Source organism: Pseudophryne corroboree, chromosome 10, assembly GCF_028390025.1.
Source record: "Pseudophryne corroboree isolate aPseCor3 chromosome 10, aPseCor3.hap2, whole genome shotgun sequence".
In the NCBI taxonomy this organism is placed as follows: domain Eukaryota; kingdom Metazoa; phylum Chordata; class Amphibia; order Anura; family Myobatrachidae; genus Pseudophryne; species Pseudophryne corroboree.
In genome coordinates this window covers 35,581,491-35,869,848 of record NC_086453.1, presented here as the reverse complement: position 1 = coordinate 35,869,848, position 288,358 = coordinate 35,581,491, and the positions used below count along the sequence as shown (strand labels likewise).

The window sequence follows — 288,358 nt, the reverse complement described above, 5'->3', positions numbered from 1 at the left end:
TTACACATTACAGCAGACAGCGTCCCCCTTTTTTACACATTACGGCAGACAGTGTTCCCTTTTTACAAATTATGGCAGACAGACCCCCTCTTTTACTCATTACGGCATACAGCGTCCCCCTTTTTACACATTGCAGCAGCCATTCCCACTTTTTTACACATTGCAGCAGACAGCGTCCCCCTTTGTTACACATTACGGCATTTATTTATTTTTGTACACATTATATCATCAAACGAGAGAGAGAGAGAGAGAGAGAGAGTGAGTGTGTGTGTGTGTGTGTGTGTGTGTGTGTGTGTGTGTGTGGTACTCGCCTTGGGGGGGGGGGACGATCCACCATACACAGACACACTCTCCTCGGGTCCTGGCAGCTGTGGCGACGCTCCGGAGCAGACAGCCGGCGGCAGCAGGAAGAAGCAGGTCTCAGGGGCTGAGTAGTGACGGCAGCGCCGGGACTCAGGTACGACAGCGGCGGCAGGACAAGGGGAAGGCGCACCTCACACTTGTTACAGCGGCGGGACAGAGACCGGGACTCGCAGCTCCCCTCCTGCTCTGTGGATTCCGGGCGCTGCTGCTGCTGGTCAGTCTTGGTGACAGGGGCGTGCTATGGGTTGAAAGCACGCCCCGTCACTCCCCTGTCAAAGCGGCACTTCCACTAAGTGCCGCTTCAGCTTCATTTTTTAATGGGCTTTTACTGCCCAATTCTTAGTCCCGCCTCCCCGCTTCCTGCCCTTTTGCACTGATAGCGGGAGGCACCGACAGCGGTGCCTCCTTAACTCTTTAAACTAATACTTTAGACACTAGGAATCATTAAAATAATATAAAGCCTAACGCATATACTTATGACACAAAATATGTGTCATAAGTATTTTCTTTATATTATTTTAATGATTATGACAGGGGAGGCACTGCCTCCCCTGCCTCCCCTGACTGCACGTCCCTGCAACGTAGGCTTTAAACCTAGGATCGAGCATGGTGGTCAAAATGTAGTGCTCTGATTTCAACAGATTGACCACCCTTGAATCCTGGCAAAGTGAATAAAGGGCTCCATCCACAAGTCCCACATACTTTGCAGAATCACTCCATCTCAGCTCCTCCTTCAATTTATCCAGCTGCTTTTGCAAAAGCCTGATGAGGGGAATGACTGACTTCACGTGTTGCAAGTTCGAATGGTTTGAGAACCTTGCACAAGACGGAAATCATTCTCCACTGCACTTGAGTCAGGTGCATTCCCCCTCCTTTGCCTATATTGTAGGTGGATGTATAGGCTTGAATGGCCTTTTGCTGCTCCTCCATCCTCTGAAGCATATAGAGTGTTGAATTCCACCTGGTTACCACCTCTTTCTTCAGTTGATGGCGGGGCAGGTTCAGGAGTGTTTGCTGGTGCTCCAGTCTTTGGCATGCAGTGGCAGAAAGCCGAAAGTGGTCCGCAATTTTTCGGGCCACCGACAGCATCTCCTGCACATCCCTCTCATTTTTAAAAAAAATCTGCACCACCAAATTAATTGTATGTGCAAAACATGGGACATGCTGGAATATGCCCAGATGTAATGCACGCACAATATTGCTGGCATTGTCAGATATCACAAATTCTCAGGAGAGTCCAATTGGGGTATGCCATTCTGCGATGATGTTCTTCAGTTTCCGTAAGAGGTTGTCAGCTGTGAGCCTCTTATGGAAAGCGGTGATACATAGTGTAGCCTGCCTAGGAAAGAGTTGGCATTTGCAAGATGCTGCTACTGGTGCCGCTGCAGGAGGCCATACATCTACCCAGTGGGCTGTTACAGTCATATAGTCCTTAGTCTGCCCTGTTCTACTTGTTCACATGTCCGTTTTTAAGTGGACACTGGATACAACCACATTTTGTAGGACACTGGTGATTTTTTTTTCTGACGTCTGTGTACATTTTCAGTATCGCCTGCCTAGAGAAGTGGAACCTAGATGGGATTTGATACTGGGGACACACTATCTCCATCAAATCTTTAAGTGACTCTGAACTAATGGTGGATACCGGATGCACCTCTAACTCCAACATAGCTGTCAAGGCCTCAGTTATCCACTTTACAAAAGGATGACTGCAGTCATATTTCATCTTCCTCACAAAGGACTGTTGGACAGTCAATTGCTAACTGGAAGTAGTACAAGTGGTCCTCTGACTTCCGCTCTGGGATGAATATCGACTCCCAGCAGCAACAACAGCAGCGGCAGCAACAGCAGGCGTAACACTCAAGGATCCTCCGGAGGAATCCCGGTTAGGAGAGGACTCCTCAGTCTTGACAATGACATGGCCTGCAGGACTACGGACGTTCCTGACTGAGGAGGAAGTTGACGTTGAGGGAGTTGGTGGTGTGGCTTGCAGGAGCTTGGGTATAGGAGGAAGAAGGTATTTAGGTGTCAACAACCAGAACTGCTACAGCGCCTAAAGAAAAATAATTGGGGTTCCACAGGTTCAGTGCGCTGCTGTGTAGGCACAGTGTGTATGCCTATGGGATAGAAACTAGATAAAAAGAAAAACAGCTGCGCACTGGAGATGGGAACACATAAGGAAGATGACATATGCTGATATAAAGTTAATTAAAAAGTTTTATTTTGCAATAAATGTATCATAAACATGAAACAAAGAGACAAAAAATACGTGTATAAAAAAGATATGGTCTGAATAACAGACCTATGTGGATTTTGTAACATTACCAGTGCCGAAACTAGGATTTTCGTCACCCGGGGCAAGGCGGTAATCTAACGCCCATCCCCCCCCCCCCCCAAAAAAAAAAAAAAAAAACCCAACAAACTGGAATCAAACAAATCCTGTCAGACTAAAATAATCATATTATAGAAAATTTAGAGAACAGAGGGGATACTATTGGACAATATTCCCTTATGTGCCAGAAATGCCCTGAGCGTCACATGACCACCACCCAGCAGCGTGTTCCACAGCTTGTTATAGCTTGGTGCTGGGCAGGCAGCCGGGATCATAGCCTGCTTAAAAACACAGCACTAACAACTCGCTTCTATAGCTTGTACAGTGCACTGCACACTAGTCGCAGCACGGCAAAGAAGAGAGTTTAAGACAGTAGCCAGCATAGGAGAGATCCCAGGAACTGGAGCTCACGTGCACAGTGTTGGAGCCAGCTGCTGGCAGACAGGTGGGTCAGAGGCACTGCCCCGGGAGCCATCTGCTGTCTCACTGGAGCAGCACAGCACTGCTGGTACAAAAAAAAAACCCACAAAAAAACTTGTTCCTCTGTAACTCCTCAGCGCCCCCTCAAATCCTGTACCCGGGGCACATGCCCCCTTAACCCCCCTAGTTGCGGCCCTGCCGTTACCCTGTACTAAAGAAACTATTGTGTTATTAAACAAGCAATTGTAATATAGGAGCGGTAACAAATTGCAACATGCATAAGAGGCAATATAGAGATACAAATTATCCTGGATGTAGATACTGATACTATATGAAGGACATCTACACACTTATGGTATTAGTGTTAAAAGGTACCATAGGTAGAGATATTTAAACTCTGTTGTATAGAGTGAAATCCATTATGTTGCAGACAAAATTACCTCTCCCGTGGGCTGGTTTATAACCGAGCGTCCTCGGTTAATGTCCTGCAATGCCCACCACCTGGCTGTGCGGGGAGGGATTGTGCGTCCATACACTCCATGGAGTACTGTAGCGGAGGCGGCAATGAAGTAAAGGATTTTACCTCTGCAGGGGGCTTGTAATGTCAGTGCCTCTCGGCAGCTCTCTGTAGCGGAGGTGGCGTGGTGAACAATAAATAAGCAGCGTTGCCGCTCGTATAGATGCAATGGAGAGGCTTGTTAGACAGGGTGAACCGGTCAAAAGGAAAGCCGATGAGGGGTACTAACGCGTTTCGTCATGCTCCACGTGACTTTCTCAAAGGTGTGAAACCTTTGAGAAAGTCACATGGAGCACAACAAAACGACGTATAAGAGAGGATGTTCCTATGTGGTTAACATCCTTACCCCTACTTATTACAGATTGACAGGGGCAACAGGTGGCTTGACACCTGTTGTCCGGATTTGTGGAGAAATAATTCCACACCGAAGAGGTGGCTTTTTGTTGGTTTGCCCAGGCATCATAATGGGCTTCTTTGTCCCAAGGACAACAGGTGTCTCCCCAGATGCCTGACTTAAACAAACCACATCACCATCAGAATCCTCATCGTCAACTTCCTCCTCAGCGTCAGCAACACCCATATCCTCATCCTGGTGTACTTCAACAGTGACATCTTCAATTTGAATATCAGGAACTGGACTGCGGGTGCTCCTTCCAGCAATTGCAGGGGGCGTGCAAATGGTGGAAGGCGCCACCTCTTTCCGTCCAGTGTTGGGAAGGACAGGCATCGCAACCGTCGACACACTTGGACTCTCCTTGGGGATTTGTGATACCATCTCCGAGCGCACAGTTCTTTTCTGTGCTCTTTCCAGCTTAACTCTTTTAATTTTTCTAGCGGGAGGATGAGTGCTTCCAATGTCATGTGAAGCTGAACAACTAGCCATGAACATAGGCCAGGGCCTCAGCCATTCCTTGCCACTCCGTGTCGTAAATGGCATATTGGCAAGTTTACGTTTCTCCTCAGGCGATTTAAATTTCTTTTTTTGGTTCTTTTTACTTTGGCTTTTTGGATTTTACATGCCCTCTACTATCACAATGGGCATCGCCTTGGCAGACGACGTTGATGGCATCTCATCGTCTATGTAATGGCTAGTGGCATGAGCTTCAGCACTAGGAAGAAGTGGTTCTTCTTGATCTCTCCCTATTTTATCCTCAAAAAATGTTTTCTCCATTATTTTTTGGGAGTTATATGAGACAATATGCGTCACAGGAATGACTGGAATTACTGATGACACAGGACACTACCACTGGTCTGATGCAACCTAACAGGTTGTTATAATTGTTATACTGCAGCAGTGGACATATAGCAGTAGTGTATATATCGTCACTGGAATGACTGATGACACAGGACACTACCACTGGTCTGCACAACACAGCACCACTTCATACAGCTACACTGGATATATGGCAGCAGAGAACACCAACACTGTGACTGGCTGGACTGATGCAGCACAATACACTGACTACACTGGACTGGTCTGCACAACACAGCACCACTTTACAGCTACACTGGATATATGGCAGCAGAGAACACCAGCATTGTGACTGCCTGGACTGATGCAGCACAATACACTGACTACACTGGACTGGACTGAGAAGCACAAGACTCGCCATCCCACTTTCCTGCCCCAACACACAGACACTGAACACTGAGGACACGTCCTGTCTATACACTCTCTGAGACTGGAGTGAAAATGGCGGGGACGCCCGGCTCCTTATATGGAATCCAAATCCCGCGAGAATCCGACAGTGGGATGATGATGTTTTGCAGCGTTCGGGTTTCCGAGTCATGCGGGAAATACCGAGCCTGGCTCGGATCCGGACTCGGAAGGCAAAGTCCGGTAGGGTTCGGTACTCTGAGTACTGAACCCGCTCATATCTACCCCAAACACACCCAAGCAGCACCACATGTACACCTCATGGCACCCCACCCCCACTCAAACATTACATGCTGCACTCAAACCTCATACAAAACAGGAGATAAGCATTCAAAACAGCACCCATATACTACACAAGCACCTACATGCAGCACCATATCACATGTGGTACTCACCTAAAAATGTCGAATCCGGACCAAAAACGACACTCCTCCGTCCTGGATGAAAATCTGCTGGGTGTAGGTTCACAAAAGTGCACGATACCACAACAAGGAAAGCCAAATCGTTCACTCTGCAGCTCCTCACTCTGCTCTGCAGGTTCCCAAAATGGCTGCTGAGCACACAGCAAACAAGCCTTTTAAGCTGTCGAGGAGCGCGGGAAGTCGAATCCGGGCCGCCCACAATTAAGAGCATTGGTCCCTTTCCGACAGGAGGCGTGTCGAATCCATTTCAAATTGAATATGTCAAATTCAGTGACCAGGAAGGAGGGATTCTACAACAATTGAATATATCCCTTAGGGGTCTATTTACTAAGCCTTGAATAGAGATAAAGTGGACGGAGATAAGGTACCAACCAGGGCCAGTTCGAGGGCCCTCGGCGCCCCAGGCAGGGAATGGGGACGTGTCTCAATACAGGGGGCGTGGTCAGTTACGCCCCCTGTACTGTAGAAGTACCGCTTAAATGCTGAGCGGTGCGCGATGATATCATCGCGCACCGCACAGCAAAAGGTACTCTCCGCAAAGGTAAACTAGATGCGCAGCGTCTAGTTCCCTTCGCAGAGAGGACCTTTGCTGTGCGGTGCGCGATGACGTCATTGCGCACCGCTCAGCAAAGGTCCTCTCCGCGAAGGGAAACTAGACGCTACGCGTCTAGTTCCCTTCACAGGGGACCACAGCCGCAGGAGCTGAAAGACACAGCGGGCAGCGGAGGGCACAGCGGGCAGCGGAGGGCACAGCAGTGGCGGATCTTGCCATGGTGCCGCACCCTCCGGATGGCGCCCCGGGCAAAAGTCCTGCTTGCCCGTGGCAAGATCCGCTACTGGTACCAACCAACCAACCAGCTCCTACCTGTCATTTTTCAAATCCAGCCTGTGACATGTCAGTTAGGAGGTAATTGGCTGGTGCTTTAATTCCGTCCAAGGCTTAGTAAATAGACCCTTAGACTACAATGGTATAGAGAGAAAAAAAAGACAAAAATAATTTATTGGGGAGCACTTTTCTAAGATAATGATTGACAACTGAAGATAGAATAATAATGGTGGAAAAATGTGAATGATTTAAAACTTAACTTTTATTCTGTACATATATTAAAATATGTCAATATTTCATTACCCAATATGGGGTTAGAAAATGTTAAAAATCTTGATTAACCTGGTAACAAATAAAGGTTCAAGATGGAATAAATGGTGAAAATATAATGAATTGGTATAAGATTCCTAAATTGATTCAGCTGATCACTAATAAGTAGTTCAAGTGATCACTGGTTTAATACGATGCTTATAGGCGTTTCTATAATAGATACACCACACACACTGCACCCATATGTTATACTTACCCCTCCGGAGTCCCGTGACGGCAGCCCTGCTGTGCGGGCACAAATCACTTGGAAAATGGCCGCGTTTCTCAAATCATATCAACACAGGAATCACTAATGCCTACTTAACGGTTGTCAATGATTTCTTCTTAGCAGTTTGCAATCATGTCTAATGATATTGGGGGTGATGTATGAAAAAACGTCCTAACGGACGTTATGTGTCCAGGGGCGTATCACCACATAATCATGGTGATACGCCCGCAGCCGCCGCCACAATGTATGATTAAGGCCCCCGCCGATGTGGGAGGGCGTTATCCTACCTGTCCCGCGGTAGCGCACCTCCCACATCGGCTCGGCCGGGTTCAGCGCCGCAGTCATGCGCACTTCTCTCCTGCTTCCTGTCTGCGCCGCAGGAGGCCCCCGGCGCATGCGTGGTGATGTTTGTGGACCAGCAGATTACTGGCCACGAACAGTAAAGTTTATTGAAAAAAAGAAAAAAAAAACTCAGCGAGTGCACATTTCGCACTCATCGCCAGCCTGGGGGAGGCGTTACGCCCGGCGTCCACAGGAGACGAAAAGTGACAGCAGAGGCAATCATACATTGCCTCTGTTCTTCGTCTCCCGTTCACTACAGCGGGGTAGCGGTAAGTGGCGGGGGCGCGCGGCGGAGAGGCCATACGGCGTTAACACGTCATTCATACATTAGGAGGAAGCGCTAAATGCAGGCTTAAGGTGCGCTGTGGTCAGCGGAAACCACAGCGCACTTTCATACATCTGCCCCATAGTCACATACACTCTCAGTATGGTTTGGTTCAATTAAACTTAAATAGATAAATAGTCCAGAACACAATGTCATCTTTATGTTTAACACCAGTCCTTGTGATTTTATAAATTGTCCACCTGGTGACAGTGCAACATTAGTCTCTGTATAGTTAAGCACTGAACATTCCTCAGAGTAATAAACATGGTAATAAATAGCTCTGTCCTGTCGTAGGACTGGAAATGGAGTCAGACCATGTTCATAGGATAGGATGAATAAGGCAATAAGCTCCGCATTTTAATGGTATAGTTGCAGCGCTGACATGTGTATTACAGACAATGTCTAGCACAGGCTGGTGAATGTATAGAAGGAATGGGTGTCTCTCACCAAATCACTGAATGTATCAGGCTTCTCCTCCTTCTTCAGGGCAATCTGGGATGACTTGGAGCTTTCATTTCCACTGGTATGCTTGGTCTGGCTGTGGCACCACAAGTCTCAGCCACCTCTTTAATGCAGTCTGCCTCCCTAGACACTGGGGGTCATTCCGACCCGTTCACACGCTGCTTTTTTTCGCAGCTGTGTGAACGGTCCGACCTGTGCATGCGCACGGCTCTCAACGAGCAGGTGCGTCGTTGCTCGGCAGCGTCCACCGCCATGCAGCGACGGCAACTATGAGGGAAGTTTTCGAAGCAGCGAACGCTAGAAGATTGACAGCAGGAAGGCATAACTGGGCACGCCTGCTTTTGCCTCACCACTCCCTGAAAACGGTAGATTTCTGGGAGTGGAGAGGAAAACGCAGGCGTGTCCAGGTGTTGCAGGGCAGGTGTCTGACATATACCTGCCTACCTGACCCTCTCCATGAGGGAGAAAATGCTCTGTTCCTGGACTTTCCTGGTAATGTATGATTGCCGTCACCTGTGGTGAAACACCTTTCTTATCAATTAACTAGCTTACCACAGGTGATGGCAATCATACATTACCAGGAAAGTCCAGGAACAGAGCATTTTCTCCCTCATAGAGGGGGTCAGGTAGGCAAGTATGGTCTGACGTCAATTCCGGGACCAGACAGACAGAAGTGAAAGCAGTGACCAAGTTCAGAGATACTCAGAAACTGCACAAACAGTTTGTGCACAGCTCCCCTGCAAAAGCATTTGCACGCTTGCTAAGCAAAAACTACTCCCCCATGGGCGGCGACTATCTGATCGCACGGCTGCAAAAAACTGCCACCGTGCGATCAACTTGGAATGACCCCCTCTGTCTTTCCCATTTGCAGTTTGCCTTTCTTTCTTGACTCCTACTGTATATCAGGCTTTCACACCTCATGTGACTTTCTCTGGATGTTTTATTCACATCTCCCCATCATGGGGGTAAATTTACTAAGGTGGGAGATTTTTAGAACTGGTGATGTTGCCCAAAGCAACCAATCAGATTATATCTATTATCTGCTAGAAGCAGCTAGATAAATGGTAATCTCCCATCTTAGTAAATTTACACCCTGGACTCTTCCTTTTTGTGTCCCAGCTAACAATTTTTGTAGCACACCTCCCCCTTCACTTTTTTGTTTTTCTCTACCTAGCCCCCAGCTTGAGGGGTCATTTAGTTGCTGGTGATGACACAGATAGGGGGGTTTGCAGCTTGATATCCAGGCGGGTGTGATACCTTTAACCATACCTCCCAACTTTTGATTTTGCTAAAGAGGGACACACGCGCGGCTTCGCCGTGCACGCTCCCGAAAAGGGCCGTGGCCCAAGCAGAGGGGGCGTGGCTTCACGGGAGGACCCGCGATTGCGAGCCATGACCCGGTTTTCGTTACAGCTGCGAAAAAAAGCAGTGTGTGAACGGGTTGGAATGACCCCCAGTGTCCAGGGAGGCAGACTGCATTAATGAGGTGGCTGAGACTTATGGTGCCACAGCCAGACCAAGCATACCAGTGGAAATGAAAGCTCCAAGTCATCCCAGATTGCCCTGAAGAAGGAGGAGAAGCCTGATACATCAGTGATTTGGTGAGAGACACCCATTCCTTCTATACATTCACCAGCCCGTGCTAGACATTGTCTGTAATACATATATCAGCGCTGCAATTATACCATTAAAATACGGAGCTTATTGCCTTATTCATCCTATCCTATGAACATGGTCTGACTCCATTTCCAGTCCTACGACAGAGCTATTTATTACCATGTTTATTACTCTGAGGAATGTTCAGTGCTAAACCATACTTCCCAACTTTCTGTTCTTGTGGAGCGGGACACTCACGCGGCAAAGCCACGCGCGCTCCCGAAAGGGGGCGTGACCTATGTAAAATGGGGCATGGCTTCGCGGAGGGCCCGCGATCGCGAGCCACTACCCGGTTTTCGTCACTTAGGGGGCATGCCCAGCGCTCTGTGAGCCGCTGGCATGCCCCCTTTCCCCCTGACTCCAGTGAATAGACGCTGTGCCTATTCACCGCTAATCTGCTAAGCAGGGCAGCGAGTGCATGAGTCTCCCAACTGCCTCCTCCCACCGCAGGACACTGCGGCCCGCGGGTGGGACAGTGGGATAGTCCACAAAAAAGGGACTGTCCCGAGAAAATCAGGACAGTTGGGGGGTATGCTTTAACCAACGTTCTGGATGCTGGAGGTCATTTGACGGACAGTGGTAACCCGATGAAGAAGATCACGACAGGGGTCAGGTAAGTATACTTACCTTCCCCACCAAACCCCCCCCCCCCTAATCCTCCTCCCCCACAGCCTAACCATAACCCTCCCCGGTGGTGCCTAAACCTAAGCCCCCCATTTCCACAGCCTAAACCTAACCCTCACTCCCCCACAGCCTAACCCCTCCCCAGGTATGCCTAACCCTAACCCTCACTCCTCCGCAGCCTATCCCTAACCCTCCCTCCCCCACAGCCTAACACTCCCCAGGTATGCCTAACCCTAACCCTCACTCCTCCGCAGCCTATGCCTAACCCTCCCTCCCCCGCAGCCTAACCCTCCCCAGATATGCCTAACCCTAACCCTCACTCCTCCGCAGCCTATCCCTAACCCTCCCTTCCCCGCAGCCTAACCCTCCCCAGGTATGCCTAACCCTCACTCCTCTGCAGCCTATCCCTAACCCTCCCTCCCCCACAGCCTAACACTCCCCAGGTATGCCTAACCCTAACCCTCACTCCTCCGCAGCCTATCCCTAACCCTCCCTTCCCCACAGCATAATCCTTACACTCCCAGGTCATGCCTAAACCTTACCTTCCCCATCCGCCCCATGGCCTACACCTGATCAGGGTGCCGGCGGTTGGGATTCCGGTGCAGGGATTTTGACTGCCGGCATAGTGACCATCGACACTCTTAACATATCCCGCTCAGACACACAAAAGACATATATTTAATACATTTATGATTGAAGACAGTGCCCTGCCTTGTTATTAATTACTCTTTATTTCACTACTTTCTCTTTATTTTCCTATCACGTTATTCTTCTTGTTTTATTTTCTTTATATTTCGCTTGCAAGAGCCCAATTCTAAGGCACACAGATGTAGCCATGCTCATCCAGCCTGCAGCTTGCCGTATTTGCGGCAATCCAGGCGCAGCAAGTGGGCCTGCATCTAGTACGCATGTGCGTCTTACTATACGTGCCCTTAGGAATACATGGGCAGCGTACTAAGCCACAGCTTGGCGTACTGAGTCGCACCCGCACTATGGCACGGTGTGTGTGCCCGTGCGGTCGAGCCGCAGGAAGTATGAGCACGGCTACATCTGTAACTGTAGAATCGGAGATTAAAGTAACTATATATGAGCAACAAATAACATTTACTGTGTGAAATTAGGGTATTTAATACCTTTTTAAACTGAGAGGGAGCTGGTGACTGTGCAGCCTGCTGTCACTGGAGCACTGTGTGGGAAAGCTTCCTGTGTAAGATCCCATGCTCTGGAGCACTGTGCATGAAGGCTGCCTGAGCAAGATCCCCTTCTCTGGCCTGTCTGTAGTACCGGGGGTCGCCATGTTGGAGACTATTTCATAGTCTGCCAATGGGATTTGGTCATTGTTCTCTTCCAGCCAATCACAGGCAGATATCTCTGATAAAAGGGGACAGTCCGGTTTCAAACATTGCCAGTGCTTTATGTTTCTATCTCAGTTCAGGTGTCTTAGCTCTGCGCTCCAACAGGTTCACCTGTGTGCCTTTCCAGTGTCCCTTGGACTTTCAGCTCCGTGGAATTGTCACCTCAGCTGTCGTTCACTTCACAACTACCAGTTGTTACCCCGAACCTGCAGGTCACAGCCTGCCACTTAGGACAGTGTCTCCTGGAGTCCTATCATAGAGGATTTCCTAGCAGTCCTACAGTGCTCTTCAGTCATGTCTAATTATCATCCAGTCTGCAAAACGCTTTCAGTGTCCCTCAGTCACGTCTAATAATCATCCACTCTGCAAAATTCCTTCAGTGTTCTTCAGCCACAACTAACAATAATCCATTCTGCAAAACTCCTTCAGTGTTTTCAGTGACGACAATTAACTATCCAATATGCCCATGAATACTGTGCACCCTAATCTTTTGGAATTCTTCATCTTTGTTCTTTAAATATTTGCTCTTATAGGGGTATTCAATTGAAGTTGGAATCTGCCGTCTTGTCAGAAAGACAGCAGTTTCCTATTGTTTTAGGTCGGAAGGGGTTCCGACCTATTCAATGTGGCCCCTTTTTCTCAGACAAGTCGGGAAATCCGACTTGTTGGAAGCCTGTCGGAATGCACGCAGATCGGCGGCTTAAGCTGCTGATGCACGTGTATTGTCGGAAGCATGGCCAAACCCCGACAGGTTTTAGCCCCGTTTACGACAATGTCAATCCAACTTTAAAAAAGTCGGATTTCTATTGTCGGGAACCGGCTAAACCTGTCGGGTTTGGCCGGGCATTTAATACTCATATGTCGGGAAAGGATCCGACATGAATTGAATACACCCCTATATGTCTTTTCATTAATAAAACCATATGAGAAGAAACCACATTTTTGTCATCCTCGTTTTCCCCTCACAGAGGCATGCACTTCTACCGCTAGCGCACATCCAACGGATTCACAAACTCTACCATGTGTGACATGCATAAATCAGCGGGTCGCACCGACAGAATACAGTTGTGCATACAATAACGCCGTGTTTGTGATGCATAGTTTGACTGTAATTTCCCTTATCTGAAATATTTATTTACATTATTCATGGGACAGATCACCTTCGATCATCTATATCAAAACAGACTTTTATTCCAAATCAAGGTAAAATGTCATCATCCCAGTGGCGGATTCTTGCGGGTTTTGGATTCTATATAAGGGACTGTCGGTGGTGACTCAGCACCATTTTACTCTGTTCTTAGGCATGCTGTTGTGTGCTGCACTGCACTTTGCTGGCTCAAGTAGCTGTGCTGTGTCCAGACTGTGTCCAGACTCCATACAAGTGTCTGTACTATGTCCATATAAGTGTCTGCGCTGTGTACTGTGACTACTGTGTATCCAGAACATACAAGTACTGTGACTTTACAGGCCATACCCCACTGTATATCCATAACATACAATTACTGTGGCTACTATGTATCAAGCTCCTCATTAGCGATCAGAGGACATCCTTTAAAAAAAATGGTTTGTGTGGGCCCAAACAAATCAAGCATTTCAGCCACAAAAGTGTCAGTTCCTGTCATTGAAGTGCTTGGTTTGTTAAACTGCAAATGTCTTTTTTAATATCAGGCCCAAGAATAATATACCACTTTTATTTTCAAACTTAGTGCAATGTTGGGAGGAATTAGGGATGGTCATTTTTTTGCATAGATATTTTTATTGGTTCTAGATCTTTTTTCATTAATGGCTGCATTTTTGGTAACTTATTATTTTATTGTCTTTTTGCCACTAGTACTCACCTCACACAGAATATGGACCATACATTTGCCAGTGCCTACCACAATCAATCAATCAATCAATCAATCAACGACTATTTATTCTTATTTTATTGTCTTTTTGCTGCTAGACCTCACATAAAAAGGTTTATTCACTTTAATGTCTTCCCCAGTGGACCATACAGTTGCCGATGCATAAATCATCTGTCAGTCAATCCTTTTTTTTTTTTTTTATTCTTTTTTTATTGTTGACATAATATAAGCGAGGTGATTCGCTGCTGTGAGTTATCATGTGTGAAAAAAGTAAAAAAGAATTGCTTTTTTAATTGTATATTATGTGTATGTTGTGTTCATCGATATGGATAATGTGGACCATACAGTTGCCTACCATAATCAATTGATCAATCTTTTTTTAATTCTTCATTTATTGTCTTTTTGCCGCTAGGCCTCACTGTCAGTTGGGTTACTCAGCCAGCTAGCTCATTGCAGCCTTTTGGCCTAAACTAGATGAAAACAATATTGCGAGCTGTGAGGTGGTCAAATTGAGTGGAAAAAATGACTGGAAATTAATGTTATTGAGACTAATAATACTCTAGGAACAAAAAAATGCCCAAATTTTACCTTTTTGTTGTAAAAAATGTTTAAATACAAAACCAAAACCACACCATTTTCACAAAACCGGAAAACGGATTAGAGCCAAAAACAAAAACAAAACCAGCAAAAATGGCAAGATGTACTTCTTTAGTTAAAACTGGTATAACAGTAGGAACCTATTGGAGAAGCTCTCTGAATAAATGTCCAGCATCTCCACCTATGACGTTGTCTCTTACAGCAGCTCATCCACTCTTGCTGGCTGTCCTCCAAATGAGCACAGTTACTAGGTTCCTCATTTTGTAGTTTACTGGGAGACTGTCCTATCATAGCAGATGGTGAAAATGTTAGCACCCTCTGAGATATGTGACAGGTTGTACCATGCTATCAGTGCAATAGAGAGCCTGGATGGGCCCAGGTACTGTACTTTCCAGAGGGTGTGGCTTAATAACAGGAGGCGTGGTCATGCACCCTCAGAAAAAAATACAGATAAAATGGTATTTTCAGTGCCTCTCTGGCCACATTGTAGCACAGCACACAGCAGCGAGTGCTGAGCTGAGAAGAGCTGCAGCTGCTGACAGGTAAGGGAGTGGACCTGGTCCCCCACTGGACCCCTCCATCAAATCTGGGCCTGGGGACTCTCTCCCCCTCCCATTTTGGGGCCACTGTATGCAGGGCCGTTTCTTGGGGCAGGCGAGCAGTGCAACCGCACTGGGCGCCCACCGCGGCACTAACTGTGGCTCCCTGCTTCCCCCTCCTATTTCTCCCCGAGTAACCCACTCGGGGGGCGGAGTTTCATGGACTGAAGCGGTTGCGCTGTTATGTCACGATGCAACCCCGTCACTCCGCGAAACTCCCCCCCCCGAGCGGAGTACAGAGGGGGATCCAAGTTAGGAAGAGGGAAAGGCCGGCGCGAGGAGCGACTGGTGAGGCGGGCCGAAGAGCGGTAATGGCCTCTGTAAGTATTCTCTCTCTCTCTCTCAATGTGTAAAATGGGGACACCTGCCGTAATGTGTGAAATGGGGACTCTTGCATGCCGTAGTGTGGGGATTTAATGTATCAAGGGCATTGCAGTGTGTGGCATAATATGGTGCAGGGGGCATTACTGTGTGGGGCTTAATATGGTAGAATTATTTTTTCCTGTGGTGGTCGTGATCTGTTGGAGCAGGGTCAAAAACTGGATTGTGAGGTAGTCTTTCAGACGAGGCCATGCCCATTTAAATGAGGCCACACCCATTTAGATGAGACCACGCCCCCTTGCCGAGTGCGCGTGCAGGTTATTTTTTTTATCTAGGTGTGTGTGTGTGTGTGGGGGGGGGGCATTTTTTATGTCATGGGGGGGCGCATTTTTAAATCTCGCACTGGGAGCCAAATTGGCTAGAAACAGTCCTGACTGTATGCTATTGGTCTGATACAGAGATGCAGGCAAGCCTGATTTATTTGCAGTCACTGCATGTGATTTAGTCGCACTGCGCATGTGCCATCGATGATCTTGCGATGGAAGCTGCAGAGAGGATTTGTGCGCACAGTGATTGACAGTCAGGGACAGTTTGGGAAAGTTGTGGCAAAAACGCAGGCATGTCATCACCATTTTCGGGGAGTGTTCCAGCCTACGCCTGCGATCCCACATGCAGCTGTAATGTGTCCGGCGTCTTACTTCCAGAGACCATGCTGCCTGACCACAGGCCTCCACTGAACTTTAATAATTGACTTACCTGCGACCGACACAGCATCTTCGTATGCAGCCGCTGGGACTTGCGAATCCCGCTGGCTGCAACATTTGCATATTTTCAAACAATTGCTGCGTACAAAGACGTAGCTGCGAATGCAATAGAGTACATCTGTGAATGAGGCCCTAGGTCCACTAGGGTTCAAAGTAACACTGGCTACACTTGTACAGAGGAATTTCTACAATCATGGAAAATACATTATGACTGACCTGAAGAAACAATGGTTATAGGAATGCTGTATTTTCCAGATACAATTGGTTTTCTGGGGCATCACAGTTGCGGAACCTCCCATCAGCAGATCTCCGCCTCCCACTGGCTACAGCATAGATAAGGAGGGGACTCTGAGACTTTACCTCTGTCTTCTCTAGAGTAAGTCACATCAAGTACCAATAATGACGTCTCTGCTAGGATACCTGCTTGTTCTTTCTGCTCTGACCTCGACAGGTAAATATTCCAGAGATATACAGTACTCAGGCAATTGCATTTTTATTTCTCTACCATTTAATCAATGATATTACATTGCTTAGTATTAACATTTTATAGATAATTGCGTACAGGTTGAGTCTCCCTTATCCAAAATGCTTGGGACCAGAGGTATTTTGGATATCGGATTTTTCCGTATTTTGGAATAATTGCATACCATAATGAGATATCATGATGATGGGACCCAAGTCTAAGCACAGAATGCATTTATGTAACATATACACCTTATACAAACAGCCTGAAGGTCATTTTAGCCATTATTTTTAATAACTTTGTGCATTAAACAAAGTGTGTCTACATTCACACAATTCATTTATGTTTAATATACACCTTATATACACAGCCTGAAGGTCTTATAATACAATATTTTTTATAAATTTGTGTATTAAACAAAGTTTGTGTACACTGAGGCATCAGAAAACAAAGGTTTCACTATCTCACTCTTGCTCAAAAAATTCCGTATTTCGGAATATTCCGTATTTCGGAATATTTGGATATGGGATACTCAACCTGTATTTATATGTTCTTTAAATCAATGCTCATCTTGCATGTGTGTACTTTATACTACAATAAGTTACAGTAAGTTGTTTAATTGCCATTTTCCGCTGTCCTTAATTTCGATGAACAATCTTGGTTATCAAAGTCCCCGGTGTACAGTAACTGCACATCACCACTAGTGATGCACGAAACCGCCGCAATTATGTCAACGGCAATTTGGATTTGAAAAAATTCAAAGCGATTGCATTGTGGCAAAGTGTATTTTTGTAATATATTTCTTTTTTCGATTTGCTCTGATTCATCACCATTGATTTTCTATTACCAATTTCCAATCCCTGCGCTTGATTTGGAGATGGACACAATGATGATATTATATGTATTGGAGGTTTTTTTTTATACATACAGTACATCTCTCTTTATTACAATACAGTACATCCCTAAGTCATGCCCTCAGGAGGTAGCAGAACACAATGGGGGAAATTCAATTATTTGAAAAGTCGGATGGATGTCTGTTTTTTCCTGTCTATTAGATAGGAATAAACAGACACCCAACTGACTTTTCAAACAATTTAAAATTCCCCAATGGGCGGTATTCAAATGATACATCACGCCGAATCTCCTTTTTAAAGTGAACCCCGTTATTGCACATATTGCGCCCATAGTAATCAGGTTTAGCTGCGTAAAGGGTAGGGTACTCTCGCTACCCCAAGGGTAGTGAGCTGAAATGATTATACCACGCCCGTCAGCAGAAACAGAACGGGTGTGGAAGGGGGAGAAAAGATTTGAATCCTACCCAATGGGGGGAGATTCAATCATTTGAAAAGTCAGTTGGGAGTCTGTTTTTTCCTATCTAATAGACAGACACCCAACCGACTTTTCAAACATTTGATAATGAGTGAGACTGTAATGAGCAATTATTTTGTGTTTTAAATTAGTTTGTGATGTTTGTGGGATTATGTAAGTTTTAATATTTTTGAGTTGGTTTCTTAGTTCTCTTTACATGGGGGTTAATTCCAAGTTGATCGCAGCAGGAATTCTGTTAGCAACTGGGCAAAAACATGTGCACTGCAGGGGACGCAGATATAACATGTGCAGAGAGAGTTAGGGGGGTAATTCCAAGTTGATCGCAGCAGGATTTTTGTTAGCAATTGGGCAAAACCATGTGCACTGCAGGGGGGGCAGATATAACATGTGCAGAGAGAGTTAGATTTGGGTGGGGTGTGTTCAATCTGCAATCTAATTTGCAGTGTAAAAATAAAGCAGCCAGTATTTACCCTGCACAGAAATAAAATAACCCACCCAAATCTAACACTCTCTGCAAATGTTATATCTGCCTCCCCTGCAGTGTACATGGTTTTGCCCAACTGCTAAAAAATTTCCTGCTGCGATCAACTTGGAATTACCCCCATGGTACTTTACAGCTCTTTACTTTCAGAAGAAAGTGGAAGATGCAGAATTATAGCTATATTGGCCTCTGGCTACATATTCCCCTGCCTGTAAGGTGTGAATGCAGATTAGCAGGTCAGGCAGCTGCAGAGCCAGCACCATCTGAGAAACTGTCCTTTTGTGATGTCCACTACATAAGTAGATGACAGCTCCAATTGTTGCAGAAACTAGACTTTCTAGAACTAGGCAGCTCTGACCAGTCTTTCTGGTTGTCGCACAGGGTGCAAAATGCACAATCTGTGATGTACAGTATGGTTCCCTAACTCCTTACTCTGTCAAAGTGCACAACTGGCGTTCCGCAGAAGTGGAGGAAGGAAGGGTGTGAATAGGCTCTATCTGACTCCTCACATGATGCGGCTGTTAGGTATCCGTTCACATGGTCGACACATGGAAATGGTCGACACATGGAAATGGTCGACACGTGAAAGGTCGACATGAGTTTTTTAACTTTTTTTTCTTTTGGGGAACTTTTCCATACTTTATGATCCACGTGGACTACGATTGGAACGGTAAACTGTGCTGAGCGAAGCGAAGGCACCATGCCCGAAGCATGGCGAGCGAAGCGAGCCATGCGAGGGGATGCGGTGCACTAATTGGGGTTCCCAGTCACTTTCCGCAAAAAACGACACCAAAAAAGTAAAAAAATTCATGTCGACCTTTTCATGTGTCGACATTTCACGTGTCGACCATTTTCACGTGTCGACCATGTGTCCATGTCGACCATGTCAATGTTAACCAATAGTGGCCGACCTAATGACTGTCGACCATAACATGGTCGACCATTCATACCGGAACCGGCTATTATGGTCAAAACTTCACAATCTAAAACAAGCAAGGCTTTCCTGTGCTATCATCCCGCAGAATGTCACTGTGCAAGGTTCCAACAGAACCTTACAGGTAACTACATCTGCTGCTCAATCACATTTAAATCTCATTCTGGGGGAGAAGTATGAAACCTTGGAGAACGATAAAGTGGAGAGAGATAGAGTACCAACCAATCAGCTCCAAACTGTATTTTTTAAAGCACATCCTGTAATACGGCAGTTAGAAGTTGATTGGTTAGTACTTTATGGCTCTCCAATTTATCTCTCTCCAAGACTTGATACATCTCTCCCTCTACAAGCAAGCTTGCCATTTTACTTACTCTAGTACAACTCTTTATAGTCAGGGAGGGTCATGATAATCTGCAGCCCTCCATGCTACGTGCATCTGGATGTAAATAGGACACCTGTTTCAAATGCACCTTTTGCACCCAATGGTGACGGTTGCAGATGTAAAAACAGTGGACGGGATGGGCTTCCACATGTAAATGCATGGATTTTTAGTATACAGCACACAAGTGGATTTTCACATTAGCAGAAGGATGTAAGTAAGATGCCGCAGAGGCAGAGGATCAGGCCCACAGAATCAATCATTGGATGAGTTTCTCAATTGCAGAAGGTGGCTCCTAATGGGTAAAACAAGCTCTGCTTTATAAAGAACTAAATAGTGGAATACGAGTAGATTTTGTAAAACTTCTAAAATGGTTAAGTGGGAATGTGGTTCATCCCAACCAATAGAATTCCAGCCAGGGAATTCTGTGATGGCCCCGACACTCTAGTGCTCATGCTTGACAAGGGGCACAGTTGCGGCTCACGAGGGCATGGCCTAGCGGTACGCCGTCATCTTTCTATCTGTCGGGGAGCAAAGCCCTGAAAGGTGGAGCTGCTTGGCCAGCCCCTGGCTCTCTGTGTGCTATGTGAGATGCTTTCACAAGAAAAAGACCATTTTTTTTCAGTATAAGCGCCAGTAAGAAAAATGGGTAATGGATATACATACGTCCCTTGGAGGTGTTCTCATTAGGTTGTTCCTCAATTATTCGAAGGACGTTCTCAGTTGGTGTAGATGATGTCCAGTGGTTTGATATGGAAACAAAAAAAGCAGACATACAATGTGTAATATTGTTTTGCGTAATGAATTCTTTTCATGTATAGAATTAACCTAATCCCATCAGGAAAAGATAAAGTGATGGCATAAGGAGGGAATCTATATACAGTGCGTACCCCAACTCACACTGGGAGGGGCAAATATGTGCACGGAAAGGTTTCTTTAGGTTTCTTCACCCTCTTTGTGTATCCTTCACCATAAAGTATGCGAGGAAGAGCATACCTAAACTCACTTTAAGGTGGAAATTAATCAAATATATAAAGGTATCTTTTATCCTCTTGCTGCTGTATCATATGGAAATGCATACCACACTCACAAGACAGGAAGTGGAGACAATCCTATCAAGGTATCTTTAGGGTCCACAAACACTTAAAACTTCTGAAAATGGCTCAAAGGATGTTTTCCAATAGTAGCAGTTCATACCCAGTGGTTTTATATAGAAACAGAAGAAACAAACATACAATGTGTAGTATTGTTGTATGTCCGGTTTTCTTTTTAGATAGATAGAGTTGTCCTTATCCCATCAGAATAAAGGGGGACACTACTATAGATAGGGGATCTGTATATAGTGTGTACCCCAACTCACAATAAGGGAGATAAATGTGCGCACAAAAAGGTTTCTTTGAGAATTCTTCACCCTCTTTGAGTGTCCTTCACCATATAGTATGCATGAAAAAGCCTCAACTCACTTTAAAGTGGAAAGAGACAGGTGTATAAAGGTATCTTTCTCCTATATTGTTGTACCAATAAGGGTGCGTACCACACTCACAAGACACGAAGTGAAGATGTTCTTATAAAGGTATCTTTTGAGTCCACAGCTGTTTCGGACTCCAAAAAAAACAGTATGTGATGTGGCAGTTCCAAATCAAAAGAAAAAATGGTGCCAATCAGTCTAATTGTTTTGAAAAATGTAATACATACATCCCATAGTTGGGAAACAAAAACATTTATCTCCCTTATTGACTAAAAAGAAAACCGGACATACAACAATACAGCAGCAATAGGATAAAAGATACCTTTATATATTTGATTCATTTCCACCTTAAAGTGAGTTTAGGTATGCTCTTCCTCGCATACTTTATGGTGAAGGATACACAAAGAGGGAGAAGAAACCTAAAGAAACCTTTCCGTGCACATATTTGCCCCTCCCAGTGTGAGTTGGGGTACGCACTGTATATAGATTCCCTCCTTATGCCATCACTTTATCTTTTCCTGATTGGATTAGGTTAATTCTATACATGAAAAGAATTCATTACGCAAAACAATATTACACATTGTATGTCTGCTTTTTTTGTTTCCATATCAAACCACTGGACATCATCTACACCAACTGAGAATGTCCTTTGAATAATTGAGGAACAACCTAATTAGAACACCTCCAAGGGACGTATATATATATCCATTACCCATTTTTCTTACTGGCGCTTATACTGAAAAAAATTGTCTTTTTCTTGTGAAAGTTTCTGTCTCTTTTTGGGGTGGGGTGACATCCTGTTAGACACTTTTTACTGGTTAAAGCTGCCTTGCGCACATTTTAAGAACCCAAACTTTTGTTGTTTGCGTATGTGAGATGCTTGGCCAGGTAGTTATGCTGGACCGACCATCATTGCCAGATGGCCATTCAGCCCATTATCATTTTATAAAAGGTACTAGATAAATGGTAGCTACAATATGATTGGCTGCAGTAGGCAGAATTTCCACTTTTTCTTTTTAGAAGTTTTAGTAAATATACCCCTAAGTCCTCTACATATTTAATTATGTATCATACTAAACATCTTTGTATTCTAAGTGTAATTACAAAATATTTTTAGAGGATCACTAAACCTAAAATATGTTGCAATGGAATGGGTTGGGATTGAAATACGGCATCCCACTATTGAGAATCCCAGTGGCCCCCTAACAATCATTTGCAGCAGCCCAAACCTACCCTTCCCCGCAGCCTAAACCTAGCCCTCGCCGGGGATGCTTAAACCTAACCCCCCCCCCTTTACCACAGCCTAACCCTAGCCCTACCCCCGCAGCCTAAACCTGAGGCCCCATTGCCAGGCTTGTGACCCTATTCGGGATGCTAGTGACGGCATTTCAAATGGTGTCGGGATTCCAGCCTGACTGTCATTATCCCGACTGACGGGATCCTGACCGGATCCCAATGCAATTATATTAATACAAGTTACACTGTATAGAAGAGTATGAGAATATACTGTATATGTAAGAGTTTCAGGAGTTCGTCAGATAAAAGGATAAAGGACTCTTCCTGTCTGTAGAGTTGATGAAGGTTTTGCCACATGTTCTTTGCTTCTCAATGGTAGGGGGTTCACCACACAACAGGGGACCTTTCCTTTGGACACCCTACTTCTAGACTTAGTGACCCCTGAGGGCCACCTATTCCACAATAAGCAGAGTAGCCCCTCCCCCAGCAGATTACGCCATTAGACGATTTCCTCCACCACTACTTACCATGATGGGGCTTTCCAATGACTTTCCGCCTCCGTAATGACGCAATATCAGGATAAGTGGGATTGGAGCTCTTTGTCCGGCCCATACATTTTTTGATTTGCTTACGCAGACAGCAATGGGGTTTACAAGAACTTTGCTCACTCTCTTTGAAATACATTCAGTACATGCTATTGTTACCGACGCATCTATCTCCAGTCATCGGCTCAGTCTTCTCTTTCTCAAGAACGTTGTTTGGGAGCGTATTTTACTTTTCTTTAAAATCAAGGTTTATATACAAGGTCCGTATACGGTATGAGGTTAGCATACCGCTTGTTGGTATCCCAGATGTCACAATACCGATGCCGGGATCCCGACGGGGGCACCATACTGCCGCTGGTATACTGGCAAAGTAGACAATTCCCCCTCTATGGGTGTCAACGACACCCATAGAGGGAGAATAGAACCCGTGGCAAGCTTAGCTCACATCCCATCGTTGTGCTTACCCCCCTGCTGGCATTCTGCCGCTCGGGATGCCAATGTTGGTATAATGGCATTCAGCATCCCGTGCGGCGGGATCTCATACCGATCCCCCGTATACAGCTAGTCTCTGCACTGTTTTGAATTGCACATTGATGCGCAAAAGCCTGATTTACTTCCTTATACTAATGCCCGTTTCAATAGGACTAGTGCGAAGATCCACTGGATTTCTGTCCACAGACATAACCGTCATAATTAGTATGGGCCTCCACCTACCCCCAGGTGCAAGAGATCTGTCTGAGATACAGTATTCTTCCCTTCCCCCTGCGCATGACTCAGAATCACACACAGCTTAGCCACGCCCACGGCACTCCCACAAGTGTTCAGTGCAATCGCATTGTCATGGCCAATTCTCACACCAAAATGCCCATTTCATATCATATGTCTGTACAGTCCAGATTGGCAGGGAGGCTCCTGAAAATCGAGTGTCACTCTTAGCAACCTGGAAAAGAAGTCAAGTCTCCCGGAGCTAACCAGCCGCATTCCCCAACACCCCCCCCCCCCCAACACCCCCAACATCCCTCATTCACCAAATCAGAGAGACAGTGGACGGGGCATTGATGCGTTTCGCACTGAAACACTTCACCGTAGCCCTGCCCCCAATTTACAAAGTATATTCCGATGCCCCACCTCCTGTTAAACTGACCTGGCTGCAGCCAAAATGTCAGCAGTATGGTCTGTACTGTATCTGCTGCTGTAATTATTATTTACAATGTGCTGTACCATATGTATGAGAATCTGAGTTATACCGCAATGTTGACATTACCACATGCTAATACGGGTGGTCTTCAGTATGCCGAATGTCGGGATCCCGGCGCACAGTATACCGGCGCCGGAATCCCGACACCTGGCATACCGACATATATTCTCCCTCGTGGGGGTCCACGACCCCCCTGGAGGGAGAATAAAATAGCGTGGCGCGTGTAGTGCGCCACCGTGCCCGCAGCATGGTGAGCGCAGCGAGCCCGCAAGGGGCTCATTTGCGCTCGCCACACTGTCGGTATGCAGGCGGTCGGGCTCCCGGCGCCGGTATGCTGGTCGCCGGGAGCCCGGCCGCCGGCATACCATACTACACCCGCTAATACATACCTCCCAACATGACCCTCTCCAGGAGGGACAGAACACTCTGCTCCTGGACTTCCCTCTTACTCTATGATTGCCATCACCTGTGCTGAAACACCTTTCTTATCCATTAACCTGTTCAACACAGGTGATGACAAGCATACAGTAAGAGACAAGTCCAGAAGCAGAGCATTCTGTCCCTCCTGGAGAGGGTCATGTTGGGAGGTATGCTAATATAATGTTCTTATTCATATTTATAATGTATTTTCTATTCCAGGTTTTTCCCTCACATGTTACAATTGCTATAATAATACTGGTACTTCCTGCAATCAGCCTGCAGTGACCTGCCCCGCTGGTGACGTCTGTATCGCTGCATACTCTGTAGTCACAGGTATGTCAATAGCTGGATGGTGAATTGCGCAGTAATGCGGGCGATCCCGTGGTGATGATGATGGGTATTGATTGTAGTGGGTGAAAGTTACATAAAATGCCGTGTCCAGCTCCTGATATTGCCGCAAAGCACAAGTACTGCTAAAATAGGACCAAACAGCCAGAAATAATGGGGGTGATGCAGAGCTGGTGGCAGGATGGGCATGAATAAAAAAACACATACAAAAATAGAATGTTTCTGCCCATATACAGTGTTTTGCACATCAGTACATGCAAAGTATCGGTGCTAGGTTTTCCTCTCACCTTGGCATGTGGCATAACACCTGTTTGGTGCCTCTCTATGCCTGGCAGAGGACATGGCACTGCATGTGAGCCACCCTCCCCATATCCCCGCTCTTGCTCCACCCCCCTACTCTGCTCTCTCAGAGCAGACTCAGTGCAGGCCACCTCCTCTCTGCAGTGCAGTAGCCTCTGGCATTGGGACAGCGTCTACTGCGCATGCTCAGGTCATAACACATAATCATTGGGTACCTGGCTTACCGGATGAATATTATTATTATTATCCTTTATTTATATGGCGCCACAAAGGATCCGCAGCGCTCATTACACAGTACATAATAAAATGAGCAAACAAGAAAACCGCACTTACAGTACAGGACAAAATACGACATGCATAGAAAACCTGGGGTTAGGTGCCATCAAAGGGAGTATGTAGTATAAGATAGTGTAAGTAAGAAAAGGAAAGGCACATGAGGAAAGAGGGCCCTGCTCTTGTGAGTTTATAATCTAAGAGGTAAGGGGCTAACAGACCGGAGTGACACAGAAGGGGTAGACAGTGAGCATAGACAAGAGGGTTAGGAGGAGAGTTGGCTGAGTTGGAGAGTTTGGTGAAGAAGTGGGTCTTGAGAGCCCGTTTGAAGTTTTGTAGAGAGGTGGAGAGTCTGAGGGGGAGAGGTAAATCATTCCAGAGAAAGGGAGCAGCACGTGCAAAATTTTGTAGGTAGGAGTGGGAGGAGGTAATAAGTTGGCAGGAGAGCTGGCGTGCAATAGCAGAGCGAAGAGGACGGGTGGGAATGTAAAGAGAGATGAGGTCAGAGATGTAAGAGGGAGAAGAGTGGGTGAGGGCTTTGTAGGTGAGTGTGAGAAGCTTGAATTGGATTCTGAATGGGAAGGGTAGCCAGTGAAGGTCCTGTAAGAGAGGGGATGTGGATGTAGTACGTTTAGTGAGGAAGATGAGACGGGCAGCAGCATTGAGGATAGATTGAAGTGGAGAGAGGCATTTTTGAGGAAGGCCAGATAGGAGCAGATTACAGTAGTCTAATCTGGAGATGACCAGTGAGTGGATGAGGGTCTTAGTAGCATCCTGGGTGAGAAAGGGTCTGATCCTGGAGATGTTTTTGAGGTGGAAATGGCAGGTTTTTGAGAGGTACTGAATGTGTGGTTTGAAGGAGAGGGAGGAGTCAAGGATTACTCCAAGACATCACACTTGGGGGCTAGAGGAGATAGTTGTGCCATCATTGGACAATGAGATTGTGGGAGGTGAGGTTATGCGGGAGGGAGGGAAGATGATCAGCTCAGTCTTAGACATAAAATAAAGAAGAAAACTAAATTAATGATTTCAATATAAAGGATTAGGGAAAATCTATACAGTTATGGGAGAAGCAGGACATCTATAGGATGGGTAGCACTTGATATACCGGCTGTCGGGATCCCGGCGCTCACCATACTGACACCAGAATCCCGACCACCAGTATAATGACAAGTAGTCTCCCTCTTGCGGTGTCCACGACACCCCTGAGGGAGAATAAATAGCGTGGCACGCGTAGAAGGGCTCTTTTGCGCTCCCCCAGCTGCTGGCATTCCGGCGGTCGGGATTCCGGCATTAGTGTGCTGGGCGCCGGGATCCCAAATGCTGGGGAAACATACTACACCCCTATAGGTCTGTATTCCCTTACGCATATTTTTATTTTTGAAGCTTATGATTGTTTAGAGTTTCCTCTAGAATTACAATGTTAATATCAATGTACTAATAAAAATGTTTTTAGAAATGTCTTTAATAATTAATATGCATGCCACGTGGTATAAATGAACATTAAAAAATAAAACATTGTATATGGATCACTTTAATAAGTCTTCTCTCATATACAGTACTGCCCACAGGAAGTGCACCCTCCACAGAGTACTCCATATCATGTGGAGCAACAATTGAATGTAATCTAACTGGAAGTTGGACCTTTAATGTTGGCACAGTCAAAACGGGGACATCCTGTTGCAGCACCGATAACTGCACACCTACCTTTCCTACATGTAAGTGTCTAGAGGATATTCTTCTGGAGTAAATGTAATAGCCAGAGAACTGCAGCCATCAGTGGGCTGCTGGTGGGTCTGTCCAATGTTGCAAAGTAGTATCTTTTAAAAGGCAAAACCAACTTGGCCAAATCCTGGCAGGGGTGCATAGCTGGCAGGGGCATGTGCTGAGCCTCTTAAACAAGCCAAGGTGATTAGTAAGTAACCATGTCTAATACATGTGCCAAACTGAGACTAAAGGAATTTGTGTTGCTGGTGTATTACTGGTCCTGTCCTAGAGTAAGAATCCACCAATCCACACAGTAAATTTCTGCAAAGTAAATCTGGGGAGCTGACTCATTGGAGCTGATTCAATTACTGTGGCAGATAGACACTGGTACTGAGAGGGGGGGAGCGAGTACTAATTTCCCGGGCTTGGGATTTCTGAAGGGGCCTGGTAGGGTCTGTGTCCACTATCCCCACATCTCACCCCTGAGTATGCTTACCTTGATCTGGGTCCCTTCTCCTTTGTGGCACCATCTTCCTTGTGACAACTTCGGGAAGATGGCACCGCATAGTTGAAGCAAAGACTCTGGCATGAAGAAAAAATACTTATATATTTATTTTCCTGAAAAAAAAATTCCTAGGTATGATATATGAAAAGCAAAAGAAACCTTTATGTGCTTCACTACATCCCTCAGGTCTAAGCCCTATATCTTGTGGTATAAAGATACCATTATGTATTTATATCCACCATACCTTTTGTAAATCTGGGTATGTTCTGGTTGGTCTCAAGTTACGTTTGGTGCAATTAAAGAAACCTTTGTATATGTATCCCATCACATATTGTGTGAGTATGTTACGTTCATAATCTGGGCCTATTATTAAAGGTGAAGGGAAACCTTTATGTGAACATTGTCCTTGATTAAATGCTCACATTAAGGGTGTATATAACACCTCTCTACCCTGCTATTCTACACATTGATGGATACCATTTATTCCATGGTGTCCTCCATGTGAGACAGAAGGAGGTGCTTCTTCCTTTCGAATTAACTTTGACTCCAAAAGTGTCATCATCTATATTTATCAGTAGATAACAAGGCATGGAAACATCAACCTCACAAACAGGCAAGGGGGGTATTTATGTTCTCAACTATAGTTTTTTTTAAATATATATTTATGTGATGCTCTTTATTTGAAATAGTTATCTCCAATGTTTTGTTTATGTTTATGTGAGTGCAAGTGCCCATGTCCTATCCCCTTTAATGTCTTCAATGGTATAAACATTGTTTTGAAATGTGACTTTTTGGAATGCCATGGTTGCGGTGTAGATCTACTAGGGTGATTAGTGACCACCAGAGCAACTAGTGCAAGAAGTCAAGAGCAGAAGTGAGGAAAACATTGTATAGCGAAACAGCTTGGACAGGGCAGGAGAGAGAGACAATGGGGGTGAGAAGTGAAACAAGCAGGGAGGATAAGGATAGAGTGTTGATGCCCACAAGGTTGTGCTTAGTGATGGTAGCCTGACCTACGATCATGTGTATTTGCACCTGCCAATAACCAGGCGCAAAGAGTGTGCCTTTAATAGACATATATGAGAATTTGTGCCGGTCTGCATGTGTCCACAATTGTGTCTACATTAAAATAACCCATCCAATTTGTCCAAAAGCAAGCAGCATAAATGTCAGAACCACACAAATCTTACATTTAATTTTTCTGGCCATGCACATAATAATTTTATGCAAATTAGGCTAAACAAACTGGCATGGTTCTCAATCTGCATAAACCGCTGTATATGTAACCTCAAAGTTTAAGGCAGCTAACTACTAACGTACTTCAGATGGAGAAGCTGATCATTTCTGAGTAAAGGTGTGCCTTAGTAACATAAACTGTTATTACTCCTGGACAATGTGGGCAGTAGCAATCTCAAACACAATACAATCATGCAGCTTTCGCTCAAACTTTCCATCAACAGTTTGGTCCACAGATAAAACTTAACCAAACAGAAAAGTGAGTAAATGCAGGTGCACAATCGAGTACAAAGAGCACTGCTAATCAGAACACTTATAATAAACTCTACAATTTAACATGGAGTAAAATTGAAGTACTTAGCATCATTTTGGCCAAAAATATGGGCCCTCTACCACAACCAGGTGACCTTATCAGGCGGGTCCCTAACATTCCTAAGGTTAAAGTCCAGAACAACCAGCACCAACACAACCCAACCACCCCAAGGCATCACACTAGTAAGAAGTGGCAGTTTAAATGTTAGAAAGTGCTACATTAATAAGAAGTATCAGCTAAGTGCAAGTATTGTTACATAGGTGAGAAATAAAAAATCAAAAAGTGTTACATTGAGTGTTACAATAATGATGCCGTGACATGGGCTGTAAACAAACCCAGGGGGCCCCACGCTCTAAACCCATTCCTGATGCTGACATGTAATATAAATGTATCCAGGGCTTACCATTCATAGTAGCTATTTCATTGTAGACTGCAAATGCAAAGGCCCTATGCTAATTAAAAACACCCAATGACCAGTGGAAGGGGTGCTAATCCAAACTGAAGGAGTCTCTACCTTCAAGTGTACACACATGTACACAACAGAACCCTTTAACAAAGCCTCGACTCTTATATTTCTAAAACAGGAACACCCAATACATTTTTAACTCACTTCTATTCTGCATTAAGAGAGGCAGTCTCTGTCTGGGACCCCACCTCTGTAGCCAACAACTCAGCAGACTCTGAGCACTAGGGTCACTAGGAGATCCTAGCAGAGTCTAGTGCGTATGTGCAAGTTCCCAGGGGAAATGGTGCAATGGCCATTTTCCATGTCATCTTCCTACTGCATATGTGCAAAATGCAAAAAGTGGCTGCTGCATCATTTTTGCAGGTGACTTGTGCAGCGCTGCTGCCACCGACTTCGGACTCCGGAAGGGTAAGTATTCAATAAATGACTAACAGTCTGAAGCCATTTGGGGGTAGAGAGGGGGCGGCAATGGCAATTGAGGTATGTCGCTGCCATTGTGTGGAATGGGTGAGGCCAGGATCTCCGTCAGAGGACGGAGACTTCCTGGCCACTTGGGATGACCTTCAGCGGCCGGCTTGCACGACCCCATTGGTCACACAGCTGACAGGTGAAATCGCAGGTGATCCGATGCTCCGTCTTCAGACGTAGCTCGGATCACTAATGAATGCAGGAGGCATGGCGCCCGCTGCTGCATTTCCATACTAGTGCAAGCGCTGCTGCTTACATATAAGCGATAAGCAAAAGGGCAGATTTCTTTCCAATTAGCCCCCCCCTCCCTTCACTGTAAAGGAACGAAACTTATCACTCTGCTGCACCTAAAAACTCAATAAGTTAAAGACCATTTCAATCATATACCTCCCAACTGCCCCAATTTACACATGACAGTGCCAATTTCAGGACACTCTCCTGCTGTCCCAAACATCAAGACATGGCATTGTGGGTTTTTTAGTGAACAGTGGGCTAAGGTAGCCTGACCTGGGGGAGATGGTGCATGCCACAATTTCAAGGGGTCACATCTTTCTAGTGGAGGTAAATGACTCAATAGTAGTCTTCTTGCTAAAATAGCATATTTCCTGACATAAGTTACAGAAGATATGAAAATGCCTTCACGTAGACAGAACATGCAGATATTTTACAAGTCATCATAAGAGTGGATTTGTATATCCCAAAAGCTGTTCCAAAAGGCATGCCTCCAATTAGGAGCATTTGCACATTGCTGCCGGTCTTCATGGCTCTTAGATACTGTATGAGAACAATTCCTCACTGAAGATTGCCTCCATGAGAATGCTCCCTTTAGCCTTGGTTCCTTCTTTTGTGTCAAGTCTTAATACACTTAAAATGCATAGAGCTTGGTGTAGTCCTATTTACATGCATTTGCTTTGTAATCATGCGCCGATTGATTTCATGTACATCAAGTTACTCATTCTGGACTGACCACTTTGGTGGACATGTACAAAGCAGTGATAAAAGTGGAGAAGTGAGCCAGTAGAGAAGTTGCCCAGGGCAACCAATCAGCTGCTCTGCATGTGTTTATAGTATGCAAATTAATTTTTTTTTGCATACTATAAATTTGAAAAACCTGCAGCGAAACGTGTCAGTTACTACCCATTGGACAGGACAATCTTCATTTGGATCCGAACCAGCCCTCACCATCTACCAGCCATATAGAGGAGTCAAAGAGAGGCACCATCTAAGCACCGCATTGCATGAGGTACTCATCTATACATGGGACACGCTATTCAATCCTCTAGCGGTGTAAGGAAATATTATTGAACTCTCTAAAGTTACTCAAAAAAAGACTCTCTAAATTGGACTTTTATTGGACTTTTACAACATTCAGGGGCACCATTTGGAACGGATCCTCTGTATTACAATACGCCATATGTCCTGACCCAATATACAGGGTAAATTATTTCTTCTATCATATGAATTATGTGGCACAATAATCATTGCATAGAATATTGTTTTTTAACGAATTGATTTTTATTAAAATGTTTTAAATTAACACATTTAGTGTAATTATATTGTTCTTTCCTCTTGGAGCGCGGCCTCCCCTCTATTTTTTTCTTAGTATGCAAATTATAACTTCTCCACTGGCTCACTTATCCACTTTTATCACTGCTTAGTACATGTCCCCCTTTGTCCCATAATGTCCATCAATAATGTTGGGAGCTAGGCAACCATATATAAAATCTCCAACTTCGCAGCGGAAAATCAAATCCCCCCAACCCCCAATCCCAAACTGGTTTTAATGAGCACACAATCATATATTATAGATATAAAACTCTAGTGGATACAATACAACAATGCTTAAAATAATATTTTCATAATAAAAATTAATTTTCATTCATCACAATGTATAATATTTTTTGACAGTGCCAACCCAGAGCTCCCAGACGAATAACGTGATATGTAGCACTTGTGCATCGTACACCAACTATTGCTACACCCAAGAAACTATTACGTGCACTGGATCAGAGACTCAGTGCGGTTTTTTGTCAAAAGTGATGACGGGTAAGATCGTATTTTCATATTTTTTTTTTTTTTTTTTTTAATGAGTCATTTTAATTATGCTACTATCATCAGTAAGGAAAATTTTAGGTGCACATTATATATTAATTATGAGAACCTGGAAGACCACTATCCAGAAGCATCACAGATACAGATGACCACATTGCTTCTCCACCATTGGTCAATTCCACACACTACAGCCATCCAATCAGCTTTATTGGGACACTTTATATTTTGGTCACTTTTCCAGTATCAGCCAAGGGACTGTGATAGGTTCTGGTAGAATTGATTTATCTGGAACATTGGAGTCAGCACAGTCTTACTATGTATAGAATACTGGTCTCATAAATTTAGCAACAGTTAAAACTATAAAACCTGAGAAGTCTTAATTTGTTTTTAAATATTTTGTTTGATATTATTGGAGAGACAGTCTATAACAAAATATATGGCAACAGTCCTCATTCAGGGATTTTTCTTCGTTGAAATTCCATGACACGGGCTGTGGAAATAACACCGTGCTCTTTCTTTCACAGGAACAATAACACAATCCTCTGCCATCCGTGGCTGTACCACCCCAAGCTTCTGTGACACACTTGGTACTGGAGTTTATTCTTTAAGTGGATTGGATATTATTACGACCACGTACTGCAGCAGTGGAGCGGCCGCCTTTTATGCCGGGTTCTTCGGTTCCGCATTTACTTTCCTGTTGACAATATTACTATTTTAGATGAACTGCAAAAAAGAAAACACTGACACAACATGTCTTCATACAAAAATACACAATGCACATCAGTATATATGTACCTGTAATTGCATGTGAATGCTTAAAACACAATATTACAGACGTATCCTCATACACTATTGTTGAAGTCATGCCAAACATACCTTCTTGGCGTGCCATGTTCCAGCATGACTGAGCTTGTGCCAAGCGTGTTTGTTGTTACTTTTTTGCGTCTTGATCACATTGCGATTTAGACTAAGACGCACATTCAAGCTAAAAAGATGCAACAAAGATACTAAACTGTTAAAGGTGTCTCACACTGCATGGCGTATTGAGGCTAGGTGCATGAGGACACTTCGGCACAAATAATTATGTCATCATGCTGCGAATAGGCCCATCATCATCATCATCTTGGGTTTAAAAAATTGTGTTTGAATGCAGTTTTTTTTTATATACGTCTCCTCCTTTCCTAAAACATTTTCCCAGCACCAGTGTTCATAACCTATGCTGGTTATGACAAATTTTGGGGAAGAAATAGTACTGGTCACCCCCAAAACAGCTGCTATCATCTCTAATCTATAACAGGATGGACTGGTAACAGGGTAGCAATGAAACCCACAGGCTGGTCACCGTTATATAATATCCACCAGCCCAAGCCTGTTCAGCACTGGGCAGGCTTCCCTAGGGAAACTGGGCATTAAAAAAATAATAAAACAATATTGGAACCCAGACAGGGCACTTGGTCTCCGCCCAATACCCCTGCCCATGGGTGATGGATTAAAAAGTGTTTAAAAGATAAAATTATTTTTTTGTTGGTCCAAGTAAGCTCTGGTATGTCTAAACTGTTTGGGTAGGCTGGAGTCCGTAGAACTTTAAGTGACAGGGTGCATGTTTTCTTGATACATACAGTCCAACATAGATTTAAAAAAGGATTGATACAGTACTTTAGCAACGTTTTATTGCTGTTGAAACATTTTATAGGATCTGGCAACAGACCTCTATTCTCCTTTTTCTTCAATCCCTGATTTACATTTTGTTCAGCCCCAGATTGCTTTTTCTGTACCTCCACTACTCCACTGCCAGCGTCAAGTGCCAGCCCTGCTACTTACCATCCATTTATGTAATTATTCTGTCCTAATTGTTTAAAATACATACATGAAAACTTCTTATTATACAATAAGCTGCCTATCAGTTGAAGGGTTTGTTCAGGATCTGAAACGTTGGTTTCCTGTTCCCCTCTCACAACCACAAACTAGCTATAAAAATAAAGACCAGAAGACAGTACCTGTCATAGTGAGGTCACAGATTTATTAAACAAGAATGTACTAGCGGACTAGTCCAGCATTGCATCTAGTGGAAACAGTCAACTGTACCTTAAATAATGGTATAGTTATTTGCAATGGCGGATTTTACCTATGGGCTGCAGCCCCCCCCCCCCCCTCCCCAGTAAAATCCGCCACTGCACGGAGATAGCCAGTTGCAGTTTGGGACTGCGCTGGCTGCACAGTAACTGGCAATGATGACTTCTATTAGAAGTCCTACCTGCTAGTCAGCCCCAGTACAGGCAGTCCCATCAGGAGGTGTTTCCTCCCTCCAGGACTGCCAGACCGGGCTGCGATCCCATGGGAGCAATCGGTGCATGCTCAGTTAAGCGGCGGCTTGACTGTGCATACGCAAACCCCGGCTTCTATGAACTGCAGCCGGTACTTATAAGTACAATATTTTATTATAGGCTACCCACAGTAATACCCAAGTGCCACTCACCCCCAGTCCTTCCCATTCTCCCATACCAACCGAACAGCCTGAAATTTCCCCTCCCCAACTTGTGCACTTGTAGCAGGCCTAGACAATGATGTAATGCCTGCTGCCGTGCAGGTGTCTTCACTCCACCCACCTGTGCAACTCCCGTCACAGACGATACCCAGAAGCGTCAGGGGCTCCGCTCTCCGGACCAATCACCAGCGTGAACACCACCTCGCAGCGGCCGACGAGGAACCTGGAAGGAAGGAATATAACGGTTGAGACGTACGCCTCGACCTCCGTCCGGAGTACGTCAGGGGTAGCCGCGACCTTCACCGGCTGGGCGGAAGGTCATCACTGGCCAACAGGCCTCAGCTACCCAGTTCTCACACACTCGCACTTTCGCACGTTGTGTGGGGAGGGGAGGTCCTCACGTCCGTGAGCAAACCCCTGACCGGTATACAGGGGCGAGGACAGACAGACACAGGATAATACTCACTTCCAACTTGCTGGTCACCTTGATTGTCGCACCTCTCCGCTCCTGTTGGGGCAAGAAGAGCAGCCTCCCTACCTGCAGGCTACACTACGGCTAACAACAATTACAGCCAACTACGCCTGCCTAAACAAACTGCTTTAAACAACTGAGGCTACTGGTTCTATTCCAAACAAGCAGAGAACGAACTAATTAACCACATTCGCTACCCAACAAGTCAGTGGAGCAATTCCCCGGCCCAACAGGTTATCCCTGAATAACCAGTCCTACCTTCCAGATGCTGGTCACTGGCCACTGCCTTCCGTTCTTAACCGGGGACGAGAACGAGGGTACAGTGCGGACGGCTACCACTCCAGACGATCGGGAACTCGCGACGTGTGGGACGGGAACGTTACTCCACACTACCACATCCCCTGGAGTCTACACCGCGTGGGGCCGGTCGGCTCCTAGCGCCGGCCACAGATCCCTTGGAAGCTGCCGCACAGCCCACCTCGAGCCGATCCGGATCGGTCCGCACAAGTCGCCCCAGGTCCCGTATGATGCAATGGCCCTGGACGCCTGGGAGAGAGCGCAGGCCTGAGAAGCCCGACTGGGTACGGGCCGAGGGGCCTGGAGTGGGCACAGGCCAAGGGGCCTGGAGTGGGCACAGGCCGAGGGGCCTGGAGTGGGCACAGGCCGGAGGCCTGGAGTGGGCACAGGCCGAGGGGCCTGGAGTGGGCACAGGCCGAGGGGCCTGGAGTGGGCACAGGCCGGAGGCCTGGAGTGGGCACAGGCCGAGGGGCCTGGAATGGGCACAGGCCGAGGGGCCTGGAATGGGCACAGGCCGGAGGCCTGGATTATTGGGCACAGGCCGAGGGGCCTGGACTGGGCACAGGCCGGAGGCCTGGAATGGGCACAGGCCGGAGGCCTGCCTACCATGCGCACAGGCCGACAGGGCCTGGTTATTCCCGCAGGCCTAGTGCCTGTCCCTGGTGCTCTAGGGTGGACTATATGTACGTGGAGGTGGCCCAAGGCCGCCTACCTGTCTCGGTGGGAGAGGCTGCAGCGGGGAGCTTCGTTAGCTCTTTTGCTCTCCACGCGCTGTAGCACTCTCTGCCGGACTTCGGGTGGTGGCCGCCTTCCTCCGCCGACGTCTTCCTCCTTGCCCCCGGCTCCGTGGACTCCGCTTCCGCTCCAGCTGCCGCCGCCGCCCGATCTTCCGTCCTCCGCGAAGGGTCTTCTTTCTTCTTTGGGAGATCCTCTTCTGTCTTCTTCCGGCGCCCGACTGCCTGTTCCCGCTCCGCAGCGTCTCTTATATGACGCTGGGAGCGGGCAGAGCCATGACGCGGCGAGCTCCGATTGGCGGCCAAGGCGCGAGCCCTGATTGGCTCGCGCTTGGCCCGCTGTTCAAAATGTGACGTCGCGATTGGAGGGACTTGAATCCTTCCGGATGCAAGCCCCTCCAGGCTAGGGCCTGCCCGCCGCGCCGAAGCCCGTCGTCCCGCCGCCCGCCGCGATGCACGGGGGAAGGGGGCAACCCCCTTCACATTTCCCCCCCCCTTTGTCTTTTGTGGTCCCCACAAAGCAAGAATCCAACCACACAAAGTTTGGATCCGCGTAGCGAGGGCCCGGGACGCCCCTATTTGAACGCTGAGAACGTCTTGGTAAGGGGGAAGTGACTACGTCGGCTGGGGGTTGAGTCCCCGATGACTCCTCCGGCTGATTCTCCTCGACCGGCAACCACCATTCTTCGTCTGGCAGGGGGGCAGGAGCTTCCCAGGCAGGGGCCCCAACTCCGTCCTCCTCTTCAGGGGACTCAGCCTCAACAACCGGATCCAGGAAAGGACAAGGTTGCAGTTTACTCCGATGTAACGTGCGTAGACGCCCCGTTCCGTCAGTAGACTCCACTTGATATACTGGACCACCCGGGGACAAGCGACGGCGAACAAGGTATGGGGTAACCTCCCACCGTTCCGACAGTTTCCCCCCCGGGCGGACCTCTCGCACCAACACCCGCTGGTCCACGGCCAGCGGCCCAGGTTCGTGGGACCTCGCAGGTGGATGTTGGTGATCTGCGATAAGCCTTCTAGCCAACTCGTGGGCCGTCTTCAGCCGTAGTTGGTGTTCCTCGACCCATTCAGCAGGGGCTAGGGGCATTTCCTCTTCGGTCCCGGACAGTTGTAAGTCGTGTGCCTCCCGCCCTGGTCGACCGAACAACAAAAAAAAAGGGGAAAATCCAGTGGTGTGATGAACTCTGTTGTTATAAGTCCAGACCAGTTCCTGTACATGTTCGGGCCATCGCCGCTTCTCAGCTTGTTCCAACACGCGGAGCATCTGCAGCAAAGTCCGGTTAAACCTCTCGCAGGCTCCATTTCCCTGCGGGTGGTAAGGCGTCGTACGGGACTTTTGAACGCCATACAGCTGGCAGAGGCGTTCCATCAGCTGCCCCTGGAAGCAGACCCCTTGGTCCGAGTGGATCCGCTCAGGGCAACCGTACTGCCGAATGAAATGCTCAATGATCGCTCGCGTTGCTGACTCCGCAGTTTGGTTTCGGGTCGGGACCACTACCGTGAACTTAGTGAAATGGTCAGTCATCACCAGGGCATACTGGTGTCCACTGACTGACTCCCCGATCAACACGTAGTCAATCATCAGCATCTCCAGCGGCCGACTGGTCCGGATCGTCTGGATGGGCACATGCTGTTCCTGTGGTTTCACTACCGCACACCTCCTGCACTCGCGACACACCTGGTCCACGACCGCTTGCAGCCGGGGGGCGAAATATTGGCGTCTCAACCAATGGTATGTCTTATGGGGCCCCAAATGGGCCCCCTGCTCCTGCGCCTCTTCCACCAATGACCGCACCCGGACTTCCGGCACCACCACCTGCTTAACAGTACGCATTTCCTGCTCCAAATAGCATTGTCTCCACAGGGTACCAGCACAGACCCGCAATTGGTCCCAACGACGCACCACCTTCCTACAGAACCCGGTCAGCCCATCCTGCTCCCGTCGAGATGGCAGGTGACCCTTCTGTATCCACTGTCGAATGAGGTCCAAACCCTCGTCAGCCTGTTGCTCCTGTGCCCAGTCCATTTCCGTGTACCTGAGTAAGGCAGCCTGGGCGTTCTGATGACACAACTCTCTGCCAACGGGCCGCCGCACACGAGTTAGATCCGGCATTTCCTCCCCACAGTCATCTTCTTCCTCACCAGGCCCTGGGGTTTCCACTGGGAAGCGAGACAGGGCATCCGCGTTGGTATTACTCTTCCCTGAACGATAACAAATCTTGTAGGAGAACTTGGCCAACCTGGCCACCCACCGTTGCTCTAGGGCACCCAACTTGGCAGTCTCCAAGTACGCCAAGGGGTTGTTGTCCGTAAAAATGTCCACGTGGGCGGCGGTCAAGTATTCCGCAAATTTCTCGGTTATGGCCCACACCACTGCGAGCAATTCCAGCTTGAAGGAACTGTAGTTGTCTGGGTTCCTCTCGGTCTCTCGCAGGCTACGACTGCCGTAAGCAATCACCCGCTCCTGTCCATCCTGAACCTGAGCCAAGACCGCGCCCAAGCCCTGCAGACTCCCATCCGTGTATAAAATGAAGGGCTTCTCAAAATCTGCGTACCCCAACACCGGAGCTTCCGTGAGACTTTCCTTCAGTCGGTTAAAGGCCAGGTTCTGCACTTCTCCCCATGTCTCCAGGGTAGCTTTCTTCGTGGTCGCAATCCCTCGAAGCAAGGCATGTAGGGGTTCCGCGATCCGGGCAAAATCTTTGATGAAGCGTCGGTAATACCCCACCAAACCCAGGAACGCCCGCAGCTCCGTGACAGTGGTGGGCACCTTCCACTCTTGAACTGCCGCCACCTTGCTGGGGGTTGGGTACACCCCATCGCGGGACACCACATGTCCGAGGTACTCCAAACTGGATTTCAACAGATGGCACTTTCGGGGCTTGAGCTTCAGACCATATTCTTCCAACCGCTGGAGAACCATGTCGAGTCGAGCAAAGTGCTCCTCCAAGGTCGCGGTGAACACGATGATGTCGTCCAGGTAAATCAGCAAGGCCTCAAAATTCAAGTCTCCCAAACACCTTTCCATCATCCGCTGGAACGTGGCGGGCGCATTGTTCAACCCAAATGGCATGCGACAAAATTCGAACAATCCCATGGGAGTAACAAACGCGGTCTTCTCCCTATCCTGTGGGGCCACCGGTACTTGCCAGTATCCACTGGCCAGGTATAAGGTTGAAAAGAATTTTGCATTGCCCAATGCGGCTAGTGACTCCTCAATCCTAGGGAGAGGGTAAGCGTCCCGGACGGTGCAACTATTCAACTTCCGATAGTCCACACAGAAACGGATGGTCCCATCCTTCTTCCGGACTAGGACTTAGGGTGCAACCCATGGACTCTTACTCTCCTGGATCACGTGATTGTCCAGCATCTGACGCAGCATGTTTTTTACTTCTTGATACAACCGGGGTGGTATCGGCCGATACCGCTCTCGAACAGGGGGGGGCGTCTCCGGGGCGGATCTCATGCTGCAGGTCCTCCGTGTATCCGAAATCCTCCTCATGCCGTGAGAACACTTTCTGCCGATTCCAGAGCATCTGGTCCAGCTTGGCTACGTCCCCGGCCGCGCACTCTTCCAGCGACACGTCCATCTGCGTTCGGATAACCGTACCGTTCCACTCGGGGCTGGCCCCCTCCTGCTCGTCCACTCGAACAGACAACGCCCATGCTTCGGAAGCCTCCGGCTGCAGGGAGAGTTTTCGCATCCCCTGAATGCTACCTTCGTGAATCGCCACCACCTGAGCGATGACTGTCCCGGCCGGGACTCGACAAAGCTGGTCGGTGAGGTTACAAAGACGGACGGAGACCTTCCCCCCGGTCACCACCGACACAGTGCGCGCCACCATCACTCCAGACCCTACCCCCAGCACATCAGTTGGCTCTACCATTACCTCCATGCCATTCAGGCTCTGATGAGTCCGTACCTCTAGAGGGATAAGAGTCTCTTGGCGAGGGGGCAACTCCAGGCGCTGGTGGTGACCAATCTTCAAAAGACTCAGGTGCTCATCGATAGCCCCTAGGCCCCTGGCCCCTCGTCGTCCCACCTGTTGGAGAGCCTGCTGGACAGGACGCCGAACTCCCAGACTCTTCCAATATCGTGGTCCATTTTCCTGGAACAAGAGCTGATCGAGATGTCGGAGTACGTTCATCCTGAGGATCACCGGGCCAGGGCTCAGCCCCGGGCTACTAACTACCAGGAGCCCCTTCCTACCCAGGTCTTGGCCACAAACTTCCACTTCCATCCATACCACCCCCACCACGGGGATGGGCAAGTTATTAGCCGCCGTGAGGGTAATGAAGCTCTCGGACACCTCACTCTTGAGATGAGCGTAATGCTCAAGAAAACAGGCCTCAGAAATGGTGGATACCTGAGAGCCGGTATCCAACAGGCAGGACTGATCTTTCCCACCAAGGCAGCTAACTACTATGGGACACTCTCCTACCAATTCAGCCTGTTCGTTAATGGCTGACTTCCCCTCATCGCTCTCCCCCACGGGTGGTCCCGTTACCGCGAGGGAGGTCAGTTTAACTGTGCCTCCGGGATCGCTTCGGTACAGGTTCGGGCAATATGCCCGTACCGATGGCAGCGGTAACAACGAGGGCCCCGGCCCTCTCCAGGACTGCTATCGGTCCCGTGCTTCGTCCACGGGGCCGTCTGGTGTCCCTCTCTCGGGACCGGGACTCCGTACCCTGGTGGTCCCGCCGATACACCTCATCCTGCAGTTGGGCGACCTCTTCCCTCATCTCTTTGGTCCCCCGGAGGAAGATTTCTTTTAGATCTTGCACACAGGTTTCTAATGGGTTGGTCTCCTTGCTAGCCACTGGCGCGAGACCGGTTGCACCCATTGGGGAAACACAGCGTGGGGTCCGTAATTGGCATTGCGGTCCCTGGCTACGGCGTCAATTTCCTCCTGATGGAAGGTCAGGGTGTCATCCTGGGATATCTTATCCAGCATGACCTGCCTCAGGGGCACATTACTGAGTCCCATGGCGAACTGATCCCGTAATATCTGACTAGTGTTGGTGAGTGCCCCAAACCCATCGGGATCCTTCCGACGCACTTCTCCCATCATCTCCTGGAGTGCGTTGGCGTACTGGGGTATGGACTCGTCCTCCCTCTGGAACCGGCCAAACAGACGCTGCCGGAGGGTTCCCGCCGAGGAGGTGTCCCCGTAGATATCTCCCAGGATAGTGTAGATCTCCTCCAGTTCCTCGCGTTCATCTTCGGGTCGTAAAAGGATCGTCCGACGAGCCTCGCCTTCCAGGGAAATCAGGGCGAGGGGCACTTGCAGGTCGTCGGGCACCCGGTAGATGAGGAAAGTCGCCTCTAGTCGGGCCTTCCAGTCCTCCAAGGTCATATTACGCCCGTTGTACCGGGGTAGGTGGGCGAGGGCTGGTCCGACGTTGAGTCGACGTGATGACCTTCGTCGCTCGTCGTCCGATCCCCTCCGGGCCACCTGAGTGGAACTGGCGTCTGAGTCTCTCCGAGCGGATCGTTTTGGCTCATCCCCCCACGTCTTCTCGGCTGCAGGTTGTGACTGATCTTCGTCCATCCTGCCGACTACGCCTAGTGTAGCAGGCCTAGACAATGATGTAATGCCTGCTGCCGTGCAGGTGTCGTCACTCCACCCACCTGTTCAACTCCCGTCACAAACGATACCCAGAAGCGTCAGGGGCTCCGCTCTCCGGACCAATCACCAGCGTGAACACCACCTCGCAGCGACCGACGAGGAACCTGGAAGGAAGGAATATACCGGTTGAGACGTACGCCTCGACCTCCATCCGGAGTACGTCAGGGGTAGCCGCGACCTTCACCGGCTGGGCGGAAGGTCATCACTGACCAACAGGCCTCAGCTACCCAGTTCTCACACACTCGCACTTTCACACGTTGTGTGGGGAGGGGGGGTCCTCACGTCCGTGAGCAAACCCCCGACCGGTATACAGGGGCGAGGACAGACAGACACAGGATAATACTCACTTCCAACTTGCTGGTCACCTTGATTGTCGCACCTCTCCGCTCCTGTTGGGGCAAGAAGAGCAGCCTCCCTACCTGCAGGCTACACTACGGCTAACAACAATTACAGCCAACTACGCCTGCCTAAACAAACTGCTTTAAACTACTGAGGCTACTGGTTCTATTCCAAACAAGCAGAGACCGGACTAATTAACCACATTCACTACCCAACAAGTCAGTGGAGCAATTCCCCGGCCCAACAGGTTAACCCTGAATAACCAGTCCTACCTTCCAGATGCTTGTCACTGGCCACTGCCTTCCGTTCTTAACCGGGGACGAGAACGAGGGTCCAGTGCGGACGGCTACCACTCCAGACGATCAGGAACTCGCGACGCGTGGGACGGGAACGTTACTCCACACTACCACATCCCCTGGAGTCTACACCGCGTGGGGCCGGTCGGCTCCTAGCGCCGGCCACGGATCCCTTGGAAGCTGCCGCACAGCCCACCTCCAGCCGATCCGGATCGGTCCGCACAAGTCGCCCCAGGTCCCGTATGATGCAATGGCCCTGGACGCCTGGGAGAGAGCGCAGGCCTGAGAAGCCCGACTGGGTACGGGCCGAGGGGCCTGGAGTGGGCAGAGGCCGAGGGGCCTGGAGTGGGCACAGGCCGAGGGGCCTGGAGTGGACACAGGCCGGAGGCCTGGAGTGGGCACAGGCCGAGGGTCCTGGAATGGGCACAGGCCGAGGGGCCTGGAATGGGCACAGACCGGAGGCCTGGATTATTGGGCACAGGCCGAGGGGCCTGGACTGGGCACAGGCCGGAGGCCTGGAATGGGCACAGGCCGGAGGCCTGCCTACCGTGCGCACAGGCCGACAGGGCCTGGTTATTCCCGCAGGCCTAGTGCCTGTCCCTGGTGCTCTAGGGTGGACTATATGTACGTGGAGGTGGCCCAAGGCCGCCTACCTGTCTCGGTGGGAGAGGCTGCAGCGGGGAGCTTCGTTAGCTCTTTTGCTCTCCACGCGCTGCAGCACTCTCCGCCGGACTTCGGGTGGTGGCCGCCTTCCTCTGCCGACGTCTTCCTCCTTGCCGCCGGCTCCGTGGACTCCGCTTCCGCTCCCGCTGCCGCCGCCGCCCGATCTTCCGTCCTCCGCGAAGGGTCTTCTTTCTTCTTTGGGAGATCCTTTTCTGTCTTCTTCCGGCGCCCGACTGCCTGTTCCCGCTCCGCAGCGTCTCTTATATGACGCTGGGAGCGGGCGGAGCCATGACGCGGCGAGCTCCAATTGGCGGCCAAGGCGCGAGCCCTGATTGGCTCGCGCTTGGCGCGCTGTTCAAAATGTGACGTCGCGATTGGAGGGACTTGAATCCTTCCGGATGCAAGCCCCTCCAGGCTAGGGCCTGCCCACCGCGCCGACGCCCGTCGTCCCGCCGCCCGCCGCGATGCACGGGGGAAGGGGGTACCCCCTTCACACACTTACACACCCTCACCCGGATTCGAGTTGTTGTTTACTTAAAAAATACTGTAGAATAGAATCATGACTTATAATTAAGAATAATACGCTTTCCTGATCTGGTTTATCCACATACACAGGTTGCTGGAAAGTCTGTGTCATCTTTGTCTGTGTCATCTTTCTCTCCTATTTTTGCATCAATTCATCCTTGACTCCTTTTTCTGCTCAGTTTGGTTCAGCAGCAAATACACTGAGCAAGAGAAATTACACAGGATGTAATTAGAGGAATTGCTATGAATATGGGGGGTCATTCCGAGTTGATCACTCGCTAGCTAGTTTTAGCAACCGTGCAAATGCTATGCCGCCTCCCACTGTAGTTTCAGAGTAGCTTAAAACCTACTCAGCGCTTGCGATCACTTCAGACTATTCAGTTCCGGATTTGACGTCACAAACCCACCCTGTGTTCGCCCAGCCACGCCTGCGTTTTTCCTGGCACACCTACGTTTTTCCGCACACTCACTGAAAACGGTCAGTTGCCACCCAGAAATACCCACTTCATGTCAATCACTCTGCGGCAAGCAGTGCGACTGAAATGCATCGCTAGGCCCTGTGCAAAACTACATCGTTCGTTGTGCCCGTACGTCGCGCGTGCGCATTGCACCGCATACGCATGCGCAGAACTGCTGATTTTTAGCCTGATCGCTGCGCTGCAAACAAATTCAGCTAGCGATCAACTTGGAATGACCCCCATAGAGTATCCTTTTACTACTGTTTTACTGAGGGAGAACTTTGAAAATTTTATTTTTGCTACATGCTAACATAACGTTATCATTATGTGATTTAAATTTCAAATATTATTTAATGAATATGACAAAATTATGAAATGTTGATAAATGAATAAAGAAGGAAATAAAAAAAAAATTAAGAATAATAATAAAGAAAATGTACATAGCTAGTGAGAACTGTTATAATGTGTTTTTTCCACAAAAATATTCTTTAACTGTTAAGATTTATTTCTGAAAATCCATGTTTACAAAGAGATCTATAGCCAAAATAAATGACTGGGGAAAAAATTGTGTTTGTCTTTCAATTTACTTTGATTATATCAATGAACTTAAAGACAAAAGTTTCTTTTCAGATACTCAATCATATTTAAGAATACAAAATTACATGGGCATTTGACATAACAATTGTTCTCCTTCCTTGAAAATAATTTAGAATTGAAAAATCTTTTGTCCTTGAGCCTGTTTTATAATGTTTAAAACCTAGAACATGTCGACCTAGAGTCCCTGTCGACCTAGAAACCATGTCGACCTACTTACTGTTGACCAATAGGGGTCGACCTAAACACTGACGACCTAAGTGTGGTCGACCTAACATACCACACCCGACTAGCTCTGCCTTTTTAGACCAGCACTATTCTGAGCAGTCAGAGTACAACAGATGAACAATTCAATTATTAGAGAGTTACCTGGTTACCTTACAAATAACCCATACAGTGGAAGCATAGTAGATGGCTTCAAGACACAAATGTGGATTTTGCAATAATCAGGGCTGAATACACTATGGGGGTTATTCAGATCTGATAGCTGCTGTGCGTTTTCGCACAGAAGGCTATCAGATCCGAACTGCACATGCGTATGTACCGCAATGTGCAGGTGCAACGGACGGCTGCAACGGGGATCGCCGGTCAGCGACGGCATGGTGCGAAGGATCCATTCTCACAGGCGTTCGCAAGGCGATTGGGGGCCTGAGGCACTGCGGGTGGTGGAGGGGCGGGTGCGGGGGTGCAGTGGGTGGGGTAGGGGGTCCGAAGGCGCAGCAGGTGTGGGAGGCGTAGGTGCAGGGTTGCCGTGGATAGGGAACTCTGTGGCCGCGGCGGTGATGAGGAGGGAGAGATGAGAAAGCAGACGGGGGAGCTAAGGGGAAGTGGCGGGCAGTGGAGCGGTGAGTGAGATCGAAGAGAAAACGGCACTTAACACGGCGGCGGAGGTTAGTACATCCCGCCCTGTATGCCTGTGACTCCGCCCAGCGTTAGAGGCTCAGGCACAGAGTCACAGATCTGGGCTATTATATAGGAGATATATTTATTAACAGTTTCTTATATAGCGCAAATTCTGTTGCGCTTTAATAAATAAATACACACATATTTATAAATACAGGTTGAGTATCCCTTATCCAAAATGCTTTGGACCAGAAGTATTTTGGATATCGGATTTTTCTGTATTTTGGAATAATTGCATACCATAATGAGATATCATGGCGATGGGACCTAAGTCTAAGCACAGAATGCATTTATGTTTCATATACACCTTGGCCCTCATTCCGAGTTGTTCGCTCGCTAGCTACTTTTTGCAGAAATGCACACGCTAAGCCGCCGCCTACTGGGAGTGTATCTTAGCATAGCAGAATTGCGAACGAAAGAGTAGCAGAATTGCGAATAGAAATTTCTTTGCAGTTTCTGAGTAGCTCGAGACTTACTCTGCCACTGCGATCAGTTCAGTCCTTTTCGTTCCTGGTTTGACGTCACAAACACACCCAGCGTTCGTCCAGACACTCCCCCGTTTCTCCAGACACTCCCGCGTTTTTCCCGAAACGCCTGCGTTTTTTCGCACACTCCCATAAAACGGTCAGTTTCCGCCCAGAAACACCCACTTCCTGTCAATCACACTCCGATCACAAGAACGATGAAAAATCTTCATTAAGCCGTGAGTAAAATACCAAACTTTTGTGCTAATTCACTTGGCGCAGCCGTACTGCGAACATTGCGCATGCGCAGTTTGCGACTAATCGCACCGATGCGAAGAAAAAGAACGAGCGAACAACTCGGAATGAAGGCCCTTATACACACAGCCTGAAGGTCATTTAATACAATAGTTTTAATAACCTTGTGTACTAAACAAAGTTTGTGTACATTGAGCCATCAGAAAACAAAGGCTTCACTATCTCAGTCTCACTCAAAAAATTCCGTATTTTGGAATATTCCGTATTTCGGAATATTTGGATATGGGATACTCAACCTGTATATATATATATATATATATATATCTCATCTGAGGGGGCCCCAGAGATATCACTGTATGGGGCCCCAAGATTTCTGTTGACGACCCTGCTAAAGGGTCACCTGGTTACCTTATAAATAAACCGTACAGTGGAGTATACAGTATCAAGAAATACAGTACAAGTGTGTTTCCGAAAAATCAGTGTTGAATATACTGTATATATATTATACAATACTGTGCAAACGTTTTAGGCAGGTGTGGAAAAAATGCTAAAAATTAAGAATGCTTTCAAAAATAGAAGTGTTTATAGTTTATTTTTATCAATTAACAAAATGCAAAGTGAATGAACAGAAGATAGATCTAAATCAAATCAGTATTTGGTGTGACCACCCTTTGCCTTCAAAACAGCATCAATTCTTCTAGGTACACTTGCACAAAGTCAGGGATTTTGTAGGATTATAGTCAGGTGTATTATTAACCCATCATACCAAATAGGTGATAATGATCCTCATTTTCATATGTAGGTTTAAACAGAGTCATTAACTGAAACAGAAACAGCTGGGTAGGAGGCTTAAAACTGGGTGAGGAACAGCCATACTCTGCTACAATAGTGAGGTTGTGGAAGACAGTTTCATGTCACAGGTCATACACCACGGCAAGACTGAGCACAGTAACAAAATACAAGTTAGCTATAGTGCACAAGCAAGGTCTTTCCCAGGCAAATATTTCAAAACAGACTGGGGTTTCAAGATGTGCTGTTCAAGCTCTTTTGAAGTTGCAAAAAGAAACTGGTAGCACTGAGGACCATAGTCGCAGTGGTCGGCCAGGAAAACTTAGTACATCAGATGAAAGACACACCATGCTTACTTCCCTTCGAAATTGTAAGATGTCCAGCATTTGCCATCAGCTCAGAACTGACAGAAACCAGTGGGACCCAGGTACACCCATCTACTGTTCAGAGAAGTCTGGTAAGAAGTGGTCTTCATGGAAGAATTGCAGCCAAAAAGCCAAACCTTCCACGTAGAAACAATGCCAAGCGACTCAACTATGCATGAAAACATATGAACGGGGGTGCAGAAAAAGGGCAGCAGGTGCTGTGAACTGATGAGTCAAAATTGTAAATATATGGCTGTAACAGAAGGCAGTTTGTACGCCAAGGGCTGGAGAGCGGTACAATAATGAGTGTCTGCAGGCAACAGTGAAGCATGGTGGAGGTTCCTTGCAAGTTTGGGCTGCATTTAAGCAAATGGAGTTGGAGATTTGGTCAGGAATGGTTTCCTTAATTCTGGAAAATACAGGCAGGTATTTATCCATCATGCAATACCATCAGGGAGGCATCTGATTGACTCCATATTTATTCTTCAGCAGGACAACAACCCCAAACAAACTGCATACGCAATGTCTTTATAAACTATCTTCAGCGTAAAAAAGAACAAGGAGTCCTGAAAGTGATGATATGGCCCCACAGAACCCGGATCTCAACATCATCGGGGTATATTTACTAAAATTCGTATTTTTCAGAATGAGGTTAAAGTTCAAACACGAATGACATCGAATGTGTAAATTTGCAAGAGGTTGACCGAATGTAACCTCACCGCTGACCGCAAAGTTCCCACCATTGGATACAATGGAGCGCATAGGTGCTACATTGTATCTCTGCCGTGTGCAGCCTCACAGACACTACAGGAGCACACAGCCAATCAGGAGAGTGCCACAACGTGGCGCTCCCTGATTGGCTGAAGGGACCCTCTTTGACAGGAGTCAGGGGGGGTCCTGGTAGTCGGGGAAAGGGGTCCCATGTGTAAACATTGGACCCCTTTCAGTGCGTGGTCGGAATTCCGTTTTTTTGTTTTGCCAAGTACGTGGATTATACAAATAACAAAAGCAACACTGGATTATGTGAGTATAATTTTTTCACAGGTACCCCAAGGATCCTACAGGGAGAAGCGGACCGAGCCTCGTTGGAACATAGGTATGTATGTTTGGAGGTGTGCATGTATGTAATAAATTTATACTGTCACGGTGTGTGTGTCCTGTTTTTTTGGGGGTATTTTTTTAGTAGTAGTACTACAGGTACCAGCGGGCCCGATTTTCCACCGCATGCTGGTACTTGTGGTTCTCCAAGTACCAACTTGCGGGGGAGGCTTGCTGGGACTTGTAGTACTGCTACTAAAAACAATATTCACATTTTTTACACAAGGCTATCAGCCCCCCATCCGCCGCCCTTGGATGGGGGGGACAGCCTCGGCTTTACCCCTGGCCCTTGGGTGGCTGGAGGGGGGGACCCCTGGATTTAAGGGGTTCCCACTCCTCCAGGGTACCCCGGCCAGGGATGACTAGTTGAGTATGTAATGCCAGGGCCGCCGGGACCACAATAAAAGTGTCCCCCGGCTGTGGCATTATGTACCTGGTTAGTGGAGCCCGGTGCTGGTTTTAAAAATACGGGGGACCCCTACGCTTTTTGTCCCCCGTATTTTTGGAACCAGGACCAGGCGCAGAGCCCGGTGCTGGTTGACAAAATATGGGGGAACCCCTGTCATTTTTCCCCCCATATTTTGTCAACCAGGACCGGCTCAAAGAGCCCGAGGCTGGTTTTGCTTAGGAGGGGGGACCCCACGCATTTTTTTTAATTAAATTTAACACTTTCCCACCCCCTACCACTGATAAACATGCACGGATCTCACGGATCCGTGCATGCCTATCAGAACACGGTAAAATAAAGCAGGTCTATTTTAAAACTGCTTTTTTTTACGAATTGTATTTATTCACGGAAGTGTTTGGCTATTGCCGGCAGTGTTTGTGAAATACAAATTTTAGTAAATGACCGAGTTCTATCAAATAACAGGCGTATTTGACCAATGGTGTATTCATTCGTATTTTTTTTATTTGACTTAAAAAAAATACGAATGCCCTCATCACTGCCGAGATTTGTGCTTAGTAAATGACCGAGATGACACTTTGAAGAAAAAACACCATCTCGGTCAAAATCGGGAGCTTAGTAAATATACCCCATCGTGTCTATCTGGGATTACATGAATAAACAGAAGGATTTGAGCAAGCCTACATCCACAGAAGATCTGTGGTTAGCTCTCCGAGATGTTTGTAACAACCCCCCTGCCGAGTTCCTTCAAAAACTGTGTGCAAGTGTACCTAGAAGAATTGATGCTGATTTGAAGGCAAAAGATGGTCACACCAAATATCAATTAGATTTAGATTTCTTTTCTGTTAATTCATTTTGCAATTTAATCGATAAAAAGAAACTTATAACACTTCTGTTTTTGAAAGCATTTTTACTTTGCAGCAATTTTTCCACAATTGCCTTAAACTTATGCGCAGTACTGTATGTATATGTATATGTATATATATATATATATATATAAACAGTGAAAAACGAGGCGGCACTCAGAGGCTTCAGAAAAGCAGCTAACTTTGTATTAGTGCAGATCAACGTTTCGGGGTCTCCCCCTTCGTCAGGATTAGTGCAAAATGTCAGACAGTGCAAATAAATACCACTTACCCCCAATCAGAACATCCCCGCATGCTGATGCCGCTGGCCGCAGCCGCCGGACCTCCGTTCTGACGTCACCCGCGTCTCAGCGGAAGTGACGCGCCGGGAGCCCGTCGGCGCGTCCATGGCAACGCACCCTGGTAACGGAGTTGTAAACAATGCATGAAACACCAGTGTCAGTTTCTGATAACAACGTGACGTGCCCACTTAAAAGTGTTTGCTGCAATATAATGCAGCACCATAATTAAAAACCAACAGTGAACAGTTAATATATTACCAGGTTAAAAAACGACATATAAGTGATAAAAAACATAATGCACATGCAAACAAATTACAAGATAAAAATACACATCAGTGACCTGCAATGCACCGGCAGTTACTAGATGCAGATACATTTTATATTAGTATATATTGCAACTACTCCCTGGGCCTAGCATCCTATCCTACATGAAATTGATGAGCCCTAGGTTATCATTAAGACCCACAGGCCTAAGAGTGTTAAGCCTGTGGATCCACCGGGATTCCAGCTGCAATAGCTTTTTCCCTCTGTTACCACCTCGCATAGATTCAGGAACGTGATCAATTATTCTATGTTTAAAAGTGGCCATCGTGTGTCGGTGCTCCAAAAAATGTTTGGCCACAGGTTGGTCACCCTTCCCTGTGGCCAAAGCATTCCTAATGGCCAGTCGGTGCTGTGCCATCCTGATCTTAAACTGGCACTCTGTTTTGCCTATGTAGTATCTGCCACAAGGGCACATAATGGCATACACGACAAATTTAGTGGTGCAGGTAAGAGGCCATCAAATCGGGAATTTTTTACCGGAGCAAGGGTGCACAATGTGATCGCCCACGGACATATGCGAACACGTTGTGCACCCAGTGCATTTGAAGCAGCCATTCTTGCGTTTCAGAAAATGTTTCGGTTCCTCTCTGAACTTGGCCATGTCTGTTTTAACGAGCAAATCTTTGATGCTGCGCCCCTTCACAAAGGTAGGCATAATGTGGTGATGTTTAAACATTGGCAACTCAGGGTCAGAGGTTACCACCGGCCAAAGCTTCTTAATCTGTTTTTGAATATGTTGGCTGTGTACGTTATAAGCACTAACCCATGGGATTACGTCACCTAACTTTTTCTTCCCTGCAGGGGCCAAACAGTCAATTCTATTCCTTTTTACTGCCTTGTTACGGGCTTGAGTTAACAATTTTTGTGGGTACCCTCTGACTCGTAGTCTGGCCTCCATCTCGTCTAGCTGTCTGTCCCTTTCCTCAAGGTTACTGTTGATTCTGCATACTCTTAATAATTGGGCATAAGGGACCCCCCTGACCGTGGGGATTGGATGACAACTATCGTACCTCAATATTGTATTGCGGTCAGTTGGTTTCTTGTATAACGACGTGGCCAACTGACCATCCCTGATTTTAATATTCAAATCCAGGAAACAAATCTCATCTGGACTGCTGTTCAATGTTAATTTGACAGGGCTATCAGTGGCATTATGTGCCGCAATCATATTGGCCAAATCTATTACATCTCCATGCCACATTATCAGCAGGTCGTCTATGTATCTAAAATACATGAATAATCTACTAGACACTGACCTGTTGGTAAAAAACAGACTGCGCTCCACATCCCACATGAAGGCGTTAGCAAACGAGGGTGCCACGGAAGATCCCATGGCACACCCCGTTTGCTGCCTGTAAAACTGCCCATCAAAACTAAAGAAATTATGAGTAAGAGTGAATTCAAGCAATGTCATGAAGAAATCAATATCAGGGCCGTCATATAGGCCATTCCCAGTGATTAACTGGCGAACAGCCTGCATCCCTTGGCTGTGAGGGATGCAGGTGTACAGGCTAGTAACATCGATCGTGGCTAACGAAATATCAGGGGGAATGACGTCAAGTGACCCAAACTTTTGCAGTAGAGTAGTGGAATCTTTAAGGTGGGTAAAAGTACCCTGCACACAGGGCTGCAAATAACTATCCAGAAAGATAGCCACTGGTTCACACAGCGACCCACGGGCAGAAATGATAGGTCTGCCCGGGGGTCTCTGTGCGTCCTTGTGGATTTTTGGAATGATGTAAAACAAGGGGGACACGGGATATTCCAGCAGTAATTTATCGGAAATCTCCGTGGAGATGATGTCCTCATCCTTAGCCTGCTGTAGGATATTTCTTAATTCAGCCTGGTAGGCCGCCGACGGATCATGTGGGAGCCTGCAATAAGTAGCTTCATCACTGAGCAGCCTCAGGCATTCAGCTCGGTAGTCTGTAGTCTCCTGGACCACGATCGCCCCTCCCTTGTCCGCACCACGGACTACGATATCCTTCCTCTTACTTAGATCACGCAAGGCCATCCTTTCATCATGTCGCAAGTTGTGTGGTTTGTGACCATCCTGCGTGTGCCCTGCTGCTTCCACCATCCTGTGAAAAGTCTTAAGAGAGGCATTTTGTGTGCTGGGATCAAAACGCGACCTGGGGCCCAGTTTCTGAATCCTCGGTGGTAACTTGTCTTTCTGTTTGCCAGGCGGTTGTTTACCAAAGTACTCTTTCAGTTTTAATGAACGATGAAGTTTATAAGCATTGACCTTCCAGTCAAACTCGTCACCATAAGAAGTTGGGACGAAAGATAGTCCTTTGCTGAGGACTTTTGTTTCAGCCAGAGTAAGCGGGGTTTTAGACAGATTGAAAATTAATGTTTCTTCGCCCTGGGTAACTTGGGGCGGGTTCTGTCTTTTGTTCTGACCGCCTCTTCGCGTCCGTTTCTGTTTCTTCCTCGTGCCGAATATTCTGCACGGGTATTTACCCCTAAAGGGGATTCACGTTGCACAGAAGATGTTACTGGAGTGCGGGCGTCGTCAGACTCACTCGCAGATGTGTTCTCAAACCGCTCAGGCTGTTTCGTTCTACGGAACCGCTGGAATTTCCCACCGCCTGATGTGTTGGTGGTAGTTCCCAGCCATGGGTACACTCGATGAAAGGTGTAATCAAGCTGAACTTTGGAGAGCTTTTCTTTTTTAAATTTCAGCAGGTTATTCTTGTAGTGTTCCACCTGTTCATTCAATTTTGTCAACCAGGCTGTCGACTGTTCGGCCGCCAGCAGTGGGACGTGTTCTTGCTCAAAAGTGGCTATATGCTCTTTTGTTTTGTTGTGCTCTCTAGTGGATTCGTCGATCACCAAGATTTGATCCTCTTGGTGATCGACGAATCCACTAGAGAGCACAACAAAACAAAAGAGCATATAGCCACTTTTGAGCAAGAACACGCCCCACTGCTGGCGGCCGAACAGTCGACAGCCTGGTTGACAAAATTGAATGAACAGGTGGAACACTACAAGAATAACCTGCTGAAATTTAAAAAAGAAAAGCTCTCCAAAGTTCAGCTTGATTACACCTTTCATCGAGTGTACCCATGGCTGGGAACTACCACCAACACATCAGGCGGTGGGAAATTCCAGCGGTTCCGTAGAACGAAACAGCCTGAGCGGTTTGAGAACACATCTGCGAGTGAGTCTGACGACGCCCGCACTCCAGTAACATCTTCTGTGCAACGTGAATCCCCTTTAGGGGTAAATACCCGTGCAGAATATTCGGCACGAGGAAGAAACAGAAACGGACGCGAAGAGGCGGTCAGAACAAAAGACAGAACCCGCCCCAAGTTACCCAGGGCGAAGAAACATTAATTTTCAATCTGTCTAAAACCCCGCTTACTCTGGCTGAAACAAAAGTCCTCAGCAAAGGACTATCTTTCGTCCCAACTTCTTATGGTGACGAGTTTGACTGGAAGGTCAATGCTTATAAACTTCATCGTTCATTAAAACTGAAAGAGTACTTTGGTAAACAACCGCCTGGCAAACAGAAAGACAAGTTACCACCGAGGATTCAGAAACTGGGCCCCAGGTCGCGTTTTGATCCCAGCACACAAAATGCCTCTCTTAAGACTTTTCACAGGATGGTGGAAGCAGCAGGGCACACGCAGGATGGTCACAAACCACACAACTTGCGACATGATGAAAGGATGGCCTTGCGTGATCTAAGTAAGAGGAAGGATATCGTAGTCCGTGGTGCGGACAAGGGAGGGGCGATCGTGGTCCAGGAGACTACAGACTACCGAGCTGAATGCCTGAGGCTGCTCAGTGATGAAGCTACTTATTGCAGGCTCCCACATGATCCGTCGGCGGCCTACCAGGCTGAATTAAGAAATATCCTACAGCAGGCTAAGGATGAGGACATCATCTCCACGGAGATTTCCGATAAATTACTGCTGGAATATCCCGTGTCCCCCTTGTTTTACATCATTCCAAAAATCCACAAGGACGCACAGAGACCCCCGGGCAGACCTATCATTTCTGCCCGTGGGTCGCTGTGTGAACCAGTGGCTATCTTTCTGGATAGTTATTTGCAGCCCTGTGTGCAGGGTACTTTTACCCACCTTAAAGATTCCACTACTCTACTGCAAAAGTTTGGGTCACTTGACGTCATTCCCCCTGATATTTCGTTAGCCACGATCGATGTTACTAGCCTGTACACCTGCATCCCTCACAGCCAAGGGATGCAGGCTGTTCGCCAGTTGATCACTGGGAATGGCCTATATGACGGCCCTGATATTGATTTCTTCATGACATTGCTTGAATTCACTCTTACTCATAATTTCTTTAGTTTTGATGGGCAGTTTTACAGGCAGCAAACGGGGTGTGCCATGGGATCTTCCGTGGCACCCTCGTTTGCTAACGCCTTCATGTGGGATGTGGAGCGCAGTCTGTTTTTTACCAACAGGTCAGTGTCTAGTAGATTATTCATGTATTTTAGATACATAGACGACCTGCTGATAATGTGGCATGGAGATGTAATAGATTTGGCCAATATGATTGCGGCACATAATGCCACTGATAGCCCTGTCAAATTAACATTGAACAGCAGTCCAGATGAGATTTGTTTCCTGGATTTGAATATTAAAATCAGGGATGGTCAGTTGGCCACGTCGTTATACAAGAAACCAACTGACCGCAATACAATATTGAGGTACGATAGTTGTCATCCAATCCCCACGGTCAGGGGGGTCCCTTATGCCCAATTATTAAGAGTATGCAGAATCAACAGTAACCTTGAGGAAAGGGACAGACAGCTAGACGAGATGGAGGCCAGACTACGAGTCAGAGGGTACCCACAAAAATTGTTAACTCAAGCCCGTAACAAGGCAGTAAAAAGGAATAGAATTGACTGTTTGGCCCCTGCAGGGAAGAAAAAGTTAGGTGACGTAATCCCATGGGTTAGTGCTTATAACGTACACAGCCAACATATTCAAAAACAGATTAAGAAGCTTTGGCCGGTGGTAACCTCTGACCCTGAGTTGCCAATGTTTAAACATCACCACATTATGCCTACCTTTGTGAAGGGGCGCAGCATCAAAGATTTGCTCGTTAAAACAGACATGGCCAAGTTCAGAGAGGAACCGAAACATTTTCTGAAACGCAAGAATGGCTGCTTCAAATGCACTGGGTGCACAACGTGTTCGCATATGTCCGTGGGCGATCACATTGTGCACCCTTGCTCCGGTAAAAAATTCCCGATTTGATGGCCTCTTACCTGCACCACTAAATTTGTCGTGTATGCCATTATGTGCCCTTGTGGCAGATACTACATAGGCAAAACAGAGTGCCAGTTTAAGATCAGGATGGCACAGCACCGACTGGCCATTAGGAATGCTTTGGCCACAGGGAAGGGTGACCAACCTGTGGCCAAACATTTTTTGGAGCACCGACACACGATGGCCACTTTTAAACATAGAATAATTGATCACGTTCCTGAATCTATGCGAGGTGGTAACAGAGGGAAAAAGCTATTGCAGCTGGAATCCCGGTGGATCCACAGGCTTAACACTCTTAGGCCTGTGGGTCTTAATGATAACCTAGGGCTCATCAATTTCATGTAGGATAGGATGCTAGGCCCAGGGAGTAGTTGCAATATATACTAATATAAAATGTATCTGCATCTAGTAACTGCCGGTGCATTGCAGGTCACTGATGTGTATTTTTATCTTGTAATTTGTTTGCATGTGCATTATGTTTTTTATCACTTATATGTCGTTTTTTAACCTGGTAATATATTAACTGTTCACTGTTGGTTTTTAATTATGGTGCTGCATTATATTGCAGCAAACACTTTTAAGTGGGCACGTCACGTTGTTATCAGAAACTGACACTGGTGTTTCATGCATTGTTTACAACTCCGTTACCAGGGTGCGTTGCCATGGACGCGCCGACGGGCTCCCGGCGCGTCACTTCCGCTGAGACGCGGGTGACGTCAGAACGGAGGTCCGGCGGCTGCGGCCAGCGGCATCAGCATGCGGGGATGTTCTGATTGGGGGTAAGTGGTATTTATTTGCACTGTCTGACATTTTGCACTAATCCTGACGAAGGGGGAGACCCCAAAACGTTGATCTGCACTAATACAAAGTTTGCTGCTTTTCTGAAGCCTCTGAGTGCCGCCTCGTTTTTCACTGTTTATATGTAAGGTGGACGCTGTCCACGGAGGAGGGCACCTGAGCAAGACAGTCCCGTGCAAGGGACATATCCAAGTGCCGGAGTCCATTTTATTGCATATATATATATATATATATATATATATATATAAAAGGGACGTGTGGTGAGCTAAATGGCTCAGGAGGCACTGACTAGTTTCAGAGCCAGATTTACACACAATATATGAGCCCAAGGGTTCATGTGGGCATTATACACAGGTGCAGCAGTATATACATCTGGGCATTATATGCAAGTGCAGCAGTATATACATGTGGGCATTATACTAGAGATGAGCGGGTTCGGTTCCTCGGAATCCGAACCCGCCCGAACTTCATGTTTTTTTTCACGGGTCCGAGCGACTCGGATCTTCCCGCCTTGCTCGGTTAACCCGAGCGCGCCCGAACGTCATCATGACGCTGTCGGATTCTCGCGAGACTCGGATTCTATATAAGGAGCCGCGCGTCGCCGCCATTTTCACACGTGCATTGAGATTGATAGGGAGAGGACGTGGCTGGCGTCCTCTCCATTTAGATTAGAAGAGAGAGAGTGAGATTGATTTGAGACAGAGACACTTGATTTACTGGAGCTTAGGAGTACTGTAGAGAGTGCAGAGTTTAGTAGTGACTGACCACAGTGACCACCAGACAGTGCAGTTTTATTTAATATAATCCGTTCTCTGCCTGAAAAAAACGATACACAGTGACTCAGTCACATACCATATCTGTGTGCACTGCTCAGCCCAGTGTGCTGCATCATCTATGTATATATCTGACTGTGCTCACACAGCTTATAATTGTGGGGGAGACTGGGGAGCAGTGCCAGTTATAGGTTATAGCAGGAGCCAGGAGTACATATTATTAAAATTAAACAGTGCACACTTTTGCTGCAGGAGTGCCACTGCCAGTGTGACTGACCAGTGACCTGACCACACTGACCACCAGTATAGTTAGTAGTATACTATATTGTGATTGCCTGAAAAAGTTAAACACTCGTCGTGTGACTTGTGTGGTGTTTTTTTTTTTATTCTATAAAAAACTCATTCTGCTGACAGACAGTGTCCAGCAGGTCCGTCATTATATAATATATACCTGTCCGGCTGCAGTAGTGATATATATATATATTTTTTATATCATTATTTATCATCCAGTCGCAGCAGACACAGTACGGTAGTTCACGGCTGTAGCTACCTCTGTGTCGGCACTCGGCAGTCCATCCATAATTGTATACCACCTACCCGTGTTTTTTTTTTCTTTCTTCTTTATACATACATACTACATCTCTTTATCAACCAGTCTATATTAGCAGCAGACACAGTACAGTAGTCCACGGCTGTAGCTACCTCTGTGTCGGCACTCGGCAGTCCATCCATAATTGTATACCACCTACCCGTGGTTTTTTTTTCTTTTTTCTTTATACATACATACTACATCTCTTTATCAACCAGTCTATATTAGCAGCAGACACAGTACAGTACGGTAGTCCACGGCTGTAGCTACCTCTGTGTCGGCACTCGGCAGTCCGTCCATAATTGTATACCACCTACCCGTGGTTTTTTTTTCTTTCTTCTTTATACATACATACTACATCTCTTTATCAACCAGTCTATATTAGCAGCAGACACAGTACAGTAGTCCACGGCTGTAGCTACCTCTGTGTCGGCACTCGGCAGTCCATCCATAATTGTATACCACCTACCCGTGGTTTTTTCTTTCTTTCTTCTTTATACATACTACATCTCATTATCAACCAGTCTATATTAGCAGCAGACACAGTACGGTAGTCCACGGCTGTAGCTACCTCTGTGTCGGCACTCGGCAGTCCGTCCATAATTGTATACCACCTACCCGTGGTTTTTTTTTCTTTCTTCTTTATACATACTACATCTCTTTATCAACCAGTCTATATTAGCAGCAGACACAGTACGGTAGTCCACGGCTGTAGCTACCTCTGTGTCGGCACTCGGCAGTCCATCCATAATTGTATACCACCTACCCGTGGTTTTTTTTTCTTTCTTCTTTATACATACTACATCTCATTATCATCCAGTCTATATTAGCAGCAGACACAGTACAGTACGGTAGTCCACGGCTGTAGCTACCTCTGTGTCGGCACTCGGCAGTCCATCCATAATTGTATACCACCTACCCGTGGTTTTTTTTTTCTTTCTTCTTTATACATACTACATCTCATTATCAACCAGTCTATATTAGCAGCAGACACAGTACGGTAGTCCACGGCTGTAGCTACCTCTGTGTCGGCACTCGGCAGTCCATCCATAATTGTATACCACCTACCCGTGGTTTTTTTTTCTTTCTTCTTTATACATACATACTACATCTCTTTATCAACCAGTCTATATTAGCAGCAGACACAGTACAGTAGTCCACGGCTGTAGCTACCTCTGTGTCGGCACTCGGCAGTCCATCCATAATTGTATACCACCTACCCGTGGTTTTTTTTTCTTTCTTCTTTATACATACATACTACATCTTATTATCATCCAGTCTATATTAGCAGCAGACACAGTACAGTACAATAGTCCACGGCTGTAGCTACCTCTGTGTCGGCACTCGGCAGTCCATCCATAATTGTATACTAGTATCCATCCATCTCCATTGTTTACCTGAGGTGCCTTTTAGTTGTGCCTATTAAAATATGGAGAACAAAAATGTTGAGGTTCCAAAATTAGGGAAAGATCAAGATCCACTTCCACCTCGTGCTGAAGCTGCTGCCACTAGTCATGGCCGAGACGATGAAATGCCAGCAACGTCGTCTGCCAAGGCCGATGCCCAATGTCATAGTACAGAGCATGTCAAATCCAAAACACCAAATATCAGTAAAAAAAAGGACTCCAAAACCTAAAATAAAATTGTCAGAGGAGAAGCGTAAACTTGCCAATATGCCATTTACCACACGGAGTGGCAAGGAACGGCTGAGGCCCTGGCCTATGTTCATGGCTAGTGGTTCAGCTTCACATGAGGATGGAAGCACTCAGCCTCTCGCTAGAAAACTGAAAAGACTCAAGCTGGCAAAAGCACCGCAAAGAACTGTGCGTTCTTCGAAATCCCAAATCCACAAGGAGAGTCCAATTGTGTCGGTTGCGATGCCTGACCTTCCCAACACTGGACGTGAAGAGCATGCGCCTTCCACCATTTGCACGCCCCCTGCAAGTGCTGGAAGGAGCACCCGCAGTCCAGTTCCTGATAGTCAGATTGAAGATGTCAGTGTTGAAGTACACCAGGATGAGGAGGATATGGGTGTTGCTGGCGCTTGGGAGGAAATTGACCAGGAGGATTCTGATGGTGAGGTGGTTTGTTTAAGTCAGGCACCCGGGGAGACACCTGTTGTCCGTGGGAGGAATATGGCCGTTGACATGCCTGGTGAAAATACCAAAAAAATCAGCTCTTCGGTGTGGAAGTATTTCACCAGAAATGCGGACAACATTTGTCAAGCCGTGTGTTCCCTTTGTCAAGCTGTAATAAGTAGGGGTAAGGACGTTAACCACCTCGGAACATCCTCCCTTATACGTCACCTGCAGCGCATTCATAATAAGTCAGTGACAAGTTCAAAAACTTTGGGCGACAGCGGAAGCAGTCCACTGACCAGTAAATCCCTTCCTCTTGTAACCAAGCTCACGCAAACCACCCCACCAACTCCCTCAGTGTCAATTTCCTCCTTCCCCAGGAATGCCAATAGTCCTGCAGGCCATGTCACTGGCAATTCTGACGAGTCCTCTCCTGCCTGGGATTCCTCCGATGCATCCTTGCGTGTAACGCCTACTGCTGCTGGCGCTGCTGTTGTTGCTGCTGGGAGTCGATGGTCATCCCAGAGGGGAAGTCGTAAGCCCACTTGTACTACTTCCAGTAAGCAATTGACTGTCCAACAGTCCTTTGCGAGGAAGATGAAATATCACAGCAGTCATCCTGCTGCAAAGCGGATAACTGAGGCCTTGACAACTATGTTGGTGTTAGACGTGCGTCCGGTATCCGCCGTTAGTTCACAGGGAACTAGACAATTTATTGAGGCAGTGTGCCCCCGTTACCAAATACCATCTAGGTTCCACTTCTGTAGGCAGGCGATACCGAGAATGTACACGGACGTCAGAAAAAGACTCACCAGTGTCCTAAAAAATGCAGTTGTACCCAATGTCCACTTAACCACGGACATGTGGACAAGTGGAGCAGGGCAGGGTCAGGACTATATGACTGTGACAGCCCACTGGGTAGATGTATGGACTCCCGCCGCAAGAACAGCAGTGGCGGCACCAGTAGCAGCATCTCGCAAACGCCAACTCTTTCCTAGGCAGGCTACGCTTTGTATCACCGCTTTCCAGAATACGCACACAGCTAAAAACCTCTTACGGCAACTGAGGAAGATCATCGCAGAATGGCTTACCCCAATTGGACTCTCCTGTGGATTTGTGGCATCGGACAACGCCAGCAATATTGTGTGTGCATTAAATATGGGCAAATTCCAGCACGTCCCATGTTTTGCACATACCTTGAATTTGGTGGTGCAGAATTTTTTAAAAAACGACAGGGGCGTGCAAGAGATGCTGTCGGTGGCCAGAAGAATTGCGGGACACTTTCGGCGTACAGGCACCACGTACAGAAGACTGGAGCACCACCAAAAACTACTGAACCTGCCCTGCCATCATCTGAAGCAAGAAGTGGTAACGAGGTGGAATTCAACCCTCTATATGCTTCAGAGGTTGGAGGAGCAGCAAAAGGCCATTCAAGCCTATACAATTGAGCACGATATAGGAGGTGGAATGCACCTGTCTCAAGTGCAGTGGAGAATGATTTCAACGTTGTGCAAGGTTCTGATGCCCTTTGAACTTGCCACACGTGAAGTCAGTTCAGACACTGCCAGCCTGAGTCAGGTCATTCCCCTCATCAGGCTTTTGCAGAAGAAGCTGGAGACATTGAAGGAGGAGCTAACACGGAGCGATTCCGCTAGGCATGTGGGACTTGTGGATGGAGCCCTTAATTCGCTTAACAAGGATTCACGGGTGGTCAATCTGTTGAAATCAGAGCACTACATTTTGGCCACCGTGCTCGATCCTAGATTTAAAACCTACCTTGGATCTCTCTTTCCGGCAGACACAAGTCTGCTGGGGTTGAAAGACCTGCTGGTGAGAAAATTGTCAAGTCAAGCGGAACGCGACCTGTCAACATCTCCTCCTTCACATTCTCCCGCAACTGGGGGTGCGAGGAAAAGGCTCAGAATTCCGAGCCCACCCGCTGGCGGTGATGCAGGGCAGTCTGGAGCGACTGCTGATGCTGACATCTGGTCCGGACTGAAGGACCTGACAACGATTACGGACATGTCGTCTACTGTCACTGCATATGATTCTCTCAACATTGAAAGAATGGTGGAGGATTATATGAGTGACCGCATCCAAGTAGGCACGTCACACAGTCCGTACTTATACTGGCAGGAAAAAGAGGCAATTTGGAGGCCCTTGCACAAACTGGCTTTATTCTACCTAAGTTGCCCTCCCACAAGTGTGTACTCCGAAAGAGTGTTTAGTGCCGCCGCTCACCTTGTCAGCAATCGGCGTACGAGGTTACATCCAGAAAATGTGGAGAAGATGATGTTCATTAAAATGAATTATAATCAATTCCTCCGCGGAGACATTGACCAGCAGCAATTGCCTCCACAAAGTACACAGGGAGCTGAGATGGTGGATTCCAGTGGGGACGAATTGATAATCTGTGAGGAGGGGGATGTACACGGTGATATATCGGAGGATGATGATGAGGTGGACATCTTGCCTCTGTAGAGCCAGTTTGTGCAAGGAGAGATTAATTGCTTCTTTTTTGGGGGGGGTCCAAACCAACCCGTCATATCAGTCACAGTCGTGTGGCAGACCCTGTCACTGAAATGATGGGTTGGTTAAAGTGTGCATGTCCTGTTTATACAACATAAGGGTGGGTGGGAGGGCCCAAGGACAATTCCATCTTGCACCTCTTTTTTCTTTTATTTTTCTTTGCGCCATGTGCTGTTTGGGGAGGGTTTTTTGGAAGGGCCATCCTGCGTGACACTGCAGTGCCACTCCTAGATGGGCCCGGTGTTTGTGTCGGCCACTAGGGTCGCTTATCTTACTCACACAGTCAGCTACCTCATTGCGCCTCTTTTTTTCTTTGCGTCATGTGCTGTTTGGGGAGGGTTTTTTGGAAGGGCCATCCTGCGTGACACTGCAGTGCCACTCCTAGATGGGCCCGGTGTTTGTGTCGGCCACTAGGGTCGCTTATCTTACTCACACAGTCAGCTACCTCATTGCACCTCTTTTTTTCTTTGCGTCATGTGCTGTTTGGGGAGGGTTTTTTGGAAGGGCCATCCTGCGTGACACTGCAGTGCCACTCCTAGATGGGCCCGGTGTTTGTGTCGGCCACTAGGGTCGCTTATCTTACTCACACAGTCAGCTACCTCATTGCGCCTCTTTTTTTCTTTGCGTCATGTGCTGTTTGGGGAGGGTTTTTTGGAAGGGACATCCTGCGTGACACTGCAGTGCCACTCCTAGATGGGCCCGGTGTTTGTGTCGGCCACTAGGGTCGCTTATCTTACTCACACAGTCAGCTACCTCATTGCGCCTCTTTTTTTCTTTGCGTCATGTGCTGTTTGGGGAGGGTTTTTTGGAAGGGACATCCTGCGTGACACTGCAGTGCCACTCCTAGATGGGCCCGGTGTTTGTGTCGGCCACTAGGGTCGCTTATCTTACTCACACAGCTACCTCATTGCGCCTCTTTTTTTCTTTGCGTCATGTGCTGTTTGGGGAGGGTTTTTTGGAAGGGACATCCTGCGTGACACTGCAGTGCCACTCCTAGATGGGCCCGGTGTTTGTGTCAGCCACTAGGGTCGCTTATCTTACTCACACAGCGACCTCGGTGCAAATTTTAGGACTAAAAATAATATTGTGAGGTGTGAGGTATTCAGAATAGACTGAAAATGAGTGGAAATTATGGTTTTTGAGGTTAATAATACTTTGGGATCAAAATGACCCCCAAATTCTATGATTTAAGCTGTTTTTTAGGGTTTTTTGAAAAAAACACCCGAATCCAAAACACACCCGAATCCGACAAAAAAAATTCGGTGAGGTTTTGCCAAAACGCGGTCGAACCCAAAACACGGCCGCGGAACCGAACCCAAAACCAAAACACAAAACCCGAAAAATTTCCGGCGCTCATCTCTACATTATACACAGGTGCAGCAGTATATACATGTGGGCATTATACACAGGTGCAGCAGTATATACATGTGGGCATTATATGCAGGTGCAGCAGTATATATATGTGGGCATTATATGCAGGTGCAGCAGTATATTCATGTGGGCATTATACACAGGTGCAGCAGTATATTCATGTGGGCATTATACACAGGTGCAGCAATAGATATACATACCTCCCAACTGTCCCGATTTTCACGGGACAGTCCCGTTTTTTGGGGACTGTCCCGCTGTCCCACCCTCGGGCCACAGTGTCCCGTGGGGGGGGTCAGTTGGGAGGCTCTGTCAATCGCTGCTCTGCTTAGCAGAGCAGCGGTGAATAGGCGCTTTGCGCATGCGCACAGCGTCTATTCAGTGGAGTCAGTGGGAGAGGGAGCATGCCAGCTGCTCACAGAGCGCTGGGCATGCCCCCTCAGTGATGAAAACGAGGGCGTGGCTCGCGATCGCGGGTCCTCCCGCGAAGCCACGCCCCCTTTTCATAGGCCACGCTCCTTTTCGGGCTTAGCCGCGCTAGTGTCCCGCTCCACAAGATAAGAAAGTTGGGAGGTATGGATATATGTGGGCATTATACAGAGCTGCAGCAGTATATAAATGTGGGCATTATACACAGGTGCAGCAGTATATACATGTCAGTGGCAAACACAGGATTTCTAGAGGGGGGTTTCCAAATACAGTCCACATTCTCCCACTCTGCGGAACATTGGAGCAAGTGCAGGAATCTGGGGGAGCAGTAGAAGAACCTGGTACTGACCCTGGACGTTAATGTAAACATTGGTCTTTTTATACAATGAATACTGTATGGAATGTAGTATTAATATTTAACACTATAGATGGCCTGTGTCAAACATTTAAATTTTATATATATATATATATATATATATATATAGAAGAAGAATGGAGGGCGCAGATATGAGTAAAAAATTTACAATTCCATTTATTATAAAAACAAGCTCACATACATCTCAGCTTTAGGAGACAAACTTGATTCTCCGTGCGGCAGCCGAGCCTCTGGAAAGCTCTCTCCCGCACTCGCTCGTACAGCAGACCACAGAAGCCGCAAGTACAGCCCGTAAATTACACAGGGACCAGACCAGGTAACGTCAGTGCGTCTATCGCTCCACAAGCAACGCCCCAGTAAGTGGTCAGGAAAGGGTTAAAAATACCATAATAAATAAATAAATAAATACACAAAGATAATAGAACCAGTACTGCACTTTCTAAGCACACATTCTCCCACCACATGATAAGGCTCCTGTCTCTTCTTCCTGGTAGTTACTCTCTGGTCCAGTGCACTGATTGAGGACTCAGATCCACACTCAGCAAACTTGGTAGAAGAAGCTGCTACAACTGGGCACGTAGGCGGATCCAGGGGCGGGGGGGGGGGGGGGGGCACTCGGGCCCATGCCCCCCCTGTCGTTTCTGACTTATTTTTTGCAAAAGGAGAACAGCAGCACTACTGCTATTTCCGTCAGTCAGATTTGATAAAAGAGCCGGCTGGCACTAGGACCCGCCGCTGCTCTAACAGCAAGCCCGTGTGGTACCCAATGGGGAGGCTGGAGCTGCAACTCCAGCCTCCCCCTGCTCACACCACAACCTACCTCCCCCACTGCCAGCCAGCCGGAGTCAGCCCAAGCGGGGGGTTCAAATGCCAGTATCGAGTAAGACTGTTACTTATGACGGCGCAGAAAGCTTCATTAGCCCTCACTGCACCGCACAGTTTCCCAGCGCCTCCTCCTCCACTTCCTTTACCACCATGCTAGGTGCAGTCACACTCAGCTCAGCTTTGAGAAGGCGGCCCGTGTGATTGAGACAGGGCTGTCCTGCAGATGTCTTATTATTTATTTTATTTATAAATTTATTTATTACTAGTTATTTATATAGCGCACACATTTTCCGCAGCGCTTTTACAGATAATATTTGGCCATTCACATCAGTCCCTGCCCCAGTGGAGCTTACAATCTAGATTCCCTATCACATGTACACTCACACACATTCATGCTAGGGTTAATTTTTGTTGGGAGCCAATTAACCTACCAGTATATTTTTGGATTGTGGGAGGAAACCGGAGTACCCGGAGGAAACCCACGCAAGTACGGGGAGAATATACAAACTCCCCACAGTTAGGGCCATGGTGGGAATTGAACCCATGACCTCAGTGCTGTGAGACAGTAATGATGCTTGTTGGAGATCCAGCTGGCTGCTTCTGCTAATCAAAGATGGGCAGTTCCTGTCCTGCAGTCTGAGTCTCACTGCAGTGCCCAAAACAAGGTATGCTGCACCTGCCACCACTAACTAAACACTATAATAATTATATTGTGCTGGGGTGCCTTCCAGCATCCAATAACTAATGGAACAGGTGACCAACATTTCAAGGCCCAATCAGCCTTTTCATCAGGGTGAAACATTAGCAATAAACCAGCGGGGATGCGCTCCTACAGCCAATCATTACCTGATGGCGTATTCTGTGAGGCAACGCCCCCCTGTGATACCACACCACTTATCTGGGAGCACGCGTGCCTTAGGTGCATGTAAATATAACTTACCGTTCCCCTGTCATGGTGCCCCCCCTTTCATTTTCTTCTGGATCCGCCCCTGACTGGGCATGTGCAGCAGCTCAGCTCTGGCCCTTACACTGCATGATGGTGGTGGCAGCTCTAGTAATCATATAATTTTCCATTGCTTTTGTTGTCATAACTTGAGCCACTTGCCAAGAGAAGGGGGGTTTCCAGGCAACCAAAACCCCCTCCCCTGCGTTTGCCTATGCATGTAGGCATTATACACAAGTGAAGCAGTATATACATGTGGGCATTATACACAGGTGCAGCAGTATATACATGTGGGCATTATACACAGGTGCAGCAGTATATACATGTGGGCATTATACACAGGTGCAGCAGTATATACATGTGGGCATTGTACACAGGTGCAGCAGTATATACATGTGGGCATTATACACAGGTGCAGCAGTATATACATGTGGGCATTATACACAGGTGCAGCAGTATATACATGTGGGCATTATACACAGGTGCAGCAGTATATACATGTGGGCATTATACACAGGTGCAGCAGTATATACATGTGGGCATTATACACAGGTGCAGCGGTATATACATGTGGGCATTATACACAGGTGCAGCAGTATATACATGTGGGCATTATACACAGGTGCAGCAGTATATACATGTGGGCATTATACACAGGTGCAGCAGTATATACATGTGGGCATTATACACATTTATGGCAGTATACAGTATACTGCTGGAAATTTGGTGAGTTTCGATCAGAGATGTGCGGAAAAGAGTCTTGACTATAAAAATGATTTGAATACTACAAAGGGGATCAGTATGGGATCCCGGCGGTCATAATATCGAAGCAGGAGTCCCGACATGCAGGATACCGACCGCGAGCGTGGCATATCCCCTCACTGGCTCACTGCGCTGGCCGCGCTTCGGGCCCAGTGGTGAGCTTTGCTCGCCACAATAATTTATTAGTGGACCCCCCTAAGTGTGGATTTGGGCCCTGGTTGGGATTTCGACCGTAGGGTTTCCCATGGATATCGGGATTCCGGCATCGGTATTATGGCAGATGATAAATCTGCATGAGACACCCTGACGTGTGATATTACTATTAGGGTTCCATCATTATCCCACTGTATATGACAACAAACCTTATCTACGTGTGTATAATTGCCCCAAACAATGAGCACAAGTAACGGGGAGCTATTCATTTCCCCAACACAAGAGATATATATGAAAATTGTGCCTATACAACAGAGTGTAGGTCACACTACGTAAATGTACTGAATCAGCTACTAGACTATTTTATTATTATCAGTTATTTATATAGCGCACCTAAACCTAACCCTCCCTTCTTCACAGCATAATCCTTACCCTCCCAGGTGGTGCCTAAACCTAACCTTCCCCATCCCCCCATCCCACCCATGGCCTAAACCTAAGAATCCCCAACATACTTACGATCAGGGTGCCGACAGTTGGGATTCCGGTGCTGGGATTTTGACTGCCGGCATCGCGACCGTCGGCACTCTAAAACATATCCCGCTCAGACACACATAAGACTTATATTTAATACATTTATGAATGAAGACAGTGCCCAGCCTTGTTATTAATTACTCTTTATTTCACTACTTTCTCTTTATTTTATTATCATGTTATTCTTCTTGTTTATTTTCTTTATATTTCGCTTGCAAGAGCCCTATTCTAGGGCACACAGATGTAGCCATGCTCATCCAGCCTGCAGCTTGCCGTATTTGCGGCAATCCAGGCGCAGCAGGTGTGCCTGCAACTAGGATGTGTGTACGTCTTACTACGCATGCCCTTAGGAATACATGGGCAGCGTACTTAGCCACAGCTCGGCGTACTGTGTCGCACCCACACTTTGGTACGGTGTATGTGCCTGTGCGGTCGATCTGCAGGATGTATGAGCATGGCTACATCTGTAACTGTAGAATCGGAGATTAAAGTAACGATACTGTATATGAGCAATAAATAACATTTACTGTGTGAAATTAGGGTATTGATACCTTTTTAAAACATATCTAATAAAAGTTGTTTTTACATTTTATGAAGAATGGATTGAGTGCACCTTCTTGGTAACTGATCCTTGTTTCTTTGGTCCATTTGTATATATGCATTGTCAAAAGACCGCCGACTCAACTCCGGTGATGGTCTCCGGGGGCTCTCTGTCAGATGGCTAGCGCTGCGGCGGAAGTCTGTGGGGGCCACTGGTGTGCTGCAGCTGAGAGGGAGCTGGTGACTGTGTGCCGCGGCCTGCTGCCACTTGAGTCCTGTTCAGGGAGGCTGCCTGTGTGTGTAAGATCCCATGCTCTGGAGCACTGTGCAGGGAGGCTACCTGAGCAAGAGCCTCTTCTCTGTAGAGATGAGCGCCGGAAATTTTTCGGGTTTTGTGTTTTGGTTTTGGGTTCGATTCCGCGGCCATGTTTTGGGTTCGACCGCGTTTTGGCAAAACCTCACCGAATTTTTTTTGTCGGATTCGGGTGTGTTTTGGATTCGGGTGTTTTTTTCAAAAAACCCTAAAAAACAGCTTAAATCATAGAATTTGGGGGTCATTTTGATCCCAAAGTATTATCAACCTCAAAAACCATAATTTCCACTCATTTTCAGTCTATTCTGAATACCTCACACCTCACAATATTATTTTTAGTCCTAAAATTTGCACCGAGGTCGCTGTGTGAGTAAGATAAGCGACCCTAGTGGCCGACACAAACACCGGGCCCATCTAGGAGTGGCACTGCAGTGTCACGCAGGATGTCCCTTCCAAAAAACCCTCCCCAAACAGCACATGACACAAAGAAAAAAAGAGGCGCAATGAGGTAGCTGTGTGAGTAAGATAAGCGACCCTTGTGGCCGACACAAACACCGGGCCCATCTAGGAGTGGCACTGCAGTGTCACGCAGGATGTCCCTTCCAAAAAACCCTCCCCAAACAGCACATGACGCAAAGAAAAAAAGAGGCGCAATGAGGTAGCTGACTGTGTGAGTAAGATAAGCGACCCTAGTGGCCGACACAAACACCGGGCCCATCTAGGAGTGGCACTGCAGTGTCACGCAGGATGTCCCTTCCAAAAAACCCTCCCCAAACAGCACATGACGCAAAGAAAAAAAGAGGCGCAATGAGGTAGCTGACTGTGTGAGTAAGATAAGCGACCCTAGTGGCCGACACAAACACCGGGCCCATCTAGGAGTGGCACTGCAGTGTCACGCAGGATGGCCCTTCCAAAAAACCCTCCCCAAACAGCACATGACGCAAAGAAAAATAAAAGAAAAAAGAGGTGCAAGATGGAATTGTCCTTGGGCCCTCCCACCCACCCTTATGTTGTATAAACAGGACATGCACACTTTAACCAACCCATCATTTCAGTGACAGGGTCTGCCACACGACTGTGACTGATATGACGGGTTGGTTTGGACCCCCCCAAAAAAAGAAGCAATTAATCTCTCCTTGCACAAACTGGCTCTACAGAGGCAAGATGTCCACCTCATCATCATCCTCCGATATATCACCGTGTACATCCCCCTCCTCACAGATTATCAATTCGTCCCCACTGGAATCCACCATCTCAGCTCCCTGTGTACTTTGTGGAGGCAATTGCTGCTGGTCAGTGTCTCCGCGGAGGAATTGATTATAATTCATTTTAATGAACATCATCTTCTCCACATTTTCTGGATGTAACCTCGTACGCCGATTGCTGACAAGGTGAGCGGCGGCACTAAACACTCTTTCGGAGTACACACTTGTGGGAGGGCAACTTAGGTAGAATAAAGCCAGTTTGTGCAAGGGCCTCCAAATTGCCTCTTTTTCCTGCCAGTATAAGTACGGACTGTGTGACGTGCCTACTTGGATGCGGTCACTCATATAATCCTCCACCATTCTTTCAATGTTGAGAGAATCATATGCAGTGACAGTAGACGACATGTCCGTAATCGTTGTCAGGTCCTTCAGTCCGGACCAGATGTCAGCATCAGCAGTCGCTCCAGACTGCCCTGCATCTCCGCCAGCGGGTGGGCTCGGAATTCTGAGCCTTTTCCTCGCATCCCCAGTTGCGGGAGAATGTGAAGGAGGAGATGTTGACAGGTCGCGTTCCGTTGACTTGACAATTTTCTCACCAGCAGGTCTTTCAACCCCAGCAGACTTGTGTCTGCCGGAAAGAGAGATCCAAGGTAGGCTTTAAATCTAGGATCGAGCATGGTGGCCAAAATGTAGTGCTCTGATTTCAACAGATTGACCACCCGTGAATCCTTGTTAAGCGAATTAAGGGCTCCATCCACAAGTCCCACATGCCTAGCGGAATCGCTCCGTGTTAGCTCCTCCTTCAATGTCTCCAGCTTCTTCTGCAAAAGCCTGATGAGGGGAATGACCTGACTCAGGCTGGCAGTGTCTGAACTGACTTCACGTGTGGCAAGTACAAAGGGCATCAGAACCTTGCACAACGTTGAAATCATTCTCCACTGCGCTTGAGACAGGTGCATTCCACCTCCTATATCGTGCTCAATTGTATAGGCTTGAATGGCCTTTTGCTGCTCCTCCAACCTCTGAAGCATATAGAGGGTTGAATTCCACCTCGTTACCACTTCTTGCTTCAGATGATGGCAGGGCAGGTTCAGTAGTTTTTGGTGGTGCTCCAGTCTTCTGTACGTGGTGCCTGTACGCCGAAAGTGTCCCGCAATTCTTCTGGCCACCGACAGCATCTCTTGCACGCCCCTGTCGTTTTTTAAAAAATTCTGCACCACCAAATTCAAGGTATGTGCAAAACATGGGACGTGCTGGAATTTGCCCATATTTAATGCACACACAATATTGCTGGCGTTGTCCGATGCCACAAATCCACAGGAGAGTCCAATTGGGGTAAGCCATTCCGCGATGATCTTCCTCAGTTGCCGTAAGAGGTTTTCAGCTGTGTGCGTATTCTGGAAACCGGTGATACAAAGCGTAGCCTGCCTAGGAAAGAGTTGGCGTTTGCGAGATGCTGCTACTGGTGCCGCCGCTGCTGTTCTTGCGGCGGGAGTCCATACATCTACCCAGTGGGCTGTCACAGTCATATAGTCCTGACCCTGCCCTGCTCCACTTGTCCACATGTCCGTGGTTAAGTGGACATTGGGTACAACTGCATTTTTTAGGACACTGGTGAGTCTTTTTCTGACGTCCGTGTACATTCTCGGTATCGCCTGCCTAGAGAAGTGGAACCTAGATGGTATTTGGTAACGGGGGCACACTGCCTCAATAAATTGTCTAGTTCCCTGTGAACTAACGGCGGATACCGGACGCACGTCTAACACCAACATAGTTGTCAAGGCCTCAGTTATCCGCTTTGCAGCAGGATGACTGCTGTGATATTTCATCTTCCTCGCAAAGGACTGTTGAACAGTCAATTGCTTACTGGAAGTAGTACAAGTGGGCTTACGACTTCCCCTCTGGGATGACCATCGACTCCCAGCAGCAACAACAGCAGCGCCAGCAGCAGTAGGCGTTACACGCAAGGATGCATCGGAGGAATCCCAGGCAGGAGAGGAATCATCAGAATTGCCAGTGACATGGCCTGCAGGACTATTGGCATTCCTGGGGAAGGAGGAAATTGACACTGAGGGAGTTGGTGGGGTGGTTTGCGTGAGCTTGGTTACAAGAGGAAGGGATTTACTGGTCAGTGGACTGCTTCCGCTGTCGGCCAAAGTTTTTGAACTTGTCACTGACTTATTATGAATGCGCTGCAGGTGACGTATAAGGGAGGATGTTCCGAGGTGGTTAACGTCCTTACCCCTACTTATTACAGCTTGACAAAGGGAACACACGGCTTGACAAATGTTGTCCGCATTTCTGGTGAAATACTTCCACACCGAAGAGCTGATTTTTTTTGGTATTTTCACCAGGCATGTCAACGCCCATATTCCTCCCACGGACAACAGGTGTCTCCCCGGGTGCCTGACTTAAACAAACCACCTCACCATCAGAATCCTCCTGGTCAATTTCCTCCCCAGCGCCAGCAACACCCATATCCTCCTCATCCTGGTGTACTTCAACACTGACATCTTCAATCTGACTATCGGGAACTGGACTGCGGGTGCTCCTTCCAGCACTTGCAGGGGGCGTGCAAATGGTGGAAGGCGCATGCTCTTCACGTCCAGTGTTGGGAAGGTCAGGCATCGCAACCGACACAATTGGACTCTCCTTGTGGATTTGGGATTTCGAAGAACGCACAGTTCTTTGCTGTGCTTTTTCCAGCTTGAGTCTTTTCATTTTTCTAGCGAGAGGCTGAGTGCTTCCATCCTCATGTGAAGCTGAACCACTAGCCATGAACATAGGCCAGGGCCTCAGCCGTTCCTTGCCACTCCGTGTGGTAAATGGCATATTGGCAAGTTTACGCTTCTCCTCCGACAATTTTATTTTAGGTTTTGGAGTCCTTTTTTTACTGATATTTGGTGTTTTGGATTTGACATGCTCTGTACTATGACATTGGGCATCGGCCTTGGCAGACGACGTTGCTGGCATTTCATCGTCTCGGCCATGACTAGTGGCAGCAGCTTCAGCACGAGGTGGAAGTGGATCTTGATCTTTCCCTAATTTTGGAACCTCAACATTTTTGTTCTCCATATTTTAATAGGCACAACTAAAAGGCACCTCAGGTAAACAATGGAGATGGATGGATACTAGTATACAATTATGGATGGACTGCCGAGTGCCGACACAGAGGTAGCTACAGCCGTGGACTACCGTACTGTACTGTGTCTGCTGCTAATATAGACTGGTTGATAAAGATATGTAGTATGTATGTATAAAGAAGAAAGAAAAAAAAAACACGGGTAGGTGGTATACAATTATGGACGGACTGCTGAGTGCCGACACAGAGGTAGCTACAGCCGTGGACTACCGTACTGTGTCTGCTGCTAATATAGACTGGTTGATAAAGAGATGTAGTATGTATGTATAAAGAAGAAAGAAAAAAAACCACGGGTAGGTGGTATACAATTATGGACGGACTGCTGAGTGCTGACACAGAGGTAGCTACAGCCGTGGACTACCGTACTGTACTGTGTCTGCTGCTAATATAGACTGGATGATAATGAGATGTAGTATGTATAAAGAAGAAAGAAAAAAAAACCACGGGTAGGTGGTATACAATTATGGATGGACTGCCGAGTGCCGACACAGAGGTAGCTACAGCCGTGGACTACCGTACTGTACTGTGTCTGCTGCTAATATAGACTGGATGATAATGAGATGTAGTATGTATAAAGAAGAAAAAAAAACACGGGTAGGTGGTATACAATTATGGATGGACTGCCGAGTGCCGACACAGAGGTAGCTACAGCCGTGGACTACCGTACTATACTGTGTCTGCTGCTAATATAGACTGGATGATAATGAGATGTAGTATGTATAAAGAAGGAAAAAAAAACCACGGGTAGGTGGTATACAATTATGGACGGACTGCCGAGTGCCGACACAGAGGTAGCTACAGCCGTGGACTACCGTACTGTACTGTGTCTGCTGCTAATATAGACTGGATGATAATGAGATGTAGTATGTATAAAGAAGAAAGAAAAAAAAACCACGGGTAGGTGGTATACAATTATGGATGGACTGCCGAGTGCCGACACAGAGGTAGCTACAGCCGTGGACTACCGTACTGTACTGTGTCTGCTGCTAATATAGACTGGATGATAATGAGATGTAGTATGTATAAAGAAGAACAAAAAAACCACGGGTAGGTGGTATACAATTATGGATGGACTGCCGAGTGCTGACACAGAGGTAGCTACAGCCGTGGACTACCGTACTGTACTGTGTCTGCTGCTAATATAGACTGGATGATAATGAGATGTAGTATGTATAAAGAAGAAAAAAAAAACCACGGGTAGGTGGTATACAATTATGGACGGACTGCCGAGTGCCGACACAGAGGTAGCTACAGCCGTGGACTACCGTACTGTACTGTGTCTGCTGCTAATATAGACTGGATGATAATGAGATGTAGTATGTATAAAGAAGAAAGAAAAAAAAACCACGGGTAGGTGGTATACAATTATGTATGGACTGCCGAGTGCCGACACAGAGGTAGCTACAGCCGTGGACTACCGTACTGTACTGTGTCTGCTGCTAATATAGACTGGATGATAATGAGATGTAGTATGTATAAAGAAGAAAAAAAAAACACGGGTAGGTGGTATACAATTATGGATGGACTGCCGAGTGCCGACACAGAGGTAGCTACAGCCGTGGACTACCGTACTGTACTGTGTCTGCTGCTAATATAGACTGGATGATAATGAGATGTAGTATGTATAAAGAAGAAAGAAAAAAAAACCACGGGTAGGTGGTATACAATTATGGATGGACTGCCGAGTGCCGACACAGAGGTAGCTACAGCCGTGAACTACCGTACTGTGTCTGCTGCGACTGGATGATAAATAATGATATAAAAAATATATATATATCACTACTGTAGCCGGACAGGTATATATTATATAATGACGGACCTGCTGGACACTGTCTGTCAGCAGAATGAGTTTTTTATAGAATAAAAAAACACCACACAAGTCACACGACGAGTGTTTAACTTTTTCAGGCAATCACAATATAGTATACTATACTGGTGGTCAGTGTGGTCAGGTCACTGGTCAGTCACACTGGCAGTGGCACTCCTGCAGCAAAAGTGTGCACTGTTTAATTTTAATAATATGTACTCCTGGCTCCTGCTATAACCTATAACTGCTCCCCAGTCTCCCCCACAATTAAGCTGTGTGAGCACAGTCAGATATTATACATAGATGATGCAGCACACTGGGCTGAGCACAGATATGGTATGTGACTGAGTCACTGTGTATCGTTTTTTTCAGGCAGAGAACGGATTATATTAAATAAAACTGCACTGGTGGTCACTGGTCAGTGGTCAGTCACTAGTAAACTCTGCACTCTCTAGTACTCCTAAGCTCCAGTAAATCAAGTGTCTCTGTCTCAATCTCACTCTCTCTCTTCTAATCTAAATGGAGAGGACGCCAGCCACGTCCTCTCCCTATCAATCTCAATGCACGTGTGAAAATGGCGGCGACGCGCGGCTCCTTATATAGAATCCGAGCCTCGCGAGAATCCGACAGCGTCATGATGACGTTCGGGCGCGCTCGGGTTAACCGAGCAAGGCGGGAAGATCCGAGTCGCTCGGATCCGTGTAAAAAAAGCTGAAGTTCGGGCGGGTTCGGATTCCGAGGAACCGAACCCGCTCATCTCTACTTCTCTGGCGTGTCTGCAGTACCGGGGGCCGCCATGTTGGAGACCAATTCATAGTCTTCCAATGGAATTTGGTCTCTGGTCTCTTCCAGCCAATCACGGGCTGAGCTCTCTGGTAAAAGGGGGCAGTCCAGTTTCTAACCTTGCCAGTGCTTTATGTTTCTGTCCCAGTACAGGCGTCTTAGCTCTGCGCTCCCACAGGTCAACCTGTGTGCCTTTACAGTGTCCCTTGTACTTTCAGCTCCACGGAATTGTCACCTCAGCTGTCGTTCACTGCATATCTGCCAGTGGTTACCCCAAACCCGCGGGTCACAGCCTGCCAATTAGGACAGTGTCGCCTGGAGTCCTATCCATAGAGGATTTCCCAGTAGTCCTATAGTGCTCTTCTGTCACGTCTAATAATCATTCAGTCTGCAAAACTCCTTCAGTGTTCTTCAGCCACGTCTAATAATCATCCATGTTGCAAAACTCCTTCCGTGTTCTTCAGCCACGACTAACAATCATCCATTCTGCAAAACTCCTTCCGTGATCTTCAGTGACGTCAATTAACTATCCAACGTACAAACTCTTTCGGCATTATTTAGCCATATCAGACAATCATTTATTATACGGACTCTTTCAATAACTCTGCCTATGAATACTCTGCATCCTAATATTTTGGAATTCTTCATCTTTGCTCTTTAAATATTTGCTCTTATTGGGGGTATTCAATTGAAGTCGGAAACTGCCATCTTGTCGGAAAGACGGCAGTTTCCTATTGTTTGTATGTCGGAAGGGGTTCCGACCTATTCAATGTGGCCCCTTTTTTTCCGACAAGTCGGGAAATCCGACTTGTCGGAAGCCTGTCGGAATGCACACAGATCCACGTGTATTGTCAGAAGTGCAGCCAAACCCAAAAAGTTTTAGCCCCGTTTCCGACAATGTCAATCCAACTTTAAAAAAAGTCGGATTTACATTGTCGGGAATGGGCCAAACCTGTCGAGTTTGGCCGGGCATTGAATACTCACATGTCTGATCCTTTCTGTCGGAAAGGATCCGACATGAATTGAATACACCCCTATATGTCTTTTCATTAATAAAAACATATGAGAAGAAACTACATTTGTCATCCTCGTTTTCCCCTCGCAGAGGCATGCACTTCTACCGCTAGCGCACATCCAACGGATTCACAAACTCTACCATCTGTGACATGCATAAATCAGTGGGTAGCACCAACAGAATACAGTTGTGCGTACAATAACGCCCTGTTTGTGATACATAGTTTAACTGTAATTTCCCTTATCTGAAATATTTATTTACATTATTCATGGAACAGATCACCTTCCATCATCTATATCAAATCAGACTTTTATTCCAAATCAAGGCAAAATTTCATCATCCCAGCGTCGGATTCTTGCGGGTTTTGGATTCTATATAAGGGACTGGCGGTGGTGACTCAGCACCATTTTACTCTGTTCTTAGGCATGCTGCTGTGTGCTGCGCTGCACTTTGCTGACTCAAGTGGCTGTGCTGTATCCAGACTGTGTCCAGACTCCATACAAGTGTCTGTACTGTGTCCATATAAGTGGCTGCGCTGTGTACTGTGACTACTGTGTATCCATAACATACAAGTACTTAGACTTCACAGGCCATACCCCACTGTATATCCATAACATACAGTTACTGTGGCTACTATGTATCAACCTCCTCATTAGTGATCAGAGGACGTCCTTTCAAAAAAACTGGTTTGTGAGGGCCCAAACAAATCAAGCATTTCAGCCACAAAAGTGTCAGTCCCTGTCATCGAAGTGCTTGGCTTGTTAAACTGCAAATGTCCTTTTTAATATCAGGCCCAAGAATAATATAACACTTTTATTTTCAAACTGAGTGCAATGTTGGGGGGCATTAGGGATGGTCTTTTTTTGCATAGATATTTTTATTGTTTATAGCTCTATTTTCATTAAGGGCTGCGTTTTTGGTAACTTATTATTTTATTGTCTTTGTGCCACTAGTACTCACCTCACAGAGAATATGGACCATACATTTGCCAGTGCCTACCACCATCAATCAATCAATCAATCAATCAATCACTATTTATTCTTATTTTATTGTCTTTTTGCTGCTAGACCTCACATAAAAAGGTTTATTCACTTTAGTGTCTTCCCTAGTGGACCATACAGTTGCCGATGCATAAATCGTCAGTCAATTGTTTTTTTTTTATTGTTTTTTATTGTTGACATAATATAAGTGAGGTGATTCGCTGCTGTGAGTTGTCATTTGTGAAAAAAGTAAAAAAGAATTGCTTTTTTAATTGTATATTTTGTGTATGTTGAGTTCATCGATATGGATAATGTGGACCATACAATTGCCTACCATAATCAATTAATCAATCTTATTTTAATTCTACTTTTATTGTCTTTTTTCCGCTAGGCCTCACCTCACTGTCAGTTAGGTTACTCAGCCAGCTAGCTCAGTGCAGCCTTTTGGCCTAAACTAGATGAAAACAATATTGTGAGCTGTGAGGTGGTCAAATTGAGTGGAAATGACTGGAAATTAATGTTATTGAGACTAATAATACCCTAGGAACAAAAAAATGCCCAACCTTTTTGTTGTAAAATTTTTTTGAATACAAAACCAAAACCACAACATTTTCACAAAACCGGAAAACGGATTAGAGACAAAAACAAAAACAAAACCAGCAAAAATGGCAAGACGTACTTCTTTAGTTAAAACTGGTAATACAGTAGGAACCTATTGGAGAAGCTCTCTGAATAAATGTCCAGCATCTCTACCTATGACGTTGTCTCTTACAGCAGCTCATCCACTCTTGCTGGCTGTCCTTCAAATGAGCATGGTTACTAGGTTCCTGATTTTGTATTTTACTGGGAGACTGTCCTATCATAGCGGATGGTGAAAATGTTAGTACCCTCTGAGATATGTGACAGGTTGTACCATGCTATCAGTGCAATAGAGCCTGGATGGGCCCAGGTACTGTACTTTCCAGAGGGCGTGGCCTAATCGCAGGAGGCGTGGTCATGCACCCTCAGAAAAAAATACAGATAAAATGGTATTTTCAGCGCCTCTCTGGCCACACTGTAGCACAGCACACAGCAGCGAGTGCTGAGCTGAGAAGAGCTGCAGCTGCTGCCAGGTAAGGGAGTGGACCTGGTACCCTCTGGACCCCTCCATCAGATCTGGGCCAGGGGACTCTCTCCCCCTCCTATTTTGGGGCCACTGTATGCTATGGGTCTGATACAGAGATGCAGGCAAGCCTGATTTATTTGCAGTCACTGCATGTGATTTAGTCGCACTGCGCATGTGCCATCGATGGTCTTGCGATGGAAGCTGCAGAGAGGATTTGTGCACACAGTGACTGACAGTCAGGGACAGTTTGGGAAAGTTGTGGCAAAAACGCAGGCATGTCATCACCATTTTCGGGGAGTGTTCCAGCCTACGCCTGCGATCCCACATGCAGCTGTAATGTGTCCGGCGTCTTACTTCCAGAGACCATGCTGCCTGACCACAGGGCTCCACTGAACTTTAATAATTGACTTACCTGCGACCGACACTGCATCTTCGTATGCAGCCGCTGGGACTTGCGAATCCCGCTGGCTGCAACATTTGCATATTTTCAAACAATTGCTGCGTACAAAGACGCAGCTGCGAATGCAATAGTGCACAGGTTCTCAAACTCGGTCCTCAGGACCCCACACGGCTCATGTTTTGCAGGTTACTTGTAGATTTTTAAATTGTGACAGTTGGTGATACACAGTGCACCTGCTGGGTGACATGGAAAACGTGAACCGTGTGGGGTACTGAGGACCGAGTTTGAGAACCACTGCAATAGTGTACATCTCTGAATGAGGCCCTAGGTCCACTAGGGGTCAAAGCAACACTGGCTACACTTGTGCAGAGGAATTTCTACAATCATGGAAAATACATTGTGACTCACCTGAAGAAACAATGGTTAATGGAATGTTGTATTTTCCAGATACAATTGGTTTTCTGGGGCATCACAGTTGCTTAACTTCCTATCAGCAGATCTCCGCCTCCCACTGGCTACAGCATAGATAAGGAGGGGACTCTGAGTCTCTACCTCTGTCTTCTGTAGAGTAAGTCACATCAAGTACCAATAATGACGTCTCTGCTAGGATACCTGCTTGTTCTTTCTGCTCTGACCGCGACAGGTAAATATTCCACAGATATACAGTACTCGGGCAATTGCATTTTTATTTCTCTACCATTTAATCAATGATATTACATTGCTTAGTATTAACATTTTATAGATAATTGCGTATTTATATGTTCTTTAAATCAATGCTCATCTTGCATGTGTGTACTTTATACTACAATAAGTTACAGTAAGTTGTTTATTTGCAATTTTCCGCTGTACTTAATTTCGATGAACAATTTTGGTTATCAAAGTCCCCAGTGTACAGTAACTGCACATCACCACTAGTGATGCACGAAACCGCCGCAATTATGTCAACAGCAATTTGGATTTGAAAAAATTCAAAGCGATTGCATCGTGGCAAAGTGTATTTTTGTAATATATTTCTTTTTTCGATTTGCTCTGATTCATCACCATTGTTTTTCTATTACCTATTTGCAATCCCTGCGCTTGATTTAGAGATGGACTCAATGATGATATTATATGCACTGGAGTTATTTTTTTATACATACAGTACATCTCTCTTTATTACAATACAGTACATCCCTAAGTCATGCCCTCAGCAGGTAGCAGAACACAATGGGCGGTATTCAAATGCCCAATCTCCTTTCTAAAGTCAACCTAAAGTTAGAAGTTGATTGGTTAGTACTTTATAGCTCTCCACTTTATCTCTCTCCAAGACTTGATACATCTCTCCCTCTACAAGCAAGCTTGCCATTTTCACTTTCTCTAGTACAACTCTTTATAGTCAGGGAGGGTCATGATAATCTGCAGCCCTCCATGCTACGTGCATCTGGATGTAAATTGGACACCTGTTCAGATGCACCTTTTGCACCCAATGGTGATGGTTGCAGATGTAAAAACAGTGGGGGTGGAGTTGATCGCAGCAGCAAGTTTGTTAGCAATTGGGCAAAACCATGTGCACTGCAGGGGGAGCAGATATAACATGTGCAGAGAGAGTTAGATTTGGGTGGATTATTTGTTTCTGTGCAGGGTAAATACTGACTGCTTTATTTTTACACTGCAAGTTAGATTTCAGTTTGAATACACCCCACCCAAATCTAACTCTCTTTGCACATGTTATATCTGTCCCCCCTGCAGTGCACATGGTTTTGCCCAACTGCTAACATATTTGCTGCTGCGATCAACTCAGAATTAGGCCCCGTGGGCGAGATGGGCTTCCACATGTAAATGCATGGATTTTTAGTAAACAGCACACGAGTGGATTTTCACATTAGCAGAAGGATGTAAGTAGGATACCACAGAGGCAGAGGATCAGGGCCACAGGCTCAATCATCAGATGAGTTTCTCAATTGCAGATAGGTGGCTCCTAATGGGTAAAACAAGCACTGCTTTATAAAGAATACAATAATAAAGTGGAATACCAGGAGATTTTGTAAAGCTTCTAAAATGGTTAAGTATAAATGTGGTTCATAGCGACCAAAAGAATTCGAGCCAGGGAATTGTGACATGTCCCCGGCATTCTAGCACGCCTTCTTGACAAGGGGCACAGTTGTGGCTCACAGGGTCTTGGTCTAGCGGCATGCCCCCATCTTTCTATATGTCATGGAGCAAAGTGCCTGAAAGGCGGAGCTGCTCGGCCAGCCCCTGGCTCTCTCTGTGCCATGTGAGACGCTTGGCCAGGTAGTTATGCCGGACCGGCCATCATTGCCAGATGGCCAGTCCAGCCCATTATGATTTTATAAAATGTTCTAGATAAATGGAAGCTTAATTATGTATCATACGAAACGTCTTTGTATTCTAAGTGAAAATCCATAATATTTTTAAGGGATCACTAAACCTAAAATATGTAGCAATGCAATGGGTTGGGATTGAAATGTGGCGTCCCGCTATTGAGAATCCCAATGGCCCTCTAACCCTCCCTGGCAGCAGCCCAAAATTACCCATCTCCATAGCCTAAACCTACCCCTCCCCCCCTCCCTCCGCAGCCTAACCCTATAACCCTAGCCCTCCCCGGGGATGCCTAAACCAACCCCCCCCCCTTCCCACAGCCTAACCCTACCCCCGCAGCCTAAACCTAACCCCCCTCCCCCACAGCTTACCTGTCCTGCAGCCGGTACATGCTCATTTGGGGTTTCGGCGGTTGGGATTCCATTGTCAGGCTTGTGACCCTATTCGGGATGCTATTGTTGGCATTTCAAATGGGGTCGGGATTCCTACCTGACTGCCAGGATCCCAACTGTCAGGATCCTGACCGGATCCCAAATGTCGGGATCCTGACCGGATCCCAATGCAATTATATTAATACAAGTTACACTGTATAGAAGAGAATAATGATATACTGTATATGTAAGAGTTTCAGGAGTTCATCAGAACTGAAGATATTTGATAAAAGGATAAAGGACTCTTCCTGTCTGTAGAGTTGTTGAAGGTTTTGCCACATGTTCTTTGCTTCTCAATGGTAGGGGGTTCACCACACAATAGGGGACCTTTCCGTTGGACACCCTACTTCTAGACTTAGTGACCCCTGAGGGCCACCTATTCCACAATATGCAGAGTAGCCCCTCCCCCAGCAGATTACGCCATTAGACGATTTCCCCCACCACTACTTACCGTGCTGGGGCTTTCCAAAGACTTTCCGCCTCCGTAATGACGTAGTATCAGGATAAGTGGGATTGGAGCTCTTTGTCCGGCCCATGCATTGTTTGATTTGCTTATGCAGACAGCAATGGGGTTTACAAGAACTTTGCTCACTCTCTACATTCAGTATTTACTATTGTTAATGAGGCATCTATCTCTAGTCATCGGTTCAGTCTTATCTTTCACAAGAACGTTGTTTGGGAGCGTATTTTACTTTTCTTTAAAATCAAGGTTTATATACAAGGTCCGTATACGGTATGAGGTTAGCATACCGCTTGTTGGGATCCCGGCTGTCACAATACCGACGCCGGGATCCCGACGGGGGCACCATACTGCCGCCGGTATACTGGCGAAGTAGACAATTCCCCCTCTATGGGTGTCAACGACACCCATAGAGGGAGAATAGAACCCGTGGCAAGCTTAGCTCACATCCCATGGTTGCGCTCACCCCCCTGCTGGCATTCTGCCGCTCGGGATGCCAATGTTGGTATAATGACATTCAGCATCCCGTGCGGCGGGATCTCATACCGAACCCCCGTATACAGCTAGTCTCTGCACTGTTTTGAATTGCAGATTGATGCGCGAAAGCCTGATTTACTTCCTTATGCTAAGGCCAGTTTCCATAGGACTAGTGCGAAGATCCATCCACTGGTTTTCTGTCCACAGCCATAACCGTCATAATTAGTATGGGCCTCCACCTATCCCCAGGTGCAAGAGATCTGTCTGAGATACAGTATTCTCCCCTTCCCCCCTGCGCATGACTCAGAATCACACACAGCTTAGCCACGCCCACGGCACTCCCACAAGTGTTCAGTGCAATCGCATTGTCACGGCCAATTCCCACCCCAAAATGCCCATTTCATATCATATGTCTGTACAGTCCGGATTGGCAGGGAGGATCCTGAAATCGAGTGTCACTCTTAGCCACCTGGAAAAGAAGTCAAGTCTCCCGGAGCCAACCAGCCACATGCACAAATACCCCCCCCCCCCCCACCTCCCTCATCCATCAAACCAGAGAGACAGTGGGCAGGACATTGATGCGTTTCGCACTGAAACACTTCACCGTAGCCCTGCCCCCCGCTTTACAATGTATATGCTGATGCCCCACCTCCTGTTAAACTTACCTGGCTGCAGCCAGAATGTCAGCAGTATGGTCTGCAATGTATCTGCTACAGTAATTATTATTTACAATGTGCTGTACCATATGTATGAGACTCTGAGTTATACCGCAATGTTGACATTACCACATGCTAATATAATGTTCTTATTCATATTTATAATGTATTTTCTATTCCAGGTTTTTCCCTCACATGTTACAATTGCTATAATAATACTGGTACTTCCTGCAATCAGCCTACAGTGACCTGCCCCTCTGGTGACGTCTGTATCGCTGCATACTCTGTAGTCACAGGTATGTCAATAGCTGGATGGTGAATTGCGCAGTAATGCGGGCGATCCCGTGGCGATGATCATGGGTATTGATTGTAGCGGGTGAAAGTTACATAAAATGCCGTGTCCAGCTCCTCCTGATATTGCCGCAAAGCACAAGTGCTGCTAAAATAGGACCAAACAGCCAGAAATAATGGAGGTGATGCAGAGCTGGTGGCAGAATGGGCATGAATAAAAAAACACATACAAACATAGAATGTTTCTGCCCATATACAGTGTTTTGCACATCAGTACATGCAAAGTATCGGTGCAGGGTTTTCCTCTCACCTTGGCATGTGGCATAACACCCGTTTGGTGCCTCTCTATGCCTGTGCAGAGGACACGGCACTGCATGTGAGCCACCCTCCCCATATCCCCGCTCTTGCTCCACCCCCCTACTCTGCTCTCTCAGAGCAGACTCAGTGCAGGCCACCTCCAGTCCTCTCTGATGTGCAGTAGCTTCTGGCATTGGGACAGCGTCTACTGCACATGCTCAGGTCTCCGGGAACATGGCCGCTGCACCATTTTCTGGGTGATTTCTGCTGCTGCTGCAGCGCAGACTCCAGAGAGGCAAGTACAGTAATTAATCATGGATACAGTGTGTGCTGTGAGAGCCCCACTGGGTCCATGTGCACCGCACATCTGCATCCATTGTAGACCAATGTGTCCCTTGTACCGTTTGCCTTTGACCTGCATTAGAAAACATAACACATAACCATTGGGTACCTGGCTTACCGGATGAATAAAATGATGAAGAAAACTAAAATAATAAATGATGTCAATATAAAGGATTACGGAAAATCTATACAGTTATGGGAGAAGCAGCACATCTATAGGATGGGTGGCACTTGATATACCGGCTGTCGGGATCCCAACGCTCACCAAACCGACACCGGAATCCCGACCGCCGGTATACCGACAAGTGTTCTCCCTCTTGGGGAGTCCACGACACACCTGGAGGGAGAGTAAATAGCATGGCGCGCGTAGTGCGCCACTGTGCCCGCAGCATGGCGAGCGCAGTGAGCCTGCAAGGGGCTCTTTCGCGCTACCCCCACTGTCGGCTTTCCGGCGGCTGGGATCCCAAATGCCGGGGAAACATACTACACCCCGATAGGACTGTACAAAAATGAAAACAGAACCCTAACGTCTATATAGAAAATAAAATATTTGACGTCTTTTATTAGGGCGCTGTTGTGTGTCTTAATTATAAATACTGTATAAGTATATTCCCTTACGCATATGTTTTTTTTTGCAGCTTATGATTGTTTAGAGTTTTCTCTAGAATTCCAATGTTAATATCAATGTACTAATAAAAATGTTTTTAGAAATGTCTTTAATAATTAATATGCATGCTGCGTGGTATAAATGAACATTAAAAAATAAAACATTGTGTATGGATCATGTTAATAAGTCTTCTCTCATATACAGTACTGCCCACAGGAAGTGCACCCTCCACAGAGTACTCCATATCATGTGGAGCAACAACTGAATGTAATCTAAATGGAAGTTGGACCTTTAACGTTGGCACAGTCAAAACGGGGACATCCTGTTGCAGCACCGATAACTGCACACCCACCTTTCCTACATGTAAGTGTCTAGAGGATATTCTACTGGGGTAAATGTAATAGCCAGAGAACTGCAGCCATCGGCGGGCTGCTGGTGAGTCTGCCCGATGTTGCAAAGTAGTATCTTTTAAAAGGCAAAACCAACTTGGCCAAATCCTGGCAGGGGGGGGGGGATTTTATCCCCTGCATAGCTGGCACGGGCTCTTGCCGAGCCTCTTAAACAAGCCAAGGTGATTAGTAAGTAACCATGTCTAATACATGTCCCAAACTGAGTCTAAAGAAATTTGTGTTGCTGGTGTATTACTGGTCCTGCCCTAGAGTAAGAATCCACCAATCCACACAATTAATTTCTGGGGAGCTGACTCATTGGAGCTGATTAAACTTCTGTGGGAGATAGACACTGGTGCCGAGAGGGGGGGAGCGAGTACTAATTTCCCGGGCTTGGGATTTCTGAAGGGGCCTGGTAGGGCCCAAGTCCACCATCCCCACATCTCACCCCTGAGTATGCTTACCTTGATCTGGGTCCCTTCTCATCTGTGGCACCATCTTCCTAGTGATAACTTTGGGAAGATGGCACCGCATAGTTAAAGCAAAGACTGTGGCATGCAGTAAAAATACTTATATATTTATTTTCCTGAAATTTTTTTTCCTAAGGATGATATATGAAAAGCAAAAGAAACCTTTATGTGCTTCACTACATCCATCATGTCTAAGCCCTATATCTTGTGGTATAAAAATACCATTATGTACTTATATCCACCATACCTTTTGTAAGTCTGGGTATGTTCTGGTTGGTCTCAAGTTACGTTTGGTGCAATTAAAGAAACCTTTGTATACGTGTCCCATCACATATTGTGTGAGTATATTATGTTCATAGGGTGTAGTATGACTGACCGGCGGTCAGGTCAGCTTACTGGGCAGCATACCGACGCCGGGATCCCGGCGGGGAGGGGCGAGTGCAGCAAGCCCCTTGCGGGCTCGCTGCGCTCGCCACGCTGCGGGCTCGGTGGCGACCGCAGGTTCTATTCCCATTCTATGGGTGTCGTGGACACCAAAGAATGGAAATAGTCCCTGTTGATCGGCATGCCGACCATCGGGAAAGTTAGCCGTCGGGCTCGTGGAGGAGGTCATGTGACTGTCGGTCAGCTGACCGGCGGTCACATGAATACCACCCCGTTCATAATCTGGGCCTATTATTAAAGGTGAAGGGAAACCTTTATGTGAACATTGTCCTTGATTAAATGTTCACATTAAGGGTATATATAACACCTCTCTACCCTGCTGTTCTACACATTGATAGATACCATTTATTCCATGGTGTCCTCCATGTGAGACAGAAGGAGGTGCTTCTTCCTTTCAAATTAACTTTGACTCCAAAAGTGTCATCATCTATATTTATCAGTAGATAACAAGGCATGGAAACATCAACCTTACAAACAGGCAAGGGGGGTATTTATGTTCTCAACTATAGTTTTCTTAGATACATATTTATGTGATGCTCTTTATTTGAAATAGTTATCTCCAATGTTTTGTTTATGTTTATGTGAGTGCAAGTGCCCATGTCCTATCCCCTTTAATGTCTTCTATGGTATAAACATTGTTTTGAAATGTGACTTTTTGGAATGCCATGGTTGCGGTGTAGATCTACTAGGGTGATTAGTGACCACCAGAGCAACAACTGCAAGAAGTCAAGAGCAGAAGTGAGGAAAACATTGTATAGCGAAACAGCTTGGACAGGGCAGGAGAGAGAGACAATGGGGGTGAGAAATGAAACAAGCATGGAGGATAAGGATAGAGTGTTGATGCCCACAAGGTTGTGCTTAGTGATGGTAGCCTGACCTACGATCATGTGTATTTGCACCTGCCAATAACCAGGAGCAAAGAGTGTGCCTTTCACAGACATATATGAGAATATGTGCCGGTCTGCATGTGTTCACAATTGTGTCTACATTAAAATAACCCATCCAATTTCTCCAAGAGCAAGCAGCATAAATGTCAGAACCACACAAATCTTACATTTCATTTTTCTGGCCATGCACATAATAATTTTATGCAATTTAGGCTAAACAAACTGGCATGGTTCCCAATCTGCATAAACCGCTGTATATGTAACCTCAAAGTTGAAGGCAGCTAACTACTAACGTACTTCAGATGGAGAAGCTGATCATTTCTGAGTAAAGGAGTGCCTTAGTAACATAAACTGTTATTACTCCTGGACAATGTGGGCAGTAGCAATCTCAAACACAATACAATCATGCAGCTTTCGCTCAAACTTTCCATCAACAGTTTGGTCCACAGATAAAACTTAACCAAACAGAAAAGAGAGTAAATGCAGGTGCGCAATCGAATACAAAGAGCACTGCTAATCAGAACACTTGAAGTACTTAGCATCATTTTGGCCAAAAATATGGGCCCACTACCACAACCAGGTGACCTTATCAGGCGGGTCCCTAACATTCCTAAGGTTAAAGTCCAGAACAACCAGCACCAACACAACCCAACCACCCCAAGGCATCACACTAGTAAGAAGTGGCAGTTTAAATGTTACAAAGTGCTAAATTAATAAGAAGTATCAGCTGGGTGCAAGTATTATTACATAGGTGAGAAGTAAAAAAGCAAAAAGTGTTACATTGAGTGTTACAATAATGATGCCCTGACGTGGGCTGCAAACAAACCCAGGGGGCCCCACGCTCTGAACCCATTCCTAATGCTGATATGTAATATAAATGTATCCAGGGCTTACCATTCATAGTAGCTATTTCATTGTAGACTGCAAATGCAAGGACCCTATGCTAATTAAAAACACCCAAGGACCGGTGGAAGGGGTGCTAATCCAAACTGAAGGAGTCTCCACCTGCAAGTGTACACACATGTACACAAAAGAACCCTTTACCAAAGCCTGGGCTCTTATATTTCTAAAACAGGAACACCCAATACATTTTTATCTCACTTCTTCTATTCTGCATTAAGAGAGGCAGGGGCTCGTGTGCAGTCTCTGTCTGGGCCCTCTCCTCTGTAGCCAGCAACTCAACAGACTCTGAGCACTAGGGTCACCAGGAGATCCTAGCAGAGTCTAGTGCGCATGTGCAAGTTCCCAGGGGAAATGGTGCAATAGCCATTTTCCATGTCATCTTCCTCCTGCATATGCGCAAAATGCAAAAAGTGGCTGCTGCATCATTTTTCAGGTGAATTGTGCAGCGCTGCTGCCACCGACTTCAGACTCCGGAAGAGTAAGTATTCAATAAATGACTGACAGTCTGATGCCATTTGGGGGTGGAGAGGGGGCGGCAATGGAAAATGAGATATGTCACTGCCATTGTGTGGAAGGGGCGAGGCCAGGATCTCCGTCAGAGGACGAAGACTTCCTGGCCACTTGGGATGACCTTCAGCGGCCGGCTTGCACGACCCCATAGGTCACACAGCCGACAGGTGAAATCGCAGTTGATCCGATGCTCCGTCCTCAGACGTAGTTCAGATCACTAATGAATGCAGGAGGCATGGCGCCCGCTGCTGCATTTCCATACTAGTGCAAGCGCTGCTGCTTGCATATAAGCGATAAGCGAAAGGGCAGAATTCTTTCCAATTCCCCCCCCCCCCTTCACTGTAAAGGAACAAAACTAACAACTCTGCTGCACCTAAAAACTCAATAAAGACCGTTTCAATCATATACCTCCCAACTGCCCCAATTTACACATGACAGTGCCAATTTCAGGACACTCTCCTGCTGTCCCAAACATCAAGACATGGCATTGTGGGGTTTTTTAGTGAACAGTGGGCTAAGGAAGCCTGGCCCTCTCAAAACCATGGGCCTGGGGGAGATGGTGCATGCCACAATTTCATGGGGTCACACTCTTTCTAGCAGAAGTAAATGACTCAATAGTAGTCTTCTCGCTAAAATAGCATATTTCCTCACGTAAGTTACAGAAGATATGAAAATGCCTTCACGTAGACAGAACATGCAGATATTTTACAAGTCATCGTCAGAGTGGATTTGTATATCCCAAAAGCTGGTCCAAAAGGTATGCCTCCAATTAGGAGCATTTGCACATTGCTGCCGGTCTTCATGGCTCTTAGATATGAGAACAATTCCTCACTGAAGATTGCCTCCATGAGAATGCTCCCTTTATCCCTGGTTCCTTCTCTCCTGTCAAGTCTTTGGTGTAGTCCTATTTACAGGCATTTGCTTTGTGATCATGCGCCGATTGATTTCATGTACTTTAAGTTACTCATTCTGGTTGACCACTTTGTCCCATAATGTCCATCAATAATGTTGGGAGCTAGGCAACCATATATAAAATCTCCAACTTTGCAGCAGAAAATCAAATCCCCCCCAAACCCGCACTCCCAAACTGGTTTTAGTGAACACACAATCATATATTCTAGCTATAAAACTCTAGTGGATACAATACAACAATGCTTAAAATAATATTTTCATAATAAAAATGTATTTTCATTCATCACAATGTATAATATTTTTTGACAGTGCCAACCCAGGGCTCACAGCCGAATAACGTGATATGTAGCACTTGTGCATCGCACACCAACTATTGCTACACCGGAGACACTATTGCGTGCACTGGATCAGAGACTCAGTGCGGTGTTTTGTCAAAAGTGATGACGGGTAAGATCGTATTTTTTTTTTTTTATGAGTCATTTTAATTATGCTACTATCATCAGTAAGGAAAATTTTAGGTGCACATTATATAATAATTATGAGAACCTGGAAGACCACTATCCAGAAGCATCACAGATACAGATGACCACATTGCTTCTCCACCATTGGTCAATTCCACACACTACAGCCATCCAATCAGCTTTATTGGGACACTTAACCAAGTATATTTTGGTCACTTTTCCAGTGTCAGCCAAGGGACTGTGATAGGTTCTGGTAGAATTGATTTATCTGGAGCATTGGAGTCAGCACAGTTTTACTATGTATAGAATACTGGTCTCAAAAATTTAGCAACAGTTAAAAATATAAAACCTGAGAAGTCTTAATTTGTTTTTAAATATTTTGTTTGATGTAAGGGGAGAGACAGTGTATTAAATTAAATATATGGCAACAGTACTCATTCAAGGATTTTTCTTCGTTGAAATTCTATGACACGGGCTGTGGAAATAACACCGTGCTCTTTCTCCCACAGGAACAATATCACAATCCTCTGCCATCCGTGGCTGTACCACCCCAAGCTTCTGTGACACACTGGGTACTGGAGTTTATTCTTGCAGTGGATTGAATGTTATTATGACCACGTACTGCAGCAGTGGAGCGGTTGGCCTATATGCTGGGTTCTTTGGTTCTGCATTTACTTTCCTGTTGACAATATTACTATTTTAGATGAACTGCAAAAAAGAAAACACTGACACAAAATGCCTTCATACAAAAATACACAATGCACATCAGTATATATGTACCTGTAATTTCATGCGAATGCTTAAAACACAATATTACAGACGTATCCTCATAACTATTGTTAAAGTCACGCCAAACATACCTTCTCGGCGTGCCATGTTCCAGCATGACTGAGCTTGTTCCAAGCATGTTTTTTGCTACTTTTTTGCTCAAATGTGCGTCTTAATCACATTGTAATTTAGACTAAGACGCACATTCAAGCTAAAAGGATGCAACAAAGATACTAAACTGTTAAAGGTGTCTCACACTGCATGGCGTATTGAGGCTAGGTGCATGAGGACACTTCGGCACAATAATTATGTCATCATGCTGCGTATAGACCCAACATCCTCATCATCTTGGGTTTAAAAAATTGTGTTTGAATGTAGTTTTTTTTTTATATACGTCTCCGCCTTTCCTAAAACATTTTCCCAGCACCAGTGTCATAACCTATGCTGGTTATGACAAATTTTGGGGAAGAAATAGTACTGGTCACCCCCAAAACAGCTCTAATCTATAACAGGATGGACTGGTAACAGGGTATCAATGAAACCCACAGGCTGGTCACCCTTACATAAAATCCACCAGCCCAAGCCTGTTCAGCACTGGGCAGGCTTCCCTAGGGAAACTGGGCATTAAAAAATAATAAAACAATATTGGAGCCCAGACGGGGGCACTTGGTCTCCGCCCAATACACCTGCCCATGGGTGATGGATTAAAAAGTGTTTAAAAGATCAAAATTATTTTTTTGTTGATCCAAGCAAGCTCTAGTATGTCTAAACTGTTTGGGTAGGCTGGAGTTTGTAGAACCATAAGTGCCAGCACACCCAGGATGCATGTTTTCTTGATATTTCCTTATACAGTCCAACATAGATTTAAAAAAGGATTGATACAGTACTTTAGCAATGTTTTATTGCTGTTGAAACAATTTATAGAATCTGGCATTAGACCTCTATTCTCCTTTTTTCTTCAATCCCTGATTTACATTTTGCACAGTCCCAGATTGCTATTTCTGTACCTCCACTACTCCACTGCCAGCGTCAAGTGCCAGCCCTGCTACTTACCATCCATTTATGAAATTATTCTGTCCTAATTGTTTAAAATACATACATGAAAACTTCTTATTATACAATAAGCTGCCTATCAGTTGAAGGGTTTGTTCAGGATCTAAGACCTTGGTATCGTGTTCCCCTCTCACAACCACAAACTAGCTATAAAAATAAAGACCAGGAAACAGTACCTGTCATAGTGAGGTCACAGATTTATTAAACAAGAATGTACTAGCGGACTAGTCCATCATTGCATCTAATGGAAACAATAATGGCAAATAATGGTATAGTTATTTGCAATGGCGGATTTTACCTATGGGCTGCAGCCCCCCCCCCCCCCCCCCCCCCCAGTAAAATCCGCCACTGCATGGACATAGCCAGTTGCAGTTTGGGACTGCACTGGCTGCACAGTAACTGTCAGTGATGACTTCTATTAGAAGTCCTACCTGCCAGTCAGCCCCAATACAGGCAGTCCCATCGGGAGGTGTTTCCTCCCTCCAGGACTGCCAGACCAGGCTGCGATCCCCTGTGCATGCTCAATTAAGCGGCGTCTTGACTATGCATGCACAATCCCCGGCTTCTATGGACTGCAGCTGATACTTATAAGTCAAATATTTTCTTATAGGCTACCCACAGTAATACCCACTCATCCCCAGTCCTTCCCATTCTCCTATACCAACCAAACAACCTAAAATTCCCCTTCCCTAACTTACACACCTTCACCCTTATTCGAGCTGATGTTTACTTAAATACTGTAGAATATAATTATGACTTAAAGTTGAGCATAATACGCTAACGGCTTTCCTGATCTGGTTTATCCACATATACAGGTTGCTGGAAAGTCTGTGTCACCTTTCTCTCCTATATTTGCATCAATTCATCCTTGACTCCCTTTTTTCTGCTCAGTTTGGTTCAGCAGCAAATACACTGAGTAAGAGAAATTACACAGGGTGTAATTAGAGGAATTGCTATGAATAAAGAGTAGCCTTTTACCACTGTTTTACTGAGGGAGAAATTTGAAAATTGTATTTTTGCTACATGCTAATATAACGTTATGTGATGTATATTTCAAATATTATTCAATGAATATGACAAAATTATGAAATGTTAATAAAGGAATAAAGGAAAGTAACAAAAAAATGTAGAATACTAAGAAAATGTATATAGTTAGTGAGAACTTTTATAATGTTTTTTTCCACAAAAATATTCTTTAACTATTAAGATTTATTTTCTGAAAATCCATGTTTACAAAGAGATCTATATCCAAAATAAATGACTGGGAAAAAAAATTGTGTTTGTCTTTCAATTTACTTTGATTATATCAATGAACTAAAGAAAAAAGTTTCTTTTCAGATACTCAATCATATTTCAGAATACAAACTTACATGGGCATTTGACATAACAATTGTTCTCCTTCCTTGAAAATAATTGAGAATGTAAAAATCTTTTGTCCTTGAGCCTGTTTTATAATGTTTAAAACAATTCACATACTTCCGACTCAAACACATTTAAGTAAAAATGTAGAATATTTAGGTGGCTTTTACTGCAAACAATGAACCTTGGATGTTAAGAGCAAAAACATTAACAGAAGTTGAAGAATTACTTAAAAATATTATTGAAATAGTGGTTAAACAGGCAAAAACTATTTTTTTAATCCTCTGATGAAATCGCCATGTTGTAGGGGCAGAGAAACGCATCAGGTGACTTTCTGTGGCGTGACATGAATTTGGAATGCAGGAGAGAAAATACAAGCTGGAAGTTATTGAGTGGAGTTAAGCTCCGCAGTGGAAGACTCTGCCGCACTTCCACATGGTCACAACCTTAGTGCCAGGGTGTTAGTAATTGTGCTGCATATGAGCTGGGGAGTGAGTGCATCTTGGTAACACCGCTTGTGCACAGCTGGCTGTTTTCCTTAATTTGGAAGGAGGCATCAAGGAATGTGATCTGCTTATTATCATCATCATCATCATCATCATGAGAAGGCAGTGTGTGTCCCTTAACCACTTAACTGACGATTTTTTCCCCAAAAACCGCTCAGAAATTGTCGGGGATTTTTTCATGAGTGAAATAGGTGAAGAACATGAATTTAACCCTATGCAAAATGATTTTAGTTGAAAAAACAAACAAACTTTGTTTATATATATTTGTAAAAAATATTTTCAAACATCAAAACATCAACGGGAACATAAGAGCATCGGAACATCGGTAACATTGCAACCATTGCGATTTTACCTTTTAGAGGCCGGACAGCCCGCAGGTTCACCGGGGGGTTGGGGGGGAGGGGCTGGGGGGGGCTTGGGGGGGGCTGGTTTACACTTCCCCAGTGGCTGCTATTGTCTGCAGCCGCTGGGGGTGTGGATCCTGCCGTGCTGATGTAATATGATTACTGTATCTCTAGCATATGAAATGTTATATATCTGATGTGTATATATATATATTCACTTGTGCGTGTGTAAACGTGTATATAGATGAACTAAAAAAAGGTTGAATATTTGTAATTTATTTATTTATTAAAATTATAAAGTCAAAGTGATATAGTGTATGAGTTTAACATTATAGCCTGTCATATAGTGATGCAAGGAAAGAAGAGGTCAGCCGCTGTGATCGTATTGACCTAGCAGTTACCGTGTGTTTTGTAGGATAGTGAGAGACCTTGTGGGCCAGCAATAGCCTGCAGGGCAGCAAAGAGCGGCAGATGGGGTCCTTATATGGTCCGCGCGCTGCGGGAGTAATAACCTGCAGGGCAGGAAAAGCAGGTCCACGAGCGGGGATACAAGGCTGACCGCGAGCTTGGGGAGAGACAGATACTGATTGGTGGCGGCTAGGGGATAGCGCGCGGCTCCGGCGGGAAGAGGGCCGCACGAGCCGGAGGTCTGGGGAGAATAAATGGAGCTCCCCGCCGGCGGTGAGGGAGACTGCTGTTCCCCCTGTGAGTGCGCACACCTTGATCTCCTGCCCCGCGGACAGCTGCATATTGTCGCTGCGGCCGGCGGAGCATAGGTGATGTAACCGGAGCAGGGCTGGCGTAGGAGCGCTGAAGAGTGGTGGGGCGAGTACCACTGTTTGTACTCACCGCTGTATTAGCAGTACCTGGGACGCATGCGGGATACCGGAGGTCGGAGGGCTCAAAGACCTCGGTGATGATCGGGCGGAGAGCTTAGGCCCACTGCAGCGGTGATGGTGGGATACGAAAGGCAGCAAGTGCGGAGGAAGGCGGGCGCTGGCAGCGGCAATGATCCATAGCAACTAGAGAAGCTACCCTGCATCGTTAAGCAGAGCAGTGCAGACGCCAGCGCGACACAGAGGGGGATCACAGCCAGCCCAACACCTCATCATTGAACAAGAGGAGGAGTCGGGGGAGCAGCCAGCTCAGTGACAATACTACTAAAGCGTGAGTGAAAAATAAATCATCTTGCATTTCACTCCCACCCTAGTCTAGCCCTACAAAGTGACTATCCTATAGCCGGTAACCTTTATACCAAGGCTAAGAACATCAGTGATAGGCAGTATTAATATATATATATATAGTAACTGGAGTGACTTACAAAATATTTCCTACATCATTTTAGGGAGAAGAGCAAAGAAAGGCATATTATCCCTAGTTGGGAGAAACTAGTCCCCTGTAACCAATTGACTATATCATATAGTGCAAAGAGTATTAGCAGGATTTGAACAAAGGACATTATATATGTATTGATGCTTGGGCATTGAACAAATTATAGCACTAAGTAATGATATAACACTCAATCCTATGTACTAATTTACAGAGCATTAATCTAATTATGCCATAAATATGTATATATAAATATTCAAGAAGACATAGGAAAGATCAGACAGTGGCGGAGAGAAGGAGAATTTGGGAGTTGTTACTGCATTGCTGGGGGAGCTGAATGTGTTAGTGTCTTTTATTTGCTACACTCTCTAAGGACTAGCAGCAATACAACTTTATTTGTCACGGGAGATGAACAGATCATAATAGTCTGCACTAATACATATTGCACTCCCAGTGTCAGCAATAAAACCGTGTTTGAGCACTGGAACGGGAAGGAATTTATTGTTCAAAAGAATCTGCCATATGATATGTAATGGTGAAGAGACTGGCAGTTAAAGGGATTGAGCATTCTAAAATAGCTGATGACCAAAGTATATGCCATTTAGTGTCCTTAAATAAGATACTGCATTAACTAAAAGACAGAATATATTTAAGCTGCATCAGGAGAGAGAGAGAGAACACTAAAGACCAGGAATACAAAGGCAGTTAATTGTGCTCAAGGAACACTGTTGCCAGGGATAAATATTTCCACTTTTCCATGAAGTTCAGAATAGACTTGTCCAGCTACATTCCACACTTTTATTGCTTATACTGTATTGGAAGGATTAATCTACTGCTGAGGTCTGCTACACCAGAGGAAAAGATACTATTTTACCCAACATACAACAGATAAACATAGATGGCAACATATTACAACATCTTTGATAGCAATTGCTACAGTAGCCTTCTGTATTGAAATGACCACTTCTAGTCACAGAAAGTGAAAGGAGAGAAGAATATTATTCTTAAAGTGTGTTGGTAAAGGTTTATAGGCAATTTATTGTTGTTATAAGTTTTTAAGGGCCCTTATAGTGCATTACTATATCAAGAGTACCCGGGTCACTCTAACACCTAAGGGTGTTGTTTTCAAAGGTAGATTTTTTTGTATTGCATGCAACAAATTCATGTATAGGTATTTGGGACAATAGAGAATTAGTAGGGTATTCATTTATTGACATGCATAAGTTATTGAGGCATAATAGTAATATGTTATTTCTAAAATATTAAACATCACATTATAATTACCACCTGTGTCAGTGAGCTGAAGTTCGGTCCACGAATCCTGGAAAAGAGAACAGGTAAACCAATTAGTGCTGTGGGGTTCAATTAGGGGGGTGCATATACAAACGGGGATTTAAAGAGGTTTACCCAGGCAGCCTTATTGAAAAATTAGTCTGGGTGGAGGCACATTCAGTTATTAGGTACCTGGTATACCCAGGTAGTTACAGGAGGGTTACACTGACCTTCCAGTCTCTCTGACAGCAGCAGCGGAGGGAAGTTTCCCTTCCCTGCCGCTGCTAGGACTGTTTATCCTGTGCGACCAGGTCAGATGAAACACTGCCTGGTGTGGTCGCATCTGATGTGACCATGCCAGGCAAGTGGTTAATACAGGATATGATGACTCCAATGCTTGCTTAACTTTTTATCTGCTGATGTGTCCACATACACTTTTTCTATTTTGCTCAATTTGGCACGCCATGCATAGCACATGTAAGCTATTTTCTACGAGTAGCGAGTGGATGAATTTTTTTATTTTTGTTTTCCATAATAGAATATATATATAAAGTAACATATTAAAGAAGAAAATTAAGAAAAAATCACTAAGCTCGGCCAAATCTCTGAGTCTGTGGCATGCCGAGCCGTGCCATACATGGCGGGATATAGCAAAGATGTATGTGGATTGCTGATAACCTATGCTATATGTTCACGCTTAATAACAATATCTTACCATTGCTTCCTGTATTAGCAGTTCATTATTAAATTCAGCTGGACTTGTTTTTTATCTGTGGCCCCAGTATTTTATTCTAAACAGTACGTTGCTTACTGCTTCAGATTGGTCCCGCCAGACCTGATTGTGTCACAATATACTGTATTTTTGTAGATATGTTTATTGATATATTATATTATTAAAATACTATTTTATTAATTTTCCAACAAGAAAATCTAATTTTAAACTTAATTTTATAGGATAGCTAAAGTTCGAAAATTTATTGAAAATTTTTAAACTGTAGAGCCTATTAAATTAACTATTTGAGAAAGGAAATGAAACAAATTAAAGAATCTCTAGTAACATATTGGAGACTCACACTAAGGGCTGTATTCAATAACTGTCGGAAGCTGCAGTCTTGTCAAAAAGATGGCAGCTTCCAACAGAAAAAGGTTGGAAGGGGTTCCGACCTTTTCAATAGGGGCTGATTTTTTCCAACAAGTCGGGAATTCCCGGATTGTCGGAAAACACGTGGATTGGTGGAATAGCCACCGATCCGTGTGCTTCTGTCGGAAATGGGGACAAATCTGACAGGTTTTGGCTCGCTTTCCGACAAACTCAATCCGACTTGAAAACAAGTTGGATTGAGGTGAGGAGAGGAGCGGTGCTGCGGGCCGCGGAGGGAGCAGAGATCGGCGGCCGGTGTGGGGAGCTGGCTGCGGGGGGACATATCTGCAGTGGCGGGGGGAGGCGCTGCAGGGAGAGAGGTGCCTGGCCGTCCCCCGTCCTGGCACCTCTCTCCCTGCAGCGCCTCCCCCCGCCGCTGAAGACATGTTCCCCCACAGCCAGCTCCTCCCGCTGGGCACATCTCTCCCTGCAGCCAGCTCTTCCTGCTGCCGCCGATCTCTGCTCCCCCCCCCCCCGCCGCCCAGCTTACCCCCACCGCCGTCCCGCTCTTGCCCGCCACCATCTGCGCACCTGGCCGCTGCTGTCAGCGCATCTACAGGACGGGTCCCTGTGTACGGCCGAATCCGACTGTCGGATTTGGCCATCCATTGAATAGGGGTTGTCAGATCCATTCCGACAACTGCATGTCGCAATGAATCCGACTCTTATTGAATATACCCCTAAGTCTCTATCACACACAAGAACTACAGTATCAAATAAGGTAATAAACACACAGAACTTGGAGATGTAAGGTATGGTCCATTTGGGCGACGTGTCCTCTCATAGACACCCCATTTAACTTTATTAACCTACAGATGTAGCCATGCTCATCTTACTGTGATGCGGCATGCGCAGCCGGCGATTGCTTCATTAATTCCTTTAGGAATCAATGGAGCGATCACCGCCTGCGAATAGTCGCAGCTTGGCTACATCTGTATGAACTTTATTACATCTCAAAACCTCCATAGAAACATCTTGTCCCTATTTGGCTACCATGTTGCTTTACTGTTAGTTAAAAATGTATACAAATTACAATTATCTGCGCCATTCTGTCTGCCATTTTTAATTAAAGAATAACATTTAGACAACTCTCAAGAATTACTTTGTTTTCCAAAAGTGAGGATGGGCAAGGAGAAGAAAGGAAGTGAAGTTCAGCAAGACTACTAATCCACTAATTATGAAACATGGAAATGTCCAATTCTTGAGGGGAAATGTAATTAAGAGCTATGTCTGATTACATCCTCTTGAAATGTGCTTATTTAATGTCCACACTAATTAACATCAGCAAACTATTTAAAACAACAATTGACAGCAGACTTGCGCTTTGATAGTGCTGCTAGTTCCCAGGGAAGAGCTCACCCCAAATACTGCAAACACGGGGGGGGGGGGGGGGGTTCCGGTTGCCTGGAAACCCCCCTTCTCTTGGCAAGTGCCTCAAGTTATGACAACAAAAGCAATGGCAAATGATATGATTACTAGAGCTGCCACCACCATCATGCAGTGTAAGGGACAGAGCAGAGCTGCTGCACATGCCCAGTGGTAGCAGCTTCTTCTACCAAGTTTGATCTGAGTCCTCAATCACTGCACTGGACCAGAGAGTAGCTAGCAGGAAGAAGAGACAGGAGCTTTACCATGAGGTGGGAGAATGTGTGCTTAGAAAGTGCAGTACTGGTTCTATTATGTGTGTGTATTTATTTATTTATTTATTTATTATGGTATTTTTAACCTTTTCCTGACCACTTACTGTATAACTGTATATATATATATATATATATATATATATATATATAATTTCAATGTTTGACACAGGCCAGCTATAGTGTTAAATATTAATACTACATTCCATACAGTATTCATTGTATAAGAAGACCAATGTTTACATTAATGTCCAGGGTCGGTACCAGGTTCTTCTACTGCTCCCCCAGATTCCCTCACTTGCTCCAATGTTCTGCAGAGTGGGAGAATGTGGACAGTATTTGGAAACCCCCCTCTAGAAATCCTACATTTGCCACTGATAACATACAATAAAGAAACAGACTGGAAACCAGCGCTATATACAGTATATATATATATATATATATATATATATATATATATATATATATATATATATATATATATATATATATATATATACACAATCCATGATATAGAGGCACTCCCGAACTTCAAAATTGGTGAAACAATGTGGTGAATTAAATCACCACATTGTTTCACCAATTTTGAAGTCCGGAAGTGCCTCTATATCATGGATTGTATAGTAGGGAGTCCATTGGCCCGGTGAGAGCACCCTGGCAAGTCAAGCCGGGAGTGCCGGCTTGTGGAGTCTGTTTTATTTATATATGTATATATATATATAAAAATATATATATATATATACCGTATATACTCGAGTATAAGCCGACTTTTTCAGCACTTTTTTTTGTGCTGAAAAAGCCACCTCGGCTTATACTCGAGTCAGTGCAGGCAGAGGCAGAGCAGTGTGAAGGAGGGACATGGAGCGCACAGCGCGCGGCGCTCCTGTGTCCCTCCTGCATCTCCGGCGGCAGCAGCGGCGGTTCTATTACAGGAAATACCCGTTCGTGACCTCTGATCACGAACCGGCACTTCCTATAATAGACCCGCCGCGGCCGCCGAAGATGCAGGAGGGACACAGGAGAGCCGCGCACGCTGTGTGCTTCGTGTCCCTCCAGAAGACAGCGCGGGATCGACGGAGGGGTAAGTAACAGCACTGTGGGGCATACCTGGCACTTGGGGAGGGAACGTATCTGGCAGCACTGTGGGGGCATATCTGGCAGCACTGTGGGGGCATATCTGGCAGCACTGTGGGGGCATAACTGGCAGCACTGTGGGGGCATATCTGGCAGCACTGTGGGGGCATATCTGGCAGCACTGTGGGGGCATATCTGGCAGCACTGTGGGGGCATATCTGGCAGCACTGTGGGGGCATAACTGGCAGCACTGTGGGGGCATAACTGGCAGCACTGTGGGGGCATATCTGGCAGCACTGTGGGGGCATATCTGGCAGCACTGTGGGGGCATAACTGGCAGCACTGTGGGGGCATATCTGGCAGCACTGTGGGGGCATATCTGGCAGCACTGTGGGGGCATAACTGGCAGCACTGTGGGGGCATATCTGGCAGCACTGTGGGGGCATATCTGGCAGCACTGTGGGGGCATATCTGGCAGCACTGTGGGGGCATATCTGGCAGCACTGTGGGGGCATATCTGGCAGCACTGTGGGGGCATATCTGGCAGCACTGTGGGGGCATATCTGGCACTATGAGGGCATATCTGGCACTGAGGGCTGTGTACGGCTAGAGCTGCATTTCCCACCCTAGGCTTATACTCGAGTCAATAAGTTTTCCCAGGTTTTTGTGGTAGAATTAGGTGCCTCGGCTTATATTCGGGTCGACTTATACTCGAGTATATACGGTATATATATATACAAACAGAAAACCCAGCACTCACCAAAGTAAGCTCGCTTATCCTCAACACTTCCGTGGCCACTAGCTTTCTCATGCAACCCTGTGTGGACTCTATTATCCTGAACCTGTCTCAGCTGTTCCTTAGCAATCTAAGCCAATGTAAGGTATATAGTGTACCTTTAAAAGCCATAAAGTCTGTGGCAGGTGCACATTAAATCTAGCAGGCAGATGATGTGTGCAACAGCAGTTAAATTGTCAGGTTTTAAGACTCTGTGATAGTGTAGGACCTGCATGAAGGTGGGGTACCTTGGCGATCGGTTTGCAGGCTTCGGTGCATTGGCCAATTCACTAACTAAACCCCCATCATTTATTTATTGAAGTGTTGAGGATAAGTGAGTTTACCTTGGTGAGTGCTGGGTTTTCTGTTTGTATGTATTAGAGTGATGTGGTCATGGGTTACATGCACCCCACCCTATGATTGGTAAGTGCAGCTGTGTACCCCACTTCTGGGGTGGTGAGTGCTGTGTTACATGCACCCCACCCTATAAGTGGTAAGTGCATTGCTATACCCTGCTTTTGGGGTGGTGAGTGCTGTGGTTTTCTATTTGTGGTTTTCTATTTGTATATATATATATATATATATATATATATATATATAATGCAGCAGAAGAGAAAATCCCACGCAATCTAAGAACTTTCTTTTAGACAGACACTTACAGATTGGTTCTGCCCCGCATGCACGTATGGTATCCTTTAGCAGGTAAATGCTTCAGCCATGTGTAACCTTATATTTGGACACTTACATTAGTATTCTATCACGCATTCCCATAAAAGTATCTTTCACTACTCCCGTTTTTGGTTGCAGGTAAGTAGATACTGCAGGCAAATGTCCAATAGTATAGTGGTTTTATTTAAAAATCACAATAAAAATATAATCTCCATAAACGTCTCAGCATATCAAAGATTGGTGCTACAGGTGCTATTGTAACAAGTACCGGCTGCAGACAGGCAGATGTACAACATCCAGGGTGCGCCGTTCCTCGATTCCACCAGAACTGAGGAGACAGAAAACAGCTTCAACGCATTTCAGGGAGTCCTCTCCCCTTTGTCAAGAAGTGCTGTTCCTCTCATACCGTATGTCCGGAGTTTTATACCGGATCCAACCCGGTCACCTGAATCATTAACTCAGTGTTCATTATTCTACACATGTGTTAATTCACAAAGTATCAAAATACATAAGCATCCCATATTTAAACTGATTCTTTGCTTAAAGGAGTCCCGTAATTAATTTAATTTAATTTTCTTTACATTGTAACTATAAATCAGCCGTTAGGCCATATTAGATATTAAGTATTTTTAATAACGTGACTCCAATATCCAAAAAAACATTACAAAATAAAATTAATAAACAAATCATTTCATTATAGATGTCTCTTATGACGCTAATATACAAATATACATAAATACATAAAAAACTTTTATTTCTTAGCTTCCGATCACGTGACCTATCCCCGCTGATCTAAGAATGTATCGGCCCCGTAGAGGTTACTAAAACTACCGTATAGGTGTATTATATCCTCTTACGGTGTATCCCCATGAAATCGTTCTTAGTATAATCAGAATTGAAGATATTTATATACATCCAATTCTCCACAGTATATGGGATGATATTAATCCTTCAGCTGTGGTCACGTGACTTCTTTAAGCCTATCAGTGAGAATTGGTTTGATCAAGAGTATGCTAACAACCATGGTATATACCAAAAAGACTGACCGCAATACTATCTTACACAACAAAAGTTGTCATCCCATAAGCCTTAAATGGGGTTTACCTCTCTCTCAAATGATCCGCATTAGGAGAAACAACAGTAATTATGACTTAGCAAACAAAACAGTTGGATTCATTGATAGCAAAATTCGTCAAAAGGGGTTATTATCCCATTGCTGAGTTGAGGGCAACAAAGGCTAAAGTATTGTTAATGGATTGTAATACTTTACTTAAAAAGAAAGTAACAAATACTTCTAAACAGAAATTGACTTGGGTGACTAAATTCAATGGTTTGTCCCCAGCCAGAATCGCATCTCTGGGTCACATTGACCAATTATTAAATCAGATAAAGATCTTGGTTAACAAAACACTGGCCTTATGGCTTGCTATTCAAGATGATGTAATTTGTGTGTGTGATCATTTAGTTAAAACTGACATTTCAGGTTTATCCAGGTCTGAGAACACAAAAAACATTTTCTCTCAGGAAAAACTGGCTGCTTCAGATGTTCTTGCACCATTTGTGGATTCTTGCTGACAGGAGACAGGTTTAATCATCCTCACACAGGAAAAGACTTTCACATACAACATCTTCTGACTTGTGAAAGCTCATTTGTAATTTATCAAATAATTTGTCCCTGTGGTCTTAATTATGTCGGCAAAACTAAGCGTAAATTTAAAGAGAGAATATCAGCGCACAGGTCATCAATAAGATTAACCCTTGAGGGAGGAAAAAATGATCAACCTGTAGCACGCCACTTTGTTAATGTCAATCATATACTGGCCAGTATGCGTTATAGGATGATTGACCATATTCCACCTTTGCATAGGGGTGGTAATAGAGATTACATGCTGCTTAGAAACGAATCCTTCTGGATTCATAAATTAGATGTGATTCATCCTAAAGAGCTTAGGGGGACATGTACTAAGCAGTGATAAAAGTGGAGAAGTGAGCCAGTGGAGAAGTTGCCCATGGCAACCAATCAGCATTGACGTAACATTTATAATTTGCATACTATAAAAGGTAACAGAGCTGCTAATTGGTTGCCATGGGCAACTTCTCCACTGGCTCACTTCTCCGCTTTTATCACTGCTTAGTACATGTCCCCCTTAATGAGATGCTGCCGCTGTCATGTTTTGCATAAAGTAATTCTTCCTTATCCTATTCAGTGCTCCAGTGCTGCCTAGTTAGGTCACTTTTGGTAGGAAAAGGGAATGGGAAGACTACTGCACTAGTATTTTATTCTGATTCTTGAAAGAATGACCCCATGTTATGTTCTGTTCACTAAATTCAAGTCTGACCTGACACAAGTTATATTGTTGCCAATATAGAGAAGCTTATTCAATACTAAGGGAAAGAATTGATCTCGTAGTGGCGCACTGATACATATTAATTACACACTTAAAATATAACTTTTATTCTCATAATCTTAAAAGGCCTGTAACTGTGAAATATTAAAACCAAAAAACAAATATCAAGACTAAGTGTGACATACAATGTTACAACCACACACTATACTCTCTATTCTTTCTAGGTACTATGACCTCCACTATTGTTGTCTATATTTTCAGAGTGTCTATTGTTTCAAATAAATGTTTGGAATAAATTGATATATCTCTGCGTAATCTCTTTGTTGATATTGTTTAATTTGGACTCGCTAGGTCTCACAATGTTCTGTCTGTAGGTAACAAAATGGTTAGAATTAATCAATGGGCATCATGGTTTCATCTTAGGCATATAAACCCCATTCGATTATTTGAATATCAAAAAACTGCTGGCTAGTGTTCCCCTCTTATTGTTACACTTGATCTGTCAGGCACTTATGCTGCATTAATTCCTCTCAAATACTTATTATTTTTTGTGTCGGTCATGTGTTAATAAATTTGCTTTTTGAGCACTTTATACAAAAGTATTGTCTTAAACAGATGTTATGGGCAGTGTTCATTGCTCAAGTATCCTTGCAGCACTGTAAATTGATAACAGGGTCTTTCTATTTGTATAATGGATGAGCCATTAAGGCAGGCATTCCCAACTGCGGTCCTCAAGGCACACCAACCGTACAGGTTTTAGTGATATCCAGGCTTCAGCACAGATGGTTAAATCAAAATATCTGAGGTACTAATTAAGTCACCTGTGTTCAAGCCTGGATAAAACTAAAACCTCGACTGTTTGTGTGCCTTGAGGACCGAGGTTGGGGAACACTGCATTAAGGTATGTTCTGGTAAAACAAAAATTGTCACTGTCAATCGTTCTCAGACTCTGCTGTCAACGTTACCAGTTATATCTCATAAATGATATTGTATATAAATGTTATATTGGCGTAACTTATAATACAAACTAACCTGCTGCTGGCCGAATTTATTGCTCTATATTTGAAACAGCAGTATATAGGTTCTATTAAATTGCTGCTGTTGGAGTGACAGCGTATTTATGCAGCAGCGTTTGAAAAGATTGTATATATGTAATTTATTTAGCTAGACAAAGGTTATTGTGAATGCCAATGTATAGCTGTTCTGATTATTCCAACTACAGTATATAGTATCTTATTGTAATATAGTGCTAAACAGGTTCTTGTTGCCTTAATAAATGGCGAGTGGTGTCTTACATAACATTAATGCCTAACTGTGACCTTCATAACCCCTGTGGGTTAAATATGTTGGGGAAACGCTGCACTATCAATGCAGTATATATATGCTGGGGGTTGCCTGAGAGGCACTCCGCAGGTATAGCTTTTAATAAAACTTGACCAGTTAGCAGTTATTGTCCACAATTAAAACCACTTAGGTTTTCAAATTCATTCCGCATGAGAGATTGTATTTAAACATTGTTGCCATCATCAAGTTGTTACAGCGCAGCAGAACCCATGGCAAACCCAGAGCTGGCCTTAGGCATAGGCAAACTAGGCAAATGCCTAGGGCATTTGGTATGCTTAGGGGCACCAGCAGCTTCTGCTGATTAAAATGATATGCGGCATGCCTATATTCTGTGTGTGACTGCAGCTGTATCTGCATACGAAATTCTACGTTGCAGTGTATTCCTGGAAATCACTGTCATGTAGCATTTCATATGCAGATACAGCGGCAGTCGCACACAGAATATAGGCATGCTGCATATCATTTTTATCAGCAGAAGCTGCTTGTGCATCCTAGCCACAGAGTAATGCAAATAAGATGCATTTTCGTAAACAAAAGGCGCCCAACGTTAGCAGAGCTGCCAGCTGACTCATGCCAGGCATCTCCTGCAGAACTAGCGGCGGTGCTAGGGGGTACCAGCCAAAATCTTGCCTAGGGCATCATATTGGTTAGAGCCGGCTCTGGGCACACCCCCTGATTTGTGGCTAGTAATTGCTGTCAAACATGAAAAAGTTTTTTGTTAATATCATTTCCAACATTAATAAAATGATCTCAATGTGTGCCATATCATATACAATTTGACTACATAAGAAATGCTACCTACAAATAAGGGGGTGTGCCATGGGTTCTGCTGTGGCTCTGACATACACTAACGCTTAAATGTTTCTTGCGGAACAAGAAATCTTTTTGGCGCATGAAGAGGTGGCATCCAAAATTTTATTTTACACCCGCTATATTGATGTTCTCATGCTTATTTGATCGGGGCCCCGGTCAGAACTTGTTGATTTATTTGATAGACATAATGGGGGATATTCAATTGTTTGAAAAGTCAGTTGGGTGTCCTTTTCTTCCTATCTAATAGACAGGAAAAAACCGACAACTGACTTTTCAAACATTTGAATTCCCTCAATGTATCCACATCCCCTGTGAAACTGACTTATGTGATCAGTAATAGATACTTTATTTAGATGTGAAAATTGGTTTGACCAAGGGTATGCAAAGAACCACATTATATACCAAAAAGACTGACAACAATACTATCTTACACAACAAAAGTTGTCATCCCATTAGCCTTAAACGGGGTTTACCTCTCTCTCAAATGATCCGCATTAGGAGAATCAACAGTGATCATGACTTAGCAAATAAACAGTTGGATTCATTGATAGCAACATTCGTCAAAAGGTATTACCCATTGATGCATTGAGGGCAACAAAGGCTAAAGTGTTGTTAATGGATTGTAATATTAATCTTAAAAAGAAAAAAACAAATACTTCTAAACAGAAATTGACTTGGGTGACTAAATAACATTTTTATGTCCCCATCCATAAATCGCATGTCTGGGTCACTTTGGCCAAATATTAAATCAGATAAAGATCTTGGTTAACAAAACACTGACCTTATGGCTTGCTATTCAAGATGACGTAATTTGTGTGATCATTTAGTTAAAACTGACATTTCAGGATTATCCAGGTCTGAGAACACAAAAAACATTTTGTCTCAGAAAGAAACTGGCTGCTTCAGATGTTCTTGCACCACTTGTGGCTTCTTGCTGACAGGAGACAGGTTTAACCATCCTCACACAGGAAAAGTCTTTCACATACAACATCTTCTGACTTGTGAAAGCTCATTTGTAATTTATCAAATCGTTTGCCCCTGTGCTCTTAATTATGTCGGCAAAACTAAGCATAAATTTAAAGAGAGAATGTCAGCGCACAGGTCATTAATAAGATTAGCCATTGAGGGAGGAAAAAATAGAGATTACTCTGCGCTTAGAAACACTTTTCTAATTTTATAAGTGTGGTCTGTCATGAAGAATAAATGACTCAGTGAGACTTTATATATTAATACTTTTATCTAAAAAATTTTATGATTAACATATGACAATTATCACAACACACAAGCAGTAAGTTAGTTGCTATTATGCATAGAGTATCTGATTAGTATTAAATAAGTAGCTAAAAGCTTAAAAATAAGCACTGAAAATTACTCATTAGATAGAGATATATCCGTAAATATGTATAAACACATAATAATAGAGTATAGAATATTGCTCTCCTCGTAGGTATTTATGTAATTACACTGGCGTCCCAGTGTGTTGCTGAAATAAATGTTCCGCAAATGATTCACACTGATTACAGTCTCATGAAGACAGCATATACTTGGATATATTTACCCCTGTGTTGGTTCCTGAAGGTTTCGTTAGCAATATTACACGTGGTATATCTGATGGTAAGTAATTGCTGCTTAATAGCGCTGTACAAAACAGCCCCGCTGGGAGGTAAGTATGTTCCTGCTCTCCCGTAAGCGCTGCCCGCTATTACACTCTGCGGCTTGTTAGCTATGCAGTAGGATACGGTCCTCACGGCGGAGGTCAGCCCAGACTCACCCGGCGTATAGCAGCAAGTCCTTGCAACGGTTAATGATGGTGCTGTCTGTTGGAATCCTGTGCATTCACCTGTGATTTTACTTGGTGATCCAGACCTCGCAGCAGGGGCCATGCAAGGTTCAACCGGATTCAGCTGGATTTAATTTCAGCGGTGTGCGGGAGCTGTTAGAAGAAGCGGTGAATACCAACTGGAGAGCAACTTCAAACGAGTGGGCGTCAACGCGTTTCGTCTCCTAGCAACCGTAGACTTCCTCAAGACAGGGAGGAAAAAATGATCAACCTGTAGCATGCAACTTTGTTAATAGTAATCATAACCTGGCCAGTTTGCTTTATAGGATGATTGACCATATTCCACCATTGCGTAGGGGTGGTAATAGAGATTACATGCTGCTTAGAAAAGAATCCTTCTGGATTCATAAATTAGATGTGATTCATCCTAAAGGGCTTAATGAGATGCTGCCGGTATCGTGTCTTGCATAAAGTAATTCTTCCTTATCCTATTGAGTGCTCCAGTGCTGCCTAGTTAGTGCCTGGTGGTACCATTACTTTACAACCAATTTTCAGGCTGTAAATTATCGGTAACTAGAAGATATATATCCTTTGTCATTTTCAGTGTGTATTATTAGATTTACATTATCTACATTATGTACGCAGATGATACTCAAATCTACCTATCCTCCCCTGACTTGTCCCTATCTGTACTGGACCGTGTCACTGAATGCCTTTCTGCCATTTCATCCTGGATGACATCTCGCCACCTCAAACTGAATATTTCAAAGACAGAGTTAATTATATTTACACCGGCCAATAGTAGGGACCAACCTGATCACTGTTGAAAACTCGACAATCATCCCTACCCCACAAGCTCGCTGCCTAGGTGTCATCCTTGACTCTGATCTGTCCTTTGTTCCCCACATTCAATCTGTCTCAAGATCATGTTACATACATCTAAAAAACATATCCAAAATACGACCATATCTTACACAAGATACTGCTAAAACTCTAAAGGGCCCTACACACTGGCCGACATCAGCCAAAGATATGAACGATCTGGTTCGTAAATGAACGAGATACCGTTCATATCTTTGAGTGTGGAGGCTCCAGAGATGAACGATGCGCGGCCCCGCGCACGTTCATCGCTGGTCCCCCGTCGGCTGTACATGCAGGCCAATATGGACAATCTCGTCCATATTTGCCTGCACTTCAATGAAGCCGAGTGACAGAGGAAGTGAAGAAACTTCACTCCCCCCATCACTGCCCCCCCGCCGCCGGGTCGCCCGTCGGCCGTATCCGCTGTCGGGCAGCTCGGCGGCGGATCGGCCAATGTGTAGGGCCTATAAACCACGCTCTCATTATCTCCCGCATTGATTATTGCAATAGTCTCCTGACCGGTCTTCCCAAACATAGGCTCTCACCACTACAATCCATTCTGAATGCAGCGGTAGGCTTATCTTCCTTGCTAGACATTCATCGTCTGCAGATCCACTCTGTCAGTCCCTCCATTGGTTACCTGTATTCTACCGTATTCAATATAAAATACTTTTACTCACACACAAGGCCATTAACCAAACTACACCAACGTACATCACTTTGCTTATCTCAAAATATCTCCCAACCCGACCTCTTTGCTCTTCACAAGACCGGCGTCTCTCATCCACACTCATTACTCGCTCTCACTCACGATTGCAGGACTTTCATCGGGCTGCACCCACTCTGTGGAATGCCCTGCCACGCACAATAAGACTCTCCTCTAGTCTCCAAACCTTCAAGTGTTCCCTGAAAACTCACCTCTTTAGGCAAGCGTATCAAATTCCAGAACTGCCCACATAACCATCATAAACCTTCCTATCAAATTGCATCCACTCTGCACAGTCCACACACATCCTCACATGTCTTCTCATTCTTCACTTTCCCTTCCTCTCGAACCCGGTTATCATTGATGTGTGACCATATCATACAGCCCACCAAAAACCTTTGCAATCTGGTGGACAACTATGTAATAGATAGCACCTATCCTTGTGTATACATGCCTATTTCCCTATAGATTGTAAGCTTGCGAGCAGGGCCTTCCTACCTCTATGACTGTTTGTTATCACCCAGTTTGTTATTGTTATTTCCAATTGTAAAGCGCAACGGAATTTGCTGCGCTATATAAGAAACTGTTAATAAATAATAAATAAATTATCTGATGTTGTTTGTGAGTCTGATGCATCTCTTTTTCTATTAGGGATTTATCATTGCTGTTTATGATATTTATTGCACAACTGTATTACGCCCATTTCACTGCAATGTAAATCTCCATGTTTACTGTTGTAGCCATGGTGACGGGACTCACTGGGTGAGACGTGCATCATGTCGAGCTGCGAAGACATCATTATTGAGAGACACTGCCCGGCGGTGTCCGGAGCGCGTGTTACACGAGTGCTGGTGAGGGGTACAAGTAGAGGTAAGATGGCTTTTCTAATTTTATATCCTGATGAAAATCTTCATCGATTGAAGCGTTGATTCATGTTTGCTGCGTCTGTGTATTCATTGCTGGGATCCGTGAGTCTCGCACTTACTTGATGCATATATACTGTATGTGTATATATATATATATATATATATATACACACTGCTCAAAAAAATAAAGGGAACACTTAAACAACACAATGTAACTCCAAGTCAATCACACTTCTGTGAAATCAAACTGAAATCAACACCAGAATATGGCAAGTCCTTTTCTACCTGCTCACTGTCTGGCCGATTCAGTAGGAAGATGCAATCAGCCGAAGTCGGACAAGCATAAGCAAACCCATGTGAACTAGTGGCACTGTGGCATCCCTGGTTTTGTAGCTCTCGGGCACTCCCGGAGATGCTGGGATGCCCCCAGAAACTTCGTCCCATTGTGTAGATGCTGTGTGCATCTATATACTGTATCTGCTGCTTACCCAGAATACACCGCTGCTTGCAGAGCAGAGCAGCGGTGTGTGACCGGCCCAGGAAAACAGCATGATCCCGCCCAAAGCGAGACAGTTGGGAGGTATGGTATATGTATCACAAACAAAAAAAAAATTATTACCGCCACTACACTCAAGATATAGATTTAATAAAAACATTCATCTGTGTAGCCTGAGGATTGAACATTTTTTAAATGTGAAATTGGCAAATTTACTTCCTGTTTGGTTATTTTGTTCCCGAGCATAAAATTACCAACTGTCCTTCAGTGAGACGCAATAAGCACATTTATTTCCCAAAAGTTTGTCTTGAATACTTTGTCAAGTTAACGTTCTAATATACTGTTATTTACATAGAGAGAAACCTATGAAGATTCTCATGACATACTTATCTCTATTAGGGCGGGATTTACTATAAGCAATCGCCGCCTCTCGCAGCGATACTAATCGCATATGTACTAACATATGCGATTAGTATCGCAATGCGGTATAGGAGGCCCCCCGCGATGATGTCTGCCGGGGTCTGCGGGGGTCTCCGTCACCTCCCAGACTCGGGAGGTGACATGGGCAGGGAGTCCCCGGGCTCCTCCTCCTCCCCCCTGCAGCCGGAAGGAGACAAGGCTGTGATGCGGGGGAGAAGGAGGAGGGGGCCGCAGCAGCAGCTCAGGTATGCCGGGGGGGAAGGTGGGGGTCGTCGTGAGCGGCGCGGGGCGGCAGCGGGGGACGGCGGCGGCGGCAAGAATTCCATAGGCTTCTATAGGGTATCGCCATAAAAAGATGGCGATACCCTATGAGGCGAAAACGCGGCGGTCGGGAGTTAGTACATATGAAAATGCGGTAAAACGGGGGTTTTACCGCATTTTCCCTTTAGTAAATCCCGCCCTTATTGAGCTTATCATATATATATATATATATATATATATATATATTATTTTATTTTTGGGGGGGTTGTCTATTTTTTAGTTCTGGGCTCCACAGTTTCTGTTGGCAGCACTGGCGGCAGTCATTTGCGAGGTAAAACCATACCTTGTAAGTGATTGCCATGTCAAACAAACCTCCGACGTTAGTCGGCATCCCGCAACTCCGGCAAACGCAGCCCCTATTACATATGCCCGCAACTGTCATACAAGAATGAGCCCAGTATGGAGCCCACTCTGCACACCCTGGCTCCAAACATTATACTCACCTCTTCAGAGTCCTGCATTGGTGCAGCATATATCACCGGGTAAAAGACGTGGGCTCCATGTTCTCAGAGACCCGCCCGTGTGCGGTAGACTCCGGCACTGCGCAGTGAGAGAGGATTGGCCCTGCGCAGAGACCGTACAAGGACTGCACTTTTCTCTGAAACCACCCCTGAATGAGCCAAACTTCCCTTAGTACTTGCTACATGGGTTAGGACATCCGATCTGCATTCAGCAAGCAGCAGTAAGCCCAGTTTACAGGTGTATGTGACTGCACTGCTTACTCCATCTACAGATGGCGTTTGGAGTACAGCCCACATTCCCGGTAACAAGGACCCAGCAAAAGCCCTTCTGGCTTCATCAAAGCACTCCAGGTTTTGCTGAGACCCTGCCAGACAAACGTGCAATGTGCATGCACAGGCAGCCATTGCGCATTCACATTACTCAGCAGCACCAGGATGCGGAGCATGCGCCGAGGAGGGGGGACGCTGCAGAACCTCGCCGGTGAGATAAGTTACGCTAAACCAGCGTCATATTCATTAGCATCACTGTGATACTAAACACAATACGCTTCCGGCAATCGTTTTTAAATAGTGCCCTCAGTATATGTGTTATGGGGAAGGATATACTTAGTGTCCAGTGTATAGCACAATACTGTATATAGCAAACAGGTAAACCATTAGGGGCATAATCATTACCCACAGTTCAATTAGCAGTAATTACTCCGTGTCTTATTCCCTGAGGGTGTAAAGTATCAGATCTTGGTGGGGGATACTGGATGTTTATGTAAAATATATGTTATTATTGTAGACATATTATACAACAAGTTAATACAGCGATTTTTAGATCTAGAAGTACAGATGCTAGTGTTAAAGGGATGTAGTTATGTGACCGACGGTCAGGAGACCGGCGGTCACAACACCTCCCCCTACATCCCGCCCCCTCACAATCCTGACAGTTGGTATGCCGACTAAAAGGGACTATTCCCACTCACGAGTGTCCACGAGACCCATAGGGCGGGATCAAATCTTCTATTGTCCACGATCTCCCGTCTAAAGTGATGGGAGATCGCGGGGCGATATTCTAATGACCCCCTTTTCGCGCTGATCGCGCCCATAAGAGACGGGTTTAGCCGCGTAAAGCAGCTAAACCCGACTAAAGACATAGGCGCGATCATGAAAAGTTCCGTTTGGGCATCCAAACGGGTCACTTTTCACGCATTTCAGCTCGCCGTCCATGGGGGGTGGCGAGCTGAAATGCTGATATCGCACCCATCGGCAGTAACATTTGAATACTGCCGGCGGACGCGATTGGCGTGGGAGGGGAGCTGAAAGATTTGAATCTCCCCATAGAGTGGGAATCGCACAACCCCCCCCCCCCCCCCCCCTTCCCCCCCCCCCCCACACACACACACACTACCGCCAGCATTCCGCTGCCAGGATACCAGTGGAGGTATGCTGTCCGGTGGTCTCCTGACTGTCGGTCATGCATACCCAACCCGTGGTAAAGTGTCTATAGTGGATTGCAATGTACATTATATTGATATTTATGCTGTCTTGTGTTATATGTTGTAAAAAAAAGCAACATACTGTAACTTAGATTGCTGAAGGAGTTGCAGCAAAATAATCCTTTACATCTGTTTTGTGTTTTGTTTTATGAATAATGTCATTGTACATACTCTAGTTTATAATGTTATATGACTCATTGTATATAATTGAGAAAATTATACATATGCGGGTTTCGACAATTGTGTCTCTGGAATAGGTGAAAGGAATTCAAGGCTAGGGTGGAGGAATATTGTAGCATATTTGGTTATATACCCTCTACTTTAGTCTATTTCAGCGTTTTTAATCGCTGTACTAGTGTGCTGCGGGCAGTTCTCAAATGTGCTGCAAGAGATGCCAGTCACACCTCACTTTAGATTTTTGTGCCCGGGCAGCACTGGGCTCTTCTTGGTGGCCCAGACGCAGCCCGGATTGTGATCTATGGAGATGCGGCGTGACTTCATATGTTATGCGTGCCACGTCTCCTTCCTCTCCGCCTGCCTAGTGCTGGATGGGTCAGTGTATTTATTTCATTACTGTGGGGAACAATGTGTGTCATTACTGTAGGGGACAATGTGTGTCATTACAGACTGCGGTCAGGTTACCGGCGTTCAGGATCCCGCGGACAGAATGCCAACACCGGGATCCCGAATGCTAAAAATGCCGGAAATTGGAATGCCAACCCACAGGGTCTATACCCACTTGTGGGTGTCCACGTCACCCATAGAGTGGGAATAGAACATGTGGCGAGCGCAGCGAGCCCGCAAGGGGTTTTGTTGCGCTGGTTCCCCTGCCGGCATTCTGCTGCCGGGATCCGGGTGTCGGTATGGTGACCGCCAGGATCCGGGGGCCAGTCACCCGATCCCAACCCGTCATTACTGTGGGGGATAATGTGTGTCATTACTGTGGGGGACAATGTGTGTCATTACTGTGGGGGACAATGTGTGTCATTACTGTGGGGGACAATGTGTGTCATTACTGTGGGGGACAATGTGTGTCATTACTGTGGGGGGCAATGTGTGTCATTACTGTGGGGGACAATGTGTGTCATTACTGTGGGGGACAATGTGTGTCATTACTGTGGGGGACAATGTGTGTCATTACTGTGGGGGATAATGTGTGTCATTACTGTGGGGGGCAATGTGTGTCATTACTGTGGAAGAAGTGTCATTACTGTAGGGGACAATGTGTGTCATTACTGTGGGGGGCAATGTGTGTCATTACTGAGAAAGAAGTGTCATTACTGTAGGGGACAATGTGTGTCATTACTGTGGGGGACAATGTGTATCATTACTGTGGGGGATAATGTGTGTCATTACTGTGGGGGATAATGTGTGTCATTACTGTGGGGGACAATGTGTGTCATTACTGTGGGGGGAAATGTGTGTCATTACTGTGGGGGACAATGTGTGTCATTACTGTAGGGGACAATGTGTGTCATTACTGTGGGGGACAATGTGTGTCATTACTGTGGGGGACAATGTGTGTCATTACTGTGGGGGGCAATGTGTGTCATTACTGTGGGGGGCAATGTGTGTCATTACTGTGGGGGACAATGTGTGTCATTACTGTGGGGGACAATGTGTGTCATTACTGTGGGGGACAATGTGTGTCATTACTGTGGGGGACAATGTGTGTCATTACTGTGGGGGGCAATGTGTGTCATTACTGTGGAAGAAGTGTCATTACTGTAGGGGACAATGTGTGTCATTACTGTGGGGGACAATGTGTGTCATTACTGTGGGGGATAATGTGTGTCATTACTGTGGGGGATAATGTGTGTCATTACTGTGGGGGACAATGTGTGTCATTACTGTGGGGGACAATGTGTGTCATTACTGTGGGGGACAATGTGTGTCATTACTGTGGGGGACAATGTGTGTCATTACTGTGGGGGACAACGTGTGTCATTACTGTGGGGGACAATGTGTGTCATTACTGTGGAAGAAGTGTCATTACTGTAGGGGACAATGTGTGTCATTACTGTGGGGGATAATGTGTGTCATTACTGTGGGGGATAATGTGTGTCATTACTGTCGGGGACAATGTGTGTCATTACTGTGGGGGACAATGTGTGTCATTACTGTGGGGGACAATGTGTGTCATTACTGTGGAAGCAGTGTCATTACTGTGGGGGACAATGTGTGTCATTACTGTGGAAGAAGTGTCATTACTGTAGGGGACAATGTGTGTCATTACTGTGGGGGACAATGTGTGTCATTACTGTGGGGGACAATGTGTGTCATTACTGTGGAAGCAGTGTCATTACTGTGGGGGACAATGTGTGTCATTACTGTGGAAGAAGTGTCATTACTGTAGGGGACAATGTGTGTCATTACTGTGGGGGACAATGTGTGTCATTACTGTGGGGGACAATGTGTGTCATTACTGTGGAAGCAGTGTCATTACTGTGGGGGATAATGTGTGTCATTACTGTGGAGGACAATGTGTGTTATTACTGTGGGGGACAATGTGTGTCATTACTGTGGGGGACAATGTGTGTCATTACTGTGGAAGCAGTGTCATTACTGTGGGGGATAATGTGTGTCATTACTGTGGGGGACAATGTGTGTCATTACTGTGGAGGACAATGTGTGTCATTACTGTGGGGGATAATGTGTGTCATTACTGTGGGGGACAATGTGTGTCATTACTGTGGGGGACAATGTGTGTCATTACTGTGGGGGACAATGTGTGTCATTACTGTGGAAGCAGTGTCATTACTGTGGGGGATAATGTGTGTCATTACTGTGGGGGACAATGTGTGTCATTACTGTGGGGGACAATGTGTGTCATTACTGTGGAAGCAGTGTCATTACTGTGGGGGATAATGTGTGTCATTACTGTGGGGGACAATGTGTGTCATTACTGTGGGGGACAATGTGTGTCATTACTGTGGGGGACAATGTGTGTCATTACTGTGGAAGCAGTGTCATTACTGTGGGGGATAATGTGTGTCATTACTGTGGGGGATAATGTGAGTCATTACTGTGGGGGACAATGTATATAATTACTGTGGGGACAGTATGTTTAATAGCTGTGGGGGAAATGTGTTTTATTACAGTAAGGGGTCCGGAGTATATTTAATATATGTTGATATTTGTTATTATATATTTGATACAAAAAAACCTGATGGTACATTCTTGTTTAGCAATCCGCGAGTTTAGGGGTTAATTCAGACCTGATCGTAGCCGTGCAAAATTTTGCATGGCTACGATCAGCCACCCTGACAGCACAGCGCTAGTCCACCCCGCATGTCTAGCCCTCCCCCCGCCGCACGGGTGCGATAGCATCACAAGGCGGCGATGCTAGCACACCCGGTGAGTAAGTCCCTACCTGCGCAGCATTGCTGCGCTGATAGGTGACTTTTCGCCGCATCCCGGGTCGCAGCGGCTGCGTGTGACATCACGCAGCCGCCGAAGCCCACCCCCCGCACGGTCCGGGCACACCTGCGCCCCCAAAAACAGCGGCCGAACGCCACGGGCCCAACCCCTCCCGCCCAGCGAATCCCTCTGCCTGTCAATCAGGCAGAGGCGATCGCTGGGCTGAGATGCCAATCGTATCTCTGGCATGCACATGCGTACTGCGGTCTCTGCGCATGCTCAATTCAGACCTGATCGCCCGCTGTGCGAATCAGGTCTGAATTAGCCCCTTAAAGAGGTCGGAAATCACTGGTCTATTTGATCAGTGTTCAGGTGACTCTAATCAATCTTCAGTAGCTGCCTGCATACAAAGGACTCTCACCTTTGACATGAAATACACTGAACAATATTATTTGTAGTACTCACTTATGATATTGTTTCTTACATGAATAACGTGTGCTGTTTGCATAGTATCACTTGTCCACCCAGAGTATTTCACAATCCTTTCAGAAATACTGTATATGTCCACACACAGTCACTTTCTGAAGTTTACCCATACAGTCAAGGTTAGAATTCTTTCTTACACAATGTCCTAAGAAACACCTAAATGGAAAATCCACAATGTCGCAATTCCATAATCTCTAGGTTATATATTCCACAAAAGGAGAGGTGCGGGGAGGTCAGTGGCAGGAGTCAGTATGATTTGGTGGTGAATTAGAAATTATTAGAATAATACAAAAATTATATTTATAAGTTATAAATAACTTTTTTTTAAATATTCTAATCATTTTATACTCAAAACTCTGGAGTGTACTGGAGTATGACGGGTGAGGCTCTGACTCCTCTGCCTACCCTGACGGGTGAGGCTCTGACTCCTCTGCCTACCCTGACGGGTGAGGCTCTGACTCCTCTGCCTACCCTGACGGGTGAGGCTCTGACTTCTCTGCCTACCCTGACGGGTGAGGCTCTGACTCCTCTGCCTACCCTGACGGGTGAGGCTCTGACTCCTCTGCCTACCCTGACGGGTGAGGCTCTGACTTCTCTGTCTACCCTGACGGGTGAGGCTCTGACTCCTCTGCCTACCCTGACGGGTGAGGCTCTGACTCCTCTGCCTACCCTGACGGGTGAGGCTCTGACTTCTCTGTCTACCCTGACGGGTGAGGCTCTGACTCCTCTGCCTACCCTGACGGGTGAGGCTCTGACTCCTCTGCCTACCCTGACGGGTGAGGCTCTGACTCCTCTGCCTACCCTGACGGGTGAGGCTCTGACTCCTCTGCCTACCCTGACGGGTGAGGCTCTGACTCCTCTGCCTACCCTGACGGGTGAGGCTCTGACTTCTCTGCCTACCCTGACAGGTGAAGCGCTGACTCCTCTGCCTACCCTGACAGGTGAGGCTCTGACTCCTCTGCCTACCCTGACAGGTGAGGCTCTGACTCCTCTGCCTACCCTGACAGGTGAGGCTCTGACTCCTCTGCCTACCCTGACAGGTGAGGCTCTGACTCCTCTGCCTACCCTGACAGGCAAGGCGCTGACTCCTCTGCCTACCCTGACCGCACGTCAATCACTTCTCCATGACATCCTCATTGCAAGCGAGATCACAGCAGCACCTTGGTGTATGCGCATTGCGCAATCCTCTGATGATCACTCGGTCGCGTGAACGCATGAATTAGGCACAATGCCAGGCTCGAAAAGAAACAATTTTGCATAGACAGAGGATTATAACCGCGGTCACCCACCAGCTGCGTTCCTCTATGCTGGTCTCAAAAATGGTTGACAAATATTTTGTCATGTTTTTCAACAATTTTAGGGTTAGCGTTGTGGGTAATGGGTTAGGGATAAGGTTAGGATTAGGTTTAGGGATAGGGTTAGGGTTAGGTTTAGGGTTAAGATTAGGTTTAAGGTTAGGATTAGGTTTAGGGTTAGGCTGCCATAGGGGATGGTTAGAGTTAGGCACCAAGGGGGTAGTTATGGTTAGGCAATAGTGGGAGAGTTAGGGTTAATTTGGGCTAAAATAAAAAAATAAAAATGTGTCAACCATTTTTGTGTCGACCATTTCCATGTTGACCTATTGAACCTGTCAACCTGTCATACCTGCCTATCTAATGCATGGCGACATTTTGACTGTCGACCTTTTAATCCACACCCCACTGCATCACCAGTCTCCACAGTATTATGTGTGTAGAGGCCTAGTGATTGCAGTTCACCAGCAGATGATCATACAAGGCCCCCACTTTGGTGTTATGGGAGCTGAGTGGGGGCATCAGGTGGTGCGGGGACGTTGTACTCTGTACCTCAGCTATCAGTTTTGTAAAACAGTCCTACAGGGAGACACATAGGAAAACTGGTATTGATGATATTAACAAATCAGATAAAAAGAAAGAAACAGAGAATTTGAGAGCAGATAAGAACCATTTGGGCCATCTAGTCTGCCATGTACCCACACACACTTACACACTAGGGTTCATTTTTGTCAGGAGCCAAATAACCTACAGTACCAGTATATTTTTGGACTGTGGGAGGCAACTGGAGTACTAGGGGGAAACTCACGTAAGCACAGGGAGAATATACAAACTCCATTATCTCCCGCATTGGTTATTGCAATAGTCTTCTTACAGGTCTTACTAAAAAGAGACTCTCACCATTACAATCCATTCTGAATGCAGCTGTGAGGCTAATCTTCCTTGCTAGATGTTCATAGTCTGCAGAGCCACTATGTCAGTCCCTCCATTGGTTACCTGTATTAAGGGGTGTATCTAGGGGTCTGAGCACCCCTGCAAAGTAAGGAACAGGCACCCCCCGCCTCCCCACCCAGGGACACAGAGGGTTGGTTACAGATAGGCTGAGGTCTGGGACACAGAGAGAAAATTACAGGGAGGGTGCGGGCAGGGACACTGAGAGGGAATTACAGGGAGGGTGTGGGTAGGGACTATGAAGGGGGAGGAGTTACAGGGAGAGTGCAGGCAGGGACACTGAGGGGCAATTACATGGAGGGTGCGGGCAGGGACACTGAGAGGGAATTACAGTGAGGGTGTTGGTAGGGACAATAAAGGGGGAGGAGTTACAAGGAGGGTGCAGGCAGGGACACTGAGGGGCAATTACATGGAGGGTGCGGGCAGGGACACTGAGAGAGAATTACAGGAGTGTGTGGGCCGGGACACTGAGGGGGAATTACGGGGAGGGTACGGGCAGGGACACTGAGAGAGAATTACAGGAGTGTGTGGGCAGGGACACTGAGGGGGAATAACAGGGAAGGTACAGGCAGGGACACTGAGAGGGAATAACAGGGAGGGTGTGGGTAGGGACAATAAAGGGGGAGGAGTTACAGGGAGGGTGCGGGCAGGGACACTGAGGGGCAATTACAGGGAGGGTGCGGGCAGGGACACTGAGGGAATTACAGGGAGGGTGTGGGTAGGGACAATGAAGGGGGAGGAGTTACAGGGATGGTGCAGGCAGGGACACTGAGGGGCAATTACAGGGAGGGTGCGGGCAGGGACACTGAGAGAGAATTACAGTAGTGTGTGGGCCGGGGCACTGTGGGGCGAGTCACAGGGAGACTGAGTTCAGGGACACTGAGGGGGAATTACAGAAAGGCTAAAGTCAGGGACAGTGAGGGGGAATAACGGGGAGGGTACGGGCAGGGACACTGAGATGGAATTACAGGGAGGGTGTGGGTAGGGACAATGAAGGGGGACGAGTTACTGGGAGGGAGCAGGCAGGGACACTGAGGGGCAATTACACGGAGGGTGCGGGCAGGGACACTGAGAGAGAATTACAGGAGTGTGTGGGCCGGGACACTGAGGGGGGAGTCACAGGGAGGCTGAGTTCAGGGACACTGAGGGGGAATTACAGGGAGGCTAAGGGGTGGAAGGGGTGCCGCGAGGCCAGGCCCCTGTGACTCACAGCATGCCCCTGTGACCAGTAACCATGCCATCTTTTCGGGCAGTCAAGCGGGCCCCTCAATCACATACCATGGCTCTATAACATCCACATCCCATCCCTGTTGTGTCATATAATGAGTCAGAGCATTGTCGCTTCGGGTGTAGTATGTTATGCTGGCAATCAGGATCCTGGTGCCCAACACACCGGCGCCTGGATCCTGACTGCCGGCATGCTGGCAGCGGGGTGAGTGCAAATGAGCCCCTGGCGGGCTCACTGCGCTCGCCATACTGCAGGCACAGTGGCGTGCTACGCGCACCACGCTATTTATTCTCCCTCCAGCGGGGTCGTGAACCCCCCAAGAGGGAGAATAGTTGTCGGTATGCCAGCTGTCAGGATTCCGGCGCTGTTATACTGAGCGCCGGGATCCCAACAGCCGGCATATCAAATACCATCCGTCTTTTCATGTGTAGAGTCTTTAGTGAGTCATTTTCGTTTCTATACTTCTATACCTGTTCCCTCTTCATGTATAGAAACATAGAAACATAGAATTTGACGGCAGTTAAGAATAAGAACCACTTGGCCCATCTAGTCTGCCCATTTTTTTTTATCCTTTAGGTAATCTCAACCCTTTTTGAACCTTAATTCTTTGTAAGGATATTCATATGCCTGTCCCAAGCATGTTTAAATTGCTCTACAGTCTTAGCCTCTACCACCTCTGATGGGAGGCTATTCCACTTATCCACTACCCTTTCTGTGAAATCATTTTTCCTTAAATTTCCCCTGAACCTGCCTCCCTCCAGTTTCAGTGTATGTCCTCGAGTTCTAATACTTCTCTTCCTTTGAAGAATGTTTCCCTCCTGAACTTTGTTAAAACCTTTGGTATATTTGAAAGTTTCTATCATGTCTCCCCTTTCCCTTCTCTCCTCCATACTATACATGTTAAGATCTTTTAGCCTTTCCGGGTAAGTTTTGTGATGTAGGCCATGCACCATTTTAGTTGCCCTTCTTTGTACACTCTCTAATGTATTTATATCCTTCTGGAGATAGGGTCTCCAGAACTGGACACAGTATTCCAGATTGGGCCGTACCAATGACCTATACAGTGGCATTATCACTTCTCTTTTCCTGCTACTGATTCCTCTCCCTATGCAACCAAGCATCTGACTTGCCTTTCTCATTGCTTTGCTGCATTGCTTTCCTGCCTTCAAGTCACTTGAAATAGTTACTCCTAAATCCCTTTCCTCCTCAGTAGTTTCCATTATAGTACCCTTGATACTATATTTAGCCTTTTGGTTTTTGAGACCCAAGTGCATAATTTTGCATTTTTTAGCATTAAACTGTAGTTGCCATGTTCTTGACCATTTTTCAAGCCTAGCTAGGTCATCAATCATTTGTTTTACCCCTCCTGGTGTGTCTACCCTGTTGCATATCTTTGTATCATCTGCAAAAAGGCATACCTTCCCTTCAATACCATTTGCAATGTCACCAACAAAGATATTAAAGAGAACTGGTCCGAGTTCAGATCCCTGGGGTACTCCACTGGTAACATTTCCCTCCATAGATTGCACTCCATTGACTACAACTATCTGTTTCCTATCCTGCAACCAGGTTCAAATCCATTTAACTATTTTATAATCCACCCCCACACTTTCAAGTTTATTTAGCAGTCTGCGATGTGGGACAGTGTCAAATGCCTTACTAAAGTCTAGCTATGCTACATCTACAGCTCCCCCTTTATCTATTATTTTCATCACAGAGTCAAAAAAGTCAATAAGATTTGGTTGGCATGATCTCCCACCAGTAAATCCATGCTGTTTTGGATCCTGTAAGTTGTTTGATTTAAGATATTCCACAACTCTTTCTTTTAGTAGTTTTTCCATTACTTTCCCTACTACTGATGTAAGGCTTACTGGTCTGTAGTTACTTGCTTCTTCCTTGCTTCCACTTTTGTACAGTGGAACTACATTTGCTCTTTTCCAGTCCTCTGGAATGGCACCTGTATTTAGTGACTGGTTAAATAATCCTGTTAATGGTGCCACCAGCACATCTTTTAGCTCTTTTAGTATCCTTGGATGTATCCCTTCTGGCCCCATTGATTTATCCACTTTTAGTTTTGAAAGTTCAGTTAGGACCTGCTCCTCTGTAAATGTACTTTCATCTACCTTATTTTTATGAATGTCCTTGCAACATAACTGGGGCCCCTTCCCTTCTCCTTCTGTAGTAAATACTGAGCAAAAATAATTATTTAGGTGATCTGCTATAGTGTCACAGGCATGTTTACACTAGCGGAAGGAAAACAGGTTGGTCGTCATTTTGTTTTATAATTAATGGACTGCAAGAAACAGTTCATCTGCGAAATGTCAATGAGCATTGAGAAATTCACGTACATAAATCCCTCTGCAAAGGGTCATTTGCAATAGTTTCCCAAGAACAAGTGTATTATGGAGTCATTCCGACCCGTTCGCACGCAGCGGTTTATCGCTGCGATGTGAATGGGTGCGGAATGCGCATGCGTGATGGGCGCAGTGCGCTTGCGTGACATTGCTGTCGCCGGGTTACGTCGGGACTTGCAAAGGAAGCAGTCGCAGGGCCGAGCGCTAAGAAGATTGACAGGAAGGGGGCGTGCCAGGGCGGATCCGGACCGTTTGAAGACATTTTCGGGGAGTCGTGAGTAAAACGCAGGCGTGTCCAGCAGAACGGAGGGCGGAGGAGTGACGTCAAAGCCGGGCCCATAATCGCTGGATCCATCGCACAGGGTAAGTATGTCCAGGGCTGGTCTTGTTCTGCTTTAAAATTTTTTAGCTTAGCAGGGCTGCACAAGCGATCGCAGCCCTGCTAAGCTAATATACACTCCCCCATAGGCGTGGAATATTGATCGCAGCAGCAGCAAAAATCGCTGGCTGCGATCATCTTGGAATGACCCCCTTAATGTATTGTAACCTTCATTAGAAAGGGCTAAAAGTAATGTTTATTTACAAAATAGATAAATAGACAGAGCGTGATATGCTGTTGATGGGCCTAATTCAGGGTTGATCGCAAAAGCAAAATCTTTCTCAGATTTCATGTTTATTTGTTGTGAGAAGGGATAGAGATGGACTACAAATACCAGTGGGTTCAGTGGTGTAGCCGGGATCCGGTCTGAAGATCGACAGTATCTAGGTCGACAATGTTTAGGTCGACCACTATAGGTCGACAGTCACTAGGTCGACATGGATGGAAGGTCGACAGGGTTTCTAGGTCGACATGTGCTGGGTCGACAGGTCTAAAGGTCGACATGAGTTTTTCAAAAAAAAATTCTTTTTTTGCATTTTTTCATACTTAACGATCCACGTGGACTACGATTGGAACGGTAAAGTGTGCCGAGCGAAGCGGTAGTGGAGCGAAGGCACCATGCCCGAAGCATGCGAGGGGACGCGGTGCACTAATTTGGGATCCCGGTCACTCTACGAAGAAAACGACACCCAAAAAAAAATAATTCCTCATGTCGACCTTTAGACCTGTCGACCTAGCACATGTCGACCTAGAAACCCTGTCGACCTTCCATCCATGTCGACCTAGTGACTGTCGACCTATAGTGGTCGACCTAAACATTGTCGACCTAGATACTGTCGATTTGATGAACCACACCCGGTGTAGCCTGGGGGGTGCAAGGGGAATGGCTACTCCCCTCAATGGCAAGTGACACTTACTGAACCCCTATGCCAGTTAGTAGTGCGCTACATTTACTGCAAGTTACTTACCGACCATTGGTACAGTACCTGTTCAGCATTCTAATCCCGAGCTCCGGTCACAGACTGGAAGAGCTGCATCATCAGAGGACTGGATGGGGCTGCGGAGAGGGCTGGATTAAGGTGTGGGGGATCCCCGGGCAATAAACTTGTGTTGGCTCCTATAAACAGAATTATGAAAGCATATATATATATATATATATATATATATAGTGGCAGGAGAGGTACTTGGCCACCTGTAAGCTACACACAGGGTCCTGGGGGTAGATGGGAAGTGTGGATGGACCGGGTTCCCATCCATTTGGCCCAGACCAGGTCTTATAGGCTTCTTATCCCAAGAAGCTGCTTCATCAGACAGCACCTGGCTGCTGGGTTTAAAGCAGAGTCTCTCCCATGAGTCAGGGCTCCTGAAGGCAGTTAGTGTCCAGGTGATAGGCCTGCTAGGGACAGTGGGATCTGGAGGGCTGGGCCACTAGTGTCAGGGTGTCGGGACCTGAAGGGTTCCTTATTATGTAAGAGGGAGTGAGGCAGGGCCTAACCTCCCTGGTAGTTAATACTAAAGACAGTGATCTTTGTTTATGTGTATCTTTGTTTTTGAGCTACCTGAATAAAAGGTATTAGTTGTTTTTGCAAAAGCCTGGAGTCGGCCGCTGGTGAAATTTTTGTAGCAGAGCACATTCTAGCAGCTGATAATTTATGACTGAATTTCTTTTCCAAGCTTATTTTACCTGTGCCTGCAAAAATGCCCAGTGTTTGCATCTTAAAGCAAGAACAAAAGACTTTAGCTTGCTATTCATTATACCACACTGTGAAATATATCAATATATACAAATAAAATACAGCAGTTGGGAACTGTTTCCCACACCTCCTCCAGTAATACTGAGTGGACACACTGAAAGTCAGAGCCCCGCTGCCAATCAGTGACTGGAGTCTTTTTATTTATTTTATTTTTTCCTTTAATGTATTTTTTACAATCGTTTATCCAGCATTGCCAATGACTGTTACATTTAAAATAAATAAATACTGTTTTTTAAGAGTGAGTAGAGGTCGCCAAGGAGCACAGATCGACCTAATCGCTGCTGTGCATTTTCGCTCAGCGGGCAATCAGATCCAAACTGCACATGTACTGCGCCTTCGCGTTGCGTGGCTGCAACGGGCATCGGCGCCCTGAGACGGGATGGTGAGAAGGATCCATTCGCACGTGCAGGAAGAGGCTGTTTGTTTATAGGTAGTGTCCGGAAAAACGCAGGCGGGATCAAGCGTTTTCAGGGAGGGTGTCTGACGTCAGCTCTGGTCCCGAACAGCCTGTTCTCATTGCACTGGAGGAGTAAGTGCTGGGCTGCGCAGAGACTGCATAAAATCAGTGTGTGCAGCTCTGCTACACATGGGATCACACACTTGCACAGTGAAAATACCCTCCCCCTGTAGGCGGCGACTATCTGATCGCAGCAGTGCAAAAATCGCTGCCCAGCGATCAGATCTGAATGACCCTGTAGTGTTCTCTGGGTAGATACATGCAAGCCTTGCAGACCAGATGGAAGCTCCAAATGTACAACTAATAATGACACTCAGCATTTTGTTGATTAGGATGATGCCCCCAATGATAAATGGGGAGCGCAAATGGTCAATATCACTTAATATTTAAAAGCGTTTCAAGGGCAGCTTACAAATCAGCCACAACTATGTCCACCGACCATCATGGATATCACATATTACAGAAAGAACTACATACTGGGGAAAAAGTGCAGCAGCATACGGTACCTCTTAGGACACTCTCCTTGATTAAGCAATTACCAAAAAGGATACATTTAAACTATTCATAGCAGGGATTGTTGGCATGTGCAGAACTGAAATGGCCAGCGTCCAGTTGCTATACCCGCTTTACATACAGGATTGTTACCAGCATACATCCGTTACCCCATAAATCTGTTTGGGTTATTTCACAATAGATATGTATTCACTAGGTGCTTCATCGCGCCCTACGGGCGCTCTTCACACCGTCGCAAGGGGCTACGCCCCCTTAACCCTTGCATGCCTTTCTTGGATTCAATATTTGTATTATATGGAGTATTACCTGCATTCCTTTGTTAGTGGTTAAATATTGCACAATGAAAGTGCGTGCGATGGTGAAGGAGGCGTAGCCCCTTGCGACGGCGTGAACAGCACCTGCAGGGCATGATGTACTAAATGTAGCGGGTGCGGGGGGGACTGCGGATGGGGGAGGGTGTCTGTAGATGTGGAGGGGGGGCGGAAGCGGGGGAGGGGCCCGGATGGGGAAGGGTCGGGAGGTGCTGCGGATGGGGGAGGGGCAGAGGAGTGGGGGCTGCAGATGGGGGAGGGGTCCGGAGGCACTGCAGGTGGGGGAGGGGCAGGGGTGCCACGGGTTTGAGAGGGGCAGGTGCGGGGATGTTGCGGATGAGTGAAGGGTTCCGGAGGTGCTGTGGGATGGGAAGGGGCGGGGGTGCCGGGGGTGGGGTAGGGGGTCCGGAGGCACCATGGGTGGGGGAGGAGCAGGTACAAGTGGTGCGGCGGATGGGGAAGGGGGTCTCGAGGCGCTGCAGGTGGTGGAGGGGCAGGTGTGGGGGTGCTGTGGGTGGGGGAGGGGTGGGTGAGGGGGGGGACCATGGTTTGAGGAGGGTGTCTGCAGATGCTGCGGGTGGAGGGGGGCTGGTGTGGGGGGAGACATATATGGGGGGTGGATGGTGGAGGGGGCCTGGAGGTGCTGTGGGTTGTGGAGGGGCGGGGGAGTGGGAGCCGCAGGTGGTGTAGGGGGTCTGGAGGCACAGCGTGTGGGGGAGGGGAAGGAACGGAGGTGTGGTGTATTGAGGAGGGGTCTGGAGGCGCTGCGGGTACTGTACCTGCCAAAAAGGTAGTTGAAGGGTATGCAGTAACAGGGCCAGGACAGGGGTGACAGGGTCAGGACAGGGGTGACGGGGCCAGGACAGGGGTGACGGGACCAGGACAGAAATGATAGGGACAGGATAGGGGTGACATGGCCAGGGTAGGGGCGGCATGACCAGGACAGGGGTGACAGGGCCAGAGTAGGGGCGGCAGGACCAGGACAGGGGTGACATGGCCAGGGTAGGGGCGGCAGGACCAGGACAGGGGTGACAGGGCCAGCATAAGGGTGAAAGGGCCAGGATACGGGTGACAGGGCAAGGCCAGGGGTGACAGGGACATGACAGAACACAGGGCACGGGAGAGATTGGTATTAGGGACAGAACAGTGGTGACAGACAGATGTGTATTACTGGAGTCACTGCTGCTGGCTGCTGCTGTTCCACTCCAACCTGTTGGGATCTGCTGCTGGTGGAGACTTGGCATGGCTGACTCTCTCAGGCTGGAGTCCTGCTTCCTCTGCCCGTCCGCATCCCTCCCCCCCTCCTCAGTCACACACCGCGGACCTCGCGCAGCTGCCGGGCACTGTGGTAAGGGGAGACTGGGAGTGACTGGTTAGCCCCCAGGAGACGCTGCGGCTGGAGGGAGGAAGGGGTCATAGCATGCACGCGGCGTGGACCTCGCGGCTGCCGGGCACTGTGGTAAGGGGAGACTGGGAGTGACTGGTTAGCTCCCAGGAGATGCTGCGGCTGGAGGGAGGAGGGGGTCGGAGCATGCACGCGGCGCGGACCTCGCGGCTGCCGGGCACTGTGGAAAGGGGAGACTGGGAGTGACTGGTTAGCTCCCAGGAGACGCTGCGGCTGGAGGGAGGAGGGGGTCAGACCCTGCAAACAGCACGGACTTCTGCAGCGCTATCCGCCGGCTAAAGTGTGTGAAGGAGCTGGGCGCACCTCACTGCGGGCGGCAGCGCTGCAGTTAGCGGTGGGGTTGCCGGGGCTGGAGATAACAGAGGCAGTACGGAACCTGCACAGCGGCAGGTGCCCCACAAAACTGCAGCTAAGAAGTGTGGAGTGTGCCAGAAAGTGACGCTCCTCCGTGCCAGAGAGACCCTGCTGAGTTTGCTGATGTGGGGGGTCAAGTACACAGTGAGCCGGTGCCCGTCTGTCTGTACAGCATGCCCCCTCACACCCCCCCATACCTCCCCACTGTCCCGATTTTCGCGGGACAGTCCCATTTTTTGGAGTCTGTCCCGCTGTCCCACCCGTGGGCCGCAGTGTCCCCCGGTGGGGGACGGGGGGGGGGGAGGGGGGGCAGTTGGGAAGCTCCTGAACTCGCTGTTCTGCTTAGCAGAGCAGCGGTGAATAGATGCGCACAGCGTCTATTTAGTGGAGACGGGAGGAGAGGGGGCATCAGGGGGTACGGATTAAGGGGGGGTTCTGGCAGCAGAGCTGGATTAAGGGGGGGGCAGGGGGTACGTACCGTGGGCCTCACAGTTTTAGGGGCCTCCCCAGCTGGAGTAGCTCTGTCCCAGCTCAGAAGCTCCCCCCCCCCCCCCCCCCCCCCGTCCTGCCAGCAACAACGGCAGCATTGTGCTACAGTCAGCACACGCTGCTGCGTGTTGGCAGGTCTGTGGTGTTGCAGGGAGGCAGCAGTCTCCCTGCTTTCTTCTGCCTGTGCGGGTGTGTAGGGGGGAGCGACCACCTCCTCTGGATTTACCCCTAGCTGAGAGGCCAAAATCCCCTAAAAAAAACAAATCTCTGGAATTTGCATAAGGGGGCGTGGCCACGCAGGCACGATTAGGCCACGCCCCCAAACCCACAGCAGGCACAGCAATGAGATAGGGCCCCCCTGTTTCAAGTGCCCTGGCCCCCCCCGGACTCATAATCCGCCCCTGGGGGCATGCCAGCAGCTCACAAAGCGCTGGGCATGACCCCTCACTGACGAAAACTGGGACCCTCCCGTGAAGCCACGCCCCTTTTCGTTGACCACGCCCCCTTTCGTCGCCTGTGTGTCCCTCCTTCTCCCTGAAGAAAGCTGTGAGGTATGCACCCCTACCTGTGCCATGCCCGTACCATCTGCTTCTGCTCCTAGTCTCCTATAGATTTGCCCAGATCTGTGACTCATTTGACTAACTCCGCCCAGTGTTGTGACTCCGCCCAGCGTTAGCAAATGAGTCACAAAGTCACAGATCTGGGCTATTATATAGGAGATGTGAGTCATGCCAGTGTGGTTATACAGTGTCCCTTTCTCAGGGGCATAACTATAGTGGATGCAGGAGGTACTGTTGTTATAGGGCTTGGAGATGTAGGGGGCCACCTCTCCTTTGTTGCTGGTCACAGGCAGATTTCAGCTAACTGCATTAGACCGCAGTGAATATAGACATCAGAAGCTGATGATTAGCAACCATCGATGTTTACAATATAATGGAAGTACTTTTTCCATCTAATAGCAGGTTTCAGATGGTTACCAGCCATCAGATGCTGCTTTTGATGACATCCGATATCTAACTGCAAGAATTCAGCTGTGTACACCTGGAATTGGTGTCTGTCCACAGCTCAGCTTCAGTGCGCCTGCCCTAAGATCTGGCTACTTCTGTGCATGTGCACAGAACAACCATCAATGGTTAGAACATCTCATGGATATGATGTTCATGTACTGATGTCAGATGCCCAGCAGCCATTCTATGCCTGGCTTCCGATGTCCATGCCTACACCCCAGCACCTTCCATAGGGTCACATGCATGCTACTTTCCTTCCCTTAAAGAGATAGACGCATGTGACTGTGACATCACACTAGCACTACATTCAAGTCTATTTAAGGCTCTCTCTGAGCACTACACAGAGCCAGATTATTAGGTCACCTGAACTGTTCCAGCCTTGTATTGTTGTGCGCTTCCGGTCAACCACACCCAGCTACTGTACCTCCTTAATCTGTACCTATGGCAGCACCCCTGACCCAGGCTTCTCTCATTGTACTGCACCTTTGCTAATGACCCTGGTCTCGGAACCGCTGACTACACTTTTGCTTGCTGATTCTATACACGTTGATATCTTACACAAACATTATCACGCCCAGCAGACAATTAGAGGGCTAGGAGATGTTGACTACTGGCGGTGAAGTCCATTATACCTTGCTGTAGTTCTTGGAGTAAACCGGGGGGGTCCATTAGACTCCATGCCTCAACATTGTCAGCACAAATCCTGGACTGACTGGATTCTATTCACCCTGAGATGCAATAGTTACACTGAATTGAACACAGAAAGGTAGAATCTACAAACTACTCACTGCAATACTAGTATATTCAATATACAGTAGTGTATCGAACACCAGAATATGGCAAGTCCTTTTCTACCTGCTCACTGTCTAGCCGATTCAGTAGGAAGATGCAATCAGCCGAAGTCGGACAAGCATAAGCACACCCATGTAAACTAGTGGCACTGTGGCATCCCCGGTTTTGTAGCTCTCGGGCACTCCCGGAGATGCTGGGATGCCCCCAGAGACTTCCTCCCATTGTGTAGATGCTGTGTGCATCTATATACTGTACCTGCTGCTCGCCCAGAATACACCGCTGCTTGCAGAGCAGAGCAGTTGTGTGTGATCGGCCCAGGAAAACAGGATGATCCCGCCCAAAGCGAGACAGTTGGGAGGTATGGTATATGTATCACACAAAAAAAAAAAATTATTACCGCCACTACACTCAAGATATAGATTTAATAGAAACATTTATCTGTGTAGCTTGGGGATTGGACATTTTTTAAATGTGAAATTGTCAAATTTACTTCCTGTTTGGTTATTTTGTTCCCGAGTCTAAAATTACCAACAGTACTTCAGTGAGACGCAATAAGCACATTTATTTTCCAAAAGTTTGTCTTGAATACTTTGTCAAGTTAACGTTCTAATATACTGTTATTTACATAGAGAGAAACCTATGAAGATTCTCAGGACATACTTATCTCTATTATTGAGCTTATCTCCTATATATTTGCCTTAGTCTGTGACTCTGTGCCCGTAACGCTGGGCGGAGTCACAGGCACAGATCTGGGCGGCTGGATGCAGGGCAGGAACAGTCCCCTCCCTCTGGGACCGCTGCCCGTCTCCCCCCAGCCGCCCCCACACTATGCCCGCCCCGCTCCTCCTGCTCCGCACCGTGCTGCTCCGGGCTCTGGGCAGTAGAGCGGCCGCGTCCGGCGTTCGGCAGCTCAGGAAGGGGGCTCGCTGGGCCGGGTCCCGCCTCTCCATCCTGCTTCAGCGGCTCTGGGACTGGCTGACATCCGAGGAGTTCCGGCAATCTGTGCTGAGCTGCGTGCTGTGCGTGATGCACCTGGCCCGAAAGGTGGGTGCTCTGATCCGGGACACTGCTGGGGATTTGGGAGACAGTCATATGTGATACACAGGGACTGGGAGACAGTCATGTGAGACAGGGACTGGGAGACTGTAAGAGACCGGGAGACATCTGTGAGATAGTCATATGTGATACACAGGGACTGGGAGACAGTCATGTGAGACAGGGACTGGGAGACTGTAAGAGACTGGGAGACATCTGTGAGATAGTCATATGTGATACACAGGGACTAGGAGACAGTAAGGGACCAGGAGACAGTTATATGTGATACACAGGGACTGGGAGCCAGTTATGTGAGACAGGGACTGGGAGACTGTAAGAGACCGGGAGACATCTGTGAGATAGTCATCTCCTATATATTAGCCTTAGTCTGTGACTCTGTGCTGGCCGTAACGCTGGGCGGAGTCACAGGCACAGATCTGGGCGGCTGGATGCAAGGCAGGAACAGTCCCCTCCCTCTGTCCACCCATCCCCGCCCAGTCCCCTCCCCATCTCCGCCCCTTCCCCTCTCTCCCCCTTCCCCGTACACTCCCTGCTGCACCTGGTGGTGACACTGCAGCCGAGGACTGTAAGCGGCGCTCTCAACGCTGCCTGCCGCACAGTGTGGAGGAGAACCAACGCTGACAGCCGCACCCGCGGCACACACCACCCAACACCTCCACCCGCCACACACGGCCCACGCCAACCACAGAATCCACCCCACCCAACCACGGCACACGGCCCGCGGCATCCCGCACCCTCCCACCCGCGGCATCCACCCAACCCGCGGCACTCCCGCCCCCCTCCCCCACCCGTGGCACGCACCCCTCCCCCACCCGCGACACGCACCCCTCCCCCACCCGCGGCACGCACCCCTCCCCCCACCCGCGGCACGCACCCCTCCCCCACCCGCGACACCCCGCGTCACGCACCCCTCCCCCACCCGCGGCACGCACCCATCCCTTCCTAAACCCGCAACACGCACCCCTCCCCCACCCGCGCCACGCACCCTCCCCCACCCGCGTCACGCACCCCTCCCCCACCCGCGGCACCCCTCCCCCACCGGCGCCATTCTCACCCCCTCCCCCACCCCCCGCACACACCCCTCCCACCCCCTCCCCCACCCGCGGCATTCCCGCCCCCTCCCCCACCCGCAGCACCCCACCCGCAGCACACACCCCTCCCCCACCCGCTGCACTCCCGCCCCCTCCCCCACCCGTAACACCAACACCCCGCAAAACCCCATGCCCCTCCCCCACCCGCACCACCCCTATACCAACCTCTCCCCCCGCTACACCCTCCACCCCACCCACCCCTCCCCCACCCGCAGCACCCCCCCCACCTCCCCCACCCCACACCTACCTCTACCTACCCCCCCTGCACCCTCCACCCCACCCACAGCATCCACCACATCCGCACCCCCCGCCCCTCCCCCACCCACAGCACCCACCTCATTCGCCCCCCACCCGCGGCACACACCCCTCCCCCACCCACGGCACTCCCGCCGCCTCCCGTAACACCCACAACCAGCAAAAGCCACCGGCCCAACCCCAAAAAACCCCGCACCACCCCCATACCCACCTCTCCCCCCTGCAACCCACCACCCTCCCCGCGGCATCCACCACATACGCCCCCCACCCGTGCCATACGCCCCTCCCCCACCTAAACACCCACGGCACCCACAGCATCCTTCACATCCGCCCCCCTCCCGCGGCACACGTCCCTTCCCCACCCCCGGCACTCCTGCCCCTTCCCCCACCCATAGCACCCCACACCCTCACCTCCACCACCCGCAGCACTCCCTTCCCCAACCGCAACACCCCTTCCCCACCCGTGGTACCCACAGCACCCACCGGTATTTTGTTTTGTAACACCTTGCCTCTCTTTATCCTCTCCCTACCACCCTGCCTCTCCCAATCCTTTACCCATTGCACAGCGTTTCTGTACATTCCCTCCCCCCCCCCCTTCCCCCCTATGCCTCTCTCTTTTCTGTATGCCCTCTATATTGCCCTGCATTTCTGCATCTGTTCTCTACTGGCCTGCGTATGTTCAAAGGAGTGCAGGGGTTAACGGGGCGTAGCCACAAACGATGGTGTGAAGAGCGCCCATAGGGCGTGATGAATCGCCTAGTCATATATATATATATATATATATATATATACTAGGCGATTCATCGCGCCCTACGGGCGCTCTTCACACCGTCGTTAGGGGCTTCGCCCCGTTAACCTCTGCACGGCTTTGCCGCGGGTGGGGGAGGAGGCAGTTAGCCGGGGTCATGCGATTGGGGGTTGGTGGGTGTGAGGGTGCTATGGTTGCAGGGGCGGGTGGGGGTGGTGCTGCAGGTGTGGGAGGGGTGGGGGTGCGGGAGCAGGGGTGCTGTGCGTAGTGGAGGGTCAGGGTGCCATGGGTGGGGAGTTGGGAGCAGGGGTGATGTGGGTTTGGGAGGGCTGTGGGAGAAGCTGGTGTGGGAGTGCCGTGGGTAGGGGAGGGGGGGGGGGTTCTGGGCGTGGGGGCGTTGTGCCATTGTGGGGGACAGGTGTGGGGGGGCAGTGGTGGTGCGGATGGGGGGTGGAAGGTGGCTGCGGGGGTTCTGAGGGTTGGGGTTGTGGCGTGGGTGGGGGGAGGGGGTGCAGGAGCAGGGGTGTGGCGGATGGGAGAGGGGTGGGTGCAGGAGGGGCAGATGCGGTGGTGGTGCGGGTGGAGTGGAGGATGCAGGGGTGTAGCGGGGGAGAGGTGGGTATGGGGGTGGAGTAGGGGGGTGACACGGGTGGGGGAGGGGGCGGTTTGCCGGTGTGGTGGGTTTGAGGGTGCCACGGTTGCAGGGGCGGGTGCTACAGGTAGGGGAGGGGTGGGGGTGCGGGAGCAGGGGTGCTGTGCGTAGGAGAGGGGCGGGGGTGCCATGGGTGGGGGGTTGGGAGCAGGGGTGATGTGGGTGTGGGAGAAGCTGGTGTGGGAGTGCCGTGGATGGGGGAGGGGGGTGCTGGGGGTGGGGGCGTGGTGCCATGGGTGGGGGCTGGAGCAGTGGTGGTGCAGTTGGGTGGTGGGAGGCAGCTGCTGGGGTTCCGAGGGTTGGGGGGGGTGCGGGTGGGGGAGGGGGGGTGCAGGAGGGGCAGATGCGGTGGTGGTGCGGGTTGGGTGAAGGGTGCAGCGGGGGGGAGAGGTGGGTATGGGGGAGGGGTGCTGCAGGTGTGGGAGCTACGGGTGGGGGCGGGAGTGCCGCGGGTGGGAGCGGATGTGGGGGATGCGTTGGGTGCCGCAGGGGGTGGCAGCGGGTGTTGGTGCTGTGGGTGGGGGAGGGGGCAGAGTGCCACGGGTGGTGCGGGTGTTGGTGCTGCGGGTGGGGGAGCGGGTGGAGTGCCACGGGTGGTGGGTGGATGCGGTGGGTGCCGCGGGTAGGTGGCGCGGGTGTTGGTACTGCGGGTGGGGGAGAGGGTGGGTATGGGGGAGGGGCAGGGTTGCAGCGGGTGGGGGAGGGGCGGTGGGTGCTGCAGGTGTGGGAGCTACGGGTAGGAGTGCCGCGGGTGGGAGCGGATGTGGGGGATGCGTTGGGTGCCGCAGGGGGGGGCAGTGGGTGTTGGTGCTGTGGGTGGGGGAGGGGGTAGAGTGCAACAGGTGTTGGTGCTGTGGGTGGGGGAGTGCCACGTGTGGTGGGTGGATGCGGTGGGTGCCGCGGGTGTTGGTGCTGCGGGTGGGGGAGAGGGTGGGAGTGCCGCGGGTGGGGGGGCGAATGCGGTTGGTTGCCACGGGTGTTGGTGCTATGGGTTGGGGGCGGGAGTTCCGCGGGTGGGTGGCGCGGGTGTTTGTGCTCTGGGTGGGGGAGGGGACGGGAGTGCCGCGGGTGTTGGTGCAGCGGGTGGGGGAGGGGGGGTGCCACGGGTGGTGGGTGGTTGCGGTGGGTGCCGCGGGTGTTGGTGGTGCGGGTGGGGGAGGGGGTGGAGTGCCACGGGTGGTGGGTGGATGCGGTGGGTGCCGCGGGTAGGTGGCGCAGGTGTTGGTGCTGCGGGTGAGGGAGAGGGTGGGAGTGCCGCGGATGGGGGGCGAATGCAGTTGGTTACCGCGGGTGTTGGTGCTGTGGGTGGGGGAGGGGGCAGAGTGCCACGGGTGGTGCGGGTGTTGGTGCTGCGGGTGGGGGAGGGGGTGGAGTGCCACGGGTGGTGGGTGGATGCGGTGGGTGCCGCGGGTAGGTGGCGCGGGTGTTGGTGCTGCGGGTGGGGGAGAGGGTGGGTTTGGGGGAGGGGCAGGGTTGCAGCGGGTGGGGGAGGGGCGGGGGGGTGCTGCAGGTGTGGGAGCTACGGGTGGGAGTGCCGCAGGTGGGAGCGGATGTGGGGGATGCGTTGGGTGCCGCTGGGGGGGGGGGGGGCAGTGGGTGTTGGTGCTGTGGGTGGGGGAGGGGGCAGAGTGCCACGGGTGGTGCGGGTGTTGGTGCTGTGGGTGGGGGAGTGCCACGGGTGGTGAGTGGATGCGGTGGGTGCCGCGGGTGTTGGTGCTGCGGGTGGGAGAGAGGGTGGGAGTGCCGCGGGTGGGGTGCGAATGCGGTTGGTTGCTGCGGGTGTTGGTGCTACGGGTTGGGGGAGTGGGCGGGAGTTCCGCGGGTGGGTGGCGCTGGTGTTTGTGCTCTGGGTGGGGGAGGGGAAGGGAGTGCCGCGGGTGGTGCGCATGTTGGTGCAGCGAGTGGGGGAGGGGGGGGGAGTGCCACGGGTGGTGGGTGGATGCGGTGGGTGCCGCGGGTGTTGGTGCTGTGGGTGGGGGAGGGGGTGGAGTGCCACGGGTGGTGGGTGGATGCTGCGGGTAGGTGGCGCGGGTGTTGGTGCTGCGGGTAGGGGAGAGTGTGGGAGTGCAGCGGGTGGGGGGCGAATGCGGTTGGTTACCGCGGGTGTTGGTGCTATGGGTGGGGGAGGGGGCGGGAGTTCTGCGGGTGGGTGGCGCGGGTGTTTGTGCTCTAGGTGGGGGAGGGGACGGGAGTGCCGCGGGTGGTGCGGGTGTTGGTGCAGCGGGTGGGGGAGGGGGGGGGCACGGGTGGTGGGTGGATGCGGTGGGTGCCGCGGGTGTTGGTGCTGCGGGTGGGGGAGGAGGTGGAGTGCCACGGGTGGTGGGTGGATGCGGTGGGTGCTGCGGGTAGGTGGCGCGGGTGTTGGTGCTTCGGGTGGGGGAGAGGGTGGGAGTGCAGCGGGTGGGGGGCGAATGCGGTTGGTTACCGCGGGTGTTGGTGCTACGGGTGGGGGAGGGGGCGGGAGTTCCGCGGGTGGGTTGCGTGGGTGTTTGTGCTCTGGGTGGGGGAGGGGACGGGAGTGCCGCGGGTGGTGGGTGGAGACGGTGGGTGTTTGTGCTACGGGTGGGGGAGGGGGCAGGAGCAGTGGCAGCACAACGTGGGTGCGGGGAGTGCGGCCCGCACCCGGGTGTTACCCTCTGAGGGGTGACACCAAAGTGCCGGCTCCTGTCACAGCGCAGAAGCCAGCACTGCAGATTAAGCAGTGTCCCCCGAACCACAACGTGCCGAAAACGGGGGTCGGGACGCGAAGCCACGCCCCCTTCTGTGAAGCCACACCCCCTTTTCGCCCGCGACCGCAGCGGGTGTTGGAAAAGTGAAGACTCTGGGCGGGAGTGCTGCGGATGTTGGTGCTGCGGGAGGGGACGGGAGTGCCGCGGGAGGGGGGCAGATGCGGGTGGTTGCCGCGGGCGGGATGGAGGGGGGGGCGAGTCACTGTTCAGCATGTCTTCCTGACTCAGTGGCAGCCGCAAGACTGTGAGGCGGGTAATGTGAGTTCCGCTCACAGTCAGCGGCTGCGGTGTCACCACTCACCAGGGGCAGTACGGGGAGAAGGGAGACAGGGGACTGGGCGGAGATCGGGAGGGGACTGGGCGGAGAGAGGGAGGGGACTGTTCCTGGCCAGATCTGTGCCTGTGACTCCGCCCAGCATTACGGCCAGCACAGAGTCACAGACTTGGGCAAATATATAGGAGATAGAAATACAATTACAGATTAGTAATCCATAGAATGACACAGTTCTTTAACAATATGTGGTAGATGGAATTGATGCTTGAATGAGCCTTTCTTTACCAGCATATTGCATGGATGGATATATATAATAAGAAAAGGTCTTAAAACCCCCATAGCACTCTGACAGATTACTATAGGTTTATTCATGTTACTTTATGTATCAGCTAGAAAAGATAACTATCTGAAAAAAATAATTAGGCAATACATATAACTGGGAATCTCCAAGTCAGTTATCTTTCTGTTTATAGACAGGGATAATTACAGTGTGCACATTCCAAGGTACCTTTGTGATACTGCTCACAGTGAGGAATCAGTCGCAGATTGATTGACAAGGGGGGTCATTTCGAGTTGTTCGCTTGTTATTTTTTTCTCGCAACGGAGCGATTAGTCGCTAATGCCAATGTCCGCAGTGCAACTGCGCCAAGTAAATTTGCTATGCAGTTTGGTATTTTACTCATGGCATTAAGGTTTTTTTTCTTCGTTCTGGTGATCGTAATGTGATTGACAGGAAGTGGGTGTTTCTGGGCGGAAACTGGCCGTTTTATGGGTGTGTGCGAAAAAACGCTACCGTTTCTGGGAAAAACGCGGGAGTGGCTGGAGAAACGGGGGAGTGTCTGGGCGAACGCTGGGTGTGTTTGTGACGTCAAACCAGGAACGAAACTGACTGAACTGATCGCAGATGCCGAGTAAGTGTGGAGCTACTCAGAAACTGCAAAGAAGTGTCTATTCGCAATTCTGCTAATCTTTCGTTCGCAATTTTGATAAGCTAAGATTCACTCCCAGTAGGCGGCGGCTTAGCGTGTGCAAAGCTGCTAAAAGCAGCTTGCGAGCGAACAACTCGGAATGACCCCCAAGAAGAGACCATTTGGGGGATGAAACAGGGAGTGTCTGCAAAAACGCAAGCATGTGTGTGACCATTTTCGGGCCGTGTCTCAGCATGCGACTGTGATCTCATAAGCATAAAACACGGCGCAGGTGTTGCAGTTCCTGTGGCATTTCCGTGCTGCTATGGAGGCACTCAGGAAGCTGATCTTCCTCGCATCTGTGTCGCGGTTGCGTCAGATTACGCGGTTGCTGAGAATGTTGCGTTGGCTTTGGTGGGCGTCTCTTTTCACTTGTGGGCGGCTGCTACACTTGCATTGCTTCGTAGTTCCGTCACTGACAATGATAACTGCTGCGTCGGCATTGTGACTGCACCTGAATCAGACCTCATGAGCCAAACGTTTCACAAAAAGTATTACCTAGAGCGTGTAGTTCTCCAAACATCCACTAGCTGGAGCTGTGTGACCATATAATCTACATCAATTTAAGGTCATTTGTCATTTGCATCAGCTGTATGTAATATTAAAGTCACCAATCCATGTAACCAGTGACTAAATTATATAGCAATGCTGTCATTTCCTGGAACAAAATGTTATTTATTTTTTTACAAAGAGGTCAAGTTACAAATGTATCTCTTGTATGGACTTATTTAGATATTGACAAACTACAGGATAAATTATTAGAGATGAGATCCGATCCGAATCGAGTCCCAGTTTGGATCTTCCCGCAATTCAAAATTTTGGATTTTAAATATGAATTTCAGGTTTTGGACTACAAAAGTTACATGATTTCAGATGTTTTTTATTGATCTTTAGCAATAATTATTGATTTTTATCAATTTTTAGCCAAACCAAAAAAACAAATCTGAACCAAAAAACTTGAGGGTGGTTTTGCGAAAAACCAAAACAGGATTATGAATTAGAACCAAAACCAAATTTGTAAATCCCTTTTAACCACATAGCTGGCTAATATTTTTTTTTTAAAAAACATTTAGAAATTCACTTTTTTATGATTGAATTAGGTTAAGAATACCTATTTAAAATATATCCAATATGATGTTATAAAAAAAACAAAAAACTTTTTTTCTAAACATTGATACAAACATCTGTAGAGAGGGAATAACCAATTTTTTGCGCAATAAACACTCTGAGTGCAGCCCAGTTTTAAACAAGGGATTTCACCAAAGCCCAAAAAGACAAGTGCAAAGATACAAACTGAATAAAACCAGTTGCGCAGACAGAAGGAACATGCATATGATAACAACCATCACAACCTGATTAACTCGTTCATGGAATGCTAGTGTTGCTTCGTTAGTGAATGTATCCATTCTCGATATTGACCTCAAAAAGAGAATGATTGATAGTGGAACACCGTTTGATAACAAAAAGGATCCCAATTTTTATTAATGTTCCACTCACATGAAGGGACTTAGAAATCGCATATATTGAATAACACAATACAGCCAAGATCGTACTTCTTTCCCGTATTTCTTTAGGTCACTACCTCGGGAGAAATATCATTAGTGCAACACTGTGAGATTTTTTAACACAGTTTTAATTTTTTAAAAGCACACTCACATTACACATAAAAAGTATCAGCATATAAAACATGCTGCCTGTGACCGTGGAAATTTCGGAGGGGTGGAACTGGGACTCTTACCATCGGTGTGGACTTCCAGGACTCTCTCTGGGATTCATTTCTGCTGTTTGTGAGGAACAGAAACCCCCATGTTTTATATGCTGATACTTTTTATGTGTAATGTGAGTGTGCTTTTAAAAAATTAAAACTGTGTTAAAAAATCTCACAGTGTGGCACTAATGATATTTCTCCCGAGGTAGTGACCTAAAGAAATACGGGAAAGAAGTACGATCTTGGCTGTATTGTGGAATTCAATATATGCAATTTCTAAGTCCCTTCATGTGAGTGGAACATTAATAAAAATTGGGATCCTTTTTGTTATCAAACGGTGTTCCACTATCAATCATTCTCTTTTTGAGGTCAATATCGAGAATGGATACATTCACTAACGAAGCAACACTAGCATTCCATGAACGAGTTAATCAGGTTGTGATGGTTGTTATCATATGCATGTTCCTTCTGTCTGCGCCACTGGTTTTATTCAGTTTGTATCTTTGCAATTGATACAAACATCGATGGTCGGAAAAACATTGATGGTGGGAACATGCAACAATTGTGACTTCGCATATTGGGTGCCTACTCCTCCCTGTAGCTTCCGGGGATCAAAAGGGAAGGGAAGCAAGCACAGAGGCGGAGGAACCAGGGAACTGTGAGGTCCCTCTGGGGGGATCGGTATGAAATACCTACAATCAAAATCCTGACGGTCAAAATCCCGACAGCAATTGACTGATGGTCAAAATACCAACGTCAAAAGACCGACGTGGACAAAATACCGACATTTAAAATACTGACAGGGTCAAAATACCGACATGTAAAATGTCGACAGGTCAAATGACGACACACATTTTTCGGTGTTTTTTTGTGTGTGTGTATGTCGACATAGGTCGACATGGACACCATATAAGTCTACCGCGTCCCCTCGCATGGCTCGCTGCGCTCGGCACACTATTATATTCCCCATCCAGGTCCACTGGGATGGTAAAGTATGAACAAGTCGGTTTCAATGAAAAAAGCATGAAAAACGTATGTCGACTTTTTGACCTGTCAACATTATAAATGTCTGTATTTTGACCTTGTTGGAATTTTAAATGTCGGTATTTTGACCATGTTGGTATTTTGACCTTGTCGAGATTCTAACCGTCGGTCAATTGCCGACGGTATTTTGACCGTCGGGGTTTTGATTGTCGGTAATGCTTTTATGTTTCAGTTACACTTTATACACACAGCCTGAAGGTCATTTAATACAATAGTTTTAATAACCCTGTGTTTTAAACAAAGTTTGTGTACATTGAGCCATCAGAAGACAAAGGTTTCACTATCTCAGTCTCTATCACAAAAATCCGTATTTCGGAATATTCCGTATTTCGGAAATTTTTGGATACGGGATACTCAACCTGTATCTGTAGCCATGGGGCGGGGGTGTTGCTGGGCTGCCAGATCAGCAGTGATTGGTTGCACGGCAAGCACAGAGAGGTGGAAACCAGGGAACTGTGAGGTCCCTCTGGAGAGTAGCAGCCAGTTAAAAAAACATACTGCTCCTAAAGGGGGGTACTCACAGAGCGATATTTGATCATTTGAGCATTATCGCTCCGTGTGTACCCCCTACAGCGATAGCGATGCGTAGCCCCGTGCATCGCTATCGCTGGTGCTAGATTGGCTTGCATGCAGGCCAATCTAGCGGGTCGCTCAGATCGCGCTGTGCTTAGCGGCGGGAGAGATGTGTGCTGAGCGGTTCGCTCAGCACACATCTCTCCCGCATCGGCCCGTCTATATGGGCCATAACAGAATCCCAATACAAATGAATGACAAGGGCCTGTCCAGGGCAACAAAAGCAGCTTGCTATTAATTGTCTGAAGATAGAGAAAAACATTTTGGATAATGAATATATACAGTATAGACCCTTTGTAATCTATGGTTGAACTTTACATTATCAATGTAATCCATAACATGAACTACGTTTACAATACTATATTATATTATAAATACTCCAAACATAGTAGAAAACAGATTGGGCAATGGACTGCACACCCTAACTTTAAACATAATAAGAGGTGCTACCATGCTGAGGCTTCTAGTACCATGCAGGAAAACAAAAAAATGCAGGAGCACATTCTAAGCACTATGATTACTGATAGTTTTAAGCAGCTGCCTACGGCACCTGGATCTGCAGGGCACCACTGAGTCTCCCTATCACAAAATTAAGGCCGTCTCTGAAAGAAATATCCTTGTTGTACTTAATGCAAGTGGTGGCTGTGGAGGTTATAAGTCAAACTTTCATTTGAAGGGCAGCAAATTGGGTATCAGTGGGGTTTGAGGGCAGTAGGCTGAAGTTTTGCCTTGGGCGCCAAAGAAAACTTGCACCAGCCCTGAATAAGTGACATTCTTAGCACACGTTTGGCAAAAAATGCAGGCTCATCCAGGTCAACTTGATCAGATGGGTTCCTAACATCCCTAATACTAACACATTACATAAATTATCCAGGACTTACCTATAAGAGTGCCCAATAGTGTCACTGTCAGCATCATCATCAGTGAACTGGGGCTGTAGCACTGTCCGTTACTATGTCAGTCTCAGTGTAGGGCTGTGGGCTGTAGTGTAAGGGCTGTGGTCTACTGTGCAATGTCATCGGTGAAAGACTGTGGGCTGCAGAACTGTTACTGTGTCAGTGTTAGGAAAAATCATAATTATTAAAAAATAAGAAAACAACTGTTCATGACAGATTCAGGTAGTTAAAAATATAATGTTCTGTTCAAGTGCCAACATTACTTACTGCAGTGTTAAAAAAAAGCAAGAATGTATTTTGTTGTTGTTATGGATGTGCACTTTTCTTAAAAAATAAAGTTCAGTACAGATGCCACCAAGTGTTTAAAAAAAGAAAAAATGTGTGTGCACTGTACTTAAAAAATAGCATTCAGTGCACATGCCATCATTACTAATAGCTTCGTGGAGTCGATATGGATTAGTCAATAAAAGATCTGGAACAGCAAAGCCAGCACTAGTGCTGTTGCTGCTGCCAGTCATCATTGTACTTCAACATCTACTATGTCTAGGGGACAGAAAGTATAAGACAGGGCACCTGAAATCTAAATATTTCACAATGTCTAAGAGAAGAGGTAGAGGTGTCACCTTTAAAACAGACAAATCAGTGCCCCCCAAAAAGAACACTAAGGGCCAAATGTAATAGCCTGGAAGAAGCAGGAGGTTTGGGATTTTGTATGAGTCTGGCCGAATTTTTAAAGCGCCCATCACTTACACTGCAAAACCCACCTGGTTATGCTGTGCAAATGATTGCCCGCTTTAAAAATCTGGCCAGACTCGCACAAAATCCGGAACATCCTGCTTATCGCAAACTGAAAAGCAAACAGTGTGTTCACAAGTCCCCGATGAGAGTCTAGATGTTAAAGATATTAGCTATGTGTGAGTCTGATATTTGTGACATTTTACTCATAGTGAATACTCCTTGAGGAAGTTGCAATGGAAATTCTTCAGAACCTAATGTCTGAATTTTATATCCTTGTAATAGCTTTAAAATCCAACATGACAAAACTATCAACAGACATTATGAGGACAAGTGCTTAGAATGTTGTGTTAAACACAATGAATACCATGCACAAAAGGCCCAAGTACAGATATTTTGTAGGACAGAAAGTTGACCACAAGACCTCTGACTGCAAACTGAAAGAAGAAAATGCTGCACAGCAAAACTAGCATGACAAGTAGAAAGTGTTAGCCCTAAGTGTCATGGACAGTTGTAAAAGAGACTGTTGGTACATAGATTCGGGAGCCACAAGGCACTTCAGTTATAACCAGTTTACATTTACATCATAACCAAGGGCCTAATTCAAACCTGATCACTACTGTGCATTTTCGTACAGCAGGAAATCAGGTCTGAATTGCCAGATCCAGATCTGAACTGCCAAATCCCAGAGATGCTATCGGCATCTCAGCCCAGTAATCGCCTCTGCCTGACTGACAGGCAGATGCTTTTGCTGGGTGGGAGAAGGCAGGCCGCCGGCGTTTGGACACCATTTTGGTTGCGCGGTCTGGGCAATGCAGGTGTGCCCGGACTGTGTGGGGGGGGGGCGCATTGCGTCGGCTGCATGATGTCACATGCAGCCGCTACGACCCGGTGTGCAACAAGTTTTTCCCTGCCAGCACGCAGGATATGCACAGGTAGGAAGCTTTTTGTCAAGTACAAAAGCATCGCCACTGTGCGATACTTTTGAACTTGTGCGGCGGAGGGGTGGGGCCTGACATGCAGGGCGGACTAGCCCTGTGCTGGGCATCCCCACGCATGTCAGAATAAATGATCTGATAATGCTGATTTATATACAGGAATGAAAAGCTATACCTTAAACACACTTTAAATACACTTTACCATGGAGCCGCTGCGGCCGCTATACTTAATACACACTCTACGTACTCTTTACGCCAATGCACAATACGAATAGACGGTGAAAGTTCTTAGAGCGCTTTCACCCACTCCTTCTCCACTGAGTACCACGACTCACTCCAATAGTGACCACCGCGAACCCAGTGAGGCCCCTATCTGGTTTCTATTCACTGGAAGTGTTTAGGAGTGACTTACCTATTCCAGTGAATATACACCGCTGGAGATTTTCCTGAGAGAGACCAGCGAAAACTCCCTATACACTTATACATAAATCACAAAGACCAGCGAAAACTTCCTATACACTTATACACAAATCACAGCGCTAATGATACCGCGATTTTACACAAAAGTTCGTAAAGGGGTATCAAGTTGAGCTGTATATATCGCACCCACAAATGCACAGTCCAATTGCACAGCGTATAGGTACTTGTTTCCTATCTGCCGTACAACCACGGGTCAATGTACAAACTGTGACCCTCAGCCCAGAGCGTAATACAAAAACCTTTTTACTTCAATACTTCGCAATACTTATGCACTATCATGCTCCTTTGCAAATCACCTCATGATTTGCGTATTAAACCTTATACTAACGTGAGTCAGCCACTTCACGCCACCAAGCCTCCTCTTACTTGATGTACACCACGACGGGATCCCGAATTCCCTGGGTTCAAATATCCACTCACTCCTACGTTCGCTCCCTCAAATACACTTTGTTTTTCTGTACAGAAAATTTGGATGCATTCAGGTTGGCAGCTTTACTCCAGAGGCAATTTAAACAAAATGTTTTTATACTAATTTGCTTTAGAAACCGGGCAGTTTTGTGCTATTGTAATGTGGCTACTGTACCACCTTTAAACTAAACAAACTATTCGGTGGTTTTATTATGCGCACACAACCCTACTCAAGCTTGCGTAATTACGCAACCATGCGTACCTCTATGCCACGTGTGCCCTTGCGCCACATGCGTGTTTTCACGTTCCGTACCACGTGTACCAATGTGTGTACGCAATAAAACAAATCAAACAACTTCTATATGTGTGAGCAATACTAACTATAATCGCTCACTTAACACAACACAGTTTCTTTCTGTATAAACCTTTACAACCAGGCCAGACTGCGTTTGTGCTTTACACTTACTTCCTTAAACATTTATTTTACATTTATATTTATATATTTATTTTTATATAGCAACAAAATGTAACCGGTTTCACACAGATCTAAATGAATCTAATAATTTGAGTCTTATGGCAACAATGTGAGAGGGTATACAAAGGTTATGGGTGCCTTTTGTTGTGTACGCTTTTGGCGCCAAAAAAAATTCACAGATTTTTAAATAGCTTTTTTCCTGTTTACGTTACGGGTTCTACCAGCATCTTTACAAACCATACAGAGCAGACGTCATCTAATCAGCACACAAGTAGGGTTTTTAGTGTATCCACCGACCAAGAAAAGGTTACGTAGCATACTTTCTGTCCACCCTTTTGCTGATAGATTAAGTCTGCTATGACCTGTTAGGCTGTGAGTATGTGGAATCCCTGATGGAGCCCCCAATTGATAATTCTGATTTATATACAGGAATGAAAAGCTATACCTTAAACACACTTTAAATACACTTTACCATGGAGCCGCTGCTGCCGCTATACTTAATACACACTCTACGTACTCTTTACGCTGTTAGCGTAAAGAGTCCAATACTGTGTACGGACTTTGCGCACAAATGCCGCGCTGACGGTACAAAGTACACACAGCGCGTACACACCCAGAGAGACACCACAAACCCTTAACAGCTATGCAATGCGATAATAATACACTTTAAACCTTAGCAGGGAAAGGAAGACATGACACCAGATTGTAATTTAACTGCTGGGTTCCGACACCACAGCATATTATTACTGAAAGGGGGTTACAATATATACAATACAATACAAAATAATAATGGCTACAGTCAATGGTACATACGTGATTGGATTCGCCGCGCTACCCAGCCTGGTCCTCAGTCATCTGATAGATAACTTTGTGAGTCTTGTGTCTGACCAGGCCTGCAGCAGTTATACAATTCTTCCAAAACCTAACACAATGGATACTGTAATCTCTTTGTCCACTGGACACAGGGATGGTCACTTACAGTACAGGAGAGGTCATAGGTTGGTTTGAATAGGTGGGCGGTCTGTTCCAACTGCTCTTGTGGGTGGTCTCCTCTGGATTCCCGCCGCATACATAATGTACAGTAAATACAGTTTATATCTATATTCTGCTCCTGCACATAACTATTCGCAGAATCATTCGATCTTCTTCAAACCAACACTGGAATATTACCCTTACAATACCCTATGGCTAGATACCAAACACCACCTTATAACCTTGTTCTGTCCCCTCCTATCCTGTAAAGGTGAATCCCTTTGTTCTGTTACCATTTAAACTGCTGTAACTTGCTGCTGTGGTGCAGGGAGGCTATGTGTAAAATGTGCACTATTTGGATTAAATATGTAATGTGTTTTGATGGCTTTCCATGTGTTCACAAACTATACCGTAAATACCCATACCACGCGCTAATGCGCAGGACCGCGGGAGCGACCATACGCAAATTGCGGATATGTGCACGCACGGCAAAATAAGTAAGCGCACGGAGGCCATCTCTGTGTAGTTTGTACTTGACGAGTGTACTGCAATATTTTTCGACTTTGACAGTCCACCCTTTGGCAGTCACCAATAACTGCCACTATCTAATCAATAAACAGAAAAATATCTACACAATATCTAAAGAGGTTTCAATGGTCGGGGAAGAGTTGTAGGTGGGAAATATATGACCTAGTGGGATAGTAAAAAGCATGTATGTATGAATCCATGGGAGCCCTGACAAAGCTCTAATATAGAGTGAAATGCGCATAGGGATTAGCCGTGTGCTGTCTAAATGAAATGAGAATGCTTTAATGTAAAAAACTGTTTACCTATCATACCTGGCAACCGACTATTGTGACTATATGGTTAATGTATATTGAAGAGACTTGGTTATACACAGAATGACTTTGTGAGATCATAATAGCATTTATCACAGGCAGCGCAAGCTGCTCTGTGAGATCCCTATTACTATCAGAGGACACAGAAAGTATCTATATGTGCCATACGACAATACAGTGTAGTGCATTTTAGTCCGGACTTAGCCTACAGAGGAAAAATAGATGTACCTTGTGAAAGCAATCTAATATTATTATAAACGTCTACTCTGCATGTTATTTTACACGGGCGTAATTTATGTGAAGCACTGTGGTGGGAACAATTTGGTGTATATATAGTATATTACAATAAGGTTCCTTCTGTCCTGATATCCAGCAAAATATATATGAGATCTTAATTAATACCAGGGATACAGATGTTGATCTACACGTGCCATATAAGAATATAGCCACTGTGTCTAAATATTATATATATAATTTATCATCATAAGATTTCTCTTGTCCAGATATTCAGTAAAAACACACTTAAACAATATACAATTCTAGTTTGTATGTATGACTATACTGACTGGACAAAAAGTGTATAATTAGTCAATGAAGGATATCCATCCCTAAAAACACAAACAGTGATCTCCTATTTATGGTTAATATATTACTATGTAGATAAATACCAATGGTTAAAAGGGGACACCAAACATTTTAGTAATGTCACATGGATTTGCTTAAAACAGTATATGTTGAGCATACGGACTGAGGACTTCGTGAAATAGATGCTATTGTGTTTAAAATAAAGGGTTTTCATATAAGTGTTGGTCACTGAGAACTGATTTGCTACCCATTATTATTTCTGCTTATCAATCTCAATATATGGGTACAGAGTAACAAACTACTATTCTCTTAGGGGAATTTATACAGGAGCAGCTGCAGGTCTCCAATAATACTGTGACATAGTTACAACATGAAAAAGATACCCTGTGTATAAAAGCAACAATTGTTTCCAACATTCTATTCAATACAGAATGAAATTGTGTGCACTATTCAACAGTGACTGCAATATTCAATAGAAAAAGAAGCACACATGTAGCATATAGATTAGAAGTCCTTGTCCTTGCGTAGCAACATATATATAATAATATTCAAATCCTGAATTAATATCAATTGAGTAAGGTTGCCATTAGGATCATTAAGATATAGAATTAGAATGAGGTAACAGTTTATTTGATACAGACAATATAAGTTATGATCATATTGCTTTCTGCTATACATGAGTGAAACATAATTCACGGGTTCAATATATACAATCAAGAAATGACAGACGGCACACGGCTTTGTTTTTAATATCTCTTTATTATTTTTCACCAGGACTAAACAAAATCCTTTCTTTGTTTGTCCATTTTTTCTACATCACGTCTAACTATCTTTTTATTGCTCTTTTATATTTCACTATTGAGGCCCTATCTAGGGGCCAGAATACTTCATATGGGATACTAATAAAGTTGATTCATTCCATATGGGTATGGGTAATGTACTACAATGAGTGTCAACTTATATATATAAAGAAAAGTTTAATGACATTACAGTAATAATAACTGGTGGTTATGGGAGCGAGTGCACCCTACAAACTGATCCCTGATTCTTCTCTGTTCTTCGATCTATGAATCCATGTCTGAGGGGCATGTATCATCGTGCCGTATATGTAATAAGCTTCGAGGTATTGCGAAGTATACATTAAATCTTTCTCATCCCGTATTAAGGGTCTGTAAATGGGCCAACAAACACTACCGAGCTCTTTTCGGCTTCTTGTTCCAACAAATGGGTTGCACATTTAGTTGATGATACATGGAGGGGGAAACATATGTGAGTGCTAGTATATGTGGATATCACCTGCCGACTATGTGTGCCATTAACTGTAGGTTGCAGAGATGAAGATAAGACACATATATAAAAATACATTCACATAAACATTTTGGGTAGGGCTGACGTCTTTTTCCGGATGGATGTATCTGGGCAGAGGGGGAGACAAAAGAAAAACGGGTGAAAGATACAGGCCATGGAATTCATTTGCAATCCTTATCATAACACTGTCTCTATGGATGGGTCATAAATTAAATCTGCTGCTATTACAGCGCCCTCGCTCCTTAGACTCAGAGTTGTACCGTATTTGCGCCGCATTAGAATTCGAACACACCTAAATATCGAACCAATAATTATGACGACTCCCAGGATACAAAGGAGAAACTTCCCAACACCCATAATGACATTCTGAACCCTCTCTCCTAAATCTGAGAACCATTTGCGTGGGTTCAACCATAAGACCCAGCCGGTCAGTTCATTACTCACAGTCGCTAAGGTAAGGTTGTGCTTCCTCCTGAACTCCCACTTCAACTGCAAGATATCATCCATCTTTTGATCGATGATCTCCGTGGGGTCGTCAGTGCTGTTCGTAATATACGTGCAGCACTTCACACCATATTGAGTTGCCAGAGTAACACAGTACCCACCTGTCACGGCTGTGACATAATTAAGGACCATTCTGTGCTGAATCAGTTCCTTCTTGTAGGCTTTTAACTCCCTTCCTGTATACCTGAAGGTGTCATCATACATCTCAGTGATATTATCTATCAAGTTCGCTAGCGCATGGATATACCTATAATTTATAGTTCCTCTGGCGGTACGGGTGATGTCTAATGCGAGAAGGAACTGAATCCCGGTGGATTCGTGGATCAAATAAGAGGCTGCGTGCTCTGCCCTATCTATGAGGTGTCTCTTGATGATGTGTTCATAGTGAGTATGAGTATAAGGAGCCTGGGCACTGCGGTGAACGTCTTTCATCTTATCATGGGTTATGGTCATGACCTCTGGTAGTACTCTCCCAATGTAACACAATCCCTCTGAGCTCGGGGTAAGCCACTTGTACGCCTTCCTCCCACATATGAAATAGGCATCATCTGGGAGAACATAGGGGACAAAATATAACATCACCATATTACAAATTTTCCAAGTAAAGAAACCAATCCCTAGTTCTCCCATCTGCTCAGTACATGTATCGGGCTGGATGATATGAGCACAATACCCTGGCGATACTTTTCCAACCCACATGGTCTTGCTTCCACGAGTATACCTATACCGGAAATACCTCCCACTGTTGGCTATTTGGCGTACAAGTTCAGAGTCTATGGGTATGCTATCAGCTCTGTCATTGTCTGGTTATTCCACGTCACTTCCCAATTTCCCGGTTTTCGGTATTTTGGAAACATTAAAACATAATAAGGACCTGTCTACATGATACTGGTGGAGCTTCAAGCTAGGGGGCCTAGAGATATTGAATTTCTTTTCCACCGGTCTCCCACCCCGTAATTCGAGTACCTCATCTATTGCTAAAGGGTACGGTACTAATCCTGACTTGCTCTGACCTTAAGGTACCTGTAAGCACACCCAGCTTTCTGTCTGGTTTAAGACCTTACCCATAAGTAAGTGGTAATCACTCAATGGATGACGGTCCATGTCGATATTAAGGTTGGACTGACATCTCTGGATGCACCCATCCTCAACTATATTCTCACAATTCCCACAAATACAATATTTATCAGACAATAACCCCTCACAGTGCCTCCGAGCTCCATGACTACCAGAGCGCTTACTGATGCCAGCCTTTACTAAAGTGATGCGCTGATCCTGATATCCTACAAATTCATACTTGCCATCAGAACCCATTCCAGATCCCTGCTCGACCTCTCTGGGACCCTCACCAAAACAAACTGTCCTTATCAATACCAGAATTACTAACAGAATCCAAAACGCAGTCTCTTGTGATCGATCCATTTCGTTAGGGGAAAGGAGGAAAATAAGAAGGAGAAAATAAAGGAAAAATGCAGGGGGAGGTGAAAAAAGAAAGTGGTACGACAACCGTTCTAGGTCTTGTTACTCTCTGTGCTCAGATGCCCTTCAACAGTCCTGCCTCTCAGCTTTCCCGGAACAGACACTCCAGTGATACGAGATTCTCTACACTCTGCTCTTTGTCACGAGTTCCCCCCGGGTCAGCGACCTTCTTGCAGTGGGACGAGTGGACCCAAGTCTCTCTTTCGGCGACCTTCAATGCTGTCGTGCTGGTTAACAAGACTTGATATGGTCCTTCCCACCTGTATATGAGGCAACCTGAGCGTAAGAAATTTTGAATCATCACATAATCCCCAGGCTCAATGTCATGACAATTACTGTTCGGTAGGTCAGGAATCACCAGCATTAGATTTCTTTGTTGATTTCTCAGCTGCTGGCTCATCCCAACCAAATATTTCACAGTCACTTCATTATTGCATTCCAAATCATCCTGGGGGTCTATCATTACATGAGGTTGTCGACCAAAAAGAATTTCAAAGGGTGATAGGTTAAGGGGAGACCTGGGAGTGGTTCTGATGCTGTACAACACTAGTGGCAAAGCTTCTGGCCATGACAATCCAGTTTCAGCCATTAATTTACTCAGCTTGTTCTTAATAGTACTGTTCACTCTCTCCACCTTTGCACTCGCCTGTGGACGGTACGGAGTATGTAGCTTGCTATTAATTCCCATCAGTTTGCACATGACCGGAAAGACTTCACCTGTAAAATGGGTACCCCTGTCACTTTCAATTATTCTAGGGATACCATATCTACACGCAAATTCCTGCACAATTTTCTTTGCAGTGAACGTAGCAGTATTTGTGGCAGCAGGTAACGCTTCTACCCAGTTGGAAAATACATCAATACAACCTAACAAATATTTTAAATTCCTACAGGGTGGTAACTGTGTGAAATCGATTTGTATTACCTGAAAAGGTCCGTCTGTCGGGGGATATGGGATGGCTCTGTTGGTATTGACTTACCAATATTCTTCCTCAAGCAAGTAAAACATGTCATTGCTCTCTTACCTGCATGAGAAGAGAATCCTGGAGCACACCAGTAGTCTCTCACCAGCTTGCACATACCCTCTTTGCCCAGATGAGTCAGACCGTGTGCTGCCTCAGCTAAGCTTGGAAGATATGCTCTGGGGGCCACCGGCTTACCTTGTCCACCTGTTCACAGTCCTGAGGATTACTGGCCATACCCCTTTGACCTCCAGACTGCCTTTTCCCGTAAAGAACACAAATCTTGCATTTCCATTAATTGTTGTGTGTTGATCGTGTTAAATGTCATCAGTGATGTGATGTTAGTTTGTATGGGGGTGCTGGCTGCTGATTTAGCAGCTTCGTCTGCCCGGCTGTTACCAACTGAAATTGGGTCTTGGTTGTAAGTATGTGCTTTGCACTTGATAACAGCCACTCTGTCTGGTTCCTGTATCGCTGTTAGTAGTTTTTTTTATGTGGGACGCATGCGCTACAGGTGTGCCAGCTGCCGTCATGAAATTTCTGAGGCGCCATAGGGCCCCGAAATCATGCACTACTCCAAAGGCGTACCTAGAATCTTTGTATATATTAGCTGACTTACTCTTGGCCAATTCACACGCTCTGGTTAGGGCGACCAACTCAGCAACTTGTGCTGAGTGCGGTGGGCCCAGGGGTTCAGCTTCTATGATACCTCTGTCGTCTACAACTGCATATCCAGTACACAAGTCTCCCGATTCTGTCTGTCTGTCTGTGGCAACTACCGTCAGTGTAGAAGGTAAAGTCTATTCTTTCCAGTGGGTTGTCACTGATGTCAGGTCTCGATGTGAAAGTCTGATTCAGATATTCCATACAATCATGCATATCAGTATCTGCACTAAATCCTCCTTCACCATTATTCTCATCCTCCACCCTTTGTGCCTGTACAGGCACACTTAGCAAGTAAGTTGCAGGATTTAGTGAGCTGCATCTCTTAATGGTGATGTTTACCGGGGCCATCAGTGATAATTCCCACTTTGTAAACTGAGCAGATGAGACATGTCTGGTTTGGGCTGAGTTCAGTAAGGCTGATACTGCATGAGGTGTATGAATGGTCAGGTCATGTCCTAACACTACGTCCTCGCTTTTACTTACCAGCAAAGCTATCGCTGCAACACTTCGCAAGCAAGTGGGGAGAGACCGCGCTACCGTGTCCAACTGTGCACTGTAGTATGCTACCGGTCTGCTGGCATCACCATGTCTCTGAGTTAAAACGCCTGCCGCACACCCTGCACTTTCTGTACCGTACAATTCAAAGGGCTTCTCATAATCTGGCATACCTAATGCAGGTGCCTGTGATAGGCACTGTTTGAGTCTCTCAAATGCCAGTTCGGACTCATCTGTGTGCGAGACCCGTTCTGGTTGGTTTGAAGAGACCATTTCTTGCAAAGGTAAAGCCAGTATAGAGAACCCTGGAATCCAGTTTCGACAGTACCCACACATTCCAAGGAAAGTGCGGATCTGTTGTTGCGTTTGTGGCAGAGTCATGTCGCGAATCACCTGTATTCTTTCAGCGGTGAGGTATCTAAGTCCTTGGGTCAAGCAATGTCCCAAATATTTACCCTGGTCTGGCACAACTGCAACTTATCCTTTGAAACCTTGTGTCCCGTTTGGGAAAGATGAAACAGAAGCTGTTTCGTGTCTTTCAAGGACGATTCGAGTGAGTCAGAACATAACAATAAGTCATCGACATACTGTATTAGCACTGATCCACTCTCAGGTTGAAAGGATTGTAAACAGTCATGCAAGGCCTGAGAGAAAATACTCGGGCTGTCAATGAAACCTTGGGGAAGACGAGTCCAGGTGTACTGTATTCCCTGTATGTAAAAGCAAAAAGGTATTGGCTATCAGGGTGAAGAGGGACAGAAAAGAAAGCAGAACAGAGGTCAATGACAGTGAAAAATTTGCCGTAGAGTGAATTTGCATGAGGATGACTGCTGGATTAGGCACTACGGGGAATTGCCTCTCAACTATCTTGTTTATCCCCCTTAGATCCTGCACTAGCCTATAACCCCTCCCCCCACTCTTTTTCACAGGGAAGATGGGACTATTGGTGGTGCTGGACGTCCTGACTAGGATGCCCTGCTGTAGCAGCCACTCTATGACAGGGTACACTTCTAATTCTACCTCTGGCTTCAGAGGATACTGAGGGATTTTTGGAGCTATCCTACCATCTTTTACTTGTACTACTACTGGAGCTACATTCGCCATCAATCCAGTGTCTTGTCCATCTTTGGTCCAAAGGGAACCCGGTATTTGTGAGATCCTTTCCTCTACCTTTGATGGACACTTGTCTATAACAGTAGAATGCAACATTAGTCTTTGAGGGGTGTCTAATATATCTTGTACTTCTTGAGCGTGGTTCCCAGGTATATCCAAGAAGACACCCTCAGGAGTACAGTATATGACACACTGCATTTTACACAATAAATCTCTGCCGAGTAGATTAGTCGGAGCCGATGCAGCCAGCAGAAAAGAATGTTTGGTTTGCAAAGGCCCTATAGTAATCTCTGCCGGTCTACTCAAAGGGTATTGTTGCACAGTTCCTGTTACTCCTATTGCCGAAATTGTTTTACCCGTGGTTTTTATACCTATCGTTGAATTTAACACTGACCTGGCCGCCCCTGTATCTACGAGAAAAGGTAATGGTACACCAGCTACATCAACCGTTACCTCAGGTTCACTACCAAGGCTAGCAATCAACTTCACTGGCTGCAGACCACAGGTGTGGCCCAACCCCTATTGTGTGTTGAGACCCTCCCGCAGCGCATTGGCAGCTACAATATGTGAGGGGGGTAGCTAAGAATTTTCGGAGGCCTGCCAGTCTCTCCTTGGTGGGTACCTCATTGTTTCCCCTGCATGTGGCTCGTAATTTCTCCTAAGTGGTCCCTGATCCCAATTATGTGCATTGTAGTGTGGTTCATATCCTGGTCTAGGGGGTCGGTATACATTATGTGTACCTTTATTCTTACATTCCCTCGAGTAATGTCCTACCTGGTGACAAGCATAGCATGTTACTATTCGTGACTTACCATCAGGGGTCTGGGGTTTCGGCTGATATGGCTTTTTGGTAAGTACGTCTATACTCACTGTCATCAGCTTTCCCCCCTGAGACTCACTGTGCTTACTGATGTTCCTGTCGTGCTCAATAGCGGACTCTCTCAATGCAGCCACTGAGATACCTCTCCAGTTTGGTAGAGAGGTCTGTACCCTTGCTCTTAATGCCTCTTTTAACCCATCCATTAATACAGTAACAGCTACCTCCATGTGATGCGTATTATCTTTTATGTCCTCAATCCCAGTGTATCGAGACATTTCCTGCAGTGCTCAATGGAAATATTCAGATGCCATTTCACCTTCCTTTTGTCTTATGGAAAAGATTTTATTCCATTTGACAACAGTAGGGAAATATACTGCTAACTGCAGATTGATTTGCTGTACATTCTCCTGATTGTATTCATCAGTGAGAGGTACTTCTGCGTCTAACTTACAATCAGTTATGAATTTTGCGGGGTCAATATTTGAGGGTAAACATACCTGTAGCACTGTTCGCCAATCTTTGTTCGTGGGTTCGTTGGCGTTACCTAACTCTTTAATGAACCTCTGGCATGCAACTAGATCTTTTCTGGGATCGGGAAATTCTGACATAATTGACCTTAACTCTGCTCAGGACCAGGGACAATGCATGGCAATGTTCCTGATGGGAGTGACTCCCTGAGCGTCAGTCTTCCCATTGGGGACTGCAATCACCCTGACAGGATTTAATTCAATTACATCATTCTGGTTTGATTTTACAATGTGGGGAGCTATTGTCTCTGCATAATGTATAGTACCGTACTTACCTGTGGACACGACCTCACTTATCCCTCCGCTAGGGGGCCTGACTACTGCTCTTGTTGGTTCGGCCTTTTCCACCTGAGTGTCCTGTATGGTAGCTGCTAGAGAGAGTGCCGATATCGTGCTGGGCTCATCTTCCTGCTCGCAGTCCTGGGGAAAATTTTAATTGGGATACAACTGGAAAGGGTTAGCGTTAGTACATTTATCAATTACTCTCCTATCCTGTACCAATGTAACATTGACTGTAGCCACTTTCTCTCCCACAATATATGGTGGTGGTGGTGCAGTCGCCATTGTTTTCCCACTAGGTTTGGAACCTGCTGCGCGAGCTAATTCCCTTTGCACATCCCCCTCCTGTTGCCATAAATTTAAACAATCTATGTCTAATCCTTTGTTTCTTGGATTTTATCAGACATATCCTTATCCTTAAGTTCTGTAATACCTCTGGTTCAAAGCTGCCCACCCTAGGGAATGGTACCCTATCTTTGTCAGTCATACGTACCCATTCATACAAAAAGTCTTCCGTGTGTGATGCATATTTACCACACATAACAAACCTCGCTGACCCCTTGGGCCGCGGCTCTTCAACCTGAACCCTGGCTACAAAACGTCCACCGCTTGTGCAATTGGATCCCATTGCGGACTTTTTCCTTTTTACGCAATCCCCAATGCACAATACGAATAGATGGTGAAAGTTCTTAGAGCGCTTTCACCCACTCCTTCTCCGCTGAGTACCACGACTCACTCCAATAGTGACCACCGCGAACCCAGTGAGGCCCCTATCTGGTTTCTATTCACTGGAAGTGTTTAGGAGTGACTTACCTATTCCAGTGAATATACACCGCTGGAGATTTTCCTGAGAGAGACCAGCGAAAACTCCCTACACACTTATACACAAATCACGCTTGCGTATGCTCTACACAGCGCTAATGATACCGCGATTTTACGCAAATGTTTGTAAAGGGGTATCAAGTTGAGCTGTATATATCGCACCCACAAACACGCGGTCCAATTGCACAGCGTATAGGTACTTGTTACCTATCTGCCGTACAACCACGGGTCAATGTACAAACTGTGACCCTCAGCCCGGAGCGTAATACAAAAACCTTTTTACTTCAATACTTCGCAATACTTATGCACTATCACACTCCTTTGCAAATCACCTCACGATTTGCGTATTAAACCTTATACTAACGTGAGTCAGCCACTTCACGCTACCAAGCCTCCTCTTATTTGATGTACCACACGACGGGATCCCGAATTCCCTGGGTTCAAATATCCACTCACTCCTACATTCGCTCACTCAAATACACTTTGTTTTTCAGTACAGAAAATTTGGATTCATTCAGGTTGGCAGCTTTACCCCAGAGGCTATTTAAAAAAAATGTTTTTATACTAATCTGCTTTAGAAACCAGGCAGTTTTGTGCTATTGTAGCGTGGCTACTGTCCCACCTTTAAACTAAACAAACTATTGTGTGGTTTTATTATGCGCACACAACCCTACGCAAGCTTGCGTAATTATGCAACCATGCATACCTCTATGCCACGTGTGCGGCCTTGCGTCACGTGCACGTTTTCACGTTCCGTACCACGTGTACCAATGTGCGTACGCAATAAAACAAATCACACAACTTCTATAAATGTGAGCAATACTAACTATAATCGCTCACTTAACACAACACAGTTTCTTTCTGTATAAACCTTTACAACCAGGCCAGACTGCATTTGTGCTTTACACTTACTTCCTTAAACATTTATTTTAGTTTTAACTATATAGCAACAAAATGTAACCGGTTTCACACAGATCTAAATGAATCTAACAATTTGAGTCTTATGGCAACAATGTGAGAGGGTATACAAAGGCTATGGGTGCCTTTTGTTGTGTATGCTTTTGGCGCCAAAAAAAATATCAGATTTTTAAATAGCTTTTTTCCTGTTTACGTTACGGGTTCTACCAGCATCTCTACAAACCATACAGAGCAGACGTCATCTAATCAGCACACAAGTAGGGTTTTTAGTGTATCCACCGACCAAGAAAAGGTTACGTAGGATACTTTCTGTCCACCCTTTTGCTGATAGATTAAGTCTGCTGTGACCTGTTAGGATGTGGAATCCCTGATGGAGCCCCCAATTGATAATGCTGATTTATATAAAGGAATGAAAATCTATACCTTAAACACACTTTAAATACACTTTACCATGGAGCCGCTGCTGCCGCTATATTTAATACACACTCTACGTACTCTTTATGCTGTTAGCGTAAAGAGTCCCATACTGTGTACGGACTTTGCGCACAAATGCCGCGCTGATGGTACAAAGTACACACAGTGCGTACACACCCAGAGATACACCACAAACCCTTAACAGCTATGCAATGTGATAATAATACACTTTAAACCTTAGTAGGGGAAAGGAAGACATGACACCAGATTGTAATTTAACTGCTGGGTTCCGACACCACAGCATATTATTACTGAAAGGGGGTTACAATATATACAATACAACAGATTAATAGCTACAGTAAATGGTACATACGTGATTGGATTCGCCGCGCTACCCAGCCTGGTCCTCAGTCATCTGATAGATAACTTTGTGAGTCTTGTGTCTGACCAGGCCTGCAGCAGGCTCTCTTTATACAATTCTTCCAAAACCTAACACAATGGATACTGTAATCTCTTTGTCCATTGGACACAGGGATGGTCATTTACAGTACAGGAGAGGTCATAGGTTGGTTTGAATAGGTGGGCGATGTCTGTTCCAACTGCTCTTGTGGGTGGTCTCCTCTGGATTCCCGCCGCATACATAATGTACAGTAAATACAGTTTATATCTATATTCTGCTCCTGCACATAACTATTCGCAGAAACATGCAATCTTCTTCAAACCAACACTGGAATATTACCCTTACAATACCCTATGGCTGGATACCAAACACCACCTTATAACCTTGTTCTGTCCTCTCCTATCCTGTAAAGGTGAATCCCTTTGTTCTGTTACCATTTAAACTGCTGTAACTTGCTGCTGTGGTGCAGGGAGGCTATGTGTAAAATGTGCACTATTTGGATTAAATATGTAATGTGTTTTGATGGCTTTCCATGTGTTCACAAACTCTACCGTAAATACCCATACCACGCGCTAATGCACAGGACCACGGGAGCGACCATATGCAAATTGCGGATATGTGCACGCACGGCAGAATAAGTACGCGCACGGAGGCCATCTGTGTGTAGTTTGTACTTGATGTGTGTACTGCAATATTTTTCGACTTTGACAGATCGTAGCCATGCAAAATTTTGCATGGCTATGATCAACTCTGAATTAGGGCCCAAGTGCGTTCCTATAAATATAAGAGGACTTAGAGACAAGGTCCATACAGCCACAAAAGTTGTGACAATCATGGTCCACCTAAGAATAAACAGTGAGACCATAGTCACAGATATTCTTGTTTTATTCCTACTAGGTTGGCACCATGCATTATTGACCTTGCTCTTTCCACAATTGTACTGTTAGCAACAGATCACAATGATCTGCGCAGGCTTCATTAGCTGCAGATGGTAATGGTTAAAATAAATAAAAATGCTTAGGCCCTCCTTGAAATCCATAATCAGCCCCGGACCACTCAGACATCTAGCCAAGTAATCTAAAATAGGGGGTGGAAATGGTATGGGGTTCCCTCTATTTTCTAGCACTAGATTGAACTAGCTGGGCTGTTGACACTATAGCAGGGGGACTCACAGTGTTGGGTCCATTCCCAAATTGGTCAGCCCATGGCTGAAATCCCAAGGAAAGTGAAGACCCCCCAAAAAGTAGGTTCCCTCTTCCACAAGGACAAACAGCCCTGGGCTGAAAACCCAGAGGTCTTCTACACACCCTGAGCTTTGGTTGTTGTGGTAATATTAATGAAAGAGTTCCATGATACTATTTTTACAGGTGGTCTGCAGATCCAAGAAAAGCTTTTCCAGCATGATGCCTCTTGTAGAACCACAAATACCAGTATACCCAGACATAAAGGGCTCAGTTGCAACTGTAGTCCACCATAAAAAGAAATATCAAACAAAAGACAGGAAATGACACAAAATGGGAAAGTAGTTTACCTAATAAACCCATCCCTACTGTACAGCACCCTGATTCACCAATTTAGTACTTACAAGGTAAAGGGGCCACATCCTCATTGGTCCATGTAGCATCCTAAGATGAGTCCCATAACGAATGGCAGGTCACTCCCAGTCACTATACTTAAAAATGAATAGGGATGAGCTAATTAATTGAATGGTGGGAACTGTCATGCTCTGACCAATCAGTGCAACCCCATTTTTTGGATCGGGGAGGGGCACCGATACTTAGTAAATCTGTGGCTACTAACTTGTCTATGTCACAGGTTCTCAAACTCGGTCCTCAGGACCCCACACGGTACATGTTTTGCAGGTCTCCTCACAGAATCACAAGTGACATAATTAGCTCCACCTGCGGACCTTTTAAAATGTGTCAGTGAGTAATTAATACACCTGTGCACTTTCTGGGTTACCTGCAAAACATGCACTGTGTGGGCTCCTGAGGACCGAGTTTGAGAACCACTGGTCTATGTAATATAATCAGAAGTTGTTCCGATGTTCTAAAGTAGCTATTTTGGTCATTTTTCCATCAGTTTTGCCTTTTGTAAAAGGTCTGTTTTCAAAACCAATGGAAAATCAACCAAAATATGAATCTCGACCTTTAGTATTTCGATCCCAAGACTCATGTGGTGAAAGAAAGAAAATTAGAAACAACATAGAAACTTTAAAATGAAGGCTACATGTGTAGATTAGGTAATTAAACAGCTTTCACTAATGTAAGAGTATACAAAAAAACAAAGAAACAACATAAAACACATTTGGACATAAAAGGATTAGATCATACCCATACTCCAGAATTACAGTCCAGGTTTTCCGGACATTCATGATTGAGCACACAATTTAATTAGTGCCACAGTCAATATGATTTACCAATCTTGATTCCAGCATGGACATCCTTAAATCCTGGACTGTAATGCCAGAATTTGGGAAACTGTAGCTTAGATAATATTCAGTATTTTGCTAAATCGGTTGCAGTTACTCAGTACTCTATTGTCTGAAGTTTTAAAGTTCATATTTGTCACTTTTAGCGATCCATAACTCTGATGAATATATAACTGAAATTCTGGCTAATGATTGCCAATGATGACTAGAGACTTAATAAAAATATCATTCGCAGAGTAGGCAGAGGAACAAGGCACCATGACATTCTCTCTGGGGCTCCTGTACCTTGTCTGTATTGTAGGAACAGGTAAGTCCTTTCTACAAACCATGATTTCCATCCGCTAGAAGTCACCTTCCCACCGGTTACTTTGAATTTGTTTTATAATCCAGTTGTACCACCAAACGTCACCAAAACTAATGACACCAGTAACTGATATCTATTTAGCAGAAGGCAGGTGGCATGCATCATTCCATATTACCCCTGTAGCTCGGTAGTGATAATGTTTTTATAGCAGGGCTTCTCACACAGGGGTTATATTATGGCCAAAGTATTCATTTACAATTCTCTTTGAAGATTTAATAACATGTAAACATTTCTGGAAAATTGTGATACAAAAAAACAAACATATTTTGAATTCAAAAAAATTCATCACTAACACTGGCATTACACAATCAGAACACACTGCATCACTAACACTGACATTATACAATAAGCACACGCTGCATCACTAACACTGACATTACACAATCAGCACACACTGCATCACTAACACTGACATTACACAATCAGCACACACTGTATCACTAACACTGACATTATACAATCAGCACACACTGCATCACTAACACTGACATTACACAATTAGCACACACTGTATCACTAACACTGACATTATACAATAAGCACACACTGCATCAGAAGACCGACACCGCCATCCGGATGCTCAGCATCCTGACAGGGGTTGGGTAAGTATGCTTACCCTAACTCTAACTCCCCCCCCCCCCCCCCCTCGCTGCCTATCCCTAACCCTCCCTCCCCCACAGCCTAACCCATCCCGGGAGTGCCTAACTTCCCCCCGCCCCACAATCTAACCCTAACCCTCCCCCCACAGCCTAAACCTAACCTCAACAGCACCCCCACCCCCGCAGCCTTAAGTTAGGATTTCCCAGCATATTTATGTTCGGGATGTCAGCGGTCAGGATTCCGGCGTCGGCATTTCATCCCTTTTCGGAGTTCCAGTGTCTGCATTTTGCCCATGTGTCGGAATTCCGGTGCTGGGATTTACAGCTCTGTCATGCCGACCACTGGCGTCCTTACCGCATACCCATTAGATATCTAGGACCATACAAAAAAAGTGTTTGAAACAGCAGCCATTTCCTTTATATAGTTATGGAACTCTTTAGCCCAAACACACTAGATGAGAAAATAACAGATCTCGCTCAGAAGGGCCGATCTGAGTGAGATCTTTTACAATCTCGTCCAGTGTGTACACTCAATGTCGTCAACGATGAGCGCTCCCTCCCATCATTAATGACCCCCTCCCTTGTCTGCACATGTACAGACGAGGGTGGTCCTCGTTAACAACAGCCATGCTTCAGATGCAGCATGGCCGTCTTTCCCCCCCCGCCATCGCTCCCTTCCCCGCTGGCATCAGCAAGTGTGTATGCACTTGCCGATACTGCACCCCGCCGGGTCCCCGCTGCCGCCAATATCGGCGTCGGCTGGGACTCGTTACGTGTGTATGGGGCTTTTATCACACTTATCGAATTTATCATATTGTATCTTAAGATATTTTGTATTATGCACAATTTAAATGGCATACTATATCAATGAATTTAATATATTGAGAGATAAGTAGCACATGATATATATTGTATACATACAGTATGAGGGGTCAGCAATGCTTATTTATATACTAGTTTATACATTTATTCTATATGCTGGGATGTTGCAATATTTTCTCCTAACGCAATCCTCAACAGTTCTAACAAAGCAAACGTAAATAACACTTAGCATTAAGGAAAAAGTCTACTTTTTATATTTGCATCTTCAAGCAGCAGATATTTTATTTTAATAGTTGTTGCTAAATATCGTAGCAACTCAAAAGTAGAAAGTATTTAGCACATGGAAATACTTAACAAATGTAAAATAATAAAAGACTAACCAGCCCACACAATGTGTTGTATTTGTCACTTAGGTTACTCCCTCTCCTGCACTGAGTGTCTAGAGCAGGGTGCAATATTGTGCACAGGAAACAATGTGACCTGCCCTCCAGAACGGGTGTGTGCTCGCACTTATTAAGGTGGCCATCCACTACTCAGACTTGTCTGAACTGCAGATCTCATCAGATTTCTCTTGAGCTCTCCCGGGAGCTTCCCGGGAAACGGATCTGACCCTGGGCTTAATTTTCACTACATTCACTTCAGATATATCTGATGCGATCTATCATGTGTCAGATCGCATCAGATATATCTGATGCACACATGCTACATGCGATTTATCTGATGCTGCTGCTGCCGCTGTTCCCCCTCTTGGTGGGTGGGAGTGGTCAGCGAGATGCCAGTCAAGTGACGCTTCAGATGAATCTGATCAGATACATCTGAAGTAAAAAAAACAATCCGATGTGCACCTGTTTTCTTCAGATTCAGATAAATAGTTGGGGCAGCCTCAGAGATCTGTAGTTCAGACATATCTGACACGGGAGTGCGCATCGGATCGGAAGAGCCATCCGATGTGACACTTTTCTTCAGATATGACGGTCAGATGTGTCGAAATCTGAAGAAAACTGCCCAAATCGGACTAGTGGATGGGGACCTTTACACAATAAATAGAGAAGGTACGTTGTCAAGAGGTCATTGACTTCATGGAAGCAAACAGTTTCTTCCATGCTATATAACATACTCTGTTTTATGCATTATTATATTATAATATAATATATCAAATATTATCTATATTTTTTGTGCAATTATTATACAAAATAATTATCCTATTATTATTAAATAGCATATATATATATATATATATATATATATATATATAAAATAGATTTTGTATTTATTAATTACCAGTTAATTATTTGGTGCACACATATTCCGCAGCACTTTACAGAGATATTTGGCTATTCACATCAGTCCTGGCCCCAGTGGAGCTTACAGTCTATAATGCAGATATATTAAGCCTGGAGAAGTGATAAAGCAGTGATAAGTGCAAGATGATAACACATAAGCCAATCAGCTCCTAACTGTCAATTTATATGTTGCAGCTGATTGGCTGGTGTGTTATCACCTTGCACTTATCACCGCTTTATCACTTCTTTATCTCTTCTCCAGGCTTAATACATCTGCCCCCTTGTATCTTCAAACTGTATGGGGGGGTGGGGGGTGGAATGAAATAGGGGGGCAGATGTATTAACCTGGAGAAGGTATAAGGAAGTGATAAACCAGTGATAAATGCAAGGTGATAAACACACCAGCCAATCAGCTCCCATATGTAAATGAACAGTAAAGGGGGGTACTCACGGGAGAGATGTGTGCTGAGCGATCTTAACACAGACCGTTCAGCACACATCTCTTACCCCGCTCAGCACAGCGCGATGTGCTGAGCGAAGGGGAAAGCCGACGGGGTGCCGCTCACTTCACACAACGGTGAAGTGAGCGACCCGCTAGATTGAGCCTACATGCAGGCTCAATCTAGCACCAGCGATAGCGATGCGTGGGGCCGCGCATCGCTATCGCTGGAGGGCATACACACGGCAGATCCGTGCTTAAAATCTAAGCAATCTAGCAAGATTGCTTAGATTTTAAGCACGGATCTCTCCGTGTGTACCTCCCTTTAGGAGCTGATTGGCTGGTGCGTTTATCACCTTACATTTGTCACTGGTTTATCACTTCCTTATGCCTTCTCCAGGTTAATACTTCTGCCCCAGGGTGTGAGAATCAGAAAGTGAGAGATTTTGGAAGATTTCGCCTGTTTTTTTAAAGTGGCAATCATTTAGTTGTCAAAATCAACCTGGTTTTGCCATGTAAACGATTGCCACTTTAAAAGAGCAGGAGAAATCTGCCAAAAGCTTTCACTGTCTGATTCTCACACACTTTTACATTCCCAACTATAAGCCAGTAACCAGTTTATGTTAGAACAAGCTGTTTACATAAAGAACATGGGGGGTCATTCCGAGTTGTTCGCACGCAAGCTGCTTTTAGCAGCTTTACACACGCTAAGCCGCCGCCTACTGGGAGTGAATCTTAGCTTCTTAAAATTGCGAACGAAAGATTCTCTAAATTGCGACCACACACCTCTTTTTCTGAGTAGCTCCAGACTTACTCGGCATCTGCGATCAGTTCAGTGCTTGTCGTTCCTGGTTTGACGTCACAAACACACCCAGCGTTCGCCCAGACACTCCTCCGTTTCTCCAGCCACTCCCGCGTTTTTCCCAGAAACTGTAGCGTTTTTTCGCACACACCCATAAAACGGCCTGTTTCCGCCCAGAAACACCCACTTCCTGTCAATCACACTCCGATCACCAGAACGAAGAAAAAACCTTGTAATGCCGTGAGTAAAATTCCTAACTGCATAGCAAATTTACTTGGCGCAGTCGCACTGAGGACATTGCGCATGCGCATTAGCGGCTAATCGCTCCGTTGCGAGAAAAAAATACAGAGCGAACAACTCGGAATGACCCCCATGAACCCTGAAAGAGAGATCTGTGTCTGAGAACTCCTTGGGGTCTATTCATGAAGCAGTGAAAAGAGTGGAGAAGTGAGCCTGTGGAGAAGGTACCCATGGCAACCAATCAGCTGCTGTGTATAATTTCATAGTATGCAAATTATAAATGTTACTTCAATGCTGATTGGTCGCCATGAGCAACTTCTCCACTGACTCGCTTCTCCACACTTTTCACTGCTTCCTTATCTCTACTCTCACAGTTCACAATAAATGTTTAGCATGAAGTCATGTATAAAGGATTCTTTCCTCCTTATAATCTTCACTCAGGAGACGCTAAGGGGTAAATTTACTAAAGCTTGTAAAACATAAAATTATGATGTTGCTTATAGCAACCAATCAGATGATGTCTATCATTTTCTGAAAGGCAATAGAGAAATGATTCACAGCACCTGATTGATTTTGCCCATAGCAACCACAAATTCTCTGTTCTAGAAGCTTTACTAAATTTACCCCTATTCAATGCCTATCAGATCTTCTCCGATGGAGAGGATCCGACAGGTCAGTCAGTATTCGATTAGCGGGCATTTCCAACAGGTTTTGCCCGTTTTCGACAATGCTGATCTGACTTTTTTTGAAGTTGGATCAGCATTGTCAAAAATGGGCCAAAAACCTGTCGGAACTGGCCACTAATTCGACAGAACACGTGGATCCACGGCTAATCTGTCGATCTACGTGTTTTCTGACAAGTCGGAAAAACGGCAGCTCCATTGAAAAGGTCGAATCCTGATTCGACCAAAAAAAGTCTGAAACTGCCATCTTTCCGACTTGACGGCAATTCTGACTTCAAATCGAATAGACCCCTAAGTCTACAAAAGTGAAAAATCTTTGAAGCCAAAGGAAGGTCAGACAAAACGGGTTCAGTATGGTATGCCGGCGGTCGGGCTCCCGGCGACCAGAATACCGGCGCCGGGAGCCCAACCGCCGGCTTACCGACAGTGTGGCGAGCGCAAATGAGCCCCTTGCGGGCTCGCTGCACTCGCCGCGCTACGTGCGCCACGCTATTTTTTTCTCCCTCCAGGGGGGTTGTGGACCCCCATGAGTGAGAATAAGTGTCGGTATGCTGGCTGTCGGGATTCCGGGAGGTGACGTGTGCTGGGAGTCCCCGGGATCCTCCTCCTACCCCCTGCAGCCGGAAGCAGAATTGGCTGTGCTGAAGGGGAGAAGGAGCTGGGTGATCGGTGCCAGCTGCCTGGACACAGGTGGGGGGGGGGGAATCGGCGGGGGTCGGCAAGTGCGGCACTGGTCGGCGGTTGCAATAGAAGCCCATAGGCGATACCCTTGGTGGCGAAAACCCGGCGGCTGGGTCTTAGTACATATGAAAATGCAGTAAAACCCTGAAAATGGGGGTTTTATCGCATCTTCCCTTTAGTACATCCAGCCCAATATTGTGAGATCTCAGAAGCAGATCAATGTCATTTACTGCTGATACATTATGCTAAGGATAAGCATTCTGCTGAGTAAGAACTGTACATTGATTGTGCACATTATTGAGCAGCCATAACTTATATTGTGGGTTACAGAATACGTTACTTATCAGAACATTTATTTCATAAAGACACTGGGGGTCATTCCGAGTTGATCGCAGCCAGCAACTTTTTGCTGCTGGTGCGATCAATAGTCCATGCCTATGGGGAGTGTATTTTGCTTAGCAGGGCTGCGATCGCTTGTGCAGTCCTGCTAAGCTAAAAAAATTCAAGCAGAAGTAGACTAGGGCTGGATATACTTACCCTGTGCGATGGATCCAATGATGATGGACCCGGCTTTGATGTCACTCCTCCGCCCTCCGTTGTCCTGGACACACCTGCGTTTTACTCACCACTCCCCAAAAACGCTCTCCAACGGTCCGGATCCGCCCCTCCACACCTCCTTGCTGTCAATCTTCTTAGCGGTCGCCGCTGCGACCGCTCCTGTCGGAAGCTGCGACGTAACCCGGCGACCTCTGTCGCCGGGCAACAACACGCACGCGCCCTGTGCCCGCCGCACATGCGCATTACACACCTTTTCGCACAGCAGCGAAAAATTGCTGCGTGCGAGTGGGTCAGAATGACCCCCACTATGCTTTAGTCCAGCAATAGAAACATCACGCCATAATGGCTGGATATCATCAGGCATTTAAAGGCACATAACTGATGATGATTATTATACATCCAAAAGTTTGATGTTGAATGCGTATTAACAATAAGAACTCATAACAGTGGGGCGATAAATATAGGGAATATTTCCCAACAGTCAGTAGTATATCACAAATAAAGAGCATCCCCCCATATATTCATTCGTATTCCTTCTCTGGATATTTCTAATATATAACACAGATCATTTGTTTCTGATATCTGCTACCAAACAGCATAATACCCCTTTCACACCGCACAAATAACCAGGTATCGACCCGGTTGACACGGGTCAGTTTGCGGTGTGAAAGCACCATGGTGGAATAAAGCAGTGTTATTCCTGGCAGGGCCAGTTCTCTGCCTTTTTGCGCCCCGGGCGGGTAGTATGGGCGTGGCTTTATACAGGGGGGGTGGTCAGTTACGCCCCCTGTACAGTAGTAGCGCCGCTGAAATGCTGTGCGGTGCGTGATGACGCCATCGCGCACCGCACAGTAAAGGTCCTCTCCACGAAGGTAAACTAGACGCGGACGCAGCGGCGGGGGGCACAGCACTGCAGTAGCGGATCTTGCCATGGTGCGGCACCCTCCGGAAGGCGGCGCCCCGGGCAAAAGTCCTGCTTGCCCTGGGCAAGATCCGCTACTGATTCCCGGGATGAATACCGGGTCAGTGGCAGCATAAATGGGTTCACTACAGCAGGGAGAGGCGACGCAGAGATGAGCTCATCTCCCAGCACCGGCTCCACCCCCGCTGCCGGCTCCACCCTCCACCGCTATGGCAACCGGCCCGGCATATTGCCAGGTCGGTTAGCCTTCTGTTAGGTTCCAATGCCGTCCCACCCGGGAAGGACCCGTTTCCAATTCCCAGATGGGATCCGGCATTGGAGATGTGAAAGGGGTATATGATAGGAGCGCCCTTCATATGAGTTACTGTTTGTTTTTTGCTTGGTTCTGGTATGAATGGTCGACATGGATTTTTTGAACTGTTTTTGGTGTCATTTTTTCCGTAACATGACCAGGAACCCCAATTAGTGCACTCTGTATCCTTGCATGGCTCGCTTCGCTCATTACTACTCCCAATCGTAGTCCGCATGGATTGTAAAGTATGAAGAAGTTAAAAAACTATTTTAAAAAAAAGCCATGTCAACCTTTTTTATAATGTGTCGACCATTTTTTCATGTCAATGTCGACCTAGTGACTATAAACCTAAGTAGGGTCGACCTGCCCAATGGATACCGTTTTGCTTACATCGCAGTCACTTGCATAAAAAGTATCCATTTATGGAACATGCAGGATCTGGCGTAAAGTTACAAGCTTTATTTTTTGATACATTTATCTACATTTGAATGACATTTGTTGCAGATATAGGGGGTGATTCCGAGTTGTTCGCTCGCTAGCAGATTTTAGCAGCATTGCACACGCTAGGCCGCCGCCCTCTGGGAGTGTATCTTCGCTTAGCAGAATTGCGAACGAAAGATTAGCAGAATTGCGAATAGAAATTTCTTAGCAGTTTCTGAGTAGCTCGAGACTTACTCCTACACTGCGATCAGCTCAGCCTGTTTCGTTCCTGGTTTGACGTCACAAACACGCCCTGCCAGCCACTCCCCCATTTCTCCAGACACTCCCGCGTTTTATCCTGGCATGCCTGCGTGTTTCAGCACACTTCCTGAAAACTGTCAGTTTCCGCCCAGAAACACCCACTTCCTGTCAATCACACTACGGTCACTTCAACGATGAAAAATCTTCGTTCTGCCGTGAGTAAATCTACTAAATTTTGAGCTAAAATACTTAGCACATGCGCACTGCGTACCATGCGCATGCGCATTTTCGCCTTAATCGCTCCATTGCGAAAATCGGCAACGAGCGAACAACTCGGAATGACCTCCACAGTACTGCACACAAAGGGGGAGATTCAAATGTTTGAAAAGTCAGTTGGGAGTCTGCTCTTGCCTATCTAATAGACAGGAAAAATCAGACACCCAACTGACTTTTCAAACATTTGAATCTCCCCCAAAGTGTCTAGTACAAGAACATTTGTGAAAATGTCCAAGGATATATAAATGGTATCCGGTCTTTAGTTCGACGGCACTTAGGTCGACCACTATTTGTCAACATGCATTAGGTCAATATAGTCACTAGGTCGACATGGTCATGGATAAGGTTGACACAGGAAAAAGGTTGACATGAGTTTTTCCATTTTTTTCCATTTTTATACTTTACGAGTCACGTGGACTACAATTGGGAATGGTAACCTGTGCTGAGCGCTGCAGTAGCAAAGAACCTTGCCCGAAGCTCGCTCGCCATGCGAGGGGACACTGGGGTTCCCAGTCACTTTACAAAGAAAATGACACAGTTTTTTTAAAGAAAACTTATGTTGACCTAATGACCGTGTTGACCTATTTCAGGTGTCGACCTAGTCACTGTCGACCCAATGATCCACACCCATATAAATATAGCAGGGTTTGTATTCAGTTAAACACATCTGTAAGTACTGTTACCGGGTATCCGGATGATAGATAGACAGTGTCAAGTTAGACAGTCAATAGACAGACACAATATGTTAGAGAGACATTAGGTCAAAAGGGTCAAAAGATCGACATGGAAAATGGTCGACATAAAAAAGATAGACAAATGTTTTTTCTATATATAACTTGTTTTTTGGACTATTTCATACTTTATCCATGTCGGCATAGAGTTGGATATAAACCTTGTGGCGAGCGAAGTGAGCTACCAAGCCCGAAGCAGGGCGAACGAAGCGAGCCCCGCGGGGGTACGTCTTTCTACAATTGGGGGTCCCAGATGACAAAACTATCCACACAAACCACAAAAATGCAAAAAACATGGTGTCTACCTTTTTCATGTCAACCATTTTCATGTCGACCTTTTGACCCTGTCGACATTTTGACACTGTCGACATTTTGAACCTGTCGACCTAATGTCTGTCTAACATATGGGGTATATGCAAATGCGGTCGAATTCCCGAAATTGTCGAAAAACTGGACTTTTTCGCCCAAAAAAAAAAAAAATCGACAATGCAATTCAGTACTTTCCGTCAAAAAAACGGACTTTCCAAATTCGACTTTTTGAAATTCGACATTTGTCAAATTCGACATTTCTGCAATGGTACAAATGCGTCAATTCGCCAAAAGTATATTCAATTGAAGTTTGGAAATTCGACAACAGTGCTTTTAGACAGTAAATTCGTCATTTTCAATCTGCCACACTTTGGTGGCGGAATCTAATAAAAAAAAATTTAAAACATGTTTTTTTTGGTGTTTTTTTTCTTAATGTATGATTGCCAGCATCTGTTTTGAACAGGTTAATGGATAAGAAAGGTGTATCACCACAGGTGACAGCAATCATATATTAAGAGGGCAGTTCAGGAGCAGAGCATTCTGTCCCCCCTGCAGAGGGTCATGTTGGGAGGTATGCACTATGTATAATGTCATTGTTCAAACAACTGCACTATCAGATATTGTCTAGAGCAGTGGTTCTCAAACTCGGTCCTTAGGACCACACACAGTTCACTTTTTCCTGATCACCTAGTAGGGGCACAGGTGTATTCATTACTCACTGATACATTTTAAAAGATCCACAGGTGGAGCTGATTATTTCACTTGCAATTCTGTGGAGACCTTCAAAATGTGAACTGTTTGGGCAGTGCCGTAACTAGACATTTTTGCGCTGTGTGCGAGAAACAGCATTGGCGCCCCCCCTCCCCCTTATTCACAATAGGGTCAGTGCAAGCCATAGGCGTGCTTCAAAAATATAGGGATAGTGGTGTGGCCTCATGGTGAAGGGTTGGGGCCACAAAATAATACCAATTCATATAACGCTGCACAGTAGTCTCCATTATTCAAATTACACCACACAGTAGTGTCACTACACCAGGTAGAGCCCCTTTTACACATTACAGCAGGTAGAGCCCCTTTTTACACAATACGGCAGGTAGAGTCCCTCTTTTTACACATTACGGCAGGCAGAGTCCCCTTTTTACACATTTTGGCAGGCAGAGTCCCCCCGATACACATTATGGCAGGCCAGGGGCGTAAGTACATACCAGATGCACGGAGGCAGAAGAAACAATGGTGCCCCCCTCCCCTGCACACATAACCACATATACGCACACAGCCACATATATACATATACACAAAGCCACATATATACACACAACCACATATATACATATATGCACAGTGCATACAGCCACATATATACACACACAGCCACATAAAAACACACACACAGCCACATGTACTCCTTTACAGGCAAAGCCACATATGTACTTACTCTCTTTATCTCCACCCCGGCACTCTCCCCTGTCAGTCCCCTCTCATCTCACCAGTTTCTCCTCATGCAGCTGCTGCTGGACCAGCCTCAGCGTGCGAGAGCCACTGCTGGACCTGCTTCTGCCAGCGTGTCAGGAGGCGGGAGCCGGAGAGTGGGTGCTGGATCTGTGCACCCAGGGGCCATAAAGCGTGAGACAGGCAGCCGGAGTGTCAGGATGTGACCAGCGGGGGACAGAAGGTGGGAACCGGGCAGCAGGGGACAGGAGGCGGGGGGCGGGCAGCAGGGGGACAGGCGGTGGGAGCCGGGCAAACATCACCTCCCCTATGGATGCTCGCTCCAGCTGCAGCACACACAGCTTGTAATGAGTCATTTTGATTCATTACAATGCCGCTGACAGTTGTGCCCTCAGGGCTACTGCGCTGTTTGCCAGGTACCGCTGGCACACACGTAGTTACAGCCCTGTGTCTGGGCTGGGGTCCTGAGGACAGAGTTTGAGAACCTGTGGTCTAGAGGGAAGCAATAAATAAGTTGCATGCTATTGTTACTTTTAAATGTGGAATGTCATTTTTAAAAATGTACATTGAGAATGAGGCATAGCTTATTTATTTGTTAAAAGATTGTGGTTGGGGATTTCATAAATCCCATAAGGGATTTACATAGAACCTGGGCCCCTAGTGGTGTGTATAGGGGAAGTTAAGGTTATATCCAATGTGTGTTGATAACTGAATGCATATCATTGTACCTGTGTGATGTCTAAATCATCAAGGGAAGAACAGAGCAAATAACTTCTTTGGCAGAGATTTCCTGTAAAATAAAGAAACACTATTTGTATTTTGTGTCATTTATTAGCAAACTGTAATTTAATGTCTAATATTTGTATATTCTGTACAGAGTAATTTATCTATTCTGGGACTTACTACTAATAGACAGTGATTACCCAAGCAAGACCATAATATACATCTAACAACGTAGCTTGGGTAGGGAAACCATTTATTCAACCTAACCAACCGTACATAGGGCCTAATTCAGACCTGGTCGCTGCAGTGGCTGCGATCGCAGGCTGAAGCCCTGTGACGTGCGCATGGGCACAAAGTAATCTGCGAAGGCGTCTCACTGATGCGATCACCTCTGCTTGATTGACAGGTAGAGGCAGTCGCATGGTGTGCCGACGGCGTTGTGGCAGCATGATCAGGGCGTGGTCCGAGCAACGCATGTGCGTCCGGACCATTTGCGGGGCGAGCCACGGAGGCTGCGTGACCTCACACGCAGCCGTTGCGACCAAAAACTTGGCGGGTAGCTGCTTGTCTCCACAGCTAGGCTGCGTAGGCAGGAAGCAACTCTTCAGGTGCGAAAGCATCGCCGCTGTGTGACGCTTTCGCAATTCTGCGGGGACAGATTGTGATCATAGATGTGCATTTTTTCACACATCTACGATCAGCTCTGAATTAGGCCCATAGACAAACGCAAAGGTAGGCTGCAATATAATATTAACATAACATTGGCAAGCAAATATTTGACATTTTCTGTATATGGCGGGTCATTCCGAGTTGATCGCTCGCTAGCTACTTTTAGCAGCCATGCAAACGCATTGTCGCCGCCCACCGGGGAGTGTATTTTTGCTTAGCAGAAGTGCAAACGCTTGTGCAGCAGAGCGCCTGCAAAATCTTTTTGTGCAAAACAAGACCAGCCCTGGACTTACTCTCCGTGTGCTTTGATTCTAACGACGGAGGGTTGGCTTTTGACGTCACACACCCGCCCAGCGAACGTCCAGCCATGCCTGCGGTTTCCCCGACATGCCTGCGTTTTTCTAAGCACTCCCTGAAAACAGTCAGTTAACACCCAGAAACGCCCACTTCCTGTCAATCTTCCATGCGTCGTGCCGTGCGAATGGAAACTTCGTTAGACCCTGTGCAGAACCACAATGAACTTTGTACCCGTACGTCGTGCATGCGCAGAAATGCCAATTTTTAGCCTGATCGCTGCGCTGTGAACAACGGCAGCTAGCGATCAACTCGGAATAACCCCCATTATAAGAACCAACAATATTTATTGTATATAGTGACTAGGGTCACAAACACGGGGACTCAGATGAACACTTTCGGTGTTTATTTTGAACAGCAGGTCACCACATGGCAAGTTAAGTCCATATGCAGTCGGTATTACAGGCAGTAGCATACAGGCACTCTCAGCATAGCAGACTCTTGATAGGCTCCAGTGGTCCCTAGTCTAACCCACACACCCCGGCCTATCACTTGGGTAGCTATTCCACAGTCAAGAGCAAGGTGACTGTCCTGGAAACCCTTATATCAGGAAATACCAGGTGGTGCTGATCACACACCTGAGATTCTGCTACTGCTTCCAAAACCTGGTCTGGATCCCCCACATTACTTTCACATGGAAACATGCTGTCTCTGCCACACTCCTCCCCCCTTAGCTTCAACCACCCTGGTGAAGCTACACTATTTTCAGGCAAGCTCTCTGCCTCGCCCACCCTTACCCGTGTCATCCGCCCAGGTACACAGCCTTCCACTACCTTCCAGAGGTCACCCACCTCACATTCTTCCTCCTCCCCTAGCTTCACCATAGGGTTGCTTGGAGGAACAGGACATACAAACCTCCAGGAAAGGGCATCGGCATTGAGGTGCTGTTTCCCCGGACGATGCCTCACCTCAAACTTAAATGGCTACAAAGCCAAAAACCAACGGGTCACACGAGCATTCACCTCTTTGTTTGTATGCATCCACTGTAAGGGTGCATGGTCTGTGACCAACAAAAACTCTCGTCCCAATAAATAATACCTTAATGACTCAACTGCCCATTTAATGGCCAATCACTTCTCTACAATTGAGTACCTGTGCTCCCTGGGCAATAATTTACGGCTAAGGTAGAGGATGGGCTTCTCCTCTCCATCTACCTCTTGGGATAGGACTGCTCCTAATCTTGTGCCAGAGGCATCCGTTTGTAACACAAATTGCTTTTCAAAGTCAGGAGCTTGCAAGATAGGCTCAGTACACAAAGCTCGTCTTAAATCCTGCCAAGCAGTTTCCACTGGTCTAGACCATGTTATCTTGTCTGGGAATTGTTTTTTAAGACATTCGGTTAGTGGAGCCGCTCTAGCGGCAAAATCTCGAATGAACCGGCGATAATATCCGACCAAACCAATAAAGTTGTGATTTACATTTAGGTCTAGACCAGGTGAGGACTGCTTCTACCTTACTAGGCTGAGGTTTAACCTGTCCTCTGCCCACAATGTACCCCAAATACTTGGCCTCAATCATACCAATGGCACATTTCTCAGGGTTGGCGGTAAACCCGTGTGCCCGTAGAGACTGTATAACGGCTTCTACCTTTGGTAGGTGTGACTCCTAGTCAGACATGAAAATAACAATGTCATCTAAATATGCAGTCGCATATTCCCTGTGGGGCCGCAGCAACTTATTCATAGCTCTCTGGAAGGATGCTGGGGCACCATGTAAACCAAATGGGAGCATTTTATATTTGAATAAGCCTTCTGGGTTAGACAAGGCTGTTTTTGCCTTAGCAGCTTCTGTTAACGGAATCTGCCAATAACCTTTTGTCAAATCAAGTGTAGTGAGATATTGACTATTGGCTACATTTTCTACCAGCTCATCAACCTGGGGCATAGGGTAAGAATCAAACCGGGACACTTGATTTAATTTACAGAAGTCATTGCAGAACCGTAAGGCACCTGAAGGCTTCGGTACTAGAACAATTGGATTATTCCACTCACTGGTGGATTCCTCTATAACCCCTAGGCATAACATCTCTTCCACCTCCTGCTTTACCGCTGTCCGCTTCGCTACGGGTATGTGACATGGAATCTGTTTAATGACCACCCCGGGTGGAGTCACATCATCATGTTGGATGATCTGTGTCTTTCCCAGAATGGCAGAAAACACATCTTGGTAGCGTTTTGCCAAGTTCACCACTTTCCATTTCTGTTCTGGAGTGAGCGTGACTTCAATGGGTACCTAGCATTCTGAAATATTTTTAGCTTCCAAAGTGGGCCGATTGGCAATTTCCTTCCAGGGTTTTAACAGGTTTACATGGTAGACTTGTACCTCCCTCCTTCTACCCTACCGTTGGACCCTGTAATTGACCGGTCTCACTGCCTTGATGATCTCATAAGGGCCCCTCCATTGTGCATACATCTTGCTTTCTGTGGTGGGCACCAGCACTAACACTTTGTCTCTCGGATTAAAGGACCTCTGTTTCTAATGTTGTTGGGCCCTTTCCATGTGTTTGTTCAGTAGTGGCGCAATCTGCCTTGGACTGCCATATAACTGGGCCACAACCTGAATGATGTTAGGGTCCTGGCATGGTTGTTCTTCCCACCCTTCTTTTAAAAGATCTAGAATTCCTCTGGGCTGTCTCCCATAGAGGAGCTCAAAAGGACTAAGCCCTGTAGAGGATTGGGGTACCTCTCTGACCGCAATCATCAAGTAAGGTAGGAGCAGATCCCAATCTCGTTTTTCTTGTGACACTGCCCTCTTTATCATTTGCTTAAGGGTTTTATTAAATCTTTCTTACCAGGCCATCTGTCTGCGGGTGGTACACCGAGATGGCAATCCTGTTTACGTTTAGTACTGACATAAATCTTTCATGAGTTTAGACACTAAAGGTGTACCTTAGTCCGTTAAGACCTCTTTCAGTATTCCTAAGCGGGTGTACATGGTTAGTTGTTCTCTGGCAATAGTGCCAGATTTCATATTGCACAGGGGTATAGCATCTGGGTACCTGGTGGCATAATCAACTACCACCAATATGTATTGGTGCCATAGTGCAGATTTTTCCACTGGCCCTATCAGAACCATATCAATCCGATCAAAAGGTACGGAAATGATAGGGAGGGGTACCAGTGGAGCTCAGAACTCTGGCCGTGGGGCTGTCCTCTGGCAGACTGGGCATTCCTGACAATACCTCTTAACAGACGCATAGATGCCGGGCCAAAAGAACCTTAACTGGTTGCGTTGGAGTGTTTTCTCCTCCCCTAGATGGCCACCCCACAAATGCGTATGGGCAGCTTCTAACACCAACCACTCCAGTTTTCATGGAACCAAGAGCTGATCTACATTTTTTCCTTGTAAAGTAGCGACACAATATATTGCAAATCATTTTCCAAAACAAAATATGGTACACCCTCTGATGGTAAAGCATCAACTACCCTGCAGTTAACTACTTTAACAGTCTCAAAGGTGTCAGGTCTCTGGTTTTGTCTGTCCCCGAAGGGGTCACTAGTGGGCCAGTGTAGGTGTGATATATTACACGAGGAGACCGAAGAAAAGTCCTGCGCATAGGCGCTGATATTTATTATGTCACAGGGGTCACAAAGCAATTCAATAACAGGTGAAGTGGAATGCAATTGATAACTTGAAAACCAGAAATAACAGGAACTGAAGTATGGATAATAACTGGTACAACTGATAATAGAAATAATGAACGGTATCTTGATCCAAGGTAATGAATAGTGCAAAAGTCACTGGTAACACAAATGAGGAATGAAGGTAAACTTGATAACTGGATGCAAACGGTATTGATAAATATAACTGAAGCAAACAGAACTCCGGTAATTGTAGAAACGCACAGTCTCTGTGACACACAAGTTCTTATAGCCAAGCAAGGCCCAGGCAGGAGACAGTCCTAACACAGCATGTTTGTTAAGTGCTGGATGCAATGCACAGAATGGAATGCTGGTAATAAGGTGCACAGGTTATGCAATGAATAACACCTGAGGAGAGTCTCTTACTGCAAATGATTAGTAGCAGGCTGTGGCTGGAGTCTGAAGCAGGCAGGAGAACTGAAGAATGAGACGATGAGAGTATCCATGGGGAACAACAGGAGACAGGAACACAGGAACCAGGAGAACTAGCACACCAAATGTGACTCATTGTACAAGTCGATGGGACTGAGCCACAGCCTGAAACTTATACCCCTTGCTCTGTAATGATTGGATGTTTGAACTCTGTGAGAACACACCCTGCTGGATTGGGTGTCCAGATCAGCTGGGAGTTAGCTGGAGCTAGTGATTCACCAGGAGAGTAATTCTGTAGACCAGGCATTCCCAACCACGGTCCTCAAGGCACACCAACAGTGCAGGTTTTAGTGATATCCAGGCTTCAGCACAGGTGACTTAATTAATAACTCAGTTATTTTGATTTAACCATCTGTGCAGCAGCCTGGATATCACTAAAACCTGCACTGTTGGTGTGCCTTGAGGACCATGGTTGGGAATGTGCCTGCTGTAGACAGTTAATGCAATGTACTGCTGGTTGCTGGCTGGGTCCAATAGTGCACAGGGAGTTAATGCTGTTAACTAGAAGCACTGTGTACTCCAGGCTGCTAGCTGAAACCAGTATTTTACCAAAATATAGTACTGGTTGAGTGGAGCACAGTGAGCTATGGGCTGCAGGAGACTGACCAGCAGAAACTGGAGCCAAGAGATATGGTTCAGGGGTACTCAGCGACATTAGTTATGATGCTCGCGGACAGTGCATTCATGCAGCCGCAACTGGGGCTGTGACCTCTGGAGGCCTGCACACCAGCGCGCTGGTAAGTGAGATGCTGCTGAACGCTGATTCCTGACAAAAGGCGTGTACCAAATTGCTGTCATCGCGTCGATCTCTCCCAAAGTCCTGCAGTGATATCTTCTCACCAACTGGGTTCCAATGAGTCTCGGACTCAGTCTCTTGGGGTGGTTTGGGACCGGCAGCCTCTCTCCCGGATGCTAAACTTTGGTAGTCTCTGGCTTCTGAGTTGTTTCGGTGGTTGACGGTTTGTTGGTAGCATGCCAGGTAACCAGCTCCTGCAGCAACAGAAAGTCCCGGGCCAGTATCAGCGGATATGGGGGTCTGGATGTCACCGTTGCTACCACCTTTAACAATCGACCTTGAATGGTCAGGGGTAAGTAGACACGTGGGCATTCCTCCACATTGCCATGGACGCACAACACCCTGACAGGAGGCTGGACCTAGTAAGCTCCCGGAGGAACCACGTTGACCGCGACAATGGTAGCTCAGTGCCGGTATCCACCAGGGCCCAAATCTCTCGGTTTTCCACCTGTACCTGCACCCGGAACAGGGAGGACTCTGCTTGGGATTCCCCCTGCTGCCGCCATGCTGACCATCGGCTGAGCCGTTTTCCCCGCACTGCAATCCATTGGCTCGCCCTGATTTGGGCAGTCCCACCGCACATGACCAGGCTTGCCGCACTCAAAGCACACCAAGGGAGGTGGAGCCTTTGGTTTAACTACTGGGACCTGAGTTCTGGGTTTAGGTGGTGGCCCGTATCCTGACCTGGCTTTATTCAGCTTTCCGAGCATCAGGTGCCGCTCAACTACCACTGCCAACTCTTAAAATGTCTGGGGGTCAGCCTGAAGGGCCCACTGCTGCACCGAGCGGTCTAACACCCACATAGCCTGGTCCAGTGCGACTACTTCCACAATCTGTACTGCAGAGTTTTTATCCGGCTGCAACCAGGCCCTTGCCAGTCGGGCTAGTTTGGCCAGCTGAATCCTGGGAGGCTCAGGGCCCTCCAGCTGCCAGTCATGGAATTCTTGGGCTTTGCTGGGCCCTGTCACTCCAATACTATCCAGTATAGCCTTTTTCAGACCAGGATAGGGGCGTGCCTCAACCACAGTCATGTCCACATACGCCCACTGTGTTCCCCTGTTAAACAGGGAGCCAGCCTGTCAGACCATTCATCCGCAGGCCATCCCAACCACATGGCCGTGCACTCAAACGTGCAAAGGAATGCCTCTATATCATCCACTGGGGTGAGCTTTAATAGCCTTTCCCGCTCGGGCTCAGATTTTTTAAGCGCTTTCAACTCATCGCACAACATTTGAATTTGAGTTTGCTGTCTTTCAGCCTGGGTTCGTTTGTTGCCCAGCTGCAAGTTCAGCAAATTGTTTTAGTAACTCCTCATATTGCCCTGCGTGGCCCCTTTAAGGACAAATCTAGGAGGTTTAATATAATGTGCCAGGCTTATCAAACAGTCCAAGCCGACACCCGCCTGTTTTGCTGGCTATTTAACACATAACAGCAAACAGTCTGCCTATAATGCTATGGCTCTTTAAGGCTGCCACTTGCACTGCATAACCAGAGAGGAAGAAAAGAAAAGGGTAAACTTGCAGTTTAAACACCGGTATGCTTACCAACAGTTTCTGCTGTACACCATGTCCTTGCTTGCATTCTCCACCACTTGTGACAAGGATCACAAACACGGGGACTCAGATGAACACTTTCAGTGTTTATTTGAACAGCAGGTCACCACATAGCACGTTAAATCCATATGCAGTCGATTTTACAGGCAGTAGCATACAGGCACTCTCAGCATAGCAGACTCTTGATAGGATCCAGTGGTCCCTAGTCTAACCCACACAACCCTAGTCTAACCCATACAATCACTTGGGTAGCTATTCCACCGTCAAGAGCAATTCATGCAGGTTTGTCATCTTGTTTTAAGATCACAAAAGAAGTTTGCTATTTTTAAACTGGAGGTCCCTGTGGTCTAACAAATGTCTAGAATATTTTATATTTGCATGGCTGAATTAAGAATAAAATGAATGACCTAGTAATCGAGTCCCAGGCGGGAAGAGCCGAATGGGAGAAACCTTTATGTGATCACTGCAATACTTACAGTATATTGTGTTTTTCATGAGATTGCTGCTTTCAGTTTAGAATAAGAGAATTGGATGATGGGGAGAATATTAATCCTTTATTAAGAATTACTGCCTGATTTAGGGGCCTATTCATTATTCTGTTTGGGTGAAACTGTTTTATCAGTCTGATTTATGAATGCAGACCTGTTACAACTTTCTGCTATACTGTGTAAACACATGGTATGCATGTCCGACAACTCTCCAGGAATGTTCGAGAGTCACAATTTTTGGCGGAACACTCCTGGACTCACGAGAGATTGGGCTATTCCCCCCACATGCCACACCCCTCAGGGGGTTTTGATGATGATGCAATTTAAATTGAATTGCTTTACTGTGACCCCACCCCTTTCTGTAAAGTGCAACCAATCACAGCTTTGAACAACGGTGGGTGGATTCATGATGATGCAGTCACAACACATCGGACTTCAGTACTCTCTTGGATGGGGCTTCGTAAATCTCAGCAAGTATGACTGTATGTTACTGCATGTTAGACAGAGAATCACCTGTAGCTTATTATGGTAAGTTTAGATCAGTGGTAGCCAACCCTGGTCCTCGAGAGCTACCAACAGTTCACATTTTCCAGACCACCTATCTGGTGCACAGGTGCAGTCATTACTCACTGACTCATTTTAAAGATCCACAGATGGAGCTAATTACTTAACTTGTGATTCTGTGATGAGACCTGGAAAACATGCACTGTTGCAAGCTCTCGAGGACCAGGGATGGCTACCCCTGGTTTAGATTAATGTTGAACTTTAATTGAAATATGTTATTGTCAATGATAAATGCTGCAATACTCACTTGTTGATACTTTTTTTTAACCAAGTTAACAAAACTGATTGTGTGACCACCACAAATGCTACTTACAATGTGTACTCTCACTGAATATGTTTAAGTTAGTAAATAGTCTATTGTACCTTATTTTATGGCTCATTAAAGTTTATATTTACTAAAGTGTTTTTTCTGTCTCCACTTTCTAGATGGGATAACGAAAAGTGAATTTTCTGGAAGAACGTGTGTCCCGGAGAATCAGTGCCAGGGGCCCGGGAGCTTCAGCACTTACAATAGCCAGGCCAAAAAGGGCTTTTCTTGTTGTTACACAGACAACTGCACTCCACCCCAACCAGTGTGTAAGCGTTTTCATGTCTGCCATCTGTTTCATAGGTGTTTTTTCATTACACAACAATGAGGACAATAAAGTTGTTGATATCCATTGTATAACGTTGCATAATATTAGGCACAGCTGATCGTCTCAATGTATTTTATCATGAAAAACCGCATGTGGGCTCATTTGTGAATGGCAAAAAAATTGAAGGAGCTGCTCAAATCTTCTTGTTATGTGGGTGAATATGGTGGGTTACTACGGCAAGATGATGGAGCTTGTGAGTAGAAAAGATATTTGGTTCATAAGTTGAACAGGACTGGCTAGAGCAGGATGCATCTCCAGGGTTCCGTTGGGGTAGTGACATTGCCATCCACTTGCATCCTTGGAGGCAGCAAAGGCTACACATCCTTTGTTATGTCTTGGAGCAACGTAAACTCTACAAAAGAAAGCAGGAGTTCTAAAACGTACTTATTGCTGTGCCATTACAGTGTCCTAGGAAGGTAAGGGAGGCATAATAATGCTCCCAAGATGGTGCCTCCACATACAGATTATGCAGAGAGCCCCTCCTTATACATATTGCTAAGTGTGGGGCCCACACAATGGGGGTCATTCCGAGTTGTTCGCTCGTTATTTTTTTCTCGCAACGGAGCGATTAGTCGCTAATGCGCATGCGCAATGTCCGCAGTGCGACTGCGCCAAGTAAATTTGCTATGCAGTTAGGAATTTTACTCACGGCATTACAAGGTTTTTTCTTCGTTCTGGTGATCGTAATGTGATTGACAGGAAGTGAGTGTTTCTGGGCGGAAACAGGCCGTTTTATGGGAGTGTGTGAAAAAACGCAACCGTTTCTGGGGAAAACGCGGGAGTGGCTGGAGAAACGGAGGAGTGTCAGGGCGAACACTGGGTGTGTTTGTGACGTCAAACCAGGAACGACAAGCACTGAACTGATCGCAGATGCCGAGTAAGTGTGGAGCTACTCAGAAACTGCTAAGAAGTGTCTATTCGCAATTCTGCTAATCTTTCGTTCGCAATTTTGATAAGCTAAGATTCACTCCCAGTAGGCGGCGGCTTAGCGTGTGCAGAGCTGCTAAAAGCAGCTTGCGAGCGAACAACTCGGAATGACCCCCAATGTCTTGGCCACCCTGAAAGCAAGCATTATAAAACAAACATTAGACTATACCAGAGGATCTCAAACGCAGTCCTCAAGGCAACCCAACGGTCCAGGTTTTAATTATGTCCATGGCTCAATAGATGGTTTAATCAAATTAACTGAGGTCCTAATGAAGTCACCTGTGGACAATCATGGATATACTTAAAACATGGACCGTTGGGATGCTTTGACGACCACATTTGAGAACCTCTGTACTATGCACAAATTATTTTCCACCCAATACTAAAGGCTGATAAAATGTAACATCTGTTTGGCTGCCATGGGCTACAGCATATTCTTCTGTTTGCTACACGTTACTAAAGTATTTGTATATGAACTGATATCCATAGTGTTCTCTTTCTCCATTGAAGTATCACCAGACAGCACTACATATAATGGCGTGACTTGTCCAACCTGCATCGCTAACGGCACTGATTGGTGCGACACTGGTACAACCATGAAATGCACTGGGGATGAGACAAGGTGCATTCTGCAGTATACAAATATGTCAGGTTAGTAAATAAATCTATTTGACATGTTGCAGAATTGTTATAGTGAGCATCCAAGAGCAAAGTCGGACGATATAAAGAAGATTGCAACATCAAAAAAAAAAAAAGAGAAACATTAATGAACAAATCACAGGTAAACATGTTTTTCATGTAGTAATAATTTAGGGGGTAATTCCAAGTTGATCGCAGCAGGATTTTTGATAGCAATTGGGCAAAACATGTGCACTGCAGGGGAGGCAGATATAACATGTGCAGAGAGAGTTAGATTTGGGTGGGTTATTTTATTTCTGTGCAGGGTAAATACTGGCTGCTTTATTTTTACACTGCAATTTAGATTGCAGATTGAACACACCCCACCCAAATCTAACTCTCTCTGCACATGTTATATCTGCCTCCCCTGCAGAGCACATGGTTTTGCCCAACTGCTAAAAAATGTCCTGCTGCGATCAACTTGGAATTACCCCCTTAATCAGTTTGGAAGAACTGAAGCCAGCGTAGGCCCGATGTGGCTTGGACCATAAGACTGGAGACACGTTCTGGTGATGGTCACTTGGTGGTGCCGGCCTACTGTTTGGCATGGCTAAGGATGTGCTAGGTGGCATTATTTACTGTAGTGTTCCATAGGCCCAGGCCTCTTTGGGTGATGGAGCCTTCACACTCTCCCTTCCCTGTTGATTGGTTCTTGGTTGATTCAGTTTGTTGGCTAATTTGGGCAGGAATGAACAGTAAAGCAGAAAACCAGTTTGATTGTTTTGGGGTGCACTCCCATTCATGACAATACTGTAGTATGAACTGCACCACCTTTACAGGGGTAACAACACCTCGATCATGGGATGGATATTCATGTTTGTTATGGGGAGTTAGATACCATTTTTGTTCACTATCACAATAATAATGTATCTGCACACACACTATTTTTATCTAATCTGCATTTGGAACATAAGTTCCCTCTCGGACCCCTATTGAATTCGTAGTAATTGCGATCCACTGTGGGGGTGCTACCAACTACAGCTATCATAAATACAGGAAGGAAAGAAGGAAAGGTCTGTAAGGTATCTTTGATATAATGTGACAGATATGAATACAATAATGTTTTAACATTAATATTTAAAGCTGTTTGGGAAATATACTATTACTATGTGGCATATATGAACCACGATAATAAAATCTTCATTCAGATCGTCGCTATCTATATATTCTATCCATTAAATAAAGGCTTTTCCTTTTCAATAACTACATTAGATGTCTAATGGTGATGCACAATCTGTTAGTCACACTATACACTGACATTTAAGAAGGTGTCACTAATCCCCAAAAATGAAGATGCTTTCCTTCTAGGGATAATAACACTCTGAACATCAAATTATCATAACTGATGTCATATACTTAATTATCATGGATATATAAAAAATTAAAGAATTGAATATGACTAAGAACGAATGTGTTACCAGTCCTCAATAAATGAAGGCGCTCTCCTTATAAGGACAATGTGAATACCTGAAAGTTATAATAGATTGTCATATAATTGATCCAATATAAACAACTGAGGGAGAGATATATCTCCTTATAATATATTGGACACCACAATAACAGTAACACAATAAAAGATCCTCCTTTTCAATAATCAGTTTGGATGTTTGATGATGGTGTACAATTCAACGGTTTGATTATATATTGATATTTGGAAAGGTGTCACTAATCCTTCATAATGAGGATATTTTTTCCTCTAGGGTTAATAATATTGTGAACACCTAACTATTATAATCGACTGCCATATACCTAACTATTATTATTGACACCAAATATTCAGATATTAATGAATTACATTTTGCATAAATACAAAATATGGAAAGGGAGTGAATCAAATTAATTGGGAAGGTATCACCAGCCCTTATAAACAAAGGTGCTCTCCTTCAAGGGATAACCATAGCGTGAATACCAGAACATTATAAGAGAGTGTTATATTCTTTATTAATTATAAACAACTGAGGAAGATATTCACCCCCTCAGAGTGTATTACACATTAATATTGGATTTATAGCATCACCTTCACATTTGATCTAACTAGCTATTGCGACGAATATTCTGTTACATTCAAGTTGAATCCAAACAGCTCATATTATTCATATTGAGAATACTACCACAATTAACATCTATATTCTCCAAATGCCTCCTTTAAGAATTTGATGATGACTAAACACATAAATGAATATTGATCCAATTCTGGAATAACAGATTGCATATATTTGGACATTAGAATAAAACACGTGGACACACATTTTAATCTTAAAATCACCTTTATTTCATTTGCACTTTGTCTGCTTTGTCTATGTCAGAATTTTAACCTCTATGTTTCGCTTGTACTCATGGTCATGTGTAAGTAATGTACACCAGTTTTAAACAGACATCAATAAAAGTAAAATTTTATTAAAATATAGGCAGATGTGATAACCAGATCTAATCTTCCTTACGTGCACCAACAATACAGCTTTTTCCTTCTTTTCTTCCTGTTATTGCGATAGTATAATGTAGGTACCACGGGGGATATCTGCCTGCAATGTAGATTGTTTGTTATTGTCAGTTGTGCATTGTTGGATTTTGCTCCGTCCTGGCCGTCCTATCTTTGCCACCGTACAGTTTTCATTGAGCTGTGCCAAAATGATATTGCCTTGTCCTTAATTTAGTACATTGAGCTTAGAGAATATATTCATTTAGGTGCCTTGTACATTTCATACAGACTGTAGATAAGACCCTTCTCAGCTGCAAACTTATCATATGTGCAAATGTGCCGCAATTGTGACTATTCGCACCCGACTGCGATCCGTTTCGTGGGAGTGCTCGCACACATGCGATCCTATAGATCGGGGCTGCACGTTCATTGCACATCAGCGGGCACCTGCTTTTGGCAAATGACCTTTGTTTGCCTCAACTAGCGAGATGAGAAGTCACATCTGTACATAATACACCACACACATACTGTACATGCAAAGATACAGACACACACATATGGGGCTGAGATGAGAAGACTGGTGGACATTGCACTGCAGGTTGTGATGATGGAAAAGGAGCTGCTGTAGCTGAGCGTGTGCAGCAGCTCCCACGCCCCTCAGGACATTCTGTAATCTGTATGCAGAGAACTCTGCTGATCAGAGCTCTTTGTAGCAGCAGCAGCAATCAAGATGATTCTAGAGAAAGATAGGTAGTAGGATTAAAGATTATAGTCACATTTATCAGTGGTGGTTTTAGGTGCGGGGTAGCAGGGTGGGTGCCCGGGGTACTGCAGCGGCAGCCTGGGTGCACGGGTGCATGGGTGCAGCCACCATCTAGTGCTTTCCAAATTGCATGGGCGCACCCGCTGCCTGTTTTGCGCTACCTGACTCCCGCTGCCGTCCCCTGCTGGCCACCTCAGACTGCCCGTATCCCGCCCCCTGCTGGCTGCCCACCCACACTACTCACTTCCAACCAGCATGTGGGTAATAGAGCGGGATCCGGGGGAACCGACCTACTGCTGCAGCTGGATGGTGAGTGACGGGGACACAGGTAGTGGGGCGAATGGCACACGCAAACAAACACATATACATACATACATACATACACACTCACTCAATCACTCGCTCTCTACACATATATATATATATATATATATATAGAGAGAGAGAGAGAGAGAAAGAGAGAGAGAGAGAGAGAGAGAGAGGCTGTACCTGGTGTAATGTGTATAAGAGGCTCTACCTGATGCAATGTGTATAAGAGGCTCTACCTGATGCAATGTGTATAAGAGGCTCTACCTGGTGCAATGTGTATAAGAGGCTCTACCTGGTGCAATGTGTATAATGGGCTCCACCTGGTGCAAGGTGTATAAGGGGTTCTACCTGGCATGATGTGTGTAAGGGGCTCTGCTTGGGCAATGTGTATAAGGGGCTCTACCTGGCATAATGTGTATAAAAGGGGCTCCATCTCCCGTAAAATGTATAAAAGGGGCTCTACATGGTGTAATGTGTATAAGGGGCTCTACCGGTCATATATAAGGGGCACTACTGTGTGGTGTAATGTGAATTGGTACTATTGATAAACTGTTAAACAGCAATGTATTTCTGTCCCACCACAAGATACCATTTTCAGCTTATGCTGCCAGAAAGCCCCGTGGTAAACTACCTATCTAGCTCAGTTCTGTTGTTTGTTTGTTTTACATCCTTATGATCCTTACAATCTATAAGCAGTATATCACTGTCCTGTTGCCTATGATGTGCTTTATACTGTGGTTCAGACCTCGGATCTCATGCTTTTCTTGCCTGCAATAGGAACATTGTCCAATGAGGTCGTTCTCCGTGGTTGTGCCACTCCCAGTATCTGCAATATCGGGAACCAATCTGTGATCACCGATGGAATAAGTGTTACTGTTCGTGTTTCATGCACTGGAGGAAGTTCTGGCCTTAATCTTCATTTTCATATTGTTGCGTTTATGATGATAATATTCTTGTTTACCTACTGAAACATTGAAACTAACAGTCCTCATGTATCACAAACAGCAACTCGTATAGCAAAATGATGCTAAAAAAATAGGGTGGTGTATGTACTAAAGATCAATTCTGAACAATTTTTTGTCTGTGTTGTTTTTTGTTTACCGGTTTTTGGTTGATTTACTAAAGGCAAAATTTGGCAAGGTAACATTGAGGCTTTCTTACAGACTCAATGCAAAACAGAAATTTACAAACAGTCGGTTTTAAAATCGATCAAAAATTCACCTCAAGATCGACTGACAACCCATCCATACAGACCAGCCTGTGGCAGGTGAATCTGAGAGAAGCACTGCACAGATCGCTACAATATATGCAGCTTTTTTGGGATAGGAGAGTTTGAAAGAGTTAAAAGTTGTTTTTTTGTATAAAAAAAAATGTCATGGGGTCCCCCATCAAAAGCTTAACAAGTCCCAAACCTCTGAGCCCAGTCTGATACTAAAATACAGGGGCAAACCAGTATTTCAAGTACCAGCATTTGATTCTTGCATTCGGCAGGGTAGGGGGTTGCCATAGCAGGGAGACATCCATCACAGTGTCCCCCTGCTATCACAGTATCCTGTCCCAAACTGGCAACCCCAGGTACAAAATTCTTCAGAGGTGGGGACCACCCGATAAAGGGGTCACCCTCTTAAGGATCCCTCAGGCCTGGGGTGAAGCCCTGGGCTATCCACTATGCCCGTGGTGGCAGTAGGTGCGGGGTTGATGGTGTAGCAGAAGTACATTGAGCATACCTCCCAACTGTCCCGATTTTCGTGAGACAGTCCCATTTTTTTGGCACTGTCCCACCCGCGGGCCGCAGTGTCCCGCGGTGGGGGCAGTTGGGAGGCTCCAGCACTCAGAGGCACAGCGTCTATTCACTGGAGACAGAGGGAGAGGGGACATGTCAGCAGCTCACAGAGCGCTGGGCACGCCCCCTCAGTGATGAAAACGGGGGTGTGGCTCACGATTTTGGGCCCTCCCAGGAAGCCACATCCCCTTTTCCATAGGCCACACTTCTTTTTTGGACGGGAGCGGCAGATGTCCCCCCTTGCAAGGGAACAAAGTTGGGAGGTATGCATTGAGCTATGTAGGCACTGGCACCAGGGTTCGCAGGAAAGTGAAGTAGCACACCCCATATTCCAACACAACTTAGATACACACACACAGTAGAAAAAAATTGGCACAGTACAGTATATTGTGATAACTGCAGCTCTGAACATAGAGCAGTGTCTAATATTCATGTATTACCACCTTATACACGTGACTGAATAATTATAGCTGCATCATCCATCTCTCAAGTATAACTGAGATTTCACATTTATCTGCCTCATTTCACCTTTTCTCTCACTGCTAGGTGATTGTCGTTATTTGATTATATTTTCACTTTGTTCAGCTGTAGGTATTCGTGTCTGGAATGAAATTATGTGGATGCCAGCTTAGTACATACTAGAGGACTTTTTGAACGATAGGACTGATTTCCAACATTTCTGAACGACATATTGTTCAAATCGTCCAATGTGTACCCAATAGATTGTCAACGATGTTCCCGCAGGTCACTTGCGACATCGCCCGTCAGCTGAACATGCAGCTCAATCTGGTGGTGTTTCATGCGATGCCATGCCGAATGCCGCATGGCCAAGCTCCTCCCCGGACTGCCGTTCTGTCACTGTCGACATCTGGCAAGTGCGTATGCACTATCATACGAAGAGAAGTATTAGAACTTGTGGAATGACTTCACAAAAACAGTAGTGGACAGGTGGAATAGCCTCCCAGCAGAGGTGGTAGAGTCTAAGACAGTACAGCAATTGAAAAATTAATCGGATAGTCATGTGAATATCCTTACAAAAATCTAAGGATCACAAAAGGCTGAGATTACCTAAAGGCTAAGGGGCAGACTAGATGGGCCAAGTGGTTCTTATCTAGCGTCACAGTCTGTGATTCTATATTTATATGTTAATGTTTCAAATCTCCGTGCGTCTAAGTATCCGCCACCCAGAAGCATCCAATATATTCCAGAGACAGTGCGTCGCAATCGTAACTGAGACTCAGTGCCGACACACCGCGCTGTTGCTACTTTTTAGCTACTTAGCCACATGCACAGTTATAAAACATCGACCATTTGCACAGCTGTTGGCATTACATGTGACTCAGAGCCAGACCCGGTAAGTGTCCTGCCTGTTTCCTTCGCTCTGCTCACACTGGTGAGGCACTGCCACCAAGTGGTTTTGGAGGAAACTACATCTATAGTGCTACAGCACAAACCTGTTTATTTCTTATGCTTATTTAAAGGCAGAACCTTTACTGGATGGAAATCTTAAAAGCATGTGCGTACTATATCTATAATTTGTGCAGGATGTGCAATGCATATGAGATCCAGTGGGGCCCCTGCTGCATACCCTGCACCAATATACTGTACTTACCATACCTCCCAACCGTCCTTATTGTGATGTGATAGACCTGCTTATTGAGCACTATCCCATTGATCCACTTGCAGGTCACTTTATTCCATGGTGGTTTAGGTCTCCTCTCATCATCCGCAGAGCAAGCAGTGAATAGTTGACATGTGAATGTTCTCGCCATCAATTCAGCAGATAGAGTGACTGGGGCAGGGTCAGACTGGACAACAGGGGTACAGATGGTAACCACTGCCTGTGGACCCACCTCTTTTCTAGGGATCGGGTTTCAGACTGTGCACTTGAGTTATACATTATATACGAATGTTACCTTATACTGTACAGGACTATGGTGTATTCTCTGCAGTGCATTGCAGTTATTAATCTGGCACATTATCGTGCATGCACTAGCAGTATTCACTGTATATATTTATCAAGGGGCCCAGAACATGCAATCGCTAATGGTTAGCCGAGCTTCTGTGACAGGTGACCACACCCCTATGTATGGGCCCATACCACTACAATAATATTACCCAGTCTGACACTGGATAGGGGGCATGCTTCTTCATTCTGGAGGTATGCTGGACCACTTGGTCTGCCCCTAGAATTAAGAAAAATCTAGGCCTGGCTCACGTGTATGGATTTTTCTGCAAGACCATTCCTCCTGGCACAAAGTCATGTCCCCTTCTCCGGGGCCATGCTGAAGGTGCCCTAAAAAGGTGCTGATCACCATTTTGAAGAATGTTGGGAGGTGTGCACTTACGTGTCTGAGAAGGGCTGCAGAAATCACTGGGAAATTGGCGTAGGTTCCTTTTTCAATTCAATAACAGTCCTAGTGGGGAATACGGGTTGAAATCTTGATGCCGCCAGGTCTGCTGGATCTTCCAATGCAATTCACTCTTTCCAGATGGATCGAACAAATCAGTTGAACTCAACACCTGCATCGATTCATGGGGCGGGATGTAATGGCGTCGGAGTTCGGCTGACGTGCGGGACGCCGGCTGAACTCAGATGTTTTTTTTTTTTAAAGGGGCAATCACTTACATGGCCGGATACTGCCTTATAAGTGATGGAAACTTTAAAAAAATGTCCAGAAAGTCAGCCGAATACGGACGGCAATACATCCCACCCATGAAGCGGGTTAAGAATAGATAAGTTCACTGCCTTATCCTGTATAACTGAAAGAACCCACAATATTGATGATGACAATAATAATAATAATAACAACAACAGTATACTGTATATAGTATGTATATTTGTCGCACTAAGGCATTCAGGAGATTGTTGGTCTAATGGCCTCTTTTTAATGAAGCAGTTGATAGTTTGCTTTAATATAGTGATCAACAAAAGACATACAGTATACACGTCGATATACAATATTCAAAACTGATGGGAGATCGTGAGGGGCGGTATTCAATTGTTGCTGGTTTTCACACTGACCTTGCCCATAGAGGTCTGGTTTAGCTGCATAAATATAAACCTGACCAAAGTGCTGGGCGCAATCGCGAAAAGTGCCATTTGGGCTACCAAACAGGACACTTTCTGCGCATTTCAGCTCAAACCCCTCAGGCAACTATCACACCTGAACGGAGCTACAATTGAATAGCTCCATTTGGGCACCATCTAGAGGCAGCCGGTGTGGTAACATTTGAATTCTGCCCATTATGTACAGTATAATAAGGAATGTAACATTTATCCACACAATTTGAAGGGTTACCCATTAATATTATAAAGTGGACGATCACTATATCTGTTATACTGTATCTGGCGACTATGCATATTATAATTAATCAAATTGTATATAACTGCATTACTACTGTGCCTGTGGATATGTAATCAGTTTTTGTTTTTTCACTTACAATCATATTTCACCTTATCAATACAGTTTGCGTTGATGTAATTTAGTACTATATCTCGGCTTATGATCTATCATATTACTTTATATGAAAGGACTGATAATCTTTGTAATAATGATAAATATGTATCTTTGTCACATTCAGATACTCAGGATGTTAATGGCCCATCTCCTGTCAACAAAGTGACAGTGAAACAGACTTGCCTACCCTCCTGCGTTTAGCGGGAGGCTCATGTTTTTTGCCCGAGTTTCCCACTGCCCCGCAAATGGATCTGCAGCTCCCGGATTTCCACTGCACTACCTGGCCCCCATGAGAATCCGGACTGCGCATGCACAGGGAGGCTGGTTACCTGCTGCCTCTGCCAAAGTTCTCCCATGGTACGTGTACTCTGCTGGGGTGGTCTTCAGTTTGGCGGCGGACGGGCTCCCGACGACCAGCATACCGGCGCCGGAATCCCAACCGCCGGCATACCGACAGCTTTTCTCCCTCTTGGGGGTCCACGACCCCCCTAGAGGGAGAATAGATAGCGTGGCGCGAGCGCAGTGAGCCCACAAAGGGCTCATTTGCGCTCACCCAGCTGTCGGTATGACGGCTGTCGGGATTCCAGCGCCGGTATGCTGGCCGCTGAAAGCCCGCCCGCCGGCATACCATACTACACCCACTCTGCTGCTGACATAGCCCTCCTCCTCCTTCTCTGTCTCCCTGGCGGGTCTGGGACTCGGGGTTGACACCGGAAATAGGTCGACATGGACAAAATGTCGACGTGAACAAGGGCGACATGCATTTATGTGGGTTATTTTGTAGTTTTCTCCGTAATGTGACCGGGAACCCCAGTTAGTGCACCATGTTCGCTTGCCATGCTTCAGGCAAGGTTACTGTTCCCAGTTGTAGTCCACGTGGATCGGAATGTATGAAAAAGTTTAAAAAAAAAAAAATTTTAAATTGAAAAACTCATGTCGACCATGTTCCATCCATTTGCTGGGCGGAGTTTTGCAAAATTACGCTGCTGTGTCATGACATCACATCACCTTAGGTGCCTGCGGAGTTATTAATTGACGCCACAGAGGAGTGGGCAGCCGCCATCTGAGCCGAGCAGCGCTGGGAAATGTGGGCACTACTCTCCCCTCGTCCTGTCCTGCGGGACTCTGCCTGGCATAATGTGTACAACGTGCTCTGCCTGGTGTAATGTGTATAATGTGCTCTACCTTGCATAATGTGTATACTGTGGTCTACCTGGCGTAATGTGTATACTGTGCTCTGCCTGGTGTAATGTGTATACTGTGCTCTGCCTGGTGTAATGTGTATACTGTGCTCTGCCTGGTGTAATGTGTATACTGTGCTCTGCCTGGTGTAATGTGTAGACTGTGCTCTGCCTGGTGTAATGTGTATACTGTGCTCTGCCTGGTGTAATGTGTATACTGTGGTCTGCCTGGCATAATGTGTACAACGTGCTCTGGCTGGTGTAATGTGTATAATGTGCTCTACTAATTCTATATCCTAATAACTGGATGCAATTTGATGCAATGTACTAATATGAACCCTCAATTTTTATATTTAAAAAAACTTTAAAAGGGAGAAGCAATTAAATCCCTCGACCTGCTCTTGTCACTTATCCAGTGGGAAATAACACAACGCTCTCCAATCCAGTAAATCATGAACACAAAGTTTTTAGTTTTTTTTTTTTTAATGGCAACTCTCATCTTTATTTTTTAAAAAGCCATTACCTCCAGGACTACTGTACTAAGGTTACACGTAGGCAGCAGAACTATTTATTTAACCTGCCACGGCATAGCTGATGCGGCCCTCTGCATAGGAAACAAGAGCCCTGGAAGGCGGCTGGTACTGGCAACCACAGCCCAGGAAGGGACAGTGGGCGGGATGTACTAAGAATATGCAGTACATCCAGCCACTTACCACAGTGTTACTAATCGCATATGTACTAACTTATTATTATTATTATTATTATTATTATGGAAGGGATCCAATCGTATCTCCCTCTGACAGCACCGATGTGGAAAGAAGCCCATAGGTTTCTATAGGATAATGCCAGGTATAGCTGATGTAAACCTCCGCATCGGAAACCCGGCGTCTAGGTCTTAGTACATACAGGATATGCTGTAAAATCCTGAAAATGGGTTTTTACCACATTTTCCTGTTACTACATCCCACCCAATAAATGCGTAAAATAAACTGTTTAGGTTTACCCAAGAATCTTCACGGATAGAAACTTTCATCCCTATAAGGCAGGCATTCCCAACCACGGTCCTCAAGGCACACCAACAGTGCAGGTTTTAGTGCTATCCAGGCTTGAGCACAGGTGACTTAATTAGCAGCTCAGTTATTTTGATTTAACCATCTGTGCTGCAGCCTGGATATCACTAAAACCTGCACTGTTAGTGTGCCTTGAGGACCGTGGTTGGGAATGCCTGCTATTAGGAAATATCGGCTACTCCACCCACCAGAGCCAGAATTTAATACATAACATAAACCTGCTCTGGTGGTATGCTACTCCCCTCCCATCCTACCTCACTGCCCCGACTTTGCCTCCTTCTTCATCTCCAAAATTGAGAACATCCGAAACGAAATCTCCTGCCGTCACCCCTCTGCTACCCCCCTGCCCCCATCATCCCTCCCCTCCATCTATCCCACCCTGTCCTCCTTCCGTCCCACTTTTGACAAGGAAGTCCACTCCCTCATCTTATCCTCCCCCCTCCACCTGCCCCCTAGACCCCCTTCCCTCCCGTCTTCTCCGCTCCCTCTCCCCCACTGTCTGCTCCCACCTTGCTCACCTCTTTAACCTATCGCTCTCTACCGGCATCTTCCACTCACCATTCAAACATGCTCTGGTCTCACCTATCCTTTAAAAAAACAGACCTTGACCCTTCATCACCCACTACCTACCACCCCATCTCTCTTCTCCCGTTCGCCTCCAAATTACTTGAATGACTGGTCTACAGCCGTCTCACAAGCTACCTCTCTGACAACTCCATCCTTGATCCACTACAATCTGGCTTTCGCCCACTCCACTCCACTGAGGCTGCACTGGTGAAAGTCACCAATGACCTGCTTTCAGCCAAATCCAGGGATCATCCTATCCTCCTCCGCACACTCCAAAACGCTGGCCTCTCTAGCACTGTCCTTGACTGGTTTTCTTCTTACCTTACTAACTGCTCCTTCTGTGTCTGCCTCTGGCACCCACCTCACACACTTCCAACCTTCCTGTTGGTGTCCCCTCAGGGTTCTTTCCTTGGCTCCCTTCTGTTCTCCCTGTACACCACTTCCCGGGGTGCGCTCATTAACTCCTTTGGCCTTCAATACCACCTCTACGCTGATGACACACAACTCTACCTCTCCTCTCCTGATCTGTCCCCCTCTGTCCTCTCTCTGGTTTTCAACTGCCTCTCCGCAATCTCCTCCTGGATGTCTGAGTGCTCTCTGAAGCTAAACATGGACAAAACTGAACTCATCATCTTTTCCCCATCCAGAGTAACACCCCCGACCAATATCTCTATCATTGTTGACAACACCACCATCTCCCCCGTTCCCCAACTCTGCTGCTTGGGCATCACTCTTGACTCATCCCTCTCCTTTGCACCCCACATCCAAGCTCTGGCACAATCCTGTCAGTTCCAGCTACGCAACATTGCTCGTATCAGGCCATTTCTCTCCCAGAGTGCAACTAAACTTATGATCCACTCACTGGTCATCTCACGACTCGACTACTGCAATGTTCTCCTCACTGGCCTCGCTTGCTCCCATCTTGCTCCCCTCCAATCTGTCCTGAACTCCGCAGCTAGGCTTATCTTCCTGTCCCGCCGCTCCACATCTGCCACTCCCCTTCAACAAAATCTACACTGGCTCCCATTCCCCTACAGAATCCTTTTCAAACTCCTCACCCTTACATACAAGGCCATCTCTAATTCCACTGCTCCCTACATCTCCAACCTCCTCTCCCTCCATACTCCGTCCCACCCCCTACGCTCGACCAATAACTGTCGCCTCTCCACCGCCATGGTCACTACTTCCCATGCTTGAGTTCAAGACTATGCCCGTGCTGCACCACTTCAGTGGAACGCACTCCCCCGCTCCATTAGACTCACCCCTACCTTGCAAAGCTTCAAACGGGCACTAAAATCCCACCTATTCATCAAAGCATACCCTCCTGATGCATAACCTAGTCCTGAGGCCGCTCCTCCATCACCCTGCCTCATGCCTTGAACATCTCAGCTTTGCTTGCATACTGCCATCAGGCTTCTACCTGCTTGCTTGCATCTCATGTCCATGTCTGTCGACCCTTCCCACTAGATTGTTAGCTCTTGAGAGCAGGGCCCTCTTTCCTCTTGTTATCTAAGCCATCTTCTTGACACATTTCACTCGCAGCTCTCCCCAACTCAGCGACCATTTTTACCCGCTTTTTCTCATGCTGGTAATGGCTCATCTCTATCTATGGCCGCCAGCCCCAAGTAGTACGATGATTACTCCCTCACTACTTACATCTTAGCTGTATTGTGTCTTGACAATTGTGGCGCTCCTTTTTAACTGTACTCTATTTTTGTTATTTATTTACTGTAATGCTAAGTTTGTCTACCTGTACTGTCTTTTGTACAGTGTTGCAAAACACGTGTGGCACCTTATAAATAAAATGTAATAATAATAATAATAATAATAATAATAATAATAAATAGTTTTCACCTGCCGCTGCAGGACACACCACTGAGTGGCAACAGACACGCCCATAGGTGCAGCTAGATATGCCCCTTGGGTGGAACATGACACGCCTTCTCAACGACATGCTTCGTGCGGCGTATTCTGCCAACACCTGCAGTCTCCCTGAATTAGTTTTCAAAAGTAGGCAAGTATGCAGTGAAAAATTTTTAGGACTAACAAAATGATCAACAAGAGTCATATTTTATGTATAAAGACAAATGTGATATTCATCTGTACAAAGTGTTTCCATCTATTTGATTTATTATTACATGATACATATGATAATTACCACTTCAGCTATTCTGCATAATCACCATGACAATAAATATTAACTAACCTGTGTGACAGTATACTTCCCAGAATGTCTCATGTACTGTCAATATATTAGCACATCCCGCCATGGACCCACTGTGGGAGTATAATCTGATGACCTGTAGGACACCCTCCCTGATAGGGAATTCATAAACATTGTCAATTGGGCTGAAGTTCCCAACAAGTGACCTTTGCTCACATCACGTGACAGACGGGAACGCAGACAGAGCGAAACACAAAGTTTGCACAATCCTCAATAAGCTGCCACTGGAGGAACAGACAACTCTTTTTTATGGGCACTCTTAAAAGTTGATATATTTGGACAAATATATCAAGTAATATTTAATTTTTATTAGGTAAATGTTTTTTTAGAGTGATAAATTGAGAGGTAAATATACCTAATAAATCTTACATTTTACTTACTATTTAAATGGATATATTATCTTAAAGAGAGCATCCCAAAAAAAAAAGTTTTTTTTTTTTCCCTCCGGTGGCCGCAATTTGTAATTCTAACGTTAGGTGCAGACTCGACAATGTGCGCACCCAGCGTTAGATGGGACCCAGCGGCAGGGCCGGCAAGTACGTATCCCAGCGACAAGCGATGGCAGGGGGATGGGGGGAGCAGGGGCCATGCTACAGTCGGCAGCACGGCTATCACCGGTGATATTGGGCATGCATGGCCAACGGGCGATGTCGCTGATGACATGCGTGAGCGTTCATCATCAGGGACATAGGGGGTTATTCTGACCCGTTCGCTCACTGCGTTTAATGCAGCAGAGCACACAGGTCCCTACTGTGCATGTGTCAGCGCATGCCAGACGGCCGAAGGCCATAGCAGGAATACAATCGCCTCTGCCTGATTGACAGGAAGAGGTGATCGCTGGGCGGGAGGGGGTGGAACGGCGGCGTTTGGCCGCCGTTTCTTGGGTTTGGTCCGGCCAACGCAGGCGTGGCCGGACCGAATGGGGGGCATGCAGCAGCGGCTGCGTGACGTCACACTCAGCCACTGCGGGCCGGGGAGCGATGAGTAGCTCCCGGCCAGCACGCTAAAGCTGCGCTGGCTGGGAGCTACTTTTGAAATGCAAAGGCATCGCCGCTGTGCGATGCCTTTGCACTTCTGTGAGGGGTGTCGGCACCGACATGCGGGGCGGACTAATCCTTTGCTGGGCGTTCCCCCGCATGTCAGTGTGAATGATCGTAGCTGTGCTAAATTTAGCACAGCTACGATCAACCCGGAATGACCCCCATGGTGCATACACACTAGCCGATATTACGGACGATGTATCGTTATCGTCCACTTTATCGTCTAGCGCGTACCCAGCTTAAACTTGGTAACCTTTTTAAAAAAAAAGTCATAGAAGCCATTTATTATTTTTACATTCGATAGTTAATGTCCTAGTGATGGAGCTTTATGTAATCGCATTACTAAATGACAACAGGAGGTAATACACCAACATTAGTACATCACAGAAGGGACTCTTGTGGGGACGCAGTTGTAATACAAAATCAATTCTTATTTAGTAAAGTTACTGTAAAATAAAACAGGTTGGAAAAATGTTTCCAAATGTATTGACATTTAACTTAAAGTGTAATAAGTACAAATGAGCCTACAATGTTTCCCGAGGTGACGAGGATATCAGGGGGTAAGACAGGGGGAGTAGGTTTCCTTAGTAAAGGAAGGTTCATCAATATAATAATAATTATTATTATTTTATTTATATAGCGCTCTTTCTCTAATAGGACCCAAGGCGCTTAACAGATACACAGAGAATACACAACCTTATGACACCGGAAGTATAGTAACAATTCCCCCAGCAGGATGTACCACTGACCTTCTCATGTGTTCTAGTAATAAGATAACCTACTGCTTTATCCTCTTCCCTTGGGAGAGATGTATCAAGCCTTGGAGAGAGGTAAAGTGGAGAAGTTGTTCAAAGAAACCAACCAGGATCAAAATGTCGTTTATCTAGTAGCAAAGTACATAAGAAGATTGGTTTCTTTGAGCAACTGCTCCACTTTCTCTCCAAGACTTGATACATCTCCCGCCTTATCTTGAAGGTTCTCTCAGCTTCTCCATTGTAATCTTCTGTCCTTTTTGTGACAAAATCCTGAATTTTTGGTTTACTCTGTAATGAAACCCCTCCCCCTTCTTATCCTACTCTCCCCCTCATCACTGCTCCCTTTCCTCTAATGTACTACTCTGTGATCCCTGTACGCGCAGCACTCAGTTAGCTCCAGCTATGGGTTGACAGTGGCTAGGTCGACACTAGAATTAGGTTGACACGGCCATTTGGTCAACATGAAAAAGGTTGACATGAGTTTTTCATGGGTTTTTTTATGTAGTTTTCTTCATAAAGTGACCAGGAACCCCAATTAGTGCAGCATGACCCCTCGCTGGTCTCGCCATGCTTCGGGCAAGGTGCCTCGCTGCACATGACAGTTTAATGTTCCCATTTGCAGTCCATGTGGATCATATAGAACGAAAAAGAAAGAAAAAAAAAAGGTGAAAAACTCGTGTCGACCTTTTTTCATGTTGACCTATGTACTGTCGATCAATGGGTTTCGACCCAGACTCCGAATACTGTTAGCTCCATCCCCTGTATTCCATGCCATGTTTTCTCTTTGACAGATTCCCCTTTTGTTGTGAGCTTAACTGACCGCTAGATAAGCCAAGAAAAACTCTTCTTAAAATAGTTTATGAGCTGCAACAGGAGGTTAACCCTCCCCACCACACACACACACTTCCCCCAGAGAAGTTTTCATCTGGTATGCTTTCCCAGCTCTTGTGACTTAATGACTATAACACATACAAAGTTATAATACAATACACTGATCCATTGATCTATTTAACAATTTATTGTGATAAAGTCTGTGTGGCCCCTTCAGGCTGATGCATAATATATAATAAATAATGATACATTTCTTCCGAAGGATAATCACTGTGGTCTTGTAGCCATATAACGTCAGGAAGTCACAAACTTTCTCGCTTTTGCCGAGAGGATGGAAAACTGTCTCACAAGAGTGTTTTCTCATATGGTCTAGTTACACCCCGTAACAGGGGGGAGGGTGGGGAGGCTGTTTTGCAGTGTACAAGGGCAGGGCTGTGTATATTGTTAGCAGTATAATTTCCAACAGAGATGGGGGAAAGAGAAATGAAGCAAAGACGCTCTATGTATTTTCAAAACACCATTCGGTCAATTTAAGTAGGAACAATGAACGGGCGATGTACCACTGTGTCGGCAACGGCACCCTACATCACACATTTTAGTTTGCAGTCTCATTTTGAGTGTGCTAAAATGCAAATCTTCAGGATACCATAGGTATAATATTTATGAGATCTTCCCATTGACTGTACATCACTCCAAAAGAGCAATTTTGCGTCACTCCTAATTGGGTCAACCCCTGTGTGAATGGCCACAAATACTCTCTCACACTCTGTCCTGGATGATGTATGTTAATGCAGTGCAAGATATGGATATATTTGCCGACGGATGATTTTATAGCAAGTGCAGATATAACACTACTTGTATACTTTGGGATGTATTTATGCAGTGTTGATATATGTATTTGCCTTAGTCGGTAAATGCTGGTTTTAGCTTATGCTGACATTTGTTCATTTTGTATTTTGATATATGAATATTGAGTCTTTAATATATCAGATAATTCTAAATCAATCATCAATATAAATTGACATATTAGAAAATAAGGTGCAACATACATTTAGGTAGGAAGGAGGAGGAGTGGGGGGGTGTCACTGCACAGATTTAAATGGCCTGCACAAGCGCCTTTAATACGGAGAGAGCGACAGTGATACAGAGGAGGAGACTGCTGTGTTGACCAACACTTCCACGGCTGCATAGAAATTGCAATTTCATTTTCATTCCCCCAAATTCTATACGCTGGGTATGAAGGTTACACAAACTTTCCGTGGCGCATCCACGAACAGCGGAAGCTGTAGAAATGGGTGCTGGGAAAAAAATAAAACTAAATAAATATAGTATATTTCATGTTACTCTTAAAAGAAAAGAAAAAAAGTGTTTGAACAATCCAAACCATTTAAGATTTACTCAGTGATAATTGTTTTTCAGGTACAGTAAAATAGTTCACAAATGTATATACAGTATACAGGCTGTCTCTAGTTGGAACAATTTCTTGGATCTGTTAGGAATAACGTAAAATAAAAAAGGTACAATGGAAAAAAAAAAAGACCTCATTAGTAATAATCTTATACCAAAGTGCTGTAACATTACGTGCAGAGCGCGGCTTCTGTTACCGTGTACAAGCCGGCACTGCAGATAGGAAGTTTCTGAGGGCAGCCCGTATCTCCCGGATCCCACAGGGTCAGGAACAGTAGCCACGCCCATCTCGCAAAGCCATGGCCCTAATTTATATAGACCCTTTCCAGCCACACAAAGCCATGCTCGTTTTTAGTGGCCACATCCTGAGCTACAAAGCCACACCCCTTTTAACGACCACCGTACTGGTTGTACTGGGGGTAAGTGACGCCACTATACCTATATACAGTATGTCTTTCTCACAAACACACCACACTCATACTGTACATACAAACACACAGACAGACAGCTAGGTCACTGGAGAATGCGAGGAGAAGGACGCATTGCAGAATGCACAGCAGCCCCCACGCTCCTCTGAAAATTCTGTACAGAGAGCTCTGCTGATCTCAGTTTGCATTGGAGGTGGAGAATGGAGACACAGCTGTCTCTATGCATCAGGCAGTGTGTGTCCTACCGTGGCCGACCGACAGATATTCCCCGGTTTCTTCACATGGGAAGTAATAGGGAAATATCTCCTCCCTGGGGGCAGAACACAGATATCATGTAACACACGCTACAAGAGATCGCACAGTGGATTCAGTATGAAAAGCCGGTGGTGCGTCCCGACCATGGCAATGTCGACAGGGGTACATTAGATACCACAACCTGCCCCTCCTACCCCCAACCTTAACCCTCCCTGTCCGTAGCCTAACACTAACCTCTCCTATTGGTGCCTAACCCTATCCTTCCCCAGTGGTGCCTAACCCCAACCCCCCCTCTCTGCAGCCTATCCCCAGCCCCCCCACCTCTCGGCAGCCTAACCCCAACCCCCCCCTTTCAGCAACCTAACCCAAACCCCACCTCCCTGCAGCCTAATCCAAACCCCCCCCCCCCCCCTCTCGGCAGCCTAACCCTATCCACTCCCACCTCACAGCCTAACCCTAACCACAACCCCCCTGGAGTGTGCCTAAAGCTAATCCACCTTCCCGCAACCTAAACCTCAGGCGGACGTTAATAATTACCTTCGGGATCCTGACTGTCGGAATTACGTTTTAGGGATCCCGATTCTGTTGGGATTCTGGTGTTTGTATTATGGCTGCTGGGATACAGACAGCCGGGATTCTGAACGTATACCTGTGATATCTGCAGTGTTAGATAAAATGCTTCTCTGGCTGACAGGCAATGTATCTGCCTGTGCATGCCCGACATAAATCTATGTTACTGGATCAGTAACTATCCCACATTTCCACAGACCAACATCCAGAAAACATGACCTGCTGAGAAAACTTGAGGTTGCGTACCCCTGGCTCAGGGGGTATTGAGCACTACCCTGAAGGCATATCTATAGCTTAAGACCCCAAAACTTTAGCTTCACATATGTAGATTACAGAGTCAATATTGTTCTACCGCAGATGGAAAATCAATAGAGAGTTGCTGCAATTACCAGACTGTTCGGTGGTTTGGAGAAGGCACCTCCTTTCATTCCCGGTGCATTGCATGGTTTCATCAGAGTCACAGTAATTAGAGGAATCACTGCCACATGTTTCGCATGTCAGACCGTTTCGCTGAACGTTATCTTCAGGTACTGTAAACCATAAAAAAATACAAGGCCTTAGGCTGGTCATACACTACAGTTTTCTTCAGCAGATCAGACCGATGGGACAACTGTCAGAGTGATTAAATGATCTCAACAGGAAGTCCAAACATGGAATAATTCTTTGTCAGGTCGTATCCGGAGGATACATAGACCATCAATAGGCCAACACCATATGGTAGGCATGCATTAGGTCAACAGATACAATAGGCAGACAGGGTCAAAAGGTCAACATGTAAAAAGTAGACAGTGCTAAAGGTCAAAGTAACAATGTCTATAGGAGGGTTTTTTTTCATGTTTTCTCAACTTTGGACTGATTTACTATCCACGTGGACTACGATCGGAAATAGAAATCTGTGGTGAATTAAGTGGTAACGGAGTGATCCACCTTGCCCAAAGTGAAGTGAGCCTGTGAGGATAAACGTTTCCACTAACTGGATCACATACGGTTAAACAAATTTACTCAAAACATTTTTTTTAAAAAGCGTTGACCATTTTTAGGTCAACTGTTTGACCCTGTCGACCTATTCTACTGTCTACCTTTTCCGTGCCGACATTTTGACCCTGTCACCACCAACTGTAGAACCAAATAAAGTATAAAGTGCAGGGATCCCCCTAAATTGTAACTATCTTTATTACACCAAACATGGGGTGGAGGGGGGGGGGGGGGGGGGGGGGGGGGGGAGTACAAACATGCAGTACTCCCTAATTTTAAGGTAACCGGCACAAGGCTTTGGAACCATAGAGATGAGACACTTCAGTTGGATTTAATCCTGCCATGATTTCAATAAACCCTAAACTAGTTGACAGCAGTGCTGGATTCTCTTGGGGAAGGGGGGAAGGAGATCAGGACTCCATAAATGTGCACGCTTCCCTAATATGGGTACCCAGCTCTACTGCCAATAGCACTAGGGCCGCAAAGCCTGGGTTAGGGGGGAATTTGGGGAAAATATAGAAGAAAAAAAACAGTAATCTTTAAAGGTGAACATAAGTAGATGCCTTCGTGTTTATATATAAAATACCTATAATAAACAATGTATAGAATAAACTGCGGCACTTCAAAGTAAGAAAATTATATCCATTAGTGAGAAAACAGCATTACTGATGTTTCAGTACCGCTCAGGTACAGTTTTCAAAGCTAACCAGAGTTGTAACAAACACATATTGAAAAAAAAAAAAAGAAGTTCTTACCTAAATAGGTTTGGACCACCGCCAGCAGAGAGACCCGGTCCGGTCCGCATCTCCCATGACAACCGGTCACTTCCGGTGATGTCAACCCGCTGGCAGCGGCTTCTCCATAGCAACGCAACATGCATTGCCTGGTAACCGGACTCAGGGTGTTGATCGGTCTCCCCGGCCCCTTCTGAAGGCAAGAACCGAATCATCTGCATGAAAGGCACCCCGAGTCCGGTTACCAGGCAGCAGATTCGAAATAGCTGTTATGGTTCAAAAGTTACAACACTTTTTTTGTTGCAGGTAACTGAAGATAGCTTTGACAAAAGAGGAGAGAATTTAGGTCATTTTGATGTCTGCTGAATGAAGTTTCAGTGTCATAGCTGCAGATTTTAACAACCGGCACCCAGAAAGACCGCCGATTTCACATAACACCGTCAGGTGCCTAATTTCCAAATTCCACGAAACTGGGACTGTGGCTGACAAGTCACGGAGTGGTCGTCCAAAAAGTGCTACTGATGAGACAACCTCAACAATGGTTTTGGCATCCTTCGTGAAGAGCCCACAACGCAGCATACGACGTTTGACATCAAAATTACCTAAATTCTCTCCCCTTTTGTCAAAACCATCTTCAGTTACCTGCAAAAAAAAAAAAAAGTATTGTAACTTGTGAACCATAACTCCTATTTCAAATCTGTTTGCAGCAATAAACTTTTCAGCTAATTCTTATGTTGCTTGACATGTTACACGACCCTCTTTCCATTTGAAAAAACTGACTTACTGTAGATTCAAGATGACCGATTTTAAGACGTTCGTTACATACCCTAAAAGATAGCCCACCTCACCCATACCTTACTGCAGTATTCAGTTTTCCCATTTCCTGCACAGTTTTTGAAACAAAAGGGTGTACTGCGACTTTTGAATCACCCTGTATGGCCAAATCCATTCTATCCCCATTTAAAGAGTACAGGGCTGTTAAAAATAATCCCTACTTGGCATCCGGAAGAAAGATTGACAGTTAAAAGGTCAACAAGCAAATAGTTCGATATGCGTATCAGCTGACATGGTCAAAAGGTTCAAATGGCAGACATGACAAAGGTCAACAAGACTTTTTTGGATTCTTTTTCGTTTTTTAGGACTTTTTCATACTGTACCATCCACGGGGACTACAATTCAAAATGGTAACCTGTGCCGAGCGAAGCACCTTGCCCGAAGTTCGCTCGCCATGCAAGGTGAAGCGGTGCACTAGTTGGGGGTCCATGTGCTGGAAAGGAAATTTTTACACCAAAAAAAAAACATCAAAAATTCATGGTCAACATTTTCATGTGTTGACCATGTTCGTGTCAGCCATTCGTTTTCTAGTTTTGGCTTTGTATTTATTTATTATTTTTTTATTACAAAAAGAAGAAAAAAAACAAATAATTTGGGCCTTTTAATGTTCCTAGAGTATTATAAACCTCAATTTCCACTAAGTTCCAGTCAATTTTGACAACCCCACAGTTCACAATAAAGTTTTCATCCGGTTTAGGCCAAAGCCTGCAGCAAGCCGGCTGGTTACTAAGCGACAGAGCAGCGGCATAAACACACGGCAGTTTATAGAAGATCTATGAAACATTGCCACACAGCAGCCACAGTACTTATATGTTTTGGATACACACAGGGCCGGATCTAGACCTTGCGGTGCCCCAGGTGAAAAAAATAGAGGTATGGCTTCAGGGAGAAGGGGTGTGGTCAGTTATGCCCCTTGTAGCTGTGTCCACAGTAGTATTGCCCTCAGTACAGTTGTGCCCCCTACACACACACAAAAAAAAAAAAAAATTACTTACAATCCCCGCTCCTGCCCTTTGTCTCCGGTGCCGCTACTCGGAACTATGGGAGAGACATAATGACGTCTCTCCCATAGCACCACATAGACACTAGGGGTCAATTAGGACCTCTAGCGTCTATGTGCCGCTCCCACAATGCAGTGCCGTGCGCGATGACTTCATCACGCACCGCACAGCACTTGGCATCTAAACAGCACTGGGCGGCACCAGTAGCGGTGCCGCCCGGTCCGCTACTGGATACACAGTGGGGTATGGCCTGCTGAGTCACAGTACTTGTATGTCACGGAAACACAGCGGGGTTTGGCACAGAAACCCCCCCAATTTTTCATCTTTTTTTTTTTTTACTGGAGCGGAAGGGCACTAGGCAGCCACTTCTGTATGGATGCAGACCAGCCACTAGTATTGAGTCTGGACACATGCGAGTGTCCACCGTACAGTGGGTATTACCACTGACCACGAGCAGTATACATTTAAAGCCCAAGCTGCAGTCTCAAGACAGCGCTGCCTGGTACACCCCACTACACTGACGGAATTAACCCGGTTACCACCACATTCTGGAGAGAATGGGATTGTAATTTAACCACAATCCATGGCACTGCAGAGGATCTCTTAGAATCGGTGACACACAGGAATGAGCCTGGAGGCTCACAGGTAGGTACCTTGGAACATACTAGCACTTGGAACATACTAGCTGTGTGTGTGTGTGTGTGTGTGTGAGATCACTTACTGTATCAACCCGTGGACATTCAGGTTCATTTTTTATCATCATTTGTTTGTGGACATTCAGCTTATCGGATAATTATAAGCAGCACAAGCATAACAGCCAGCTCGAGGTGCAGAGACTGGTGATTGATTAGACACAGGGCCAGCTCCGGGGCTTGTGGCGCCCCGGGCGGCTTTAGGGGGCGTGGCTTTATACAGGGGGCGTGGTCATTTACTCCCCCTGTACAGCTGAATTGATGTGCGGTGCGCGATGACGTTATCGCGCACTGCACAGCAAAGGTCCTCTCCACGAAGGGAAACTAGACGCGTAGCGTCTAGTTCCCTTCGTGGAGAGGACCTTTGCTGTGCGCGATGACGTCATCGCGCACCGCACAGTAAAGGACCTCTCCAGGAAGGGAAACTAGACGCGTACGCGTCTAGTTTCCCTTCCCAGCGGTAGCGGCCGGGGGCAGCGGGCACACACCAGCAGCGGATCTTGCCCTGGTGCGGCGCCCTCCGGAGTACTGCTTGCCCGTGGCAAGATCCGCTACTGATTAGTCATTACTGTTATTTTTATATACTACTATTTCAATGGTTTTTATTGTGTTAACACACCTTAACACATTTTACTGAGTCATAATAAATTTGTGCTTTTATATTAAAATTCTATCCAGAGTCCAAACACATCATGGTTACATATACGCACTAGTAAAATATCTATATATGCATAAAATTCACTGAAAATGGCTGGAAATTTAAAGTTAAAGTTATTGGGGTTAAGAATACATTAAGAACCAAAAATAAAAAATGTTTTGCTGTTTTTATCAATTTAAAAAATAAAGGGGGTAATTCCAAGTTGATCGCAGAAGGATTTTTGATAGCAATTGGGCAAAACCATGTGCACTGCAGTGGAGGCAGATATAACATGTGCAGAGAGAGTTAGATTTGGGTGGGGTGTGTTTAATCTGCAATCTAATTTGCAGTGTAAAAATAAAGCAGCCAGTATTACCCTGCACAGAAATAAAATAACCCACCCAAATCTAACTCTCTCTGCACATGTTATATCTGCCTCCCCTGCAGTGCACATGGGGGGTAATTCCAAGTTGATCGCAGCAGGATTTTTGATAGCAATTGGGCAAAACCATGTGCACTGCAGGGGAGGCAGATATAACATGTGCAGAAAGAGTTAGATTTGGGTGGGTTATTTTATTTCTGTGCAGGGTAAATACTGGCTGCTTTATTTTTGCACTGCAATTTAGATTGCATATTGAACTCACCACACCCAAATCTAACTCTCTCTGCCCATGTTATATCTGCCTCCCCTGCAGTGCACATGGTTTTGCCCAATTGCTAACAAAAATCCTGCTGCGATCAACTTGGAATTACCTCCAAAATACAGATCCAAAACCAAACCCATGAGGGTGGTTTTGGCAAAAGCACAAGGGTTGGTGCACATCTCACATCTCTAGTTCTTTTGCATGTTAAGCGCCCTACACACTTGGCGATGGTGATGGGCGGTATGAACAATATCGCTCAGACATGAATGATATATCGTTTAGTGTGTAGTCACCAACGATGAGCAATGCGCATCCTCGCGGTCATTCATCATTGGTTTCCTGTCGCTTTTCAATGCAAAAGAATTTGGTCGATAACAATCATCATTCAGATCGTTCATCATCCAAATTGCTGCCTTCGCCCAGTGTGTAGGGATCTTTGGAAGATATATTTGGACAAACCAGTACTTCAGAGGATATGCTAGCCATTTGTTTAAAAATAAAATATTACTTAAAAGATTTGTATCCTGCTAGCTATGAAAGACAGCATTAGACGTCATGTGCTGGCTATTTCCCCTGAGGTTTTACATTCTGGTATAGAGAAGGCTGTTCTTTCAATGGAAACTGTTGTTCGCCACAATGGAGGACACATTTAGCAACTGCAGCACTGTTGATGTGTTTTATATCACTACTGCACCACCAGCTGATTTGTTTTTCAATAAATGGCAAACACATCCCCTAAAGCACCCGTTGCCCAAATGTGTCTTAATTAAGAGCCTGAGAACTCACGGGTAGCAGTTGATTTTCAGACGGACACAATACTGACGGTCATAATCCCGACACCCATTGACCGACAGTCAAAATACCAACACGGTCAAAATACCACCATTCATTACGCCGACATGATCAAAATGCAGACAAAGTCAGAATACAGACACTTGAAATGTCGACATGCGTTTTTAAGGAATTTTTGCCCAAAAATAGACTTGTACAAACATTACCATCCCAGTCGACCTGTAGTGTACAGAGGGAAGTGATACACTTAGATGGTGTCCATGTCGACATTGACACAAACACCCCCAGAAAAACTAATCTCGGTATTTTGAAAATGTTGGCATTTCAAATGTGGGTATTCTGACTACAGTATATCAGCATTTTGAACATGCCAGCATAACGAAAGTCGGTATTGTGTCAGTTGGTAAATCATACTGAACCCGAACTCACTCCACAGTGCTCTAAGAAGCGATACTTTAATCTTAGCACACTTTTGGGATCTTAACTTTTGGCAACTGTGGTTACCTATAGAAGCTTGCGGCCAACAGGATCTAAATAGAACGGACACTAATCATTTAATAACTATTATTTCATCTGAAAATGTTCCATAATAAAATGCACAGTAAAAATGGTTAAAGTAAAAATCAAATTTGAAAATCATCAGTTCCTAACGGTCATTTTGGATTGTCTGTATTGCACACATTGGGGCAGATGTATTAACCTGGAGAAGACATAAGGAAGTGATAAACCAGTGATAAATGCAAGGTGATAAACGCACCAGCCAATCATCTCCTAACTGTTAATTTACATATTGGAGCCGATTGGCTGGTGCATTTAACTGTTAGGAGAGGATTGGCTGGTGCGTTAATCACTGGTTTATCACTTCCTTATGCCTTCTCCAGGTTAATACATCTATTATTTGCTTTGATGATAGCAGGAAAATAAAAAACACTTACATGTCGGTGTTGGCGGAATACAGTTATCTGTCTCACAACAATTGATTCTTATCTTGATCTTGCCATTAGGAACACTGGCACTCCCCGAAATATTGCATTGACTTTTAGGTGCACATGCCCTGGAAAATACTTTACTCACTGCTGATTCATCTGTAAAAAAACAAAAATAAAAAAAGTACATAGTTACAAATGAGGAGCTATCATAAAAGCACATGGAATATTTTAGTCAGATTTAAATAACTAGTTAACAGTACATGTGTAGCTACCATAGGTGCAGGCAATGGAGCTGCTATGGGGCCCAGAGCGGAGAGGGGCCACCTTCCCTGTCACAGTTACATGTGTTATATAAATTTTCGCCATTGGGTGGTATGTAGGGGTCCTTTCAAACTTTTTCCTTGGGACCTGCAATATATCTAGGTATAGCCCTGGACCTTCTCATTGTAGTGTGGTATAAAATGAACTAGAGGGCATTTGAATGTTATATAATCTGAACTGGGGCACTGTAATGAGGCACAATATGAACGGGGAGCACTATATATCATAATGTGAATTGGGAGTACTGTGCGGCATAATGTGTACTGGCAGCTCTAAAATGTGACATAGGGTGAACTTAGGCACTACTGCGATTTATAGGGCACGACTATGGGGCATAACATTAAATAAGGCTCTACTATGGTTCAGAAAATGAACTAGGTCACTATTATAGGGCATAAAAATTAACAACTGCTGCAGAGAAGAGTCTCTCTAGAATCATTGGGACGGGGGCCCCTTCAAAATGCTGCTATGGGGCCGACAAATTTCTGGCTACGCCCCTGAATCTGTAGGACCAAGGTGATGATGTTAACTGCTTTGACTGTTTACTGTTGATTCTGGCCAATAATGTCCAGCCTACAGGGTTGATGCGTCAAGGAGAAGTTGCTCATGGCAACCAAACAATTCCAGGTAGCATTCTCTAAAATGATAGGTACAAGATGATTGGTTGCTATAGCAACTGTTCCACTCTTTTCATGATACATCAACCCTCTAAGTAATTCAATGGCACCATCTGACAGTGGAAAGCTTTCATAGTCACGGCATAGCAATTGCTAGTCTTCTATCACATGAAGAAAGAGAGAAGCAAAAACAGGGAAGTACAGTATAAGGAAGGAACATGAAAATGCATGTTCAGCAATAATATAGCGAGAAACATTTGCCAGCTCTAAAACTTATTGCTACTGTAGAACCTGTGCGTCCCGGGTCAGCAGCTTAGTCTGCATGTCTTCAAAGGCACTCAGCAAAGCAAAGAAAGCAGAATCAGGCCCTGAGTACTCTATGAATTCACCAAAGTCTTTACATCAAACAGCGAAGAGTAGGGTGATTCCCAGATTTCCCGACACGGTTATGATTCACCAATCGGCAATCAAAAGAGCTTGATGAGCGGTGATCCACCAGGAAAATACTACATGTTAAAAATCCCAGATTCACCGATCTAGACCATTTTTTGATCAGCAAATTGGGGATTTCAGACATGTTGGATTTCTCCGGTCCCCTGACCCAGTCATCGGCAGAATGGGGAATTGGGGCAATCCTCCCTGATGTATGGACCCCATCATAGAAAGCAAAAATGGGTTTGGGGATTTGTCATATCTGTTTGAAGGGCAACTACTGTACCTTAAGACCATTTTATTTCTATTCAGTATGATCTGATACAAGAGACGTAGGGGATGATTCAGAAGTGGAAGCGATTGCAGTAGCAGCTGCCTTTTTTTCCCGCAGCCACTTCTGCGTCCTTATGGTAATGCCGTGACTGATGGGCGTCCTGTTGAAATGTCCATCGGCTGAGACACAGTTCCACCAATGTGCGTACAAAGATGCATTATGGGCATACCATCAGCCGGACCAGCGGACATTGCACCTGCCGTATGAGTTTCCAGCTGACCATGGTCATTGGTGTCTGTGCAACGGACACTTGGCTTGTTGGTGTTGCCGACAAGGACATATGCCCGCTTTTGAAAAACACCACCACAGTTACCTCCCAGAAACACTATTCGAAGCTTCATGGATCAACATGCAATTTCGAAGTCCACCTCTGGGGCAAACGTACTAAACCATGGAGAGAGATAAAGTAGCAACCAGCTCCTAACTGCCATGCTGTTTGAAAAAAATTACAGGAGCTGATTGGCTGGTACTTTATTTCTCTCTCTCTCTGCTTTATCTCTAGCCAAGGCTTAGTGCATAGACTTCAGAGTCTGTAACATGTCAGTAAGGAGCAGACTGGCTGGTACTTTCTCTCTTTTTACTTTATCACTCTCCAATGATTATTGCATCTCCCCCTCTGCATGGTACCCATCATAACGCATTCGCAGTGTATCCCGAACTTGCATCCGATTGCTTCCCTGCACCCACTTCTGAATCACCTTTATAATCTGGTCTGGACAGTTACTGTACGTACGCCTGCATATGTATTTTCCCATCGTAGGAGAACAGAAACGTACAATTCTGCCCATGTGAAATACATTTTCTAAAGATAGGCTGCCTCTTTCTTTAAGAATAACAACAAAAAGCAATTATGAGAGGCTGGCTGGAAAACAATCATTTGTTTATCCTATATCTAAATTCACTGTTTAAAGAAGGACCAAGGGTCTGCTTTATCAAAGCCCTTTTTTCCATGGGGTTTGTTCACTTCCAATTAGAAGTGAACAAGCCCATGGACTGGCGAAACGCGTTTTCCGGCAGGACTCTATCCTCCAGGAAGTACTTTTGATAATAACAGGTACCCCTGTATCAATATTAACACGATTTTATGACCTCTCAGCTCACATTTGCCTGTCAATCAGGACAACTGGCATCCAATCTATTTACTATGTTGTGTTAAATTGACATTTTGTTGTTGACTATTAACCACGTGTAACCAACTGTTACACACATTAGAGATTGTTGCAGTGTGCATGACCTTATCCTCCCTTGTATGAACCCAAGACTAAGATGCTTTTTTTCTGTTATGTTTTTGTATCTATATATGTGAATGGGTGTGGTATGGCTGACCTGCGGTCGCTACGGGTTCTATTCCCACTCTGTGTGTGTCGTGGGCACCCACAAGTGGAAATAGTCCCTGTTGGTCGGCATGCTGACCATCGGGATAGTGAGGGGGCGGGATGTTGTTTGTGGTCACATGAATGCCACCTATGTGAATATCTATGTAACCAGTGACCCTTTTTGGGATTCATTTCTGGAAAAAGCTGACTTTGATGCATACATCCTGGATGTTATTACTATAATCAGAGTGAATGTACATAAGAGTGACAGATACATGTATATATAGATACTGTTTTGTCTGACTAAGGAGTCATCAGGATAACACAAAATCATTGTGATAAGTAAAACTTTACTCCAGAGCATGAATAGTCACTAATGCCTTATCATTCATTGTTTACATTACATTGTTCTACACTTATTAAGTGGGCCCTCCCTACAGCGCTCACTCTGAGCTCCCCTCTTTTGCTCTCTTGCAAGAATCTTTAACCTACTTTATTCGGGTGCACTCATTAGTGTTGCAGCAAGTAATGTTCACGGACTACTATCATGCCTCACTGCATATGCCCGATCTCATCTGATCTTGGAAGCTAAACAGTGTTGGGCTGGGTCGGTACTTGGAAGGGAGACCTCTAAGGAATACCAAGTGTTGTAGATCCCATGAACTGATATGGATGCACGACTTCGACACAACACTAACAGCAGTATCACCACCCTTTCTTCCTTCATATCATTCAGGCTAATCAATCTTAACCTTTTTTTACTCATTAGTAATAAAAAAGTAAAATTTAATTTTTTTCTCTAATATGGAATGGTATTTACCAAGTATATAAGAGTGCGCCCACACAAGAGTTTTCTTTTTCTTTATTTTGTCTGTTGATAATGAGATAATGCTCAGAGATAGAGGAAACTCTCAGGCTTCCCTTCCTCTACAAGCAGAGCAACGAGCAGTTCACCTATCAAATAAAGAAGGTGAAGTTTCCCATGGCAACCAATCTGTTTCTAGCTATAATTTTTATAGAATGTACAGTACTTGATCAACAATAGCTCGAATCAGATTGGTTGCTTTGAGGCTACTTCACCTGTTATCTTTAGAAGGTTTGACATCTCCCCATCAATGGAGGTGAGGTGAGTAAAGAGGTGGATGTCCTAATGTCCTAGATCCCTTGGGGGGCGGTTTAGTTATTCCACTGATGGTGAGCTAACAAAGTAACCCTGCAAATGTTTTACTTATCATGTGGAACGTACATATGTAAGTCACGGTATAGGAAGATGCACAGACATTATCCGCAGGACAGTCCATACTGGATCCTTGGCAGTACGGGTCGTTCATATTTATACACATGTTGCAGGAAAGTGCATAACCTATGGGAAGAAGCAGAACATCAGTTACTACATATTACAAAAACGTTATGCAACATCTTACAACACACAATTTCAATCCAAGATGAGTATAATAACAGTAAGTGACTGAACAAAGAAGTAACATACAGTATGTGGGAAACACAGGAAACACCTGTTGAGATTGTATACACTCAGCAGCAAAATGAGCATACATGAATCCAAAAATGCAAATTTTTGTAGACCTCTTGAGATATGTTCTGTATGTGTTCTAGTAGGCAGCACAAGCTCCTTGTGTTCTGCAAGTCATCAGCATGGCACAAAGTATACGCTTCTAGCAGGCGCAGCTGCGCATAATTGCCGATCTGCACGAGTGACATTTGCAATAACACACCCTTACTGGGCACTCAACACCCACGTTTGTATTAGGGCAAACTGCATACGATTCTTCAATCGCTCATTTGCATGCATTTGCGTAACACAAGATTCGCCACGCAACCTGCATGTTACTCATTCTATATCAGCCCCGCATCGAGGAACCTAACTTCCAATAATGACATTTGATGGATTTTCTTTTATTTTCGTTTAAATAACACTTTAAATATATTCTATAAACAGAAACCCAGCACTACGGACTGCCCTGCCTGCCACCCACAAATAACCGGGGACGTGCAGTCAGGGAAGGTAGGAGGCAGTGCCTCCCCTGTCATAATGATTAAAATAATACAAAGAAGATACTTATAACACAGATTCTACTTTGTATTATTTTAATCATTTTTAACCTGAGAATGCAGCTAAATCTCTATGGGAGGCAGCGCTCTCGCTGCCTCCCAGTGACAATAATAAAGTGTCTGAAGAGGGGGGCGGGGCCAAATCACGGGCTGGAAAAGCCCATTGAAAAAATAGTGGAAAGCGGCACCAGCACAATTGCCTCATTGACAGGGGCTGTGCCTTTAGCTCACATCAAGGCACACCCCTGTCAATCACTGGACAGTGGCAGGGGGTGGGCTGGAACGAATGGGCAGAGAGTCAGATGCGACTCCGCCCAGCCAAATGCATTTTTACGGCATAGTATACTCATGCTATATACAAATTAATCGAATGCCCCCCCCCTAGCTGAGTCCATCCTTCATTACCTGTATGAGATTACGAAGCTCTCCTCCCACCACTTCCTAGTTCGATACACAACACAACACCAGCCGACGGACAGCGTAATCATTCACAAGAGCCGTTACCTCTCTCCACAATCCTGCACTGAACTGGCTTGGCTTAGGTCGCGTCCTTTCCCATATATTTATTTTACCACCAGCAATCAGCTTTTTTGAATGATTGATTAGGCTGTCTTCGGCTTACACTGTGTTGTGCACGGAACTCGGAAGTGGAGGGAGGACGGCTGCACTTGTCTGCTCACATGCACCAGAGGACCACAGAACAGGTGATTGCAGGGTTGCTAGGAGCAAAAAACACATATTGCCGTATAGGTTACTTCTTTACCCTGCACACTGAGGGTATCTTAGTGTAACACAACACAATGGCCTATAATATTGTAAGTACAGTACGGTATAATGCGGCAATGCTTTTACAAGGTATGTACAATAGTACTGCGTCTCTTTACATTGAAGTGGGTGATAGTGATATACATGACCGTAACTAGGTATATGCGCTGTGTGTACATTGCGCACAGCGCAGGATGAACAGGGGCGCAACCAGCCGCCAGCACAATCAATATGCTTGTATCACAGTTTCGCCACCCTGGCCTCCTCCCACCCCCGGCGGTGCGCCGGAGCTTACAGTGCAGTGCAGCGCAGCTTACAGTGCAGCCGCAAGCAGAACTGGCCAACCACCCACCCGCAGGAGCGTACAGCAGCGCCGGGCACCTGGCTCCTCTGTGTGTACACTGCAGATCCGTGGCTGTGCTGTTGTGGTTGTGTAAGCGGACCTCCGCATCCCCCCCGCCTCCTGATGTAAATATTTAGCATATATATCAGGCAGAGGTGAGAGGTATATATCAGGCAGAGGTGATCGCAGGGCTGAGACAGCCGTAAGCAGTCTGGCATGCGCCGGCACATGCACAGTTCAGACCTGATCAGCAGCAGCCCCAGAATCCTAAATCCTGGACGATACATTGTGGGTGCACCGGCGGGTGTATACCAGCGATGTCTGAACGAGGTCATTCACAGGCATATTGCGTCGGCTGTGCAGCACAGTCAGGGCCGTTTCTAGCCAATTTGTCTCCCAGTGCGAGATTTAAAAATGCGCCCCCCCCCCATTCACATAAAAAAAAATGCGCCCCCCACATAGATATAAAGAGTAAAAGCATGCACGCGCGCGCTCCCGGCAAGGGGACGTGGCCTCATTAAAATGGCCATGGCTTTGTTAAGATGGGCTTGGCCTCATCTGATCTCATCATCACAGCCACCACAGGATAAACCCCAGCCCCCGAGCTGGGCACTCGGGAGGAGAGGGGAGGGGGAATTCAAAGTCCTCAAGAAACGGCACTGAGCACAGTCAATGGTTGATATATCTGCAGAAGCCACTGGTAACTGACATAACTCAGCGGGCACATGCAAATGGAGTTTGATCCCGCACGGCAAGTTCACCGAATATTCGCTTTGCAAATTACATTTGTAATATATTCTAAACACACATTTCTTTTTCAGAGTAAATTAGCCAGATTTTGTTCACACCCCCCTGAGCAGGTGAAAAGATTGAGAAAATCTTTACTTAAAAAAAATAAATAAATAAAAAAAAAAAAAAGGAAAAATTTTGGGATTTGCTTCAGAACCCCTCAGACACCCATTCCCATCCCCCAAATGACCAATTAGACATATGGAAGTTTTCAATTAGCTTAATTAGGGCAATAATTACATGCTTTTTTGGGGAAAGGGGTGAGAAAATTAGCCTCAAATTAACCCAGAATCTACTTTTTTTTGTTAGTTGATGTACCCCAAAATGAATACATTTATTTCAGTGAAATAATTGCTTTTTATAAATTTACCAAAAAAAAAAAAAAAAAAGTTGCCTCAAATTACCCCCAAATCCACTTTTCTCTAACTTTTTTTGCATTTTTCATTTACGTAATTGCTTCACAATTACATTTGTAAGCGTTTTACATTATTTCACGTTTTCAAGCATCCAGTACTTTCCTTATGCTCACTAACAGCCTTCAATATGGTCATACTAACAAAGCTGTTACTTCTTGGGAGTCCAGGAAGGTCTCCATACTTTTTCATGCTCTTTTCCCTATTCACTTTTTGGACAGAATTCACACAACCTCACTGCGAATAATGCGAGATGGCATTTCTAATTGAATTGTATAAATCTCGGATACGTGCATGAAGGAAAAATGATAACTAGGCAATTTTGCATTCTGCAAACTCTCACCTAATTGAATTCTTCCCTAGGTGTAAGAAATTCTACAAAAAGAAGAGATATTTCTCTATTCAGGACAAAAGCATAGTTGCCTACATTACTAATCTCCTCTCTGGGAGAAGCCCATAGAGTAGAAGCAGGTGGGCAGCAACGGGGGCCGGGCTAATTGTGCCATTAAGCCCCACCCACTTGTGAGGAAATTGCCACAATTGGCTATATTTGCATAGGGCTGGGCAAAAACGATGCGATTAGCATATAGGGGTCGATTCAGACTGATCGCTGCTGTGTGTTTTTGCACAGCGGACGATCAGGTACAAACTGCGCATGCATATGCACCGCAATGCGAAGGCTTCAAAGCGGTTCTCCGCTCAGTGATGGGTTTGTGCGACGGATCCGTTCGCACGGGCAATTGCAAGGGGATTGACATGAAGAAGCCGTTTGTGGGCGTCAACTGACCGTTTTCAGGGAGTGTTTGTAAAAATGCAGGCGTGTCCAAGCGTTTGCAGGGAGGGTGTCTGACATCAATTCCGGTCCCGTACAGGTTGATGTGATCGCAGCGGCTGAGTAAGTCCTGGGCTGCGCAGAGACTGCACAAGATCTGTATGTACAGCTCTGCTACACATGCGATCGCACACTTGCACAGCTAAAATACACTTCCCTTGTAGGCGGCGACAGAGCTGCAAAAATCGCTGACTTTCCCCGTTTTGCCCATTTCACTAAGAAACTGAGCTTCTCCCGCAGAAACCCGAAGAATAGGCAAGTATGGACGAAAGCTGCAGCATGCAGTACTCTAATGCTACAAAGGAGGATCCCTGTTTAGCAATAAAGTTCCCCAACTAGTAACGTCTCGAACCAAAGAGCTTGTGCACCACCAGACTTATAATATGGGTATATCCTAGAGACAGTATTGAAGTCAATTTATACTGCAGTATAAATCTATTCAGAAAACATAATTATTTGGTAATTGTTATTGTATTTGCCGTGTATCACATGATGGGGGTCATTCCGAATTGATCGCTCGGTACGGATTTTCGCAGCGATCAGGTTAAAAAAAAAAAAAGTCAAACCTGCGCATGCGAACACGGTGCAATGCGCACGCGCATCGTACGTGTGCAAAGAGCATTGTTGCTGTGCAATGGATCTAGCGAAGAATCCATTCACTCAGCCGATCGCAAGGAGATTGACAGGAAGAGGGCGTTTATGGGTGGCAACTGACAGTTTTCTGGGAGTGGTAGGGAAAATGCAGGCATTTGCAGGGCGGGTGTCTGACGTCAATTCCGGCACCAAACAGAGTGAAGTGATCGCAAGCGCTGAGTAAGTCCAGAGCTACGCAAAATGTTTTTGCAGAGCTCGGCTGCACAGGCGTTCGCACACTTGCAAAGCGTAAATACACTCCCCCGTGGGCGGCGACTATGCATTTGCACTGCTGTTAAAAGTAGCTAGCCAGCGCTCAACTCGGAATGACCCCCATAGTCCGACCCTTGCTTGCAGGAAAAGAAACCCAGTGGAGAAGGCTACTGTTTGGTTCCTGTAAAAATAAATAAAGCTACAATTATTTGCTAAACGTTGTATTTATTACCTGTGAGTGGTCTGTATTGGAAGTATATATTATCAACTAACTTTTAGTCTTTTACCAAATACAATTGAGAAAAACGTGAAGGGAAAATTGCCTCTGTGATGGGAGAAAGGTTCAGTCATTTTAGGATTAAAGGTTTTAGAAAGTTCCCTCACTTAACACTTTCATTAGCACAGACAAGTGGAAAGTCTCTGTACCGCAGTTTAAGGTCATCACATTAGGGAGCAGGGATTTGAAGTATTCCCAATGATTATTAGCGCTGTTGTATTGTGGAGATATCTGTGTGGAGTTATTCTCTGTATGTTTATTGTGCACGGAAGTGTGACAGTATAATGTTGTGGCAGGAAGTTATTGTAGGCACTGTTGGTTGCCCCCCTCCCCCAGGCTTAGTTGAGCTGCAATGAAGAATTTAAAGAATCCAGGCTTTTTAATTTACCATGGAAGTGGGAGACTGCACACTACTCTTATTCTACTGCGGACCTTTTAATATAATAAGATAAACAAACTATTTTATGTCCTGCATGCTTTATTTATTTTTTCTTTGTAAATCATTTTGGAATATACATTACAGGGATGGTATCAAGATCCTGGTGCTTGGGATGTTGGCAATCAATACCAACAGTGGCATCCTGACACTCAGGATCCCAACACCTACCTGGTAACTAATGCTACACCTAATTCCTAACCCTCTTTGCCCGTTGCCTGACCCTAATACCCCTCCTCCTGCCCCTCCAACCTAACCCTTCCCCTGCAGCCTAGACCTACCCCACCCCTTCCTTCTCCTCCGGCTGACCTCTGTGCAGTGCCGGAAGTCCTTCATTCGTGATCCTGGCATTCGTGATTCCAGGTGCCAGCATCGTAATCCATGTTAGGATCCCAGCATTGGCATTCCGATTCGTGACCCCGAACACTGGGATTCTGGCCAGATCCCACAGTACCTTCCTGGTATCTACAGTATACATCAGGGCTGGCCAAACCAGTCCTCGAGATCTACCAACAGTTCACATTTTCCACCCCACCTAGCTGGTGCACAGGTGTAGTCATTACTAATTAAGATGTGCTGCATTCATTCGTAAATGACAATTCTACAGATCTCCAGGAGGCCTGGAAAACATGAACTGTTGGTAGATCTCGAGGACCGGTTTGGCCAGCCCTGGTATACATCAATTGGAGATGCATGTAATCTTGCTCCTAAGTGAAGAGTTACTTTATAGCAGGCATTCCCAACCACGGTCCTCAAGGCACACCAACAGTGCGGGTTTTAGTGATATCCAGGCTGCAGCACAGATAGTTAAATCAAAATAACTGAGCTTCTAATTAAGTCACCTGTGCTGAAGCCTGGATATCACTAAAACATGCACTGTTAGTGTGCCTTGAGGACCGTGGTTGGGAATGCCTGCTTTATAGAGATGGGTACAGACCCACGTGTTTTGGTTTTGGACCTAAACCATCATCTTGTTTTGGTGCAGAAAATTCATCCTGAAGTGTTTTTGTTTTTTTTGGATCTGGTTGTGGATTTCTTAAAAACACATGGGTTAGTTATAAGAAGGAAAACACTTCTCATACATTAAAGTGCAACCTGCTGTAATTCTATCAGAACTCCACAACACTAAGCTGCTATAGCAATGGCTTCATTACTAGTAAAAAAACAAACAAAAAACAGCCACATACTGTATACATCCCCTTACCGTGTCACCAGCCACATCTAAGCAGATGGCCACTTAGCTGCAGTACTGTAGCTTCTACACCACAGTCTTAACTCCGCTGCTACCACCAAGTTTTAAAGGGGAAAAGGGGTGGGGTGGTGGGGGTGGGGGGGGGGGGGGGTGGTATGGTAGGCCACCAAATCAATGTTTGCATTTGTCTAGAAAAGAGGGCAGGTGAAGATAATCCACATAGTTCAAAGAGTGAACCCTATGTGACTTATCTTGCAGTGGTCAGGCAACATTAGCCCTAGGGAAGACATAATGGCATCACAGAGAAGACTAGCATTGTAACTAAAGGGGGGTACACACGGAGAGATCCGTGCTTAAAATCTAAGCAATCTTGCTAGATTGTTTAGATTTTAAGCACGGATCTGCCATGTGTATGCACCCCAGCAATAGCGTTTCGCGGCCCCGTGCATCGCTATCGCCGGTGCTAGATTGAGCCTGCATGCAGGCTCAATCTATCGGGTCGCTCACTTAACCATTGCAGCTTTCCCCCTCACTCAGCACATCGCGCTGTGTGCTGAGCGGGGTGAGAGATGTGTGCTGAGCGGTCTGCGTTAAGATCGCTCAGCACACATCTCTCCCGTGAGTACCCCCCTTTAGGCCCTCATTCCGAGTTGATCGCTCGCTAGCTAGTTTTAGCAGCCGTGCAAACGCATAGTCGCCGCCCACGGTGGAGTGTATGTTAGCATAGCAGTAGTGCGAACGCCTGTGCAGAAGAGCGCCTGCAAACACATATTGTGCAGAACTAGACCAGCCCTGTAGTTACTTATTTTGTGCGATGATTGCTGCGACGAGTGACACGGTAATGATGTCAGATACCCGCCCAGCAAACGCCCGGCCACGCCTTTGTTTTTCCAAGCACTCCCAGAAAACAGCCAGTTGGCACCCAGAAACTCCCACTTCCTGTCAATATTCCTGCATCCGCCAGTGCGACTGAAAGAGTAACTAGAACCTGTGCACAATCACGATGCTCATTGTACCCGTACGATGCGCATGTGCATTGCGGTGCATACACATGCAGAGAGAGCATTGTTGTCTAACCACGCACCATAGGACATCGCTGTGATTCCTGTCCAACACTCCTTTAGCACCAATCAAGGGTGAGTTGTTCAGATAGAGGAGGACATTTACTAAGCAGTGATAAGAGCGGAGAAGAGAGCCAGTGGAGAAGTTGCCCATGGCAACCAATCAGCACTGAAGTAACATCTATAATTTGCATACTATAGAATGATACAGAGCTGCTGATTGGTTGATGGTGCAACTTCTCCACTGGCTCACTTCTCCGCTCTTATCACTGCTTAGTAAATGTCCCCCTAATCATGCAAAACCATGCCTTGTAAATGCCTGCCTGCTTTAAAATAAAAATGTTCAAGTTTGGCCGGAATCCCGCACCTCCGGCACACTCGAAAGGCATTAAATCTCGCTGTCCTTGCGGAGTGACACTGCTTTTGGCCGCTGAGATAAAACTTATAAACTTCAGAGAAAGATTTCAGTGACTTGGTGAACTCACAGGATCTGCCACAATAATACTGCAGATTTCCTTCTTTTCACAAATAGGGTTAAATCTCTGGGGAAGGGAGACTCCTTAATAAGGAGTGTCCATGTCCAATGGCCATTCAAGGTCATGTAAGGAATCTATTTTCTGAAATTGTCAGAAGAGGGTCTTATTCTGTAAATGTATAAATGTTCAGCTAATACAGTAGTTTACTTTAATGCATATCTGTGTGCTGGAGACAGGTAGACTTACATCAGTGTTTGACTGGGGCATGTAGGGCCTCCGGGGGAATGTAGCGGTAGGGGCCCATGTTTAGGGGTGTGGCCAGTCTGCTGAGGGGGTGTGGCCTGCCACCTCATTGGTTCGACTAACCATTAGAGCAGCGTTTTTCAACCGCTGTGCCGCGGCATGTGCCGCCAGCGGTTGTCAAGTGTGCCGCCGCCAGAGATCCCTGCTGCCGTCTTTACTATACAATGACCTCGTAAGAGCTGCCTGCACTGCCCGATAGTGATACTGATTTACAGCATCACTATCGGGCAGCGCAGGCAGTTCTTCTACCATCACTGTATAGTGAAGACGGCAGCTCTCCTGCGGGCCCGCCCGTGACCCCTACGATGTGGCGTGACTCATAGGTCACGTACACATCACCATCCAGCCGGGGTAGCGTCTAGTTTCGTGGCCCGTGCTGCTCTGCTCCTCACTGATCCTGCCGCTAAGGGGGAAAAGAAAAAAAGGTTTGGACCAACGATTTGTGATTATGACAGTGTGTGCAGTGCCATTACTATGGGTGTGGTGGCGTTACTATGGGGGTCAGTGTGTCTGGAGGCACTACTATGGGGGTCAGTGTGTGTGGTGGCACTACTGTGGGGGTCGGTGTGTGTGGTGGCACTACTGTGGGGGTCGGTGTGTGTGGTGGCACTACTGTGGGGGTCGGTGTGTGTGGTGGCACTACTGTGGGGGTCGGTGTGTGTGGTGGCACTACTGTGGGGGTCGGTGTGTGTGGTGGCACTAGTATGGGGGTCGGTGTGTGTGGTGGCACTAGTATGGGGGTCGGTGTGTGTGGTGGCACTAGTATGGGGGTCGGTGTGTGTGGTGGCACTAGTATGGGGGTCGGTGTGTGTGGTGGCACTAGTATGGGGGTCGGTGTGTGTGGTGGCACTAGTGTGGGGGTCGGTGTGTGTGGTGGCACTAGTGTGGGGGTCGGTGTGTGTGGTGGCACTAGTGTGGGGGTCGGTGTGTGTGGTGGCATTACTGTGGGGGTCGGTATGTGTGGTGGCATTACTGTGGGGGTCGGTATGTGTGGTGGCATTACTGTGGGGGTCAGTGTGTGGTGGCATTACTATGGGGGTCAGTGTGTGGTGGCATTACTATGGGGGTCAGTGTGTGTGGTGGCATTACTATGGGGGGGCAATGTGTGCAATTACTGTGGCAGTGTGTTCAAGTACTGCACATTATTTTAATAACTGTTGGGGACAATTTATCTGTGTTTTTCCCCTTGGGGACAAATAGGTTTGTTTTATTTCCCTGTATGAGTTTTATTTTTCCGTGGGGACCGATGGTGTGCCTTGGCAATTTTTTAATCTTCTTTGTGTGCAGCGAACTGAAAAACGTTGAAAAACACTGCATTAGAGAGTGCAACGTCTGGGCCCCTTCATAAATATATACAGTAAATTCAGCTGCTGCATGCATGATAACATAAGAGATTAATAACAGATTAATAATAGCAATGCACTGTAGAAAATACACCATAGTCCAGTATAAGGTAACATATGTATAATTCAATGGCACAGTCTAGAACCTGATCCTTAGAGCAGGAGGTGGCCCCCTAGGCAGTGGGGCCTACCGGTGGTTTCCCCTGTACCCCTGTGGGCCAGTCCAAGCCTGACTTTCGTATAAACAGCATCACAAAAACCACACACACTTGTGTATTATTAGTCATTAAGTAATAAATAAGAATTTACTCACCGGTAATTCTATTTCTCGTAGTCCGTAGTGGATGCTGGGAACTCCGTAAGGACCATGGGGAATAGACGGCTCCGCAGGAGACTGGGTACAATTAAAGAAAGCTTTAGGACTATCTGGTGTGCACTGGCTCCTCCCTCTATGACCCTCCTCCAGACCTCAGTTAAGATACTGTGCCCGGAAGAGCTGACACAATAAGGAAGGATTTTGAATCCCGGGTAAGACTCATACCAGCCACACCAATCACACCGTACAACTCGTGATATTAAACCCAGTTAACAGTATGATAACAACGGAGCCTCTGAACAAATGGCTCTCAACAATAACCCGTTTTGTTAACAATAACTATGTACAAGTATTGCAGACAATCCGCACTTGGGATGGGCGCCCAGCATCCACTACGGACTACGAGAAATAGAATTACCGGTGAGTAAATTCTTATTTTCTCTGACGTCCTAATGGATGCTGGGAACTCCGTAAGGACCATGGGGATTATACCAAAGCTCCCAAACGGGCGGGAGAGTGCGGATGACTCTGCAGCACCGAATGAGCAAACTCAAAGGTCCTCCTCAGCCAGGGTATCAAATTTGTAAAATTTTGCAAAAAAGTGTTAGACCCTGACCAAGTAGCCGCTCGGCAAAGTTGTAAAGCCGAGACCCCTCGGGCAGCCGCCCAAGATGAGCCCACCTTCCTTGTGGAATGGGCTTTCACTGATTTAGGGTGCAGCAGTCCCGCCGCAGAATGCGCAAGCTGAATTGTGCTACAAATCCAGCAAGCAATAGTCTGCTTAGAAGCAGGAGCACCCAGCTTGTTGGGTGCGTACAGGATAAATAGCGAGTCAGTTTTCCTGACTCTAGCCGTCCTGGAAACATAAATTTTCAGGGCCCTGACTACGTCCAGTAACTTGGAATCCTCCAAGTCCCTAGTAGCCGCAGGCACCACAATAGGTTGGTTCAAATGAAAAGCTGATACCACCTTCGGGAGAAACGGAGGACGAGTCCTCAACTCTGCCCTATCCATATGGAAAATCAGATAAGGGCTTTTACAAGACAAAGCCGCCAATTCTGACACACGCCTGGCCGAAGCCAGGGCCAACAGCATGACCACTTTCCACGTGAGATTTTAAATCCACAGTTTTAAGTGGCTCAAACCAATGTGATTTCAGGAAACCCAAAACCACATTGAGATCCCAAGGTGCCACTGGAGGCACAAAAGGGGGCTGAATATGCAGAACTCCCTTAACAAAAAGTCTGAACTTCAGGCATTGAAGCCAGTTCTTTCTGGAAGAAAATCGACAGAGCCGAAATCTGGACCTTAATGGACCCCAATTTGAGGCCCATCGTCACCCCTGCTTGCAGGAAATGCAGGACTTCCTCCGGAATGCCCTTTTCCTTCAGGATCCGGTGTTCAACCGCCATGCCGTCAAACGCAGCCGCGGTAAGTCTTGCAACAGGCAGGGCCCCTGCTGCAGCAGGTCCCGCCTTAGCGGTAGAGGCCATAGGTCCTCCAAGAGCATCTCTTAAAGTTCTGGGTACCAAGCCCTTCTTGGCCAATTCGGAACCACGAGTATAGTTCTTACTCCTCTCCTTCGTATTATTCTCAGTACCTTGGGAATGAGAGGCAGAGGAGGGAACATATAAACTGACTGGTAAACCCACGGTGTCACTAGAGCGTCCACAGCTATCGCCTGAGGGTCCCTTGACCTGGCGCAATATCTTTTTAGTTTTTTGTTGAGGCGGGACGCCATCATATCCACCTTTGGCCGTTCCCAACGGTCTACAATCATCTGGAAGACTTCTGGATGAAGTCCCCACTCTCCCGGGTGGAGGTCGTGTCTGCTGAGGAAGTCTGTTTCCCAGTTGTCCACTCTCGGAATGAACACTGCTGACACGTGATTTTCCGCCCATCGGAGAATCCTTGTGGCTTCTGCCATTGCCCTCCTGCTCCTTGTGCCGCCCTGTCTGTTTACATGGGCGACCGCCGTGATGTTGTCTGATTGAATCAGTACCGGCTGGTTTTGAAGCAGGGGTCTTGCTTGGCTTAGGGCATTGTAAATGGCTCTTAGCTCCAGAATATTTATGTGTAGTGAAATCTCCTGGTTTGACCACAGTCCCTGGAAATTTCTTCCCTGTGCGACTGCCCCCCAGCCTCGAAGGCTGGCATCCGTGGTCACCAGGACCCAGTCCTGTATTCCGAATCTGCGGCCCTCTAGAAGATGAGCTCTCTGCAGCCACCACAGTAGCGATACCCTGGTCCTTGGCGACAGGGTTATCCGCTGATGCATCTGAAGATGCGATCCGGACCACTTGTCCAACAGTTCCCACTGGAAGGTTCTTGCGTGGAACCTGCCGAATGGAATTGCTTCGTATGAAGCTACCATCTTTCCCAGGACTCGCGTGCATTGATGCACCAACACCTGTCCTGGTTTTAGGAGGTTTCTGACTAGAGATGACAACTCTCTGGCTTTCTCCTCTGGAAGAAACTTTTTTCTGGTCTGTGTCCAGAATCATTCCCAAGAACAGAAGACGTGTCGTAGGGATCAGCTGTGACTTTGGGATATTGGGAATCCAACCGTGCTGTTGTAGCACTTCCCGAGAAAGTGCTACCCCCACCAACAACTGTTCCTTGGATCTCGCCTTTATCAGGAGATCGTCCAAGTACGGGATAATCAAAACTCCCTTCTTTGGAAGGAGTATCATCATTTCGGCCATTACCTTGGTAAAGACCCTCGGTGCCGTGGATAACCCAAATGGCAGCGTCTGGAACTGGTAGTGACAGTCCTGTACCACAAACCCGAGGTACTCCTGGTGAGGCGGGTAAATGGGGACATGCAGGTAAGCATCCTTGATGTCCAGTGAAACCACGTAGTCCCCCTCGTCCAGGCTTGCAATAACCGCCCTGAGCGATTCCATCTTGAACTTGAATCTTTTTATATATGTGTTCAAGGATTTCAAATTTAAAATGGGTCTCACCGAACCGTCCGGTTTTGGTACCACAAACATTGTGGAATAGTAACCCCTTCCTTGTTGAAGGAGGGGCACCTTGATTATCACCTGCTGTGAATACAGCTTGTGTATAGCCTCTAACACTGCCTCCCTGTCTGAGAGAGTTGTTGGTAAGGCAGATTTTAGGAAACGGCAGGGGGGAGGCGTCTCGAATTCCAGCATGTACCCCTGAGATACTACCTGAAGGATCCAGGGATCCACCTGTGAGCAAGCCCCCTGTGTGCTGAAATTTTTGAGACGGGCCCCCACCGTACCTGGGTCTGCCTGTGGAGCCCCAGCGTCATGCGGCGGACTTAGCGGAAGCGGGGGAGGACTTCTGCTCCTGGGAACTGGCTGTATGCTGCAGCTTTTTCCCCCTACCTCTGCCTTTTGGCAGAAAGGACGCGCCTTTAGCCCTCTTGCTCTTATGGGGCCGAAAGGACTGTACTTGATAATACAGTGCTTTCTTTTGCTGTGAGGTAACCTGGGGCAAAAATGCTGATTTCCCAGCCGTTGCCGTGGAAACGAGGTCTGAAAGACCATCCCCAAACAATTCCTCCCCTTTATAAGGCAAAACTTCCATGTGCCTTTTGAATCGGCATCACCTGACCACTGCCGAGTCCATAACCCTCTCCTGGCGGCATTGGACATTGCACTTATTTTTGATGCCAGCCGGCAAATAGCCCTCTGTGCATCACGCATGTATAAGACAGCGTCTTTTATATGCTCTATGGTCAGTAATATATTGTCCCTATCCAGGGTATCAATATTTTCCGACAGGGAATCCGACCATGCAGCCGCAGCACTGCACATCCATGCTGAGGCAATAGCTGGTCGCAGTATAATGCCCGTGTGTGTATATATAGACTTCAGGGTAGCCTCCTGCTTTCTATCAGCAGGTTCCTTTAGGGCGGCCGTATCCGGAGACGGTAGTGCCACCTTCTTTGACAAACGTGTGAGCGCTTTATCTACCCTAGGGGGTGTTTCCCAACGTGTCCTATCCTCTGGCGTGAAAGGGTACATTACTAGCAACCGTTTAGAAACGACCAATTTCTTATCGGGGGAAGCCCACGCTTCTTCACACACTTCATTTAATTCCTCAGATGCGGGAAAAACTACTGGTAGTTTTTTTTCACCAAACATAATACCCTTTTTTGTGGTACCTGGGGTAATATCAGTAATGTGTAATACATTTTTCATTGCCTCAATCATGTAACGGGTGGCCCTATTGGAAGTTACATTAGTCTCCTCGTCGTCGACACTGGAGTCGGTATCCGTGTCGACGTCTGTGCCTGCCATCTGAGGTAACGGGCGTTTCAATGCCCCTGATGGCCTTTGAGACGCCTGGACAGGTACAAGCTGAGTAGCCGGCTGTCCCATGTCGTCAAACCTTTAATGTAAGGAGTTGACACTTTCACGTAATTTCTTCCATAAGTCCATCCACTCAGGTGTCGACCCCGCAGGGGGTGACATCACATTTACCGGCATTTGCTCCGCCTCCACATAATTTTCCTCATCATACATGTCGACACAGCCGTATTGACACACCGCACACACACAGGGAATGCTCTGATAGAGGACAGGACCCCACAAAGCTCTTTGGGGAGACAGAGGGAGAGTATGCCAGCACACACCAGAGCGCTATATACACTGGGATATCACTATAACAGAATGTTTTCCCCTATAGCTGCTTTATATATAATATAATATTATATTATATTATATAGCCTTTCCATGGTGCGGCACTCTTGCTTGTTTCAGAAATAAACGGACTATAGTCCGTTTATTTCTGAAACAAGCAAGAGTGCCGCACCATGGAAAGGCTATTTGATTCATCTTTGAGAGGGCACCAGCGACAGATATTTCTAAGGCTAACATGGAGTGCCGGACCGCAGCAATCTATATTATATTATATTATATAATATAATATAATATATATAGCGCCTAAATTTAGTGCCCCCCCTCTCTTTTTTACCCTTTTGTATGCAGGACTGCAGGGGAGAGCCAGGGAGCGATCCTTCCAGCGGAGCGGTGAGGGAAAAATGGCGCCAGTGTGCTGAGGGAGATAGCCCCGCCCCTTTTTCGTCTGACTTTCTCCCGCTTTTTCTGGAAATCTGGCAGGGGTTAATTTACATCTATATAGCCTTTAGGACTATATATGGTGTATATTTGCCAGCCAAGGTGTTAATATTGCTGCTCAGGGCGCCCTGCACCCATCAGTGACCGGAGTGTGAGGTGTACATGAGGAGCAATGGCGCACAGCTGCAGTGCTGTGCGCTACCTTGGTGAAGACTGATGTCTTCTGCGACCGATTTTCTGGACCACTTCTTGCTTCTGGCTCTGTAAGGGGGACGGCGGCCGGCTCCGGGACCGGACGACGATGTCGGGCCCTGTGTTCGATCCCTCTGGAGCTAATGGTGTCCAGTAGCCTAAGAAGCCCAAGCTAGCCTCAAGCAGGTAGTTTCGCTTCTTCTCCCCTTAGTCCCTCGCTGCAGTGAGTCTGTTGCCAGCAGATCTCACTGAAAATAAAAAACCTAAACTATTACTTTCTTCTAGGAGCTCAGGAGAGCCCCTAGTGTGCATCCAGCTCAGCCGGGCACAAAAATCTAACTGAGGTCTGGAGGAGGGTCATAGGGGGAGGAGCCAGTGCACACCAGATAGTCCTAAAGCTTTCTTTAATTGTGCCCAGTCTCCTGCGGAGCCGTCTATTCCCCATGGTCCTTACGGAGTTCCCAGCATCCACTAGGACGTCAGAGAAATTAGTATTATTACTTATTTATATAGTGCCAGTGAATTCTATCGCACTTCCATTAAGAAAAAAAAAGAAAAAAAACCTACAGGGGGTATCCGATTAGCCGCAATATTGTGGTTTCACGATAAGTTGTCGCAAACGCAATAATTCGGTATCCTTTTACCGGTGATAAGTTATCGGCGATAAGTCTCTATAGGGTTTATCACGGATTTCACTTCACCATCTCTGAGCTGGTGATAAGTAGTGCAAAATCCATATTTTAAAAAGGTAAAAATGTCAGGGTTCGGTTTAGAACCCCCGGGACACCCCTCTGAATGACTAATTAGACACTAGGAAGTTTTTAATTATTTTCAATAAGCGAATAATGAGTGACATGTCATTTTTGGGATGAATAAATGCAAAGTGATGGAAATTGGGGTACAAGGTATGGGACAGGTATATTGGGGTGCCTTATGAGTGGGACAAGTGTTTTAGGCTTGCAGGTGGGAGTAATCGGTCTGTTTGCACTTTTTTTTTTTAAAGTCCCCTAAAATGACACGAATATATATTTATATCCATTGTTATGTACCCCAAATTTGATGAGAGCATTTGCTTTGCAGAAAAAAAAAATAGCTTTCTATCATTTTTCAGCATTGTAAAAAAAAAAATTGCATATAACAGCCATTCGACCCGAATTTATGACACCGATTAATTTTATTATGGAGACTAATTGCGCAATATAAGAAACTGTTAATAAATAAAGTAAATAAATAATAGACTTGTATAATGTTTTCCGAAATCTCTTTAGCATTTTGGGGGTACAGACACATTTCCCCACTTTCTCCTATGCTCTTGGAATAGGCAGGGGAGCAGAGGGGGGGTTTACTAAGGCTCAGGTCTGATGGATGGGCCCAGCCCCCCCCCCCCCCCCCCCCCTCATTACCAGCAGCAGCTTTTCTCCTCAGCCCAGCACACCCTGCGATAGGCCACGTCCCCTGAAAAGTACCCGGGCCCAGCCAGACTCTCTCCTGCCCCAGGAATAGACTAGGTGCGATAAATGGAAGCGTGCAATAATCCAATTTTTCAGGAGATAGGTAATAGTCTATTATCATTTTTATTATACTAGTATATTGGACCCAGCATATGTCAGAAGTTGATTCACTTACTGACACTGTATATTTTTGAAGTGTGGAAGGAAACCAACGCACCTAGATAAAACCCATCTAAGCACAGTGGGAGAACATGCAAACTCCATGCAGATAGTACCTTGCCAGGAACTGGACTAATGAACCCCGGATTGTGAGACAGGAATGCTAACCAATGTTTTAGCCATGAAAATCAATTATTATTAGTGTTAACTATTTACATGAATGCAGTATGTGAATGGTATGTATTGTCAGGGCTTGCTGCAGGTAGGGGGGCCTATTTTTTATTTTTTTTTTTAAACATAGGTAATATTGATATAACATCAGGGTTGGTATTGGGGAGGGAGGTCTGGAGGGTTTACTCATCTCTCGTCTCAGGATAGTTAAGTTGTGTGTGCCACGAATAATTTTTTTTTTTTTGTGTGTGTGTGATATTTTCCTTGTTACAAAAATACCCCTTTCACATCTTCAATGCCGGATCCCACCCGGGAATTAGAAACGGGTCCTTCCCAGGTGGGATCTGGCATTGGAGACTCTCCTACCTCTTTCTGCTGGCTTCCAGACCCGGCATATTGGGGGGTGGATCCGGCAGCATGTAAACGGGTCCCGGATCGTCTCGACCCGGGAATCCGTTTACAGAGTCACTGACCCAGTATTCAACCTGGGAATAACACTGCTTATAACCAGAGTTGAATTACCGGGTCAGGTGACTGAGGAAATCCGACATGGCGCTTTCACACCGCACACTAACCCGTGTCGACCCGGCAATATGCCGGGTCGGTACCGGGTCATTTGTGCGGTGTGAAAGGGGTATTAGTAACATTGTTATCATGGGTTGGGATCGCGTTACCACCGCTGGGGATCCAGACGGTCAGCATACCGACCGTGGCATCCCAGCGGCGGAATGTCGGCATGGGGGGCGAGCGCAACAAGCCCCTTGCGGGCTCGGTGGCAAGAGCACGAGTGGGAATAGTCCCTGCTAGTCAGAATGCTGACTGTCGGGATTTAGATGGGGGCGGGATGTAGCCATCGGTAATGTGACTGGCGGTCAGGTCACATAACTACATCCGGTTATCATTGTTGATCCACTGGCAACATGCGTTTCTATTTGTATAAGGCTAACCTAGTAGATTTTGGGGGGTATTCAAAGATAGTCGTTAATGTCCACACGAAAAAAACAAACAAAACACAACAACAAGGAGGACAGCCAGGGAGGGTTAGGCTGCGCGGGACAACGGCTAGGAATAGGGGAGGAGGGTTAGCCTATTTAACTTTCAGGTGTCAGGATCCTGCGCATCGGGAAGCCACTGTCGGTATTCTGACCACCGGTATCCCAAGAGCCGGAATCGCGATACCATCCCATGTCTGCATATTGGGGCAGATGTATTAAGCCTGGAGAAGGGATAAAGACGTGATAACACACCAGCCAATCAGCTCCTGTCAATTTACATATTGGAGCCGATTGGCTGGTGTGTTATCACCTTGCACTTTCCACTTCTTTATTCCTTCTCCAGGCTTAATACATTGCCCCACTGCCTGGGAAACGCACGCCCCGTGGGGTTTTCCAGGGCTTTTCACACATGTGCTACAATGGTTATTCCACTACCTTATTTATCAACTGATCCCACACACCACAGAGAATTTAAGAACATTTGGGCAAATAATAATAATAATACTCTATTTCTGCCTGATGGTATTTTCAACGCAAACTCAATTTTGAACACCATCATTACCAAATCTCTCAGCATAAAATATACAATGGACAAACTTCCCCGCACTCTTTCAGGGTATAATCAAGGATCACTGAAACAAAGTAATCTGTTTTCATTTTTTTAACACCGTATTTATCACCAGTAAATAGGACAAAATGCTTCGGGACAAAGCAAAAATAGAACAAAACAAACATAAAAGAAAAATGAGTAAATAACTGTGCACCTGGGTAAAACCATTCTGCACTGCAGGTGGGGCAGATGTAACAGGTGCATAGAGATTAATACGCGAGTAGGTCATGTCCAAACTCTAAATGTAAATTGGAGTATAAAAATAACTGACCGGCATGTGTGGGCTACATCAATAGAAGCCAGTGTTTGACCCCCCTGCATTCCAACATGGTTTGTTCCAGATACAAAGTGATTTGCTGTTTTTCTTTGCCCACAGCTCAAAATCAGTCCATTAATGTAATACTGTATTACTGCATTTTGGGGTTTCAGCTGTGATTGCAAATCACGAACAGTAACACGTGTGCAAGCAGGAATGTGATCAAAATAAGAACTAATACTTTCATTATGCTGGATCTGCACTAGCCAGGATAAGCTCTGACAGCTATGTGAATTGTGTGGTTTGTTTTTTAGATTTCTTTTTAGCCTGATCTTAGCAAATTATCCTCCTGGTGAACTATAGAACACTCCAGCTGCCTGCTACCGGGTCTGTCCAACTCCCTGGAATTGTTTTACAGCCGAGCAAACCCTTTATACAATAAATGATAGGCATAAACAGACTTACCAGCTTCTAACAGAGCTGACAGGATACATAGGAACAGCAGGAGAGACTTCAGCTCCATTCTGGGAATCAGCAGAGAAACAAATGGTGCAACCTCACATCCAGATAGTGGAAGTGCTCCAGTCTCCAGAAGAATTCTGGGTGGAGCAAACTGATGATGAAAAAGGGAAAAGTTCCAAATGATGCAATTTAGACGAGTCACACTTTATATAAAACTGTGCCAGCACAATAGATGTAATAGGATTATCGGCAGAAAGTGTACTTATTGTGTATTAGTATGTTCAGAAATGTTACATGTTTTAGTTAGTTATTATAATAACATGTATAAGCATACTTGCCTACCTGACCCTCTCCATGAGGGAGGAAATGCTCTGTTCCTGGACTTTCCTGGTAATGTATGATTGACATCACCTGTGGTGAAACACCTTTCTTATCAATTAACTAGCTCACCACAGGTGATGGCAATTATACATTACCAGGAAAGTCCAGGAACAGAGCATTTTCTCCCTCATGGAGAGGGTCAGGTAGGCAGGTATGTGTATAAGTTCTAAAACATGACTTCAGAGATATACACCAATCAGCCATAAAATTAGAGATGAGCGCCTGAAATTTTTCGGGTTTTGTGTTTTGGTTTTGGGTTCGGTTCCGCGGCCGTGTTTTGGGTTCGAACGCGTTTTGGCAAAACCTCACCGAATTATTTTTGTCGGATTCGGGTGTGTTTTGGATTCGGGTGTTTTTTTCCAAAAACACTAAAAAACAGCTTAAATCATAGAATTTGGGGGTCATTTTGATCCCAAAGTATTATTAACCTCAAAAACCATAATTTACACTCATTTTCAGTCTATTCTGAATACCTCACACCTCACAATATTATTTTTAGTCCTAAAATTTGCACCGAGGTCGCTGTGTGAGTAAGATAAGCGACCCTAGTGGCCGACACAAACACCGGGCCCATCTAGGAGTGGCACTGCAGTGTCACGCAGGATGTCCCTTCCAAAAAACCCTCCCCAAACAGCACATGACGCAAAGAAAAAAAGAGGCGCAATGAGGTAGCTGTGTGAGTAAGATTAGCGACCCTAGTGGCCGACACAAACACCGGGCCCATCTAGGAGTGGCACTGCAGTGTCACGCAGGATGGCCCTTCCAAAAAACCCTCCCCAAACAGCACATGACGCAAAGAAAAAAAGAGGCGCAATGAGGTAGCTGACTGTGTGAGTAAGATTAGCGACCCTAGTGGCCGACACAAACACCGGGCCCATCTAGGAGTGGCACTGCAGTGTCACGCAGGATGGCCCTTCCAAAAAACCCTCCCCAAACAGCACATGACGCAAAGAAAAAAAGAGGCGCAATGAGGTAGCTGACTGTGTGAGTAAGATTAGCGACCCTAGTGGCCGACACAAACACCGGGCCCATCTAGGAGTGGCACTGCAGTGTCACGCAGGATGTCCCTTCCAAAAAACCCTCCCCAAACAGCACATGACGCAAAGAAAAAAAGAGGCGCAATGAGGTAGCTGTGTGAGTAAGATTAGCGACCCTAGTGGCCGACACAAACACCGGGCCCATCTAGGAGTGGCACTGCAGTGTCACGCAGGATGTCCCTTCCAAAAAACCCTCCCCAAACAGCACATGACGCAAAGAAAAAAAGAGGCGCAATGAGGTAGCTGACTGTGTGAGTAAGATTAGCGACCCTAGTGGCCGACACAAACACCGGGCCCATTTAGGAGTGGCACTGCAGTGTCACGCAGGATGTCCCTTCCAAAAAACCCTCCCCAATCAGCACATGATGCAAAGAAAAAGAAAAGAAAAAAGAGGTGCAAGATGGAATTATCCTTAAGCCCTCCCACCCACCCTTATGTTGTATAAACAAAACAGGACATGCACACTTTAACCAACCCATCATTTCAGTGACAGGGTCTGCCACACGACTGTGACTGATATGACGGGTTGGTTTGGACCCCCCCCCAAAAAAGAAGCAATTAATCTCTCCTTGCACAAACTGGCTCTACAGAGGCAAGATGTCCACCTCATCTTCACCCTCCGATATATCACCGTGTACATCCCCCTCCTCACAGATTATCAATTCGTCCCCACTGGAATCCACCATCTCAGCTCCCTGTGTACTTTGTGGAGGCAATTGCTGCTGGTCAATGTCTCCGCGGAGGAATTGATTATAATTCATTTTAATGAACATCATCTTCTCCACATTTTCTGGATGTAACCTCGTACGCCGATTGCTGACAAGGTGAGCGGCGGCACTAAACACTCTTTCGGAGTACACACTTGTGGGAGGGCAACTTAGGTAGAATAAAGCCAGTTTGTGCAAGGGCCTCCAAATTGCCTCTTTTTCCTGCCAGTATAAGTACGGACTGTGTGACGTGCCTACTTGGATGCGGTCACTCATATAATCCTCCACCATTCTATCAATGTTGAGAGAATCATATGCAGTGACAGTAGACGACATGTCCGTAATCGTTGTCAGGTCCTTCAGTCCGGACCAGATGTCAGCATCAGCAGTCGCTCCAGACTGCCCTGCATCACCGCCAGCGGGTGGGCTCGGAATTCTGAGCCTTTTCCTCGCACCCCCAGTTGCGGGAGAATGTGAAGGAGGAGATGTTGACAGGTCGCGTTCCGCTTGACTTGACAATTTTGTCACCAGCAGGTCTTTCAACCCCAGCAGACCTGTGTCTGCCGGAAAGAGAGATCCAAGGTAGGCTTTAAATCTAGGATCGAGCACGGTGGCCAAAATGTAGTGCTCTGATTTCAACAGATTGACCACCCGTGAATCCTTGTTAAGCGAATTAAGGGCTGCATCCACAAGTCCCACATGCCTAGCGGAATCGCTCCCTTTTAGCTCCTTCTTCAATGCCTCCAGCTTCTTCTGCAAAAGCCTGATGAGGGGAATGACCTGACTCAGGCTGGCAGTGTCTGAACTGACTTCACGTGTGGCAAGTTCAAAGGGCATCAGAACCTTGCACAACGTTGAAATCATTCTCCACTGCACTTGAGACAGGTGCATTCCATCTCCTATATCGTGCTCAATTGTATAGGCTTGAATGGCCTTTTGCTGCTCCTCCAACCTCTGAAGCATATAGAGGGTTGAATTCCACCTCGTTACCACTTCTTGCTTCAGATGATGGCAGGGCAGGTTCAGTAGTTTTTGGTGGTGCTCCAGTCTTCTGTACGTGGTGCCTGTACGCCGAAAGTGTCCCGCAATTTTTCTGGCCACCGACAGCATCTCTTGCACGCCCCTGTCGTTTTTAAAAAAATTCTGCACCACCAAATTCAAGGTATGTGCAAAACATGGGACGTGCTGGAATTTGCCCATATTTAATGCACACACAATATTGCTGGCGTTGTCCGATGCCACAAATCCACAGGAGAGTCCAATTGGGGTAAGCCATTCCGCGATGATCTTCCTCAGTTGCCGTAAGAGGTTTTCAGCTGTGTGCGTATTCTGGAAAGCGGTGATACAAAGCGTAGCCTGCCTAGGAAAGAGTTGGCGTTTGCGAGATGCTGCTACTGGTGCCGCCGCTGCTGTTCTTGCGGCGGGAGTCCATACATCTACCCAGTGGGCTGTCACAGTCATATAGTCCTGACCCTGCCCTGCTCCACTTGTCCACATGTCCGTGGTTAAGTGGACATTGGGTACAACTGCATTTTTTAGGAGACTGGTGAGTCTTTTTCTGACGTCCGTGTACATTCTCGGTATCGCCTGCCTAGAGAAGTGGAACCTAGATGGTATTTGGTAACGGGGGCACACTGCCTCAATAAATTGTCTAGTTCCCTGTGAACTAACGGCGGATACCGGACGCACGTCTAACACCAACATAGTTGTCAAGGACTCAGTTATCCGCTTTGCAGTAGGATGACTGCTGTGATATTTCATCTTCCTCGCAAAGGACTGTTGAACAGTCAATTGCTTACTGGAAGTAGTACAAGTGGGCTTACGACTTCCCCTCTGGGATGACCATCGACTCCCAGCGGCAACAACAGCAGCGCCAGCAGCAGTAGGCGTTACACGCAAGGATGCATCGGAGGAATCCCAGGCAGGAGAGGACTCGTCAGACTTGCCAGTGACATGGCCTGCAGGACTATTGGCATTCCTGGGGAAGGAGGAAATTGACACTGAGGGAGTTGGTGGGGTGGTTTGCGTGAGCTTGGTTACAAGAGGAAGGGATTTACTGGTCAGTGGACTGCTTCCGCTGTCACCCAAAGTTTTTGAACTTGTCACTGACTTATTATGAATGCGCTGCAGGTGACGTATAAGGGAGGATGTTCCGAGGTGGTTAACGTCCTTACCCCTACTTATTACAGCTTGACAAAGGGAACACACGGCTTGACACCTGTTGTCCGCATTTCTGGTGAAATACCTCCACACCGAAGAGCTGATTTTTTTGGTATTTTCACCTGGCATGTCAACGGCCATATTCCTCCCACGGACAACAGGTGTCTCCCCGGGTGCCTGACTTAAACAAACCACCTCACCATCAGAATCCTCCTGGTCAATTTCCTCCCCAGCGCCAGCAACACCCATATCCTCCTCATCCTGGTGTACTTCAACACTGACATCTTCAATCTGACTATCAGGAACTGGACTGCGGGTGCTCCTTCCAGCACTTGCAGGGGGCGTGCAAATGGTGGAAGGCGCATGCTCTTCACGTCCAGTGTTGGGAAGGTCAGGCATCGCAACCGACACAATTGGACTCTCCTTGTGGATTTGGGATTTCAAAGAACGCACAGTTCTTTGCGGTGCTTTTGCCAGCTTGAGTCTTTTCAGTTTTCTAGCGAGAGGCTGAGTGCTTCCATCCTCATGTGAAGCTGAACCACTAGCCATGAACATAGGCCAGGGCCTCAGCCGTTCCTTGCCACTCCGTGTGGTAAATGGCATATTGGCAAGTTTACGCTTCTCCTCCGACAATTTTATTTTAGGTTTTGGAGTCCTTTTTTTACTGATATTTGGTGTTTTGGTTTTGACATGCTCTGTACTATGCCATTGGGCATCGGCCTTGGCAGACGACGTTGCTGGCATTTCATCGTCTCGGCCATGACTAGTGGCAGCAGCTTCAGCACGAGGTGGAAGTGGATCTTGATCTTTCCCTAATTTTGGAACCTCAACATTTTTGTTCTCCATATTTTAATAGGCACAACTAAAAGGCACCTCAGGTAAACAATGCAGATGGATGGATTGGATACTAGTATACAATTATGGACGGGCTGCTGAGTGCCGACACAGAGGTAGCCACAGCCGTGAACTACCGCACTGTACTGTGTCTGCTGCTAATATATAGACTGGTTGATAAAGAGATAGTATACTCGTAACTAGTATGTATGTATAAAGAAAGAAAAAAAAACCACGGTTAGGTCACTGGTGTATACAATTATGGACGGGCTGCCGAGTGCCGACACAGAGGTAGCCACAGCCGTGAACTACCGCACTGTACTGTGTCTGCTGCTAATATATAGACTGGTTGATAAAGAGATAGTATACTCGTAACTAGTATGTATGTATAAAGAAAGAAAAAAAAACCACGGTTAGGTCACTGGTATATACAATTATGGACGGGCTGCCGAGTGCCGACACAGAGGTAGCCACAGCCGTGAACTACCGCACTGTACTGTGTCTGCTGCTAATATATAGACTGGTTGATAAAGAGATAGTATACTCGTAACTAGTATGTATGTATAAAGAAAGAAAAAAAAAACACGGTTAGGTCACTGGTATATACAATTATGGACGGGCTGCGGAGTGCCGACACAGAGGTAGCCACAGCCGTGAACTACCGCACTGTACTGTGTCTGCTGCTAATATATAGACTGGTTGATAAAGAGATAGTATACTCGTAACTAGTATGTATGTATAAAGAAAGAAAAAAAAAACACGGTTAGGTGGTATATACAATTATGGACGGGCTGCCGAGTGCCGACACAGAGGTAGCCACAGCCGTGAACTACCGCACTGTACTGTGTCTGCTGCTAATATATAGACTGGTTGATAAAGAGATAGTATACTCGTAACTAGTATGTATGTATAAAGAAAGAAAAAAAAACCACGGTTAGGTCACTGGTATATACAATTATGGACGGGCTGCCGAGTGCCGACACAGAGGTAGCCACAGCCGTGAACTACCGCACTGTACACTGGTTGATAAAGAGATAGTAGTATACTCGTAACAACTAGTATGACGACGGTATAAAGAATGAAAAAAAAACCACGGTTAGGTGGTATATAATACAATTATGGTTGGACGGACTGCCTGCCGAGTGCCGACACAGAGGTAGCCACAGCCGTGAACTACCGCACTGTACACTGGTTGATAAAGAGATAGTAGTATACTCGTAACAACTAGTATGACGACGGTATAAAGAATGAAAAAAAAACCACGGTTAGGTGGTATATAATACAATTATGGTTGGACGGACTGCCTGCCGAGTGCCGACACAGAGGTAGCCACAGCCGTGAACTACCGCACTGTACACTGGTTGATAAAGAGATAGTAGTATACTCGTAACAACTAGTATGACGACGGTATAAAGAACGAAAAAAAAACCACGGTTAGGTGGTATATATTATAATACAATTATGGATGGACGGACTGCCTGCCGAGTTCCGACACAGAGGTAGCCACAGCCGTGAACTACCGCACTGTACACTGGTTGATAAAGAGATAGTAGTATACTCGTAACAACTAGTATGACGACGGTATAAAGAACGAAAAAAAAACCACGGTTAGGTGGTATATATTATAATACAATTATGGATGGACGGACTGCCTGCCGAGTTCCGACACAGAGGTAGCCACAGCCGTGAACTACCGCACTGTACACTGGTTGATAAAGAGATAGTAGTATACTCGTAACAACTAGTATGACTATGACGACGGTATAAAGAAAGAAAAAAAAAACCACGGTTAGGTGGTATATAATACAATTATGGATGGACGGACTGCCTGCCGAGTGCCGACACAGAGGTAGCCACAGCCGTGAACTACCGCACTGTACTGTGTCTGCTGCTAATATAGACTGGTTGATAAAGAGATAGTATACAATACTACTAATATACTGGTGGTCAGGCACTGGTCACCACTAGTCACACTGGCAGTGGCACTCCTGCAGCAAAAGTGTGCACTGTTTAATTTTAATATAATATTATTTATCATGTACTCCTGGCTCCTGCTATAACAACCTGCAGTGCTCCCCAGTCTCCCCCACAATTATAAGCTTTATATACAATACATTGATGTGCAGCACACTGGGCTGAGCAGTGCACACAGACTGAGTCACTGTGTGACTGTGTATCGTTTTTTTCAGGCAGAGAACGGATATATTAAATAAAACAAACAACTGCACTGTCTCTGGTGGTCACTGGTCACTGTGGTCGTCAGTCACTAAACTCTGTCTGCACTCTGCACTCTCTTCTAATCTACAGTATCACAGCAATCTCTCTCTCTCTCTCTCTTCTAAATCTAATCTAAATGGAGAGGACGCCAGCCACGTCCTCTCCCTATCAATCTCAATGCACGTGTGAAAATGGCGGCGACGCGCGGCTCCTTATATAGAATCCGAGTCTCGCGAGAATCCGACAGCGTCATGATGACGTTCGGGCGCGCTCGGGTTAACCGAGCAAGGCGGGAAGATCCGAGTCGCTCGGACCCGTGAAAAAAAAAGTGAAGTTCGTGCGGGTTCGGATTCAAAGAAACCGAACCCGCTCATCTCTACATAAAATCCACTGGCTGGTGAAGTGATTATCTTGTCATAATGGCAACTGCTAAGGGCTGGGTGATATAAGGCAGCAAGTGAACAGCCAGTTCTTCAGGTTGATGTGTTGGAAGCAGGAACTAGCGGCCAAGAGTAAAGCTGGCCGCATATGATAAGATATTTTAAACAATATTGCTGTTTTTGATGGATTAGATTTACATATCGTTTAAAACCTGTCCGCGTGTGGGCATGATTCCTTCTACATGCAGAAAGATCACGACCTGTCTTTCACGATTTGGCGCACATCGTTCCGTGTGTAGGCACGATGAACGATGTCATGGATGACAATAGATTTGGCGGCACTTTGCATGGCCACTCCCCTCCTCCATTTACAAGTAGTCTTTAAGATGAACAGGGCCGGTGGCAAGGGGGGGTCAAAGGGGATACTTGTACCGGGCCCCAAGAATCAGAGGGGCCCCAAGTATATGCCACTTAGTGTCCGACAGGGATGTGAGCATGGAATCATCATGGAGTTATTGGGGAGAGACAGACTGTGGTGTGTGTGGGGGAGGAAGGAGAGATATACATATTTATATATCTGTATACTGTAGATAAATAAATAAAAATATATATATTTAATAACAGTTTATTATATAGCGCAGCAAATTCCGTTGCTCTGAGGAGGCTCCAGAGATATCACTGTACCGGGCCCCAAGATGTCTGTTGCTGGCCCTAAAGATGAATCATGAGGCTTTTGGCTACTAAAGATATATTGTTAACTGCCCGTCTATGGGGGTCATTCCGAGTTGATCGCTAGCTGCTTTCGTTCGCTCTGCAGCAATGAGACAAAAAAACGGCACTGCTGCGCATGCGTTTGCGGAGCAATGCATATGCGCGTCGTACTAATGCAATGAACGATGTAGTTTCACACACGGTCTAGCGCAGCTTTTCAGTCGCACTGGCGGCCGCAGAGTGATTGACATGAAGTGGGCGTTTCTGGGTGTCAACTGACTGTTTTTAGGGAGTGTTCGGAAAAACGCAGTCGTGCCAGGAAAAACGCAGGCATGGCTTGGCGAACACAGGGCGTGTTCGTGATGTCAAAACAGGAACTGAACAGTCTGAAGTGATCGCAGGCGCTGAGTAGGTATTGAGCTACTCAGAAACTGCACAAAAATTTTTTGTAGCCGCTCTGCGATACTTTCGTTCGCACTTCTGCTAAGCTAAAATACATTCCCAGTGGGAGGCGGCATAGCATTTGCACGGCTGCTAAAAACTGCTAGCGAGCGAACAACTCGGAATGACCACCTATAGCCTTAAGGTGCATACACACGGTGCGATACTATCTTACTGTATGTGTGATTTTAACTATGCGATTCTCACTATGCGATATTGTCTATCTGTGCTTACGATTTTGGCTATGTGCGATTTTGACTATACTTTGTACTGGATTGTTCACAATATAGTCAACATTCACTTGCCTGCACAGTCTATTTTTTCTTGCGATACCGACCCCACGGGACCTCACACCGGTATCGCAAGATGTGTACACATGGTGCGATTTGCACTAACTTTCCTTGTGACTTTGACTATATAGTCAAAATCGTAAGGATATATCGCGCTGTGTGTATGCACCTCTTGATCGCGTGTACAATTGTTTCGTCTGTATGCACAATAGGGGTCATTCCGAGTTGATCGCTCGCTACCTACTTTTAGCAGCCGTGCGAACACATTGTCGGCGCCCACGGGGGAGTAAATTGCAAGTGTGCGAACGCCTTTGCAGCCAAGCGCTGCAAAAACATTTTGTGCAAAACAAGACCAGCCCTGCAGTTACTTATTCTGTGCGATGAATCCAGCGACAAAGGTCCCGGAATTGACGTCACACACCCTCCCTGCAAACGCCTGGACATGCCTGCGTTTTCCCAAACACTCCCAGAAAACGGTCAGTTGACACCCATAAACGCTTTCTTTCTGTCAATCTCCTTGTGATCGGCTGTGCGAATGGATTCTTCGCTAGATTCATCGCTCAGCAACGATGCGCTTTGTACCCGTACGACGTGCCTGCGCATTGCGGTGCATACGTATGCGCAGTTATAGCATTTTTTTTTTTACCTGATCGCTGCGCTGCGAAAATCGGCAGCGAGCAATCAACTCGGAATGACCCCCAATATCGTTTGTCTGGGAGTGTTCAGGATTCAATGGAAACCGTTAGTGAGATCGGATCGCTGTCCACATCAATCCATGTGTGGGCGGCCTTTAGGATCTGAGCAATTTTGACAAGCTTCAAATTGTGATAACTAAATGACTGGGTCAGAGCATCTCTAAAACAGCAGGTCTTGCCAGATGTTGCCCCCATGCCACAGGTTTTCACACATGGTCCTCAAGGCATCTCAACGGTCCAGGTTTTAGGTATATCCATGGCTCCCCATGGTTAAAAAAAATTTGATTGAGCTGCTAACTAAGTCACCTGTGGCCAAGTATGGATCAACTTAAAATCTGGACCAGTAGGGTGCCTTGAGGACCACGTATGAGAATTTCTGCTCTATGCAGTGGTTAGTACCTACCAAAAGTGGTCCAAGGAAGGACAACCAGTGAACCGGTGACAGGGCTCGTTGATGCAAACTAGGAATGGACATCAGAATCCAATGGTTAGCACTCATCGATGTTTTAAATTCAAAGGAAATACTTTTCCGTTGAATTGTAGGTATCCAGTGGTTGCCAGCCATCAGATGCAGCTTTCCGATGCCCATCTGATGGCTGGCTTTTCTTTTTTCAGCTACGGACAGCCAGAAATGGTGTCTGTAGGTCACCTTGTGAAGCTATGACTGCTTCTGTGCATGCGCAAAATTCTAAGCTTTGCGATGGCATTACCATCCGGTTGCGATGTGACGGCTAGTGCCATCACATCGCTGGATTTGATGTCGGAAGTCTGGCATCGCTTCCAATGTCCATCCCTAGAGCGAACCCTATCCAGGCTTTACCAATATGACAGAGGAGCTATTGTAGCACAAATTGCTAAAAACGTTAATGCTGGTTATGGGCCTGATTCAGGTTGGATTCATGAGATCGCATGCTGGCGGCCGCCCATCGCAGGGTAAGGCCACCCAGCATGCTGACCACCACTCCCCCACCCACTTTATCAATCAGAAATTTTGATCGCATTGCAATTTCTGATTGATAGCAGAAATTAGAGTTGCCTCCTGCCGATGCCGCTTAGCTGCACCTGCAGTAGGCCCGCCACCATCTTTCCAATTGTGGTGGCTGTATGTGACGTTACGCAGCCACTGCGATCACACCCATGCCGCTGTTTTGATGTTACGGCCCCCGTTCCGCCAGCTCCGCCCCCGCAACGCTCCATCTCCACCTAGGAAATGGAGCGTTGCCACCCCCCCCTGTGAATGCCTCTCCCTGATTGACAGGAAGAGGCGTTCACATTTTCTTCGCCGGTGCTGTGCATGCGTCCCCATCCTTTTTGCAATTTTTGCGGTTGGATTGCGTTTTGCCAACCAACCTTAATCAGCCCCTATGACAGAAAGACGTCAGAACACACAATGCATCAAGCTTTCTGTGTAGCCACAGACTGGTCAGAGTACCAACGCCAAAAGTGCCTGCAAGGGGTACATGAGCATCTGAACTAGATTATGGAGAAATGGAAGAAGTTGGTCAGGTCTGATGAATCATGTTTTCTTATACTGTACATAAAAAAGGGGGGATACGAATGCCCAATATGGGTAAGAAAGTTCAAACACTGGAGTTCCTTTCATAAATGGAAAGTTGAAGAGAAAGAAAGAAGAGAAAGTACTCTCTTTACTGGGGCACTCACCCAAACTTTGTGTTTATTTATTTATTTATTTATGTATTTATATATGTATTTATTTATTTATTTATTTATTTATTAACAGTTTCTTTCACAGTGCAGCAAATTCTGTTGCACTTTACAACTGGAAACAACAATGGGGGTAATTCCAAGTTGATCGCAGCAGGAATTTAGTTAGCAATTGGGCAAAACCATGTGCACTGCAGGGGGGGCAGATATAACATGTGCAGAGAGAGTTAGATTTGGGTGGGTTATTTTGTTTCTGTGCAGGGTAAATACTGGCTGCTTTATTTTTACACTGCAAATTAGATTGCAGATTGAACACACCACACCCAAATCTAGCGCATTAATTATGGATTTCATCCCCAAGTTCCAGAATTACCCATTTGTCCTCCGGAAGAAGTTCCTGCTGCAGCCTCTACTCTCCGGCACTTCAGTCAAATCTGGAGTCGAGTTCATGCTAACCTCAAGAGAGTCTCCGGCCGCTATAAGTTCTTTGCGGATAGGAAGCGACGGGCAGCTCCTCAATACAAGGTTGGTGACAGGGTATGGCTCTCTACCCGCAATCTCCGTTTAAAGGTGCCTACTATGAAGTTCGCTCCGAGGTTCATTGGTCCTTACCCCGTGTTACAAGTCCTGAATCCGGTTGTTTGCAAATTGGGATTGCCTCCCCATCTCCGGATACCAAATTCCTTTCATGTCTCTCTTCTTCGCCCTCTTGTTTTGAACTGGTTTCATTCCAAGTCCCCAAGGCCAACCTCTGCAGAGGCTGAAGATGGTACGGACTATGAAATCAAAGCTATTCTTGACTCTCGCTATCTTCACAAGAATCTACAGTATTTGGTGGAATGGAAAGGTTTTGGCCCCCGAGGAAAGGAGCTGGGTCAAGGCTACTGAAGTTACGGCTCCCCAAATGGTGCGGATCTTCCATTCCAGACATCCAACAAAACCTGGAAAGTGTCCAGGGGCCACTCCTGGAGGAGGGGGTACTGTCACACGCCAGAGGCGGCGCTCGCCGCGCTTACCCCTGCGTGCTTGCTGGTCTGTGTTGCGGCCTTCGGTGGCCCGCGGGCTCCGGCGTCTGGCTGGCGCGGTTCCCGGCGGTTCTGTGGGGCAAGGGCGCCGCCATGACACCCGGCATCACGTGGACGGGGGGCAGGTGACGTCATCAGACTGTTCCGCCAATCCAGCGGTGGCGGGAGATTCAAAGTCAGACGCCGGACAGAGCCTCGGCGCCTGGGCATCATCTTTCCCCTGACGTGGATGCCAGCGCTCTTGTTCCCGGCGAGAATCTCTGAAGCTGTACTCCAGTGTCTCCGGCATTTCCAGGTGCCTGTTTGCTGCACAGGTTCCAGCGTTCCCAGCGGCTGGTGTGTCTCTCTGCGGTCCAGTCACCAGTGCTCCTTGGAATCAGCGTGGGCTGCGGGCCCTAATCACCGTTCTCAAGTTCTGCAAATCATCAGCGTCTCAGTCACCGTTCTCAAGTTCTACAAATCATCAGCGTCTTAAACCACTGCACTTAAGTTCTTCAAATCATCAGCGTCTCAGTCACCGTTCACAAGTTCTACAAATCATCAGCGTCTTAAGCCACTGCACTTAAGTTCTTCAAATCATCAGCGTCTCAGTCACCGTTCACAAGTTCTACAAATCATCAGCGTCTTAAACCACTGCACTTAAGTTCTTCAAATCACCAGCGTCTTAATCTCCGTTCTCAAGTTCTTTTAAGTCATCTGTGTCTTTAACCACCATTTACAAGTTCTTCAAATCATCAGTGTCTTTAAACATCAATCACAATTTCTTCAGTCACCAGTATCTTTAACATTGCTCACCAACCCTTCAATGGGCCTGGACATTCCCTCATAAGTTCCCTTTATGCTATATGACTTTAAGTTGTTCTTTTCCTGCAATAAAGCTCTTCAATATTTCACCAAACCTTACTGTCAGAGTCCTGTATGAGGAAATCCTATATCAGGTCACCTCTTTTCCGGCCCAGTTGTGGTTCCTCTTCCCAACCATCGGAAGAATCCCCGAGTTCACAACACCCTCAACCTAGGTCAGTGACACTTAATAAATAAATAAACAAACAAACAAACAAACAAACCATAGACATCAGATTCACATAACAGTTTGTCTCTTTGAAGCTCATATTCTGTCAGCTGTCAGTTTTTACAAAACATCAGTGCAACCTACTTATTTGTTATGTACATGGTCATCTCCATCTAGTGGCGTACATGCACACTACAGCACTTAGGGGGTCATTTAGAGTTGATCGCTAGCTGAATTCGTTCGCTGTGCAGCGATGAGGCAAAAGAAATCATCACTTCTGTGCATGCATATGCAGCGCAATGCATACGCACGACGTACTATTCCAATGAACTATGTAGTATCACACAGGGTCTAGCAAAGTTTTTCAGTCACACTGCTGGCCACAGAGTGATTGACATGAAGTGGGCATTTCTGGGTGTCAACTGACCATTTTCAGGGTGTGTTGAAAAAAACGCAGGCGTGCCAGGAAAAACGCAGGCGTGGCTGGGCAAACGCAGGGCGTGTTTGTGACATCAAAACAGGAACTGAATAGTCTGAAGTGATCGCAAGCGCTGAGTAGGTTTTGAGCTACTCTAAAACTGCAAAAAAAAAACTTTGTAGCCGCTCTGCCATCCTTTCGTTCGCACTTCTGCTAAGCTAAAATACACTCCCAGTGGGCGGCGGCATAGCGTTTGCACGGCTGCTAAAAACTACTAGCGAGCGAACAACACGGAATGACCACCTTACTGCAGTTCAGTGTTATCCCATTAGAGAGCGTGCAGAAGACAGCTAGAAAAATTAAGCTTTCTGTGAGTTAGTGTTTTTAATAATACTGTGTAATATTGTTTAAGAATTTTGGTTAAATAACATAATATGTTAATTTATCTAATAACAGTAATAAATTGTTAATGTTTGTTTTGTGTAATAAAATTGGTTTATTAAAACCGTTGGTTGGTAAAATTATCGAAATTATTTTGGTTATCTGTATTCTTAGTGCATAGAGTGTGCATCAGCATTTTTCTTTATCATATATAGGGGTGTTGTATAACAGATAGACAGGGGTAAATTTACTAAGGAGGGAGATTTTTAGAGCTAGTGATGTTGCCCATAGCAACCAATCAGATTATATCTATTATCTGCTAGAAGCAAATAGATAAATGGTAAGTAGAATCTGATTGGTTGCCATGGGCAACATCACCAGTTCTAAAAATCTCCCACCTTAGTAAATTTACCCCACAGTGTCTAGTTAGACAGTCAATAAATAGACATCACATGTTAGACAGTCAAAAGGTCGACAGGGTCAATAGGTCGACATGAAAATGGTCGACATAAAAAAGTTAGACATCATATTTTTTTTATTTTTTTTTGGAGTTTGTGTGGCTAGTTTTGTCATCTGGGACCCCCAATTGTAGAAAGGCATCCCCTCGTGGGACTCGCTTAGCTGGCCACGCTTCGGGCTTGGTAGCTCACTGCGCTCGCCACAAGGTTTGTAACCAACTCTATGCCGACATGGATAGAGAAGGTATGAAAAAGTACAAAAACGTGTAAAATAAAAAAAAAACCTGTGTCTGTCTTTTTATATCGACCATTTTTATGTCGATCTTTTGACCCTGTCAACATTTTATACTGTCTGCCTTTTTCATGTCGACCTTCTGACCCTGTTGACCTTTTAACCCTTTCGACCTAATGTCTGTATATATATTTGTATTTGACATATTATATTTAACATACGTTTACAGATTTTTTTTTTAATACATACCAATAAATGCTAAGCGTCAGTTTTATTTTATTGGGTAGGGTGAGTGCCCCAGCAAAGTCAGTACTTTAACTTTTTTATCTTCAACTGTACATAATGTTAACACCTAGGTACTTGTGCATCATTTACCTGGAGAAACTTTGGGTCCTGGCATTCATGTGAATGTTACATTAACTGGTACCACCTACCTAAACATTTTTGCAGACCAAAAACACCCCTTTAGGGCAAAGTATTCCCTGATGTTAGTGGTATCTCTCCGCAGGATAATGAACCCTGCCACACTTGAAAACTTGTTAAGGTATGGTTTGAGAAACATGACTAAGGGGTATATGCAATTGCAGTCAAATTCCCTGAAAATGTCGAAAAACTGGACATTTTCGCCCCCCCAAAAAATTAGACAATGCAAATCAGTACTTTTCGTCAAAAAAAACGGACTTTCCAAATTCGACTTTTTGAAATTCGACATTTGTCAAATTCGACATTTCCGCAATGGTACAAATGCGGCAATTCGACAAAAGTATATTCAATTGAAGATTGTAAATTCGACAACAGTGCTTTTAGACAGTAAATTCGTCATTTTCAATCCGCCACACTTTGCTGGCGGAATCTAATAAAAAAAATTAAAAACATGTTTTTTTGTGTTTTTTTTTTATTGGTAATAGCATATCTATTTATATTAGAAGGGATTAGGTACTTGGTTTGTCTATTTAGGAGGCACAAGTATTATTTATATATTTAAAAAAATAAATATATATATATATATATATATATACAATAGATGGTCCGGCTCTCCCTTGTAATGTCTGTGCGCCGGGTGCCAGAACGAGGAAGTAACAAAGGATGGGAGGTACGGCACTCCACGCGGCTTGAATAATTCACTCTTACAACAGCTTGAAGATAGACAACGTTTCAGGGCTTTTATTATAGCCCTTTCGTCAGGTCAGCATAAAGACAAATGATTAAAAAAACATACCTTTATAACAATCATAACTACACCAGTGACTGGCGTCTTCCAGAAAGCGGATCACCCGCCCGCCCCGGCCGGCGCTCTAACGATGACGAGCACCCAGACTCCGTCATCGTTGTGCTCCCCATCACTACAGCAACGCGATACAATCTAATGAAACATGAACCGAAATATAGAGAAAAATCACTATATGATTACTAGCACGTTCCTCTTCTGGTGCAAAAGAATTTTTTCCGCTGCAAGGTTATTCTGTAATTATTTACTAAAGTTTTATTGTGACCATCAATGACTGTAGTGTTTGTTGAACTAATATAATTATTGGTCATTTCTTTTGCCTTGTCTGCACGTTGCACTTTTCTTGAGTGAAAGATTATTGTACTCAATTAAGCTTATACCAGTGACGGCTCTTGGTTATCTCCTTGAGCTTTATTTTTGCGGCTTTAGGATAAAAAAATTCTTTTAGTCTGATATTGCTTACTGGGTGAATAAATTATTATTGACTAAATTGTGAGGAATATTCCGAATATATCAAGTGATATGGCAGAATCAGTAAATACGCAAGATCCGAGTGGTTTTTCCTTTAACCAATATGTAATTGGTGAGTCACATAGTTACTCAGAGGCAGAGGCGGAAGATATCCTGTATACAGGGGTCCTACGGGATCAAATTGAATCCACCTCCACAGCTGATACTTATCATGAATTACTGCGCCTCAAGAGGAAGGAAATTGATTATTTGTACCACTGTATTTCATTATCCGAGTATTATCGAGCTAAAAAAATTCCCAGAGGCCTACGGGTCCGTAATTCACCAACTGTAGGACGAAATGACCCTAATTTTTGTAAAAAATGGGTAGGAATACTTAACAAATGCTCGATGGACCTCATGTTGCTCATTATTGAGCAGTCAACAAAAGAGATGAATAATATAAAAGAAAAGATTGCTGTATTGGAATCAGCCCAGAAAACCATACTGGAAGCTGATAGTACAGTGAACTGGTATGAGAAATTGAATGGACAGATTCAAATCTATAAGAGAGATTTGATTAAATTCAAATCTCAAAAGAGAGCTAAGGTTGATCAAGACTATGAAAATCATAGCGTATATAGATGGTCGGACACAACTAATAGACGGGAGTTTAAGCGTCCTTTCTTCAGACGACGCCCACAGAGACAACGTGATCTGGAATCCTCCAATGAGTTCACTTCCACTGGGAGTGAATCTGAAAATAAAAATACAGCTTCCAGCAGTACTCACCCTTTAGGTGTGGATACCAGGATAAAGGGCCAAGGAGGAGGCGCCAACGTGCGTTCACGAGGAGAGGACAGCAATGCCAAAGGCAAAGGAAGAGTGGGCAGACCACCCAAGAACAAGCCACAGTAATTGTTAATCTGTCGGATTATGAGTTGTCCACCACTGAAACCAAAGTTTTGTCAAAGGGACTCTCATTTGTACCCACGGGCCGTTGGGATCCTCTGCAATGGCAGGTTGAAAAATCGAAACTACACAGATCCTTGAAACTCAAGGAATATTTTTCAAAAAATTCTCCAGTATCTGTACCTGCCATACCTGAGATACCGGAGAAAGTACAGAAAATAATGCCAAAATCTACATTTGATCCATTATCATCTAACGCATCAGTTCGCACCTTCATGCGCTTGTTGGATAAACAAACTGATGAATTTTTGGAAAATATTCCTACAGTCCGTAACAATCTGACAAAGCTGGAAACACAAGCCTTAAAACATCTGGCAGCACAGTCACATATTATTTTTAGACCTGCTGATAAGGGGGGAGCATTGGTGATCCAAAATCTGGAACAATACAAACAGGAAATTGAACGTCAACTTGCTGATCAAGTAACATACAAGAAATTGTCTCAGGATCCGACAGCTAGATATAAGAAAGAACTGATCACCTTGTTGGACGATGGAGTACGAGAGGGCATTATTTCTAGTAAAATACGCGAGGCACTAGTTCCAAGTCATCCCGTTATGCCTGTACTCTACACTATACCGAAGATTCATAAATCAATGATTGATCCCCCTGGATGACCTATAATTTCGGCAAGACAGTCTTTGTTTCAACCAACAGCACTTTTTCTGGACTCTTTTTTTCAACCATGTATCCAGACACATGACCGATTTTTATTGGACACTACCTCATTACTTAAAAAATTACAACAATTACCGAAATTAGATGATGATGTATTACTTTGTTGCATTGATGTGCAAAGTTTCTACACAATTATTCCACACCAGATGGGGTTGGCATCGGTGGAACGTTTTTTACAAAGTCATGTTGAGTTCAAAGGTCCGAATGTTCAGTTCTGCATACAGCTGCTCAATATGATTTTGAAAAAAAATGTCTTCTTACATGATGGTGCTATTTACCTGCAATGCACGGGGTGTGCTATGGGGTCCTCTGTGGCCCCGGCATACTCTAACATTTTTATGTTTGAAGTAGAACAAACATTTTTTTTTGATAGTCCTGAAGTCGCTGACAGAATTGTATTTTATTGTCGTTACATTGACGACTTGCTCCTGTTTTGGAAAGGACCACGACAGGATTTGATAAATATAATTGATTTACACAACAAACAGAATCACCCAGTTAAGTTGACATACACTATCGAGGATAGCAGTATTAACTATCTTGATGTCAACATTACTTTGGAGGCAGGTTACATTCAAACATCAATATTTTCTAAACCGACGGATCGGAATAATCTCTTACACTTTTCCAGTTTTCACCCAATACCTCTTAAGAATGGTCTTCCATACTCACAGTTTGTACGTGTCAGACGTATTACATCTGAGCGTAATCTGGCGGAGACACAGATGAATCAGATGATGCTAAAATTTATTGAGAGAGGGTATAATATTAATTTTCTGGAACAAGCAAAGACTAGGGCCCTTAGCCTGGATAGAGCAGAATTATTAGATAAACAATCAACAACATCTCAAGCAGGTCCCATTATCCCGTGGGTTGGTCAATATAATGCTGCAAGTAAGGGAATTAACCAAATATCAAAAAATCTTTGGCATATTGTCCAAAGTGATCCAGAACTCCAACTTAATGATACTAAATTGATGTCATGCTACAAACGGGGTAAAAACCTTAGAGACATCTTGGTTCGTACTGATATAACGCCTAGATTTGAAGCAAGACTTGGCTCAAAGAAGGGTTGTTTTAGATGCACCTGCATTACATGTCAGTTTTTGATTGCAGGAGAGACTTTCCAGCATCCACATTCAGGCCGCACATTTTACATTAAACATCAATTTACCTGTTCATCGAAATTTGTGGTCTACCAACTTATATGCCCCAGTGGGCTGTCATACGTTGGCAAGACCGAACGTATGTTCAAGGAACGTATGGCAGCCCACAGGTCAGCAATTAAGGCTGCGATCAATAAGGGGGATAGTGAGCAGCCGGTGGCCAGGCATTTCTGCCAGGCACGTCACCCCCTGGTGTCATTGCGCTATAGAATGATTGATCAGGTTCAACCTCTGCCTAGGGGAGGTGATCGTGGCAGGCGATTGCTGCAATTGGAATCCCAATGGATTCATAGATTAGATACGGTGCATCCGAGAGGCCTGAATGATTGGTCTTAGTTGCTTTTTCTAGATTTTTCAGTATTTTTTCAGTATTTTTTATAATGTTTTCTAGAGCCATTATTTCTCTGGTACTCTGGCTGCTTTAGTAGCATTATCAGTATATTCATTATTTAATAACTACATGTTATTGGGAAACAGCATGTTAAATTGTCAGGTGCTAAGCTAACAGGGTTTGTTGGTATAATATGACGTATATATCATCTACAAGGTAATTGTTGCATGCACTTTTGGCATTTAATGTAATTCATCTGTATGCATTGGATGGTTATTAGCTACTGCTAGATTTATTCAGATTATGGATGATAAGGTATAATTTTTGCTTAGCTGCGGTTCATGTTTCATTAGATTGTATCGCGTTGCCGTGGTGATGGGGAGCACAACGATGACGGAGTCTGGGTGCTCGTCATCGTTAGAGCGCCGGCCGGGGCGGGCGGGTGATCCGCTTTCCGGAAGACGCCAGTCACTGGTGGAGTTATGATTGTTATAAAGGTATGTTTTTTTTTTTAAATCAAGTAGTTTTTATTGAGTTTTATGTCACAAACAAACAAAACAAAACATCAACATTGAAATTTAACTATAACTTTAACAGTTGCCATCAATAAACCGTTTTTTCCAATCACATTTTGGTGTGCGTGTTATTTCTTATCATATATAGTTACATATATATATCCATGACGAGGAATATCCATAGTTTTACAATGTCGCTCATGTGCTTAATACTTGTTCGCCCAGCCCTGCGCCACCCCAGCGGCCCCACATCTCCGTAAACCGAGAGGTGGAACCCCGTATTTTATACATATGTCTCTCATGGCGAATTACCTCGTTCACCAACGCCCTCCAGTGCTCCACCCTAGGTGTATCAGCAGAGAACCAGACCCTAGCAATAACCACCTTAGCTAGCGTTGTGAGACACAGGACATATTTGTACAGCAAAACAGAGTGCGTCTCCTCCAAATCTAGCCCAAATAAACATATGCCAGGATCTAATGTAGGAAGGGACGGTGCTGTCATGACTACATCACCCCAAACTCTATGCCAGAAAAGGGAAATCTCAGGGCAGTCCCACAATAAGTGCCAAAATCCGGCATCAGCTGCCTGACACCTGGGGCAATTAGAATCTTCCCTAAGACCAGCCCTCTGCATACCAATCGGAGTGCGATAGGACCTGTGTAGAATGTAGAAAAAAACCTGCTTATACCTTATACATGGAGTAGTGTATTTAAGTGAACTCATAATCTGAAGCCACTGCTCTTGGGACAATTGCCCTAAGTCAGTCTCCCATTTAGTACGGAGATTGTTTAATAGATCGGGGTAGCTATTGTTATTTAGAGCAGCATATATGGTAGACACCTTCCCCCTCCGGCTCATTGAAGCAAGCAGCGTTTTAACAGGTGAGTCAGCAATCGATGGTGGGCCGTGAGGGAATTGGGTCTGTATAGCATGTCTAAGCCGAAAGTATCGGAACATAACTGTGTTAGGCACATCAAATTCGATCTTAAGTTGCTGAAATGACTTCAGCACTCCACCGTGGTATAGCTGACCCAGTGCCACGACTCCCCTAGCAATCCATATGTTATCTAGCGACATCTCATATAGCTCAGGGTATGCACTGTTGAACCACAATGGAGTACAGGTATCATGTCCCTCCCAGTCATACAAAGTGTGCGCATAACGCCAAATAAGCAAGGCTTGACGCAACAAGGGAGGCATGCCAGACGTTGAGAGACCAGAAAGGAGAAGTTGAAGAGGAGAGAGAGAGAAAGCAGGAGAGCACTCCGTCCACTCAGCCAGAAACCCCCTCATCGTATCCCCCAGATAGCCCCCAGTCCATTCACTCAGATGGGCCAACTGAGTGGCCACATAGTATAGTCTGAGATCTGGGAGGCTTGCTCCGCCAGACATCTGAGATCTGCACATCGTTCTTATAGACACCCGCGCCTGCCTGCCACTCCATATAAATGAGGATAATACTCCCTCAATAACAGTAAAGATCTTCTTGGGAAGGTAGACCGGGGAATTCTGTAGAGCATAGAGAAACTTTGGCTGCATCACCATTTTAAATAAATTGACCCTACCCAGGACAGACAGCGGTAATTTTTTCCAGCTATGTGCCTTTTCTTTAAATGTCGCTAGTATGGGGTCAATATTTTGGGCCATATAGCTACTCGCCATAGGAGTAATCCAGATACCTAGATATTTAAATCGCAGTGTCCATTGCAAAGGATACGCCCCCTGTGTGTTTTCGGGAAGAAGGCCAGAGATAGGAAAAATGTGGGATTTGTCCCAGTTAATTAGCAGACCGGAAAAGATACCAAAATTCTCCACTACATGTAATGCTGTACGTAGGGAGTCATCAGAGTCCTGCAGGAAAAGTAGCATGTCATCCGCGTATAGCGCCACCACATCCACATGACCCCCAATCTCAACTCCCCTGACCCCGCCATTACCTCGTAGCAGGGCGGCCAACGGCTCCACGGCCATCGCAAACAGTGCAGGAGACAGGGGGCAGCCCTGTCGAGTGCCCCTCTCCAGTGCAAAAAGCTCAGACGTGAAACCATTGGCCGTCACACGAGCCACGGGCAAGGAATACAATAATTGGATAAAGCCAATAAAACGAGGACCAAAGGCAAATTTCTCCAGCACCCCCCATAGGTACCTCCACTCTACGGAGTCGAACGCTTTGGCCGCATCAAGGGACACCACCACCGCGTCCGATCCCCCCACATCATTTCTCTGGAGATGGCAGAACAATCTACGTAAATTTTGGGCCGTGGACTTACCCGGCATAAAGCCCGTCTGGTCTGGATGAATTATCGTTGTAATTACCGAATTCAATCGAGATGCCAAGATTTTTGCTAATATTTTTACATCAGTGTTGAGGAGGGAAATGGGTCGATAGGACTCGGGGAGCAGGGGGTCTTTCCCTGGTTTCAGCAGGACAATTATATTGGCCTCGGCCATAGAACGCGGGAGGGCCCCACCCTTTAAGAGTAGTTCAAACAGTTGTAGGAGATAGGGGGCAAAGAAAGTAATGTATTTTTTATAGACCTCGCCCGGGAGTCCATCCGATCCCGGTGCCTTAGACGCCGGGAGAGACAGGATCGCGGCCTCCACCTCCTCCACCGTGATAGGCGCATCCAGAGCCCCAGAGTCCTCCCGGGACAAGCATGGCAAGGTCAGCTGAGCCAAAAAATCCCCCAGCTGATCATCAGAGTAATCGGCTCGGGATGCATAGAGCGAGGTATAGTAACTACGGAAAGTCTCCGCCACCTTTGATCCAGAGTAACACATTTGGCCAGCAGAGTCTTTCACACACTGAATTACTGTTCTAGGGGAGTCAGATCGGGCCAAAAAGGCCAAATAGCTACCATTCATCTCAGCCCGAAAATACTGCTCATGTCCCGCAAAAAGGAGTCTACGTCTGGATTTCTCAAATAAACAATCCGACCACTCATTCTGCGCGTTCTTCCACAACAATTCATCAGACCGCAAATGGGTATTAAGATATTGAGATTCCAACTGCTGACACAAATATTCCAACCGCATCTCCTCCCTTTTACTGAACGCTTTAACTTCAGAGATCCGCTTTATAAAGGAGCCCCGCAGAAACGCCTTAAAAGCATCATGCTTCATTGTCAGAACATTGTATAATGAATTATCTTCCTGGAACCCTTCCCAGGCGGCCACCAGATCCTCACCCTTCCCCAGCAGAGTCAACCAAAAGGGATTAAGCTTCCACATTTTTGCTCCCTGCTCCCAACCTATATTAACTGTGACCAAAACAGGAGAATGATCCGATATGCCCCTAGGGAGATAATCCACCGCCAGTACGTCCGGGGACAAACCATGGGAGACCAACACCAAATCAATACGAGAAAAAGCGTGATGGGTAGCGGATTGACAGGAGAACTGAGTGGCCGCGGGATTTCGACATCTCCATATATCCACCAGCCCCATCTCCCCCACCAGTCTTGCGAATGAGGTAGGGGACGCCATGGGAGGGGAAGATGCAACCGACTCCCTCCACCTGTCCATACCACCATCCATGACATTGTTAAAATCTCCCAGACATATCACAGGGGTGGCAGGGGACCGGGCCAGAAAACGGGCAGCGTGCCGGAGGACCTCATTGTTATATGGCGGGGGGACATATACTGCTAATATATTAAACAGTCGGCTGTTAATATGGGCTCGTAGGAAGACGTACCTGCCATATTGGTCAGTTTCACATTCATCCATATGAAATTGTACGGACTTTTTAATCATTACAGAAACGCCTCTTGCATTGCTAGAGAAGGTGGAATGATACACGTGACTGACCCATGGTTTTCTAAGCGCCAACACTCTACCTCCATGCAAATGTGTTTCAGAAAGACAAATTATGTCTGCCTGATATTTTTTAACCTGAGTCAGGACTAACGATCTTTTGATTTTTTCATTCAATCCCCGAACGTTCCAGCTGAGCAGACGGAGCCCTTCAGAAACAGTAGACATAGAAATCATACCGGAGAGGGATAACAGGATAGGTTAAAGAGACATATAGCAGAGCCTGGCATCGCAGCATATCAACGCTGAGCCAACAGTACATAGGGACAGGAATAACCAGTCCCCCTACGTTCCTGGAGGCACATGAGCACAAAGCAACATAATGCAGAGAATACACGTCTTTGCAAAATACGCACAGAGCTAAAAAGTGATGGCTTGGAAAAAAATAAACTAACCCCCCCCGCACCCACCCTGTATCACCTAATAACACAGTGTAGCAGAACACACACATAGTCAAAAATTGATGGCATGAAAAAAAAAAAACTAACCCCCCCCACACCCACCCTGTATCACCTTGCGAACATAAGGTATACCTGGATCCCATAACTCCCACCAAAGTAACTAATCTAAGGGATAGGGGCCTAACTAAGATCCCAAAGAAATGCCCCTACACTATCTTCGGCATAAACTCTCCTCAGAATACCAGTAGAAGTATTACCCTAACCCTGGAAAAATAAAAAAAGAAGGAAGAAAAAGAAAAGAAAAACATATCTAGCAGCGTACCCCAACATATAAAAACGAGATTGAGATTAATATCAACATTAGGCTGCTCAACATTGCCCCCCTAGTACTTTGCATATATATCCACAGCATGACTAGCGTATCGTGATTTGGAACAGTTAGTCTTAGCCAGCAATAAGAAAGTAACAGATCAACAAATGTATGATATTACATCAACGAGGAGGACGAGGCTGTCGTTCCAACCATGCAGCAGCATCTTGAGGAGTGGAGAAGAAATGAGTGGTGTTATCAGACACCACCCTCAGTTTGGCCGGGAACAGCATAGAGTATTGTATATTGCGGTCACGGAGTTGACGCTTAACCTGCAGAAACTGTGATCTACTCTTTTGCACCTCCAGGGCAAAGTCAGGGAAAACGGATATATTATGTCCATCTAGTTGGATAGGGCCCTGTGTCCGGGCCATGCGGAGTATAGCGTCACGGTCCTTAAAATGTAGGAAACGAGCAATAAATGTTCTAGCCGGAGCCCCGGGTGGTGGCGGTCTAGGCGGGAGCCTGTGCGCTCGTTCCACCGCGAATTGAGAGGTAAATGCTTCTTTGCCAAATAATTTAATAAGCCAATTTTCCAGAAAGGATTCTGGGGAGGTGCCCTCTGCCCTCTCAGGGAGCCCAACAAACCGAACGTTGTTGCGCCGTAGTCTCCCCTCGATATCGGACATTTTACTCTGCATAGATATCACCTGGGTAGATAGGTCGGCCACTTTCAATTGTAAGGGTGATGTAGTGTCTTCCAGATCAGATATCCGATGCTCAGTTTCACTCACTCTTTCCCGGATTTTTTGTAGATCCTGTCTTAAGAGAGAGACGTCCGCCTGGACTTGCCCAATCCTGTCTGTGACCCTTTGCTCAGACGCAAAAATGGCCTGTAGTATTTGCTGGGTAGACTGAACCTGCTCAGTGGGGTCAGGGGCAGCGACCTCAGCCGCAGGCGGGGATGGGTCAGTGTCACCCTGCTTTGCCGAATGAGTTGCCTGTTGCGACCTAGCGAATTTCTCCAGTTTTGCAGCGGCGGCGGCGGCGCTCGCCGCGCTCTGACCTCCTTTCACCATTGCAGCACTGGACGCGAAGTCAGGACTCCAAGGATATTACAGCAAAAAAGTCTCTGAGCAGTATCAGGTCAGCACAGGTGCTGGAGCCGCTCGGATCGGGCAGATATGATAAATAATAATGTAGCAAAGTAGAGCAGGCCTATGAGCACACCGCAAAATAGGTTGTATGCAGAGAATAGGAGACTAGCTGATTCAGCCCAAGAGCAAAACTATGTGGTTATTGCAGGTTTGCAGGGAGCATATAAGGACTGTGCTGTTTCCTTCCTTATTATTGCTCTCTATTCCCCTTCTTCTTCTGTATAATCAGGAACTCCTCAGTGGATGTAGGGGGAGCAATAATTTTGTATTTTATATATATTTTCTTTTTCCCTTCCTCCCCCTTCCGTTTTATTGAGGCACCACACTTTTGGTTATTTATTAAGCCCAGGAAGGAGATATAGAGGAAGCTCCAGCCACAGCTCACTTTACTGTATTCCACCACCAGATGGCGCTGAGAGACCAGTTTTACATGTGCAGACTAGAGAAAAGAAAAGAGGATGGCGGCTTCGCGGGCTTTCCTCCCTGCACTCACCCGCCCGCCGGGTCCTCTGGTAGTCACCGCTACTCCCGGCCGTCAGTCAGGAACTCCTCAGTCTCCGATCCCCAGCTGGGGGATCACTGCAGGGCCGCCGTCAGGAGCGCTGTCGCGTGTCCCACGCGTCTTCTCTCCAGCTCCGGCACGCAGAGAGGCAGGGAGCCGGGCCAGCACACTGGAGGGGTCTGACACAAGGAGCCGCTTCACGCTCCCGGCCAGCGCGGATGACAGCAGGGGCAGCACACCTTCCTATGCCCGCAGGTAGGTCCCAGGAGTCACGGGTTAGGGGAAAAAGGATGTTTTAGCAGGATTATTATGGAGAGCTAGAGTTGCACACTGCTACTCCATTCCGATCCAAGCCACGCCCCGGAAGAAGCACCATAAAGGTATGTTTTAATCATTTGTCTTTATGCTGACCTGACGAAAGGGCTATAATAAAAGCCCTGAAACGTTGTCTATCTTCAAGCTGTTGTAAGAGTGAATTATTCAAGCCGCGTGGAGTGTCGTACCTCCCATCCTTTATATATATATATATATATATATATATTTTTTTTTTTTTAATGGAATGGGGTAAAATTCAGAAAAAAAAATGCGTGGGGTCCCCCCTCCTAAGCATAACCAGCCTCGGGCTCATTGAGCCGGTCCTGGTTGCCAAAATACGGGAAAAAAATGACAGGGGATCCCCCGTATTTTAACAACCAGCACCGGGCTCTGCGCCTGGTCCTGGTGCCAAAAATACGGGGGACAAAAAGAGTAGGGGTCCCCTGTATTTTTTGTACCAGCACCGGGCTCCACTAGCTGGACAGATAATGCCACAGCCGGGGGTCACTTTTATACAGCGCCCTGCGGCCGTGGCATTAAATATCCAACTAGTCACCCCTAGCCGGGGTACCCTGGAGGAGTGGGGACCCCTTCAATCAAGGGGTCCCCCCCAGCCACCCAAGGGCCAGGGGTGAAGCCCGAGGCTGTCCCCCCCCATCCAAGGGCTGCGGATGGGGGGCTGATAGCCTTGTGTAAAAATGAAAGAATATCGTTTTTTTGCAGAAGAACTACAAGTCCCAGCAAGCCTCCCCCGCAAGCTGGTACTTGGAGAACCACAAGTACCAGCATGCGGGGGGGAAACGGGCCCGCTGGTACCTGTAGTTCTACTGCAAAAAAAATACCCAAATAAAAACAGGACACACACAGCTTGAAAGTAAAACTTTATTACATACATGCCGACACATACATACTTACCTATGTTGACACGCCGACTCTGGCCACGTCTCCGTCTGTCGACGTCCGGGGTACCTGAAAATAAAATTATATACTCACTTGATCCAGTGTTCGGTTCTTTTATTGTAATCCACGTACTTGGCCAAACAAAAAAACGCATACCCGCTCCACACGGACTGAAAGGGGTCCCATGTTTACACATGGAACCCCTTTCCCCGAATGCTGAGACCCCCTGTGACTCCTGTCACAGAGAGTCCCTTCAGGTAATCAGGTAGCGCCACGTCCTGGCACTCTCCTGATTCCCTATGCGCGTCTGAGCTGGCAGACAGCGCATCGCACAGCACCTCCATTAGTTTCAATGGTGGTAACTTTGCGGTCAGCGGTGGGGTTACCCGCGGTCAGCGGCTGACCGCGGGTGACCTCACCGCTGACCGCAAAGTTCCCACCATTGAAGATAATGGAGGGGGCTGTGCGATGCGCTGTCTGACAGCTTAGACGCGCATACAGCCAATCAGGAGAGTGCCACGACGTGGCGCTACCTGATTGGCTGAAGAGACTCTCTGTGACAAGAGTCACGGGGGGTCTCTGCATTCGGGGAAAGGGGTTCCATGTGTAAACATGGGACCCCTTTCAGTCCGTGTGGAGCGGGAATGCGTTTTTTTGTTTTGCCAAGTACGTGGATTACAAATATCACAGGACACTAGAGATGAGCGCCTGAAATTTTTCGGGTTTTGTGTTTTGGTTTTGGGTTCGGTTCCGCGGCCGTGTTTTGGGTTCGAACGCGTTTTGGCAAAGCCTCACCGAATTTTTTTTGTCGGATTCGGGTGTGTTTTGGATTCGGGTGTTTTTTTCAAAAAACACTAAAAAACAGCTTAAATCATAGAATTTGGGGGTCATTTTGATCCCAAAGTATTATTAACCTCAAAAACCATAATTTACACTCATTTTCGGTCTATTCTGAATACCTCACACCTCACAATATTATTTTTAGTCCTAAAATTTGCACCGAGGTCGCTGTGTGAGTAAGATAAGCGACCCTAGTGGCCGACACAAACACCGGGCCCATCTAGGAGTGGCACTGCAGTGTCACGCAGGATGTCCCTTCCAAAAAACCCTCCCCAAACAGCACATGACGCAAAGAAAAAAAGAGGCGCAATGAGGTAGCTGTGTGAGTAAGATTAGCGACCCTAGTGGCCGACACAAACACCGGGCCCATCTAGGAGTGGCACTGCAGTGTCACGCAGGATGTCCCTTCCAAAAAACCCTCCCCAAACAGCACATGACGCAAAGAAAAAAAGAGGCGCAATGAGGTAGCTGTGTGAGTAAGATTAGCGACCCTAGTGGCCGACACAAACACCGGGCCCATCTAGGAGTGGCACTGCAGTGTCACGCAGGATGTCCCTTCCAAAAAACCCTCCCCAAACAGCACATGACGCAAAGAAAAAAAGAGGCGCAATGAGGTAGCTGTGTGAGTAAGATTAGCGACCCTAGTGGCCGACACAAACACCGGGCCCATCTAGGAGTGGCACTGCAGTGTCACGCAGGATGTCCCTTCCAAAAAACCCTCCCCAAACAGCACATGACGCAAAGAAAAAAAGAGGCGCAATGAGGTAGCTGACTGTGTGAGTAAGATTAGCGACCCTAGTGGCCGACACAAACACCGGGCCCATCTAGGAGTGGCACTGCAGTGTCACGCAGGATGTCCCTTCCAAAAAACCCTCCCCAATCAGCACATGATGCAAAGAAAAAGAAAAGAAAAAAGAGGTGCAAGATGGAATTGTCCTTGGGCCCTCCCACCCACCCTTATGTTGTATAAACAAAACAGGACATGCACACTTTAACCAACCCATCATTTCAGTGACAGGGTCTGCCACACGACTGTGACTGATATGACGGGTTGGTTTGGACCCCCCCCAAAAAAGAAGCAATTAATCTCTCCTTGCACAAACTGGCTCTACAGAGGCAAGATGTCCACCTCATCTTCACCCTCCGATATATCACCGTGTACATCCCCCTCCTCACAGATTATCAATTCGTCCCCACTGGAATCCACCATCTCAGCTCCCTGTGTACTTTGTGGAGGCAATTGCTGCTGGTCAATGTCTCCGCGGAGGAATTGATTATAATTCATTTTAATGAACATCATCTTCTCCACATTTTCTGGATGTAACCTCGTACGCCGATTGCTGACAAGGTGAGCGGCGGCACTAAACACTCTTTCGGAGTACACACTTGTGGGAGGGCAACTTAGGTAGAATAAAGCCAGTTTGTGCAAGGGCCTCCAAATTGCCTCTTTTTCCTGCCAGTATAAGTACGGACTGTGTGACGTGCCTACTTGGATGCGGTCACTCATATAATCCTCCACCATTCTATCAATGTTGAGAGAATCATATGCAGTGACAGTAGACGACATGTCCGTAATCGTTGTCAGGTCCTTCAGTCCGGACCAGATGTCAGCATCAGCAGTCGCTCCAGACTGCCCTGCATCACCGCCAGCGGGTGGGCTCGGAATTCTGAGCCTTTTCCTCGCACCCCCAGTTGCGGGAGAATGTGAAGGAGGAGATGTTGACAGGTCGCGTTCCGCTTGACTTGACAATTTTGTCACCAGCAGGTCTTTCAACCCCAGCAGACCTGTGTCTGCCGGAAAGAGAGATCCAAGGTAGGCTTTAAATCTAGGATCGAGCACGGTGGCCAAAATGTAGTGCTCTGATTTCAACAGATTGACCACCCGTGAATCCTTGTTAAGCGAATTAAGGGCTGCATCCACAAGTCCCACATGCCTAGCGGAATCGCTCCCTTTTAGCTCCTTCTTCAATGCCTCCAGCTTCTTCTGCAAAAGCCTGATGAGGGGAATGACCTGACTCAGGCTGGCAGTGTCTGAACTGACTTCACGTGTGGCAAGTTCAAAGGGCATCAGAACCTTGCACAACGTTGAAATCATTCTCCACTGCGCCTGAGACAGGTGCATTCCACCTACTATATCGTGCTCAATTGTATAGGCTTGAATGGCCTTTTGCTGCTCCTCCAACCTCTGAAGCATATAGAGGGTTGAATTCCACCTCGTTACCACTTCTTGCTTCAGATGATGGCAGGGCAGGTTCAGTAGTTTTTGGTGGTGCTCCAGTCTTCTGTACGTGGTGCCTGTACGCCGAAAGTGTCCCGCAATTCTTCTGGCCACCGACAGCATCTCTTGCACGCCCCTGTCGTTTTTTAAAAAATTCTGCACCACCAAATTCAAGGTATGTGCAAAACATGGGACGTGCTGGAATTTGCCCATATTTAATGCACACACAATATTGCTGGCGTTGTCCGATGCCACAAATCCACAGGAGAGTCCAATTGGGGTAAGCCATTCCGCGATGATCTTCCTCAGTTGCCGTAAGAGGTTTTCAGCTGTGTGCGTATTCTGGAAACCGGTGATACAAAGCGTAGCCTGCCTAGGAAAGAGTTGGCGTTTGCGAGATGCTGCTACTGGTGCCGCCGCTGCTGTTCTTGCGGCGGGAGTCCATACATCTACCCAGTGGGCTGTCACAGTCATATAGTCCTGACCCTGCCCTGCTCCACTTGTCCACATGTCCGTGGTTAAGTGGACATTGGGTACAACTGCATTTTTTAGGACACTGGTGAGTCTTTTTCTGACGTCCGTGTACATTCTCGGTATCGCCTGCCTAGAGAAGTGGAACCTAGATGGTATTTGGTAACGGGGGCACACTGCCTCAATAAATTGTCTAGTTCCCTGTGAACTAACGGCGGATACCGGACGCACGTCTAACACCAACATAGTTGTCAAGGACTCAGTTATCCGCTTTGCAGTAGGATGACTGCTGTGATATTTCATCTTCCTCGCAAAGGACTGTTGAACAGTCAATTGCTTACTGGAAGTAGTACAAGTGGGCTTACGACTTCCCCTCTGGGATGACCATCGACTCCCAGCGGCAACAACAGCAGCGCCAGCAGCAGTAGGCGTTACACGCAAGGATGCATCGGAGGAATCCCAGGCAGGAGAGGACTCGTCAGAATTGCCAGTGACATGGCCTGCAGGACTATTGGCATTCCTGGGGAAGGAGGAAATTGACACTGAGGGAGTTGGTGGGGTGGTTTGCGTGAGCTTGGTTACAAGAGGAAGGGATTTACTGGTCAGTGGACTGCTTCCGCTGTCACCCAAAGTTTTTGAACTTGTCACTGACTTATTATGAATGCGCTGCAGGTGACGTATAAGGGAGGATGTTCCGAGGTGGTTAACGTCCTTACCCCTACTTATTACAGCTTGACAAAGGGAACACACGGCTTGACACCTGTTGTCCGCATTTCTGGTGAAATACCTCCACACCGAAGAGCTGATTTTTTTGGTATTTTCACCTGGCATGTCAACGGCCATATTCCTCCCACGGACAACAGGTGTCTCCCCGGGTGCCTGACTTAAACAAACCACCTCACCATCAGAATCCTCCTGGTCAATTTCCTCCCCAGCGCCAGCAACACCCATATCCTCCTCATCCTGGTGTACTTCAACACTGACATCTTCAATCTGACTATCAGGAACTGGACTGCGGGTGCTCCTTCCAGCACTTGCAGGGGGCGTGCAAATGGTGGAAGGCGCATGCTCTTCACGTCCAGTGTTGGGAAGGTCAGGCATCGCAACCGACACAATTGGACTCTCCTTGTGGATTTGGGATTTCGAAGAATGCACAGTTCTTTGCTGTGCTGCTTTTGCCAGCTTGAGTCTTTTCATTTTTCTAGCGAGAGGCTGAGTGCTTCCATCCTCATGTGAAGCTGAACCACTAGCCATGAACATAGGCCAGGGCCTCAGCCGTTCCTTGCCACTCCGTGTGGTAAATGGCATATTGGCAAGTTTACGCTTCTCCTCCGACAATTTTATTTTAGGTTTTGGAGTCCTTTTTTTACTGATATTTGGTGTTTTGGATTTGACATGCTCTGTACTATGACATTGGGCATCGGCCTTGGCAGACGACGTTGCTGGCATTTCATCGTCTCGGCCATGACTAGTGGCAGCAGCTTCAGCACGAGGTGGAAGTGGATCTTGATCTTTCCCTAATTTTGGAACCTCAACATTTTTGTTCTCCATATTTTAATAGGCACAACTAAAAGGCACCTCAGGTAAACAATGGAGATGGATGGATTGGATACTAGTATACAATTATGGACGGGCTGCCGAGTGCCGACACAGAGGTAGCCACAGCCGTGAACTACCGCACTGTACTGTGTCTGCTGCTAATATATAGACTGGTTGATAAAGAGATAGTATACTCGTAACTAGTATGTATGTATAAAGAAAGAAAAAAAAAACCACGGTTAGGTGGTATATACAATTATGGACGGGCTGCCGAGTGCCGACACAGAGGTAGCCACAGCCGTGAACTACCGCACTGTACTGTGTCTGCTGCTAATATAGACTGGTTGATAAAGAGATAGTATACTCGTAACTAGTATGTATGTATAAAGAAAGAAAAAAAAACCACGGTTAGGTGGTATATACAATTATGGACGGGCTGCCGAGTGCCGACACAGAGGTAGCCACAGCCGTGAACTACCGCACTGTACTGTGTCTGCTGCTAATATATAGACTGGTTGATAAAGAGATAGTATACTCGTAACTAGTATGTATGTATAAAGAAAGAAAAAAAAACCACGGTTAGGTGGTATATACAATTATGGACGGGCTGCCGAGTGCCGACACAGAGGTAGCCACAGCCGTGAACTACCGCACTGTACTGTGTCTGCTGCTAATATAGACTGGTTGATAAAGAGATAGTATACTCGTAACTAGTATGTATGTATAAAGAAAGAAAAAAAAACCACGGTTAGGTGGTATATACAATTATGGACGGGCTGCCGAGTGCCGACACAGAGGTAGCCACAGCCGTGAACTACCGCACTGTACTGTGTCTGCTGCTAATATATAGACTGGTTGATAAAGAGATAGTATACTACTAATATTATATATACTGGTGGTCAGGTCACTGGTCACTAGTCACACTGGCAGTGGCACTCCTGCAGCAAAAGTGTGCACTGTTTAATTTTAATATAATATTATGTACTCCTGGCTCCTGCTATAACCTATAACTGGCACTGCAGTAGTGCTCCCCAGTCTCCCCCACAATTATAAGCTGTGTGAGCTGAGCAGTCAGACAGATATATAATATATATAGATGATGCAGCACACTGGCCTGAGCCTGAGCAGTGCACACAGATATGGTATGTGACTGACTGAGTCACTGTGTGTATCGCTTTTTTCAGGCAGAGAACGGATATATTAAATAAACTGCACTGTGTGTCTGGTGGTCACTCACTATATAATATATTATGTACTCCTGGCTCCTGCTATAACCTATAACTGGCACTGCAGTAGTGCTCCCCAGTCTCCCCCACAATTATAAGCTGTGTGAGCTGAGCAGTCAGACAGATATATATAATATTATATATAGATAATAGATGATGCAGCACACTGGCCTGAGCCTGAGCAGTGCACACAGATATGGTATGTGACTGAGTCACTGTGTGCTGTGTATCGCTTTTTTCAGGCAGAGAACGGATTATAAATAAAACTGGTGGTCACTGGTCACTATCAGCAAAACTCTGCACTGTACTGAGTACTCCTAATGCTCCCCAAAATTAGTAAATCAAGTGTCTCTCTAATCTATTCTAAACGGAGAGGACGCCAGCCACGTCCTCTCCCTATCAATCTCAATGCACGTGTGAAAATGGCGGCGACGCGCGGCTCCTTATATAGAATCCGAGTCTCGCGATAGAATCCGAGCCTCGCGAGAATCCGACAGCGTCATGATGACGTTCGGGCGCGCTCGGGTTAACCGAGCAAGGCGGGAAGATCCGAGTCGCTCGGACCCGTGAAAAAAAACATGAAGTTCTGGCGGGTTCGGATTCAGAGAAACCGAACCCGCTCATCTCTACAGGACACTGGATTTAGGGGAGAATAATTTTATTTTCAGGTACCCCGGACGGCGACAGATGGAGACGTGGCCAGAGTCGGCGTGTCAACATAGGTAAGTATGTATGTGTTGGCATGTATGAAATAAAGTTGTATTTTCACGGTGTCTGTGTCCTGTTTTTATTTGGGTATTTTTTTTGCAGTAGAACTACAGGTACCAGCGGGCCCGGTTTCCCCTGCATTCTGGTACTTGTGGTTCTCCAAGTATTGGCTTGTGGGGGAGGCTTGCTGGGACTTGTAGTTCTTCTGCGAAAAACAATATTCTTACATTAAACTCAAGGCTATCAGCCCCCCATCCGCAGCCCTTGGATGGGGGGGGACAGCCTCGGGCTTCACCCCTGTTCCTTGGGTAGCTGGGGGGGGACCCCTTGATTGAAGGGGTACCCACTCCTCCAGGGTACCCCGGCCAGGGGTGACTAGTTGGATATTTAATGCCACGGCCGCAGGGCGCTGTATAAAAGTGACCCCCGGCTGTGGCATTATCTGTCCAGCAAGTGGAGCCCGGTACTGGTACAAACAATACGGGGGACCCCTACTCTTTTTGTCCCCCGTATTTTTGGCACCAGGACCAGGCGCAGAGCCCGGTGCTGGTTGTTAAAATACGGGGGATCCCCTGTCATTTTTCCCCCCGTATTTTGGCAACCAGGACCGGCTCAAAGAGCCCGAGGCTGGTTATGCTTAGGAGGGGGGACCCCACGCAAATTTTTTTCAGGTTTTTTACCAATTTTTTTAACATTTTTAAAAATCGAATCAAAATCCGTCAAATCGGCCGTTTTTCGACAGCGGGACTGTCGAATCCATTTTTTATTTAATATGTCGAATTCCGGCACCCACCTGCCGGAATTCGACGGTCGAATTGTGTTGAATAAAAAAACGGGCGAAAAATTGCCGCAATTCGCCCGCAATTGCATATACCCCTAAGAGTTTAAGGTGTTGACTTGGCCTCAAAATTCCCCAGATCTCAGTACATTTTAGCATATATGGGATGTTCTAGAAAGAGAAGTTCGAGCCATGAGGGCCTTACCTTAAAACTTACAGGACTTACAGGATCTGCTGCTAATGTAAGATACCACCGGGCATCTTCAGAAGTCTTTTGGAGTCCATGCCTCAATGGGTCAGAGCTGGTTTGATGGTACAAGTAGGACCTACACAATATTAGGCAGGTGGGTTTAATGTTATTCCTGATTTGTATGTTATTGGGCATAGCTACAATAGTTGACATGACTATGCCCCTAGTGGGTGTTTTTACGTATATACAGTGTTCCTACCACTGCATGCAAAACCTGTGTCGCCATTGTAGGATGATATTTGGGAAGTGTGAGCTAGTTCTATGCAACAAGTCAGCTCAGATTTGCAGACACACACATCCTGTAATATATTAAATAGTTTTATAAAATATATAGATAATGATCACCAGTTGAGGGTGGACAGTCTTATTATGAGGAAAGCTAGAAGACAAAAAGAAATGACTAAATACCTTAGTCCCCTGTGAACTGTCTTCATATAGACTCATTGAACCCAGTCAAGGCCTTCTCAACATCAATTGAGAGTGACAGTAGTGATTCTTCCCCACAGTGAGTAATGGCCAATAATATTAACAGTTAATTAAGCCAACATGGTGTCATGCTATGTTTGTCAATTTTTAAATATAACTTTATATATTTCTATATGTAATTAGGCTATTTGCCTATAATTTTGGACATACACTTGGCCTTTGCCAGGTTTAAGAGTATTAATAATATCTCTGGGGAAAAGGAGCCTGTAGAGGTCCCCACCTCAAACACTCCCAACGCTGTTGGAACATGCTGGCCGGGAAAGTGGCACAGAAATTATTAGATAAGCCATCAAAACCTGGGGCTTTATCTCACTGCAGATATGTTTGTGGCACATTTAAGTTCATCCTATGTCCAGGGGACATTAAGGGAACTAGAAGTCGCTCAGTAAGGGTCAGGAACATTAGGTTAGATCGGAAAACAGAAATCAAGTTTGATTGGGTTGGGGTGTGAAATGGTCATTTTTCAAATTGTAGATGTGGTAATAATATTCTGCAAAAAAAAAAAAAAACATTTTAAATGTTTAAAGGTTTGGAAAATTTAGCCCCATTAGAATTATAAAGGGCTCTGACAGAGTCCCTGGTAATCTTCCCTCTCAGGTCCAAGCCAAAATGTGGCATATACTATTCAGGTCTCTGGTTTTGTCCATCCCCGGAGGGGTCTCTAGTGGGCTAGAAACTGAGGAACTGGAAACTGGAACAGGAACTGAAGACGGAGCTGGAGAAACAGGATTTGAGATGGTTTGTTGTAGAGTGTCCAGATAGGAAGACATCCCTTGCAGAAATTGTATAATCTGCTGCTGTGCAACCTTTTGACCATCCAGTCGTGACACCAAACTTTGGAGTGGGCCTGATCCCACACTCTGACCACCGTCCGGGTCCATGGGCCTCGGACAAACTGTCAGGTCGTTGGTTTTGTCCGTCCCCGGAGTCGTCACTAGTGGGTCAGTGCATGTGTGGTGTATAAAATGAGGAGGCCGAAGAAAAGTCCTGCGCATATGCGCTGATGTTTATTATGTCCCAGAGGTCACAGAGCAATGGAATAACAGATGGAATGGAATGCAATTGATAATAACTTGGAACTGGCAGAAACAGGAAATTAAATATGGATAGTAACTGGTACAACTGATAATAGGAATAATGAATGTTAACTTAATCCAAGGAAATTAATATTCAAAAGTCACTGGTAACACAAATGAGGAATGAAGATAACTTGATAACTGAAGCAGACAGAACTCCGGTAATTGTAGAAAGGCACACAGTCTCTGTAACACACAAGTTCTTATAGCCAAGCAAGGCCCAGGCAGGAGACAGTCCTAACACAGCAAGTTTGTTAAGTGCTGGATGCAATGCACAGAATGGAATGCCTAACACAGCAAGTTTGTTAAGTGCTGGATGCAATGCACAGAATGGAATGCTGGTAATTAGGTGCACAGGTTAGGCAATGAATAAACACCTGAGGAAAGTCTCTTACTGCAGATGAATTGTAGCAGGCTGTGGCTGGAGTCTGAAGCAGGCAGGAGAAATGAAGACTGGAGAATGAGATGATGAGAGTAACCACTGGGAATAACTGGAGACAGGAACACGGGAACCAGGAGAACTTGCACACAGAATGTGACTCGTCCGAGGCGATGAGACTGAGCCATGGACTGGAACTTATACCCCTTGCTCTGTGATGATTGGATGATGAACTCTGTAGGAACACACCCCGCTGGATTGGGTGTCCAGATCAGCTGAATGCAGGTGTCATGGTGGCACCCATAGCAGATAGACGCCGGCACACAGCGGGGCACACACTGGATGCGGTTCAGGGGTACTCAGCGACATTAGTTATGATGCTTTCAGACAGTGCATTCATGAAGCCACGACTGGGGCCGTGACCTCTGGAGGCCTGCACACCAGCGCGATTGTAAGTGAGATGCTGCTGAATGCCGATTCCTGACAGTACCCCTTCCTATATGGGTGGGCACCAAACACCCCTGAGGCTTGAAGGAAAACAGTCTATGGAAAGCTTGGACTAACCGTGGAGCATGAACATCAGTGACATTGATCCAACTCCTCTCCTCAGGACCATATCCGGACCAGTCAATCAAATATTGTAGACGACCATAACGATGCCGAGAGTCCAGGATCTTCTCCACCTCATATTCCACACCCCGATGAGTCTGGACCTTTGGAGCCACTGGAAGAACTCTCTGGAAACGGTTAAGAATTAATGGTCTAAAGAAAGAAATATGAAATGAGTTGGGAACTTTCAGATAAGAAGGTAATTTAAATTTATAAGCCACTGGTGTAATGACACGCTCTACTGGAAATGGACCAATGAATCGTGGAGCGAACTTCATTGAAGGAACTCTAAGATGGAGATTTCGAGTGGACAGCCAGACTTTGTCACCTGGCTTTAAACTAGGAACTGTTCGTCTTTTTTGATCAGCAAAAACTTTGTATTGAGGAGATACTTTTTTGAGACATAAATTAATCTTTTTCCAGATATGCAAAAAACTGTTGAAGAACTGAAGAAGCTGCTGGCATGTCTATGATGGGTAAATCTTGAAAATCTGGAACTCTGGGATGTTGGCCATAAACTGCAAAGAACGGAATGGAGTCTGTGCATGTATGGTAACGGAAATTATAAGCAAACTCCGCCCAAGGCAATAAATCTACCCAGTCATCCTGTGAAGAAGAAATATAGAGTCTCAGGAAGGTCTCAAGCTCTTGGTTTACCCTCTCTGTCTGACCATTTGTTTGAGGGTGATAGGCAGTGGAGAATTTAAGTTTGACTTGTAGCGCAGAACACAGGGCCCTTCAGAATTTTGCCACAAACTGTACTCCCCGATCAGATATTATTTCAGTGGGAAGTCCATGCAACCTGAAGATTTCACGGAGAAACAACTGCGCTAATTTTGGAGCAGAGGGCAACCCCATGAGTGGAACAAAATGAGCCATTTTTGAGAATCTGTCGACCACTACCCAGATGGTATCATACCCTTTTGAAGGAGGAAGGTCAGAAATAAAATCCATCATCGACAGATTAGACCAGGGACAACTTGGAATAGAATTTGGCAACAGTTGGCCCGCAGGAGCCTGGCGAGGAACTTTGTGTTGAGCACACTTGGGACATGAAGCTATAAATTCTTGAATATCTGCTTTCCTGTTAGGCCATCAGTAGGTTCGAGATAAAAACTTAAAAGTCTTTAGGATTCCAGGGTGACCAGTGAACTTGGACGTATGAGCCCAGGATAGAAGATTTGGGCGAAGCTCAGGAGAAACAAACATTTTGCCTGGAGGTGGAACTACAGTGGCGCACCCGGGGGGGGGGTTTCCGAGCACCCAGAAACCCCCCTCCACTAAAAAAAAAAATATATATTTTTTTATAGCTGCATGAGTATTATTAATGGCTGTCTAGCATCCTCTGCAGCCTGCTGTTTTCCTGGTGGCACTTGTAAGTGCTTTATAAAAGTTTACTTTATTTTAATTATAGTACATATATATCCATGTCCATACATATATACACATACATACATACATACATACATACATACATATATATATATAAACACACACACACACACACATATGATATATATATATACATGTGTATGTATACGTGTACTGTATGTGTGTATATATATATATATATATGTATGCATGTTTAATATGCTATCTCCTATATATTAGCCCTGTGACTCTGTGGCTGCATTTCTAACGCTGGGTGGAGTCACAGACCTGGGCGGACTTGGACAGGCCAGTAGCTGCTCGGTGTCAGCACACCACACACCACAGAAGGGACCACCAGCCACAGATTCAACAGACCATTTCCAGCAGTGAACTGACGCCCCACACTGCAAGGTACGTATGGACACCCAGACACCCTCACCCCACACCACCCCTCCCCTGCAAACACTAATCACCACCTAACACACCCACCTTCCCCACCACAGCGGGACACACACCCGCTACCGAGGCCGCCGCTAACATCCCCTACCATCTGTAAGAGTGCAGCCGCGGCCACACACTGACGGCTAACACCCAGCCCGCACACATCGCTCCCCCCCTCCCCACTACCGCTGCACACACTGGCCGGCGGTGGGGGGAGCGCAGGCCGCTTCGGCTGTATGACCCGGCGAACAGGGCCGGCGGTGGGGGGTGCAGAGCTGGGGGGAGCACCCGATGGCACAGACGGGACACACTGCCCGGGAGCCCACTGACACCCGCACCCCTCCCTCCGCACCAGCCCGTCGCCTGTTCCCACATGCAGCCACTGACACGCTGCCAGGGACCCGCCGTCCGCAACCTGGAGTAACAGAAACACTGCCCATAGCTGTACATGCGGCATCACCCTGACAGCACGCCGCACCTGACTCTGTACCAGCGTTATATCTCTCTCCCCGCTGCTGCCTCCGACCCGACGAATCTGTTTCCAAACATCCAGCGGGGTCGCCGGGTCGGAGGCAGCAGCAGCGACAGAGATAATGCTGGTACAGAGTCAGGTGTGGCGTGCTGTCAGGGTGATGCCGCATGTACAGCTATCGCCTGTGTTACTGTTACCCCGTGTTGTGCAGACAGCGCCCCCACTCACCCACTTGCGTATGACGTGCCCACCATATCACCCATCCTACCACTTGCACCAAGCCCCACTCGCACCCTCTCCATCACAAGGGGGGAAACAAGTAGCAGCCTCATGGCCCCACATATACCAACACCTATCACCACATACACGGCAACCACTTCTACCTTACACACACACTCACACTCCACACTTCTAACAATGCGCACGCACCCTCCACTACCCTTTCCCCTCCCTCTAACACACACACACACACTCACCCTCCACACTCCTACCAACACGCCCGCACCCTCCACTTCCCTTTCCCCTTCCCCCAACACACACACACACTCACCTTCCTACCCACACGTACGCACCCTCCACTTCCCTTTCCCCTTCCCCCAACACACACACACACTCACCTTCCTACCAACATGCCCGCACCCTCCACTTCACTTTCCCCTTCCCCCAACACACACACTCTCACCCTCCACACTCCTACCAACACGCCCGCACCCTCCACTACCCTTTCCCCTCCCTCTAACACACACACACACACACACACACACACACACACACACACACACACTCCACACTCCTACCAACATGCCCGCACCCTCCACTTCACTTTCCCCTTCCCCCAACACACACACTCTCACCCTCCACACTCCTACCAACACGCCCGCACCCTCCACTTCACTTTCCCCTACACCCTCCACACGCCTGTCCCCTCCCCCCTACACACGCGCACACACTCACCCTCCACACTCCTAACAACACGCCCGCACCCTCCACTCCCCCCCACGCACACATTCACCCTCCACACTCCTAACATGCATGCACCCTCCACTGCCTCCCTCCTCTCCCCCCCCTTTCCCCCCCCCCCCCCTCCACACACACACACACACACACACACACACACTCACCATCCACACCTAACAACACGCACGCACCCTCCACTTCCCTTTCCCCTCCCCCCAACACACACACAAAACACCTTACCCATCTTTGCTACACCACCACCCAACAACAACCACCCCTTCCCCCATTGCCTTCACACCACTAGGGGAAACAACCCTAACACACACAACACTGCATTTAACAAACAAACAAACCCACACCTACGCAACCACCTGGCCAACACCACAGCGCGCACCGCAAGCCCATCCCACAACCGCAATACACCCATACCGCCCACCCAGCCACCACAAATACAACACCCATCCAACACAACCACAGCACAACCTTACCCATCTGACTAATCCTGCCACCCCCTCTCCTCCCCTCCCATGCACACACCACAAACCCCACAAAAAACCCTCCACCATCCAACCACCCATCCTATGTGGACCTCCTCCACCCATGCCAACTTCAAACCCCATCCCCCTGTCACCCAACTCCATCCCACACTACACCTCCTATCACCACCCCCATCCCTCACCCCTACGCAAAAACATATACAGGCAGTGACCCCTCTCCACACACTTGCCCAAGGACCATAAATCATTACCCACAGCATTTCAGCAAACCACACCCCAGTAAATATAATTCAACAAGCGGTTGTAGCAACGTTTCGGCTTTATTTAGCCGTCTTCAAGCAACATCATGATGTTGCTTGAAGACGGCTAAATAAAGCCGAAACGTTGCTACAACCGCTTGTTGAATTCTATTTACTGAATGAGTCCGCTGAGTGCCGTATTTTGGAGGAATGTATGGATCATGCTAATGTGCACCGCGGCGAGATGATGACGATGAAGTGAGAGTGCCGGTTACCAGTTTGCTATATATATATATATATATATATCCAAAGTTTTGCCCCGGCACTCCTCCTATTACCTTGCTGAGGTGCACTTCCTTGTGGACATGCTGGTCCACCCACATGCAATAGAAAAAAAGAGGTGGCACTCACAGTCTTGTAAATGGTGAAAAACGATCTCCACGCCGTGGAGACTTTATTGAAACAAACAGGTGACGTTTCGGGGACGTATCCCCTTCCTCAGACAACAACACAGTGCAAAAATGGTGTTTAAATAGAAGCATAAATCCCACTTACCCCCATGATCATGACTCTCAGCTGCGTGGACCACGGAGTGTCCGGCGTCTCATGTCCCGCACTTCCGGTTTCGGCAGCACGGCCCGGCCGGAAGTGACGCGATCACGTCAGCCGGTCCCCGTGGCAACGCGCCGGGAGCCCTATAAACAATAACAAAAACACAAATGTGACAGACGCATGTGGAGGAACTGCTCACATATACAAAACACGCTCAACTGAGCTGGAGTGAGCATATAAACATCAATACAGTGAATACAACAATATGTCATGTAAAAACAACTTTAAAAAACGATTTAAAAAAAACACAATTTACATCATTCCTGTGTGCAATTGGTATTGAACCTGCTAGGCTACCTGTTTAGCTCAATGTAGCTTAAATTTTATTATGTCATCGATGTTATACAAAACATCGATGACTGAATTTTTTTTTATTTTTTTATAAAAAACGGATTTAATTCTTTATCTCTTTATTTATTGGCCTTTTTGAATCTGAAAGGTGGCCAACCCAAGGATGAACAGGTGATATAGCTATTATCCTTAGCCTGGTAGTAATAATCACCCTGAATGGGTGATAGGGGAGACAGACGGCTGATGAAACGAAGTGCCGACTGTCACTCAAAACAGGGGGAAGGAAGGATTTGGGGAGTCGGGGACTCTATGGGAATAAGAAACATTAAGGCCGTATCTGTAAAAGAGTGCATATACACAGAATACGTGAACAAATATATGTGCCCTAGAAGGGGAGCCTGTACCCTGGGGGTGGTAATAGGTTTTTTGGGGGGCTAATTCACAGGAAGTTAATAAGACCCAGGGACTCATTTAGCCCCTTGGGTGCCAGGCAATCCAAGCGAAAAATCCACTTGGATTCAAGTTGGAGAAGCTTTCTCCCCCTATCTCCCCCCCGGATGGATGCTGGTACGTGGTCAATTGCTCGGTATCTCAGACTAGCAAGACTATGTTTGAATCTAGCAAAATGCCTTGCCACCGGCTGCTCACTTGTCCCCGTAGCAATGGCTGCCCGAATGGCCGACCTGTGTTGTGTTAACCGTATTTTTAGTTGACATTCGGTTTTGCCTACGTAGTAGAGCCCGCATGGGCACACCACTACATAGACCACAAACCGGGATGTGCAGGTTAATGGCCACCTGATTTTTAACCGTTGGCCCGTATGTGGATGGGGGAATGTCTCCCCTACGATGAAAAAGGAACAGGTCGTGCATCCAAGGCATTTGAAACACCCATTTTTCTTACTTAAAAAATGTCTAGATGTCTCGTTGGTGTCGAAGCCAGTGATGTCAGTTTTGACCACTAGGTCTTTCAAATTTCTGCCCCTAGAGAAACTGGGCATCAGTTTACTGTTTTGAAAACATTTGAGGTCAGGGTCGGAAGTGACCATCTGCCACATCCCCTTGACCTGCTTTACCAGTGTTGGGCTGCTGGAGTTATATTCAGTCACCCAGGGGATGATCTCTTTGGGTAGCCTTTTGGAGTGGCGTTTAGGTGGTTTCTGAAAATTGCTCAGCGCTCTTACTCTTGCTTTTTTCAGTTCTGGAAGAGAGTATCCTCTCTCAGAGAACTTCTGTATCATCTCATCCAGTTGTAACCCCCGTATGTCTGGGTCCGTATTGTTCCTACATACCCTGAGTAACTGGGAATAAGGTAGGCTGCGGATCATGGCTTTAGGGTGTGAGCTATCCGCTCGGAGTAGGGTATTCCTGTCTGTGGGTTTTTTGTATAGGGTTGTCCCCACCTGTCCCTCCTTCAGTTGTATACAGACATCTAGATAAAAAATCTCAGAGCTGCTATAATTCCAAGTTAGTTTAATAGGGCTGGCTGAGCTGTTATGTCTATTGATGATCTCAGTCAGGATCTGGATGTCACCACTCCAGAAGATGAGGAGGTCGTCAATGTAACGAAAGTATAGCTTAATATGCCCTGCAATGTCTGCATCCTCAAAAAACAGTCCCCTCTCCGTTTCCCACATAAAACTATTGGCAAAAGACGGTGCCACTGGGGACCCCATCGAGCACCCCGTCAGTTGTTTATAGAACCTGCCATTAAAAAGGAAAAAGTTGTGTGACAAAGTATACGCCAACAGCTCAATAAACAGATCCACATCTGGGCCTGTGTATAACCGATTCGCTGTAATTAGCCGTCTAACAGCATCCAACCCAGCATCGTGTGGAATACACGTATATAAGCTGGTGACGTCTAAAGTCACCATGATGGTATCTTTGGGTAATGGCCCTAACGTGGCCAATCTGTCCAACAACATCTTAGTATCTCTCAGGTACGTGAAGGTATCCTGGATGCATGGCTGCAAGTATGCATCCAGGAATATCGCGATTGGCTCGCACAGAGACCCCCGGGCAGAGATGATTGGTCTGCCCGGGGGTCTCCGTGCGTCCTTGTGGATCTTAGGGAGAGTGTAGAACAAAGGAACCCTTGGCCACTTTGTAGATAATTTATCACTGGTTACCTGGGATAATAACCCCTCACTCACGGCACTTTTTAGCAAAAGATCAAGCTCCTTTTTAAACCCAGGAGTGGGGTCTTTGTCCAATCGGCAGTAGGTGTTACCATCACTTAACAGCCTGTCACACTCTGCCGCATATGTGGAAGTGTCCTGGATAACAATAGAGCCGCCCTTATCTGCGGCTCTCAGGATGATGTCGGTCCTGTGTTGTAAGTTCTTTAACGCTTGTCGTTCATCACTTGACAGGTTATGCCTAACCTCTGGGGTTCTGTGTCCGCTCGAGCTGTCCATAAGTCTATGAAAAGTCTTAAGGGTGGCATTGTTTGACTGCGGGTCGAATCTGGAACGGTTACCCAATTTGGAGATACGGCCAGGTAGAGTGGGTTCCGTATTCACCGTGGGGTGTTTGTGAAAGTGTTCTTTAATTTTTAGTGATCGGGCTAATTTAAATGATTCTACCTTCCACTTAAAGGGATCCACAAAGTTGGTAGGTATATACGAAAGTCCCTTGCTGAGTAGTCGTTGCTCGGACTCCTGGAGCTCATGTGAAGACAGATTGAAAATTAGGTGGCTCTGTGTTTGGGCGGCCTTCCCACTGCTCTGCCTCCTCGTTTGACCTCCCCTTCTCGTTTTGCTCTTCCCCGGGTGGAGGCCCCTGCCCGGGTGTTTACCACAAAAGGGGTCACCGAGTGTCTAGCCTCCATGCCAGCTCCCCCAGTGTCATCATTATCGCTTGCTGAGGTGCTTGAGAAGCGGACCCGTTGTGGTCTTCTCATATTACCTGTCCCACGGCCGCGTCCTCGGAACTGGTTTGTTGGATTTAACCAGGTGTATACCCTATGCTGGGCATAGTCTGTAACCACTTTCTTATATTTCTCTTTTTTGTATTTCAGGAGGTTGTTCTTATATTCCTCCAGTTGGCTTTGTAATTTAGATAGCCAATCTGTGGTTTTGTCGGAAGTCATTGTCGCAAGATGTTCCTTTTCGAATTCGCTGATCTTTTGTGATGTTAACTTCAGCTCCCTTGTGGACTCCTCGATGACTAACAAAATGAGGTCCATGGAGCACTTGTTAAGTATTGAGATCCAGCGTTTGCAAAAAGCAGAATTATACCTGCCAATTGTGGGTGTATTGAGCACCCTGAACCCACGGGGTATCTGCTTCGCTCGATGGTAATCAGACAAGGTGCGGCTATGGTATAGGAAGTCCAACTCTCGCTTTTTTAGTTTAAACAGTTCGCGGTATACATCCTCAGTGGAATCCACATACTCATCACATAGTGCTACATCTTTGTGTAGGATTTTCTCAGCGTCCACATCAGAGAAACTGAGCGTTTCATAGTTGTCACATTCAAGTAAAAATGATGCAAAATCACCTTCACCCTCGGAGGTGGCCATCCTCTATATTACCGTGGTCCTTATAGTGCAAAGACACACAGGATGCATGTAACTTGAGTGTCACTAAAGTGTCAAGTGCATATCACCGACGTGCAGTGCTTAAAAATGGTTAAAACAGAGGGAGGTGGTCCACTGGGAAGGTGCCTTGGGCTGATATCACGTTTCTTACCCACCGCAGCGGTGCGTGTATCTCTATGCATCCAAAGTTTTGCCCCGGCACTCCTCCTATTACCTTGCTGAGGTGCACTTCCTTGTGGACATGCTGGTCCACCCACATGCAATAGAAAAAAAGAGGTGGCACTCACAGTCTTGTAAATGGTGAAAAACGATCTCCACGCCGTGGAGACTTTATTGAAACAAACAGGTGACGTTTCGGGGACGTATCCCCTTCCTCAGACAACAACACAGTGCAAAAATGGTGTTTAAATAGAAGCATAAATCCCACTTACCCCCATGATCATGACTCTCAGCTGCGTGGACCACGGAGTGTCCGGCGTCTCATGTCCCGCACTTCCGGTTTCGGCAGCACGGCCCGGCCGGAAGTGACGCGATCACGTCAGCCGGTCCCCGTGGCAACGCGCCGGGAGCCCTATAAACAATAACAAAAACACAAATGTGACAGACGCATGTGGAGGAACTGCTCACATATACAAAACACGCTCAACTGAGCTGGAGTGAGCATATAAACATCAATACAGTGAATACAACAATATGTCATGTAAAAACAACTTTAAAAAACGATTTTAAAAAACAATTTACATCATTCCTGTGTGCAATTGGTATTGAACCTGCTAGGCTACCTGTTTAGCTCAATGTAGCTTAAATTTTATTATGCCATCGATGTTATACAAAACATCGATGACTGAATTTTTTTTTTTTTTTTTATAAAAAACGGATTTAATTCTTTATCTCTTTATTTATTGGCCTTTTTGAATCTGAAAGGTGGCCAACCCAAGGATGAACAGGTGATATAGCTATTATCCTTAGCCTGGTAGTAATAATCACCCTGAATGGGTGATAGGGGAGACAGACGGCTGATGAAACGAAGTGCCGACTGTCACTCAAAACAGGGGGAAGGAAGGATTTGGGGAGTCGGGGACTCTATGGGAATGAGAAACATTAAGGCCGTATCTGTAAAAGAGTGCATATACACAGAATACGTGAACAAATATATGTGCCCTAGAAGGGGAGCCTGTACCCTGGGGGTGGTAATAGGTTTTTTGGGGGGCTAATTCACAGGAAGTTAATAAGACCCAGGGACTCATTTAGCCCCTTGGGTGCCAGGCAATCCAAGCGAAAAATCCACTTGGATTCAAGTTGGAGAAGCTTTCTCCCCCTATCTCCCCCCCGGATGGATGCTGGTACGTGGTCAATTGCTCGGTATCTCAGACTAGCAAGACTATGTTTGAATCTAGCAAAATGCCTTGCCACCGGCTGCTCACTTGTCCCCGTAGCAATGGCTGCCCGAATGGCCGACCTGTGTTGTGTTAACCGTATTTTTAGTTGACATTCGGTTTTGCCTACGTAGTAGAGCCCGCATGGGCACACCACTACATAGACCACAAACCGGGATGTGCAGGTTAATGGCCACCTGATTTTTAACCGTTGGCCCGTATGTGGATGGGGGAATGTCTCCCCTACGATGAAAAAGGAACAGGTCGTGCATCCAAGGCATTTGAAACACCCATTTTTCTTACTTAAAAAATGTCTAGATGTCTCGTTGGTGTCGAAGCCAGTGATGTCAGTTTTGACCACTAGGTCTTTCAAATTTCTGCCCCTAGAGAAACTGGGCATCAGTTTACTGTTTTGAAAACATTTGAGGTCAGGGTCGGAAGTGACCATCTGCCACATCCCCTTGACCTGCTTTACCAGTGTTGGGCTGCTGGAGTTATATTCAGTCACCCAGGGGATGATCTCTTTGGGTAGCCTTTTGGAGTGGCGTTTAGGTGGTTTCTGAAAATTGCTCAGCGCTCTTACTCTTGCTTTTTTCAGTTCTGGAAGAGAGTATCCTCTCTCAGAGAACTTCTGTATCATCTCATCCAGTTGTAACCCCCGTATGTCTGGGTCCGTATTGTTCCTACATACCCTGAGTAACTGGGAATAAGGTAGGCTGCGGATCATAGCTTTAGGGTGTGAGCTATCCGCTTGGAGTAGGGTATTCCTGTCTGTGGGTTTTTTGTATAGGGTTGTCCCCACCTGTCCCTCCTTCAGTTGTATACAGACATCTAGATAAAAAATCTCAGAGCTGCTATAATTCCAAGTTAGTTTAATAGGGCTGGCTGAGCTGTTATGTCTATTGATGATCTCAGTCAGGATCTGGATGTCACCACTCCAGAAGATGAGGAGGTCGTCAATGTAACGAAAGTATAGCTTAATATGCCCTGCAATGTCTGCATCCTCAAAAAACAGTCCCCTCTCCGTTTCCCACATAAAACTATTGGCAAAAGACGGTGCCACTGGGGACCCCATCGAGCACCCCGTCAGTTGTTTATAGAACCTGCCATTAAAAAGGAAAAAGTTGTGTGACAAAGTATACGCCAACAGCTCAATAAACAGATCCACATCTGGGCCTGTGTATAACCGATTCGCTGTAATTAGCCGTCTAACAGCATCCAACCCAGCATCGTGTGGAATACACGTATATAAGCTGGTGACGTCTAAAGTCACCATGATGGTATCTTTGGGTAATGGCCCTAACGTGGCCAATCTGTCCAACAACATCTTAGTATCTCTCAGGTACGTGAAGGTATCCTGGATGCATGGCTGCAAGTATGCATCCAGGAATATCGCGATTGGCTCGCACAGAGACCCCCGGGCAGAGATGATTGGTCTGCCCGGGGGTCTCCGTGCGTCCTTGTGGATCTTAGGGAGAGTGTAGAACAAAGGAACCCTTGGCCACTTTGTAGATAATTTATCACTGGTTACCTGGGATAATAACCCCTCACTCACGGCACTTTTTAGCAAAAGATCAAGCTCCTTTTTAAACCCAGGAGTGGGGTCTTTGTCCAATCGGCAGTAGGTGTTACCATCACTTAACAGCCTGTCACACTCTGCCGCATATGTGGAAGTGTCCTGGATAACAATAGAGCCGCCCTTATCCGCGGCTCTCAGGATGATGTCGGTCCTGTGTTGTAAGTTCTTTAACGCTTGTCGTTCATCACTTGACAGGTTATGCCTAACCTCTGGGGTTCTGTGTCCGCTCGAGCTGTCCATAAGTCTATGAAAAGTCTTAAGGGTGGCATTGTTTGACTGCGGGTCGAATCTGGAACGGTTACCCAATTTGGAGATACGGCCAGGTAGAGTGGGTTCCGTATTCACCGTGGGGTGTTTGTGAAAGTGTTCTTTAATTTTTAGTGATCGGGCTAATTTAAATGATTCTACCTTCCACTTAAAGGGATCCACAAAGTTGGTAGGTATATATACGAAAGTCCCTTGCTGAGTAGTCGTTGCTCGGACTCCTGGAGCTCATGTGAAGACAGATTGAAAATTAGGTGGCTCTGTGTTTGGGCGGCCTTCCCACTGCTCTGCCTCCTCGTTTGACCTCCCCTTCTCGTTTTGCTCTTCCCCGGGTGGAGGCCCCTGCCCGGGTGTTTACCACAAAAGGGGTCACCGAGTGTCTAGCCTCCATGCCAGCTCCCCAGTGTCATCATTATCGCTTGCTGAGGTGCTTGAGAAGCGGACCCGTTGTGGTCTTCTCATATTACCTGTCCCACGGCCGCGTCCTCGGAACTGGTTTGTTGGATTTAACCAGGTGTATACCCTATGCTGGGCATAGTCTGTAACCACTTTCTTATATTTCTCTTTTTTGTATTTCAGGAGGTTGTTCTTATATTCCTCCAGTTGGCTTTGTAATTTAGATAGCCAATCTGTGGTTTTGTCGGAAGTCATTGTCGCAAGATGTTCCTTTTCGAATTCGCTGATCTTTTGTGATGTTAACTTCAGCTCCCTTGTGGACTCCTCGATGACTAACAAAATGAGGTCCATGGAGCACTTGTTAAGTATTGAGATCCAGCGTTTGCAAAAAGCAGAATTATACCTGCCAATTGTGGGTGTATTGAGCACCCTGAACCCACGGGGTATCTGCTTCGCTCGATGGTAATCAGACAAGGTGCGGCTATGGTATAGGAAGTCCAACTCTCGCTTTTTTAGTTTAAACAGTTCGCGGTATACATCCTCAGTGGAATCCACATACTCATCACATAGTGCTACATCTTTGTGTAGGATTTTCTCAGCGTCCACATCAGAGAAACTGAGCGTTTCATAGTTGTCACATTCAAGTAAAAATGATGCAAAATCACCTTCACCCTCGGAGGTGGCCATCCTCTATATTACCGTGGTCCTTATAGTGCAAAGACACACAGGATGCATGTAACTTGAGTGTCACTAAAGTGTCAAGTGCATATCACCGACGTGCAGTGCTTAAAAATGGTTAAAACAGAGGGAGGTGGTCCACTGGGAAGGTGCCTTGGGCTGATATCACGTTTCTTACCCACCGCAGCGGTGCGTGTATCTCTATGCATCCAAAGTTTTGCCCCGGCACTCCTCCTATTACCTTGCTGAGGTGCACTTCCTTGTGGACATGCTGGTCCACCCACATGCAATAGAAAAAAAGAGGTGGCACTCACAGTCTTGTAAATGGTGAAAAACGATCTCCACGCCTGGAGACTTTATTGAAACAAACAGGTGACGTTTCGGGGACGTATCCCCTTCCTCAGACAACAACACAGTGCAAAAATGGTGTTTAAATAGAAGCATAAATCCCACTTACCCCCATGATCATGACTCTCAGCTGCGTGGACCACGGAGTGTCCGGCGTCTCATGTCCCGCACTTCCGGTTTCGGCAGCACGGCCCGGCCGGAAGTGACGCGATCACGTCAGCCGGTCCCCGTGGCAACGCGCCGGGAGCCCTATAAACAATAACAAAAACACAAATGTGACAGACGCATGTGGAGGAACTGCTCACATATACAAAACACGCTCAACTGAGCTGGAGTGAGTCCCTGGGTCTTATTAACTTCCTGTGAATTAGCCCCCCAAAAAACCTATTACCACCCCCAGGGTACAGGCTCCCCTTCTAGGGCACATATATTTGTTCACGTATTCTGTGTATATGCACTCTTTTACAGATACGGCCTTAATGTTTCTCATTCCCATAGAGTCCCCGACTCCCCAAATCCTTCCTTCCCCCTGTTTTGAGTGACAGTCGGCACTTCGTTTCATCAGCCGTCTGTCTCCCCTATCACCCATTCAGGGTGATTATTACTACCAGGCTAAGGATAATAGCTATATCACCTGTTCATCCTTGGGTTGGCCACCTTTCAGATTCAAAAAGGCCAATAAATAAAGAGATAAAGAATTAAATCCGTTTTTTATAAAAAAATAAAAAAAAATTCAGTCATCGATGTTTTGTATAACATCGATGACATAATAAAATTTAAGCTACATTGAGCTAAACAGGTAGCCTAGCAGGTTCAATACCAATTGCACACAGGAATGATGTAAATTGTGTTTTTTAAAATAGTTTTTTAAAGTTGTTTTTACATGACATATTGTTGTATTCACTGTATTGATGTTTATATGCTCACTCCAGCTCAGTTGAGCGTGTTTTGTATATGTGAGCAGTTCCTCCACATGCGTCTGTCACATTTGTGTTTTTGTTATTGTTTATAGGGCTCCCGGCGCGTTGCCACGGGGACCGGCTGACGTGATCGCGTCACTTCCGGCCGGGCCGTGCTGCCGAAACCGGAAGTGCGGGACATGAGACGCCGGACACTCCGTGGTCCACGCAGCTGAGAGTCATAATCATGGGGGTAAGTGGGATTTATGCTTCTATTTAAACACCATTTTTGCACTGTGTTGTTGTCTGAGGAAGGGGATACGTCCCCGAAACGTCACCTGTTTGTTTCAATAAAGTCTCCACGGCGTGGAGATCGTTTTTCACCATTTACAAGACTGTGAGTGCCACCTCTTTTTTTCTATTGCATGTGGGTGGACCAGCATGTCCACAAGGAAGTGCACCTCAGCAAGGTAATAGGAGGAGTGCCGGGGCAAAACTTTGGATGCATAGAGATACACGCACCGCTGCGGTGGGTAAGAAACGTGATATCAGCCCAAGGCACCTTCCCAGTGGACCACCTCCCTCTGTTTTAACCATTTTTAAGCACTGCACGTCGGTGATATGCACTTGACACTTTAGTGACACTCAAGTTACATGCATCCTGTGTGTCTTTGCACTATAAGGACCACGGTAATATAGAGGATGGCCACCTCCGAGGGTGAAGGTGATTTTGCATCATTTTTACTTGAATGTGACAACTATGAAACGCTCAGTTTCTCTGATGTGGACGCTGAGAAAATCCTACACAAAGATGTAGCACTATGTGATGAGTATGTGGATTCCACTGAGGATGTATACCGCGAACTGTTTAAACTAAAAAAGCGAGAGTTGGACTTCCTATACCATAGCCGCACCTTGTCTGATTACCATCGAGCGAAGCAGATACCCCGTGGGTTCAGGGTGCTCAATACACCCACAATTGGCAGGTATAATTCTGCTTTTTGCAAACGCTGGATCTCAATACTTAACAAGTGCTCCATGGACCTCATTTTGTTAGTCATCGAGGAGTCCACAAGGGAGCTGAAGTTAACATCACAAAAGATCAGCGAATTCGAAAAGGAACATCTTGCGACAATGACTTCCGACAAAACCACAGATTGGCTATCTAAATTACAAAGCCAACTGGAGGAATATAAGAACAACCTCCTGAAATACAAAAAAGAGAAATATAAGAAAGTGGTTACAGACTATGCCCAGCATAGGGTATACACCTGGTTAAATCCAACAAACCAGTTCCGAGGACGCGGCCGTGGGACAGGTAATATGAGAAGACCACAACGGGTCCGCTTCTCAAGCACCTCAGCAAGCGATAATGATGACACTGGGGGAGCTGGCATGGAGGCTAGACACTCGGTGACCCCTTTTGTGGTAAACACCCGGGCAGGGGCCTCCACCCGGGGAAGAGCAAAACGAGAAGGGGAGGTCAAACGAGGAGGCAGAGCAGTGGGAAGGCCGCCCAAACACAGAGCCACCTAATTTTCAATCTGTCTTCACATGAGCTCCAGGAGTCCGAGCAACGACTACTCAGCAAGGGACTTTCGTATATACCTACCAACTTTGTGGATCCCTTTAAGTGGAAGGTAGAATCATTTAAATTAGCCCGATCACTAAAAATTAAAGAACACTTTCACAAACACCCCACGGTGAATACGGAACCCACTCTACCTGGCCGTATCTCCAAATTGGGTAACCGTTCCAGATTCGACCCGCAGTCAAACAATGCCACCCTTAAGACTTTTCATAGACTTATGGACAGCTCGAGCGGACACAGAACCCCAGAGGTTAGGCATAACCTGTCAAGTGATGAACGACAAGCGTTAAAGAACTTACAACACA

At 46.3% G+C, this 288,358-nt stretch overlaps 2 protein-coding genes, 1 long non-coding RNA gene and 1 pseudogene across 4 annotated transcripts; 2 read left to right on the top strand and 2 right to left on the bottom strand.

Moving 5' to 3' along the window:
• Nucleotides 1-90,240: 90,240 nt before the first annotated feature.
• LOC134965905 (uncharacterized) lies at nucleotides 90,241-112,293 on the bottom strand. Its single transcript, XR_010188539.1, has 3 exons — nucleotides 112,207-112,293; nucleotides 96,528-96,561; nucleotides 90,241-90,560 (listed from the first exon to the last, which is right to left on the bottom strand). It is a non-coding gene; the product is annotated as an uncharacterized LOC134965905 (long non-coding RNA).
• Nucleotides 112,294-112,542: 249 nt separating this feature from the next.
• LOC134965904 (protein RoBo-1-like) lies at nucleotides 112,543-188,559 on the top strand. Of its 2 annotated transcripts, XM_063942301.1 has the most exons (5): nucleotides 112,543-112,705; nucleotides 161,640-161,711; nucleotides 182,182-182,331; nucleotides 183,828-183,968; nucleotides 188,264-188,559. In XM_063942301.1, the coding sequence occupies exons 2-5, from the start codon at nucleotides 161,663-161,665 to the stop codon at nucleotides 188,452-188,454; spliced, it is 531 nt and encodes a 176-aa protein (XP_063798371.1). In that variant the 5' UTR covers nucleotides 112,543-112,705; nucleotides 161,640-161,662; the 3' UTR covers nucleotides 188,455-188,559. The 2 variants fall into 2 exon arrangements, with proteins under 2 accessions (XP_063798371.1, XP_063798372.1); XM_063942302.1 differs by lacking the exon at nucleotides 161,640-161,711.
• Nucleotides 188,560-201,766: 13,207 nt separating this feature from the next.
• On the bottom strand, nucleotides 201,767-234,293 carry LOC134965902 (phospholipase A2 inhibitor NAI-like). The gene is made up of 5 exons (XM_063942300.1): nucleotides 234,135-234,293; nucleotides 214,563-214,679; nucleotides 210,303-210,452; nucleotides 203,448-203,588; nucleotides 201,767-201,887 (listed from the first exon to the last, which is right to left on the bottom strand). The coding sequence occupies exons 1-5, from the start codon at nucleotides 234,190-234,192 to the stop codon at nucleotides 201,865-201,867; spliced, it is 489 nt and encodes a 162-aa protein (XP_063798370.1). The 5' UTR covers nucleotides 234,193-234,293; the 3' UTR covers nucleotides 201,767-201,864.
• LOC134968130 (5S ribosomal RNA) lies at nucleotides 213,854-213,972 on the top strand (annotated as a pseudogene).
• Nucleotides 234,294-288,358: the final 54,065 nt, after the last annotated feature.

Excerpts from the sequence above, each read along its gene's own strand:
- LOC134965904 (XM_063942301.1), top strand. The coding sequence starts at position 161,663 with ATGACATTCTCTCTGGGGCTCCTGTACCTTGTCTGTATTGTAGGAACA. Across the intron at positions 161,712-182,181 it reads TGTCTGTATTGTAGGAACAG|ATGGGATAACGAAAAGTGAA; the intron begins GTAAGTCCTTTC and ends TCCACTTTCTAG. Across the intron at positions 182,332-183,827 it reads CACTCCACCCCAACCAGTGT|TATCACCAGACAGCACTACA; the intron begins GTAAGCGTTTTC and ends TCTCCATTGAAG.
- LOC134965902 (XM_063942300.1), bottom strand. The coding sequence starts at position 234,192 with ATGGAGCTGAAGTCTCTCCTGCTGTTCCTATGTATCCTGTCAGCTCTG. Across the intron at positions 203,589-210,302 it reads TATTCCGCCAACACCGACAT|TACCTGAAGATAACGTTCAG; the intron begins GTAAGTGTTTTT and ends TATGGTTTACAG. Across the intron at positions 201,888-203,447 it reads CCAAACCACCGAACAGTCTG|ATCCAAGAAATTGTTCCAAC; the intron begins GTAATTGCAGCA and ends TATTCCTAACAG.